Raw genomic sequence first — 226,271 nt, 5'->3', positions numbered from 1 at the left:
CCGCGGGGGGCTGGCCGGGCGCGCCGCCTGGGCCCGCGGGTAGCTCCGCCGCGCCCCGCTCGGGGACAGCCCCACCGCGTTCGTGTGCGGCCGGCTCTCACCGCTCGCCTCCGAAAAGCCGTCCCTGGAAGGGGAGGCCCCATTCCTGTGAGATTTATCAGTGTACGTAGAAGAAGTTGGCCGTATTGCAGTCCCCCTATTCCAGGGAGAAAACTCAAAGGCGTCCGAGTCCTAGCACTTAGTGAGTTTTGATGCCAGGAACCGAGCTGCAATACTTGCATCAATAGTACTTCCAGCCAAAAGGGTTCATTCAGGCCAAAGCTGCTGACTCTCTAGATTTTAATCAATGTTAACTGAGAAAGGCAACTGGAACACTATGCTGCCGAGAGACCTGGGATTAGGTACATTTATACAGAACATTGTCTGAAAGCATCTATCTACCTGCTTAACTGACACATGATGTTCAGAGGCAGAACATCTCCACCTGTGCCACCATGGGAGTGGGAAACAGCAGTCTGTGGTAGCCAGGATGAGAGCTTTTGAGTCTGTCAGGGAGCTCGATGTGGTGCAGTAAGAGGCAAAACAGTTGCAAAGTGGTGCTCCCACTATACAGGGATTTCCTGGGCTTTGGAAACCCCAGGTTTTGGGGCTTCTTTAAAAGATGGCCTCCTGTTTTGTAACAGGCTGCCTCATTTGCCATCAGGCATACTTGGAGGATCTCCTCACAAAAGAGGAGTGCAGTCAGCTACACTGCAGGTATGTTCTCCCTTTGGCAATAGTCCAACGCAACCTTTAGCTGCCAGGAAGCCCATGAATTGCTGGGGCTTGGAAGAACATTCTGGGGAAGTACCCCTCTGCACTTGCCCTCCTCTTATGGCTTTTTTTGGCCACTGTCAGAGACGGGAAGTGGACAAGAGAGACCTTTCATTTGACCCATACAGCTGCTCTTACATCTTCAGTAGTAAGATTTTTATGGACTGCTCAGGCAAACTGCTGACTTTGCAACTTCCTTGTCTCCTGAGGGACGAGGATACCTGTCGTCAGCACCCACAGAGTCATGCATGTAACATGGCCACGTCTGCACAGGGGAACTACATGACGGGGGATCACCTTCCTCCAGAGACCTGCGCTACAGCGTGAGGCTCCTGCTGAGTCCTTTCCAGCGGGCTTTCTTGGCGTGCAGGACCCGCCGGTAAGACACCTCCTCCTGATGTCAGGGGACGACCCGTGTGAAGCACCAGCCGTGCCTGACCCACGGGAGGCACGGCAGCACAGAGGGGCCGTGGTGTGGTGGTGGTCCCCACACCACATATGCAGCAGCAAAGGATCATGAGATGGAAGTCAAATGAGTGGGTCTTCTGCTTTCAGTGTTAGAGAGCAGGTCAGCAGCGAGCACGGGGCGGGGGAACCGGTGCAGCTGGGACATCTGCCACTACATGCCAAGGACCTCACTCTTTTGGTCTCTTTGTGAAATCATTCTCTTCCAGAAGACGGCTGATATCTTACAGCCTCCCCTTTCATTTCCCACTAAAACTGAGGCAGTCAGATCACCTCCTGGATTTTATTTGTGTGCTTGCAATTGCAAACATTAGGTTTTACTTTTGCAAAATACAAAAAAGCAGTGACTCAGATATATAAGACTGATTTATTTCCTGACTTCAGTCACCTGACCTGGGCTGGGCATATGGAGATGAATATACTTATGTTATGAAAAGTACTAGTACCTGCTGACTTTATTGCAACGGCTCGAGATTCTTGTAAATTTTAGCTACGTATAGTTCATGGATGTGTACCAAGGATCAATCATTAACTCATTCAGATAAAAATCTTCTTCTGGAACACTGGTGTGCATTTAAATCATCCTATGCACTCAGACCAATTCTAGTACTGAGTAATCTTTAGTATTACCAATTTTAACAAGGAGAGAGTAAGAGAGGCAGAGAACCTCTTATTAATAATTCTCAAAGCACTTCATCATGGAGGAAGTATCAGCCTCTCTTGACAGGGCAGGAAAATGAGGCAATACAGGGCAAAGTGATTTGTTCAAAGTTGTCCAAGATGTCAATACAGTAGTAAAATACAAAATGTCAGCTTATGGGAATGAAAATAAGACTGAAAATAGGCGGCCTTTCCCTGTTTCTCTTATAGGTGATAACTGAGATTAACCCAAATATTGGCCGATTGCTCAACGGCCAATCTTTAGCCAGGCACAATTATCACTTATTACTGAACTTTGTACTTGCTTCTTTAAACCTGGAGCTCTGCTTCTGGAAAGAAAACAGCTAAGGAAGCAAGGGCAAATGCGCACAACCCACAAATCCCAACCAAAGGGTAGGAACTATGTTAATTTTGTTTTCTGTGATGTTATCAGTGAGCAGTAACTTATTACAATGTCCTTCTGGAAAATAAAGGTCACCTCAGAAAAAAGAATCGTGACAACTCTGTGGCATCAGGAGATTGGTCACAAAAGCTGATTTTCTTGAGAAAATCCTCCTGAGTCACACTGATGTATTTAAAGCAGCGAGGTGACAGCCTGTGATAGGAGAAATTCACACAGTCAGTAAATTCATGGTAACTGTAGAGCATTTGTACACTGCAGTGCAGTACGGGTTTCTCAGAGTAGCTTATTGTCCCTTTTTTTTCGGTTAGTTACAGCACAGACCTGGAGCAGCTGGTTCAAGCTGGCTCTGAACTGCTGCACACCAGCAATGGGGGCGTTCTGCCTGCTTTAACAGGGTAACAGCCGGCCGCCCCTTCTGGCATGCCCTTCCTCCTTTTTTATATACTGCTCTCAATCTCTCTTGTTCCTCATCTCCAGGGAGAGACAGAGAGTCTTTTGGCAATGTCAGCAAGAAAATAAACATTTTTCTAAGTGTAAAAAGTCAATCTAAGAGAGATATTATTTTGGAAAATATCACCCTAAATGATTAAAAATTTAGTGTAATAACTGGAGAAGGGATCCAAGAACAGAAAAACAAGCTTAAACATAGACAGTGCTGCCAATACTGCTTAAAATATATGAAGGTCAGAAAATGACACTACTTGAATAAAAGCCTTGCAGCATACCTCCCACCCGAGGTGAAGTGTGGGAAGAGTTAGTTACATACCCCTCTGTTGTGTGGTAACTGAGGTAACCAGTGAGCCACAGCTAACCCCCTCAAGTGTGGGCAATCGCTGGGCCATGTGGCTCTAAAGCTTTCTGTGGGGGTGGTGAGAAATGCAGTGGTGGAGACTTGATTTAATTATACCTATCTGCATATGGGAGGAACAACAGGAACCCTATGGCAGTGCACAGGTGTAGAAGGAAGGCAAGGACAGCTGGCAAGGTTTAGCCTTAAGAAAAAGTTGAAAGAGTGCTTCTGGCATGTGAAAGGCTTGCAAGCGCTCATCTCATGCTGCTGGAGCCCCAAAGCATTCAGGGAAACAGAACTTTATAAGCAATCTTTGTTTAGTTTGTAAGAAAACAAATGCTTCACTTTGTATGTAAACCATTGTTCCTCCAGTAAACCTCTTTGTATTAACCTTTTCTTCTCCTAATGGAAACAGCCTTCAGAAGACTTGATTTTGACTAATTCCTTGAGTGAGACTCTGTTATTGCCTCTGGTCAAGTTTCTTTACTTCTGCTGGAGCTTAACTTTATTTTCTTCTCAGTTACATGATAAATCCGTTCCTGGATTCAGTTTATGGCCTCTAGCTTTTGATTCCTCTGAGTACTACCTTGTGCTGTAGCCCACAGTAAATCTGTGGGGTAACATTTTTAGAGCATTAATCTATGGGACCCTGAGAAAGAAGATGCACAAACTCAGCACCTAACAAAAATACATGTATAAATGTTTCTAAACATTACAAACATTAGCTTCTTTAGAGTAGCTTATTTAGAGCTAACTTGGACAGTTAGACATTCTCTGACATCTGTCAGAAAAATGCCATTCTCTGTTAGGTATGAAAATCCAAATAAAAACTAAAATTAAAATGCAGCTTATAACATAGAAAATCCATACACAGCTAACCAAGCCAAGTCCTGCCTAAGTTAGGGTACAGCTCATCATAGATTTTGAATCTTCTGTGAACTGTACATGGTATAACCCACAAACCAGTTCTGCCAGCAGGGAAGTATAATGAAGAACAAGAACCCATATAGCAAACGATAGAGTAGGATACGAATTAGAGAAGAATCTCACTCATCTCAGGCCCTCATGCACATTCCCAATGAAAAGTCTCTTCTGATGGCAGCAGCAGTTACAATGCACAAAGCAACTGCAGTGTGTGCAACAGAGATACACAGAGTAAGCAAGCAAACGCAAGGCAGATACTTAACCTCAGTTAAATCAGCAGGCAAACACGGAATCCAGCATTCAAAGACATGATATGACTTTCAGCCTGAGACTGGAGACTGGCTTCTTACCCTGGGGAGTGGCTTACACGGATGAGAGCGACTCAGGCCTGATGCTTTTTCCTTGTGCAGCACCCAGTGTGTGTGTGTCAGAACAGGGTGGGGACCCTGAATTTATAGGATTATGCTGGCTTACACCAACAAATACACCCAGCTCTTCCATTGTTTACTCCCCATTGAAAAGTCTAGAACTCACCATATCTTACGAATGGCTTTACTTCCCTGTCAGAAGGAGCTGCAGGGTCAACAGTGTGAATTATGAGTCAAACATGAGAAGTAACCCATGACAAGCACTCCATGGGGGATTAGACAAATCCTAGGTATTAACTGCTGGAACAAAAAAGGATGGGTGGGTAGGTAGCCCTCAGAAGAAAATCTATGGCAGTTTCTTTTCACCCAGATATTAATGCTTCTAATACAGATCTCTGTTCTGTCTTGCTTGACTGTGTAAGGGGGAACACTGTTAGGTTTTATTTGTTTCCCTCTGTTGTCATTTTGGGCCCTATCAAAGATAGTTTTGGGGACTACCCAGCAGCAGGTTTTGTCCACTTTCAGCCACTGTAATAAAGACTTTCTTCCTCTACCACACAGAAGACCACCAGACGAATGCTAACATGTAGGTCTGCAAGAAGAGCATTATAATAATCAAAGAAACATTCCTGCTACATACTGCCTCGATGTTAATTTCGTCTTATCCCTTTTTTGCTGCACAGAATCATTTTGTCTATTGCAAGCAAATTCTTGGATTTTATTGAAATCATGTTGAGAGAAAGCTACCACACATATCCCTTAGTTTTACTGAAGGATTGCTGCTTAGAGGAAGTAATTGCTATTTAATCCATTTTGTTAGGTAAGTCTTGCAGAATGGCATTCATTTAACAAAGACTGATTGCTTTTAGAAGTCAGAATACTCTTCATTATCACCACCACAGGTTAATGTAACATGTTTCCTACTATCCAATTAATGTCAGACATTTAGATACCATTAACAACAGTGCTTTAGCTTTGATTTGGATTAACTACAGGTGAAAACAAACTTCTATAAGGTCGTGTTAGTAAAATGGAGAGAGAAAGCAAGCTATGCTCGAGAAAAATGTTCTACTCTCCTTCCATTTGTTCTTTCCTTCTGCAATGAAAGCCAGCAGCCACTATGAAAAACAGCTTAAAAACCATGGTCTAAGCTCCCCATTTGAGACATTTTAGTGGAGTCTGATTCCCAGGGCAGGAGTGACAACTCTCGTAGGTGTACCCCACATCCAAAATCAATAGTGTCTCTAGCTTTTAGCCAGATCAAGTTAAATTCACCATTGAAAATTGTCTAAATTAGGCCAAGCTGCTCCTGATATGGCCCACAGGTGCCTTGTGGTCTAACAGGAAAATACATGCCAGCAAGATCTTTGGTGTGCTTTTCCCAGGGGCTGTTGAGGAGCTGGCAGTGGGCTGTGCTAATCCGCCGATGGTGGCAGCAGCCAGCTCCTCACCACCATCCCTTCTCGGCCCTGCTTCTCCCTTTTCTCAGAGGGGCCTGTGCCTACTGAGGTGATAGGAAAGTTGGTAGTGACTCCTGGGGAAAAGATGACAGCTTGTGTGGAAGGAGCTGGTGGCTGCTATGAGCTGTTCCTCTGGCATGCTCCCTACGCACGAGCTCCGGGAAGGGCTGCAGGGCCTTTGTCCGTGTAGAAATGTGTGACCATGAAACAAAGTGCTCTTTGCCATTGCTTTGCATTTATTCCCAGTGCCAAGCCTCAGGTCCATTCTCTTTCATTGGTGCTATAACGTATGGGATCATACTTTGTTTAAAAAACCATGTACTGCTAAGGTGCTGTATACATTAAATGTTAACCATTGTCTCTCTATGAATGCTTACCTAAACAGTAAAGCAAAATGTTTTGGTTCTCTCCTTAACAAATCAACACCTGGAGAGCAATTGGCTGATAAAACATGTTGTGAAAAGAAAGGCATAATTATTATTTCCAGCTCTGGAAGAGAATATACCAGTCTCAATATTGCAATACTCACGTAACTTTGTTTCTTTTCTTTATTGTAAAAACCAAGCTATGGGGTACTTAAGATCTCTTCTAATGAGGCATATGGTACATGCACAGGAGTTTCAGCATGCTTCTCAATAATTTATAGTGACTTACACCAGAGAGACTTCAAAGCTGTTGCTGCATTTGCTGACTCCTCTAAGTTAGCTTCAACCACCTTTGTTTTCCTTCATTCTGCTCCGCATTCCACAGACTCCCTTGGATCTTTTGGGGCTGAAATGTGATTATTTGGAGCAAAGGCTGTGAAAAGGATATAAATGCTGCTCCTGTTCCACTTAAATTCTCTCGTATCCTGAATCTCAAAAATAGCATTCCATTCATATTTATAATTTTTAAAATGTATTTTTATCTCGAGACCTAACATTGTCTAATTTTGGAACTCATTACTTCAAGCAAGCTTTACAGTATATATCCGAGGGTTTATGCACTGCAAATGGCTGTAACTTTACCATACCGAAATGTGCCGTGCTTTTATATTCAAGCATAAATAGCACTAAGCTAAACTGCGTAGACGAGGGGTCTGAACCTTCAGAAACTCCAGAACCTTAATTTGGGCGCTCTCGCAGATTTATATTCATGATTTTGAACAGAGTCTTTAAAGGGATGTAGTCACTTTAAGGGAAATCCAAGTTCTCCACCAGAAAAAGAACATCTATATTTTACTGAGCTAACATTGTTGGGGGAAGAAAAGTTTTCCCATGTTGAGGCAACGTTTTCATCTTAGGCCTAGTGAGTCAAATTGCCTTTTTCGTTTACAGGCCTGGCAGACAGTCAGAAGGAGGGCATAGGTCTAAGGAAATTAAAACCAGAAAGTGGATGTTAAACCTCAGCTATTTATATTGAGGATCTATTAATACCAAGCACCGCAGAAACAGGGAATGAGTTCTGAACCAACTCAAGCAGTCGAGCAATGCAGGTTCTGGAGCAGGGTATGTAACACATGGACTAAATAACTCACCTTGCTGAGAGCACCTGGCTACCATCTCTAAACCGACTTTGGTGTTCCAGTGTGTGCAGGATGGATGTACGTGGAGAGATGAAGGGTTGTAAAGAAACTTGGCTCACTTTGTTGAGCGTTGATGTTTTCCCATTGCACAGTCTCAATTTGTCTATCTGTAGGTGAGAGATAACAGTACCCATTTTGCAAAAATGTTTTGGGAATGAATTAATATGCATAGTGTGCTCTGAAGATAAAAAGAGCTACTTTGCATTTGGCTTAGATAAAAAAATCCTTTGAAAGCAGTGGTGGCTTCAGAGAGGCATTTTCTTTTTAAGTAATGTAGGACTTTGAGATGGCTGGTATTTGTATGCAGCGCATTTATCTAAGTTCTAATTCTACATTTCGCATGGCTGAAGTCAAGCAAGCTGGTCACAAAAGCAATCGTCAGTCACATCTTCAAATAGCGCGAGATACTCCATGTTATCCACTAAAGTCTGTGGTGCTTTGCTCCAACCCAGGGATCTCTTTAAGTCAAATTTGAAAGGAATGAACCGAGTGGCAGGTCCATTCATTCAGGTCGAAGCAAGTTTCCCAACCGTGAATGGCGTGGGTCAAACCCCACCTGATTCTAAAGTAACTTCCCTGGTCTAGGGCCTGATGGTAGCATCCATATAGGCATGAAGGACAGACGCGGCGTCATCTTAGAGCGCTAACAAGCTGTATCACTATAGAAAGAGCTACCTTGGATGGATCAGCATTGAGCCATCTGAGTTTACAGAGGTTGTCTATCTCTAATAGAGGTTTCTTATTGGTATAGCAAAGCCATTTAGTCTTGTATAGAGGGATAGAAGAAGACCTGTGTGCTATAAAAACAGTAGCTCTTTTTCTCCTGCGATCATAGGCCTTTCCCATCTCTGTGAGGGAAAACCAAATATTGGGCCCACATCCTCTGCATTCAGAATTTGATCATCAAGGGAGCTCTGTACTCATGTAGCTTTCCATATTATATTCCTAATCTGAGTAAATAGCTTCCATTTTAATACCTTAACCAATATGACAGCATTGAATAGCAAATATCAATTTCCTTGAGAGAGGTGATCAACACTTAAAAAGATGACAGCCCTTCCCACGTAGGGAGTCCTATTAATTAATTTAAATGGACACAACTGTCTCATTATTTATTTCCAAAGTTTGCTAGATAACTCACTCAAGGGAGATGAAAGGGCTTCTTTCCCCCACCTCATATGAAGCTTTCTTACAAATAACATTTTCTCAATCATGTGTTATTATAACAATTATATAAATGCTTTTTTTTCTCTAAAACCAGCCACCAAACCTTATTCCTGAAGTTAGATAACTCCAATATGATATAAGAGAATTTATAAATAATGAGTGAATTGTGTGTTTTCTAATATACCGCTCTAGTCAGGAAGGAATCATTCTTGCAAAGGTCAATACTTTTTACTGGCTTATTGAGCTTCTGCTGGGTTGCCAACTATAGTATTGAGCTTTATTTTTCTGCAAGGTTAGGACTTTCTTCTTTCATTCAGGCAATCACCCAAACCTTCCACTGAGAGCAAAGTAGTTGTGCCTGTGCCTTTAACATACACAAATAGATGAGAGCTGGCTTTATTCCAAATATTTTTTCCCAGGATGCACATTATTATTATTATCTATTTTAGCTCCATTTCCCCCCTGTAGTTTGTTCTATATATAAAATCTTCTATGTTTATCATTCACAGGCTGCTAGAAGGTGTGGATGTCAGGCCCTTTGATATGGCCCTCTTCATAATTAGTACCTCTGTTCTTATTATTAGTCCCATGAAATATAGGTTTCAACATTGTTCAAAAATTATGCAGTAATTTTTTGTGCTCAACCTGAGTTGCCAGTGGCCTGTCAGTGTTTTATGGTGTTAAGAGAGTCAAACTATGGCTCCTGCTGCCTTTAGGCATAACTGGAAGTGCTCTGCATTTCTCCAAGTGTAACTGGAAGATTTATCAAGGGAGGCATCCAGAAACAAAGGCTTGCAGTGGCAGTTCCTGTAAACTTTAGCTTCGGGATCTTTTCCATTATCATTTCCCATATTCCTATAGGAAAACCGATAGTTAGTTCGTCAGAAATTACCTCCTGCTCCAGAACAAGGGGTAACAGTGCTTCTCAAGGCAGATACTACACAAACGTTTTCTTTGGAAACAAAAGATACATTTTTTTGGAGTAGGTTTTTTTTTTTTAACCCAGACTATTTCAGCGACCTTACTCACACCATTGCCTCTCAGAGAGCTGCACAGGACCAGCTGAAGGGACGATACAGAGGAAGGGGAAGGAGCAATACGGGTTACAAGCTTCTCAAATCAACGTTCACACAAGGGGCAACCCTCTGTGAAACTGCTATCGAAAAAAATATGCTGAGGAAGAAAAGTCTGCTTTCCCCTTTTTTTTTTAACTCTCAGAAACTCTCATAATTTAAAATCAAAGGGGAGGATCACCCGGTATAAGAAAATTCTATCCTGAGCAGTCACACTTCTGCTAAAATGATCGTGCAACACCATTGCCAAAGGCACTTCTGCAACGAACACAGATATGGTGGGAGACCTCTCCCTGCTAGATGAGAAAAAGGAAGAAAAGAGAGAGGTAGGAAGAACTTAGACAAGTAACAGCCCTTGAACTGCATTTCTGTCACCATGCACAAATCCTGTTACAATCCAAAGCACCTCGCCAGCCAAAATTAAAGCCAGCGCTCCAATAGTTCCCATGGAGTCAAACATGGCAGCAGGCTTGGAGGTGCAATCCTTCCTCCAGGCTCTTCCCTTTTCCTGGCCCATTTCTAAAAGCTGGACATTTGCTACCCACCCCTCAGAGACCCTGCGAGCAGCAAAGTTCACTGGAGGAGCTGCAGCAGCCACCTGCCTGCCCGGGCCGAGCTCCCAGACAACTGCAGGACTGGCTGCGGGGGAAGGATTTTGACCCCCTCGCTGTCAGAGCAAGGCTCTTCCACAAGGGAAAAGGATGTTTCTAAGTTTAAAAAGCAGGTATGGTACACTGTACTGTACACAGCACTCCCAAGCTAATTTTATGCTGACTTCAGCTCTTCCTTTGCTTCCACATCCCCTGAGGGTGGAGATTTGCATCTTATAAAGCGTTCTTGTACTGAGGCTTTATGCAGATGTTGCAGCACTTCAGAGATTACTCAAATCTGTTGGAAACACTATATGGGGAATCAGTATTTTAGTATCTGCCTCAATCTCAGAAAACAGAGGAAGCGTCTTTGCTTTAATTCCGATTGCCTTTTCCTTTATTGTTGATTTCCCTTCTCAATTTCCTGTCTGAATACCTTTTAAACTTACAATTATGGCTCTTTAAGAACTAAATAAATGTAAAAGTATAATCTAAGCCAACGTACTGCAAACTGATGTAAACAGAAGTAGACCAGACAGCATGGCATTAAATGAACAAAAATGGCCAGTTTATTCACTGGAACAGTTATGCATTACACTGTAATTTTAATTGGAACATAAAGATGTAAGAATCAGTATATTGGCTTCTTTTAATTATTTTCTTCAGCACTAGAGTGTTTTTCCCAACCATTTGACTGCATGATCATATTACACATGTACAAGCACAGACTTTATGAATCCCTCACAAGGCATTAATCTAGGATTGTCTACAAGGACAAGAAAGAGTTAACATGGGAATTACTTCAATTTTAAAAACAAATTATGCATTTTTGGAAACAAGAATTATTTAACTTTTTTGCTTTTAGCATAAAGTAGCAACAAGAAGAGTTTCCAATATTCAGTCTTTAGCAAATGAACATATATACTTTTATATTCTTCACCACCTAGAAACACTCCATCATTTAACCCCAAGAAGGCAGGACAACATAATGTCAATTCAACATAGGAGTAGCTGAGTTATTACAGCAGTAAACATACAGTATACAAATTTGTGTTTCTCACAAACTCCACCAATGTTAAAACTCTTGAAAGGAACACAGCAATCTGTATGGTTCGTTAGATACAGAACATCATGCAAACAGAAACATTCAATAGATTACAAAAGTCACAAAACATCAGTTTTCTTTTTTTTTTTAATTGTTTACAAAGGATCAAGTTAATTAACCCTTTAACAGTCAAACCACAGGGCTGAAAATCAATAGGGCAGTAACTAATAAAATGGACTTAATTTATCCACTGGCATAGCACACATAGCCATATCTGTGAACAGGAGGATAAAAAAAAAAGCTAGATTACTCTTATTTCTTCTTCATAGCTGATAAAATAACAACTCAGCTAGCAAGCCAGTCTACTTAAAACTTTTATCAATCGCTTGTGTTTATTGATTTCCAAAATATTTTTGAAATCAAATAACCATATACTTAATAAAAACTGTTTAACTCAGATTACTAATGCTGAGAAAAAACATACACTCTTCTCCACTCTTTCTTTTACAGCAAATCATGATAATCAAAACAAATACAGAGCTTCATAGAAAGACATTTTTGAAACACATGGCCCTATCACCCAGAGTCTGCCCGCACATTAACTCCAGTCATGAAATACAGGATTTTTCCTTTACCTTTTATCAGTTTGTCACTTGGTTGCCATTAGATTTCATGAAGGGTATTTTCAAGAACTGCACAGGAAACAGATTAAAATCCAATAAGGATTTAAGCCATGCACCTCCAAAAGAAAGATACAGACTCTCTGTGATAGTCCTTTTACCTTTCTAGCAAGAGGAATATGCAGATCGCACAAGAAATAAGAATGTTCTAGCTCAGTTATGGATATGGGAAAGCTACACGATGTTAAGAACCTCATGCACACATTTTACATTGCATATTTAGATGCATTTGTGCCTGAAGGCGAAAGGCAATTGCTTTTTGTTTCTTTTCCACAGGATGCTTAATTATACTAAAAAAACCCTTAATGGCTAAAAAAGTCTGAATATTGTATATCCCTTTCAGACTCACTGCACACACAGCAAAGGAAAACTGAAGAAAAGTGAAGACTGGAAATTTTAAAGAGGTAACTGTAGCAATTATCATACTTCAAAGGTAAAACTTCAGTGCCTGCCGTTCTCAAACAAAGATTTCTGAAGTACAAAAGAAAGAAATTTACTGTAACCTTAGTGGATATGCATCTTCTGCCAAAGAAAGGAACAGACCTCAGAAGGGCTGATATAATCTATACCTTATGATGATGATCAATCCAGCTATAGTGGAATTGGTAGCACAACTACTGACTTCGGCATCGCACGCTGAACGATAAGGTTGGTATCAAAATAAGGGCCCAGGCTCGTGGGTGTCGTTCCCAGTGTGGTAAGGACTGGGTCTTATTTTACTAACAGCTTACTTAAGTATTTCCAACATAACTATCATGAGCAGCCTTCATAGGTGAGGTCATATATCATAAGTGAGGTTATATTTCATAACATATCCTTTCTGTTCACACTTAAATATGGCAAATGGCTTAAACAAGTTCACAGTTTTTAAAATAAAAAATAAACTGAAAGTCACCTTGGCATTAAAACTTGCAGCGTTAATTACAGTTTCATTTTATGAACCCTACTGTATAGCTATGATTACATTAATTTACTGTGAAAAACATGAATGGAGAAAGCACAGAGATACCAACCTGTCAATCAGATCAATCAGAAAGAATAACACTATTGCCTCCACCTAAAAGGCAGAAACTTCTATACGATTAGCATGAAAAATGGTAATATTTCCTCTTCTGTAAAACCTCCATTTATCTTCTGACTGATAGAAAATATATTTTCCATACTATTACATTTTACAATTTATCTATTCAACTTTTTCTCCCCTTATATTTGATTTTTTTTCCTATTTTTTTCCCACACATTTCCTATAAACTGGATTCCCAGAAGTGGATCATGTCACTGAAAAAGCAATATTTTTTTTCACTACATCAGAAAACAAAACCCAAACCAGAATGCCTCAGAACTGAACAGGCTATTCCAAATCCAAAGAAGTTTCAAGGCCATCACAGAGAACGAAAGATGCATTTCAGATGCGAAAGTGGGAGCAGGATTTGAATTTCTTCTTTACTGTGTAGGACACATTCCAGACTTTCTGAGTATACTCAACCATTACAAAATATATGTGCTGGTTTTTCTCAATCTTTAAAAATCAGAATAAGTATCAACACATCATAAATTAATTTTAAATGGGCAAAATACAGTATTTTGCAACCCTTAAAAATTCAGGCTTTTGTTTCTGGTATTGTCTGCATGTAAATATTTCCTACAAAATTTCTCATAAAGGTGTATGTTACCAATCACTACATAATAAAGAAGAATTTATCATCTCAAGTTCAAGATATATACTTTATTTTGTACTGGTTAACTGACAAAAGTTGTCCCAGGGACCTACACAGTTTTATAACTTACAATGCAATAACTACAGCCATTTGTACATTTAAGTTGGTTTGTTTCTAGTTCTCTTACATTTCCAACACTTAAGTTTTATTATATATAAAAAAATGTAAATTGAAAACTTAGAAACGAAGAATTTAAAGCTTAAGAGAATAAAAAATTTAATAAACCCACTTATTTCTATAAAACAGGGCCACAATTTCTATACCATTGGATGCTGTTTCATAACTCTTGATCCACATGGACATACCAGTACAGCGTTTCTAATTCTCAAAGCTGATCTGCAAATCACAACTGGAAACAAATACATTTCTAAACAACTGTTCCGATAAAACATTTTTTCCAATAAATTCGTATCTGTATAGAAAGGAAATATATTTCACTGAATTTCTGTTTAATTTAACTTAAATTTGGGGAAAATGCATTTGATTTGGATATGAAAATAGGAAAAAACTATTCCAAGTGCAGCCTCCAGTAACTGTATTCAAAGTGCAATGCAAATTCTTTTTCTTCTTAACAATATACAGTAGCTGTCTTTGTTGGACACAGACATGGCCACTGTACAATATTCATACACCAGTCTGACAAGGTCAGGAATTTTGAGATGCTTGTTGAACGCAGCATTTGCCTCAGACAAAATGTTGGGTTTTTAAAAGCAAAAATCAAAATAGCAGCTAATCTCAGTGTCAGACATTGTGATAGAGTTGAACAGGGTTTCACTTGACTTTTCTATGACAAGACAACAGGTAGGTTAAGTATGATACTGAATAGTGATGTAAATGTATACAAGAAGACTCATGCGAACCACATGGAAACCGAAGTTGAAACACTGCCGAGTGTCATCTGTTTGATCTGATCAGAACTGGATATCAGTTTATTCCCATTTTCTCCACCCCTGACTCTGAATGTTTTGTTACAATAGCTCAGCTGCTTTGCCAAGGTTACACGACATACATTGTTGATGACATAGAGTATTTGTATTTACAGCACCTTCGTTACTGGTACTACGGTAATAATGATTTGTTAGGCACACTGAGTGGTCACCGATTCTTTCCTCTGCTGATGTTTTGTGTGTCGTAACATTTGGTAAGCACTGTTACTAACAGAAGACTGACTTCATTTTCTCAGATTCAGGCAGAATATGAAAGAATTATTCCAACCACACCTGCAGCAATTTTTTTCCCCAGCTGGTCTGTACCTTAGGCTGTACTGTGTTTCCCACTTGTAGGTCATACATATGCTGCAGAGAAGGAATAAAGACATGTGGTAGTATCTAAGCCTTTCTTCTGTAAATAAATTAAGGCCACCTGACAAAGCAAGGAGTCTGCTAGTTACCAACAAGTAGGCAGGTAGGCAGTACTGCAGACTTTTTTTCTAGCTGATGACCAGACGGGAAGCCCATAGATGCTGAACCATGACCCCATACTTAGCCACTTGCCCTGCTGTCAGGTACTGTGCAAAATAAATTCCTCTATCCTTGATTTTGTTCTGAAACTCACTACATTTTAAGAAAAAGCCCAGACTTACTCAGCTTTTACAGGAAAGAATCTTTAACTAGGAACACTCTGCACTGTTGCGATAGAGTCTGCGTAGCGTAGATCACCTGAGTATTTGTCATAAACTGACATGAGCTAAGGTTCTGTGTCTGTTGATTTTTGGCAAGGAAAAAATGCACTACAGTAAAGTCCTATTAACTTTGATCCACACCATTAACCCTACCTGCATGAGTACTTTCGCCACAGAATACTTCACATGAGTTACATATGACTTCGCCATTCATACTAGCCTTTCACGGTAAGGCCTCGAGCTAGTATCCTGAATATGGGAGCGGGAGGAAAGAATGTTTTTAATTAGCACACAGCATTTTACTTGTTTTAGATTTTCTTTCTCAGATACCAAATAGAAAGTAACCTCAAAAAACAGCACCAATTCATCTACTTGTCTGAAATGCAAAATTATAATTACAATGCAAGCAAACAACTGAAAACAAATCAATACATCATCCTTTCATCTCCTTCTTAGGCTTAATAATTATCTTTCAGTGAAGAGCTACAAGAAAACCAGAAGCTAGTGTAATAGGAATCAAAAAAACAAGTGCATAAACAATATCAGTGCAGCAGCAAAATACACAGTCATGTTAACATTCCAATTCAACCCACTTCTAACATTTTTGTGCAATAAAAATTGGCCATATACTGGCCAATGCAACAAGCCTCTTTTTAATACTAACACAGTCATTCTTCACTTAAGCTATTTCTGCTTGTTTTTTAAAAATAAAATCAATTAAATACAACTCTCTCTCAAAAAAAAAAAAAGACTATTTTATAAACACAAAATTCTGGTCCAAATAAAGTAAGAAATAAATATCACACCCTTACTGACAAAAGGAAATTTGAACTGGTTCCTATGGCTGAACTTAGAGGATGTGAGGGTAGGATTTTTGTAACATACTTTTTTTAATATTGGCTTAAGTCTCTCATTATTTCAGAGGTAAAGCCAAGCAGCTGGGAGGAACATTTTTGTCAGGATGTTAAATTTCACTACACTTTAGTTGTGATAGCAAAGTTTGAATACAATCAGAGGAACCATAAAAAGTCTTCTTGATAGGTTGGGCTCTGTGCTTTGTGTTGTTCTTCTCAACCTTCCCTCAGTCGCCAGAGCAGGGGATATGAATCCAGACTTGTCAATGCAGCAACAAGGCAGGATTGTCTACCGGCTTGCTGGGAACAACCCCAACCTTTGTTGCATGAACTCCACTCCGTTTGCATTTTCTCTTACATTGCATATGAAGATTAGGGGTAAGGAGGAGGCTTAGAGAGACAGTTGAGAGGGGCACACTGAGAGCTGGAATGTGGCTGCTCTTCTGGAAGAGCATTAGGACTGAAAATTAAAAAGAAAAGAGAAAGAGTGCTTAAAATACATGGCAAACTTTTTACATGCACGTAAATAGTACAGGGCTGGAAACAAACTTTAAAAGGGGATGAATCCTCATCTCTAAACCTGTATCCTCAGATACACAGTATACATAAAGAAAATCCTCAGCGCGCACACACTCAGTGACACCTGGATGCACAGACGAAGTAGCACAGATATCCTGCTTGCCAGTTCATGTACACAATTGCTGTTTACATGCTCTGATGAAAAATGCCGTGTAGAGAAATGAATGCATGTGCAAATGGGGGAGCAAATTTGAATGACAAAATACAGGTGCCATCTTTCTGTGAGCAATAAAGATTTTCTATATGCAACTGACGAATTGTTCGAAATGGAGGATGGTGCCAGTCTGGAAAGCGGGTTTTGTCACTTTGTGAAAATGTGATCTCTTACTGAATGTGACCTATTTACTAGTACATTCACACAAATACAGTGTAACCTTCCTCATCAGGCAACATAAGCATTACATATTTTGTAATCAACACTTCCAAAGGGGTGGGGGGGGGGTGTTTTGTTTTCCTTTGGTTTTGCGCTGTTTGAATCCTCTTCAATTCTGTCGTATACTTTTGTAATTTGACTGTTTTTCACGTACAATTTGTCTGATAACAGCATTCACTCCTTAAGCCTCTAAATGTGCATTTATAGCGTACACTGTCATATAGTGCAGAGAGGTCTGAACCAGCTCCCAGCAAATCAGGTGGGGCTGGAGTAGCAGCCTAGCAGTGGCAGCCCAAAGATAAGGGGCAGCTAACGCAAACGTACCCGCTTCTTGGTGCGGAGTTCCAGGGTGCTCCTGCTAGAAAAGCTTCGGATAATCAGGTTTGCTCATTTAAAGGCAGCTCAGCAGCCTATGCTACACTGCAGTAGGTAATGTGGACACAGCTTAAGTGAGTACTGTAGGATTCCTCAGCCTTGGCCTGTCCTGATTTAAAAGGGTGAACTTAGCTCATCTTGCCAATGTCAAGCTAAGTGACAGCCATTAAACTTTCAAGGAAAGCATGTGGCAAAACAGGATACCAAACTAAAATGAAAGTAAATGCAATTTATAAAAACCACCCCAAAAGCCAGTTCTTTAATGTGTGTGAGAAGAGTTTTTTTCCTAATGTTTCAGATGTTCTACAGTCTTGAAGTTAGTCCAAGCTCAATAGTGTGATGTATGATGAAGCACAATCATTTATGTCCCTGCATTCAAGAAAATTTGCCTTTTCCGTTCTCCTTTAGAAAGCGTGCTGTTACATATTATCTCTGCAGCACAGACTATTGGAGTGTTGGCTGAAGGAATGCAATTAGTCTATTGCTGAAAATGAATCAATTTGAAATGCCAGAGGTATTTGAAAATCTGCCCCTGAAAATGTAGTTCTACATATAGCATTTACTTAGGAAAACAAAGAAATGACATTGCGCTTACTTGAAGCCAGAAACAAGTGTGCACCATCACCATTAAGAAAGTAGATGGTAATGTTCACATTTTCAAATCAGAGAAGTCTAGGAGACTATGACCACAAATCCACAGGTATGACAACTCAGCAGGAGCTACAGTCTGTGCACCTCTGGGCTTCTTTGAAGATCATAGACTTGTACGTCTTAAGTCAGATTATGTTTCACATTAGTGCTCCTGAAGATGAGTTTCTTGATTGCAAAACGGCTGGTGAGAGTGGATTGTAGAAGCTCAGGACCTCACAAGGTTTGTTTTGTGCTCAGCTGCCCGAGTAGGTCAGTCCCAAACTGTTTAGTGTTACAGACTATGACTCCTCAGTTTACATACAGATTTAGTCTAACCCTAAGCACCTAGGCATAAATATTTAATCATCTAAAATATTTTCTTGAAGCTTAGTAGTTGAACTTGTTTAATCAAATACTCTGAGAAGACACCAAACCCATCTTCTCTAAGTAATTCTTTCCATGACTGTAACTATCCTTTTCTTCTGCCATATTCTGCCACATACAGATGAAGACACAGCATCTAAAGAGGGATCTGAGTGAGATCTTTGCCTACTCCACTCAAATGAGTCTGCATCAGGAGTGACTGCAGATGGACCCAAAAGATCTCCATTTACTCTCAAACTTTTCCACTCATCAAGAGCCAGCTCCTGGCTTCAACACCTCCTGTTTTCAAGATAGGCTTAGGAGAAGCACTAGGCTTAAGTCCTTCAGAGAAATAAATGTGAATTAGAACTTTAACATCACATTTGGGGAAGACAAACAAGGAGGTGGTCGTGTTACTCTACAAAGACTGCCTTACTCTCCTCCCTCGCTGCCCCGTTTCTTTTTTCAAAGGACTTCTGTAACTGTCAGAAAGGAACAGAAACTCAACAGACATTTTCCTTGCTCATTAGCAGAGAGGCGTTTGTCTTTTGGGGCTTCCTTCCCAGCTTTAAAAATAAGCAACACAAGATACTCATGCTCTGAGGGAGAGGACTGGTGAGGAAAGGGCCTCTCTGAGACACATAAGAGTCTCCTCTACACAAATATGCACAACCATAATAATGTTTTGGCATGACCTCCAGTACAAAGTCAGCCCTGACTGCAAATACTGTAATACAAACTATCCCAGACCACGCTCAGATTAGAAAGCACTGTGCGTAGAATTACATTCGTTTTCTCTTCATAGTAATTCTGTATTTCTTCTCACTTTGAAATATAAGCACATTTCTATGCACAGAAGAAATGTAAAACTTTGTCTCACCATTCCCCATTCAACCAATTATAAATATTAGGGGCATTAGGAAGAGAAAAAAATTTACAAGATCATCAGGCACCTTCGTAGCAACTTATATACACCCATCACTTGCAGTCCCAGTAGATTTGAATCTTTTCCTAAAATGCTACTGTTATACCATCCTCTCTTCAGAAACACAATACATCCAGTTCATTAATGCAGATTACTGTAGCAGTATATAAACAAAAATTACATCAGAATTAGCAAGTGACACATGGGATTCAGTGTGCTTTTTATGGCAGTATAGGTGATCATGGCAGCAGGTCCTGGAGCTGAGCTGTCAGGCACATAGACAGTCACGGGCAGTAGAGGATGGCAGGTGAGATTAATAACACAAAGAAATAGAGAGACATGGAAGAAGCTGAAGCTGTTGAGTATTAACTGAGAATAAGGAAGAACATTGTTACATTCCCCCTATGGGATATGTGCAGCTTTTAAAACATTTGATTTTAACAGACATTTTTGTAAACCTCTCCTTAAAGGCCAGGATCATTTAGGGATCTATTCATTCAGTTAATGAATGAAGTCTGTGTCATTTTTTGTGTTAGTATTATTGTCTGGTTTTAAGCAGCTCTTCTTTTCCCCAGCACTCAAAATGCTAATCATGTATTTCTAAAATCAGTTGGAAAATAGCATGCAAAGCCCTTCAGTGTTAGTAAGTACTCTGTTCTCTGTCTTAAAGATGCCATTCGCATGCAATATTGTCTGGCACTGATTGTAACTTTAACAAGTCAGCAATGGAAAATATAAACAGACCAGTGATATTTTCAGAATGCAACCATCTTGCATGCAGTAATATTTTACCTTACTTTAAATTTATTTCCTATTTTATATGAAATAAAAGCATTATTTCTTACTAAAAATTAATATTAATTTCATTTGCAGTATCAGGTTTTTGGGGTTTGTTTTTTGTTTTTATTAACAGATAACTTTGGTCTAGAGTTTGGCCTCTGATAACGAAAATGAGGTTTTCACTGCATTCAGCAGAAACCTGAATACGTTCCAGAGACAGACACGCTCTTTTTAATATTGGATGATGGCAATATTTTAGTCTTGTCCAATATAGTCCATCAGACAGGTAGCTACAGATGCTAGGAAGGGTGAACAGTAATTTTCAGGGTAGGCCTAGATTTGGTTGCTTGCCCCACACTCCTGGACCTAGAAATTAAGGTGATGCGTGGAAGGCAGAGCAAGACTTTCATGCATTGTTGCATCAGTTTACTTAAAAAAAATCTCTTTAGAAAAGTTTCTTAAGATTCTTAAGATTCTCCAAATCAGGTTCCAGCTGAAATATGCAGAATTAAGCAGAGAGACAGACAGATGTATAGCTAAATACATTGACTAGAGGTGTCCCAGAGTTTCATTTGGCTTGAATCTGTTCATAGCTTATCCAGTGAGATTCACCAAAGCCTATGCACTGGAATCACAATTACTAGAAAACTCAGAGTTACACAAGTCCCACTTAAGATTCAGTATAGATAATGGATGAGGGAAAACTCTGTATTTGATGTTAAAGTTCAGGGTGAATCTATCTGTGGTATGGTCAGGCACATTAACTCATTTGAACATGATTAGGCATATTGCAGGATGCGGAAAACATCTGTGTGAATTATAAGTCTTAACAAGCTATTGTTTAATCCGGGGTGAAATGCCACTGAGAGGTCACATTACTGCAAGATAAACAAGCATACCTCATGCTCAAAATGGGTGACTTCAGGGCTGGGCAGAGCTTTAATCTGCCTTGTTTGGCATGACCATTTGATTGAAAGCATATGTGCCATACCAGGAGGGACTCTCAGAAGATGAGGAAGGGCAATACAAGCTCCTGTCTTCCTCCTCTGCTGGATTTAGAAAATCTGAACCTCAATAAGTCTACCTGGTTCTTTAAATGCCTTCAAATTTTACTCCAGATTTCAATTACTTTATTTAAAGCACTCAGCAACTTATGCCATCATGCTGACCTGTGTTAAATCTGTAGATATGCTTCACTGCTTTATGAGGCTGTGCAGCTACGCGGCTGAGACAAGACAGGCAACAGTGTTAATATATCAAAAATAGTGTGTTGTTTTCACTTCACCAGAAGGGTATCAATCTAGTGGTAAAAGCCCATAGTAATTTGAAATTCAATAGTTTAGCTAAGTATACAGCTGTGTGTTGTTTGTGGGATGACTGATCTGACTTTTTCAAAATGTTAACCATATTTTTAATTATTATTGTTTTCCATATACCATGGTTTTGATTTGGAAACACGGCAAGAAAGGCCTCTGGAACAATACTTCCAGTTCTGGTTGTAGCTAATGAGGTCTTCCTAACCGAGGAAGAATTTGGGGATAAAACAGAAAAGCCTGAGACGTTCCTTTGGACCTTATCCCTTTCTGTGGGTTTGTTAGCAGAACAAGATAACGCTTGCAGACAAATGTATAGCAGGACTAGATCAGTTAGGTCTTCCATTCTGGTAAGAATGTTCAAAATAGCAGGAGCAATTGTTTGTTAGCCTTTAGAGAAGGATGATATTAGAGTATATTCTCCACCAGGACAGTTGCTCTGGAGGGAACAGAATAGGCTTTGGGTTTGTGATGGTAAATTAAATAGGGTTAAAATAAGACTTGCTGGCGTTAAACTTCCATGTATTCAAAGCACCTAATGATATTCTCAAATTGTTGTAACATCTAAAATACAGCAGAAACCACTTGATGGGGATTTTAAGGATTTTAAATGGAACTAGTAACTTTTTTTTCAGTGCTGTAAAACTCCAAACTGCAAACCAGTAATTGGTACTTATCAGTTATAATGAGCTTTCACCAGATTCTCAGTAAAAATTTTGTAATACCCTGCCATGGTTTAACCCCAGCCAGCCACTAAGCACCACGCAGCCGCTCACTGTATAGGCAATAAAAGAAAGGCACAAATGAAGCGGCTGCTCCAAGGCCACTGAGAGATCCCCTGTGACTCACAGAACTAGTACTCAGCAATGCCTGATGTGCAGTCTGAAAGCTGTAGCACACCCATTCCCCCGTGGGCACCACTGCAGACTTACACGCCCGTGAAGTTCAGCGCTGGGCGGGGAATAAATTCATTGTATGTAGGGCTATAGATCAACTTGGTCACTACAGATCAGGCTAACATCTAAAAATAATGTAACCTATTCCAAATGAGAGTATAGGCATAAGTGGATATATGCACAGAATATACCGTGAACAGATAAAGAAAAGTATGGTAATCTCTTTTTGCTTTGGTTTGTCTTTGTGCCTTGATTAACTCAACCATCTCAGAAGCGTGATTTAGCCTTTGCACCACCTACAAGCAAGGACACCAGGAGTTTACTTTTAACAACAAGATTAAGAACCAACTATGGTGAGTCCGAGTTTTCAGGTCAGGGAGAGCTTTCTGCTAAAATCTCACAAATGCCTTTAAAATACCACCTTACAAAGAGAGAAGCCTACATCTACCCCTAAAATTAATAAAAGTCCCCCATTTACGGAAATTTATCTAGCAACAAATTAAAACCATTATTATCCTGGCATCGTTAAGAAACTGTCTGCATCAAAAGACCAAATGAGGACTGCAAGATCCAACTTGGCATTATTTTCCAGTTTTTTGCACAGATATAAGTGTGTGAATGCTGTGATTCATGTTTGCACTGTCACTGCAGAAATTATCACTGTTCCTCAAGTTGTTAAAAGTTTGCTGTTAGTGAAAAAGTGTAGGGAAGAGCTTTTGTATAAGGAAGAGGAGAGGAGTTGCAGACGTGCATGCAGCTATGTGCAAAGAGAAGAGAGTTAGTTAAGTTTACCTGACAGTCTGGCAATCTGGCCCCCTGGCTAGTTGTGAGCCGTGTGGCGGTATGGAGGCAGCAGGCTGCTGACAATCTACAAGAAACTGATAAATTAGACATATATACAGAGAGATTACAGAGCAAGGGGTTAGTAACTGTAGTACACAGGCTATGCATCTGATGGAGAGATTTAGTGAGGAATGTGTTCTTGATTCCTTATCTGACAGAAACACCTTTTTTTCTGATAGTAATAACATTAGTTGTTGCCTTTTTTTTTCTTTTCAGAAGCAGCAGTGGAGACATTTTTCTGTTTGTCTTCCCTTAGCATCGGCAAATTTTTGTTTAAACAGACAACAATAATGGGCTGTATTCAGGATCTGGTTTAAACCTTGTACTTCTCATTCTTCTGCTGGTGATGAAGTTGTTTTGCTTACATCTAATATAAAAAGTGTCAATAAAGCTACTCAAAATTTCTCCAGAGAACTTACACCCATATAACAACAATTACAGATGCCATGTTATTATGGCCTTTGAGAAAAAGCTTGCAACTTTGAGAAAAGTCTTTGCAACTTCTGAATAGTGCTTGTGAGATTGTTTTTTGCAGGGAAAAGGGAGGACTTGATACAGTTGATTTCACTGTTCTGTGTAGGTTATTTTATCAGTTCTCTGCCAAAGCATTTTCCACATTAATCACTTGCAAAGCTGTATTCTAGTTCTTAAATTACTAAGTAACAGTAAACCCAAATAATCCTTTGTTGCTACATTTTTACTGTGACATTTGGAATATGAAGACAGCTTTAAACTCAATAATATTTATGGGACTTTATGAAAGTAGTTGAACAAGACAAGCCTGCTTTCTATCTCACTAGCTTCTACGAAGATTTCTAGATCTCAAGATTTGCTCATTTTCCCCACAGCAGTCTGACCTTTCATTCCACTGCCTGTGTGATTCAGATTGTCAGACAATAGAGTCATCAGGGTCCCTTCGAACATTAAAATCTATGGGTGAAATTCTGACCATCTGGAAAACTACAGGAGATTACTTTGTCTCCAGCAGGGTTTGCAGACCTATCATCCTCTCTGACTGCTTCAACCTGATTCTCAACCTGACTCTTCAGTGGAAAGGAGTTACTTTCCCCTGAACCTTAAAAATGAGAGAACTGGACTTCACATACTTGTAAAGAATTTGATTCTGGGTTTTTTTCAGTTGGTTGCTACTTAAAGCTCAACACCAGTAATAATTTCTCTTTACAATGTAGATGTTTTCCAAACTCCACTTCTATTCTTTCTTTATCTCAATCAAGTGGAAGAACGCACAAGTAATTTGCTGTCAAGAGCCTTGAGATGACATCAGGTACAATGCAGAGCAACACACCTTCCTAGCAACACTGAGCATCATATCCACTACCGTAACATTTCCCTGTCATACAGGCCCAGAGTGCTTCTTCCTACTTCCTATGAAGATCTGTGCTGACCTCCAGTGGGTGGAAACAAGTGTACCCAAATCACTAGTTTCTTCCTGCTTCAGCCAAGGGAGGGGTTTGAACCTATTTTCAAGTGCAGGGGTATCTACATCAGAAAAAAAAATATGCACAGCCAGTGCTGGCACCATTGCGTCAGGAAGCAGAAATGGAATGAGAAAGGCTACCATGCCATTCTCTCATTTACCAGGATGGTCACTACAGTCCTCGGCACGTCTTTTAGCAGAGAAGTGCAAGAGTCTGCAATATATTTGAGCCACGAATAGAAGGGTCATTTCTGCACAAAGCTAAATTAAAAGAAAAGGTGTCTGGGGAGACAGACAGAGCAGGCTAACTGCAGACGGAAAATGATTGTTAAAAAAAAAGTAACGTCTTATGCTACACAAACTAGTTTGCAGAAGTCCAAAGCAAAGTCATTGCTGACAGCTTATAGAAGGTAGTCAGTGAAAAAAGGAATACAGAACAGAATACTGTGTGATGAAAAGGTGCGGACAGGTTTCATAAATACAGAAGAAATTGTTCTGACAGGCTTTTCCAGAACAACGCAAATGCCCAATTTATGATCCTACTCTAATATCTCAAACATCCTGCAAATATTCTATGATGCCTCTTCATCTACTAGGTTTGGCAGAATGCGTGAATGGAGCACCAGATTCTGCAAGCATTATGCAAGCTGGATAATAACTATTTGATGTGAGGAAAATCCCTCGACTTCATATGAAACAACAGTTCTACCTGGCATCACACAATTTGGCTCACACACCAGCATGAAATCTAGTGATCCACATGACTTAAAATGGCTGAATTGTCCTCCTACATCCTCCAGGAGTGAAGTTTTTGATTATGCTATGAAAGAGCTAAGCAGAATGCATATGGCTTACATATACACGTTTCAAATTCAAAGAAGCTCTTATCTACTTCTGTCCAAGTAGCTGTGTGAGAGCTAACTTTATTCCTTCTATATTCAATCCTTTTAAGTATTTTGGAGGGTTTATAACGCTAGTCTCTAACGTCATGACAATCATAAAATGACGTCTTGTTATGTTGTGTTTAAAGGTGAACTAGCAGACAACATTCGGTCCTTCCTTTCTACTAAGGAACTCCTGCCTCTACCAAGTAAATATTTCTTTCTGAAACACTCTGCTGAAGGTTATAAGTTTCAAAGATGTCTTTACTGATTCTGTGGTCAATGTCACATACCATAATGACAAGGTGAGAAAGACATGCTCTCTTTTACTAAAAAATAAAAATAAATAAAAAAAATTACATTGGAAGAACCCTGTTCCAAGTGTTTTTCAAATCTCGGGGAGTGTCAGTCAAGCTACAGAGTGAAAGGACAGTTAGTTATTTGTGTAGAAGACACTTGGGGAACAGACACAAATTAGACTTTTTGGTATGTCTTCCGAGACCACAACCAACAAAATGATTAATAAAGTTATTAAATACAAACTATCTTATTTCTCCATCATCTCCACTTGCTGTGAGAAAATAAACTGCTGGGGGCCAGGGGTAGGGGTGGATGCTGGCTGATCTCTTCAGAGTCCTTTCATGATTCTGTGAACCTATAACCAAGAAATGAAGTTCAGTGACCATTTCAACCACAAAAGGCAAAGAGGAGCTATTGTACACAAAAATTCATACGCCAGTTTTCACTGAATTCAGCAGGACTTGAGCCTGTACAGAGTCCTGTGTCACTATCACCACTGCATCTGTTGGAGCTTTGAGGCTTGACTCATACTATACGTTAGGCCTGTTCCAATTTTCCAGTTCTTAATATTTAAGACATTCACTGGCAATGGTGGTATAAAGGGCTCAGAGATTTCCTCGCTCACAGATTAGCCAGTGCTGGTTTTCCTTTGGAATCTAATGCCTAGTCCTAATCAGGCTAATCAGCTCCTGATGCAAGAGCATTAAAAATACCAAGATCAGAGAAGCTATGTCTGCTCATATGAGGACTAAATGTGCTGCTATAAATTATCTGCTGAGAGCAAATCTCACCAAAAAAAAAAAAATGTATTTTCCTGTGCTTCCCTTTGGCTCAGCCACAGAAACAAAGCATTTCCCTCATGTCACAAGGTGTGCTCTGCCCCCCAGTCTGTGAACTGGGTGACTCCAATCAACACAGGCCTGCTTAACTGGGTTATTAGTGTCTGAGAGATGGGCATGCCTTCTGTTGACATCAGCAATGTCCTCAGTGAAAAACCTATGTGCAAGCATTTTCAGTCCCACCTGCTCAGGGCCTAGCATACTGCAATGGAACATTTCAGCACATTTTGACACTCAGTAAATTACTAATCTCTACACAGTGCTATCAAAGACAGAGACTAGTAAGAATCCCAAGATAAGCATTGGGGCATGCTGTGAATGAGTAACTGATATATAACCTACTTTTAACTGCATCTAGTTCAGTTAATCAATGGAGAGCTTTTTTCCCTTTTATCTGAAAGGGTAAAATTGAGTGTCAAACAACAAACCAATCAAGCTTTTTTTTTTTTTACAGGTACTGTTACGTATTTGGTATTTCTGATATGAAAAACATGGGGGAAAATCTGTTCTTGATAAAAGAAAAGCTGTCAAGAAACTCTTAGGACAAATTGTGAGATTGAGGCTTTTTCAGTCTTTTAAAACAAACTCTCCTTAGCACCATGTTGACCACTCCAGGCCAACAGAAAGTCCTTCTTTCCTAGCTAAAGTTTTTCAAGTGATCTCACTTTGTGTCATGCTACCCAACATCAACTGAACTTGCTCCATAAAGTTGGAGGAATTTGATAACATGTCTACAAAGATATTATTGACAATTTACTTGAAGAGAAGCTGTCTCCATTTATATGTTAATGAATTGTTTTCTTCCCCCAAGAGGTCAATCTATTGGGAAAGAATGAATGGTTAATAGCATCAGTCAAAAGTATTGGGCAAAGAACAAATCGGTAGTCTTGTGCAGAGGCAGAAACGTTGCATCACACAGGAAGTCCTACAAAGACAATAAATCAATCCTCTCTACTCAAAGGTGGGGAACAAGGAAAACTTCCAAACCCAAAAGACAGACGCGAGATGTCAAGAAGAACGGGGCAGAGGGTACTAAAACACCTGCCCACCTTGCTGAGTTGAGATCTGTAGAGATGCTTTCACACTGTAATCTGACAGGATAAGAAGAGTCCCAAAACTGTTTATATCCAGGGGTGATGGGGACATTATACTATTATTTGACTAGCTAGTTTCACTTATAATTTATCTCTGTTTTTCTAATGGATGCCAAGAAAACTTTGACCTTCCTTAAGGCCAAGAGGAACTTTAAGTGGTAATGGTCATTACGAAGAACAGCTGGTGAGAGGACAGCCATGGCTTACCTTCGGAAAAAAGCATGAACAATGGTAGAGGTCAAAGATTAGAAGAGTCTCTCCCTTCTCCTGCTTCCAGGGTCAGCTTGGGTCTGGAAATAACACAGTTACCTTTGCCCTAGGCAGAGCCCCAGCTGGTCAGTCTGTCAGCTGCAAACCGGGTGCAGCTCTGTGTTTCTGTGGGCTGTCCCTGGAAGGAGAGGACTACGGTGGAGCAACCACATGGGTTCCACGCGGAGCCTGGCTGGCCGCCTTAATCCCAGCGCTCTCGGAGCAGGACTGACTCAGGTTGTCCTGGCCTGGGAGCAAAACGAGCAGCGCAGGAGGACTGAGCCATGGTACAGAGCCATCGTACAGCTCTGTGAGAGCCAGCCCCACTCTGGCACAGCTAGCACGCAGGCAGCCTAATAAACTTCACCAGGCACAAGTTAGCTGGTGCATGGACATTTTTCCAGTACCCATTCTCTGGGTTTTCCCCTCTCTGAATTTCACCTCTGTTCCCATTAAACTGAATAATGGATTGTTGATTGGAGATAGACAAAGTTATCAGCCAAGTATCAGTTTTGGCTTACTTCATGGTAAAGCTGATTTAATGTGAAATTCCTATGTCAAGGCTTGCAAACATCCAGGTAACTCATATCTTAAGCTTAATATTCAGAGAAACTTGGTGTCTTAGATTATTGTTGTTGGAGAAGTTTCAACAACAATGAATTTTTCCATTACTTATTTCTTAGTCTTCTCAAAACTTATTTGAAGAATAAAGGTTAAGAGATACAAGCATGCTACTGAACCCCCATTTGCACACAGAGCTGGAGGCATCAGCAATATCTACATATTGCACCAAGATGCAATAAGCCAGCAGTAGGATGCATTTAAAATCCTCATCTCCTGTCATCTCCACGGTCCAAACCACTCCATTTTGCAACATGTCCATTCTTTTTCTTGCAATGGTGGCCTGGGAACGTCCCACTGTTCCTCCACTCCCAAGCTCCTGACACAGGCCACCTCCCGCTCCTCCTCCTCTCAGCTCTTTACCTTCAGGACAAGGTCAGACAGAGTAAACACAACAGAGTGCCTTCTGTTAAATGCTTCTCGGGAATAAGAGCTGGTGATTGAGCTTATTGGAACAGGTAGGGGATTTAATTACCATTTTCTTATCGCATTTAGAGAAATGCTATCTGTCTTGGCAATTTCCACAAACCAACTCATGAAGCATCACTAACAACTTCATGCACTACCTGACACATAACACAGACAGACATGGTTTAGTAGGTCACTGATTCAGTGGTTTTCCAGAACATGTCAGGTTTCTTTGCTATGTTCTAGTGAGTTCTTTCATCTACACAACAGCTACACTATATGGAGTATTTTTCCCCCTTATTTCCTTATTCTGCATGACTTGATTTCTACTTTCTTTCAGACTTGAATTACCTCCAACCTAGAGAGCTATTCCCCCATCACTCCATGTTCTCCAGTGGTAATGTGACTGCTAGCCCAAAGTGTAGTGATGAAGCTATATCCCAGACTTGCCCTTTACTGTAGCTCATATTAAGAATAATTTAAAAAAAAATAATAATACCTAGTCATTAACAAAATCAGTGAAATGCATTTTTCTCCAGTTACAGACTAAGAACATTAAGAGGTTTCTTGTCAGGTCTGTAGGCTTTTTCACACTTTCTATATCATGATGTGTTTAAGTTATTTCTCAAATGGTTTCTGTGAATGCTTTAAATAATTCCTCATTAAATCTACTGAGAAGCTAAATAATGGGTTAGTAAAGTAGCAGAAATGGAAATGGTAGAAGCTGAAAATATATATTCCTTTCTTTTATATAGAGTTCATAAAAAGCACATTTAGAAAGGTCTGATAATTGATGAGATACTCATAAAAGACACACACATTTTAAACATTTCAAAAGAGGAAAAGAAAGGTCTTAAAAATACAGAAATCATCACACTTCTGTTTTGTTGGTTACCCATCTTTCATGGAAATGTAAGTGTCTAGGGTCCATTTCAGATAGCCACAAATACATCCAAACCAAAAATACTTGCACTATTTTACAGGTAAGGAAGGGCCTGATCCAAAAGTCAAAGTCAGTGGGAACAGTAACTTTAGTAGGCTTTGGGAGAAACAACATAAAGGTACAACTATAAGGTTTCGTAGCCCTAAAAAATGCAGACAGGGAGATACTTACAATCAGGGATACTAGTCTTGATTAAAGAATTGCTGGTGAGCTTACTCCATACATCACAACATTCCAAGGAACTGCTCTATTAGAGAGCTAAAATATCAGCATGTCTAATTTAAACAGAGACTCACTTCAGCTTTGCCTATTTTATGAGATGAGAAGCACAATATTGAATATTCCTGTATATTTCATGGTGAAAATCAATAAGTCATGAACCCACATTAAACCTTGTCATAAAAGAAGATAGAGATGGATGGCTTTTATTACCAACATTGTCAAGATATTTCAATAGCTGTTTTAGTTAATTGATAAGACTGGATTCCAAAGCCCAAAATTTTCATAGAAAGCAACAAGTATCTGGTAACACATCACAAAGATATGATGTGTCACCTGCATACCTGTTTAGTTAGAAACAACCAGAAGTCTAATAAGATTTTACTGGAGAACTTCAACAAATGATGCTAGTATTAACCATTCCATCCAGCAATGATGTCATAACAGATACAGAGAGAAAAATGTCAATAACTTTTTAATTAAAATATACAACAGTAAGGCATGGATTTCACTGCAATTTTTGTTTGTTTTGTTTTTTAAATGTTTTAACAAACAGATTGGGGCTTCTATTAAAAATGGGTTTTATTTTGGAACTGTTTTCTTTATATAGTGAAAAATACAAATAGAATTTAAATGAAGCTTGTAGAACTGCAGTGAATTCATGCCATAATAGCTAAATTATATCAAAGTAGCTAAATTATATTGATCAGCATGAAATGTATGGGTTTGGTCTCATCAGTGGTAACTGGAAAGCTAAATCCAAGAGAGGAAAAGCATAGAGCAAAAAGGTCCTATTCACAGTGGCACCAAGAGGTAAAAGTACATTTAGCCAGCTGACTTCTTCATCAGTTACAGCCAACTAATGTCCTTGGCAAGGATACTGTTCTTCAAATTCAAAACGGCCTCCACAAGGACAATGTACCATGGTTGAAATGGCATAAATATGCAACGCTCATTAAGCTTCGTTAAATGAGCATATCAGATGCAGGACATAGCCCTGAGAGCAGGAAGATATATACATATATCTGTATATATGCACTAGTACCGCTCATTAAACAATGAACACATATATACACAAATATGGCACGTTTACAAAACCCACAGAAAATAGAACAATGCAGAACAAAAAGTGAACACAGATAATAAGTTAATAATGACTGAATTATCCTTTTTGTGAAGAGCATCATGTTCAGGTAAAAAAAAAAAAAACCAAACAAACCAAAACACAACTACACCTAGTTTTAAAAAACCCTGCTAAAAACACATAAAATCCAATTTTCACTGAAAGCAGAGACAGATTAGACCAATACCGCATGAGTCTTGCAATAGCTAGTAGGCTGCCTAATTACACAAGCTCAGAGACATCTTGCAGGTACAGGATCACCATCAACACAACTACATTCTTGGCAGATAAAAATACAACATATTCATAGCCGAAGACTCAGAAGAATCATCCATGGATCTCTAATGAGTCAAAAGGCAATCTGCACTTGCATTATAAATCTGAGTTATCAGAATAAAGTTGTGGGGTTTTTTAAAAATAATGGTTCTGAAGAACTTTCATGCTCCAGCTGCTTTGCATTGCTTGGATGAAGCAAATCAAACTTACCTGACTGAACAATTCAGAGCAGACTAGCCTGACTAGTTAAATATTATATGGCTACGTATATAAATTAGTAGTGGTGGCTCAGTTAACCGCCTACCCTACTTTTCAAGAATAAACTGTTTCACTTAATGTACAGATAAATCCACATTGTTCATGAACTAGAATTCAGAATAAAATTCTTTAACAAAAAATCAGCATAGAAAGAGGTATCTAGATCCTAGTCATGTTGATTTTCCTTTTCTTTAATCTATAAAATTCCTTCACAAAGGAGAAATAAGAAATATTTAAAACTGTTTACTGGGTGACCTGAACAATCATAAAGATCTACAAAGCAGCCTCGTAGTAAAACTCAGGCCTGAGCTGAGAGTATTCCTCAAAGGACTTCTTCCACAATCATTTTTAAAAGAAGCTGTTCTTTCCTCTATGTTCAGATTTCTAACAGTCCTGCTGTTTCAAAATTGAGAAGTTCACAAAAAAGCAAAAGTTGAGGTACTGAAAAAACATCTATAGTAGCAAAGCTTAGAAATCCATGAGCAGCTTTCTGACATCGGTACTTAACCTCAAAAAAAAAAGCTGGAACTATCTTTAGCAAAATATTCCTAAATAAACAAAAAACGTGCACAACCAAAGACCTTGAACTTAAACTCTTCCCACTACACAACAAAAGAAGACACAAACCCGCTATCAAAAATTTATTTCCCCTACCTTTCCAATGGTGTAAGGTGCACAGGGTCACCTTTGCAGACAGCCTCTGCTGTGGAAAGTAGTGTCAGCCTGAGCATCCTGTGATCATTCTCCCAACCCCTTCATCCAAGAGGGGAGGGTAAAGACAGCTTCATTCCCTACCAAGGGCTTCTACACATAATATTGCTTTTGAAGACACTTTCCCATGTCTTCACATTGCCTAAACAACATCAAGAAGCAAGAAGCAGGAGCCAAAGCCAAGAATCTTGGCCCACACAATGAATTCTACTTTAACATTCCTTTAAGAAAAAACACATAAGAAAGAATGTGAGCTTCTGATTACACCGAGAATAACCTTTTACAGAAAATTTCTGAAAATCATATCCTAAACACTGTACTTCAAAAAAACCTCAAAATCCAGAAAGAAAAAATTAAAATAGCAGTAGAGCATATTACTCATCCCATGTGCCAGGAGAGGTTCCTCAACAGCTCGCATAGCCTGCCAAAAGCCCTTAACTCCCTGTAGTACTAAGGACCGCCCCACACAGCAGACCCTCTGCTCCTTGTAGTGTTAAATTGTGTTTGTGCTACATCAAACATTCCGAGGTTTCTAACCTATTCTTCACAGGTGAAACCACTTCCAGTATAAAGGACAATTAACAAAGACAACTCTTAAGCAATTCCCCTTGAGTGCCAGCTTAAAGACTTAATTGGAAGACTTCTTAGGGCCTCCATATTTGGGTGACTGAGTTTTTTCATTATCATTTTCCTTGTTAGCTTTAAGAAATAGTTTCCACCTACAGATGCTGTAAGTTAGCTCTTAGAAACACTGCTAGGAACTCTCTATAGGAATTTCCTTCAGCACAGAATTTCTGTATATTAAGTTAAATTTTATGGTAAGAATGCAAACCAACAAATAAAAGCTAGTTATTTGTATCATATTGTTATTCGTAGTTGATTTGCCTGTAAGCATAGATCTATAGCAGAAATTAATCTTGGATGACTTTTATATTATATATAAGTATATACTATATACTCTTAATTATGTATGATGGGTGGTGAGCTTAGTGCTTGAGCAGTTCCTGCACTATTATATGTCACTCCTTGTGCTGTCTTTATCTTCCACATTAGCCTCTTGTGAGAATCAAATGCCATTCTGTAAATCAGCCTTGAAAGACACCTGAAAAGCAAGAAAACTTTCAGGTTTAACGTGCTTTCAGTAATGAGCACCTCCACAAAATTACCTAATTTTGCAGTGGTTTTGCACATGAAGACCAATAAAGAACAATAAAATCTAAACCCTACAAAACAGAAGCTTGGGACTGGAGTAAACTAGCATAGTGCTGTTGAAGCCCATGGGGCTAAGCCTGGGTTATGTCAACTAAGCATCTGACCTCAGCCAGGCTTTGAATTTGAGATAAATCTGTCACATTTTAAGGCTACTTTTCCTTTTTCTACTCTAATAAAGTAAAATATGTGACTGTACAGAAGGGAAAGGATTGCTTCTTATGATCTGATTTCCTAGGAAATATGAAACACTTTACTAATCAAAGTGTTTTCCTGGGTGGGATTTTAAATAATGAAATCTGCCCTGTGGTACCTACAATTGTAAACAATATGGAAAAGAAGCATCTACCACAGTTTGTTTCGGGGGGCACTTCAATGAAGGAGAGACTCTCAGGGAGATCATAGTTGATCCTTTAACCGCCCCTGTTTAAGGGAGATGGCTGCAGCCATTAGTTACTCTCCATCTCATAAGCCTGTTGGGAAACCTTTTTCTTCAGATGCATCATCCACACAAGGATCTTGATTGATTTAATTTTAAGCTAAAATTAGAGAACTTGTAGAATTTTCATGCTAAAATAACCACTAGAGAAAAGAGTGGTATCAGGGCACCTACAGCAAACTTTTTCTGTCTTGTTCTTTCCTTGAACAAGTCAAGAGAAGTGTATTTCATATTTGGGACTGTGGGATATTAAGAGGCACCTAGTGACTTTATATTCAAGGAGTTTGAATGCAACCGCAAAGGAAAGGTAATTTCTAATACAGTGTTACACACTGTAAAATCCAGCCTTAGGCTTTCTATATGCCCTGACTTCTTCATGTAGTTATGAAAAGAGCCACATGCAAAAGCGGGTTGGAATTGTGTTGGGCACATACCGGCTGATTCTGTCTACCAGAAGAATAAAGACTTTAAAGTGTAAAAATGATAGAAAATAACGAAAGAAGTGAAACACACAGCAAAGCTTAATGCATACTACTACCTAGGGGAAATGGAACATGATAGTTTGGAAATGGACTGAGTGGTATTTTTAGCCAGAGCAGTTAGGAACTATTACTTCAGTTAGAAAGCTCAGATAAAGTCATGCTGCCACAGCTTGATGTCAGAGGGACATGCATGCTGATTTAAAGTTGAAGGCAGCCAAATGGACACCAAGTAGGAAATAACAATCTCTTTATTGAGAGGTCTTTAACTCAGCTGATCTTCACTAGTCAGTCTTCATGCCAGGGTCTTTCTCTGATGAAGGCAGCAAAAAGTAATCCCAGGTTTCTTCTACCAGGTAGCCAGCAGCAGTCAAGCTGGGGCCAGCACATGGTGAAGGTAGCCTCTTCTGTCAAGCACCAAGTCCAGAAGAAGGTGCAAGAGAAAGACAGGCACACCTTGCCTACTGCCTGGGGAGCATGGGGCAGGGGAGCCTGCCTGGTTTCCCCCTCTACCAACTTTAGTTATTTTGGCTCTTCCTCTCCATCAAATGCATTCCCAGCTACAGCCTCCCAGTCCCCACAACACTGGGAGCTAATGAAAGGATAGGGAAGCCTGCACATCATGTGTGTGAAATATTCATCTAAAGGAAATAGTTCACAAATTTAAAAGAAAAAAACCCAAACCTCATTGCATTTAATTTAGGCTTCATTGCTCCCTCCACTTCTGAGGACAGAGCCTCAAGCCAAGCTATACTCTGCTCCATAGTGTTCGAGTTTGGATGCTGTTCTTTTGCATCCTCTCTGATGAAGCAGCAGGTGTGGGTTGCTACGTTTCTTGCTGGCTTGCTTGACTGCACAAATCATCTGGGAAAAGAAGCTCTTTCTGATATGAGGCTTTTAAACATTCCCTATAAAAGCAGCAGAATAACATCCTTCACTGTTCCTTACTTTCAGGAAACGGATAATTAGAAAGATAGCAAGAAAAATCCCACGTTGTGCATCATTCCTTTGATCTGTTAACAGCAGTAAGAAATCTTCCAGAAATTGGCAAGAACAATGCTGCAAAATTCCCTACCTAATCCTCAACCTGATTCTGACAGGGGCCCTGCTAATACTGGAATCTGAGTGCTCATAAGAATCTCTGTTTGAACCTGACAGTCTCACAGGCTGAGACTAAGGCCATGTGATGGCATAAAATTCTGACAAATGCATTCAGAAAGCTGGGACTGTTGTAGATTCACAGGGACAATTGTAAGATAAAACAATAATGCTGTCTCAAGACCCTTATACTCTGAACATGTAGAGATGTACCTAAAGTGCCAGGCAAACATTATTTTCTGAACAATTCTACTTTTCAGGTTGCTCCATCCTTTGGCTTCTGTTGCTGGAAAAAGTCAAGAGACTGTGTCAGCGTTTCTCAATCTGTGGTCCGTGCATCTGTGATAGTCTGTGAGATATCAGATGCTGGTCCACGAAAATGGTGAAAAAAAATTTAATGCACAAAGACATTCAGGATTCAGAGTCCCACATTCAAAGATCTCATATTTTACCACTTTACTAACAATTTTGCAATACAGTAAATTGTGTTTACCTATCTGTTGAGCACAATTCTTTTTTAAAATCATTACTTCTTCCAACCACTAAACTGCATTTACAATATATAGTCAAGAGTTCTTCACATACAGATCATCCAGTCCTTCGATTAAAATCTGGTTCTCCTTGGCCTGGCACTATTGTAAATTGTATATGGGAAGTACAATCACAATTAGAAGAGTCTTGTAAATTGTATGTTAGAAGATTGCCATTTTGGGGCCTAGATCCTTGGATTTCCAAACTGGGGATTTTGGCTATACAGAAAATGCAAAATCCAGTTCCTTAAAGAGATGTCCATCAGAACGAAAATCATCCTTATTCTGTTGTAAAATGAAGAGGAAAGAATACAAGAGACACTGCCAGTGTTTAGGAAATAGAATTCTGTCTATGGGGTAGAAAACGAGCACGTGGTCTTCCATTGCCAACAAAATACAATGAAATTGCTGAAAGATCAGTACCATTTATTTTGTATATTTTAAAGTCTTCGTGTCTTTCACCCTCCCCACCTTTTTGTCCCCAGGAGCCAGCTCTTTTATTTATTTCTTGCAACACTCCTTAGGAAAATGTCTTGTTTAGACTCTCTGCAGTTTCATACTTGTCCTCTGAGTGGGTGTTACTTGCATGGCACTACTCAAAGGCAGCTGTGATATTGTTGGCACTGAGTGAGAGATAGAATGTACTATAGGGTATTGCTCAGCTTTCCAAAATGAACATTTACTTGAGCAGAAACCACTTTATGGGTTTTAGCTTTTATATTTTCTACTTATGCTTTGTGTGTATAACAAATTTCAGAATAAAGAATGAAAAAATTTACCACCAGACAAGAGTGTGCACATTTAAAGGCTAAAGGTTCTGCGCAGACGCAGAAGAAAAGTAATTATTAGCTTGTCTGTCAGGAGAAGAAAGATGTCACAACCTTTAAAATGGCATTCCAGTCTGCATTTCCTTTCTATACCTTGTTCGAAGCAGATACTACATTTTGGCAGGAAATGAAGAACAAAAGCTTCCTGCAAAGATAAACTTCATGACTCAATTTATATAAACTAAACCTTCTGCGAGTTTAATGTTACCCTTTAGAAAAACCTGATTGAATGCTCCAGGGCCAACAGAAGACGGGTGCTGCGTAGGCTCCTGCATGCTGCCAATCACTTCCTTGCTGGTCCTCACACATCTGACTCCTCTGTCCCGTTGGGTTTGCATCTTCCATGGGGACTACCAACACAACCACCAGACTAAGCAGCACCCAGGCACAGGGGTGCAGCCTCTGTGGATCCCAGCAGGACTGCACCCACCTATACCATAGCAGGACTTTCCCCACTGCATCTGGAACCAGTTTGGGCCACTGCCGGCAGAATGTCATCTCCTGCCACAGGTGACACAGGAGGAGGCATTTTGCTTTTCAGGTCTCAAGAAAATGCCCAAATTAGATTGCATCTGCAGTGCTGGGAGGGTCCCCTGCTCTGCTAACCACTCAGCACCACATGCACCCAAGGAAAAAATGTTTACCTGGTGTGGCCACGGTTAACCTTTTTTCCTTGCTGAGACGGTGCCCATGGATGAATTCACTCATGGAAGGGGGGCCCCTCAGAAGATATGATTCTGTGGAAGCGGGATGAGGGGGGGCTCTTAATAATTTCTGGAGGTAGGTCCCTGAAGTCCTGGGATGGCTCTGATCACAAAGGGAAGGTGAGAATAGTCTTGCAGGAGATCCAAGAAAAATACATATGGAAACAAAAGAGTTTTACTTTAATTACCTTTCAAAGCCTCATGAATGACAACATCAGGTTAATTTGCTTAACAGGTAAAAACGAACTAGCATTGCCACCCCACGTCATTTCCACAGCAGGGCACCTTGCCTGCATTGGAAATCCTGGTTCATATCAGGGGAGGAGGAGATGAGGTTGAGTTATATCTCAGCATCCTGGAGTCGACATGTACAAGGCTCCCTGAATGTTCTCTTGGTTTTGCATTGTGACTAGAGCATACAAGAAAAGGGAATGATTATCTAGGACTTCTCTAACAGAGAGTCCTCTTCATCTTCAGAACCGTGGCGATCCCCACACCTATAGAGCTTTGGCAGGGCAGTCACAAAACAAGATGAGAACTCAATGCTTGAACAGCAAAATATTTGCATTAGGTTATGAATGGCAGCCATCCCCCTTCAAAAGGTTGCTTGCTCCCATGTAGAAAAATTGATTTGAGTGAACGCATCCATATTCTTTTCGCACTGATGAAGAACAAGTGAGCACCAGAGCTTAACAAAGAGATGCAGTTTCTTTTGTGTTAAGCGCTGAAATGCTCATAGACCACAATCCTTTTTTTATTTCAGATGCTCATTATGGAAAACCTTAAGGAAAACTTAAGGAAAACTTGTTAAAGAAAATACATTCACACTAATATTAAAGACATACAAGATGCACTGAGACACTGACAGAATATAGTTCAAAACACTGCATTAAGGAGGAGGAAATAACATAGTGAGTAGGTGGATCAGAACCACATGTTGCCAGGCTTTGAATTTCATATTCATATCCTCCCCACCTCCTTCTCCCCAGTCAAAGTACAAAAAAAAAAAAAAAAAAGAAAAAAAGTTTACAATTCAGTGAACGACTTTAATGAAAGTCTGGCCACTGCACTGTACTGTAAAGATCACTGCATGCATACCTTTTCCTCTGAGTGCCACTGCTGACCAGTAAGTTTGGTTGCTGTGGGCCCTGACTATGCAGGAGGAAAGTGTCTATGCTTGGCACGGTGGCTGATGCCTCCTCACTTACTTTAGGGCTGCCGATCTTGCTCTTTCCAAGCTTGCCTTTGCTGCGTCGGGACTGCTCGTGGTCGAACTCTAAATCCTCCAGCCGCTGGGTAAGGGCAAGTTTTTGCTGGATAGCCATGCGCAACAGAGAGTTTAGGGTCTTCTTCTCATCCTCTGCAGCTGCTAGCTGCCTCTGCATCTCATCCAGCTGCGTGACGTACTCATCACACCTGGGAAAACAAACAAGGCAGAAATCTGGGGAACCAGACCGAGAACCAACCCTACCAGTGATCATATTCCTGGGCTGCAGTTACAAGGGTAGATTCAGATCCAAGCTTTTGCCAAATCTGATCCTGGAAGCAGACAGCCTGAATTCTTCTGTTCCCACTTTGAATAAATTTGGACTTGGATTTGAATGACAACACTTCCCATTCAGCAGGAGAACCTGTATCTATAATATCAGAGTAGTCTATGACAATATAATACGTTCCTAATGCAGATAACAAGCAATTAGAGCGGAAGTTTGGGATTATCTCCAGGTTAGACCACAAATAACAATTTTGGGTGCTGGTTCTGCTAGTAACTCACCATGGATAACAATGTCTACTAATTAGATAATACTGTTTTCCATAGACAGTAATATCCACTTCTGCAAAATGTTACCAAAAATGATGAAAAGAAGACTGCAAGTACTTTGAACACTTGACAGCTCAGATTTTGTGAAGTGAAAAGCCCTCAGTTGTTTGCCATTGTTAACTGATTAAAGAGGTACTATTCAGGAAAACCCATGCCTGGAAGTTATTTCACATTTACTGTTGAATCTCTTGGAGGTGTGCTCAGGTATCCACTGCTATGGTCACCTACTCTTTTTTAACCCTCAGCCTCTTTTATCTGCATGAAAAACTGTATCTTTTTCATTTTCTTTAGAACTCTGAGACAGATTTTGAAACAAAAACACCTTTCTCGTGATTTTGTTAGCATTTAAGACTGAATTCAATTCCTAAAGTTAACAGGAAGAGCAAGGCATTTCAGCATGGTCTTAGTCACTTTTTGAAATAAAATAGCTTCAGTTTGTTAAAAATAGACCATCTAATCAGTAAGAACCAAGAGTGATAAATGTATACCAGTAGTGAAATGATTCACAGGTAGCAGTACTGTCTGACCATCGGACATTTATGGCAACATCCAAGAATTTTTCACATTAAATGATGCACGTTTTGTCAAATCTCCTCCCCACATGATCTGAATAAATCTAAATAGCTTTGCTGTGTAATTACAATAGTGTAATGGATGAGGATTTAACTTAATCAGTATCACTCACAGGAAACAAGCACAGAAAATAATTTTAGTTTTCCTCCTCAAAATGTGTGACACAATAAACTTTTGAATTATTGCAAACTGAGGGATGAAACTAATTTCCCTGAAACTTTAATCTTCTCCTTGGGAAACAGAAATGAAGTATACTCAAAAATTCATAGTTATTCTTCACACACAAACACACGCATATTTATATATTGCTCTCTCCTTTTGAATAATTCAGGCACTGGAGGCAAAATGACTAAGACAGCCATAGTTTCAGTGACAGTTTCAGTATTATCTTTCCTCTACAGGACCTTAATAAGCATGACTGTCTTTATTCAAGCCTTGAGGAAGAGAGATATTTCTGCAATGTTGGTTGGCTTAAAGCCAGCTTGCACACCTATTTCTGCTCCAAGCCATGAGATGTCTATTGATGCTTCAGGCAGTGTTTTTGACAGAGACATTAGAATGAAATCAGCATTCTGGAGATTAAATTAAATTCATTTGAAATAGGAATTACTGTAATATCTGTGTTATGAGAGTTTTAAGACTCATTCTTGTAAGCAGATAGATCCTGTATCCATCCCTCTTCTTCTCTCCTGCTTTCCTCTTTGTCTAGAAGACACCTTTTTTTTTTCTTTTGAAAATTTTAAAAAAGTATCGTCTGCAGCTACACCTGCTGCACAGTGCCGCTAGAGGAACAAACTGCCTTGCCTTAGTACGCCAATAAGCCAATTTTCTTTTTGGAAAAAGTTTGGTTTTCTTCAGGCTTTAGGACGTGTTCTTGGTATCTAGACATCTGCTTTGTAAAAGCAGCTACGAGCAGTTAAGAAACATAAGCTCCATGAAGATGGATATTACTAAAGCAGATTTAGGCAAACCTGCTTCTCGTAATCTGCTATGAACTATAACAAGCTGGCCCTAGAAATCTGGATATACTAGATGCTGTTAGCTGGCCTCAAACTCAAGACAAAAACCAATCTCGTTAATACAACATTTTCCAACTGTTCTGATTAATTACATGCCCTTCCTAGAAGTCTCCCCATAACAGCAACCCCGCATTTTTGGCAGTTCACTGCAGTGTTTGGGTGGTTCCAGTCATCTGACCTCCACCATGACTCCAAGTTTCCTATTATTTTTCACAAACACATAGTCTATTGTCTCCATGTTTTGTTGCTCAAGCACATTGGGGCTTTTTTTGAGAAACAGTGTTCAGAAAGGTTAAACCTAAATCAGTCAAGTAAAGACCATAATTAAACTTTAGAAACTGCTGAATAAACAGCCTCAGATCTCCTTGAAGTCTGCAGCAGTGAAAGTTATTCCATGTAGTGGGAGGTAGCTACTGCCTGCAGCCACGGCATTTCCCTTCACTGAAATATTCCCTGCTACATGCAATTGTAGGATAAAAAGAGAAGTGTTTCCAATTAAAGAAGAAAAAAGCATAACACACATCCATATTGCCTTTTACCCACACATTTTGTAAACATCCATCAAGGCTCACAGCATACTGAGGAAGAAAAAGGTTAAGAGCTCCTAGGAGAGACGACTTCTGGCATGGCACAGACCATTGCGGACCAAGCAGGTCTCCAGGATGCACCAGGTTTCTGAACAGGTCTTTCAGAAGTACTCAAATAGTAGCGAGTAACAAAAGCTAGGTTATGTCCTCCCGAGTCAGAGCTCTTTCCCAGTTTCCCCCTTGCTCCAGGATGGGTGTAAGCTGGAAGTGACTATTAAATAAACATCACTTATCTTGCTGTCTGCTGGTCTACTTATTGCCTATTTCTCATTTCTCTTGTCTCAGAAAGGAAGCAGACAAACACATAAGCCCACTTATTTTGTATGAACTGATCCAAGAAGCTTATATAGGAGTTTAAGGGATTTCTAGTTCCATCTATCTCTTGCGTCTAGGAATGCAAACCAAATACCGAGTCAGGCTTATGCATAATTTAGATAACATAAATCATAGCAGAGCTTGAGCTAAAACCCAGTGACACTGACAATGGCAGGTCCCTGCTCCAGCCATATAAGCATAATTCTCTTCTGCTCATAAATGTTTTCTCATGTAGGATAACTCCAGGACCTGTCCAAACTTCCTAGTCCATCTCTTCAGCACACTTTTTTTTAAAATCTTAACCATAAGAAAACATCTTGATGGATAGAGAATAAAATCAGTGCATGCAGTGTCAGGACTGTGACAATATAATGAATAATATTTCTTGCTCTCTCCTTCTGAGTATCTCTGTTTAGGCTGGGAAAGCAAGCATGTGTAGGGATATGTAAAATTAGCTTTCTGAATCCTTTTAGGATCCTGCCTTAAAAGTAGTTCCTTCTCTCCTTCAGCATGAGACTTCTCTTCCCTTTCTCTCCCAAGGCAACCCCTACTCTAGACTGGAAAACTAATGTTTTAAAGAATTTATTTTTCATTTTCCCGCTGGATGAGTGCTGGCTGCCCATCTCCCTGCTTCCCACTCCCACAGCTCCCACCCTGGGTCAGCGACTCGGGGTTGGAGTGAAGGGAAATGACAGGAGGGGCAGGAAAGCGTCTCACCAGAAGCAGCCCAGGACAAAATAAGCAGGCTAAAGGCAGGAGCTGCAAATCTGATGGGCAGCACGTGGCCCTGGCATCGCACAGGAACTTCAACTCTGCTCTGCCAACCCCATGCATCCCACAGAAAAGAAGGTTTTATATGCTGTTGCTTTCTTTTTTTTAAGAGAGGTGTTTGGGGAAAAGGGAGTTTGAACTGTATTGAAGACATATTCTTGACAGGTCTGAAATAAATTCAGAAAGGGATCACAAGGCTGATGAAGAGGGAAGGAGGAAGCTGTAGAGATCAGAACCACAGAGATTTTTGGTTTGGGAAAAAAACAGTCCCTGAAGGAAAAAGAACAAAAGTAGAGGTACAAGCAGGACAGAAGGACCTGAGGGGGAGGAGAGAAGAACTGAAGAAAGAAATTAAGGAACGGAAGGATGCACAAGTGTCAAGGAAAAACACAGAAAAAGGATGGCTCCTGCTTTCTGCATAGAGGAGCTTTGGAGAAAAGTGTTATCTTCGCTGTTCAGACTGGAAAGAGATGTGCTGTGCTCTCCTTATAATGTGGTATGACCTTTATCCAGTGCATTTGAGGAAGAAACCACACAAGTTCAGCACTAGAATGAACATCCATTTGGGCACCAAATGAACAGAAAAGGATGGTTTATGAAAGAGAAAGGATATTGCTCTATCAAACAGTATATGAAATTATTTTCAGATCTATAATATAACTCTACTATCAGAGGGATGTACTCCCTACAGTACAAATTCAGGAGTAAGAACCATGCGATGCAGGATAACCATGGAAACCACTGTTTTATTCAACAGAAGACTAAACGATTGCTTTTATATGCTGAAGGTTGCTATTGCATCTAATGTTACTGCATGGAGAATCTTTGAGTCTTGTATTTTCAAACAGGCTTCTATTCTTCAACAGACATCTAGAGTATATCAGCTCTCTGTCATTTAAGCAAATGCTATTCCAAATGGACTATTCAGAATGAGTCAATGATTTGAACATTTAGGAAGATTGATTTAATTATAAAGGCCATTATATTCCACAGCAAGGAAGGAAAAGGAATATTTTACAACAGAAAAATCTATAGGAGCACACTGATGAACAAGACCTTGCAGTGAATGACTTTTTATAACTGTGCTCAGAAAATACTGGGCAAAACTTACGACCTCAAGGGCAGGGATACATTCCATAGGCCATGCACTGAGTGTTTAATCACTACTGCATGGAGTTAACCAACAGCAGTAGATGCTTGGGGGGGATAATATTATCTCTGTTAATATTAGACATTTACAAAGTGGAAATCTGTAACTCAGCAAGTCACCCAGATTCCCTTTATAGTTCATAGAAGAGAAACAGAAGCTTCATTGCATCCTGCACACAAGACACCTAGAAAAGGCACCTAGATGAATGGCATCATTTAAGCCTAATTCTCACAGAAGATATTAAACTTTAAGACTTAAACCCAACAGAAGTGTGCACTCAGGATACATAAATAGGATAAAGAGCATTCGGCACACCAACAACCTAACATTCCCTTTAAGTAACAACTTCTAAATCTTTGCAAACTTCTTTTACCTTGTAGGTTGATGATTTATGCTCCATGCAAGACCCTTTTTTGCTTTATGCTCATGATGCCACTCCTCTCCTCTGGAATTAGTAGCCTTCTAAGTAGTCTATAGGGTTAGTACATTCATGTATCTCCTAGAGTAATGAGCTTGCAAATAAAGATCGACACATGCATTTCTAATACACACACACAACTTCCCATTCTTGAAGAAAATCTTTAGATGCCAATGAAATCAATGGAGCTACCTTGGTTCACACCACCTGCTGAGTTGGTTCTTCATTTCCATTATGGCACTACACGTACTCTTCTGACGATGGACCTATGATGAATTTGTACACAGCACCAATGTCATGGCATGTCAATGTCCCTTCTCCTTCCTTCCCACCTCTCCCAGCTGCTGCTGCCACTGTCACTAAGCAACAAGGACCTTAGAAGGCTGGCAGAGGTGAGATGGCACCTATATATACCACAGGGAACACTGGAGAGATGTTGGCATGAGGCATGAAGACACCTTATCACTTATGGACTAAAGCACAAGCAATGAACCTATATTGTCTTTGACCATAAGGGGAAAAAAAAGCCTTGATATAACAGAATAATTTCCTGAGGATACTAATTTCCTTGCGTATTTGGGAATTAAGAGTTCATTGATTAAAATGTTGGATCTTTTAAAAAAAATATTTTTAGGTAAACTTTTAAAAAGCAGCTAAAACCAAAAGCTCTTCTGAAGAAGGTGTGGGAGAAGGAAAGATGAGAGATGATTAATTACTGTCCTGCCAGGAGGAACTATGTTACAGAAGATAAGTGAAACTTTTATCCTGTGAAGGAGAAGATAATAAATTGAATATCACAGAGGGAGAAAATAAGAATTCATGCTGGAGTGGGAAGTTGCAGCGGCCTCACAATTATTAGTGCTGGATTACAGCATAGGCTGGTTGATGAAATAGATTTTACTAGTGGTAAGTAATAAATCTCACGATAATGAAAACATGGGTTTCTGAAGATCATCATTAACTTTACATCGATAGCTTTACATGAAAGAATCGCTGCGTACTTCTGAATGTGAAACTCAGCCACATAAATCTACTATTTGATTTCCACTTTAAAAAGCCCTATAAATGCAAATATACCAGAGGCATACATTGGCATTTATAACACTTTACTCAAGGTTGTATTGACATTGCTATTCTCCAGCTTTATTTTCCAAGACACACATCTCAGCAGCACTCGAAAGCTTGCAGGTTTTGCACAGTGTGCACTCTAAGACTCACTCACCTTCATCCAGCAAACCTCTGACCTTGCAGAAAATAATTTCTGTCTCTCCTCCTAAGCACCCAACATACACAGCTAAGTCTGTTCTCACTTAGCACACACATATTTACTTTTACAATGCTGAGCCAGACGGTGAAACCATTTCCCTTACCTGGTTGCAAACATTGCTCTCAAGGATGAGAAGGTTGCTGCATCTTCCTTCAAAGCCTTTAATTCATTCCGTAGTTTGGTCATGGTTTCAGTCACCATTGCTTTTTCATTTTCGTATTTATTCTTCAAATTGGCTAGTGCCACTTCAGCTGTCTGAAAAGACAAACAAGGATATATGCTTATCAGACGAATATCTGATAACAGCTAAGATGCCATGTTTGATTTTACTTTTGATTTCCTTCTTCATTCACACAGTAAAAGAAGTTAGACCAGAGCTTCATTGCACTGCACCCTTTAATGTCTTCTTTTAAGTTGTACTCCATGAAACCAGGAAAAGGAGAAAGCAGTTGGAAGGACAAAGCCAATTTAAATGCACTGGCAACAACTCGACACCTTAAATGGCTCTGCAAAACTGTGCAGCTGCACATTGAGGACTCAGGCAAGTAAGTTACTACAGCTTAAGGAGCTGCTACCATGTCATCTGAGCTGCAGTAACCAACCAGGTGCATCCCACGACCGCGTTCCAAACAGGACGCACGGCACCTGAGACTCGGCCCCTGGAGCCAAGGTGTGAACTAATGTGTTTCACCTCATGCTCCCTGCCAGCTGAGGCTTTCCTTGGGCAAGGTGACTGCCAGGACCTGACAGCTTACTTTTACATCTGAACACTGGCCATGCCTACTGTTGTGCAAACCAGCATTATTTTGGCAGTTTTAACCACTACAAGAAAAGAACCAAAAAAGCGTAAATTACAATTTTCACCTAACAGGAAAGCAAGACTTTGTAGTCATCCTATTCCCTTCATTTTTTCTGCTCCTTCCTTTCTTTTTTCAATTTCATCCATTAAATCTCTTTAATTTACTGCTCTACTGCTTTTAATAGTTACATTTATCATATTTTTGCAAGAGTTGAACCTTCTGCTTTACCTATGAAGTTTAGTATCATTCTGAAGTTATTCAAAATACATAGTTTTGCAGAGGCTTTATACCTACTGCTGCTATAAGACATTTAAAATTATTGCCATTGAATGAGATGAAGAAAAAAATGTTTCCTTTTACATTTACTCAGAGGAAGTTATGGTTGTTTTTTCACTTCATTTAGTGCATAATAAGTTGCAGTATTTCATATAGGCAATCAATTTCCCATGTTGATCTTGTGGGTTCTCGAGCCATCACCAGGGGAGAGAAGTGTAGAAGAACATTAGTTTAAAGCAACCAGCAAGGGGACGTGATAAAAGATAGTAATAACCAAACAGTTGGAAACCTATTTTAAACTCAGTTTTCTGAAACTCAATACATTTCTCACTAACAACATCTCATAACAAAAGGACATATTAGCATCTCCTACTAAAATACAACTTTATTCATTTGTGTCTGGGGAAATAGCACAGTTAGAAATGGCAGCGTTGAAATAATTCAATTTTTTTTTAATTGTACACTCACCAATGTTTTCTCTACTTTCACACTGATTTACATTGAGAGAAGAGATTTTTAAAAATCACTAGTAACTACCTGTCATTTTAAATAGATGGGGTTTTCCATGCCAAATTTGAAATCATCAGCAATACATGTTAAAAAAATCAATCACTTAGGGGTATATTCAAATGAATGCAGCTTTTCTCAACATAGGATGGTAGACACCATCCTACACCTTCTCAGGACAAAGCAGAAATTGTCAGCTTTCTATCTGCTTTCAGCCATAAGCAAAAATGTACATGGGGGAAGATTAACCATGTTTAATAAAACTACTTTTTTTGAAGGGAAATCTAGGAAATAGTGCATCAGAGGAAAAATTCCTATTTAACAGATATGATTAAATCAGAATTATTTAAGAATTTTCAGGTCACTAATGAGGCAGAAGTGATTTATGTGAGCACAGGTAGACTCTATAGCTCAAATTGAGTTCTGCTTTGCCTCTAAGGCAGGAATTCAGGTGTCTTTGCTTTGTAAGAGAAATACAGCCCCACGTTCCTTAACCTATCATACCTCATTTCTGAATACAGAATTCATGCAAAAATTTTCCTTTGTTTAGGAATGAAAATGAGTTAAAGATATGTGCCACCTAATGCTAGACTTTAAAAAAAAAAAGTAGTTAAATTGTTTCAGCAGTGGGATTATATATTCCATGTAAACCCAATAATTCACACGTCACTGAAACTGTGCACGATGATCAGACAGATCGTTGTGATCCCTACGGTTTAGTCTGGATGTCAGAGTAAGTTAAATGGACATGTAACACTGCAGGATGAAAAATAACTTAGAAATATAATTTACTTGGTGAATAAAGGTAACAGAGGAAGGACTGTGTGAAATCTTCAAACCTTTTTTTTCTTCCCATTAGAGTTTTCCATAAAACAACATATAGAAAATGAAGCATAAATTGCAAAACCTATTGGAAGGGCCTGGTGGCTCCCCACGCACCAGACAGGCTTTTGAACACACCCCTCTGCAGGCTGTCGAGGGTCTCCCTTCTGAAACTCTCCTAAGTGAAGAATGGATGGGTACAAGTGCTCTACTAGAGAAGCAAATAAGACTAGCAAAAATGTGGTTTTAAGAGGCAAGGGAAAGAAGGGGGAAGCAAGCTGGGGAAGCTTCTGTTGGAAACCTGCAGCCAGGGCCAGCAGAGCAGCGGTGTATCACTTTAGCAGGAGGCACAGCACGCTCAAGAGGTCCTTGTAAGAGTCAGTGGGCACCAGGCGGTGCGGATGCTCAGTTTACGTACAGCTCATCAGTTTGGGACCTGGATGCTGACTGAAGCTGATTGCTGTCAGACTCCTCGGCTCAGAGGCTGCCATTTTACAATGCAGCTAAGTCAATCTATATTGGCTAGCTGCCGCCAAAAGAATAATTACTTAGCCTTTTGCCATCCCTACCCTTTGCACACCTGATGGTTTTCTTCTGTGCTTACTGTGAGCCAGTTTGGGGAGCCTGAAGAGACAGAAAACTCACCTGAAGCACCCTGAAGCCACAATGTGTGATGGGGAGTGGGGCTGAGGGGAGAAGGGGAACTTGGACTTTGTCTCTCAGAGGTACCTCTGTGTCTGGTCACCTCAGCTGTACCACTAGACCGTGCCAAGAGTAACAGGCACAAAATGAACCGAAGCCATAGCTTCATGTTACTCTTCCTGCAGCACCAGCTCTAGTCTAAATTATTTCTATTTGTTCCCCCTCTCAGCCAGTCTCCAAAATTGTACCCATTGAGTCATATATGTGTGGTTGTGCCTGAAACCAGTTCTGCAGGATAATCTAGATTTTAATGACCTGGGGAAAACGGTGTGTTCAGAGAGTGCTCTGAAGGGAAGGATGGGGCAAATTAAAGTCTGCATCTCCAAGTAGGGGGTGCCAGAAGCAAGCAAATGCCCAGGACCTGGCTTTGATTTTCAACAGCTCTTTCTGAAGCACTTAGTTTTAAGCTGTAGTTAACTACAAAAATGTATCAGAGAACCTTCACTCCACATAAAAGTGCAACATCTGAGCAACACACATGGAAATGGAGAGCACAAGAAAAAGATGAAAATGCAGAAAAATACGTGACTACTCTTCAGTGAAGTAAATAATGCAGTAAGCCAGGAGAGGGGCTAATGACAGTCCTGACAGGACAAGTCATGCAGAGGAACTGGGTGAACACACTACCCAGCCCCTCAGTGAGCCACCTGGAGACACAGGACTGATTACTCACAGACCACTTAGCATTTGCTGTGCAGAGGACATCACCTGGAGCTGACAGCAAGGCTGGGAGGGAGCAGAGAGCTCCAACACCTGGACTCCTGCAGAGTGTGAAACACTATCCGGGAAGAGAGAGCTGGGGCATGCAGAGCTCAACCCCCTCGTCCCCAAAACCCAGCCACGGAGCCACACAGGCTGAGGTGGGCACATATCCGAGCCCCAGGACCCCAGGCACCACCAGAACTAACATCCTTTTCATCCCCCTCCTTATCCTTACCAAAGGGATGTTTGCCCAAATCCAGCTGCCTAAAGGTTGCCACCCTTAATCCTGAAATCTGTGAACAAACATCATTTTCTCTACATATTCACATTCTAAGACAACTTCATATCCCGTTTACTTTACATGAGCAGTGTGAGAAGCAAACCAAGTAAAAAAATTGTTGCTGAAAGAATATTAAGTCCTACAGTGGTAAGTACTTTATTTTTTCACACAGGAAAGCAGAACAGTAGCCTGTTAGTTTAGTGCAGAAATCATACGTGGTACTGGATCTTTCCACGCAGTCTCACTTTCCACAGCGGAAATTCTACTGTATTCTGTCTATATAGGGCATTTGTTTATAGATAAGGTACTGTATGTCTGAGGTTACCAAGTTATTTTTTGTGAAGGACTTTTATGGGTATCTCAGTTATGGGAGCTGGAGACACCATAGTTACTGCCAATACAGATGGGAAGGTCTTGCTGATTCAACTCCTTCCCATCGAACTATTTACCTACGAGAACAACTGATCATTTTTCAATCAGAACTTCAGGATATTAAATTCCCCTCATAGGCAGCTTTGCTTTCTGAATGTTATTAGAAATCAAAATCCAAACCATTATTGAACTGGTCCTAAAAGTTATCGTATCATTAATTTGATATTACTTTACAATTTATGTTACTTGTTAATGCTAATGTTACTTGGGTTTGCTCCACAAAACTGGTGCTGACACAGTAATTATGGCTACAAACAAATGGATACGTAAATCAAGGCAAGGTAAGCAAGCAAGCTAGGAAGATATATGTGCCTTGCTATCTTGAGCAATTGATTTAATAATTCATTTTCCTAGGCTTAGGTTTGCAGTTTCTTAGAGCAAATCTTGCTCTCTTTTTTGTGTTACAGAGTTTTGTGTAGTCTATTTGCAGCTCAGCCTAATGGCAAAATGCTTATTTGAAAATATTACTAAAGAAAATACAGCTAGAATAAAAAGAAATATCATCACATATTGCCAAGTGCTTTAAACTAGGCAACAGCTTGTCCAGTTCAAACAGAAATTTATTGTATGCTGTTAGAGATTTAAAAGGTGCAACTGCACTGCTGGAGTGCCAGGCCCATGGCAAAGAAGGAGGCAGAAGGAGAGATTCCTTCAGGGCTGTCCTGCAGTCCAGTGAGTCACTGTGAAGAAAAGTGAACACAATTCAAGTCTGGAAGCAGAAACTCCATTTGCTCTTTTTCTCTTCCGATAAGCCATTTGCCCCTGGGTACCTGGATACCAGACGATGTCAGTGCACGGCGATCCAGTTGTATTGCCAGGAAAACGGCACAATTCTCGTTTTAATCTGATGTTGCAATACTTCTGGTGGTCACTAGATAGCAGCCGTGCTTCCCTGGTTAAGGGTGTGACTTCACCACCGAAACACAGCCCGAAATACCAGACCCGGGGGTCTGCTACTGCTCTTCACCCCCCCGGATCTGGATGGCGAGCTGCCCTAGGAAGGCCAGGTCTTGCCCTTTTTACAGTGCATCTTGTTGCACTCATCTTGCTTTCCCATATTACTCCAACCAAAAAAGCTTCACCTAAAGTGTCCCCGGAGCGCTAACAAATACAGGTGTGTTGTAACAGTATTGCTACAAAGCACAGCGAGGTGGGATGTGGCCCCTCTGGGGGCTGGGGACAGGCCAGGGCATCCAGCCGCCCGCCAGCTGCAGTAAAAGACCTAGTTTCGTATTAATGCCAGCTTCATTAGGGATCCAGGAAGGGTTTTAAAGAAACCAAAATTCTAGCTCTTGTGGTTCTGGGGCAAATGTGAAAAACTGAACCAGATGTCCTCTGTAGGCTCATCTAAACTCAAACCCACAAGGGAAAAATATCCCCAGCTTATTGCTGCTTAAAAACTTGTTATTTGGGAGGGGATGAACTCAAGGGGATGAAGCTTGACGCCTGTTTTTTGAACATGAGATGTGCTTTGGGTCCTAGGATCCACCCATCACTTGAGGCTGACAGTACTGCTAGCATATAATAAAACTCACCCCCTCCTTCTGTAACTTTAAATTTCTCCTTCCCTTTTATATTATTATGTCTTTTAACTTGAAAGTTTGAGGATGTTGATACTTGGTTTGCATTAACTGTATTGCAAGATTCTATACCCAGTTGTACAGTTACCAATATCTATGCTGCTATCCAATAAATAAAAGTTTAGTTAATAGCACCTCCTTACTCAGCAATCTGTCTTTCCCATTTCAGTGAGCATGCTTCAGGATGATGCTTTATTTCTGACAGCAATAAAAGAGCAAGATGGAGCTAGATTTTCTGGTAGTATCAAAACATAAATGATAGCTCTATGCTAATGGAAAAAATCCTTAATTTGGAATCTAAACCCATATACCTCAATTACACCTTAATTACATTTTAATTACATGGAAAATCCACATATAATTGCTCAGAGCTATTATTGCTCAGCTAGAGATGGTATTTAATTACTTGAATTAATATTTAACATGTGCTGTATTAGAGAGGGGAAATGCTATAAAAGACTCAACATATATTGAAATATTGCTGCAATTTAAAAATCCCCAGTACTCTAGACATGCAGTTACAGATCCAACAATCAATTAAACTTGAAACTGTAACTTCAGACTGCTTGACAATTGGGAATTTTAACACTGAAATCCCACCACTGTCATCAGTTAATAGTATCCCAAGCTGTTAACCAGGATTCATGCCCCCATGTGGTGAGCACTGCACTGGTTTTAGATGAGAAAAGTCCCGGGCAATCAGGAATGATGACTGCCAATGCAGCCTCTTGCATTCCGATTTAATTCTGGGCATAAGGAGATGCACCTAAGTAAATAAAACTATTTGCATGCTTAAATTTAACTTTTTAAAATGTTTGCAGACCTGGAATCTAATGGATACAAAGGGCTTGGGAGGATTGTCGTGGTTTAACCCCAGCCAGCAACTAAACACCACGCAGCCGCTCACTCACTCCCCCCCACCCAGTGGGATGGGGGAGAAAATCGGGAAAAGAAGCAAAACCCGTGGGTTGAGATAAGAACGGTTTAATAGAACAGAAAAGAAGAAACTAATAATGATAATGATAACACTAATAAAATGACAACAGCAATAATGAAAGGATTGGAATGTACAAATGATGCGCAGTGCAATTGCTCACCACCCGCCGACCGACACCCAGCCAGTCCCTGAGCGGTGAATCCCTGCCCCCCCCCACTTCCCCGTTCCTAAACTGGATGGGACGTCACATGGTATGGAATACACCGTTGGCCAGTTTGGGTCAGGTGCCCTGGCTGTGTCCTGTGCCAACTTCTTGTGCCCCTCCAGCTTTCTCACTGGCTGGGCATGAGAAGCTGAAAAATCCTTGACATTAGTCTAAACACTACTGAGCAACAACTGAAAACATCAGTGTTACCAACATTCTTCACATACTGAACTCAAAACATAGCACTGTACCAGCTACTAGGAAGACAGTTAACTCTATCCCAGCTGAAACCAGGACAGGATATACTGTCCAAAAAAATTGACAGGACTCTTGAAAAACAGACCATTACATGGTCCTCTTTGGGCATTTGATATAAAATGCAGTAATTCTCAGCTTATTTACATTGCTGAAACATCAAAAATAAAGTGGTTTGATGATTTTTTTTTTTTAAGCTATGAAAATTTTCAAAATAATAATTTGAAATTTTTTATTCTCTTAAACTATAACTTTATAACGAATCCTTCTCAAAAGAAAAAATTGCAGTTACTGTTTCAGTCAGCTTTATCATGTAGTGATGTTGTCCTTTTTCTTAAAAAAAAAAAAGAAAACCCTGATTTTATTTCTGAAAGGATAAAATAACGTGACAACGGCAGGAGAAATTATTTCTGACTAAAAAGAAAAATCATTTAAAAAAATTCCAACCACCTGCAATGAAAATAACTCAGCATTTCACCTGCTGTCTTATCAAAGAAATGCCCAGCTTCTGTATGGTCCAAAGCCACTGGTCACACTCTTACACCTGTCATTCTCTGCCTGAGGCGTGCTTTCGCTTTTGTGGCATTTATTTTTAACCCCCTTAAATCTGCTGGGGGGCATTCAAGTTTTGCAGCCTGTGGAGCATTACCAAGAGCCAAAAAGAACACAATGGGTTGTTTGCACCACCCGCTCCACTACATCCCACCGGCCGGGCCACCCGCAGCAGCTGAGGTGCCGGCCCAGGTAGTCTCCCCTACACTTGCCCTCCCCACTGCTCCAGCAGTACGTGCCCTGGCGAGGGGTCAGCACGTCCCCGAGAGCCTCTCGATGCACGCTCCATTTTGTTTTCCGACGTCGGCAATCTTACTATTTTGCACTAATGCTAGCAACGTGCCCGTGCGTCAGGCTGGGTAGTAGCTGCTCCCACCCTGCCCCTCTGCTTTTCTCTCGCTCCACAGGAAAGGCTCTTCTGCCTGTGCCCTCGGTGAATGGTGGGTGCTGAGAAAAGCAGAGCTGAAGATCTTAAAGAGGAGGCGGGGAGGGAGGGAAGAAAGGTCTGCCCTCACCGTGATTGAGTGAGAGGCTAAATAACATGTGAGTAAAATCTCTCCCCCAAAATACTCCTGGGAAAGCTTGTAAGTGACCTGTATAAATAACAGACCTTCCCGACTGACTACTTTATTAGCATCTTACCTGCTTGTTGGCTTTCAGCACTGCTCTCAGGGTTGCTATCTGCTCCCGCTTCGTACTCAGGAGTGATTTCAGTTTCAGTATCTCTTCCATTAAGGCCTCCTTGTCTTTATCGATCATTGGCGCTAGCTCCCGAGCTGCAGCGCGCTGGCGCGACAGCTGCAGCGACCGATCAACAGCCTTCTGCAAGTGCTTGATTTGGTCCCTTATTATAGCATTGAGGTTGTAGATGTTCATCGGCTCTTTGCGGATGTCACTGGTATCGGAGACGGGGGAGGAAGGAGGAGCTGTGATGACAGGAGAAATGGTAGGTGTTTTCGTCGGGCTCTGTTCCTTGCCAGGCTCCGTGGCCTCTTTCGTCACCTGCTCGGTCGGAGTCCTGGCTTCTACGGGTGATGCCACCCCCCTCCTGGCGAGCCGCGGCGAAAGGAGGCCTCGAGGGTCGTCCGGTCCTTTCAGGCTCCCGCTGCGGGTCACTCTGCTTTGCCTGTAATAGTCCAACATGACCCTGTTTGGTGTCTCGTTGTTGCACAGGCAGACGTGATGGTAGAGCTGAGCCAGCTCCTCGCTAAACGTCACCAGCTCGTCCTGGGCAGTGTTGAGGGTATTATGGTTTTCATTTGCTATGCTTGTCATCCTTTGCAATTCCTTTTCCACGTGGACCATTTTTTCCTGGCTTTCCTTGGTTGACTTCTCGAGGCTTGTCACCTGCTCATCATACGTCTGGATTCTGCTCTCATACTTGGCCTTCTCTTCAGTGTAGTTTTCTACATACTTATTATATTTCTCCTTTAAGGCTTTGATTTCTGCTTTAAGGTCTATCACCTCGGTAACAGCTACTTTGTATTTACATTCTAGGATCTCCAAGCCATTGATGTCTACTTCATAGTCGTGTGCTTCCTCGCCAGGCTCTCGGCCCTTCTCACAGTCAAGTTCAGCTTTCAGCTCCTTGTTGCTCTGCAGCCCCCTCATGGCATTGACGTGCTCGGTGAGCCTATGGACTCGCTCATGTTGCTCGGTCAGGGCTCCCTTGGTGTGCTCCAGCTGCGTCTGAGACTCCTGCAGGTTGGCCAGGAGAATGGCCTTCTCTCTCTCCACCTGCAACAGAGCCAAAGTAAGAAACCCAGGATCTCGTCCCACCTGTGATGAACACAAAATTCTGCAATCACATTCATCTCTTCCACTCCCCCACTCTGCATACACAACTCGACGGCTTCCAATAGATTCTAGCCATATATACCTAAACCATAAAATTAAGTCAGAGAGAGATGTGTGTAACTCTGAATTGGGTTTGTGTGGCAGGGTTTTGGTAGCAGGGGAGGGGTCGCCGCCTGTGAGAAGCTGCTGGAAGCTTCCCCAGCTCCAAGTCAGACCCACCGCTGGCCCAGGCCGAGCCCATCAGCGATGGTGGTAGCACCTCTGGGAGAGCAGATTTCAGAAGGGGAACCTGCAGCGGAGAGGGGAGTGGGATGTGAGAGGAACCCCTCTGCAGGCACCGAGGTCGGTGAGGAAGGAGGGGAGGAGGTGTGCCGGAGGAGGGGATGCCCCCGCAGCCCGTGGTGAGACAAGACGGCAGGCTGTCCCCCCCCGGCCCACGGAGGGGAGCGGGGGAGCAGATGCCCACCTGCAGCCCAGGGGGGACCCCACAACCGAGCAGGGGGATGCCCCCCAAGATGGCCATGACTCCATGGGAAGGTCTGTGCTGGAGCAGCCTGTGACTGAAGATCAGCCCGCGGAAAGGCCCCATGCCAGAGAAGTTCGTGAAGGGCTGTCTCCCCTGGGAGGGACCCCACGCTGGAGCAGGGGAAGAGTGAGGAGTCCTCCCCCTGAGGAGGAAGGAGCAGCAGAGACAACGTGTGATGAACTGACTGCAACCTCCATTCCCCATCCCCTTCGCCACTGGCGGGGGGAGGTAGAGAAAATCGGGACTAGAGGGGTGGGGGGAAGGTGTTCTTAAGATTTGGGTTTACTTCTCATTATCCTGTTTTGATTTGATTGGTAACAAATTAAATTGATTTTGTTTTTTCCCCAAGTTGAGTCTGGTTTTTGCCCATGACCGTAAGTGGTCAGTGATCCCTCCCTGTCCTTGTCTCGACCCACAAGTGTTTCTTTGTATTTTCTCCTCCCCATTCCACCAGGGAAGAGGAGTGAGCAAGCAGCTATGTGGTGCTTTGTTGCCAGCTGGGCTTAAACCACAATAAACTCTCAGAGAGTTACGAAGTCCCTGCCTCTGTTACAATTTGCAACATCACTAGGTCATGATTGTACATGTTGCCCACTGAAGAATTACTTAGTGCCCAAGCACTAAGTGCCTAGTCAGCTAGAGTGATGATACGGGATTTATTACGACATATGTTCCCTGAACATATGAACTGCATCACTGTCAACTATAAGCTATTCCACTGGTACATATATATTTCTCAATGGAGTTTGAATTTACATTTCCCATGAATAGCTCTACCAATCCTTCACAATATTTATTTATATCTTTGGACTGTTGCAAACTTCATTAAGGCTTGATTACTGAATGCAAATACAGCAAACAAATGGCTGTGCACATTTCCACAGATTAGATTAAATAACCCACTGTGTAGGAACGTAATACAGATCAGGACACTAAGCACATGCAAATCCCAGGTCTGCCCATCCCCAGCACTTAACTGTAAGCAAAATCCATCCTTTTAAGGACAAGGCAGGAAAAACAGAATTTGTGGTATAACTAACAAACCACTGGTTCTGACCTAGTAAGTTCCTTTCTTAATATCCACAGAGATATGTGGATGTTGAACAGCAGAAGATGTCATGGAGGACGCCACCAGAAGTTTTAACACACAGCAGCATCTTAAAGCAAGTGAACAAGACAGAGTTTGATGTGCTCAGGTATTTGCTACTCATGCTAACACCTCTGAAAGACTCCTATTTCAAGTTTGAAGTGTAACGCTCCAACTTTTTTCTGTGCCTTTGTCCTGTTCTGAGTTGTCAATTGGGAAGCAGAGAAGGCACATGGAGATGGGATCCTTCTTGCTTTCATGGCTTTTGCAATAGGACCCTGAGCCCATCAGCTTTACTGCTCTTTCTCTCCCATGGTTTCAGTATCTCAGCCCCATGTTTACACATGCAGTGAAAATGGCATGCTCCACATTCCCTTTATGAGTGGCTGAATTACTAATTCGAGAATTCAAAGCTGTCAGTTGTGAAAAACCCTTTAAAAAACCTTTCCTTCCCTAACAGTATTCCCCCAGGTAGTATTTGGAAGAGAGTCAGATCAGCCACCACAAATCTTAATGAAGGAAAAGAAAAGCCTTTTAGAGACCTAGAGGGTATTAATGCCATCTCACAAAATGTTCCAAGCGGTGCTTCAGACTCCTATTTTCTCATAACGAGGCTTTTGAGCAGTGGCTGCTGCTCAGGAGTAGTAAGGCACTAAAGCATGCGATAATCCCCTGGTTTTACTGACAGGCTTTCAAAACACGGCCTCTATTAGAACCTGCAACCAACTGCAGGCAAAAACTGTAAAAATAGAAGCCATGTTAAAAACATCTAAAAAAAAAAATCAGCCTAGTTTTCTTGTGTACAGGTGACTGACAGCTTAAGAATTAAAAAACAGGGCCAAACATCATCATTATTTTATGATCCAGGAAGAGTCTGTCTCCTTACATATAGCTCCATTTTAGGCACTACGTAGTCTGGGGTGAAGAGGACAGACGAGTACCATGAGTATATTGGTACCTTTCTCCATTTGATGTTGTTCCCCTGTTGCTGCCTCAGTCTGCTGGCCATCACCCTTACTGCTCATCCCCTGTGCTCTAGTTGAGAAACCACTCTTCTTGAGAAAGTCCAAAACAGGGCAACCTTCCCCTTTGCCAAGGACATCTTCTTAAAAGGTGACTGCTTTCCACACACCTCTCAGTCAGACCTGTCCTGGGGAGCCTCAGAGATCAACCCAGCAGAAGCCTCTTCACTCATTTCCTCTGTTTTTTTTCCATCAAGCAGTGTGCCCCAGGTCTGCTTTCCCCAGAAACTTTCAGCTGAACTCTAGTTGTTACCAGCTGGTATAGCAGGCTTAGGTGTTAATTACATTACCCTCATCAGATAATAAAGGTATTTATTCCTTCAGACTGGTAAGGTGAGCTACACATTTGCATGAAAAATCTGAGTTTGGGTTAACTTAAAGGATCACCTCACCTTATGGTGAGAAGTCATATGGATAATAAAGATCCATACATTACACATCAAAGGCAGTTGGCTTTTTGAGGTGTATGGCTCCACTGTGGGTATGTTCACACCAAAGTAGGCAATTAACTGTAGATTGCACTAGTGTAAAAATAAATACAGGGCTTACCAGCCAGAGAGCCTTTCCTTTGAGAAAACAATTCAGTGTTAAAGCAGCACAGTGTTTCAGTGTCTGCTTACATTAATCAGACAGAATTGATCCTGCCAGATTACTGATCTCAGCCATCATATTCTATCGTGAAGGAAAACTATAACAGAGTTAATGGGGACCTTTATGATCATTTCTCTGCTGAACATAAATGGGTTCTGGAAACAAATACTTCTTACAAATAGAAAGGATTCTTTCCAGAGAAAATATGCAACTTTTAAAACCCATATGCCAACTTGGACAGTAGGTAAAATTAAATACATAGATCTACTAAATTTTACTCATTCTGGTCCAGTAATTATGGATTAAGCTAATCCACTTCTGTTTAAAGTTCTAAATACATGCTCCTACTTCCAACAGAAAAAAACCCCAAAGCTCCAACTCAGCCCTGAGCACACTTTCTGCATATTAATGACTCTGCTGTTTCCAAGTATGATAATTATATTTCTTGTTCTAGACAACACTATACTCTTATTTCCACCCACAGCAAACTTTGGGGAATTGCAGTTATTCTTCAGTCCCGTTGGGGGGGGGGGGGGGTTGACATTGAAATTAGTAGCTGCAGTAAGGATCTTTATCATCTTAAAACAAAAGCAATTCACAAGTAGCTGTATCTATTTGCAATGCATCCTTCCCTTCAAAGACTTCAGTTTGAGGAGATTTCCTTCCCAATGTGATCTATAGTTTGCAATTATGGAAACCAATTTTACCACTACTATTTATCCCCCCCCCCCTTTTTTTTTTTTAATTAACATCAGAATGTCAGTGAACAGTTCCTAGTGGAGACTGGAACAAATTAACAGGAAAATTCAGCTCAAGAACCCTGAATCTCAGCTGCATCATATTTGTCAGAATACCAGGCAGCTGGGGAAGAGTGTCAGAAACTGGGCTGCATGATTTATTTTTTTCTTCTTTTTTTAAGAGAACTTAATCTAAGTTTTCCAAATATGATGTTGGCCTCAGGAATAAGGAAAGCATCACCATGGAAGGAAGAGAGGAGTCCTAGGCTTTAAAGATGAGATAGACAATTGTTTCCACTGGAAAACAAACATGAAGGAAGAGCAGAAAGCCTTGAGCTTTTCCAAGAAAATCTCGGAATATGAGAATTTTCAGCAAGACATTTCTTACCTAGTGGACTGAAAAGATGGAAAGGGAACAGTTACAATTAAATCTCTCCTAGGGACCAGCACAGATCATGGAGCAGCAGCACTATAAAGCTGCAGAAGGAATTATATCTGTCATACTAACTGTTTTAGTGAAGGCTTCTTTTTGAGACTGAGGAGTGAAAAAATTTGCCACACGCATACAAAATGGCAAATCTGAAGTTTGCTTCTCTCAAAAAAGGAGCCTGCTATCCTATAGACATAAAAATAGTTCCCAAGAGAGGGTCAGTTCCTTCAGCAACTCTGTCATAGTACAGCCTCTTCAGAGAAAACAAGAGGAACATACCAAATATTGAGATATGGCTGAATGAACACCATGTGGCAAAGACATTGTAGAGGAGAAAAAAAAAAATCCAGTTTTGCTGAAGAATTACCTTTTGTCAGCTTGAACCCGATTAAATCTCCCATCTACTATGAGGAAAATTTTTGGAGGAATTTTTCACATTTAATTTGTGTGACCCAAGGTGACCTGATGCAATTCAACAGAGAAGATGATTACTTTATTAAAAAGTACACATCAGCATTTTGCAGTAAGCCTTTTCACTATCTAAAGAAATCAGGTTTCCACCTAGGTCTAGTCTTTCTTTTTAAACTGCAAACCTTTTAACAAGATTAGAATGCCAAGCAATGGTGGCGACTACTGGTGTGAGGGTGCTGGAGCCCAGCATCGAAAAATGTTGTAACCAAAAAAATGGTTATGTTTATTTTCTAGGGTCCTTCTAGGGTCCTAAGTTTGTAGCTAGTGACTGTCAGAAGGCTGCCACTTTGTTTAAGAGGTGTAAAATAAATAAGTTTTTAAGTCAGAGGTGACAAATACAGTTGCAGTATCTTTGAAGAAGTTTGCCGATTCATCAAGGTCAATATTTAATTTAATAAAATCAAGACAAAACATACCCCAAACAATCTTATTTTTTCATTTCCAAGCAGCTTTCACTCAAGTTTATATTGCATACACTTCATTGTAAATTATGGTTGAAAATGCTTACGCTGTATTTTAAAACATGAACATTTCAAAGCATTTCTTCTGAACACGGGTTTTTTTAATTTTTACCATTGTATTTCTGAATGAAATCAAAAGTTGCATATAATATATATGTGCATATATTATATCCACAAATGTATACAAACATACACATGTGTATTTTTATATACGCACATATACACAAAAGACACACACTGTTTACATTTTAATACTGGAAAAGTTTGACAGAATTTTTCACATAAATAAATTCTGAATTTTAGCTTTCTCACTTAAATTATGTATGTCTTGCATCAAAGTTATTTGTGTAAAGCACTACATGTCATCAGTGTTTGCCACATCAGAGCTCAGATCAAAACTTCCCACGCTGAGTTTGGCAATGAAGTAAATAAAACAATTAACTCTGCAACAAATATAGGATAGACCACATAGGGATTTATTGTTCTCTAGCAAGCACTGAAAATTGGGTTTGCTCTACTTTACTTCCATATTGCCTTTTACATTTTAAGCAGTAAAGGATTTACACTTCCTCTCTTTGGAAGAGGCACTTTTTGGAAGCCTGCAGCTAGAAAACACTGGATGTTTCCTTGATGGTGCCAAAACCTTTCAAGCTCTTGTGGCAGAGAAGATGCTCAACAGCCTGGGCAGCAGGACCCTTCTTCTGTGTGGCACTGTACCCTTTCTAAGATGATGTCAGCATCGGGACTGGCAGCTTGAGTTTTTACCTGGCTTGCATCCCAGGCTCCTATTCTGGTTATGCCTGGGCTGGGCTTGGATGAATAGAGAACAAACGCTCGCTGTATGGTCCCCAAGGCACCCCCTGCAGCCTGCGCATCCGCCGGGACTGCCAGCATGGACAAGGGCACTCTGTGACATCTCACACCCCACATGCTCTTCGAGTGCACAGTTACTAAGAGGATTGCTCCTCTCCTTTTGTTCTCTCTTGATGGTATGCCAAATCTTGTTCAAACTAAATTTAATGGCAAAACCTCCCTCTGACTTGCAAGGGAGCATCATCAAGTCTGTCTGTATTTTACTGGGCTTTTTTTGCAGATAGCTTTGGTCATATTGAAGAGCAGTTTATTCCACTTGCAATTTCAGGGACATTTCCCATTATCAAAGCAGGAAAAAAAGAATCTAACCATCTGCAATCACAGCAACTAGGTCCCTTTCTCCTCTGCATGAAACGTCTGCTCAGATCACACTGACTTTTTGCAGACAGATACTCTGTTTCCTAGGGATATTTCTAGCAAAACCTGGATATGAAGAAACACCAAAGCAGAAGCCTGAGCACAGAACGTAGGCGGTCAAGAATTTTACTAGGGGAAATCATTGCAAAAGCTGGCACTAGGGTCCATAGGATGTGTGTCTAAACACTTCAGGACATTAAATTCAGCTCTTACCTGCATGAGTTGCTGCTTCAGTTTCTGTATTTCCGATATGTTGAGCTCACTGAAGAGATCAGAGACAGGGTGCAGAGATTCTCCTTTCCTACCCGTGGGAGTTCGGTAGTCACCGTTGAGTTTCACAAGAGGCCCGTGGATATGTCCATTCATTTTGTCATCATTGTTGGGCTCGCCCCCATCCTCTGCAAACTTCAATCCATCTACTGATATATTAATATGGTTATTATACATACTATCATTGAGGTTGATATACTGGGAGAGTTCCTTCCTCAGATTGTTCTTTTGCTCCCTTTCATTTTTTAAAGTTTCCAGGGCTTCCTCCAGCTGATGCTCAGCAATCTCCTTCAGCCGGATGGCATCTTCTAGCTGACTATTAAGCAACACTGTCTCCTCCTCAAATCGTTTAATCTCATGCTTTAAGCCTTCATATTCAACCTGAATTAGACAAGACAAAGAACATTCATAATACTAAAACTTGAGTCGTGAAAACCTGCCATTTATCAGCCCTATTGAAATAGGTGTTACAGAAACTATAGTTTGAAATACCAGACATTGCCTGCGGCTGCAGAGAACTGGCTGCACAGAAAATGCAAGTGGAGCTCGCTCTGTTAAATACTCCACTGCTCACTTTTTCAGCATGTGAGAATCAAGAAATATAACACCTTTTTCTGAGTAGCTTATGAGGATAAGTAACGTATTTCACGGAAAGAAGGCTGTTTAGTAGCAGATGTCCTTGTAACCATAGATTTGTTACGAATTACCATAAGCAATGTTGGTATATCGTGGTATGTATAGATCTCAGGTTAATATAGTCCGATTTATTAATTGCAAGTGTTCTGAAGATGACTTCGTATCTAAATTCTTACCAGATGTAAAGTCACTCGGGCATAGACACTCTCAAGTATCTTGGTGTCTTAGTAGTTTTCAAAAATATGGATGGTAGAAGAGCCTCAACTCTCTTCTCTGTGTCAAACAAGACTCTCCATTATTCAAGAAACATTTAATTTTAAAATCAAACAGCAAACCATACAATCAGTTTAAACTCTAAGATGCCCCAAATTGTTAGAGATTTTTAAACTACCAGAAAAACGTAGTAACCAGCTCATTCAGCCATGCAGTCCAGAACTGCATGTAGGGATGCCATTCTGGGCACTCAGCAACCTGTTGCTCCGACAGCGTTGTCTGAAGTGTGTCCCAGTGACCTAGTGCAGCCTTGCCAGGCTTGGAGGGACTTGCTGGTCTTTCTCCTTCTCAGAGCGCAGGCTTCCCGCCCTACACCAAGGTGCAGTATTTTATCGAAGTATTTATAGGCATTGTGGGCTGAGGAAAACAACAGCTGCTTCTCTCTTCCTTAAAGGCAGCTCCTGCTGCCTTTATGCAGTCCTCTCTATTGCCCCTAACAAGAAGCAAAGCCTAGGAAAACCCAATCTAGCTCAAAACCAGTTGCTTGGCAATATCTAGACGGTGCAGCAGATCCCCACTGCAGAATGCCTTCCCTTGCTGGCCCTCCTCATCTTCCTTTTCACTGTTGGAAAATCCCACAGCAATGAAAAGGAAGAGCTTTGTAAAGATCCGTGTCCATGCTTGATGAACTCTCCTGGTAAAAATGGTCACGCTTTGACTTTTTAATTTAATTTTAATCATGTTACTCATCTACCTTTTCATTTCTAAATGCAAACAAATCCCCATATCAGGTGAAATAATTTAATAGCTTGGTGAAAGAGAAAAAGAAATACTGAATTTTCACGCTTCCATAAAAAAAAAAAAAAACTTTTTGCAGTTGAGGCTTTTATAACTCAAATACATTACTATCTGCAGTTTTAAAGCACTGTCTAGAATACTTTTTTATTTGACATATATAGATATTTAAACAAAATGTAACAAGGTTCTGGTGAAAATAGAAACATCCACCATTCCTACTGGAGTAGAATATTTATCAACCTGTCAAAAGTCTTGTATTCATAAACATTTGGAAAGGCAAACTTAAAAACTGAAGCACTGATCTTCAAACCCAGAAAATGGAAACATATCAAACAACAAAAAGTTCCAAAGTCATACTGGGATTCTTAAACAGAAAAGGAAAATCCACTATATTTTCAAATCTACATTTAGGAACTTGATCTCTTTTCTGGCTGGAGGGACAAGTGCATCTGAAAAATTATGAAATACAATCAAGTAGCTATGTTTATAACTTAAGGACATGAAAAGAAAAAAACAACCCTTTTTCAATTTTAAATCCATATGAAAACCAAAGGTCTACATTATCTATATGGTAACCATCTCATAGATTCTTGCTTACAAAAGCTACAAAAAAAACCCCAACCCAGATAATGACAGTTTAGCACTAAGACTTGTAACATATGGGTTTGTAAATTAAAAGTATTGAAGTATAAAATGCTCTTGAAATTTTACCTTGTAGATCAAAGTTATTGTAGGAATCACAAGTGCATGGATATGTGATGCAAAATGTCTCATTTTTAAAGCCATTCAAAATGTGGCAATGCTTTTTCTCTCCACAGACTGCTGGCATTTGGTTTCATTAAGAATGAAATATTATGACAAATATAAACACTTGCAAACATATTTTCTTCTGGGGGAAACTAGGACAGTCCATAAAGGGGTCTTTAATTTCCTGATAGTGTGAAAATGCCTCCTATGAGGTTGGTGAGGAAAAAAATCTGTGCCTCAAAGGGATAATTTGTTGCCTTGGTAAATAACTCTGACACAAGGATGATCTGCTATAAATTCAGTTCAGGAATGTGAAAGTCTAGGTATCTTCATAAATAAGGAAACTATGTACTCATTTCTACTATCTGCGTATTCCCTGCAGCACAGCTCCTTTGTTTTAAATGTTTCGATTGCATTTGTGCTAGAGCAGTAAAATAGCAGTAAAAGATAGCTGAAATAGTACTGCATACTCCTGCAGGAATAAGGCAGCTTTGTTACCAGGCTGCCATCAGAAACTGTGACAAGTATTGGCTATTTGATAAAAGCCCCAACTGAAGCAGGCAGTAGGTTAGGAAGTAAACCAGGGGCTGCAACACAGTGCTGTTACCAACTGCCAGCAGTTAAGGAAATGGCGTCCTGGAGTGCAACCTTACGCTGGTCTGGACAGTGTCTAAAAGCCCGAAAGCGTTACATCGCCCAACCTGGATACTTAAATATTGATCATGGCAAGTTAACTCTTCTGACATGAGAACAAATCTCTCTTGTTCAATTTAAAGGGCAACTGTGTTCTTGATTGCTTCCTCAGCAGTATATATATATCCAGCAGCAAAGGAAGCTGTGCTTCTGTAAGGGGGAGAGAACAGACCCCACGACTGCTTGCATCTGGATGCAATAGGGCTGTTGTTTATGTTGGTTCCTCGGGGTGCATTCAGCACTGCAGTGACAATTACAGTGTGCTGGTTTGCCATCAGCTGCAAATTGCTGCAATAGGGAGAACACAACAGACAAACTAGGAACATATGGCATCCCTTCACCTACTTTTGAAGCTTGCTAAACTTGCGGGTTAGCATGGCTGAGAAGAGAGCAACACTGGTACAGGAAAACCCAAAGAGCAGGGAAAAAAAGGAGAATGAGGAGAAGATTATTTCCCCTTTTATCCACTTCAGAAGAGGAAAGGACATGCAGGAAACCAACCAAGAGGAAACAGAGGGCTGAACTCTGCCGCTGGGCATTGAGTTCAATGTGCAGGGAGGGAGGAGAGGAAAAGCAGGAAGCAAAAAATGCAGTTCTACCTATTTTCATAATTCCTCTGCTATTACAAAGTTCTGCAATGAAATACTCCACCAGGATTTTCCTAAAACTGAGGTAAGTGCCTCCCCATGCATCAAAAATGGCCAATAACACTGTTTCAGAATAAGTGTTTAGCAAAAACCCAACTGAAAAAGACATACAAAGAAACTCCTATCAAAGTGGTCTGCGGGATCACATTATGGAAATTGGAGATAAATGGTGTCATTTTTCAGCATAGCGCCTTGAATCTTTCGATGCTTACTTGATTCTGTTTCAGTGTGGACACCAGTTTCTGTAAAGTGATGTTTTCTTCTTCAAGCTCGGTGTAGTCCTGTAGCAGTCTCGCCTCTCGAAACTTGTACTCTCGAATTTCGTCTTTCATTCGTATCCTCTGTAGTTCCACCATTTCGTTATTCTGATGAGAAAAAATGCAAGTACGTTACCATTCATGCACGGCCACTATAATGATGAACACTGCCTTTATAAAAGGCCGAAAAAAAATTAATCCTCAAACAGAAATGATTTAACAGTGCAAATCAAAACAGCATCACCTTTTAATCTGATGCCAAGCCGTAATTTCAGGTGTGTGCTGGCAGTGCAGAAATGACAACATCTGATAAGGAAGCTTGATTAAAACAGTTTCAAGATTAGATGCTTATTGAAACGGAAAATCTGGCAAGGCTTTATCATCTCATTAGTTTTATTGCCCTATGATAACAGTTGGATTTAAATAAAATTATCACCTGTTTTCCACTGAAGGATGCTTTCTACATCCATACAGAAAAGCAATGAGTAATGTCATCTGTTCTGGAAAGACATCTGTTACTGAGCAAGGTGCACTCACATGTTCGTATCCGCAGGCATTAGAGAGGCACACAGGTAGGCAGGGGGGACCCGCCGGGGAGACGGCTGTAAAGTGCTCATCAAAAACCTGACAAATGCATTGCTGTGCTGAGCAGGATTATACCCTGCAAGTCTGAGAACACACAAGGTCACCACTTTTATTTTCCCATTAGCATATACGGTTCCCAGACAGCTTATGAGAGAGGTCATGAGGGATCAGTTTCACGAAAAATTGCTTCCATCAGATTCCAGCTCTGACTGAGTTTGACATCAAGGGTCAGGTTAGTCTGGAAAGACTCTGCTGACATAACCCCGATGTAAAATGCACTACGGGAAAATGGAGTTAACACACAGCTGGAAGAGAACAGTGACCGACACAGTTGGTAGGAGCAACCTCCCCCTCTACTTTGAAGAGAAGCCTACATTTTCATGATTAATAGGAATAGGCATAATCAGTCACATCTTCTCCTTGCGTGCAGGAGGAACCCGAGCATTGCCGCACCAGCTGGTGGAGGGAAGCACTGCTGTGACTTTAATGATGAGGCAGAGCCCCCTCACTGCTGGGGTGTCGGAAAGGGTACACCTGGGGAGCAGTAATAGGTTTCTGTAAAAGATTCCAGTGCGGAGGGAGGGCAACCACTGACAGCTACCTGCAAATAGTCAAATGTTTAAGAAATCATTACAGTAGAAATTGTAGCCGGGGAGCTTTAAATAGATCAATCTGTACAACTCACCCTCTGGTACATAAGGGACAAAAACCCATGTTCTGAATTGAGGGTAAACAGAACTTTGCTTAGCACCTAAGGCAAAATAAACAATTATAAACCCCTGAAAAATAACATTGTAAAACATGAAAGAAAAAAAAAAGTTGATGTAAGAGTTACAGAAGCACTTTTTAAAATGAAGGCTTTTTGTGAAAGAAAAATAAAATCCATCACCTCCCCCCTCCTGACAGCTAATTAAGAAGAAATAAAGACCCTACGTGATTTTTTAACTGAAGGCATGCCTTTGGTTTAAAAGATCCCCAGTGGCAGAAGAGTCACAGAGCACTAGATAAAAGTAACACTCTGCAAATATTCCTACATCCATCGTTGCCTAAAAAACTTCGGAGTGAACTGTAAGAATGGCACAGCAGATGATTTCAGGAGGTGAAGGCATTTTATACCTCAGGGCTGCCTTTATACATTTTGTTTCTGTCAGCACATTGTCAGCTGTGGCGGTTATTGACGCTTGCTAGGTGTGGGTATACGTGCGAGTCTGAGGCAGGACGTGGACAACACCAAACGCACGAGTCCGCTGTGTCAAGTATAATTAAGCTACTCGGCAACTCTCCCGGTGTTTGGAGGACGATGAGGCCAGGGAATGAATGGCAACCGGCACACAGTCACACTGCTGGCTGAAAGGAAGGCCTCTCCAAAAAGGGAGGAAGAAAGAAGGTGGCCAGAGATGCAGGACCTGAGCAAAGAATTTTTACTGAATCCTGATATATTATTTCCCTGAAAGAGTACAAGGCACACTACTTTGAAAAAGCCTCTCATATTAACTCTGTAAGGTCAGAGTACTCGTTTGTCTTTCCTATTACTGCAAACAGCAAAAGAAAACGTGAGCTGTCATCTTGCTGGAGTGCACCACGATTTCTTTAAGAAGACAGAAACCACATTTCTTCACCACTTGTAACTGCTCCTTCTCCCATGTAATCTCGGAGGCATAAACAGAAGCATTTATAGCACTTCTCCTCCTCCTCTTACACACACAGAAACTCTCTCTGCAGAGCAACCTCTACTCCTCATTACTCATGGCATTTGGTCAAGGAAGCAGCAGTATGGAAAGGGAAGACTCGCCAGTCGGAGCATCCCACCAGCCGTGCCTGCGGCAGCGCTGCCTGCCGCGCTTCCCATAACCAGGCCTCCGCTGGAAGCAATCCTACTGCCCTGCCACGGGGGCAAAACAAACTCAGCATGTTAGACAATATGGTATCACCTTTTCAAAGTGACATAATATGCGCGTTTTGTCACTGCAGGCACCCTGGCATTTTTCTCCATGCTCCCAGATCCCTCCTCTTATTTACAAACATCTGCATGATGCTGGCAAACATCCAGCTGCAAAGCACTCTAGTGCTTTCGCTGCTTCCTATAAAAGGGGATGCTGCCACGTTACAAGGCAAAAGCCTGGCGTTAACTGAGGTTTACGAGTGAGTAGCCACAGGATGTGCTGGAGGGCTGTTCTGTTTTGCTTCGTATGAGATCTTGACACGTTTTGTGGAAGTGAACTAATCTTTAACCTATTTAAAAAAATTCATGCTGAGGTTATTCTTTGTTACTGTCAGTAAGCAGGATATATTTGTTTCCATCAAATGCTCTGATTAAATACAGTATCTTCTCGCAACTCTCTATTGTTTCTTTGAACTATTTTAAATACCTATTTCTTAAGCAGATAATACGCAGTTATAGAGGATAGAACTTGCTGTATAGGTACAGTGGCAGTAAGAAGCAAACTTTTTATTTGGCCGTTGCATCAGTCCTCTTCCGAGGTGACTTGGACTTGTATGAAAACAGTATGAGAGGATTTAAAACACAAGGCAAAAGGAGTCTGTCAGCAGGGCAGTTATCTATATGAGCCACTAGAGGACAACATAACCCAAATTATTAGTAAAATAATTTGCAATTAAAATTTACTGGTAATCAAGCACTGAACATGAAACTTGCAGGATAGAGCAATAAAGCCAGATGCTTTTACTAGGGCACTGCCTCAGGACTTTATACATTTCCAGAGAGGATTCCCCTATGGACTAACTACTGAATCTGTAAAAACAAAATTAATCCAAGAGGTGGAGCTAATGATACACGGGCAATGTTTTAAAGGCTGTAAATTATTTTCAGTCCCAGTCACCAGCTGAACATGGTGCAACGGTTTTAATGGATTGGTGCCAAGGAAGAAGGAAAAGGCCCTTCTGTGAAACTATAGAAAACAACAGAGTCCTTGTCAGCATTGCATCTAATTATATGTGAGCACTAATTGTGGAAGACGTCAGTCACATAGCATGTCTAATGAACCTACACATAATGGAACAGATGATGAGAAATGAAAAACAGAAGGCTCAGTTGAGATAAAGTCTGTTCAGGTCACCTATCCACTAGTACTTAGATATATTGTCAGACTTGCCATATATGAAAAGTGAAAGACATCTCTAGGTTTTACAGCGGCAAGGACTGTCCCTGTATAGTACAACCATCACTTCAATTCTTACAGGTCTCTGAGCATCAGTGGACTATAAATATTAAATACTAAACTTTTGTACTTCTTACCAAAATTAAATGCAATATATATGAATATATTATTCATTTTTGATTCAGTGTAGACTTTTAAAATGCTGTATTCCATATGCTACCTACAGAGCATGTTGTATTAATTGTGTGTGTAGATACATTGTAATACACAGTGTAATATCAAATAATTGCAAGTGAGAAGCTATTTTAAAATGAAAGAATGGAAATGTCTAATGTTGAAAATTATGAGAAAGAACTATGAAAAAATATATGATTCCCTCAGGGTCATTTTTATGTCAATCCCCAGTGTTGCCCAAGGAAGCCACTTGTGTCCTATCAATATACCTAAGGAAAGCAAACTGGGCAAGGGACAGTGACCTGAAGTTGGGTACTCTCAACTCCGAGGTGAGAAGTGAGCCCTAGTGGCTCTTGATTTCCTAAACTGTGGACCCTTCTTGGAAATTGGTGGTGTTTTGAGGCTTTCTTCTTAACATGAATGCAGTTCCATTAACTATTTTGGTTCTCCCCTATCTTGAAGTACATAAAGGATATTATTTCTGGGTTTTGTCTACTGGGTTTTGTCCCAAACAAAAATGGGGAACTGGTATTTGGGCTTTTTCCCTACATTTTTTTTCATACAAATTTTCATGAAAAGATTTCAGGTCCTTACTGCAGTAAAACATACTGTTTTTCACACTGAAAAACAGCTTTATAATCAGAAATTAATTACCTGCCCCAAACTACCCTGACTAAATCACCACTTATCTGTTGGAATATGAAAGCTGTACCATGATGCTGTGCATAACTCTCTAACTTTCATAATTCATGAGTAAGAGAACAATGGAAAATGTATATACTTCCAATTTAATGGCATTGTATTATAGCTGATGCAGTATAAAATCCTGTTCAATCTGATGACAGTTTTATTGCACTAGCAGTAAACTGAATGTAATAGAAAGTTTATGCTCAGACTAATATCCATGATCTCATGTGTTTGTTGACAAGTCTTACTGTAAATTTGTATGTCATGTTTACTTTACTCTGCAGAGGAAAATAAAAGGTGTATTTTTTATGAAGATAAATAATAGGCTTATCACAGAAAATACAGTTTAACTGGGGCTCAAATTTAATTACAAACACACTAACTTCGCATGGGGAAGCACCACCAGCACAGCTTTGGCCAAAACCAGGTTTGGGGCTTCCTTCAGGATCATTCCATCACAAAATTAACCCCACTTATAAATAATTTTGGCTTATTTTTAAATATATTGTTTGTATCTTCTTGGCAACATGCAAATATAAGTAAATTCTTGAGAAATTAATGAGGAAAAAATAACCAAACCCTAAAGTATCTTTGATTCATTACTTTTAGAATACACAAATATACCCTTAGAAACTTTAAAGCCCAATTATATATCCTCTTTAGAAGCCTCTAATGTGAGTTATTGGTACATTTTTTGTTTCCATAAACAATGGAAAATCTAATTCTGCATCATACAAAGAGAATTCTTCTCACCAGCACGATGTAGCAGGACACTAGGACATCACTGGAAAGCTACCCCTTCTCCTTTCTACTGATGGAAGAATCCAGAGAGAAAAGTAGTACAAGGTAAAGACCCAGAAAGAGACTTGCCATGCCAGAGAGGAGGCAGCCAGGGAACACTGCAGAAATACCCAGCTTGCCCCAGCAGGTCCTGATTTTTAATTCTGAAGGGATAAGGGAAGTTGAGAGAAGAGAGGACGAAAGGGGGAATAGAAGAGCAAGAACGATTTTATTTTATTTACCATCAACTATTTTAAGTCCCCAGAGAAGATCCTCTAGAATAGTCTTAAGTTTTCCCTCTCTCATATACAGGAATACTCACCTTGAACTGAAAGAACAAAATTTTCCGTGTTTCCAGACATATTAAAAACCATAATGGGATTTTGTGGATGACCTAGTGTGACCTGGTCTGACCCTTTTGTAGAATTTGCAGCCCAATCCTCCTGATTCATAGATGTAGATGTCTAGCTAAGCAGGGACAGAGTATCTCTTGCAGAACCATCTTTGCTTTCCTTTCAATACACAGATATCTCTATATCCCAAAATAAATTACTTCAAAGATTGTTTTTCCTCATTGTTAAAAGTCTGCATCCTCCTTTTTAATTTGAATTTATCTGATCTCATCCTTCAAAAAGTTTCATTCAGGTAGCATTATTATTAGAGTTCATGATATTGTATCCGATCTAACCAGCTGTATTGGCATACCACTTTAAGAGCACAAATGCAGCTCCAGTTGTCCAAAACCAGAAACTACTAACTTTTGAAATGATGTACAATTCTGACATTCCTTAGCTTTTGATGTATCATTCATTGTCTCAAAACAAGAAAAAAAGCAGACGTGCTACTGCGCACAAGATATTTTTGAAAATACATCCGTAGAATAACATAAGTACCTATAATCTTTCTCTTCCGTGGATTTACTTACAGAATGACAGCACTATCAAAGACAAGGAAGAAAAAAGCCATATATTTGTTAGCTATAGCACATTGAATAGAAGCCAGATCAAGATAATGTACGTTTCAAGTTCCTTCAGCAGGAACGGCTCTTAAATAAAGCATTTACAATACATCTAATAATTTAACTATCTGAAATGCTCAATGCGTTTAATTGGAATCACTAAATCTAAAGAAGTAAGGTGAGTTTCTATCAAGGGCAATTAAATGGCCCATTTATGTAGTTATCACAGTTTGAAACCCATAATATTTAATGTTGTAAATCCTGCTACATATAAATCCCTACAAAATAACTGTTTTATAGACTTTTATATATAAGTATATATAAAAAGATAGAACTAAGGAATGTTCTGGTTGCTTAGGTATTTAATTTTCCTGCTGAGTATCATGGTCACATAATATTACAATGACTTCTTTATAAACTGATATAAACTACAAATCTCTAATCATACATATTTCTCTGAAAAATAATGTTTTGATTTGACTGCATTTATAGCAATTAATGCATTAATTATATATCAATTATATATGATGTATTAATTATAATTAATTAATATTAGCACCCTGTAACAAACACTGCTGTAATATTCCTAATTCCTTCAAAGGCAAAGAAGCTTTACTGAACTAAACTATATTAAAACAGCGTGAGAGGAAATTCAGACTCCAGGGTTATAGCATAGTTCAGTTAATATGATCCTTCTGCATATCTGCAGAATGACATCATACGTTAACATATGATAACTGCAAATAGCAAAATATCAATTGGCTGGAAAAAGTTTTGCCATGAGAAAGACATTGTGGAGGTCATTTTGTTTAAACTTAAAACTCTGCTACTCATCTGTCTCCTGCAGTTCTAGTAGCATTAAACATTTCTGAGAAGTGGGAGGATTTATTTCTAAATACCACGCTGACTGGGTAAAAGAAAGATGACGACATACCTGTGCCTTGGAGTAGGCTGATAACAACATCTTGCAAATGCAGCACTCTCCACAAAGAGTCTTTCCTCAGTCCATTCAGGCCTGTATGTCTCCAGGTAGCAATAGACAAAACCACGTCTACCCAGGGGCCAGCTGCATCCTAAAGGCCAATCCCACTCCCGCTTATGGAATCATAGAATCATTTAGGTTGGAAAAGACCCTTAAGATCATCGAGTCCAACCATAAACCTAACGCTGCCACGTCCACCACTAAACCATGTCCCTAAGCACCATATCTACGTGGCTTTTAAATACCTCCAGGGATGGTCACTCCACCACTTCCCTGGGCAGCCTGTTCCGGTGCTTGATAATCCTTTTGGTGAAGAAATTTTTCCTAATGTCCAATCTAAACCTCCCCTGGCACAACTTGAGGCCATTTCCTCTTCTCCTAGCACTTGTTACTTGGGAAGAGAGACCAACACCCACCTCACTCCAACCTCCTTTCAGGGAGCTGTAGAGGGCGATGAGGTCTCCCCTCAGCCTCCTTTTCTCCAGACTAAACAACCCCAGTTCCCTCAGCCGCTCCTCAGAAGACTTGTGCTCTGGACCCTCCACCAGCTTCCTCCATGCCGCGTTGCTGCTGCCATCCACCCAAGCCCTTTGCTGTGGGAGCAGGACGGGCTCCCCCGGGACCCCTGCGCTCTGGTCAGGGTGAAGAGCACAGGGCAGAGGGGCGCAGCCAGGTGTGGACAGGGCACTACCTCTTAACATCGCACTTTAGCTGAATTATTTTGCCACATCTTCATTATTCCCACTGCACTGAATAGTGCCTGAGTAACAAACGCTCAAGACTGCACTCTCTGAAGCAGGGCTGTTGCCCACGCTACATCACTGATTATCTCACAGCTGGCTGGGTACTATTATAAAGATACCAAGCCCAAATTGCTCTTGCCAGATTAGCTCAAAGAAAAAAAAAAAAAAATGGAGGGGGGATCTGGGGCATTTTGGCCTGAATGGCAATTTTTTTTTTTTATTACAACCTTTCCTATGAAGGTTGTCTCTTTCTATCCACAATTTAAGAAGCCAACAGCAGTGATTCTACATGACAATGCCTCAAGGCAGGCTTTTTGATGGAGGAGCCACACAGGCCTTTCAAGCTTTATATAGCCTTCAGCAGGACTAAGATTTCACTATACGCACTGAAATGCTGAGGAGCAGGGAGCAGTAAAGTGAAATTCTGAGGATAGAAAAGAAGAAAGAGAAAAGACACCAAAGCACCTAAATAAGAGGGGTGAGCTTGACTATGCTTTTGCATTGCTTTCTGCTGTCCAACTTTTGATGTCAGGATGGTTTCAGAGCTCCCTGTGGTAACTCGTCTCTGAGCGTGCCAGGCAGTGACTCCATTCTCCTGATAGCATATGTCCACACATTCTGTATGGTATGTCTAAATATTTTTATAGTTTTAATATTTTGTACCAGCCATAGAAACTGGTTTGCTGCTAGATGACTGTAAAAGTGAGATTTGGTAAATAATTATTAGAAATCTTATACTATCGCTATGATTGAAACAATAGACAAAAGCGTAGCCAAGCAATTAACTAGTAGAGGTAGTTACTCATAAGTTTTACAGTTCTTTGCTTTTATGACTGGATGTTCCTGTACATTAGATAAGAATAATATTGAAACCAACCATGTGTGACTGAAACCATGTTAAGCTCCAAGATCAAAGAATAAAGATGAAGAATAAAGACTTCAAGGTCAGCAAACAGAATTTCAAATGGGTCAGTGGTCACAAGAGCAGCCCTTCGACTCAAATGAATTCTTCATTGCGCATGATCAGATGTAGGCAGCACTATGATAACCAGATACAATAATTTTAATGTATATGTATACTAATCTGATTGATATGTAATTAGTTACTTTATATAACCTGTTTGCACTGAGGCTGTGGCATGCACACTAGGTGGAATTATTCCCTGTGCATCCAGCGCTGCAATAAAAATGCCTGCTTTCTAAAACTCCAAAACGAATCTTAGAGAGTATTCCTCTACCGGCCATGAATTTTAGTGTTGCTTCCAGGCATGGAGCTACGCTCCTTGTAAGCTTTCCATTCCCCATGGCAACTGCCTCCCCTCCTTAGGACTCAGAGCTCTTTTAATTACAGCTCGCTGCTAGCTCAATCCTACATTCCTTATACTCCTTATATCAGTAATCAAGCCGCACTGTCGAGGGATGCACGTGCCAGGCCAGGGATCTCAGCTCAGCTTCACCATCCTGCACTGCGTTACAATACTATCCAAGCTCTGGTTTTTCAATCTGCACGCTGAACCAATCTTTGGTCTTGTAAATACAAGCTAGAAGTTGCAATACCGATGTCTGTGAGCAAGTGCCTCTGCCTTCTCCTGCTGTGGGAGGACTGTGCTGCAGTGCCATGTTAGAGCTGAGGAAACTGAGCATGTCGACACACAGACCCAGGGCTGGGCAGCAGTACTAATAAATCTGGTCTGCAGGACAGTGCAGCTAAATTAGTAGGGGGCTGAGTTCAAATCAATCAGACATGCAATTAATCCCTGTCCTCAGCTCATAAAAGATCATAAAAATAATAGAAAAATGGATCTCAAAGGGGCCCCATGGCAGCAGCTAGTCCATTCATCTTTCCCAGGATAGGGGTAACTACCCCTATGTCATTCCTGGAACCTACCTAATCTCTTCTTAAACACTTCCAGTGACAGATCCCATCACCTTTCCCAGAAACCTGTTTCCTGACTTCACTTTTGCCTTTGTCAGAAACATCTTTTGAATGTCTATTCTGAACCCGAGTCTTTCACACTGCAATTGGAAAACAATACTTCTTCTAGCCATGAAAGGCAGAAAAATAAATGCACCTATTTCTCTCTGCAGGAGTCTTCCATTTACCCACCTTACTCATCTTCAACCACCTCTCTCTCCTCTACAAACAGAAAAGCACCTGAGAAGTGAGGATCCCAGATAGTTCCTGCCACAGAGCAAAGGGGAAAAAGGAGACCCCAGTTAACACTCCGCATTCCCTCTAGCACCTGGTTCCTCACAGTGGATTGAAAGAAGAAATATATTGAAAAAACCAAAGAAGAAACCATTAGTACTTTTTAGAAAGTAGTGTGAATAAATAGCTAGAGGATACAAAGAAACCATTCACAGGTACGAATCTATTTCAAGTAGTCATCTGCTGGGACATTCTCTCTTCTCCTCCTCGGCTGCAGAGGAGCTGTGAGAGCTCAGCATCAAAGCAGCTCTGTAAGCCCATGCTCATAGCAGAGCTTCCCTTGTCAAAATTATTCTTGCAGATTGCCAGCTGCAGAGGTGTTTAAAAGCTCTTTGTGAATCTGCACCCACCGCCCACCCAATGACAACAGACTATTTCAAGTTCCACTTGGAAAATATCAATATGGTAAAAAAGGGTGCTAAGAAAGGAGGAGCAACAAGAAAGTTAAACGTCAGTAATTCTTCTTCTCCAGAAGGAGAGAGACATGGCATCTTTAAATAAACACATCTGTGCCACAAAATTCAAATGTTATCATGTGGCCAATTCTGTCATTATTAAGAGAGAGTATTTCCTCAAAGTCAGGAATAATTTCAATAATTAAAATCCATGTAACATTACCCATCTGCTACAAAAAGCAGCACGGCATTCTGCAGCTTATTTGACCTTGTGTGCAGAACACCCACCCACCCCTGCTTATTCTTCTGTGGCATGCGCAGAAACATCAATTCAGAAACAGGAGTTGTTTAATATTAAAAAGCTGAAAATGGCTTGATGACTAATGCCTTTTTTTCCTCAAAGACTTAGCATTTTTATTTTAGGTAATATATTTGAGTGACTTAGGTGGCAAATATAGCCAAAGATAAGTACATCACCTGTCTGAAAACTACACCCCCTAGGACTGAATTTTACACATAATTTTTATTCATTACAGCACACATGGTGATTCATGAATATGAATGCCTACATAGAAGATTTGATAAAGTAAACTGCACTAAAGGTTACTTGAATTTATTGATATGGACAGCGAAAACACCTGTCCTCAGAAAGTGTCTCTAACGTTGTAGTACTCTTGACTGTTCAATATAAATTGGTTTGAAACCTGATCTTGGCTTTTATAATCTGCCCTTTCCTTTATTTATTTTAATACAGACTGCATATTTCACAGGTTTACTTTATATATATATATTACCATCAACAGTAGTAATTTTTACTTTGACAGTTTTCTCCCTTGTCCTTAAAAGGCTGAGGAAATAAGATTCTCATTGCTCGGCACACAGGTCAGAAACACAAATGTAATACATGCTATAAGAACACAGTGCAAGGGCTGACTATTAATGCTGTAACTCTCACAGAGATTATTCAAGCATGTTGCTCCTGGCAGCACAGCCTTAGAATTAAATTATTCTTTTGGAAATTGAATAAACACTGAATATTATTCACTGCCTGCAATGCAACAAAACAGAAAAAAAATGCCATCAGATGCCATATTTACTCAGGGAGTAAAATACTAGTCAAGTTCTGGGATTGTTCGACTCTGGATATTAAAATGATGCTTAAATCTATTTTTTTCTATTCTTTTGTATTCCCCTTTAAAGCCACTGCTGTTTTCCTTTCAACATTTGTTTCCACTGGACTTCCATCCTGCTCATGATGGGTGTTGGTCTGATAACAGGAGCCTTCTGCTGAAACAGATTATTGAATTATTAATAAGATACAGTTAAAAGAACTGAACTTGGAACACCCACAAAAAACTTAAACCAGCCCTTTATTTACCTAAAGATAATATTCACTAAAGCACCGATAATTTTCTATAAAGACCCTGTGGCACGAGGAAGACAGTATCTCGTGGCAAATACGGAGAGATTTCGGTGATTGTTAAAGCGCACATGAGCAAAGGGACTCGACAGCTCTTGGAGCTGGGCTGCAAAGTCCCAGGTTCAGCAAGAGAGGGAAGCAGTTTCCTTGTCCTTGCTGATGTTGTGCTTAAGGACTTTGATAAACGAAGAACCACCCTTTTTCCAGATTTATGGAAATCCAGAACAACATGCCCACGTGACAAGTAAAGGGGAAAACATTTTTTTCAAAGACGTGTTTGCCTAAGCCTTATCTATCTCAATAGCAGTGTTTCCAAATTCTGAACCCAGCCTTCACTCAAGCCCTCGAGCCTGTCGGCGGCAGCTGGGGGAAACAGGGGTGCCAGCCTGGCCAGCCCTGGCAGGTTTGACTGCCCGGGGGAGATGCCGGCAGCATTACAGCCTCCCCAGCTAGCCCTCGGCAGCAATCCCCCCCGAGTGCAAGTGCACCCATGGATAACGGAGTGCTGGACTGTAAATCTCCAGCTACCGGTAAGAAACTTAGGTGACAGTGAAGGATTGCAGTCCAAAGTCTTAATTGCTCCCTTTGCTTTCTAACAGCCCAGCAGGCCACTGCTGATTGATAGCTCATCCTCCCTTTGGTTTTTTCTGACTGACTTTTAATATAAAATACAAGAAAACACTAGAGGGTGGCTCCAAGCTCATTACAGTGTTCTTAACTTTCCTCTGAGTTTTTTTAAGTACTCAATCAAGACCTTGATGTAACATCATTACTAATGAAATCCAATATCAGTTTCAGCAAATAACTAAATGCAAGTTTTTCACTTCTTATTCTGTTGTATGCCCAATGGCTTGATAGAGCACAATTGAATTCAGTTATACACTGCAAAAAAAGTGCAGCGGAATAATCAATCTAGTAAAACAACAGCTGTCCTCAGGGAGGAAAAAACCATCACACTTGAACCAGGTCAGAATTCAGACAAGCAACAGGAATAAGATGAGATTTATGAGCTCCCCTTCGTTAATTGATTAATATATTCCATGTCATATACCCACACAGTTGTGGACCTTTCACAGGTTTTTCATGTTTGGAATATTGCTACCAGTGTCTGTTGGAAAGATGATCCAGACTACTAACAATTCCTTGGGCTCTTTATTATACTGAGGCTTAGTTCACCCAGCATCTCAACCAGAGAATCGACCTTGCATCTTCCTGATCTTGTGTGCCTACATACAAATATATATATGGGACAGGGGATATGCATCGCATCTACATACTTGCGCCATGCTCTTTGTGCAGCGTAACGTAGGACATTGCCAAATACAGTGGCAGAATGGGAAAAAAAAAACCAAACAAAACTTCTGCTGTAACCACAACTTTTGGCAATGCACACCCCTGTCAGAGGCTGCACACTTGTTTAGTAGTCTCTACCTTTCACCTTTGATCACATGGAAGTTTCTGTGGCACAGGTAATTTTTCTTGAACTTGTACAGAGTACAAGTACCTCTTGTGAAAGACTGCAACCATGAGCAGGAAAAACTAACCCTGCAGCCACATCTGTCTGTTCTTTGCTCTCATCCTGCATCCACTGATGGAGGCTCCTTATGATCGAGTGGCCAAACTCTCCCATTATGTGATCCCAGTATATGAAATAAAAGTGCTACCCATTTTGGTGTTCCAGAGTATGGCAGGCATTACTTTGCAGCAGTTTGGTATCTGCTGCAGGACTGGCGTAGCTGCAGCAAGCACAGGGAAGAAAGCTGAGCCACTTTAGGAAAAAAACCATCCCCACAACGAATCAGCAATGTTAACGGTGTGGGAAGTACTAAGTCAAAATCCCTGGGTTTCCATAAAGTATGGATTCCTTTCTAGGTGCAATTCAAAGCCTCAAGTTAGATTTTTAACTTTATTTCTGGCCTTGGTCCTGAGAAAGTAGGAATTATCGCTTTCCCTGTGGACCTGACCAGCTATCATCACTAAATGGGAAGCTTTTGGAGACAGCTCTCACATAGCAATAAAAGGATGACTAAGACATCAGCCTCTGAATCCTAAATGTTTTCTCCCCGCACTCCTGGGCCCCTCAGAGATCATGTTAGTTGAGGTTCAGGAGCATCAAGACAGAATTCAGATGTACTCTTTGTTTTTAGCCTAGCACACTATGGTATCACAACTGTGTCTTCTAACAGGGCCTTTTTTTGCTTGCTCTTATAACTAAATGTAGCATAAAGATTTTCCTCACTCAGTCTCATTAAGGGACTGGAGCTGCTTTAGCACTGTTCTTACAGACTGATGTTTGGCCCTGACCAAGCTGGTGTTTTATTCAGGGACTGCTTTTCTCAGTAAACTACCTACTTAGGAGTAGGCATGATAGTTTCCTGACAGAGGAGACAGATTTCAAACAAAACTAAACATTCCTGTTCCAAACAGGCTTTCATTTTCTTTCTTCTCATTCCCTTGGAGAAGTGTTTGGGTAACCCAGAGAAAACCCAGTGAATCTTTTAAAACCATTTTACTCAAATGTAAACATTGTACTGAAAGCTTCTCCTGCCCTGACTTGTTCTATACCCAGCAATAAAAACATCCCACCCTGCCTAATAACACCAACAATTCATTTTTTTTCTCTCCTCTACCATTTGTGGTTCTTTTTTGCCCCACTGAAGACTGCCAAAATGTTTCTTTCTTCTGCTCCTCCAATCCTTACTTCTTACTCCCCATTTCTTCAGCAAAAGGCATGAGTGTGCTGAATTGCAACAAATACTAATTTCTCTCAAATACCTGTCATTTGGGTTAAACAGGGGTTAATGAAAGACATACAAATGTGATGTATAATAGCTAAACTCAAAGTGGCAAGAAAATAAAAAATATTGCTAATCTTGCAGGCTGCTCATTTGCCAAACTTCATCAACAAAGTGCACTAGTACCTCAGTGATGACAAATGTTTTAAGCTGTTTATTTATTAGCTAAAAAAGAAGATGGTATCATACTGCTATGACAAAAATCAGAAACAGAAACCAACAGCAGCAGTCTATGCCACTGTGCTATCTGTCTTTTGGGCAGACTGGTCTATAATACCATTTTCTGCTGAAGCTTTATGAACCTTAGGGCACCTTCTAGCAATCAAAGTCTTTTTTTTTTTTCTTTTTTTTTTTTTAATCAAAATTTTCTCTCAAGTTCCCCCTTCATTTTAAGACCATATTCTCATATTGATGGGAAAAACCTAATTAAGAAAAAAACCCCAAACCAACAAAACCAAACCAAATCATAATTTTGAAAAAGAAAACCCAACTGTCAATAAAATAGTTGTGATATTCTTGGCTCTCCACTTGGCAGAAGGAGAGGCTGGGGAACCACAGTGGACACAAATTTTTCTCTCCACAGTGCAGACCCCCCTAGGTGACAATACATATTTTAACATATATTAGCTAGTGTATGTTAATTAGCCCATAATAAAAGCATACCATGGAAAAAGTCAGTCATAATATCCTTGCATGTTACGTGGCTGAGTTCGGCCTCATCAGGGGTCACCAATGTAACTTGCTAGCACAAGGATTTTAACACTTATCAGATAACACCTGAAAAAAAATACATCTTTTCTTTCTTCTATGTCTGACAAGGCCCTGAATGTTTTCTTGAAATGAAGGGTAGTAAGTAAAGGTTAGTTAGAGCTTGACTAATCACACCTGAATCTCATTTTTTTCCTACCACAGAATTACCTTCACACTTTTTACTTTGGTGTAATGGACTGCAGTAAGAGATTCCCCATGCCATGAGCTCTAGCATCGGCCCCTTTCTCTGCTACAGAAATCCTAAGTCTGATCCAAATCCAGGGTAATCAGGAGAAGAATATGGATAGGAAACTTTAAAACACCATCAGTTTGGTGAGCTTTGAATAGGATCCCACGTTTCTGGCAAGTGTGGGACTGGAAGGGGTAGGTAAGACAGCAGCAGATCGCAAAGCATATGCCAGCCTGTGGCACAGCTATTTTCTTGCAGTGGCCTTGAGGTGAAGCACCATCTCTCTGCCAGGCTCTGTGCCAAGACCAAAGGCTGCCCTTCTCCCAGCCCAGGGAACCAGCTCGGAGATGGAGCTCCTTCTGACTGTACCATATATTTCATCACACCGTTACTGGTGCTGATTGTGCATTGCACTGATAAGGAGAACAGTCAAGGCTCTGGATAAAGCTCAGTACGGCTCTTTAAAAACACTGAAATGCCACAGTACTTGTTTCAGACAGGAACTCTTCTTTGTTTTCAAAGGTGAAAGGGGACTGCTTTATATAAGGCAGTCTCCATTAATATGGGCTTTCACAGCAGAACAAAAGCCAATGATGCAATTTTTTCTGCTTAGAATCTCAATTAGAAACTTGGATTTAGCACCAGTACACAGCTTTGAGAGCAACTGGGAAATGCAGAGTTGATGCAGAAGAAGGGATTTCTAAAAGCGAAAAAAAAATCTTTCTTTGAAGAGAAAGCAAGTTATGATACCCTAAATTTAATAGCAAACCAAAAAGGATGGTAGGTTCTTTAAATACTCAATCAGGGAAAATGCAGAATGTTACTAGTATTTTCTATGTTTAAGCTCACAAAATAGATGTGAAAGACAGCTGCTATGTGACAGTCTGGGTCTTCTTTTGCACGATATAAAGAAGAACCCAACAGATTCACACTAGCATTGTTAAAAGCTCTTGAATATCAGAAGCACTGTAGAAAAAATTACAATATTTGAACCTTGGGTAAGGAAAACTACATTTCAGTTAGTGCTGCAGATACGAGAATCCCAGGAATTTGAGCTTCAGGATGCAACACAAACTTCCTCCATCATCTTGCATAGATCACCAAGCATCAGAGGAACCAAAAAATGCAAGAGGGCAGCCAGTTATTAAAAACTGGGATCTCAGCCTCTGTGCTTCAACTTCCCCATTAGGGGAAAAAACTCATCTAATTATAAAAAAATTTGTAAAAGTTATTGACCTTAAGAACTTAGAGCAGTTAAAACGCAGTGCAAAAATTTGATTACCAGGTAAAACAATACATGCATTTATATAAAGAGATAGGAAATTTGTAAAACATGTCTTGGTTTAAAAAAAAAAAGTCTTATCACAAACATAATTTATTTTCATAGTATTTTATCTTTCGTATGAATAAGATTAATGTGCGCTATAAGAACAAGCTGGTTAAATTATCTCACCAAGTACGCAGGGAGCTGAACAGATGGCAGCACCACTGAGGTAGCAACAGGAATTACTAGTCCTCGCTTATCCAGATGATCTTTATCATTTCCATAACATTAGAAAATGACTCACCTATGAAATACAATGTTCTGAGGATGAGGCAGAAAATTTACTTTTTTTTCCCCCTGGAATAGAAGATTATGGACTGTCTAGACATCAGCATTATACTGTTAGTAGTTCTAAAACGAAATCACATACAGAGATACCCCATTTCTGGTAATTTGTAGGCTTTCTTTTTTAAAGACCACTTCCTGATAGAGAATGTTTATTCAGAATGTACGTGAACTACATGCAGTCTGCTGGTAGCTGCTTCAGGTTATTTTGTTTCTTTGTAGGCAAGATTTTTTTTTTTTATATAAGATTATCTTGATCTTGAACTACACATACACCTTTATCTTGCCCATAAAGAAGACTGGTTTAGAGCATGATTAGTGTGCCCAGCCAAAACATGCATGACAGAATTTATAGGCAGTCAATCTTTTACCCGCAGAGGGCAAACCACGGTTGGTTTTGGGCACTTTTGAATTTATACAGTTGTATAAAAACATATGGAGGGAAAAAAATACCTTGGTCATAGTGAGAAACAAAGGTTCCTTCTTCCTGCTTATTTATCCCATCCTGCCATATGTTCCAAAGCAAAGGAGAAAGACCTTAATTACAGGAGTTACTGGAGTACTTCCCTACCTACAAAGCACAGCAGAGCCTTTTCAGAAAAAAGAATTGTTTTTATCACTATTTTCATTAACAGCTAGAGCTTACAAATGAGTTTTTAAGTGCAGTGTTGCACACTGAGGCTGAGAAAATTAGCTCAGTAGTACTGAATGGAATAGAGCAGTGTGGAGTCTCTGTTTAGGGTTTGTCTGGGTTGTTTTTTTTTTCCTTTGAATTAGTGTGCCACTATGCAAATGGTTAAAAAGAAGAATTTAGCAATTTTTAGTAGCAATTTGTGAACAATGAGGCAAATATATACTGGATATAGTTCAGCTGAGGTCAACAGTAATGCATTAGGGATTAACTTTGGCCAAGGTCTGTAAACATTCTATACAGACAAACAGGTCTTTAATGCCTCTTGATATCTAGATGAGACCAGTTCTGGGGAAAAAAAAAAGAAAAAAAAAAAGGCAAGAAAAAAAGAAAAAGCACAGCACTTAAGGTCTCAGAAACTTGTCCCTCACATAAGCAATTGAAAAGAGCAAGTCAAATTAGGCCACAGACTGGAACAGAGCTTCTGAAGTCTGATCTGGCACCAAGTAAGATGCTTCCTGTAGCCAGCTGTCTGTACCTTACAGAAAAAAAGCCTCCCAGGGTAACTCTTGCAGTATAAGAAGGTTGGAAATGTTCTCTGTGTTGCAGAACTTTATTTCAATACAAATCTTGCATTTGTTTTTTCACAATAACTGCGAGGTTGAACGTCCTTGAAACAGGGCAAGTGCACAAAGCTGAGGGATGCTGACTTTTCTATGATGGCATAGTGCTGGAGGGTATAGCCACTGCATTCCCTGAATCTTATAAGGGATTTCTTAACTTAGTTGAAGATGCAATGCATGCCTGGGTTTGCCTTCAGGCTATTTTTACACTGAAGATAGTTGAAATGCATGTGTCTGGCCTGAGTAAGGCACAAAATTATTAGAAGTATAAGGCTATAAAATATACTGAAAGTCAATAATGCACAGGTAAGAAAGGAATAGAGTCCTCCTGGGAGGTGATGCACAGAAAAGATGTTTGAGTATACAAGAGAAGACATATCTGCAGTTCTCCCTTTACTCAGAAACAACAGCAAGTGAGATCTGCAAGAGCCATTTCCTGGCTGAAAAAAACCCTGGTGGTATCAGCTCTGAACGTTTGTTGCCTTATTAACTCTTCTTAAAACACAAACACCAATCCTACTCACCTTATACAGCAGTGATCTTAGCAAACAAACAAAAGCCTACCAACCCATCAATCCAGAGACAAGCATGCTTGTACAAGGCCCAGATACAACCCCTTAATGTTCATTATCTTAATCAGGGAAGATGCTCTATTAGTGCTTTGGCTGTTCTTTCATATCCATGTCCCCTCATAACTCGACCGCTGCCCTGCTTATCCGCTCCCAGAAAAGCCACGCTGGAGCCACAGGAAATCCATCCGTCTCCTCTGGGAGAAAAATCCTCTTTGCATAAGCCCTGAGTGCTATCACTAGCTACCAGCCAGGTACCCAGCAGCATGGGAAACCTCCACTAGGACCACACTGATTGCAGTCGGTGCCCTCTGAAAGCCCAGCCATGCACAAGGGAGCTCAGCACACACCCAGACACATCTCCATCATCATTTTTAAACCTCGCAGTAAAACTACATCTTAAATCTGGCTGGATTTAAGAGAAGGGGTAGGATGTGGTTGGGACTGTGCGACAATAATTTGTTTTAAAGGAAGTCTGAGGCCTCTTTTGAAAAAAAATTGAAGTACATAAATATAGAAAAATGTTCACCTTGGGTAAACTATTTCTGCTATTAGAAGAATTTGTCTGTTCTTTATCTATTCTGCATAACGTAACAGAATTTCTTTAAATAAAGCTTTCAGTGAAGCTTTTCAGTCCGAGGTGTGTGAAAATGCAAGGTACCAGTACTGCATGGACTTGCTGTTCAGCTGGCCAACTGCAAGGACAGGGTACCACCACCACACGCACCAGCAGAAGCTGCAGCACAGAGAGAAAGGTGGGAGAGAGAGAGAGCCTTCATATTACAGGTGCACTTTGCTGAAGGGGCCAGTTAGTGCTTCAGTGCTGGTTGTTATTTTCTAAAAGAAAAGCAGTAAAAACTCTAGGAAAATACTAAATAAATAATAATAATAATAATAATAAAACTCTATCTTCTGAAGAACATGAAAGTTGTTCCCAAAACAACTGAAAGCAAGTCTTTTACTTCATATACAATCTCTCTCAGACCAAATCATTTTTACCCACCCTTGGTTGAAAAATAATAGGCTATCAAGGCTGTGCAACAAAACCCCACACTGTAAAGTGAAAATTACAGCAAGAAAAAAATCTGAATCTAACTGGAGAACAGCATAGCTGAAAACACAGGTTCCATCTGTGTATTCACGAGAAGAGGCAGCAATAAATCACGTTTAGAAGTTAACCCCAATCATGCTGAAATAATGAAAGTTTCTAATGGATTACAGATGGGAGATGGAAAGCAGAAAGCCAGAGGAGAAGGCACATGGCTCTGCACCCCAATAGCCCCTAAGTTATGTGCTTCAGTGGAGGAAGTGACATGTGTTTATTTTACTTTACTGTTGTTTTCACAACCCATTTTACCACACCACTGAATGACACCATTATAGGGCCTGAACTGTTTTTCAGCTGCAACACAAGCTTTAAAAATAACTTGACCTTCCAGACCTCAGATGCGAATGATGCTTAGAGCTGCCTCCACTACTTCAAGGCACAACTATGAGAGGGAGGGAGTTTCCTTATGAAGCACAGCATAAAAAAACCTGTCAAACAAAAAAGCTTAAATACACATAAAAACTGACTGTGGTTTTAGGTTTCAGTAATAAGACAAGCTCTGATATCTCAAATATTGCAAGATGGTGTAGCCTACACCAGAATTTTGCTGCAGTGGTAGACAGGAAAGAAATAGTCATGGCTAAATTTCCTTAAGTAGCAGCATGTAATAAAGAAGAAACCAGCCTATTTTGTTTTTAATGTCCTGGGCTTGCTTACAACACCCGGTGAAAAGGTCAGTGCAATACAATATGAAAACCACAATGACAATCCAGTCTTTGCATTTGGTTCTTGATGGAAAGAAAGATAAAGTCTCCAATTCACTCTAAGTTATTGCCATGATTTTTAATCAAATGACAACAGGGTTCAAAACAATCTCCAATGAGTTTGCCACCTTTGGAATCAAGAAGCTTTCCAGTTCTAGTCAAAGAACAAAATTTTTGCTAACTATCCTGCCTTTAAATAGATGATCATGGCTCTTTTTGCCTCAAGGCACAAAGTTACAGAGGCTGTAGCACGGGTTATCCTGACTATGCAAAGAATCAATATCTCTGATATTTCTGACTTCAGCTAAGAACAAAAATGTAGACTGTGTTAGGGGGACTTCAGAGTTTCAGTTTGTAACATGTATTTATTCATTGGGTCTGAAAAGGAAATATGGTTGCCCAAAGTAAATGGGTATAAAAGAATGATTAATCTACATAAATGTTGCTGAAGCTGAGCTGGTAGTTGGTTCGCCTTGCCTTTCTGATTGCTGCAGTGAGAAGCTAGGTAATAGTATTCATCGAATTCCTGCAATCTGGACCTTAGCTCACCCAGGCAATTCACAGCCTGAATTCAGCAGGAGATGGGTAGTGTAGCTGTCCTGTTAGAGCTGACTGTACAAGAAGAGTTTATTACTATTGATAACATGCTAAAAGGAGAAGGATTTCTTAAACAGAAACCTAGCACGGTTGTACGTTTCTTATTTTAAGTTTCCAGACCCGTGCAGGGATTTTTTTTCCTTCCCAATGCTCTAAAACTTTTTCACTTTTTAAACTTCAGAACATGCACTGTCATTATTTCTTTCCCTTGAAGACGTTAATACAATTTCAAGTGGATTAACAATATAGTAGTATTTCTAAACTCTATTAGCAATTTAAGGTTTAATTTCATTTATAGCCTATAAAGTGATTTATTTTAAAACAGAGTTATGGCTCTGGTGTATAACTCCATCTCATAACAAATTTGGTGAGAAGAAATTATGTAGTCAGGTTAGGAGGAAGAGTCAGTCATAACTTTTAGAGGGCAAAAGAAGTGGTAATGGAAAACTCGTAATGGGCTTTTTAAAAGTGTTTGCGAGGGATAAAAACAATGCAAAAATCTAATATATGAAAGCTGTCAAGGGACTGACTTCAAATCACCACTGACATTTATAGAGTATGGGCAAACCAAGTTATATAAAAACCAGCTGTACCTCCTAGCTCCCAAAACAAAAATATTCTGATGATGATTCAAAGACCTGCAATAAAATGAATGTCAAAAAATACACTAATCACATAAATCTACATCTATAGCTATTTCCTACCTGCTTAACAACTTACTGCGCAGTAAAATGCTTATGAGAATTGGTGCCAAAACAAGGTGAGGACCAGTTCCAAAGAGTGTCTGTGAACGTGTCTGAAAGTCCTATCCATAGGCTTTCTTGGATACCCTTTATGCTTCTGCTTTAAAACATGCTTAGATGTCTTTGTGGATTGGAACTTCTTTTCTGACATCTTGCAAAGGAGTCTGCAGATTCAGCCCTTCCTCATTGCATCTGAAGACTTGGACAATGAACCAAGGCCATCCTTTTCCTCTCAGATTTTTGGAGCAAGCCAAGGCAGAGTGAGTTTATGAAACCTTGTTGCTGACGTGATGTATGCCAAAATATTGAATTTCTCTCTTTAATATATTCCTAACTACTTGACAACCAACCCCTGTCTATACCTATTCTTCAGATTTTTTACTTTTTCTTCTCTGCTTTTCTTAACCTGTCTTGAGCAGTCTGCATGCCTTATTTGAGAGGGACAGGTAGTCACTGCACATGAAACACCACTTGAGAGAAGCTATTTGGGAAAGAATCACTTTCCTTTCTCCACATTGACCAGAATTTTGCCCTTGCCATTTTAATCATGTACAGCTACTAAGCACAGAACCAGAAGCTGTTATCTTCTCAATGCTGTTGTGTTGCCACTTCCCTTGAGAAAATGAGACGGGTGGGAATATGAGCAACAAATGTAAACTACCCTGTATCATTAACCGAAACTCACGGTATTGTATTTGCTAACAGTTGCTTTTACATCCCCTTTTCATGACTAGGTATGCAGGACTGATGGGAAATAGCCCATTTTTAACCCACCTCACTCTGAAGCTGACACCGTAATGCTATAGCCATTCTTCACGTATAGTTCACGGCCAGTATCAGAACAGACATCCTGACCATTTCACCGAAGTGAAAATCACGTATCTATGATGATGCCTTCAAGGCACATTTGGCTGAAAAAGCCAACATACTGTGCTTCAGAAGGAGAGGAAAGGCTATGCAGGCAGAATGAATAAGCAGTGAAGACAAAAATTGCATTCATATCTAGTCCTACCTATTTGATGGGGTTTTTGGAACAATAATGTCACAGAAGCAGACAAGCTCTGATTATGTATGAGCATCTGCACGTACACATCTAAAACATTTGCCAGCAAAAGTGCATTTCTCTCAATCCTGAAGCTTAAAAGTGGATTTGACCATCACAATGAAAGGGTGATAACACTGTCTGACCTCTGCCTGACTTGCTGCCCTCCCCTTGGATGCTGACTGGCACTGACTGTTGAGAATAACTAAAAATAACCAGCTTGTCTCATATATGGTAATAAGGGCAAAGGGAGAAAAAGAGGTGGTATATTTGAGTTTCTTGCTGTTCACCCTCCTGTCATCTTCCTCTTATATTTTTCCCCTTGGGAACAGAGTTTGTTGCAGAAACCACAATTAGCACAGATAATGGGAGCCAAGAACTTATTAATGATTTCATACCAGGGCCAAACTGGTAATGAGTTTTGAGGCAGAAAAGGGAACTGAACAGGAGTACATACTCCACAGAGGACCATATTTAAGGATAGCATCACATTGCCACACAGAGCAGACTTCAGTTTTGTAAGATGCAGGCTGAATGAATCCAAATGAGAGGATGCCAACGTACAGAGCACAAAAATACAACCCCCCAAAATGCTTGCTTTTCTCATATTTTTCAGGGTTTCATAGGTTTTGCTTCTGTGTGGTTTCTTTCTTTTTATTTGTATGGTGGTTTTTTGCCAAGGAAGTTTTTAGTAGTCACTAACTATCCAAAGGCATGTATTAGATGTGTCATGCTCAGTCTCGCTCTGATTGCGCCTCAGAAATCATCCACTTCTGGGGTCAGGGCACCAGCAATGCTCTGTGCCCCGGTATCCAAGACACATCCCTAGAAAAAGGTAAACCCCCTTTCCCAAAATTACCTAGAAGATCCTGGGAGAAACTCTTACAAATAAATCAGTATTGATTAAAGGACAAGAAAAAATACACTGAAAATAAATGTGGGTTTTGAACAAATAAGAGCAAATGTGGAAGCTCAAGTACCTTGGCTGGTAATTATTGTCCACATGTGATCAGCATGCATGAGTTTCTCTCAAGGTCCAAGTACTAATCACAGCACCAGACGAGATCGTTAGGTTTTTCAGTTTTGTTTGGTGCATCTCATCTCTGAATCAGTGATCTCCAGTGCCATCAGTTCTGCACTGCTTAATTATGAGCAATGTCAAAAGTTTAGGAGGAAGCAGGTTAGGAAAACAAGCAGTGATGCATCCGTATGCAGAGAACAGGATAAAGTCAACAACAGAAGGTAAAGTCACATAGAGCTACAATGCACACAGGGACTCCCAGGAGAAGAGAAATACGACTGCACTGCTTGTGTACTGACAACTGGGAATACATCAAGATTACTGTTCTGTAACCCCAACGAGTCCTGAAGGCATAAAATATTCAACAATTGCCAGGTACATTCTAACACTGAATGACTAGGAAGAACAGCATCAGTCTTTTGGAGAAGCTTTAACTCTTTTTGTTTTTTTAAATTTGAAACCACTCGGGATATTTAAAAAAAAACAAAGGGAATTAATTGGAACAGGGACAACAAACTTACTTTCATTCTTTGTTTAATAATCTTTATCCATGGCACATCTCACTGAAACTTACGCTCTATTTGCTTATGCACTCAGGCAGTGAAGATTTCCAGCAAAAACTTCTCTTTCTTCTTGTTATGACCTTCCTTTATCTGGAAAAGTGCTTAAGCTTTTGGACTTGAGCTTCAGAAATACCCGGGGTATTCTTCCTTTCCCACTTAATCCCAGGCAAATGAATGAAGTCACAAGGTACAAGTCAACACAGCTCCTGGGCTCTTGCTCCTGAGAGTTCAGATCACATTGCAAGGATCCTTTAAAAATTGGCAACACAGCCAATCCCAGCACTGCCAAAAACCGTCTTACTCTGCACCACTTGAACAGACAAAAGCCCAAGTTATTCTTAACCAGCAAATTAGTACTGAAAAGAGTAAGTCAGCACAAGCAGTTCTTTTGAAGGCTTCCTCATCTAGAAACAAAAACAAGTTAGCAAAGTTATATATTTTTAAGAAAGTTGAGGCAGCACAAAACTAATATTTTCTCAGTTGAAAGCACTGCTAGCTAGTCCAATACCCTGCCTCTGGCAGCAGCCACTCACAGGTGGGTAACACACAAGAAACAGGGATGTTATACGATGATGCTTTCCCCAGCATCCCCTCCCAGCCCCCTGTATCAGGGGGCAGAGGAACTTTGAGTTGGGCGCTGGGTCTGGGTCTTCAGGTATAAGCAGCACCGATGGCCCCATCCTCCATGAAATCTCTCGCTCCTCTTTAAACCCAGGTATATCTCTGGTCTCCACAGCTATGCTCTCAGCACATTCTCATGCAATACCTTGTACAGGGGTGTACATAAAGGGCTTTGAAACATTACCTCAGCACAAATAAGGGGTCATTATTTCACAGATCTTATATAAGAACAAGCACTGCCAGATACCGATTTGATTAATTACCACCTAGAGATTACAGAGCACAGCTGAAAGTATACCCTCTTTCATTTTCTATTTGAGGCCCTGCAAAGGACTCTTTCTGAAAGAAGCTGGGAATTTGAGTGTTTATAATAAGGCATTCTGTATTGTGCTGGTTTGGGCTGGGATAGAGTTAATTTTCTTCACAGTAGCTAGTATGGGGCTGTATTTGGGATTTATGCTGCAAAGAGTGATGATAACACAGGGGTGTTTTCGTAACTGCTGAGCAGTGCTCACACAGAGCCAAGGCCTTTTCTGCTCCTCACCCCACCCCACCACCGAGGAGGCTGGGGGGGCACAAGGAGTTGGGAGGGGACACAGCCGGGACAGCTGACCCCAACTGACCCAAGGGATATCCCAGACCATAGGACGTCATGCTCAGCATAGAAAGCTGGGGAAGAAGGAGGAAGGGGGGGACGTTCAGAGTGATGGCGTTTGTCTCCCCAAGTCACCATTAGGTGTGATGGAGCCCTGCTTTCCTGGAGATGGCTGAACACCTGCCTGCCCATGGGAAGTGGGGAATGAATTCCTTGGTTTGCTTTGCTTGTGTGTGTGGCTTTTGCTTTACTTATTAAGCTGTCTGGATCTCAGCCCACGAGTTTTCTCACTTTTACTCTTCCAATTCTCTCCCGCATCCCACCAGGGTGGAGTGAGCGAGTGGCTGTGTTGGGCTTAGTTGCCAGCTGGGATTAAACCACAACATGTATTTATGCAACAGTCCCTTGATTATGCTTCGTTACCCTGCCTGGCCTTTTTTTGACCTCCCTACTGTCCATTGTTTGACTCTGTTATCCACAGCAGAGCTAAATGCCTGAACCTTGCCAAAGAAAGTGTCATGCATGTGTCAGATCACAAGTTTACATCCTAAGTCATTGTTCCAGGCTCATTAACAGGAAACACAACTAACCAAAGCTGCTTTTGGTAGCTTGCAGGTATACTCGAGGGTGAGAACAGCAGAAAAAGGAGCTGAAGATTACCCTGAGGAAACAATGCCACAACAAAATGTATTTATCCTGCACTGTTGACCTCCTTATTCTATTACAGTTGGTGCTTATGAGGAGTGTGTGCTTAGAAACACTATCATTTTATGAGCAATTATAGGATTATAAACCATATTTCAGGAAATAAAAGGGTGAATCTCACATGGCCACCTTTGCTTTCACCTGCAGGAGCAAGTGGTTTGTTGGTCAATGTGTGAAAAAAGAACCACAAGAAAGTGTTTGGTGGTAAACAAGTAGTAGATGAAGTTGAATGGCAGATTTATAGTTAAACCTTTATCTGTTAACAAGGGCACTCAGAAGCAGTCTATGCTGGACAGGTCTTGCTGCCTATACTCAAGGCTCGCTCTTTGATAGATAGACAGTATCAGCTACTAGTTTATCTATCCCTTTCATTGCATGAGGAGAGATTTGGTAGGATTACAAGTTACAGCTTGCTTTATTTTTCTGTCTCCAAGACATAAAGAAAGCCACTTTGTTTCTTTTCAGAAATAAAATTCTGTGAACAGGGAAAATAAATGCACAGGGCAGAGAAAACCATTTAACAAGCATCAGTATCTAACACTACGAAATAACACCCTCACAGAATTGCTGTACAAACTATGTGAAAATTAGTAAAAAAAATCTTTGTCAGAAAACACCATTGACTATGACTTCCACAGTTTTGTACCTTCCAGACTGCCTCGTGCCACAAAGCCAGGTTTTACACTTCAGGGTGATCTGCTGCTACCTTTTCCCATCACAGCCAGTGGTGACAACAGTCACCAAACCCATCTGCACACTGCCTTTATTGCCTGTTAAGAGAAAACCTGCAGTGGACCTCTTTTACAGGGATTACACCTTGGTCCACAACACTCTGAAGCGAGGAGGTGTAGGCGCTTGCATGAGAACTAGTGAGACTGATATGAACACAGTGTGAATGGAAATGTGTGTGTAAGTGTCAGAAATTAAAAACAGAACAAGGGTTAAAGGAACCGCCTGCAGTGGTAGCGAAGGGCACCACTTGCAGTCAATGCAATGATGGCCCACCAGTGGCCTCCACTTACAAACACCCACTGCTGATTTTACAGAGAATGTGTCAAGAGGACAGGAATTTGGAGCAAAGACAGGGTCACGCCCCACCCTCTTCAGCCTAAAGCCCCCAGAGGTCCTGCAGCTCTTTCCAGTTAGATAGAACATAGACAAGTGCCTTCACAGGAAAAGCATTAACACCTTACTGCTTACAGAAAAACTGTTAACATGTTTTTAAAGAGGTCCAGATAAGACACAAGTATATACTAGAGTTTGATTTGAAGCAGGTCAGCAACATCTAATAAAATTTCCCATGTTACAGAACATTATGCTATTATATGATAGTTAAGATTATGGTCAATCTGAAAACTTTTCCTGAAAGCAGAAGGAAACAATACATTTTTAGCAAACTTTTAAGAATCTCAGGACAAAAAACCCCTACCCATTAGCACTGTCAGCAAAGTAGGGAGAAAAATTTATGAGGGTGGCTAGGCACCAGCAAGCTGGAAAATCTCCCTTCAGCAGGCTTTTCTAAAAACAGGAGAGAGAAAAGAAAGACACCTCCCTGTGGGCAAAATAACAAATTTATATTCCAAGCCTAATTTAGAGCCGGTTCTAGCCAACTGAAGGAAACTTCCAAAACAAAGGAATGTAAATATAGTTAATTAGACTGACCACGCTAGTACTACCCTAAAATGTGATGAGATAGCTCTCCTGACAGGAGAAACACTTCTGCCGTCTCCCTATCAGGCCTCGACTGCACTTTGTTTCTCAGGCAGCTCTGACCCCCCAGGTCATCTCCGCGGGCTGCTCTGGCATCACATTCCTACAGCTTTGTTTCAAAAAGCAGTGCTTGCATGATAGTATATTAAGATGAAGACACCATTACCAATGGCTACACTGAATATTTCACTGTATTTCCTTACTCATTCTCCCTCTAGAAATTAAGCCATGCTGCAAGTACCAGCGTAATATTAGTAAGAAGGTAAATATATTTATAATGCAGGCTTTATTTAATCAGTAGAAATGCCAAAAGAAACTTCCATTCTTCAGTAGATTGAGTGAGATAAGTCTGTTGATACAGCCACTGGGAAGCACAGGACAACACGATGAGGGAGCAGGCGAGATCATGGAAGGATGCTGCATGCATTGTCACAGTCAATACTGTAGTCACTTAAACCACTTCACCATCTAGGATAATTGTCAAAGCACAATCACAGGTTGCCCATTCTATGCATGAAGAAAATTAAACAACTACGAGGGAAAGCAAGCTAATGACATTGAAGAGAGTTCACTACTCTCCAAGAGAGCTTTGTCACTACGGCCAGGCTGCTAAAAGGTGCTTCATGCAGTACATGGTTCATAGCAGCAATTCCCCTTCCTGGATGTATCTTTTCCATCTTTCTTCAACGCAGAGTTGGAGAAAGTTACCTCACTTGGTAATCTGGAGCTACCTCCCTCCAAGAGCTCAGTAGTCAAACCAGTAGCCACAGGAGATCCAGGCCAAAGACCATGCTTTCTCTGAGGGATGGACACAGCCTTTGCTAAGGGCTGTCACCTCACAGAGGAGAGACTGGGGTTCTAGTCTTTGCCCCAATTAATATTTAAGTATATCTTATTAAACATTAATTGAAATAGGGACTAGAACTAGTTCTGTATTCCCAGCTGAGTGGCTTCGCCTTTAGGCTACAGTCATTCTTATGAGTTTGATCACTCTCGCTCTCCCTGACCCACAAAATACTAACTATCCCCCAACAAAGTGGAACACCTTCATCTGAAGGAATGAAGAGCCTGCCAACTGACTGCTAGGGCACTTTCTTCAGAGGGAGAAGTGGATTCATAATCCCTCAGACAGAGGAGAAATTGGAGCCCCAAACCTTGCCACAACCACAGAACCAGGGGGTGGAAGGACATCACTAGGTGATGGGGTCAGCTAGGGAAACATCTCCTTGGAGGATCCCAGTAGCACCTACAGCAGCGTTCAATATCCAGCAACAGTGTAGTAATAGACCTCAGTCCAAGCCAGAGGTCTTCCTGAACGCATCTGGAAACAGACCTTTACACGGGCAGAAAATTTTACATGAGGAAACTTTGGCACCTAATGACTGTAGGAGCCTCCAGGAGTCAATGACAATTGAGTGCATTGAGGATCTCAGTTTTGGACCTAACTACATCCTACATTAAACAGGAAGCACTATGTACCCAAATCCTGTTACGGTCTAACCCTAGAGCAACAAAACAAGAACCTGAAATTGGTGTGGTTATTAACTAGACATGTGCTCACATTTAGTTTTTAGGCTTTACCCTGAATTGTCAAAAATGAGAAACACCCTAACACTTCAGACTAAGAAATGATAAATTCTAAATAGCAAATAGCCCATTAGGAATTTTTTTGAAGATAATATGGTATAGACATACCAGTTCTTAATATTATTTTTCTAGATAAAAGTCAACTTGAACACAATGCCTGTAAATTTTTTCCATTTCCCATGTATTTTCAGAATAGAGATGTGGCCACTTAGCATGAGGTTACATTTCTGAAATGGCCATAGCTAGCAGTAAATGTTCTTATAATTATTCACGCAGCACAAGTGCTCACACTTTGCATCATACATAGGTTGCCCTCCAAAAAAGTCCAGGCTATCACACCCATACATTGCCTGATTAGCCTGAACCACAAGATCTTTGTACTGCTGAAATGAGTAAGAGTTTAACCATTGATTTCAAGGGCAGCAGGGCTGCACAACTTCATCCTAGTTTTTTTATCACCTGTTTTCAGAGCATAATGGCTCACCAATTTGTGTTTTTCTCCCCACCCACTTTTCCACTGCCCTCATCCCTGCTTTTGTGCTCCGGAAGCACAGGTGTGTGCTGTTGCTGTGGTCTATTAACATTGCCATCACATAAACCTCCCTGTTCATCTATTATCTCCCGGGCTGCAGGTACCCAGGTGCTGATTTCTTTCTGCAATCCCAGCAGCTGCTGCAGCGACATTTAGTAGCACAGGTTCTGACTTTTAACCCTTTGCTTCCTGGCTTTACATTATTCCTCCTTTTCACTACTCTTGTTGGGAAGAAAGAGCTGACCCATACCTGCCAGCCTCTTCAGACACAACAGCATTCATCTACCCACCTCACACAACTCCTAATTCTAGGCTCATAACACCTACAAGACACAAACTGCACCATTGTCTTTTATCTCCATTTTCTACGGTTTCACCTGCTTCCTCTCTTTGCTTCATGCTCTTTCCCCTCCAGTTGCCACTTGTTTTGAGTCAGATGCCCAGCTCCAAGGCATTCAGCCTCCTCATGACGGAGGAATATGATCTCATCACAAGAGCTTTCGGCTCCAACTTCTGAGCTGGGTCATCTGTGCTCGTATAACCACCTCTGTCAGTTATTAACTTCTCAAGGTAGTGATTTCATCATCTTTACCCATCTATAAAGTGCTTATGTTTACCATAAGGAAAGATTTTTCAGTGGCACAAATGGAAGAACCAGTCATTCATCTCCCGACTATAAGCAAGCACAGTGTTTTTAAATAGGAAAAAAACAAACAATGGAGAATTAGAAAATGATAAAAGATTGTGTTTTTAAAATAAGTTTTAAAAAGATCATTTCTTTAACAGTTATACTATAGGCAGGCAATTCATATGCAGTTAGAAAAGGTTAAATGAGCTAATTGCCATACTGATCCCTCCACACAGAGAGGCCATCTACCATGAACAGGGTGATGCATAACATACAGATTTTGTAAATCTGGTCTCTGACTGCTAAAAAATGATGTCGCTGGCCTTAGTTTTAAAATCAGTGTATTTTTTCATTCAGATTACAACAGTTTTAAGAATCTCCAAATAACCTTCTACATCCCCTGTCTGAGGTCTTGGTGGTAGAAAAGAATGAAAAGGGCTACCCTACTTTCCAAAATGCATATTTTATTTAGGTAGGTGACAGTTAATAATATACCTATCCAAAACTCTAGGGATTTTTATTACATCAAAAATAATGCTGCTAGTGTTTTACTCTCTTGATCGTTTTAACATGAATCTAGAAAGCCATCTCCACAGAGATTCCTGGTTCATCCTTCACCATCAGGATGAAAAAAATGCTCAAGTTCTTCAAATATATGTCTTTTTCTAGTGATGAGCATTGAAATCAGTTTGTTTGCTTTCCCAGACTGCGATGCATACTCTCGAGAGACCTGAGCCTGATACATTCCCTTTAATAGCAAGAGGGATCCAGGTCAAGCTGCCCTGCAGACATCAGCTGTGACTATATGGCAGATACTTGCAAAAAGGCATGAATTTTTAAGCTCTGGGGCTATGGAATTCCCAAGATTCCTAAAAGCCATCAGCATTCATGCAAGTGTATTCTGATGGTTCACAAAATGCTCATACACATTCATATGATGTTGGATTTCTGTGCAAATTGAGAAAGCAGTGTGTGTTCAGAAGAGAACTCCCACGACAGACTAGAGAATGGAGAAGCACTGACTGTGTTATTTAGGGATGTGGTACCAATAACAGGGGTCACTTTTTGAAATCCTAGCTATCAGTCTTCAGTATCATAAGGGACTGAGTGCATGGATAAAGTACCATAAATTTCCCTCATCTATGCAAAAATGCTATTTCCAGAACCACACAGCAGTTTTTCAAACTTTTAATCACTCCTTTTGCCTTCAGACTTAATATAATTTTTTGGTTTAGTTTATAAGATGTCTTAGTAAGTTTTAAAAAACAACTATAAAGCATATTGTCTTGGGCAGGGGAGGGGGGCAGGGAGGGGAAGAGACAGTATACAGCCAGATAGCTTCCATCCAGAATCTATCTTTACATCACTCACTACAGTTGCTCACATAAAGACCATCCTTTCTTCTTCCATTTTTTTTTCTCTAAGTAGATTTTTAAATATATTCGTTAAAGAGACAAATTACTTTCTCACTGTAGCAATCTACCTGTGGCAGCTTCTAATGACTGTCTTTACCCCAAAATGTACCAGACATTTCATATTTTTTTTTCTCACCTTAGTGCTTGTTAAGATTTGGAGTAGGCTAAGCCTGCCTTTTCCTATTAGCAGTACCCAGAACCAAGCAAAGTTCATAAACACTTACAGTAGAAGGGCATCGCATTTCTGCAGGCACTTGGACATCACAGCCTTAGGATTTATGTGTTTGGACCAAGGTATACTGAGCTGGGTACAAGGGTGAGACTCCTTTGAGCACAAGGAGAGATACCAGTGTAATTCAGTGTGACAACATCCTCAAGAGCCTGGAGGCAGATGTCAGCCACCCTCTATCTCTTATTATGTTCAAGTAATTAATCACAATATGTGTGGTGTAAGCTTGAATAAACTAACTGCGCTAATCCCATTTATGTTTAAATACATTGATTGTAGTTCCACAAAATAGAAGTTCAACAAAGTCAAGGACTTTACACTCAGGGTCCAACATCATCTTAATAATAACAATCAGTTTATCAGCCTTATTTTTATTCAAGTAAATTCTTTTCTTGCACTTTAACTACTAGGCCCTGTTTCTATTTAGCATTGGAACAGGAAATAATTGCAGCTGGTCTCACACTACGGGTTACTATTATCTCCAAAGAAATGAAGACAATCAATATTCTAGGGAGGACAGGTACTGAAACTGCCTCCTGAATAACTTCCAGATCAATAATCATGATAGAAAATGGAAGGGAGATTTGCATTTGAAGGAATCCCAAGGAGATCCCAAAGGAAGGAATTGACTGCAAAGACAAATATGTATTGTTCTCTTACCAAATGGTTAGGTAGGTGTGTCAGCAGCTGGTTGCCTACTACCAAGAAGATTTTAGGATATGATTTTAGGATGAGTAGACATAAACTTGACTTTAATTTTTTTTGTTAACCACTGCAAAAGCAATTACAATCACATATGTTAATTGGAACTTGTGAATAAACAGCATATATTTACTTCTTACTGAAACCCGATTTGTATTATGCACAAGTCCAGTGCAACCATTAAATACAAACGTTCAATAGGATTAAAGGACCCAGTCCCAGCGGTTTCTGTAGGTTAAAAGGATGCCATTCCACTCAGCTACAGAAAACATAGAATCATTTAGGTTGGAGAAGACCTTTAAGATCATGGAATCCAACTGTTAACCTAACACTGCCAAATAACACTAAACCATGTCTCTAAGTGCCACCTCTGCATGTCTTTTAAATACCTCCAGGGATGGTGACTGCACCACTTCCCCATGATAGTCTTTGTTAAATTCACATGAAAGAATCACTTTCCAGAATCACCTAGGAAAGATCTCTTCCAGCAGCTGGACAGTCAGGAGAACCCCTATGGCCAAGCATTCCTGGGGAAAGCAACGAAGATGTGGGGTTACTTCCAAGTGCTGCCTTCCCCTGCACATAGTTGCTCTGCTTGAAAAACTGAATCTGTAGAGGTTTGCGAGAGAAACACTAAGACTGGCATCAATGAGGTATAAATGTGTGTGTGAAAGCACTAGAAGGAATGGCAGAAGGATAAAAGAAAAGTGTGCATTGAAGGCACCTTGATGAACAGGCCATCAAAATCACAGCAGACTCGTGTGCAATTTCTCAGACACCCAGACTGCAAAAACAGCCTACACCCAGGGAAGGAGACTAGAGAGCAACAAATAGATCAGCAGTATTGCACTGGGACTCACAGGAGTGCGATGAGCCGAAGAGAAAAGTTTTCTACAAATGTCAACTCCTTAGGGGCACAAAGGCACATTAAAAATGAGCACATGGTCACAAACCTATGAGGAGCCCAGGACAGGTGATGAGGACTTGATAGTCAGTATTCCTTATCCTACATTTCACCATAATTAATGCTGGCCAGAGTGGTGGGACACACGCATCTTAGTAAGTCTAAGTTGTGTGTGTCTAAGAGTCTAAGAAAGTGAGCAAGAGCCAATTTGCTAGCAAAGCTGAAGGAAAGAGTCACCTTCCTCTCACATACGGTCTTGTGTTAAGCTTTGCTACATGAATTGTGCAAACTAATCATCAATATGGAAAGAATAAACTAGTAAAATTATATCAGTCCTCCACTAACTGGGATATAGGAACAATAGTAAGTAAAAAAACCTTCTATCTAAACTTCCAAATTTCAAGCGAAAAAAGACTAGTTACTAAATACTACTAAATTCTCCATTGAAATTAATCAATAACCACTGTGTCCCACATGGCCACTAACTACATTTGGCTTCCTTACTGTTACCCATTTTCTAAACATGAGCATGCATTTTAATTTTGCTTTACAGTAGAAGAAAACTGGTGAAAGCTTTATGTAATTCTAGCCAACCCAGAATACCTAAGAAATTACACGAATGTTGAGAAAGACAGGAGTTGCGTGAATATTAGAAGTGTGCAAAAGAGGTGTTTATGTAACATTAACTTATATGTAGGCGCTATAGAATACAATGCAAAATGCTAAGAGTGCTTTAGAAATTATAGCTTCCTGAACTGAGTTTTATTTTAAAGAACAACAAAAAAACCCCTACAGATAAAATAATTTAAAAGTTGCATGTTTTCCTTTCTAAATTCTAACCCTCTCAAGCCAGGTAGTTTCTGGGATGATCACAGACTGGTAGGTGAGCATTTTTACTTCTTGTAGTATTTTTATGACTCAGAGCCATGCCATACATGATACTCAAAAAAAAAAAAATCAGCCCCTTGCTCCCTGCACACCCCCAATTACCTCTTTCAAGTCTTGGACAATAGCAGTGAGTCTCTCATTCTCTGCCTGAACGTTGGTGACCACGGCCCTGCTCTGCTTCAGCTCGTTCTGCATCTCCAAAATCTTCCCGAGGTAATAAGCTTCTTTTGATGCAGACTCCTGGAGGAGAGTTTCTTCACGTGTTTCACCATCTTCAGCCACTTTGCGGTGAATCGAGAAGGACTGTCCAAATGCCTGGAAGAGGAAAACAGTACATAGTATGAAACTACTGAAGCCCTAGAAAAATTATCAACAATAATGAGCAGATGCATAGCCAGCAGGAATGAAATAGATCTGTGAGTCCCAAACTCTGACCTAATAAATACTGCCTTAGCAGCTTCCTAGCAGTTGAAGGCCACCATCTCATTTAGCTGAAATGAAGCATCTTGAAGCTGTTCTCATTTGCAGTATGGATTTATGGCCCCTATCCAGGAGACCTCCACTGAGATCAGGATGGTACTCTGCTAACTAGCCATTAATTAGTGCCAGTGTTTAACTCTCCTGCATGAGGGCAGCTGATAATTCGTCAATTCCTTTCTTTTCTAGTTCTGCAAAACAAAAGGTGGTGTTTGTTTTGTTTTAAAGAGCATAAATAGCTGACAAATCTTTCTAAACTGCTTTCCATTTTCAACATTCTTTTATTATAGGAGCTGACTTCATGGTGTGGAAAAAAGCTTCCCATAACTTGAAAGACAGATAAATGAGCTGTTTCAAGCAGTGGCCATTTATACTGCTGGTAAGCTAAACACGGAGTTTGAAAGCCCCTTCATTTCATTTGTACACAATGTCTTCTGCTTCTACTGAAAAGAAACAATATTTAAGTATTCAAGAAGTTTCTAAATATATAGGTAATTCAGTGATTCTCTTCCTCCTTTTGTTACTGGTTTAGAGTGATCAGTTTAACAAGGCAGTATTTTCTCAGTGACAATTTCTGATGTTATTTTGGACAGCTCTGAAGCAACCCGGAAGAAAGCAAAGTACAAGCCACAACAGTAGAAGTGATGGAGATACTCAGCTATGAAAGACAGAGGGGAAAAACCTGCAATAATATAGTAACACAAAAAAATAATGTAATAACACAAAATAATATATAAATAAAAATAAAATAGTAATGAAATAATATATAAAGTAAAATAAAAGCACAACCTGTTTTGTTTGTATTGCCTTTAAAAACAGACATTTGGTTGAAAATGACATGGTCTAATTCTGGAAAAAGCCAAAAGAAGGCCTCTAATGTTAAGAATATTTAGCCTAACGTAGGCAAAAGCTCTCTCTTAATTCAAAGAGAGTATTTTTGAAAGACCATGATTTAAATTTTTTTTTTCCCCAATATAGGAAAGATACGTCATGGTTATATATGTTCTTTCAGTGGGAAATTCTCCCCTAAAGCCCAATTTCTACCCAGCTATATGAATCCACAAAGCAGAGTATACATTTGTACCCACTGTAAGCTGTGGCCCCCTTTGCCTTCCCGTCAATAAGAACTACTTGCCAAATGAAATCCATTGTTTTACTGCCACTATTTATAGCCTTTCAGAACACATTCTACATTTTACTGGCACTAGAACTGAAGCCACCCCTTAGAAACTTCAAAGCAAAACCCTGTTCAAAAACTTTTTAGCTTTTAAGTCTAACTCACTTAGAGAATCCTGTGAACTCAGCATTAAAGGATTCTAAAAATATTCAATAATGTATTAACCCAGCTGTCTTCTCAAAAGACTGCAAGTTACTGAAATAGCAAGCATCAGCAACTTGCCAAATAGGATTTTCCAAGTAACAAGAAATTCAGTCTAATGAAACTGTTAAGCACTGATTCAGTAACTATATCTGTGACTAAGACGACTGTTTCAGGAACACTACTGATAAATTATATCTTACTCTACACACTTACATTCAATGGCTCACTGTTCCTAAGTTGAGACTGAGCAAAAAGCACCAGTCTAATACCTACAAGAAAAATGTAAACACCACATATCTGGGGGCGGGGAGAAAAAAAAAAAATCAAAACACAGCAGAACAGCAGGTAGGACTGACAGGGCTGGAAAAGCTCATGAAGAAATGGGAGCTGGAGCCCTCTCTACCCGAGAACTACAATTAAAAGCACTATGGGTAAATACCAGTACACAGTGATGATGGCTTTCCAGGTACATACTATATTTTCCTCAAGCGTACTTTGAAGGCGCATTTTAGCACATGTGATGTTTGAGAATGGCCATGAATGCACATTTTGGGGAGGGTGCATAGCATAACAGAAAATTAGTGTGTACTTAACATTTTCTTGTAGCTATGACTACAGAAAATGTCAGAGAAAATAATTTAAACATTTTTTTCTATGAAAGTAAATGTGAACATTACCATATATTACACTATTCAATTTCTTTCTTAAACATTAAAAATCAGGGGAAGGAAAGAAAGGAAGCATAGTTCTCTTTCCATATCGATGGAAATTCTGCAGATCCACACAACAAGGAGAGGAACACAAGATGTCTTTTAATTAAAAAGCAAGTAAAAAGTCCTGCTTCCGTATTTCATGGTCTGTATAGAACACCAAAAAGTTTAAACTTTCCAGACATACCCACTTAAGGCCTCCCATGAGATTGATCACTTTTAAATTCAGCTGTACATCAATATTTTTCAGCTGGTAGCCACATATTTGTTCTATTTTGGTTTTATGTTTTAATAATTTGCTTAATATGTTTACTTATTTATAAAACCTTATAACCTTGCTATGATAGAAATACTTCAATTAACTGTGCTCACTTATTTCCCTGAAGCCATCCCCGTAGTAGGAAATGTTAGTCACCTGAAAAACTTTTCAGGTCAACTAACTTTATGACAAGCGCAACTGTTGTCATCCAACAACTCCCAGTTTCCAGGTCTGCATGGGGCAGTACACCTCACACCACCGCTTCGCACGAACAGCACGCTCAGCCAACAGCACGAGCAGGCTGCAGCCTGGGAGAGCTGGAACAGCCCACTTCAGTCCTCACAATTACCTCCTGAGCAGGTTGGACAGTAAAGAGTCAAAAGGTCCCCAGGAGCTGGGAAACCCATATTAGTGAAAGCCAGTAATGGATATGAACTGGAGGAGCATTTGGCACAGAGGCATTCATATGTGAGAACTGGATGCAACTGGTATTGGTATCAGGTACGGAAGGAAGAAGCAGCAGATGAAGCTCAAAACATGACAAGGTGGCTACCCGGACTGCAAGCTAAAGAAGGTTCACCTGCATTTGGGTCAAGTGTTGGGTACAAACTAGTTTGCTGAACATATCTTATGGTATTGCACGCAGGAAAATACTAGGCTGCTATGGAAGCCTGACTGAGGAAATAGTTTTCCTTTGACACCATGCAACACCAAGGGAGAGGAAGAAGTACTATGCAAATGGAGAGCAGATGTTCCCTGTGTTCACCACTGAAGAAGATATCGATATTTTAGTCAGGTATTTATAGCAAAGGTACATAGCTCGGCTCCTGGAGATATACTGTTCCTGCCTAAAAGTACTTTGTCACCTGTATTAGTACCACACCAGCTTCTCCCTAAACCAAATTTCAGGTGATGCCAGGATGGTAAAAGCAGGGTGTTATGGGTTTGTGTGGCACGAGTTTTTTTGGTAGCAGGGGAGGGGACCACAGGGGTGGCTCTTCCATTCTGTTCTATCTTTTCAAATGGGTTAGGACAAGTACATCCACATATGCTACGGAGTTCTCTGACCTAGCCACAGAGAAGTAACTGCAGAAGCAAAGAACTGTGGTTGTAACTGCGGGAACGGTACCCAACTCGCTTGCACTGTTTCTACAACAATATTTGGATGGGTACTGTACTATATCTTGCAGACATGTTAGTTAATTACCACAGTTCTTTTCAGTATGGTGCTGCCTTGCTTGGTATGACTACTCATTAAAACCACTTAGAAATCACTACTGGTCCCTTGGTGGCCCTTAGTTTCAGCAATCACATTGCAGAGCTTTTCTGACAAAGCACATCTCCCAAACTTAAGTCAGGACTCAGATGGGGCTGTATAGCCTTTTATGGTTTCTATCCCTCAGAGAAACCCCCTCCCAGCATAGGTGCAATAGCTTAACAGTCAGCTACAAAGACTGAGGCACATTTACTGTTTTGACAAAGACTGTCCTAAGAGAAGCCAGTCTGAATTTCACCTTACACTAGTCCCAGCACTTCTCTCAAGACTTCGCTTGAAAGGATGCTCTTGACTGAGTTAGCAGATACTTTTTTGGTAAGTTGGTCGTAAAAGCTGAGTAACAAGATGCCATTAAACGTTGTATGTATATTCTGAGACCTGAGAATTCATTAAACGTTGTATATATATTCTGAGACCTGAGAATTGTATAACAGTATCATGACCTTTTAGGGGGTTTCTTAAAATTTGAACTTTAAGGACAATAAAATAATGATCAGTATTTGAGTGCATGATAAAGGATGGCAACAGTGGGAACACACAGGTAAGAGGTCAGTCTGATCTCGGAGAAAGGTGTAACTTCTGAGGAAAAGCCCATTTGCCATTGAACTCTAAATAACCCCAGATAGAAATTCCAGTGTCAGAAGCAAACTAGCATGAAAGAAAGAAAGCAGTGAATAAAATGGGCACAGATTTGTAAAAGAGCAATAGAAAAATATGACTGTTCCAAACAACATATGTAAGAATATTTATATGACAAATAAAAACAGCAATAGAAAGCTCATGAGCAGTGAGTGATGTGAAATGATGTCTGTAAAATGAAAATTATATTTAGCACTTAGGAAAAAAAAGGAAAAAAGAGAAACTAGATGTCTAATTTACGTGTAGAAAGCAGCACATATGCAAAAGATCAGCTAAAACCATAAGTAGGTAATGAAGGATGCTATTTCTGAGTTTCAGTTTTATTTTTACTAGCCACCTGCTGGGGCAGGAATTCTGAAGTGTTTGCATAGAAATTCACTCTTCTAGTCTGTGATGACTAATAAGCAATAAAACACGACCTGACTGCTATCAGGACAAGCAGGCAGCCTACCTTTATGGCTTTGACACTTAATGTAGTTTTTCTGATGCATAATGCAACAGCATTGAACTTGTTCAAATGATTACCTATTTCAGCTGCTAACTTGCTGCAAAGCAGAATGTATTATGTATTAGTTACCTCCACATTCCTAACACAAAAGCAGGGAAAAAATCAGTTTGGGATTATCCAAGAGGGTAGCATATTTCCTAGGCAAACATCAGTATGGCACCACAGACGGAAACCTTTGCTAGAAATGCCTAACTGGGATTAATGTCAGAGACCGGCCTTATTTTGTGGCACAGCTCGAATACCCACTTATCACTGAATATTCCTTTAGTCACTTGCAATTCCGTGTGTCTCAGATTTGGGGCTTGTTTTTTTTTTTTTAAGCTTACTATTTTTTTTTTTTTCCTTTCTTCACAACTCATTATCCAAAGCTCACGGTTCTCTGACATTTTTCTGCTAAGGAGCAATCAGCAGCAGACATAGGTCTGGGAGGAAATCCCCTCTAGGCAAGGCTGAGCCGGGGAGCGAGTGGCTGAGCAGGCTTCTAGCTCTTCCCTCAAAATCAGCCGGTACAAAACTGCCCCACTTCAACGCTGCCTGTAGCAGTTTCTTTGCTAGTAAATCCAAGCCAGCATTCAGCCTAACTGGGAATCTCCGTGGGCTTTCTTACAGGTGTATGCTCGGTTCCGATCACTTGACTGTTTGTCATTCCCTGCTCCCTCACACTGTAGGTACACAGATTGTCCAGCGTCCTGGACAAGGACCGTGTTTTATTCTTGATGAACACAGGAGGTAGCACTGAGTCTAAACCCAACTTGTGTTTTTTGGCAGCGTTGCGGTGTCAACAGCAAACAACAACACTCTTACAGAAGTTACTGAAGGGCTCCAATCATGTTATATCTGTTTTCTTAAAAAGTGGTAAAGTTTTATGCCTCTGAAATTTATTCATAATTTAGACTAAATCTTTATGTAGTTGACATGACCTCCTGATGTTAATTTAAGACAGCTGAGAGAGGTCAATAGGTTTCCTTTTGGAATCCAATTCTGAAGCAATTAAAGTCTTCAAATGCAAATAATAGGCATGTTGCAATCAAAACACAGACAGATGCATGCTTAATGATGACAGAAGAAAAAATTAATAGGTATATGTGGATAGTGCATGTGAGATGGACAGCCCATGCAGGGAAGCAGATTGGAAACTCAAAACCAGATTGAGAACACAGCCGGAATCAGCATGGGCATATAGGCAAGAAAACTAGACCATGAACTTTTGGGTTGACATGCTAGCTGAAAACAGCTTGTTGTTTTACAGCTACGGAAGTGTCCCATTTGTCTGATTCCTCCTGTGTTCAAGCAAGCAGGATGCTGAACTCTCCTACAAAGACGTAGAACATAGAAAGGTGCTCGATCCCATCGCTAATTCCTCCGTCAGCTCAGAGTGGCAAACAAGGTTCCTAGACTTAACTAGTCCCCCAGTCAACAGGAATATGAGATAACTGATCAAAATTCAGTTGTAGCTAAGCAACTAAGAATTAGTCATTTCATAATTTCCAGACTCAAGATGATCAGTTTTATGCTCTATGCCACACAACATGAATAGGATTTTTGTGTGTGTGTTTAGGTGGGTTTTGGGGTTTGTTTTGTTTTTTTAATGTAACAACCTGTTTTTTACTTCATATGCCCCATCCTGGAGAAAAAACGCTAAATGTTTTATACTCTGTTTAAAGCAAGATGACAAACTGGGTTTTCCTTATTTTTTCTGATGAGATTGGTCTGCCTTCTGAAAAAGGTGAAGGTTAAACTTTAAAGGACAGTAGTTTTCAATTCATGCTTTACTACAGACACTTGATATGACCTTAAGGAAATTGTTCCTCAACTTCCCACTTGAAAAATGTAGAGGACAGTATCTGCTACGCAGTGAAAACGACTGTTATGATACACTCATTCACAATCTGATACACAATATACTATAGTTAACTATACTGTGCTCATAACTATGGTAAATCCATAAATGATACTTGAAGAAGATATTTTATTATCTCCTAAAGGCAAAAAGCATTTAACTTCATTTCCAAATACCAGCTTACTTAATGAACTCAATTCAATAACAATGCAAATGCTGGTGCAATGGTAAAGTCATGTAAGTTAATATCTGCATGAGAGAGTTAACTTGCAAAAAGACTTGCAAACCAACGTGCTGGAGGTTTTATCTGTGCCAGAAATACTGAGGAGATCAGATACATGGAAAACAAAAGTAATACTGAGACTGTTTACAGATGCAGAGCAGTAGGACAAATGTCAACTATTCATAGTCTTTTCCTCAAGGAAGCTTTGGATAAAAGTGTGCACAATGTGGATGTCTTCTGTTTGTTCTCAGTATATCCCTACAGTGTCTACAGGCCTGTTGAAACTCATACATCAGATGCTAATCAACAAAGCCTTCAGAAAATACTGGGGGAAATGAACATTTACATTCAACTCGGCTACAGACACGGCCACACTTCTGCAGTCTCAGTACATACTGTGCTAATTTCAATCAATATGCCACGGTGTGAGGCCTTAGGCAACCATGCTGCTTTTTTATAAATAAGGAACAAAAATACTCCCAAATGTGATGGTTAGGAAATATTTATAGACAAGAAGAAGAAAGCACTACCCTGAAAATGAACATTCAATACTAACCTCCATTGTTCATCAGCAATCCAGTAAAAGGGGGAGTGAGTAAGAATTTCCATTTAATTGCCTTTAACAGCACTCTAGATGAGGATTTGAATTCCCCATCCTAAGCATTCCCTCCAGGCACAGAAAACACAAGAAAAGGGAAGCTTGTAACAAAGAGCACCACTTATCTACAACACAACTAATTATGTTCATGCTGGTAATTTTGAAGCAGCTCTGTTCAAAATGAATATGGCCAATAATTAAATTATTTCTACAAACAAAATAATTCACACATTATTAGTGAAAGATAAGGTGGCTTAAAAACTTGCACCAACGTCTATATTGGTGCTTATATGAGTTCGCAATATTATCAGGCCAACCTCCAGCTATTACAAAATTCCAATTAAAACCAATAGAAGCATTACCAGAACAAACACAGAAACTGTAAACGTTTTTGTTGGGGTTTTTGGTTTTTTTGTTTGTTTGTTTTTGGGGTTTTTTGTTTTTGTTTTTGGTTTTGTTTTTTTAAACAAAATGTGTCTAAAGTTTGAGATGGAACGTGCCTTCCATGGAGGCTCTATTACTTCTGCAGTAAATGGCAAAATCCCACGTTTAACTAAAACTTGATTATTTTTTTTCTTTTCTGACTGCTTTTCTTTCATTTCTAACTATGAAATGGCCAAAATAATTGTAATTCCTTCTGCTGTGCTTGCTTGAATAAAGCTGCAAAGAATGCGCACCAAAATCCAATTCTTTAAGACTTGTCAGCCTGCCAAGACACTCTTTTTATTTCACATTAGCTCCCCATATATAAACTCACATTCCATAGTAAGAGCACCTTTACAGCGCATTTTAGGAGCGGTCTAAGAAAACTCATGTTGCTAGTGAATAATAAAAACAACCCATGAAGTATACCAGCTGCATTCTACATTGCTGCTACTACTTTTGCCATAGTTTTCTGCTGGAGAAAAGTTTCAATGGTAGTATTCTATAAGGAAAGATTATTTCCAGCTGCAAAGGCACAAGGGGGAGGAAGGACTCTAATCACAACAAATTAGGACTATCCCAGAGCAGCATATAAGGAAGTGGAGGCTGCATGCCTAGAATCCCTCTTCTTAGAAGGGAGGAAATAAGGAGTAGGGGGACAACCACGTCCTAGACAGAGATGCACAACAACCAGTGAAGTCAGATGGAGCAAAGAAAGAGAAAGCTGCTGCTTAGAAAATAACGTTCTTTGCACATTAGAATAAAAAAAAAAAAAATCAATGGAGAAATCCTGTATCAGTGTCTGCTGCAAATGTAAGGAGTATGCCTCAACACAGATACAAAGAACGATGAGTGGAAAACTGTAATTTCATTGTCATAATATTAGGTTTGTGCTACCTTTCAAGTACATTCATGCAATTTTATAAAACAACTAATTGTTATTTTCCCACACCATCCCTGAAAAACAGAACTATGTAAGTTACCTGCTTACTGAGTCACCTGAAAGCTTTAATCTAGCTGGGCTTCAGTTTAGGAGGGATTCTGAGATTTGGTCTCAAATTTAGAAGGAAATGGTATGCTGCTGCTGCAAAACACTTAGCTGTATTTACATATATCCTGGAAGCAATAGAACACCTATTTTATTTAGATCCTTTTCTCTTAATGTTTTGTACTATTTTCTTTCAATTAAAAAAAGCAGAGATCTAAACCTATGTGTTCTGAGTATATGGTAAGCAGTAGTATTTTTGCCAAGCAGCAAAATTAAGGATTTTCTTCTCTAAGAACAGAAAACTTCTCTTCTTGAATAAGAAAACAAGTAATACAAGTACAATCTTGTCTTCAAAGTGATAGCATATGTCCACACATTCTGTATGGTATGTCTAAATATTTTTATAGTTTTAATATTTTGTACCAGCCATAGAAACTGGTTTGCTGCTAGATGACTGTAAAAGTGAGATTTGGTAAATAATTATTAGAAGTCTTATACTAACACTATGATTGAAACAATAGACAAAAGCGTAGCCAAGCAATTAACTAGTAGAGGTAGTTACTCATAAGTTTTACAGTTCTTTGCTCTTATGACTGGATGTTCCTGTATGCTAGATGAGAACAATGTTGAAACCGACCACATGTGATTGAAACTGCATTAAGCTTCAAGATCAAAGAACAAGGACAAGAACAAAGACTTCAAGGACAGCCAACAGAACCTCAAATGGGTCAGTGGTCATAAAAGCAGCCCTTCGACTCGAATTCTTCATTGTACATGATCAGATGTAGGCAGTACTATGATAATCAGTTACAATAATTTTTATGATTATGTATACCAATCTGATTAATATGTAACTAGTTACTCCGTATAATCTGTTTGTGCTGAAGCTGTAGCATGCACACTAGGTGGAATTATCCCCCTGCATCCAGCGCTGCAATAAAGAATGTGTGCTTTCTAAAACTCTAATACTCTCTAATACTTAGAGAGTATTTCTTTACAGGCTGTGAATTTTGGTATCAGTCTGAGACTTTTAATACTGAAGCACATGCTTTACTGCCTGGATTAAGGCAGATCAAAGGCTAAGACGTTTGGGGATCTGGAGCACATGGCATACAAGGAGAGGCTAAAGTAACTGAGTATGTTCAGCACAAGTAGAAGAGGTTAAGGAAAGGGAGACTTACTTGTATTCTTATGTTGCCTAAAGCGGGATACAAAAGACAGTCAGACCCTTCTCAGAGGTGCATAGGGAAAGGGCAGGAGACAATGGTCACAACCTGAAACCAAGGAAATTATCACAAGACAAAGGGAAATTCATCCTGAGAGTGGCACAGCACCAAAATAAGTGCCCAGAGTAGCTGGGTAATCTCCATCCTTGGAGACTTTCAAAACTTGTCTGGGACAAGACCCTGAGCAACACCTAACTTTGAGCTTGAAGCAGGGGATGGACGAGATCACCTTCAGGAACCTCTTCCAAACTAAATTATGTTATGATTAAGGGAGCAACTCCATATGCTGGAAGGACTGGTACACACTACACTTCTCATGGACCATACAGTTGAAAGAGCTATTGATGTACTTAAGCCACCTTAAAAAGGCCACAAAGGTCTTGTGAAACAGGATACCCTTTGTATAAACAAGGCATGCCTTGCTAAGGACTGTGGCCCTGAAGAAGAACTAAAAGACTGATAAGAAGGGAACATCCTACCCCAGAAGGCCTGAAAGCTGAATAATTGCTCATAGGCATGAAGTCAGCAAAGATCTTCCGTAACTGGGGGACAGGTAAAGGCGGCAGGGGGAGATCGCGACCACCGACTCAATTCAAGACCTAAACGACTTACCCCCATGCTCTCCTTGAGCATGCTGTAGAATAAAAGAACACTGTATCTTTAATTTGAAGCAGGGAAAACTTTAGCCCAGTAGAAACTATGCTAGATAAGTAACTAGCAATAATAATTTTGGGGAAGAACTTTGGAAATTAAATATGTATAGAAATTAAATATGTATAACTTAACTGTATAAATCGCTTGCGCGTTTAGGTATGAGGGGTGCTAGCTTTGTGGATTACCACCTAGCCCCCATCTTTGTGCAAACGTGAACTGGAATAAAATACCTCTGCTCTGTGTGTATATTGGCGTTTTAAACATTGAGTAAACAACCCCACTTTTGGGACAACACTATGACTCATGGTTGGCCGTTTTCTTAGGTATGTTCAACATCAGTCTAAAAAATGAAGATGACCAAAAGCAAGACCATTGTGGTTTTAACTGTATTTAACTTATATTCATATCCTCTGCAGTTTTTTCTGTGAATTGTCAGCACAGCAGTTCTGACTACTCTATATGTGATTAATAAGAATAGACTCTCTCCGTGCGACCACACATGACATACTTAACGTCAGCATACGTCAACCAGAGTTGGGTTTAGCACAAGTAGCTTGGACAATGGAGTGCAAGGGAAGAGCTTCACGTTCTAGTTCCTGGGGCTGGAATATTTAAGTTTCAGAGAGGGCACACATTAGCTTTTAGAAAAATAATTTCTAAACCAAAGGTTTAAAAGGAGAAAGACAGACAATTCAGAGATTTCTGCTGCTTCATGCATTTATAAAACCTCCTGAAAATTTAAGTTGGAAAAATCTCTAAATAAAAGCATGACCTTCAGAACAAGAGGCCAAAATTACAGACCTCTCATTTATGTTCAAAGGAAGATTTAATTAGAGTGCTGCCAGCCACAGATTTACCATGGGGAACTTTATGCTTCCATCAGCATTGATCAATGCAGTGCACACACCTGTTCCACACAAAATGCTACTGCAGCTGGGTGCTTACTGCAAGTGCTGGATAATCTCATGCCTCCAGAGCAAGTGAGATTTTAAGGCATATGGTGGTACTGATAATCATGTTACAGCAACAACAGCTTGCCTACTTAATAAAAAAAAAAAGAGACTCAAAGAATGGGATTGCTATAAATTGTCCCCAATGTAATCCTTAGGGAGCTTTAATTCATTTTGTATAGAGTAAGAAAAAAATCCAAACAAACCCAAAACACCCAACAAAAAAACCTGCTCATTTATTCAACCAAAGTAAAGACAGTGAGGAAAGGAGTTTGGTGTACACTGCTGACCAGCAGATCTACTAATGAGGAGAGGGACTTGTCTGACATACAAGGCTGCATGAGAAGGTAGATGGCCTGGCACTCCTCCAAGTACTATTGCATTCACACCAAACATGTCTGTCCAAAGCCAACCTGATGATAAATTAAAGGCGGCAGACCATGCCCCATGCTGTGCATTTGTATACCTACTTGTCTTAGTGCAGCAGGGCTCCAGACTGATCAGGCTCCCATGTGTCACCCCAACATAAGCAAAAGGCAATAGTTCAACCAAGATTTAGCTTTATAAGCAAGAAACCTGCAATCTAAGCTATTTGTCCAGGCATAGCTCTCCCAGTGCTTTTGCCTAAGGACTCAGCTGTCCCTAGCAGTACTTTCCTTTTACTGCACGAACACAGAGGAAGGCGGCTGCAGCGAGGACAGGATTTGAAAACCACATGCAAAACAGTGAGATCAGGAATCAGCAGGCAACATCCAGAGTTGCAGGCACGTTTATAGGACAGGCCCATCTTGCCTCAGCCAAAATCTTAAGTAGTTCTCAGCCTTGTTCTTTGACACATTGTTAAATACATAATACTGCCTGATGATGAAAACTCCCATTTGTGAAATAAGTTGTCTCCCAATAAGCAATTTGCAAAGGATAACAAGTTTAAGAGGATAATACACTTTTGCTTTGTCAGCAGCTTTGTCTCAGGGTGACCTGTCTTCCAAACTGTAAATTAATTGCATAAGTATATGCAAATCAAGCATCCATGACTTATCTATTTCTACTGAGAAAGTAACAAGAGCTTTCATTGGCTTCAGTGAAGACCAGATTTTACCCCTGGGTATTTATTTCTGGATGACATACTGTATTCTGGCTCCTGATTCACTATATTTGTTTCATGTGGAAATTGCAAGCAAATTGCAAACAGTTTAAACAACTAACTTTTGAAAACCAGCAAAACCCATCAATCTCAGCTCTTTCAGAGGCAGTCCTATTTTCACAGAAGCTTTTAAACTACTTCACCAGCATCATCAGAATTTTCCCTTTAGAGTCTTCCTTCTCTCAACAGCAGTTTTCATGGAGTACGAAGTCGTCTTTCCTCCCCTGATGCCCATCCACAGGAGCGATGCCCACGCTCCCACAGAGCAGAGGATCAGCAACACAGACAGGAGAACACACCAGTCAGCAGCCAGCGAGGGAACGCTTAGCTAGCAAGCTAAATCTTGTCATGGCACCGGATGCTGGAGCTTTCCTTTTCTTTTCCAGAAAGGAAGCTTTCATACATCTCTGAACTTGATACTTAGCAAACTGTAAAGGAATGTATTCCAGTACGAGTCAGGTGGCCATTTGCACAGCTGCAACATCAGAATGCAAATATCAATGCCTTCCACAAATGACTAAGGTGAATGATTTCCTACATTTCTGAAGAGATTTAAAACAAAAGTATTAAGACTGGTACAAATGAAGTGCAAAAGAAAATATTTGTGTATGTGTGCACGTGTGCTTACATGCACACCATAAGAAACAGCAGAACAGGGGTTAAAAGGAAAGTTAGTAGTTACTGCTACTGAGTGCCATATATGTGATTTTGTGTAAAAGGAAGAACAAACTGACCTTAAGATAACTGAAGATAAGGTGTCAAGATAATGAAGAACAGGACTGGAGTCATAAGACATCCAGATAAGGAAAAAGAAAACTGAAATTGAGGATTTTTGTGGAGAAATGAAACAAAGTGAGGCACAATATCAAAACCACCATCCACTCCTTACGCATAGTCAAAAAAAGTTTGTCATTACCAGTCAATAAGAACTCAAAACACATGATGAGTACCCAACATCCCCTGTCACACAAATGATCCCAATGTGACTACTTGTGCACACATACATGTCTTGGTTCTTGAAAGTATGTGCGTATGAGAACATGAGTGAATGAAATCTGTAACAGAATGAGTGTGGTAGGTAGAAGTCAGGCATCTTAGAGATTATGTAAAATGAGCATCACCTACTCCCTCCATAACATCTCCAGAAGCAGCATTTGCCTTACTTTGGAGATGGCTTTTTTTTTTTTTTTTTTTTTTAAAAAAAAGTATACCCCTCCAACATTAACAACTCATTACAAGACCTCTTCATATTACCTGAACTACATTGGCTTCACTGGGCAAATGAGTCTACCACAGTGGTATTTTACCAAAAGGCATACGTCACCATTCACAAGTTTCTATTCATCCCTCAGTGTTGCGGTGGTGCAGCTGAAGACTGTGGTACAAGGAGTCAGTGATCCGCACCCTTGCTTCCTTCTCACGCGTGCAGGTGCGCTCTGGGTAGCCTGTGATACCAGCCAGCCGTGGCAGAGTAGCCACGACTACTTCTCCAGTGTATGCCTCCATATCACAGATACCATGGGACTGCTCTACAAAATAGTATGATTAATCTGTGTACACATAATCAATGCATAGATAATCAAGGTATATACATACAATGCATACTCAATTATATGTGTATAGAGCATTGTCTTGTACAAATGCACATATTTCAAGGACAAGAACTATAATTTTATTGATATAAGGTAGTGGACCATATTATCCAAGGGACTTTTCAAAACTAAGTCCATCTTCCAAACTTGACTGCCTATCAGTGATTGATGGACGTGTATTGTGATCAAGACCCTGTAAGGGTAACAAGTGAAGAGAAAGGCTGGTGACACTCACCATGGATAGAAATGACACAGCGTGCCATGAGCCACCCAGGGCTCATCCAATGCCACAGCAGGCAGGGTCCCAGCATCATCAGGAGGGATGCAAGATTGCTAGCACTCTATAATTTCCATCCTTTATTGAATAACTTAGTTAACCAGCTTTAAACATTGGGTGCCTTTCTTACTGAGATCCCAAAAGAACCAGGACCTCCTCAGCACAAAACAAGTTATCATAAGCAGTTTTCCTTTATCGTTAGCCTCTCGTACTCTGTGTTATGAAACACTTCCATTACTTGAAGAGCATTTCTAATCTACATTTGCAATTTACACTGAATCATATTTGACAATTCATTAGATGAAAAAATACTATCACAACATGACACCTGACAGAGATGGGTGAAGCTGTCTATAGGGATGCTTGTTTTCCATTCCTTGCTTTACAGACAAAGAGCCTTTGGAGAATGTCAGACAAATCCACATTGGGAAGATCTGTTAGTTAATTGAAATGTTTTAACATCAGAAGGGGACAGAGAGCTCCCTATTGACTCCCACTTTGAGGCAACTCCTGAGAAGGTTGATGGTTTCCTTTTCTTTTTTTTTTTTTTTTTTTTTTTAAGCCTGCATATCCACAAAACATCTTGAACCTGAACCCCTGAACTGCAGCACATCTACAAGTACAATTTGTAGATTTGTAGGAAACACACACCAATAGAAAGATACACAAAGTGAAAAAGACATTGTGTCATCAAATGACTCATTTCTTTTGCAACAGATTCAAAGATACTCCTTTGTGCCAAAATATAGTTACAACTACCTTTACTGTTGGGAATCTATAAGCCAGCCTTTTAAAAGACAGTGGTGACTGCATATAAAAATCTATGCAGATGATGTTTAAGTCAAACTTCACCACTCTCAAGTCTCTGTGTACCCAAAGGGTACCCCACCTAAATGACCCTAGGAAACTGGAAGGATATGTGCTTCTCAACACACTATTGAAAATCCTGTAAGTATAGTTACATGCAAGTACAGTTGCGTGTATAGCAACACTGACACACTCCATGCGGCTGTGCTACAGTGAGATTCCCACACTCCCGCTAACCAGGATCCCTGGGAAGGCAGAGAAGAGACTCTCACAGGGCTCGGCACCATCAGCCAGGACGGGATGTGGGCAGCAGTGAACCAGAATGAATGAGCCCTGCCAGACCTGGCCTGATCACGGCAGCTCCAGCCAGCCTGTTCTGCACCATGTTTCTCAGCACTTCAGGTTTTCCATGGGCTTGCTAGTGAAACAGAAAGGCTGGGCTTAGAAGGTCCGGGAAGCGTGATCTTGCGCTTGAGCTGATGAATGCCCTCAAATGGCAGAGCACAGTCAAAAGGCTCGGTAAGAACCAGCAATATTTTCTTCACCCAATTCAACACTGGCCAAGCCAACCCAGGCTGCCTCTGCAGAAAGCTAATCAGCCATCTCTGTACCATGTTGCCCCACAATACCGGTTTCTGAGCTAGCCCCACATGGCAGGAGTTGCCCCCTTTGCACAAAAGGCTGTCTGAGTCAGTGAATCCAAGCTACCTCCAAGAGTTTCTCAAGCATTGGTTTCCCTTTACAGGATGAATTGCAACCTCCAGAAACTGTTAACACATCACTGGGAGCTGTGACAAGATTTCATAAAGCATGGCTTGGAAGGAAAAATCAGGGAAAGGAGAAGGGAATGAAATATTTTTAGTAAATTTATAGTATTCTGCTACCATATATCTCTGGCCCAATGCAAATTAGAAAAGGCTAGCAATATATAGAACCCAGAGATTTATAATGCTATATCTCAAAATGAAATCGATTAGGACAGAGTTCAAAGAAAAAAAAGATCAATTTAACTCATCATGACTCTGCTGTTTATTACCCAAATAGCACTGAGACACTGTGTTGTGTATTTACATACACATACACCTAATCACACACCAGTACTGACGATTTCATAACACTCCAGGAAATGGAGATGGATTTGTGATTTAAAAGACTGTCCAAAACCCTTAGGCTGCTTTGAAAATAGCAACTCATTTTTTTAGGCCTACTCAATCCATTTTTGCTAATGTGCTCCAAGCAATTTTTTGAAGGTCTGTTCAGCAGGAGCAGCATTGTAGCTCAGCTGGGCCAGCCATGTGTGGCATGCCGTCTCACAGCTGAGAAACACAGGCACATGCTGAAACTGTGCCCAGAGAGATCAGAGGAATGGTAATAAAAGTGAGAGGAATCAAGTACCTGGAACCTTGTCAGAGCCATGTCCAAGATAAAATCCACCACTTATGCTGTCCTGATTAAATACTCATGCCAAAGACAGAGAGATGATAAAGGTAAAGAAAAATGGTAAAAAAAGAAATAATGATGTAGTATAACAGAAAATATTTTAATTATTGCCTTTAAAAGTTCTTCCAGATATTACCTGGCATGCTGTAATTTATTACTATAAAATTCATGTAGATACTATGCAAGACTCAAATTCAACACATACTAGGTTTATTGAGCTGTGTTCAAAAAAAACCCCAATCATGTGGGAGAAATAAAAGTGCAAAACATTTAAAAGTTTAAAATATTTGACTTCTTGGAAATACAGCAAACAATTGAGACAGCTCTGCTGTCATAGCAGTATATTTATTAGGCCACTAGTCCCAATGGGTCAAAAGGTTAAATGTCTGAGCCACTGCGAGAATTACAGAAAGCAGGAAACTATTTCATTAGATCCCAAGATAACCATGTTTCATTGCTGACCCTGGCAATACAGCACAGAATACAAATAATATTAGAATGACAGCACACAGCAACCCTTGGTGACAAAGAACAGGTATGTTTGGAAACAAAAGCAGGGACTTTGGCTTTTAACTTTAGTGAAATATCACAGAGGAAGGTCAGATTTTGGCAAGGTTGGAGTAAGACGACAGCATATTTTCTGTAGAAAAAGAATAATGCCATTTGTTGAAAGCCCTGATGGGCTATACTTCTCAGGAAAAAAAAAAAAGCACTGAAAATAAATACAGAAAAAGTAGAAAAAGTGGCCAGATTTCATCTTGCGATACCATCATAAAATTTGCTGCTATTCAGACTGAGATTACGTGCTCAACATAGAGCGAAGTTTTATATGTCCTGCACTATCCAGGCAACTAGACCAGATTGTTGTAACAATTATTAAAAATTGAATGATTCTTACTTGTAACTTGTGCTGCTGGAAACATTTCCTACATAAAAGAGTTTAAATGGTGGCATGGAGAAGTGCATCTCTAATGAAAAACTTTTCACAAAAAAGTCATTTATTAGCTACCTTGTAGGTGACCCTTCTACAAGAGACATCCTGATTTTAGGAACACTGATCTCTTGCTGTGGAAAATGGTAACTTAAGTACCTGGAAACATGTTACCTGCTTGGTATCTCTAAGCAGCAGCAGCACTGCACATGAGCTACCAGTCTGTTTCAGCAGGGACCTGGCCAAGCCTCTTCCAAGGGACTGAGGAGGTCACCCAAGTCCTGTGACTGGCCACCTTCTTTGTCCATCGCACCTCTGGAAGAAACCAGACTTTCTTCCTGTAGCCTCTTTTCAACTGCACTGTGACTACCACTATGTTAAAGAGGGGCTGAAAGAAAAAAACAAAGAACCAAACAGAGGGGAACACATTTCTGCCCTTTCATTTCTGCTTCAATAGAAGTGACTATATATAAACTACTCCCAATTAATTTCAATTGCAAAGGGACTCATCTACTCTGTCTATCAAATACATGTCATTTACCTGAAGAAGTGAACCTATTTCAAGAATAGAAAATACCATGAAACAATAACTATTCAAAAGGGAAAGATATTAAGTTAAAGTTAGACAAGTCCAAATGAGAAGTAGCATGAATACTTCAAAAAGTGACAGCAATGGAGCAAGTCACTAGCAAGAACAGCAGCTTCAACATTCAAATTGTAGAGTCACTGTATTATAACTTGAAAAGGACAAAAATACCAGTACCATAGCAGTATTTAGACAGAAGTTAATAAGAAATTATTAGGGAGAATTTGTCTATATATACCCATATATACACATATTCTTTTAATATTGCTGTGTAGCATGCATTTCGAAGGGAACCTAAGAAATCTGAGAACCCTAAAGAACAAAGGAATATCACGTCATAAATAAACAACCTGACTAAAACTTGTTTGCTACACAAATCATGAAGAACCAAACAGACATGACAAGGACTCAGTTAATAGCTGGAGTCCCTTGTCTTCTATGCTCCACACGAGTGGCCCTGGCCAGACCACTTAGCACACACATCTGGGTGTACCCACCACACAGGTATGAGAGCATAAGTCAGATATAATTATGAAAAAGCAAGTGCAAGTGCATTAATTAAACCAATTAAGTTAATTATTCAACCAATTAAGTTAATTTTGTGAAATAAATATCACCTTCTTCTTCCAATGAGGTATCTCATTGAGCCTTGCTACACTAAGTTCCTGTACTGTGATGGGTGGTCTACAGATAAACAAGCTGATGAAAATAGGCACCTCTAAGAAAAAAAACAAAATAAATCAACCAGTCTGATGGCACATTTAGATTGCCCATAAGACACTGCAAGAAACACCATTTCATTGCTCTTTTCCTTCAAAACTGGGTCCACAGAATTGTTTCCTGATCTGTATCAGTATACATGGAAGTATACAAACTGGGTTTGTTCAGCCTTGAGAAAAGAAGGCTTATCACCACATTCCAGTATTTAAAGGGTGGCTACAAAGGAGATGGAGACTCCCTTTTTACAAGGAGTCACATGAAAAAGATGAGGGGAAATGGATATAAATTACTCTTGGGGAGATTCTGACTGGACACAAGGGGAAAATTTTTCACAATGAGAACAATCAGCCACTGGAATCATCTCCTCAGGGAAGTGGTGGATTCCCCAACATTGGACACTTAAGATTTGGCTGGACACAGTACTGGGCCATTTTGTCTAGACCATACTTCTGCCAAGAATGGTTGGAGCAGATGATTCTTGAGGTCCCTTCCAACTTAGCATTCTATGATTCTATGAAGTATTGTCCTACTATCATTAAAAAGAAAATGCATTTCAACTGTTTGATCTTAAGTTTGCTGTTTATGCTTCACCGGTCTGGTTACCTACTTCTGAAGACTAGTTGTAAAGCTTGGATGAAATAACTGATAGAGAATGTTGACAGCCTAAGCAATTAAGGACCGCTGAAAGTCTGCACGGATGACAAAAACACCATCTCACTGTCAGTCTGCAGCAGTGTCTACAGCATAAATGACTAACGGAAAGGAGGCTGTTTTGCTTTCACTGCTCCACTGCAAGGTAGCAAATGTCCAAGTAATCTACATGATTGAGAGCTACGGAATTACCCAAGGGGTGGTGACCTGACCAGTAATACTCAGGAAATACCCAGGAAAGATGGATTGAAAGGATCTCCATCTTTTGTCTTGTCATCTCAAAAACAGGTAATGAGCAAATACCAGCTTCAGAAAGTTAGCAAGGAAAACCAGTACAGTAACAGCCACAAAAGTTGGGGACAATTCAAGCAACTGGAACAGAAACATCTAGTGTGACTCACATTTTGCAGGACTTTGAGTGTCCTAGAGACTATAGTACATGCTCCCCCTGCACTCCTTTAGAAAAGAAATAAACCAAATGCAAAAACTTTGTGACAGAGCACATTATTAAACACAGAGCGCCAGGGATCACGAGCAAAGCAGAAATGAGCAAATTATTACTGAAATGAAATTAGATGCCAGTCAAGTTAGAACCATACCAAATTATATTAGGCTTTTAAACAGGGAGACATGAGTGATTTGCAATGGAAGAGTAAAAAATATAGATCAAAATCAAATTGCTCAAGCAACCAGAATAGTAGATGACAGGGTTGCGCTTAACTCAGAAATGCAAGCTAATCCAATAACTAAAAATGAACTGATAAGATGGACTTTGAGTCTTGCAGTGCTTTAAAGACTTTGCTATATTATCAAGATTGCCTAAACGTTATACATTCCTCAGATCTCTCATTTTCTTATAGCTCTTCGCAAGGAAGCGACCACTGGGAGCTGCAGCTGCATTTATGCTCAAGAACAAGAGGGAACGTAACTATAACGAAGATAGCTTCAAACTAACAGTATATGAAGGATGAAGTCACCTCTTAAAGCTGATTATTGCCCCACCAGATAGCAGTAGCTAGCTTGAGTGAGCTTGTAGATAATTTCTGAAAGATTGAAACATTGCATAGGAAGACTGTGAAATGAACTTTTGCATGCTTTTTTAATAAGGATGAAGAAGAGCCTATTTAAGTGATAATCTATTACAATGAAGGCCTAGAGAGTCAAGCAAAATTCACGGATGAAGAAGAAACCAAAATAAAAAGATGTAGATATCTTATAATCTGCATTAAAAAACTGACCCTGTCCTTAAAGGATACCAGAAACAGAAACACTCGGTAACATCTGGGAGCAGAGGGATGGGGAGAAGATACAGCTGCCATAAGAAACCAGTGCTTTAGCAAAGAGGCTTAGTGAAAACTATGAGGGACATGAAGTACTGAAGACCACAGATACAGCAAAAAACCCTTTATGATCAGATTAGGATAGAAATTAATTGTTATTTTGGGAGGGCTGGGGAAACAATAAATAAACGCCAACCAGAACCACCCCTTTATGTTAACTGATTCCAGGGCCAGAGTAAATAGTACTTAACAGGCTTGAGTACCAAAGGGAATCAGAGGGACTACATAGACAGTAGGTGTAGTTCACAAGCAGATCAGAAGCACATGTGAAGGGCCTGGTATTATAGCTGCTAAGGGGAAGAAAAAAAAATTATAATTAACAAGGGAAAGGACCATTGTGTGTTCAAATGAAGACAGACCCAAAGGAGCACAACAAGCCATACTAGGCAGCTTGTTTTTAAGGGACAATAATTTGGTGCTGATTTAGCTAACAGATGTCTATGAATGAGGTTAGTGAGAACAGGATTTCTATGGTTCACCCATATTGGGCAATAATAGCACCCAGCCCAAAAGAAGAACAAACACGGGAATGTCCAAGCGGAAGTACTTATTACTGGTCCAGTCCCAGTCCCACAGTGCCAGTACAGATATCCAACAGAAGCTGAAGAAGCTGCAGTTTATTAGGGATAGTTTAGATCAGCAAGCAGCCCTGTACTACACACAGCTCTCTAGTCTGGCCAGTGCTGCACAGCAGGCAGTAGACTGAATCCTAAATACGCAAAATAGTCCCAAACCCAATAGAACGAGCCCTAAATGTTTTAACTCCACAAACAGCTCCAGCTGCAGCTAAAGCACTATGAATGTTGGAAGGGCAAAATGGTATTCAGCAGTACATTTAGCAAATTTAGTAGAATAATGCCACTATAAGTTTGCTTTGATTGTTCCAAGGGAAGCAGTACTGTCTTATTAACGTGCCACAGGCTTTCCTAAATGCACCTGCTCCTTGTCCACCTACCATGCTACCATTATACTCACACAGATAACTAAGTGATACCCACCCAATTAGTAATATTTGGAGGTGGTTGAACATCCAGAAAAAGAAAGAAAATGAGACATCACATCTTGATTACTTTGACAGAAGCAGAGCTGCCTCTAGACTGTCCATACGAGACTGCAAAAACACCATTTGGTCTCTCTTTTTCAGAGCTGGATATGTGCTCAGTACTCTGACATCCTGGTCTGCATTGCTGCATATGTACATATTGTCCTATTACCACTGAAAGGGATATATATTTCTAGTATTGGGGCTATGTTTGCCTGGTCAGTCTCTTCACCCAGCCTTTGAAGACGTGGTAAAGTTTGGATGCAATACCTGCATTAGTCAAACGTAAGCTCTTGGGCTCAACAGAAAAACAACTATGAAATTTTATATCATGTATTTAATAGCAAATTAAGATAGTTAATATAACAGTCTCTTCTGGCCCTCAGATTTATTCTTCTCTTAATAGTCTTGGCCTTTTTACAACATACCTGGAAGGAGTGCATTATCCTTTTTCTCTTTTCATAAATGTAACACTGAAGACCCTACACTGGTAACTACTGAGTTGACTCCAGTTAACCAAAAGCAGCGGTTTTGTGCTGCAGTGTAATTATACTGACACTGTCACTGTCTTCAGAAGCCTATCTTTTAGCTTAGATACTAACATAACTCATAAGCAAAGAATACTTCCTGAGTAGAAATCGGATATCATCAATGGGTTTTCACAGAAAAGAGTTAAAAGTTAGACAGGAGTTACAAGTCAGACAAAAAAGAAACCAGGAAACTATATTGTAAACTCAGGAAAACTTCCTATGTAACCACACTCATTTCACATTACCTCTCTGTGTGGATTAGTCCACCTCTCCACTACTTGACTAAGTTAATTATTCATCAACTAATAAAGATTATTTTTCCTTCTAGATAGCTGGAACTTATAGATACCACTTCAATATGAATAAATAATAGCATACTGACAGGAATATGGTATTCATTTGGTTGGGAAGATGGTGGAGATAGATCAATGTTCATTTTATACATTAAGTAGATCTGACAATGATCATGGCTTTAAACATCACCACATCATTTTGATAATGTTTTTCAATACCAAAGTGAAGACACTAGCCAACATTTTTCAAAGAGTATCAAGTACCTTTATTTATATGCTTCAAAGGCCTTTAAATTGTAAAAGGTAGGAGGTCAGTGCTTTCTAAATATCAAGTCCCTTGTAACCTAGTTTCAAACTGGGCACTCATAAGTAATTTATTACTGTTATTTTGGAAGCTTCCTGGAAAGATTAATTCTAGTTAGTATTTCCACTCAAAAATGGAGCAGAAAGCCTTCTCTAGCTCTAGGACAATTCATATTTTTAAATGCAAAAAACATACTAACCTTCCAGTTTGAAGAGCAAGGAGCCTGGGGTCTGATAAAGGGAAAGAATCAAAATCCCTTCCCTACACTCATCTCAACAATCCAGGGCTGTGTAAACATTTTCTTATTTCTCAAAATAGGGGATACTATTTATCATACTTTGATTTTGTTGTTTAAATTATCAAATTGGATTTGACAGTGTTACTGTCTTCAACACGGTTGCTTTAATTTTTTACAGAACTTTTGTTAGGGGCAGTCCCAAAGCAAAAGTTTTTATTCTGTTTTTAAATAGACACACACTATAAGCATTATTAGTGGCAATGGCAGGAAATTACAAATGTTTACACTTTAAAAGAACAGTTATATGCTGTTTATAAGTAAGACGACAGAAAACATTTAGCTTAAAAAAAAGCCAGAAACTTTACATTCCCTCATTCTCTCCAAATTTTTACTTCATAAGTAGTTTGCATGCGTACAAATCACCAGTTGATGCTGCAAGTGTGTATTTTTACTGACTTGTTAGAATGCTTCAGAAAATCCACATAAATATTTTAAGGTAAATCACATAGCAGGAAGGACAGAAATGCTACCACAATTCTCCATTGAAACAATTGTGGTCCAAGTAGGCAAAATCATAACAGTAAAATTACACAGCCCATTTTAATGCTGCTGAAATAGCCTCCCAATTTGCAGAAAATATCCACGTTTTTTCACCCAAAGTACCATGGATATCAACTGTGACTATTACTCAAACCATAAGAGTTAGTGCATTTCTGTACACAGAATTTAAATTGGCAAATCCCTATTATAGAGAGCAGTTTTGAGATAAACTAATTAGATTTTGAGCTGTTAAAACCCTGACAGTGAGTGATGGCCTGGCTGCTTGCCCTATTATTTCTGCTGAACCAGAAAGAAACCCTTATGTTAATAACAGTACATTACTAGAAGCATTTTAAGATAAGACACTACCTGAAATAAGGAACACGCATTAGTGCAACCTGAAAGTGCTTTACAATGGCTACTGAAAGATCAGCAGATGATGGTGCACTAAAAGCCAGCACTGGTGACATTGAAGCTGGGGTTTATTGTGAAGGACAGTGTTAAAGTTACAAGGCTCCCCAAAAACTCTTACATAGCTTGTATAAAAATATGTTCAAGCACATTCAGTAACTGGTGCAAAAAATAGAAATCCAAAACAAACATGAGCTTGGAATGGGTCAGAAAAAAATGATGTTATTTCTGCTTTTTCAGTATGGTCCCACCTGCTTTTACACGACTATTATTCACGGATAGGTTTAATGCAGAAATCATATAAGGAAGACACAGTCAGTTTCCCTAAAATACAGTTTAAGTATGTATGGTAAGACAGAGATCCTTCCAGATTCTTAACTTTCCCACTGCTGTGACAGCTGCTCTGAGCAAGAACAGTCTTAATTTTGGAGTAGAAAAGATACATGGTGCTGTAAAAACCCCAAATACCCTTTCTTCTGCAGTCAAAGTCTTTTTACCTTTACAAAGGCCATATATTTGCATTCCCCATTTTCTCACTAATAGCGTATCTAACATCCATTTTGTGATAACTGCTTACCCAGAATCCACAGACTGTTATGCTGCAACAGCAATTCATCTACTGACTTGACAGGGACAGCTGCATATTTGTGCATCTTAACACCTTGATCAATTTTATTGAACAAAGCTGCTGTCCATTCCGAAACTGTATCTGTAAGAAACATCCTGAACTGCTTCTTTTAAGTAAGTTCAATCAATGCTGAGTATGCCAGAAGCCTCTTTAGCATAGATTTCTTATCATTTTTGAAGTGGAATAAGGAGTGAAGCTCAAACATTTAAAGTCACATTTCTTCATCTACAAAAGCATCTTCACCTCTTCAGAAAAATAGAGCGCTAGACAGCTTCTTATAAGCACCTGAGATACTGACACAGAGAGCTAAAAGGAAATTCAGTTTCAAGGCTGGCTAGGTTTTTAATTTCATTTTAGCCTATTGAAAGGAACTGAAGAACAACATTTCTGAAAACATACGAGAGGAAAAATAAAACAGAAAATCACTCAGTAATTCTAAGTGCATTTCTGACAATTGCAGACTAGTTTTCTGCTTTTCGTTATGAAACACCACTAACTCCCTGCATGTCATGGACTTTATAGGTAGCTGAAACCTACATCTAGAATCTCACAGCACACTATGTAAAATGAAAAGCTCCTACAAAGATGATCATTCCCCTACCTTAAAACTTCATCTGATATATGGGTCAGCTGAAAAATCACCACATAGAACATAAGCCCACAGTGTCAGCACGGTGGGCACGTGAGACTGCAGTCTGTCTTTTTAACACTAAAAAATAATCCCTGCCAAAAAAATCTTTCCGTTATTTTGCTTTCCATTTACTGTCCCTTCTTTCCTTTCTAAGAGCCAATTAGAGACCCATCAATTATATTTTCAAGCTGCTTTGTAATAAGTGTACTTTCACACCTAATTAATCCACTTACACTATCAGCCAGAAAACATCTCATTTCCTTTTGCAGGTACCCTCTGGTTTTATTCACAATATCTTCCATAAAGGTCTGGGATTGAATTCATCTTTCCCGACTAAACAAGCTGTTTGCCACCACCTATCCTTTTCTATGTATTACTTCAGAAGATCTGTCCTATTATTCCATGGAGGTTTCATGCCTGCACAGCCTGTATTTTTATAGCATCAAACTGACAGCATCAAATTCTGCAGAGTTTGGGGATTTATTTTTTTTTTCCCCTTATATACATCAGCATCATCCTAGGAAAACCAATTTGTAACAGCATAAGTAGTTGCTTTATGACAATGGTAAGGAATACTTTTCAATATTTCTAAATACCAATATGTGTGGGTATGTATATGTAGTAATTATAAAGAACAGGGATATTTACTGCAATGAGAGTATGCAAACACATTTAGGTGGTTAGATCTTGTACTCTATTGAACTGGGGGAGGGAGATGGGAGAAGGACTGCTTATAAGAACTCCCCTCCCTGCTTGGATTTTCTCCAAGTTGACAGCCTGTGATACAAAGTAGCCTAACGAAATATTAAAGATTATTTTCCATGCATATATTAAGGATGGACTGCTTTTAACTTCTTTTGAAAAAAAAAAAATTATATGGCTTATCTACAGAACAACCATACTCAGAAGTTACACCCTGCACGTTTCAGGCTAATTTTATAGTTTGTACTGCTCACTTTTGTAGGTGATTTGCTTCACTATTTTAGAGAATACATTTTTCATTAAAGAAAGGAAAAAAAAAAAGCAACCACAGAGAAGTGTTTCCCCTCCCACTCACTCCCCTACACAATTTATTCATTCAGCAGTCCTGGAAATTCAGCAGGGAATTATCATCCTTCTGTTCAGTAACACAGAGCAGCTCCAGGCAAACAAGAAAAGAAAGATGAAGCTGTGAATTGTGGCTGCCATCAACACCAAATCTGACTGAATGCCCTTCCTGCTAAATCGCAGGAAAGAAGATAAGACAGAAAGAAAGTTATTTTATCTACTGATAAATGCTATAGAAATAAGATGACAAAGACAACCTGATACTTCAGTGAATTAGGTAGTTCAGTAAAAAGGAGCTCTGTATGGGTTAAGAAGTCAAACCGATTGTCCTGAATCAAACAGGCTACAAGCAACTACTTTACATGTCTTTGTGCAGTTAGCCCTGCTAAAGGAAGACGGGGCACAGCCTTACCTTCGCCGGGGCAGGCAGACCAGCCTGTGCTGCCTGTCAGCCCCCAGCTTCTCAGCTAGTGCTTTGACCATGGATGAACTAAGGAGCACAGAGAAAGACGAGAGGGTACTATCTCAACTGTTCCAGGTCTCAAGCAAGAAAAGAAGTTTTTATAGGAAAAACAAGTCACTGGACCAAAAGCAGCATGGTAAGGTACCTGCTCAGGTGGCTACAGGAGACCCATGGTCCAAGGAACTGACTGACCTACTGCACTGGGAAAAGCTACAGCCACCAAGAACATCCTTCTGGCTCCAAGGAAAGGATGAGCATGAAGTGCCACCCACAGATAAAAATCTGGCATGACATGAATATGCTCGAAGTATAGTTCCTGCTAAGAAGTCTGGGCAAAGAAGGCTTGTTTTTTCTGTTTCAGCTTGGATTTTTTGTTTGTTTGGGGGATTTGGGTTTTTATTTTTTAGATTATCCCAAAGATAAAAGACATCCTCAGAAGGTATGTCGTGACTTGCACAAAAGCCTTTCTTACAGCTCCAAAAGACAGAATGTACTTGTAATCAGCCTCCACCAGCAGGATGGGGTCCATGGGAACATTAGTCTGATAGCACACAACAAAGTGAGAAATAAACCACTGTCTGGTGCCATATCAATGCACCCAGTTAGCCATGAATGAGCTAGCTCAGGCACTAGAATGAGTGTGATTGTGCTGGCATGGTGCTCAGCTTGAGCCAGTCACAACTCAGAGCTCATTATGAATTAGCTGCCTGGTAGAATGCCACATCGGTGTACTGTGCTGCTTCTAGGATCTATGACAGCCTTTCAGTCAATGTGGATCTTCACATGCCACTTTGCTGTGCAGATGTACCTACAGTTCCCCATGGACAGCCTCTTCCAGCTGATGTGGGAAAGGAAGTCACCTCCAAGGATGTTCAAAAGCACGTCCATCATCCATGTACTTAAAAGCCACAAAGGCTGCTTATAAAGACTGCCTTTTTCCCCCCACACTGTCAGAGTTGCTATCTTAAGTCATTACATGAGCATGTATCACAGAAGAGTCTCCCAGAGAGCTGGTGTGGATTTAGAAAGGCTGATGTACAAATGATTCGGTTTTTACCAGTGGACAACCTCAAGAAAAGCAATAAGCACAAAATCCAGACCTTTGTCCAGTTTCTGGGGATCTCATGAAATCTTTTGCTCCAGTCACTTGGACCTTATTAAGCAAAGCAGGTTGCCCTGAAAAAGTCAGCTAACAGTTTTGGGAAGGTATAACAGTCACTGAAGATGGGTACACCTGAAGCCTTCTTCATTTATCCTGCTAAAGAAAATAGGGTTATAACCGACTTTCAGCTTTGCTTGGTATATTGTTCCCCTTCATACTCACAGATGTTTCCAGGTTCTTGTGTAAAGTATTTTTCAAGTGAATGATAAGTTGTACAGTTTGTTACCTACAGCCCACATTCTTACAGGGCTCAGTGTAAGGGATGGATGGACTGCGAGACGCCTAGCATTAGAAAAGGAAATGCATCTGCCCATCTGAAATAATTGGTGCGACAGAGCAGCTGAATGTAGTGGCAAGGAAAGAAAAGAGAATTTCTAACAGTGTTTCAAACAACTCTTTTCCAACTAGTTGCAGAAAGGCAAGACAGAAGGTGAGAATTAAGCCAGGCAATTGTTGTTCCTATACAAGAAAATATCCCTGCCAAAAAAAAATGGATTTCCTAGTCATATGAACTTTATATAACACAAGAAAATAGAACATCTGCTCATGGTTTAGAAATCTTCATTGCTTATTCAAAACTATTTTTACTATACCCTATATATTGCTGTCCTGGAACAGGAGATTCATCCATAGGGTTTGGAGATTCCTGAGAATCAATCTAAGCAAGTGATTTCCTGCCACCACCTTCTTCCAGATCTCTCCAAGAACTTTGCTGTAAAGTGAATTTAAGTCTACTGACATTAAGTCTACATTTAGGTTAGTTAGTCATTCACCCCTTAAGAGAAGTCATTTCAGAGCTGCTAGAGATCATGCATTGAAAACCACTCACAAGCTCTCATTTAGGTGGCTGGATTACATGAAACATTACTACGCAAATTGTTAAAAGCTACTGGGCTCCACAGATTTTATCTTGCTATGTTTTCCTTTAGGTGATGAAATAAGTTTGATTATGAATAATTGCTAAGTTCAGGTGACACAATTTAAGGTATGATTAATTCTTTTCCAGAGGTATGGTCTACCCATTGGGGGAACACCCCCCACCCCCCAAGAAAAGCCCAACCACAAACAAAAAACACTCTCCCAACAGATAACTTTCCATTAAAGATGTTCCTTCTCTACTACAGAAACAGCTACTCCCCCTCCACTATATAGCCATGATATGCAGATAAAATTTTTCATGGATACAGAGACCTCATTTCAAAAGCAAGCCAGATGTAGCAATTACTATACTCAATCACATTGATCAAAGTCTTTAGTGGGAGCTGGATTCACCCCACTGGCTTAGGCCTAGCATTAAATCCCAGGCAAGGTCATATACACTTTCAGAAATCTTGACTAGTAACCACACTTATGCTTTGTATTTGCATAGTGAAACAGCTGTTCAAGTCCCTAGCGGCTCAAGATGTTAGAATAAGTATCTACACATTAATCTTGCTTCTTCAGGACACTGTTTTGCATGTTAGAAAACAACCATTCTTCCTTTTCATCTGCCCACACCCCCCCCAAATATAGCTAATGTTTCTGTCAAACATGGTTTTTATCTTAACCCAGACCTGGAGAATGTCAACTACACTGGAGCATCTCATACTCAGGACTAAACTAGATTTTAGAAGTTTCAGCCCTACCAAACTCAAATGGAAGCTTGAGGCATCTCAGCAGATGTTTTAAGATGCAGATTTGCTCTCTTAACTTATTAAATATACAAACTTAATGGTCATATGAAGTGCTGGAGATTTACTCTTTATTCAGCATGCAAGATGAATGTAAACATCCAAAAAACATTTACCAGGCTCCCTGCACTGACATTGTCATCAATATAATCATCAGGGGTAAAAAAAGGAAGTGGGTTCACTTCAAGTCATGAAGAATAAAAGCAGTGCGAAAGAGACTCAGCATTATTAGAGGAAAAACAGCAGCACTGCAAACCCTGTTTTAGGAGTCAAAACAGCAACAAGATTGATCTAGTTGGTTTTTAAGTGGATTTTCAATAAAGATGCAAAAGAGGTCTCAATCCAGGAAAGCACTTAAGCACGTGATAACCTTAGCATGTAAATAGGCCTCCACGTTTCCATGGCACTAATAACAAAGAAGATGTTTCACTGGATTAGGACAGAACTCCTTATTTTCTCCTTGCAGCTATTCAGGTAATTATTTCAGGCTGAATAAGGTCTAGGATATTCACAGACAGATTCACTATTACCTGAAAAAATGACCAGTCAGATATACCAACCAATGTTATCCTGTGTGTATTTCACAATTCTAAAACTGAAAATTTCTCAGTTATTCAATTTTCAGGGAAATTTTCATAAACTCCAGATATGCAGTATAAGTAATACAGTATCATCTATAAATGACCTTTGTTAAAGTTATTAAATAAGAAGTGGTGTAACAGAATTCTGGGTACTTTTAGTCTCCCCTCAATAGTATCCTGGAAGGATCAGATAATTGTTTAACTTCTTTCAAAACAGCCAATCTTCCAACTATCTTTTAGAGACAGTAATATACCATAATGAATATTTCACAGAAGAAATGGGTTCTTGGTCTGTTTCCCCCAGTGAGGCTTAGGTTTCTGTTTAATACAGAAAGATTAATGCACACCTGCTTTTTAACAGAACTCCATGCTATTAGTAAAGCAGGGAAAGTAAATGCCCTGCTGAATGGGCAGCCCTGCCCGTTGAGATAGAGATGGATAGAGTTGTGATTCAGATTCCCACTTCACAGATTTATTTCTCATGAACACTGGAATCTCAGTCAGCCACATATCCATTGCCAAGGCTGATTCCACCCCCCCACCCCCCCCCACACACACTTTTCCACCACTTTTCTACTCCTCTAACACACCCCTCTCTAAAGATGTGCCAAATCATTGGCATGTCACAGCAATGTATTCAGAAGCATACACCTGCCAGATAACCTCAGCTGGTTTTTGTGGTTCTGCTACTGCAGTGCTCATTAGAATCAAGCTTAATAACATCACTGAAATGCTAGATGATCTCATAAGACTACAGTATCTTTTTTGGCTAATTGACTTTTATTTGCCATCTGCACTAGTATCCAAAGCATAACTTAGTCAAGCACAATTGAAAGAAAAAGCTAAAGTCATGTAAACATAAAAATTCAAAACAAATCAACTTGTTTTGCTTCCGCAACAAATTTAGGAAACATAACAATCCTGAGTAAAACACATACTCAAGTTTCTACTCAATCTATCCTACTGTGCCAACACAGCCAAAGCCAAGCACTTTTTTGGGGTCCACACTCTTCTGAGCAGTCCTGAATAGCTGTCCTTATGCAGTCCTCTTCCACAAACTACCCAAGAGTAGATAAGCAAGATGGAAATAAGAGTGAAACAGACTGACACCCACAACAGAGCATCCCTCTTATCCAGCATGTTGCATTCAGGGCTGGTTACAGCCCTGCCAGCAAAAGCACCCCGAATCAGGAACTGGGGCTGGCAGAACATGGTAGGTCCCCACGCCCTTCTCTATAGTGTAACTCATAACTGTGCATTGCTTGGGTCTGAGATGCATGATTCCAGGCTGCCATCATCCTTCTATCTTTAACTGTTGATCCAGGAAAATAAACTCATAAAGCATCTTTTTTTCCTGAAGAGAGTCATTTTTTAACCAAAGTCTAGAACAACTTGCCTCTTCAAACACACAAAAGGTTTCTTTAACCTCTATACTTTGCTCTCAAAAGTTGAGAGAACAGCTTCAGAGTTCCTCTTTGGCTTCTTCCAGTGATAACAAACCAAATAAAAGTATTTTCATAAGGTAGATTAATAAAGCAAAAAAAGTATTTTGAAGCACTGTATTTGACAATTCCAAACATTATCTTTAAAAAGAAAAGCACTTAATATGTCTATTATGTCTTCACTGAGCAGATCTAGAGTAAATCCCTAGAATAAAAGCTGCATCAATATGGCTCATGAATATTTTATATTTCTAATGTAATCCAAGCTTGTTTATCTCAGTGAAACTTCCTGTTTTCTGTATATATCCTGAAATGGCAATTTCACTTCTCCTGTAATAAGAGACAGGATAGTATCAAGCTCCTCATTCTGGTACAATCATCCATTTACCTCTCATACAGATGAATCTGCAGCAGATTCAAAGTGAGCAATGTGGAAAATGTAATAGCTCTATGAATCAATAAAGGTATTAAAAGCGCAGTGAAAAGTATAAAGGACAGCCACTGCCTGGAGATCACAGTCCAAGGATTCTTTCTAGTGCACCTCTCAGTTATCTAACACCTACCTGCGATGAGAGCTTTTTTCCAAGTTGATTTATTCCACTGCAGTTTCTCTGGTGTTAGAGTCAGCTAAAATACAGAACTTGAGGCTAAGAGATAGAATTGTATGAGAAATATTTGCATTTTACTAATACACATTCAGCAGGATCAGAGAAAGCCTTTGGTCAGCTGGCAGGATGTCTCACTCAACTTGCATACTTTTGGCACATGTCTACATTTCCCCTTCTCCCTCCTTTATTTAAAATGCAACAAAATACACAAGCAAAAGCAAATTCTTGCTAATTCCTTCAGGAGAGAATTGATGCATTTGACAGTGGCCCAAGCTGAAAAGCTTTCTCTTCAGAAACCACTTAATGAATCATTGTCCCTTAATATTTCCAAGGAGGCATGTGCAGATTACTTTGCATCTTTAATTCAGGAGTCTAGAGCAATTAACAGAAGAGTTGCAGTTGCTGCCTATACATATATTCCACCCATTTAAAAGTAACTTGCTCTCCAAGAGCATCCTATTATATTTCAAATATTCTTGTATGCTTCACCATTCCAACTCACAGAAATCAGATGAATCTCTGATTCAAACGTGTTATTCAGTTATTATTAACATAACTAATATTCATGTAGTATTGCTGCTATGGCTTGTGGAAGGGACTAAAAATCTACACTAAGATTATTTTTAGCCTGTTTTTTGAATTCTGACCTAAGATTAGAGTCAGTCAGCTCCAGCAAAGGCATTGGGTCGGCCCCCAAGAAAACTGTAGGGGGATATTATTGAGATAACACATGAGCAAGTGAGATCTTACCTTTTGCTAGTAAACAGAATTGAAGGTGGGGTGTGGGGGTTTGTTGTTTTGGGGTTTTTTGGGGGGGGAATATTAAAAAATTAGCCTTCACTTTGATATTATCAGCTCAAATGTATTATGCATTTTTATGGAACTAAAATCTTCTGTGCTTCAAGTGATCCAGGTCTGTATTAACAGAGTTTAAGTAGTAAAAGAAACTTCATACAAAGTTAACCTTTCAAGTAAGATGCTAGTAACATGAAAGTATAAAAACCAAAACAGTGGCTACATTCTGTTTGTGAAAATACTATGCATGAGAGATACTCAGTATGGCCACTGTTGATCACAAGGAACATACATTCCTCTCCATCACAGTTACTTCAGAATGACAGGATTCAATTCCAGCCATCAACAACAGCAGCAAACACTTTGGAAGAGGGAACTGGCATTTACTGGAGTAGGATAAAGAATATAAAAAACTCTCCTGGTTTTGGCTGGGATAAAGTTAATTTTCTTTCTAGTAGCTGGTATAGTGCTGTGTTTTGGATTCAGTATGAGAAGAATGTTGATAACACACTGATGTTTTCAGTTGTTGCCAAGTAATGTTTAGGCTAAAGTCAAGGATTTTTCAGCTTCTCATGCCCAGCCAGCAAGAAGGCTGGAGGGGCACAAGAAGTTGGGAGGGGACACAGCCAGGACAGCTGACCCAAACTGGCCAAAGGGGTATTCCATACCATGTAATGTCATGCCCAGTATATAAACTTGAGGGAAAGCTGGCTGGGTGCCACTGTTCAGGAACTGGCTGGGCATTGGTCAGCAAGTGGTGAGCAATTGCATTGTGTATCACTTGTTTTGTATATTCTATTATTATTATTACAATTATTATTATTATTTTCTTCCTTTCTGTCCTATTAAACTGTCTTTAATTCAACCCATGAGTTTTACTTTTTTTCCTGATTCTCGCCCTCATCCTGCTGCAGGGGGGTGGAGTAATCAAGCAGCTGTGTGGTGCTTAGTTGCTGGCTGGGGTTAAACCACAACAAAAACACTTATCAAAAACATAGTATCCATATGTGAGCACAAACTTCTACTGCATTTCATCAGTTTCCCTAACCAAAAGCTTTCAGAACAACTTCTAAGCTATTGGATCCTATAATTGCAAAAAACGGAACAAACTACTGAGAACATTAAGCAAGCAACATGCATGCTCATCACTTATACTGTTCTCTGACAGAATGTTTTTTTCCCCACAGTTACAAAGCAATAAAATAACCCAAGGTGGGGGCGGGGGGGGGGGGGATAAAAAAAAACCTGAGAAGAAATCTTCAGAGTCCTGCCCAGAGCACGACATCCATCCAGCTGAACTGAGATTATGGAATTTCTGCATCATTCAGCTGAGCATATAAACATCCTGCTAACTTTAAAGCCTGAAAAGGTATTTCTAACATTGCCTAAGTATTCATAACATACTTAAGTGTCACTGTCTTTGGGTTGAGATACATGATGAAGTTAACATTAAGCCACTTTGAAGAGGCACAAATTCCTGACAGGATGCACTCAACAGATCTGCTGTGGCTCCTGAACCATCAGGTATTTTGTGGCTGGCTGAAGCCACGAAGGCTTCTCACCTCCCAAAGAAAGAGGAACGCTCTCAGGATACTCTGAGGCTATTTTGGTCCCAACCCACATGCTAGCTGCACAAATACCAGACCTTCAGCTTGCGCTATCGTTCAGCTTGCCAAAATTGAGAAAAGCCAGTCAGAAGATGTGTTTTACTGACCTCATTCCAAGAACTGGCAAAGACTGTTTAAATGCTTAGTGTAACTGCAAGCGGCTTCATAACCTGCATCTGGTTGAAGTCATGCCCTGCAAGGCTGTCCAGGTGCAGTACTGTACAGGTGACAGTCCTCTGCACAAGGCATTTCAGCTGGCAAAGCCAAGAACAGTGGCTGTCATCACCTGAGAGTTTCTTCAGGTGTCAGAAGACCCAGCTAACCTGACCCGACTGAACACATCTCAGACTACTTTGCCTGGCAATCACATTGATGATCCAGGACAACTAAAGAAACTCAAAACAAAATAAAGGGATTTGAACAGGTAAAAATATTGAGAGAAATCAGTGGCTAAAACAACTGCATCTCCGACACAGCCTACAGCACTAGCTTTATTACAGAGCTCATGGGTGCATCCATGGGAATAAATGTCTCCACTACCAGACACTAATCAGAGACTCTTATTTACAGCTCTCAAGGGAAATTTCTTGCTGCTGACAGTACTAATATCTAAACTGGTCCTTGAAGCCTGTAGAAACAAGCATGGCAGGGAAACATGCTGTAAATCCTATAAGCAACAAAACCTGTGCTGGACAGTGCATACACAGAGGTTAGCAGCATCCTTTTGTAGTCAACCTTGGTGCTCTCCTGAAAAAAAACAAATGCCCTCTACCCTCACATTTTTTTCTGTGATGAGTCTGAGCACTAGACAAAAACAAGGATGAAAAAACAATTCATTCTCACAAGCAAGAAGGTTTTGATTACAAAATCCAAAGCCCTGTTACCAGACATAGGCATAAACCTTGGTTTAGTTTGTATAAGTTGAAGATTTAAGAAGTCATCAGGAAAAGTACAAAGACATGAAATGAGGAACTCGTAGGCAGTTCTTCTGTCTGGAAGAAGAAGAGGTAAGAACAGCTTTTCTGTTACCTAGGTTTTGATGGTTAGAGTGCTACAGTTATTGCTCAGTCACATATTTAACATTTAAAACACATCCAACAAACCCACAGATATTGAACAAGAGGGAAGCAGTGCAGTAAGAGTTAAGGTTAGCCTGAACTAGCACAAAACTGAGCAAGCAAGGAAGAAGCCCTGCAGTCTCTGTCCAGGGGACAGATCTGCAGCAGCTGGTGGAACAACCAATCAATATGGGATTCACTTCTGTAATTATAGCACTGACAGGCTCTCTCACATATATTGTCTTGAATAAACTTCTGCCTTAAGTAGGTTGCAGCCCAATCTGTCTTTAAGTTGAAAGACTGTACTTGAATACTTCAAGCTTAGAATAACATAAATGAAAAAATAAAATATAATGCTAAGACTTTCTTGCACAAAAATAATTCCGAGTTGTTCTTTTATTTCAGTTTATGGATGAGGAGCTGGGTACTTCTTTCTCCCCTCTTCTGCTACACACTTCAGGGGCCCATGGCAATGGAGTGTACCTGAAGTTACTCCTAGCCTGTTGTTTTCTTAAACTTGTCCTTTCCACCACAGTATTAATGTGTTTCCAGTCTGTTTGTTGAAGAGGGAGCCCTTTCTCTTACTGTTGTCCTCTTACGTTTTATCTCTCTCAGTTATTTTATCCAACAGAAATGCATGAACTTATACTAGCTACACCTCGATGACTTGGTTTTCCTCTCACTCAGAGGATGAAATTTATATTTCCTTTTCATCCTTAAGACCTTCTCAGAACTGGTATTTCCAGTGTATACCTTAACTGTGACATTCTTTCTAAGTAAAGGCGTTAGCATAAGTTGCACGATTTTCCATATTGTAAACAGAGCTGATAAAATCAGATTTATTAGGAGAAACAGTCACAGCACATGCATCATATCAGATGGATAACTCCCAGCATGACTGGAGTTTTCAGTAAACACAGCAAATGACATACTAATAAAGCAGATGATAGACTTGGCACTTAGAAGGCTTTTTTTTTTTTTTTTAAAGTCACTTCTTCCTTCTCCCAAATTCTTACTGTACTGGCAATCCTTCCCTCAACAGCATATAAAAATCAGATTAAAAGTCAAAATGCCTTGCCAAGGACTGTTCAATGACATGGGAAGGATTCCACCTGGCTCTTCACTGATCCCTCAGCTAACAAGGTTAATTAGTTACTAACACTATCATGGAAAGCCATCTTGAAGCCCAGCCTAAAATTCAGCCATTTCATTATTCAGGGAGTGTCTTATTTTTATTTCTTGAGCATCAGTCCTCTGCACCATTCTCTATACCCAAAATACCAGATATCCTCACATCCATAACAAATGCAACCCTGCAATATCACTAAAGACAAAATGCCAATCCAATTTTAGTTCCTGAGGCTCTGCAGTGATGGCTTCTGACAAGGTAATCCAGGCATGGTATGTTTTCAAGACATTAGATCTGAGCTGGCAGCCCTCAGTAACATTAGCTCTGCTGCTCCAAGCATCCCTGGATAGAAGGACACAAGCATCCCTTGGGTCCTTCTAGTCATACGCTACTCAGCTTTCCTCCCCTTTACCCTTCCCGGAGCTGTCAATAGTTCTTGTTTGCAAATCTGCATTTAGCTTCTGCCTGGGTTTGAACCCTGCCCTGCAAGCTTACCAATCCTCAGGACTTCTCTCATCACAAGGACACCTCAAGTGCTTCTGCTGTTTCAGCTATTGCCCCCCACAGTAGTCTCAGCCCTGACACTTTGTCCTTCCCTTTGTAGAATTGCCTGTGACAACTCAGGCAAAAATAATTTTGATTAAAAAAGGCAGGAGAGATGAAAATCAGTTCTTTGTACTCACTCAAGCCTGCTTCAGCCCAATACTGGGATTTTGATGATAATCTGTTTGCTTCTCTCTTGACTAAGAGATTCACTTTTTCCCCTTTGAGGCCATGGTAATGAAAATGTTTCCTCTTTCTTTTAACCATTTGGAAAACACTACTAAATTTGAAATGGAGGCTGAGCTATGGAACTTGCCCATTGTCCTGGTTTTGGCTGGGATAGAGTTAATTTTCTTTCTAGTAGCTGGTATAGTGTTATGTTTTAGGTTCAGTGTGAGAAGAATGTTGATAACACACTGATGTTTTCAGTTGTTGCTAAGTAATGTTTAGACTAAGTCAAGGATTTTTCAGCTTCTCATGCCCAGCCAGCAAGAAGGCTGGAGGGGCACAAGAAGTTGGGAGGGGACACAGCCAGGGCACCTGACCCAAACTGGCCAAAGGGGTATTCCACACCATGTGATGTCATACCCAGTATATAAACTGGGGGGAGTTGGCCTGGAGGGGCTTGCTGGTTGGGAGCTAACTGGGCATCAGTTGGCAAGTGGTGAGCAATTACATTGTGCATCACTTGTTTTGTATAATCCAATTCTTTTATTATTATTACTGTCATTTTATTATTGCTAGTAGTAGTAGTAGTTTCTTCCTTTCCATTCTATTAAACCCATATCTCAACCCAGGAGTTCTACCTTTCCTCCCCCCTTCCCTGATTTTCTCCCCCATCCCACTGGGTGGGGGGAAGTGAGCGAGTGGCTGCATGGTGCTTAGTTGCTGACTGGGGTTAAACCACGACAGCTGTTCAACTTAAAAACATTTTTAACCAGTCACAGATTGTTCAGTTTAGATGGCATTGAGGCATGCAACAATATCTGTGTACATGTACACACATATACACTGAAAAACAAACTTCAGCCATACAGGATAAGGTATAGTCCAAAATGCCACTGAAGTCACTGAAAACACTGATTTCACCTAAATCCAGAGCACATCATATATCACACCACCACTTGCATCACACCACCCTGATCAAGAGATTGTGGATGCCAGCAGGAGCCACTTGACTGACTTCAGAGGATCTTGACTCAGGCCTCAGTGTGGTCCTCACCTGCAAAGATCCTCACTTGCTGGCCCCAGCCAGCAGGTGAGCATGAAATGGAGAGTTCCAGATATCAGATGACAGATTTTAAAAGAAATAAAAATAAATAAATCTATTCAGAATACATTGAAAATTTCTCTCTAGTGGAATTTACTATGTTTAAAGAATAATCACCTGCAAAATATATATTCACCTACAGTTAGTCTCCTGTAATTTCCAGCTTCCTCTGAAAGAATAACTTCCATTTGTTTTAACAATGTCTGAGATCAAAGACTAGCTTGAGTACATCTTTTCAGCATGAGAACATTGTCAAATACATAAGAAAAAAAAAGTCAGAAATCAAATTTGCATTTGAAGCCTAAAATAACTGCCAAACCACTAAAGACAGAAAGGCAGGCTTTACCTCATTCATGTCATCTGAAGCTGTCCTCAGAGGTACAGCCAATAAGGGGGTGGGAGGATGGTGGGTTACTCAAGTCCAGCCTAGTATTCCCATAGCTTTCAAGGGGAGAGGAGGCAGCGGGTAGGATTTTTTTTTTTTTTTTTTTTTTAAGTTTCCTTACTTGACCATCTCAAACTCACTTGAAGGCATAGGATAGCATTGTTATTGGCTGTCCCAAAAGATAAGTCATTCCACACTTGATATAAATCCAAGCAAGGCTACCATACATCATCATTTAGAAGGAATGACTTCCCATTTATCATTTGCCATCCCAGCTTTAAATCAAGGACTGTTTCTGCTTAGAGGGAATTAAGGGCATACACTGAGCTTGCTAATAAAACAGTTAATTGCCAAGAATGACGGCAACAACTGCAGAGGAAGGAAGAGGAAAACATGAAAGATTAACATTTTAAAAGCTTGTAATTGCAGGAAGAACAGCTCCTCATGTTTTACTGAGGATACCAGATCTGAAGCAGCAATGGAACTGCTTCATGAAATTGAAATAAAAACAGACCTCCTCCAACCACATGGTAAAGTGCAGTAATTACAACATAGATGGCAGAGAAACAAGAAGTTGCATCTCACCAGTGAGACTTATACACATACTTAAACAGGTTAAATTTCTCATTCTACCTCACCCATGAATTGGGTGAGTATACCTTCCCATCTTTCCACAGGACTCAAATACGAGTTTAAGAAACCTGGATGTATTATAAACAGTTTCTGACAATATGTCAAGGCATTGATTTCATTATTACTTGCTTCTCGCATACACTTATAAAAATTAATTACCAATAGAAGTCAAGAAGATGCAAATACTGGAAGATTTTACTTATGAGATTCATTCTCCATTTGCTTTAATAGATGCAGGATCAGCCCCTATATTTCAAGGAATCTCTTGCATCATTATATTAAACAAGTTATAGACATAGTAGTAAAAAAAAAGCTGACCCATTTTTCTTAAATGTTTTGCAGCACCATCTAGAAGAATGCAAGCATTCAGAGTGCATGTTCTCAAGACACATTAGAATGGTATGCCCAGATCTCCAGAAGCCCTGCATCTGTTTCTTCTCATCTGGCACCATGTTACTTCTTTTACTGATGAAAATTAGATCAATGTTATATTTCCTATGTAATTTCTATTCTGTACTATTTCAACAGGGGAAGTGGTAGGAAGTCTGCTAAATGGTAGACAACTCAACTATAGATTCTCTGCCTCAGTCAACCTGTAGGGCCAGCCACTAAGGTACAATTTCCCCAAATTTATATCAAAGAACCCCCCACAGAACTGATCTTGAGGACTCTGCAGTGCCCATCACAGACACTATATCCTCCACTGATCTTCCCAAGAAGAGACCAAGTCCTATGAAGCCCTCCTCACTGCCTGTAGAGGAATCCATGAATCTATGCAAGGGGAATACCACAGGGAAGGATGAGGCAGGAACAGATGTAGAGAACAGGTTCTCACATCCACAGAGCATCTGCCTGCTGATCAGACAAGGCTGTGAATCCCTGGGAGGGGGGTTAAATACACTTTCTCCCTTTCAACTACCTCCTCTTGCTTCCCCAGGTAAGAGCCTTCTCTGGAAGAGCTTAAATAAAATACAAACAATTTTTTTTCTTCCCCTCAAATAAAGTTATCCATTCACCTTAGTGCAGCCTAAAAAGACATGGCTAAACAGAAACAAGAGAGTGCATAAATAACAGAAGGAGCAGATAATGTGGTATGTTTCCTTTGACATGGTACATTTAACCTTGCTTTCAATCTGTCCTCCTATAGATGGTCTTAAATGTGTAAAAGCCAGTAACTTTACCCTCTCACCTTATGAATTCTGAACTAACGTTATGGCTTTTTAAACCTGATGCAAATTCCCTTTTTTACTGCAATAGAAGCAAGGATGACAAAAGAGAGAAAGAGATACTGGCATCTTCCAGAAAACATTATATTCAATTCTCCAAATAGATGTTTATCCAGCTGCTGAACACAGCACTATATCCTCTGCATCAATAAACTCCAATTTAATCCTATTCAATGTCTAACCAATGAAGCAGACCACGACCACAGCAGTGTAACTTCTTGGTTAAGGCATGCAGAGTGCTGTAATATCCAGAGTCAGAGAACTGAAGAGTGGAAACAGAGTCCCACTGAAACACAATATATTAGGTGTTATCATCATTAGAGCGTACCTCAAGAAAGAGTTTCATTTTACATGTGTGTACATGTGGCAAACTCATGTCCTGGTGAATTAATATGATGTTAAAGACAGTGTTTCAGGGCTCTTTCATCTGAACTTTTCCATGTAAAATTCATTTACAAAGCCCTCTGAACCAAATTTGTCTGTTAGATATGCTGTATATGGACATTTCAGTTGTGGCAATGAACAGTTTGTCTGTACCCAAGATAGCATGAATGGAAAAACATTCCAGCTATGAAAGTTGCATGCTTGGCAAGAGAAAAGTATAAAGCTTGCCTTTACTAAAAGGAACCATTTCTTCTTTCTATTCCTTAGATTTCATCTGCCATAATTCTCTATTTCTGAGAGCAATAGAAAAGAAACCAAGTACTTATTTTCTACTTACTACCCACAGTTACAATAAGCTAAATGAAAGTAGATAACGTTAAAAATTGCCCTCAAATACTAGCTTACAGATACTGATGTAATTTGTATCTTCAAATTAATCATATCATTGTACACTGGGTACAGCTGGGATGGAGTTAACTTCCTTCACAGCAGCCCATATGGTGCTGGGTTTTGGATCTGCGGTGATAACTCACCAGTGATTTGGCGACTGGTGAGCAGTACTTGCACAGTGCCAAGGCCGCCTCCGTTTCCCACTCTGCCCCTCCACAGCAACTGGGGGGGCAAGAGGCTGCGAGGGGGCACAGCGGGGACAGCTGACCCCAACGGGCCAAAGGGGCATCCCAGACCACGCAACGTCAGGCTCTGCGATAAAACCGGAGGACAGTCTGCCCAACACAGCCATTGCTCATCATCGGTCTGCTGCTGGGAGGTGGCAAGTGATTGCCTTTGCATCACTTGTTTGTTTTCATCTTCCTGATCAGCGTTTGGTAAATCAGCATTTCTTTCCGATTTGTTTTTTGGTTTGTTTTTTGTGGCAAAGTACAAAAGGCCATGGGAACAACTGTCTATGTTGCGAACTGGCTTGCACTGTGGAAGAAACTCAAAAGGCAAACACGAGTGTCTCTTACCAACTCCTTCAAAAATAGAGCCATGCCCTAGGAAGTCAGGGAACATCCATTTTAGGAAACAAAATCCGAAATTTAAATTAGAGGAGACAACAGCTCATCGGCAGACAGACTGAGTAGGGCTGCTGCAGTTCAGCAGTCACAGCACAAGCTCTGCTAGGCACACATCATACTAAATGCAATGAGAAATTGCCTTCAGACAAGTCTATCAATTTTTCGAATCACAACACCCTGAGACAAAGTGAGCTCCCAACTATTTCTAGTATTCATCAAGCTGAAGCTTCCTAAGTGAATGAGACTGAAAATTCAGTTCCCTTCCCAGCTCTTCCGCTGATCCAATCTAGACACAAATTGAAATCCATCAGACCATGACCAATTAGCAGACCAAGTGTGCACTGCCACAGCCACACTGCTGGGCTCCACCTCCAGCACTGCACCACCTCCTTACACAGATGTGCAACTGCTTGGGGAGGTTTTAAGTCTCTGCGTGGTTACTGCTAGCTATAAATTCCCCAAAGCACTGTATAATTCCCATTGATTTAATCTCTAAAGCCAGAAGTATCAGTAAAGTAACATACTGCTCTCCAAAACTACATTAGTTTTTCCTTTACTGACAGAAAATTTTAATTTTAAAAAAAAATTGTTTTCACTACAACTGAAAAATTTTAGTAAATAATTTTAATAAACCTAAACAAACAAACAAAAAATCAGTCAACTAAAGATCACCAAATGTTAGCTCATAACATCACCTATTCTAACAGCATATAATTATGTTATATCCTGATTTTGGGAAGCTAATGCAAATGAGTAGGTAAAAGCAAAGAGCAGCAGAGTCCAGGTGTCTCTTCCATGCCTGTCTTCTACCTTCAGTTCACCTTGTTTATTCAGTTCCTGTCTTGGAGAAATTACTATGTATTTTACATAGTGCCATAGTCTTGCATACAGCCTCCAGGCTCCAACAAAATAAACACATCGGTAATAATAAAGTGAGAAGTTATATCAGATTCAAAGCATGTCTTCATCTGAGCAGTTTTTAAACGTTTATGTACAGGATTTAAACCTTTTATTTATTTATATACATATATATGGTGCATGTATGTATGGCTGTATATATGTATACACATACACATATACATGTATGTATATATACACACCCCATACTCATGTTTTACACATATATAATCTATAATTTTATAAATATTGTGTATTGTAAAATTTACATATATACATATACTTCACATATATTTTATAGTATGTAACAGTGACTGGTCACCTGCTTCCTCCCAACTGTTAAATCCATTTCTCTGTAAAGCAGCGATCCTTTTTCCAAAGGAAAAAAACACTGACCGTACCAGAAGCAGAAAGTGATGAAAAAGTCCCAAAGGAGAGGAGAGTACTACCACCACTGACCGCACTGCCCAGCAGCGCCAGCGCCTCAGGACTGGGGCAGCGGGAGCAGAGGCCTGAAGCACACAGCGCTGGGAAGTCCGCACCGGTACCGGTACTGGCACCGGCAGCCTCAGCTCACGCGCTTCCCGACAGAGGGGGACGGGAACGGCTGGGAAGCCCATAGGGCATGTTCCAAATAGAACAGCAGGAAAGAGTCCAAAATGGACCACTCCAGAAAGGAAATTTTGCCTTGTTAACTTTCCTGCCAGCCTTATTACCTCCCTTACCAATTTGCTGCTTCATAAACCAGAGCCGAGGCACTAAAATGATGCATTTGTGGACTTCATGGTGTTGCATAAGCTTAGAACTCAGTAGACTTTATGGATGCAAGCCATTTGTATCGATTTATTTACTTCATTAGTGAGGGGAAGATGAAATTCTGCATTGACGGAGAATTGAATTGAAGAAGGAATAGCTGATAAGACATTTTAAAAATCACATTTTAAAGTTTTCCAATGACGTACCCAAAATTAAATACCAAGAGTATAGTGTTAGACAATCTAAAACTATAGTTAGAAACTTAAATTACTGACCATATTTGTAGATGAACAATTTATGCAGCTGCTTTTATAAACTGTCGCCTTACCTCCCTACTTGATAAAGCTTTACAAGACCTGCTAACATAACTATGAAAGCTCTTTAATTGCATAAATGACACCGTGAATTTTTACTCCTGGGCTTTGAAGGAACTGTGTTAATGGAGACCAACAGTTTCCTGGAAACACAGCTGAATACTCAATCAGGGAAGTCCCTTCCTACCAGCCACTGCAAACAATGCAGTAAACATTGTGCCTTTGAAATTCAAACCATTTTGTCATTTTCCTTTGATGTAGCCTCTCCTACAGCACACTGGCGTAATCGTCATTAAAGAATTAATTTGGCAAGCATAAAACATCATCATCTTTAAGTGAGAAATTAATCTTCCCAGAGTAAGAGCTGTAAATATTTAATTTTAATGGACAAAAATTAATAAGAGAAACAGGAAAAAGAACCAAGTCTGAGTAATAATACTCACCACCTTTCCATTGGGCATCTCAAAGTACTATAGAAAGATAAGCATTATTTTTCTGATTTACCTATGGGGAAATTTGAGAGCAAATTTCTCAAGGCCACAGACATAACTAATGAGCAAAGCTGAGGCTCTTTAGTCCCACTCCAGTACCCTGCTATCGCAGCACACCTCATCATGCAAATCATTACAGAAATGACAATGAAGAAATCCACTCTCCTGTTGACCTCCCCAACACCACCCTTTCCTTTGGTGGCTTTCTACAGACCACTTCCAACCTACCTTCCACTTTTGGATAACTCTGCCACCTGGCAAGGCCTGCAAGGACTGCCTCGAGCATCCCAGCCAGCACCAAGACCAGGACAGACCGCGGTGCTAGGACATCCCGACGGCCGCAGCACTGGCTGCAGCCTCTGTGAAGATAACTGGGCGACCGTGCCACGGGAGGAGGCACAAGGGAGGACCTCCTGAGACTGAAGTTCTCAGTAGGGCTGAGTCAGCTCTATCGCTACCTTGTGAAAATCCAGGAATGAACGTAACCAAGCATGATGTCAGCACTCAGAGAAAATAATCTGTCATATCAACCTAATGGAGCCTGAATCTTTAATGCAATATTGATTCCGCTAATGTTCCTCCATGCTGTCATCTGGAAGCAAAATACTTCTTTGTTACACAGTAAGCTACGCTCAGGGTCATGCAGTACAATAGCCAATATCATTATGAAGGGGGTTTTGTTTTTTTTTCAAGCAACAAAAGGTGTTTAAAATCCTGCAAAGGCAGTCACTAACATTATTAGCACTAAGAGGAAAACAGGTCATGCCTAATTCCAGTCACTGTGTCTTACCTCATCTAAGGAGAAGACACCTCAATGTAGCTGGCATGTGCTAAGCAAGCAGGCAAGACTGGCAGAGCTGTGGGAGTTACAGAACAAGGTGCTGCAGCACTAAATCAACATTTCAGTGCTCAGTGCTCATGCGGTCAGAGGTTTTGTTCTTTTTTCCATCTCTTCTCACCATGCGAGTCAAATACAATTCCCACCCCTGTCCCACCAAATGGCTAACAGTATGCCCACTGTATTTAAGCATCAAGATTGCCCGCTTTAAATCATATGCTGAACATTCACCAGTTCCCACTGATTTCATGAGAGCTGTATTATTTCTGTTACCAAGCTGCAGACACAGGAAACTCAGAACTGATTGGGATGATCACAGAAATTCTGGTGGCAAAAGGTTTCTTGCTCTTTTCTTCTCCCCCATACCCTGTAGGACAGGGACAAACTCTGGTCCCATTCCTTTCCCTCCCTCGAAACAGTCAGCTCTCATCTGTCATCTCACACCTTTCTTGTATCATCAAGATTAATAGAATCATGTTTCCAATACGGAGAAGTGACAAACATCTTCATTTTTTGGGGGTGCAACACTACCAGGTGTCTAAAGAACTTCCTTTTTTGTCCAGGTTCTGAAAACTGCAACATTTGTGGTTATTCATCATCTTTGCCTTTTATACCATAACTGCAGGCAGATGAGCTCATTAAGCAAAAAAATAGTGGATAATCTCATACACCTCAGTATGGTGTATTTGAGGTTATTCCCCTCTTCCTCCCCCACGGTTGATACATACTACCCCTCTCATTGACTTCCTCTGCAAACAGCAGGGACCTTGGCAGGTTTGGAAAGCTAACATAATGAGAAAAGCTATAACAACGCACCTTTGGTCCATTTACCCCTTTTTTCCAAAATCCAGAGCTGGGCCCCAAGCAGGATCCCACTTAAAGAAGTGGTTGCCCCACTTCCAAACTGCTGAGAAAAATCTTCATTCTGCAGACAACTGCAAAAACTCCTGTCAGTGAACAAATTATGAAATGCCTCTCAAAAAGTGTTATAACTATAGTTAGAATATATGAGATGAGTCATAATCCTGAAAAATGACACCCCCATCTGTCAGATCCACAAAGCTGGGAACTTTATATAGAAATCATACAACTTTCCTTCAGATAAAACCCTCCTGCCAAATCTGTATCTTTTCTAAAATAGTAACCTGCCTTGTTCTCTGGCTTAGAACACTCTATTTTTGGATGATCCCCACTACAAACAAGGATTGCTTTGTTTTGTTTGCACTTTATCCAGCTGCAAACAGGTAAAAGCCAGGGGGGTGGAAGTAATCATCATTTGCCAGTAAAGGGACCTCTGCCAGGTGGCCAAAATGAAGGATGCAGTGGGTTGAATACACTTCATCTCTGAGGGTAGTTGTGCAAATGTAGTTCTACTAGAAATTACACATACATAAAAAACTATGCCACTCATAAGCTGTCCTATTTTCTTCAGAAATATTCATGCAGAAATATAATTTAAGATTAATAGTCAAGTGCAGTGAAGCTTTAACATATATTCACTATAGGACATGGATTTTGTGTTATTGCAGGGAAGTTTGGGGGGGGGGATTTTGTTTGTTGGATTTTTTTTTTTTTTTTTAATTTTTTAAGATGGCAAATGCTCTCAAGCAAAGAAAGCCTTATGGACTTCATTGATCCCAGGAATTTCCTCTGTAAAAGTAATAGTATTGATACTCTCCACTTTAGAAAACAGATAAAACAATATCTACTTTGCTGTTTAAATGCTATCTGAATAGCTACATTATCACTGAACTGAAGATTGTATAGGAAGATTAATGTAAAAAAGTTTATGCTCCAAGCATAAGACCTGCAATCCTATGTATGACAGCCACAGAACTTTTGTGATGTTTAGAAAAAAAACTTACTTTATTGAACCATTTTACTCATTACTTTATGTGCAATTATTTTTCTCAGGAAAAAACCACATCTAAAGCACACACTAAAATTTGCAGAGTACCATCTCTGCTTCCAAGCACTTAAAATCTGAGGTGATCTTAAAATGGTTTAGAGCTTTGGTTTGGGTTGTTTTTTTTCATGTCTGTGTAGGAGATACTACCAGGGAATCCTCAAATGCACTCTATCTCTTCATTTTAGTTAGATCAGTCAGATTTATTCCTGTTTTGTATCACAACTCAAGTGTTTCAGAGAGTCCATTCCTTTTTCACTGAAGTGAGCATAGGAAAAGAAGAATAATTGAAATATTTTGTACAAAAGTTTGTCTGAGTCATCACAGAGCCAGAACACCTACAGGGAAATGAATCTACTCATCATAAAACAAGAACCCTTATTCAAGAAGATTCTCTAAACAGTTTCTATCCTTCACAATTTATGAGCTGAGTCACAGTGCTTCTACGGTAAAGGAAGTTTAAATGTAATTTAAAAAAAAACAACTCCATCTAGTGCAGTATCAGTCTTCACTCTTGCTCTTTAATTCCTCAGAGCTTTCATCATTTCCAACCTTCCCGGCACCTTTCAAGCTTACATTACATAGAAAAATAAACAAGTCCCTCCCATCCTCTCCATGCACAGTAACGATGCTACAGAAGCTAAGCAAGCAGGCAGGAAACTTATTCTCCAAAGCCCAGAGAATACAGTCCCAGGGGCAAGGATTTCAGTGCTAACACCCAGGTGCTACGTGGACAGTTTCTCTAGCTGCTGCCCTAACAGGCACGCAGGGTCCTGCTCCTGACAGCAGTATCCCCTCAAATTATTGCATCATGGTAATAGTTTAAGCTATGGGCTTCACCAAACTGTGGTCATGCACAGTACTGAGGAAGGAGATTCCCATCCAGCATGTGAAGGAGCTTAGCAGGAATTGGGTAGCTCCTGCCACACAGTCCTTAGATGTTTTTTTCCCTTTTACATGCAACCACAAGGTTAAAAAAATAATAATAATAAAAAAAATATTTTTTTTAAAAAAAATCACAAACCTAAGGGGAAACAAAAAGCAAAACCTGAAAATATTTCTAGTAGTTTCGTAGGGCAGCTGAAAAGGAACAAAAGAGCTTGCATAGGCAGAAATATAGAGTAGCGTAATTCAATCAAGATGTACTTTGCAACACAAGTAATGGGTTTCAGGGCACCTTGCAGCATTAAAGGAACCGATCAGTTTATGGAGAGGGAAGAGTCTCCCTCACATTCCAGCTCAACAATGTAAAGAGCTTCACAGACCTTTGCCATGGGTAGAGTTGATAAAAGAAATTGAATTAGCCATGCTAGCTCAATTAAACATACACAAAATTAGACTAGGAGAATTAGTGAAAAACCACTACAAAGCTGATTACATGTTAAGCATTAGCTACTAAGAATATTAATGGTATGAATTTCTATAATGACTATTTTAGACCTGGACAATTAATATTTTGTTCTGTAGGTCTTCATTATTAGATACCAGCTTTAAGTAAAAATTGTCAGCATTTTTTGCAATACTTTAAAATAAAAAATTTTGCTTTTTGAAGAAATACATATTATTTTTAATTCTTTTCCTTTATAAAAGATATTATAGTGATTAGGTATGCTCAAAAATAGGATTTTAAGTGATCCATTTTGCGCATACATACCCTGTACAGGTGAGTTTCCAATACCCTAAATCATTATGGACACAAACACCAACTCCCATGTGCTGTATGAAGAGAGCAGGAGAGATCAAAAGCATTGATACACATCAGAAAAGAAAGAGGAAGATCCACCAGCAGGAACAGACTTTTACCACGTTTGAGAGAAGACAACATGCTTTTCAAGGCTGTACTGGAAAACACTTTACTATTTAAAAAAACAACAAAAAAAACCAAAACAAAAAAACAACACACACGACTTCATAGATCACCATTCCTAATTAGCTGCTGGCAATATCTGCATTATTTAAAGCTGCTTCTCACACTGCTAAGTGTGTGTTAACTCAGCATAGACTTTCTTTAACCACTATAATGTTCAGCAAATCATGCAATTTTTCTTTAAGCTAACCAGTGAACTTCCATCATCTGCTATTCATCCTCAGAGTTGCCTCTCCATTTCTGTCACTTCAGTCCTTTGGCCAAGAGGGCGATGCACAGTTTACACTCCCCATCCCATCTGCAGCGGATACGAATGCTGGGGAGCCGAGAGCTTACCCCGGGCAGTGGGGAACATCGACCTATTTTGTATGAAGTAAATGGCCTGTCTCTTCCTATGTTTCCTGGTGCTAACCTTATTCTTCTGTTCTGCCCTGAAAACACCCAAAATAGAAATAATTTAAAGAGTCCAGCTCTTTAAACAGTTGCTGGGTCACAGTCTCAATGAAAGAACATGAGAGATTTCTAGAGAAGTCTTCCTGAGGCTTCCAAGCCATGTGGCAATACAGACACAATGTATCTGCAGCCTAACCTACAAATTACTTTTCTTAAAATTCCTACTGTAAAACTGCTGCAAACCTCTTGTCATTAATTATAATTTGGTTATTGTTAGCAACATTTTAACTTAAAGATATTATTTGCTATTGCAGGCTAATCTATTAGCTAACAGGATCACATCGGTTTATGAAACTCTACCTGTGATTTTACACCAGTTTCCAAAAAGCAAAACAATTTTGATTGAATAAATACAACTTTTGCGCAAAGATTAGGTGCACATGCCTTTCATTAGCAGGCCAAGGTGCACAGCTTGACAGTCTAAGCCTAGCACAGTCCGCTTCCATGGACAGCCTTCCCTGGTCCTCCTCCTCCTCCTGACCACCTGTCCTGGTTTCAGCTGGGATAGAGTTAACTGTCTTCCTAGTAGCTGGTACAGTGCTATGTTTTGAGTTCAGAGCGAAGAATGTTGATAACACTGATGTTTTCAGTTGTTGCTCAGTAGTGTTTAGACTAATGTCAAGGATTTTTCAGCTTCTCATGCCCAGCCAGTGAGAAAGCTGGAGGGGCACAAGAAGTTGGCACAGGACACAGCCAGGGCACCTGACCCAAACTGGCCAACGGTGTATTCCATACCATGTGACGTCCCATCCAGTACAGAAACGGGGAAGTGGGGGGCAGGGATTCGCCGCTCGGGGGACTGGCTGGGTGTCGGTCGGCGGGTGGTGAGCAATTGCACTGCGTATCATTTGTACATTCCAATCCTTTCATTATTGCTGTTGTCATTTTATTAGTGTTATCATTATCATTATTAGTTTCTTCTTTTCTGTTCTATTAAACCGTTCTTATCTCAACCCACGGGTTTTGCTTCTTCTCCCGATTTTCTCCCCCATCCCACTGGGTGGGGGGGAGTGAGTGAGCGGCTGCGTGGTGTTTAGTTGCTGGCTGGGGTTAAACCACAACACCACCCATTCCCACTTTCACACTCCGATCAGCACTAGGATGCACGCAACTGTGCCGACTGCCAGATCAGGGATCCAAAAACGCCAAGCCATTGCACAACTCCAAACCAACCCCAAACAAAACAGCATTTAATTCACTTTTCATTCACCAATGATCCTGTCTACTCTTTGGTGAGCTTGCTCTAGGTCAACAGGCATGAGCTGGAGTCCTACCTGCTTTACCTACAGCACAGCCAAGCTCTTGCCTGCTTCTTTCAAGACAGCAGCTCTAAAAGCAGCCCTAGAAATATAAGGGATGAAGAGAGGATTTATTCGTAAGTGCTATTAAAAAACCAAAATCTACAGAATATTAGTGTAATTTACAGATATTTGTCTGTACATACACTTGTTTCCTATTTTCAGTGAGGTATGAAAAGCCGTACAAGCCAAGCAGAAGCCCACCTATGCTCTCCAACAGCCAGCAATAGCAGAGCCCTAGGGAAGCTGCTCATAAGGAAGCAAAGCATGCACCAAGACATCCTCGGAATACATGCTAGCTTGCGCATCTGGGACCTCCCGAGCCAGAAATACCGTCTTCCTATTTATCAGCCTTCAACAGATATTTCCGAAACCTGTTCCGTCATTTTGTGAAACAATGCAGAGTGCCACATGACAAGCTCCACAGCCTAACCACACTGTGCAGAAAAGGATTTAAACCATGTGCTTTGAACCTGTAGCCTACCAGTTATGCCTGATGCTGCTAGCTCTCTGCAGAGATGCTGAATTTACGCATGCTGTCGTTACTATCACAGGGCAGCTCTTCTACTGTGACATTTTGAAATTGCTCGGAATGCTCAGGAAACAGATGCTGCCTGTCCCCTCATGAATCCCCTCACTAGCTGGCCCATGCCACTGACAGTGTCTAAAGCTTAGTTTCAGTATCCCATCCCAATCTGACAGGTACCCAATCCAGACAGACATGAAAAGGCACATGGGATGAGGTACAACACAGCCGTCATACCTCATCTCTCTACAGCCTCTCCCATCTTCCTCCATAGCACTGTTGGTATAACCACACTGATGGCAATAATACAGTCCTACTGCCATATTTTTCTTTTCTATGCTTAAACTCACTGGGATTTTATGTTACTCATGGCAGGCTGCTGATCTGACTTGACTTTAACATACAGCACGGTTTCTCTGTCAGCTCAGCCTACTCTGTCTTTCTCTGTACTTTGATACTACATTATCCCAGGATTTGTCATCCTCCTACCACATTTAAGATGCATATTATGTCGATATCCTCTTTTAAAGACAAGCATTTAGTTCCACATTTTACTACTTCGGTTTCTGGTATTAGTGCAGAAAAAAGTATACCATGTTTTGGTTTTATTTTCCTCTGTGCATGTTTAAGCAGCATTCCATTTGGTTCCACTCTTCCCTTCTATTTCCTACCTAATTACTGCTAAGGGACAAAAGAGGACTTAGAGAGCATGGCAGTTTTGTTTCCAGAACCTCTGAATTCACTGTGACAAGGATACAGGCAAGAGACCTTGACCACTGGGTCCTCTCCTTCCCTTCCTAGCAGCCTGTCCAAACACCTTGTAATGCCCACCATCACCCCAACACCCAACAAGCAAGTCACCAGGTAGCCCTTCCTTGAATAACAGAACCTGTTTTTAATATAGTCCTCATAATTTAGTATTTGCTCCTATTTCAAAAGGTCTGGGAAGATACTTTCTGTGCAATGGGACATGTTACAAGGAGAAAGACTCATTATTACACTCCGTTTCCTCACCACCATGTCACTGCCCTCCTGCTGTTAGACTGGGGCTGCTACTTTGGTAATGGGACTGCCATCCTTAGGCCCCGACACGCTCCTCACTGAGCTTCTCCGTCCCATTTCCCCTTCCCTCAGCAACATCAGCATTGCTTAGCTAAAAGTGACCCTGCCCTGTAACAGGGCTGTCAGTGAGCCCCTCTGTTCCCCTGCTTCCCTTTAGTTCAGTCACCCTCAACTCAGAAGAGATTTGGCTCCGAGAGCCCTGAGCCATTCTCAGAAACAAAGATAAACCATGCCTTGGAAACTCAGAGCAGGAAATTTAGAACCTATCTCTTCCTTGGTGGCCTTCTGCCTGCATTTTATTTAGAGGAGACCATTGCTAGTTTAGTCTGCATCTGCACAATCCTTTTAACTACATTTTTCATGTTTCATTGACAACACTGGGGAGTGAGAACTTACTAGCCTCTGACCATGCAACATATTTGGATTCAACTAGCTTTCTAGTTGGGTTATGGCTCTGAGATGCAGAATTACCTGAATCTCATACACTGAGAAGGAGAATACCAGAGACAGCTGAACTGACATCATCTCCACAGGTTACCTAGGTTTGCTTAATAAAACAAGCCTGCTAGAGGCAGGCATCACATTACCTGCAGCTGGAAGATGACAATGCAGATACATTGTTCATCTGGCTTGGGACCATGGAAAGATTCATTGCCACCATGTTTGTTCTCTTGAGCAACGTTCACTGACTCAAATTTGAACAAGATTCTCATCCCTTAATACAAAGCTCCTTTTTCCAACCCCCCTCCTCCTCTCATTTTCCTGCACCAAGAAACACAACTTCAGTGACAGTGTTTTACACAGATGAGTATACTCCAGGAAGATTTCTCACAGTTTCAGTGAAGCTAAAAAGCACAAACATGAAAGAGATTAAATATCCCTACTTTTGCCTGGCAGCTGATACTCCTAAATCCCCAATGACAGCCTATGCTGAATCTTTCACAAAAATTATAGTGGCATTCCATCACCGCGAGCAACATAAAAGCGCCCTAAAAATATACAGCAACACACCTTCCATAAGCAATTCAGATTAGCAATGTAGAGAAAGAGCCAAGCTGCTATGAGAGAAGCCACAGCATCAGCACTTCAGGGAATAAGCATGGGAGCTGGACTTCATTTCACCACCACTGCACTTCTTTCTCTGCAACTCCTGCACTCCAATGGTGCTGTCATTAAGGAAGGATTTCATCTCTATATACATAATTTTGGGGTGCAGGGGGGAAGCCTGTATATAACAACTAGAAAGTAATGTAAAGGAAGCTTTGAGAACAGTTCTTACCGCCATTACCAAAGAACTAAATTATTCATATTACTGACTGCAGAAAAAGGTGCTGACACAGGTAATTGCTTGGATGATGAGAACCTTTCCAGTCTCCACTAGCTACACTGAACTTTTGCTTTTAGAAATAGGCAAGAGGTCTTACTCTTTGACAGATGTTACATGAAGTGATTACTGATCTACTTTACATCTAAATTGCTTAGAATTAATTTTATTTTAATGCCTCCAAGACTCTTGGCTACCTATCTGATAAAAGCAGCAGTTTGCCAGTTGTTAGAGAGTTCTTTCCTTCATCTCTGATAGTCAATAACATCCCTCCAGGTATCAGCAGATACATGCATACTGAAGGAGAAGTTTCCTTATCAATTTATCGCAGACCTCTGATCCAGTAAGCCGTTTATCACTGCCATACGGATGGTCACAAATACATTTAACATGATGTGCTAAACACAAAGGCTGTAAAAGGATTGAACCACATTTTCCAAGGGGCTTCTGCTCAACCTACTAAAACATGAGAGTATGGTCTGCACTCATGAAACAACCATACTACAGTTGCACCTAGGCTTTTCCACACATGAAGTTGCAGGCACAGTACTAGAATTTTTTTTATTTGTTTATAATTTTTTTTTCTTTTAAATCAAATGCATCAAAGTGTCCTGGTAAAGTGCTTCCAATGTTGACCTAAAACCATTTTTCCTGAAGTCTATTTTTTTGCAGATTGCTGCAATACAGCTCAGAAAGCCTAGGAATGGTCTTACTGGCAAATTTTCAATTTTGTAAGTTACATTTATTTGTGGCAGAGATGTAAACCACCAGAATTTAAAGATATCTCTTCTTGTCATCTCTACAGAAAACAGAAAATGGACTACAACTTGCTCTCTGCCTGTGATTTATCACATACTTGTAAGCAAGAATGTTTTCTGCTGGATCCTAAAATTTCATTTTTAAAAGTCCCTATTCAGGCCAATCCTGGGGTTCCCCACTTAACTACATGTCTAAGCATAATGTAGATTATCCACTTCATTGACAGACATCATAAAAAGTATAACAGAAGTCAAAATAAACTACTGAAAACTTCCTAGGTATATTGTCACAGTTTTCTTGGGAAATGAATGCACTTGAATAAATTTACATATTCTTTAAAAAAAAAAAAAAGTTATGTGGGTGTTCAGCCAACATTGTCAACAAATTCAATGCCACATGAAGGCACTCTACAATAGAGTACAGCACGGCTCCTTGTTTTGTCAGCCCAGTAAGAAATATTGCCAGATGCTACAAATATCTTCCTTGTTTGCAGGTAGCACATCTCCCAGTACTCTTACTGCAGCATGACTGGATGCTACAAGGTGATAGTTAAATTAAACACAAGACAACTGTTCAGTCAGTAGCTTGCTTGAAGTTAATATTTTGGTTTCAGACTTGAGTAAAGGCTTCGGTCTTGAAAAGTTTGTTTGCTTTTCACCACTTTTTCATTTGTTCTAACAGGAGCTGTCACATTTCCTTCCTAGCCTCACTTATTACAGCCTTACTACTGTTACTGTAACTGTGATAGCCTTCTTTGAAAGCCTACTGAAAGTTATAAGCTCATTTCTGCAACTTCTAAATCCAGTAATACTGCTGTGGTTAGGATATAGAGAGTGCATACCTGCCTAATCCCAGAAGAATAAGCATTACTTTTTGTGGGATTTTTTTTTTTTTAAAAGACTGCTTATGAATTTTAGTTTCATAGTGGCAATTTCTTTGCAACACTTCCTGAAAATTAGAGGAATTTTACAAAGTTCCATTCAGCTTATTACAAAATTCTTAAATAACTGAATGTATGCACAAATAGACCACATCACCTGCTGCAAACTAACATACATCCACCAAACATGCATTTGGGTTTACCACATACAGTTGCATTGAATGAAAACCATCAGACCTTAAGTAGTTTGGACCAAGCCCTTCATCACTGACACAGAATTACCCAATACTAGTCTAATTCAAGAATACATCTGCAAGACAACAGGGACGATGAAGTAGAGAAAATTTTACAATTGAAGGGTTTGTTTGGCTTATAAACACAGAAAGTAGCTCATTTGGAATAGTCAATGCACAGCTAAAGTATATTAGGTGTGCCAAATTACAATATAATTTATTGTTTTCAAATTTTTTATTGCCCTTATAATGCCCTAAGGTCACTCTGCAATAATCGAAACATGCACATCTTGGATGGATTAGTCACACCAGTATGCTTCAGATTTAACATATAATTAGATTCTCCCCTCTTAGTTCCCTATAACGTTTTCTGTATTTTAGTTTAAAATATCAGTGTGTATCAAACCTTAAAATCCAAACTCCCAAATGTTGCAAATATTCAGATTTAGACAGCAAACTAAATCCCAACGTGCCACCATCCCTAAGGCTTCTGCCTCTCTGATAGGTATTGCATATTTCAGCTCAGCAAAGCAATCTCTTACCCAAGGAGAGGCAAGTGCAGATCATACAGAAAAGCCTATGCAAAAAACATTTCAACAGTTTGTTTTATATCCCAGTAACAACAACAACAAAAATCACTAGTTGCAAAGGCATATTATATGAATAATGGAAGGAGACAGAAATGCTAGTTTTTAACAGGTTCAGTGTCTCAGGGCACTTGGAGGCAGAATCGGGAGAAAGGTCAGGAAGTTTTATTAATTGCTGCTAGTTGGACCACTATAACACAAAGCAGCTCTCACTTTGTGCTAGATGCTATTTAGAAACACAAAACCAAGAGTGTCCCATGTTTCACTATAAGTTATCAAAAGATAGATATAGGCAGACAGGTAGAATAAAGCAACAACAGTACTTCATCCAAGAAGGATCATCAAGAAGGATCTTTAAATCTTCATATTCAGACCAAAGATGTTGTTTTCTGACCACTTATGCCCACAATTCTCCTTACTGCATATAGCAACACCTGATTTCAAACACACTGATTCTTGTCTAAAGCAACCATGGAAGCACTTAAGAGCAAACTGCTGATGTTTAATTATGGGTAAAAAAATTAGAGTGGAAACCTTGGAAATACTTTGAAGTGCCAATTCAGGGAGATGGCTAAGAGATATTTCCAAAAGGCAAAGGTTTCGCTGACAGCTAGCATTCTGAAAGATGTGTTTTCTAAAATTAATTCATTGACTGAGCTATATCATCCCTTCTCTTTGTCCTTTCAGTGAGGTTTGTGGGCTAAGAACACAAAGGCACTAAAGCAGGAATCAATCAAAAAAACCCTCTACAGCTAGCAAGCATTACAAGAGACCCTTGGAGGCTTTAAAACTGCTGAGTTTGGCTGGAGGTGGTTCAGCAGTGGCTGCAGAGCATATTTCAGCACCTCAGAGCAATTGCTAAGGAGCAGACTGAACTGAAGAGGGCTACGGGACCATCTATGCCATTAAAACCACACTTCAGCATCTCAGTCAGCACTCCAGCATCTCCTCCCTAGCACTAGTCTCATCTCATGCACCATGCACTGAAAAACCCCAGTTCAGGATGAGATCATGCAATAGAAATATCTGGAAGCTTCCATACCATTCAGAAGCCCTGATGTCTGCAGTGTTGAGAGGGTTGGTGTTTTCTCTAACATTCTCTTCATTTACAGGTGTTTGCTATTACCAGCTGGCAGAGGGTTCATACTGCAGCCCTAGTACAGGATTTGGAGGCAGAGGACCAAGCACTTAAGGGCCTTGCACAGCCTTTTGCACCAGAGCTAGCAATTCTGGTAAACAAGTCTGAGAAGATTTAAAATTACACTGGTAGATAAGACTAGGCTCAATTTTCAGCTCAGCCTTCAGATCTTAAGATTTCATTTTCTTTTGCAAAATTTGTTGCCACAAAGTTCCTGCAGCAACCGGGTGTTACATCCAAACAACTTGGATTCTCACCTCCAGATCAGGCTGGGAGATACGTATGTAATAACTGTGGGCACAAATAATCAGTATCTATCCTCCAGATCAGATATGCAATAAAACACGTTAGAGGGCGACTAGGATTCCAGATATCTAGTATGAGAGGCTTTTGTAGTGAATATAAATTAGCAATAATGATGAGCCATTAATATCTCCCATTAATTTCCAGTATTGTTTAAAAGTCTCCTAAAATACCACACTGTAAAGAATCCCTTATTATAAGAGATGGTCTTGGAAAATTATCCAGCACTTTGGAACAGCAAAAGCTACTGAACAGAAAGAAAAAAAAAAAACCCAACTAATTCAGATGCTTCCTCTCTACCCTCCCCTTCCCATTCAATCCCCCCAAAACCCACTGATTTCCAGAAATACTATTTCAAATCAGTTTGGGGTGCTCACAGACACACAAGGAGACAAAGGATCAGTCCAGTAAAGACTTTGCATATTTCCCTCTTGGCCTGTCATTTGTAATGAGCAGTGCTCAGTCAGCAAGCACCCATCCTGCACAAATACACCTTTATGGGTTTTTTGCCAAGGTAAAAACTGGCAAGCAAAAAACCTCTGCCTTTTCAGATTAATTTCTTGCTAAACATATTAGCGCAGAGACCCAGGCTATGAAGCAGCACACAGCCTTTCCTCGCAGCCATCCTCCTCTGGGCTCACAGGGGCTCTGTCCCAGCCCTCACTTCTCCTCCTGGGACATGGCAGTCAGACAATCCCAACGGAGCCTCCTCTGCCTCCGCAAAGACAGACAGGTTTGTCACAACTGCAGCAACTGCTTTGATGCACTGGGATTTTATTTTCATCCTTTGCGACCAAACATTCACTAGTTTAACTATTTCTGGGCAGAGTTTTTGAAGTGTTGACAAGTCAAACAGGGGCTGGCCTTTAAATAACTGAGCCCTTAAGATACCTGCACGTACCCACTCTGTTGTTACAAACAAATATTCGGGCAACTGGTTTCCTGACTGTATCTTCACGGTTCAGGCTTAAGAAGCAGAGGAGCATTTTGTCACTAAAACCAGGGTAAGGCCCAAATTTAAAAATAATAAATAAAAACCCCATACATACCACTTTAGACCCTGAATGCTTCAAATACTATCCATAATTTTAAACAGATTGTTTTCCCACCTAGAGATTATGAATCACATCCTCATATCTACTATATAAGAACTATTTTGAAGTTCCATAGGGTTTTTTATTCCTGCTTATGTAAATAAAGACACCTGAAATAGTGAAAACGCCTGTACTTTAAGAAATATGCACCAAAACCTCATTTGTTATTCCCCAAAGTAACAGGTATGAAGTAAAGATTTACTTATGGAGTTATGAGCTTCAGAAGTCCTCTGCCTCCTCACTGCATCTGCCTCTTTGGTATTCTAGAAATGCTGCATTGTCTGAAGATGGAAATACTACCACTTCAAGATAATAGTGGATAATAATATTGACATTTTAGTGTGGTAAACAAATTTCAGCTGGAGAATGTGGTTAGCATACATTAATCATCCTCCTTTAAACAGTTCACTCACCAAATTGTTCCTAAATAGCTTAAATAACTAGATACATGAATACTTTTTGTTAACACTAGAAACAAGGAGGTTATCGCTGAATTCTCCTCCTTTCCATAAAGCCAGTCTATAAAAGAAATGGGAGGCACACACTTCATAGAACAAGCTGTTGCTATGAAACAGAAGCTGCCTTTTTTCTGCATGTAATCCTGCGACCACTCTCAGCCGGCATAACAGGATGAGAGTAACTGAGCTATCCCAGACTGAAGACTTGGATCTGGTTTGCGCCATTACAGAGCCATCCCTTCGTCTGGCAGATATAAGCAAAACCTTGCTGAAGGTGTGGAAAACAAGGAGTCGCCACTCGGGGCTCCAGCGCTGGGAAGAAGCCACCACCACTGTGGTTAATCCTTAAGTGCTTGCTGAGAGTAGGGCTCCTCTCCAGAAACGTCCAAGCAAGAGAGCTGGAGGTGGCTGGAACCAGACAGGAACCGTTTTCAGGAAATCAGCTGTTTGGATGATGAGCAAAGAGATCCAGGCAGGGGTAGGTAATGATCCAGGAAATACAGAAATAGAAAACCTACAGACGGGTTAGGCTGCCACGATTGCTTTACCTTCCCCCATTTCTGTAGCCCCATGCAGATACACAAAACCACTAGCTCAGGCATCAGCACAATGGACTGCAGCTTCATTAAGAGAGCTGTAAGCAGATTTGTTCCCATCTCTCATGAATTCAGGATTTCCTTCCGATTTATCCCTCCAGTATCATTTGCACAGCCACAGATAGAAATGGGTACGCTTCCACAGAGGAGACAGAGCAAGCACGGAATTCACCCAGGCAGGCAAGGTTTCTCCTGCTGAAGTGGGAGTAAGCAACAGCCTTGGAGAGCAAAAGGATGAGCTGTGCCCCTCCGGCCCATCTCTTGCCCACTACCAGTATTGCTTTGGCTCTTCAGAGAGCCGTGTCTTAACCCAACTCAGAGAAAACACCTTCCTGAGAAGCATCTGTGAAAACACATCTTTGTGCAGACCCTCCCTGAAAGCAGTTGAACTGACCTGCTGGTGGAAGCAGCAACCTTTCAGAGGAGCACAGGGGAAGCGGGACCTCTGAACTGAGAGGTGTCACCAGCAGAAGAGCAACGCAGAACCTCAGAGTCTGGTGGATATCGCACCATACCTAGGTGTGGATTTGGGGCTAGCACCGTGAGGTGTGCAACACCACTGCCAGGGAGAGGAACCACCCCTCCCCAACACATAAGCATAACCAACACAGCTATCGGGGTCTCCCCAGGCAAACACAAAGCTGGGCAGAACCAGTTTACCCAGCTTCTGCATTAGCAGCGCAGCAAACCATTCATCTGAAAGGGAGACCAAATCCCTCTGCCCTCAGCCAGGAACCAGGAGGACCAGGACCACTGAGGCTATCATGTTCCACCCCTCAGGAGAGGGCGATTTCCACAGGCAGAGCAATTATCACCTCATTGGTTAATTAAAACTGCACAGTCTGATCCAAGAGAAATTATCCTATTCACCTCGGCTGGAGAAATAAAGCATCCACACTTTCAAAGGTGCTCAACATAAAATAAACTACAGTAAGAGATGGGATTTAACTGGCAGGGGTTGCAGTTCCACATACTGTTTTCCTCATCTCTTTCATATCTTGGTGGAAGGAGAAGTTATATTTCAAAGAACAGCTGTTACAGATTCTGCCTTCTCCACAACAAATCTGAAGCACTCAGACTCCCGTTATGTCCCATTAAGCTAGCGTCTGACTGGAGATGTACATGTTATAAGCCATTTCCTCCGCACAGATGCATGAGGACTTGCAGCACAGAAATGATACAGTATCACCAAAAAGAAAGTTAGCATCTTTATGATCTACCCTAATTAAAGAAAAAAAAAAAAGCTATGAACTAGTTAAAGCTTTCATCATTCAGTCCTGTTATCTTCCACTTGACTTGATTCCCACCACCATTCAAAATGGAGTCACTGCCCAGCCTCAGAGAGCGGAGTGTTTCCTAACACCGACAAGGACTCCCACCTAAGTGATGATGACAACAGCACACAGTCCTCAGGGGCTAAAAAGGTTGGTTTAGACCAAAGCCTGAATAAGGAAGGCCTGGAGCTATACACAAACCACTTAATACAGATCCTGCCACCACCACCACACCTATCTATGCATGATCACTTTTGCAATTCATCATTGCACACTAGGAAAGTTTCCATTTGCCCTGCAGTCTCTTTTTAATAATTTATAGTATACACTTTTGCATGCAGTTGCTCTAATACTTTATTTCCATCGCTTTTTATATTCTGCCTCAAGTATATTCATCGCTGATTTAAATAAAAGCCTACCTTTAAGCAGATAAATAGTCCCAACAGAACTTAGCACAACAGCTTGCAGTTCTACGTGGACATTTTGGCAATGCTACTGAATGTATTTTGTCACAGCAGGGTAGCAAGAATAAGCTCACAGTAGTTTTGCTCAACAAGTATTAGTAACATCAGCCATGATGATGAAAACCTGGCAAATAATCAAGTTCTGTACTTAATAGCATATTGGATCATTCAATAAGCAAAATACATTTCTATACAAGAAAAAAATAATTAGACTTGCTTTATGAAGTAAATAATAAAATATTTTTCATTGTCGCATGTCTCTCCCCGACTTCAATCTTTAAACTGATGGGACAGTAAATGCAGAAAAATCAATGACTGCACATCGTATGGAATAAATAAATATCCAAGAACTTCTGGAAAGGAATTAATTACTGCTTGTAGAAGCGGTATACTTTAGACATCCTTTCCCTTGAGCTACACTAATTATCTAGACATTCAGGTATAAAGATTCAGTCAATCGCTCTTCCCAAATCATAAACCATCTATTACAATCCTGGCTGCAGGACTGACATTTCTGAGGTAATAACTACAATATTAATGGCAATATTAACACTAACTATGCTTGCAAGACATAAGCAAGCACATCTTTTACTTAAAAAGTAAGACCTCGAGAAGAACATCACAAGAATGTCTGCAGCAGTAACTTCAGGTGCCTGCTTCCCCTTTGTTCTTGGTCAGGCAAACATCTCAGCACAGCCTGCGCTGTTTGATTCGCGCTCCTCAAGTCCTGCTGGGCCCCGACTGCTCTACCTACTAATCATTATTGGGAACAGGACCCTAGAGAGAAGGCACATTAAAGCCAATTTTTTTGGCTTCTTTATCCTCCAATCAAGTCAGACCTTAACATAACTTAGTGCAGCCTAAGAGTGGTAACCCAGAGAGCTGGCCATCAGAGCAAGGTAGAGGGGACAGACTGGCAGCCGTGATCTTACCCACCAAGTCTCCAGTCTGGTCAGAATGCAAGTTTTCTGCCAGTTTTTGTTCTCCTGAGTAGGGAGCTTAAGCTGCACCGGAGGGGAGGCTGCCAATACCATTGAAAATAAGAAGATGCCTTTACAGATAACACTTCTAAAAAGTAAAAATGCAGGCCACCCAACTGATAACGACACTTTCCAGGAGCATCACAGCAACCACACCACAATGTAGTTAAAACAAGCCAAATTCAGAAGGGGCACTGCACCTTGCACAGCTGGGTCTTTCAATAGCAGCCATGGCATTGAGCAGCATTGTATCTTTAAGGTACCAATCTGTGATTTGCTCCTGCCTGGTCATAGAAGAAACGGTTTGTGCCCAAGAGAGGAAAACCTTCACAAAAAGCTCACACATACTCCCTCCACCTCAGTGACTCTAAACAGATCTTCTGAGTTAATTTCTTTTCCAGGTAGCCTTTGTTCCCTGTTCTCTGCTGGTCTTCTGGACCATGGAGACTGGATGTCTTAAGTTACTCAACTGCTGAGAACAGTTGCTTTGGGTTTTGCTTTTGTGCTTTGTGGTTTTTTGGTTGTTTTTTTTTAAAAAATCAGTTCTGCAGGAGTCTGAGATGATGTGCATCTTACCTCTGCAGTCAATCACTTCGTGATATAGGTGAAACAGTGAGCATTGATGCAGGTCAGACCCAGACTACTCCTGCATTTACACTCAGTAATTTTTATGAAACATTTTTATAAGAAAATAAAAATCTATACTCAACAAAATTGAATTGCTAGCAACAAAAGTATCACTCGAATAAAAAAAAGGAATTCCAAACAAAAAACATTGAAACTGCAGAGGGGGGGGGGAAAATAATCACACTGTCTAATATTATCACTTCAATGTACTGTGCAATGCTATTAATCATTGAAATAGCCATGTTATTTTAGGAGCACTACAGAAAGCGTCTTGTTAGTATTGGGGATCTATTATGTCTCCCAAAATCAAAACCAAATCAGAATATTCTGAAGTTTGAACCAGCCAACGTAAAAACCCCTTTTGCTGCAGCTGAACCAAACTAGAAGAGGAAACGTGCTACTTCCACTTGAGATGATCTCAATTTATGAAGTTAATGCCCCTCCTTTTTGTCACAAGGGTTACATACATATCAATGTCTCCTCTTTGTGTTGCCAGTGAAACCCTTTGAAGCATTGTTATACATCAAACTGCTTCACAAAAACACACACACAGGTAAAGAGTATTTTTCCCATTCAACATCAACATTTTTTAAAATATAGTTAAGTGCATGCAGCTGTCACCTGTAAAAGATATTTCTAAAACAGTGGAGACACACAGAATTACTGCTGTGAAAAGGTGTACCCTGGCTTACCTACCCTTGACCTCCAGGACTTCACTAAGGGACCGAAATGCAGAGAAAGAGCAGCACTTAGTTTCTGGCATCACGCGCTGTTGATCAGTTAGAAATCTAATAAGTAATTAGTTTCCAATTAAACTGTTTACGTCCTTTCTGAAGCAAAACAATTGCAATACTTCACCTTGTTTTAGCAGAAATAACCATTAACAGGCTATAGGAAGAGGCATTGTAGTTAACATGCCATGTTTCATTCAGTGACAAATTTGAATGCTAGATTTAAAAAAACAAACAAACCAACCAACCACCAAACAAAACATCCATCCACAAGGCATCATATTTATGCGATTTAAACTATGGTCCGATTGCAAAGTTCATTAGCTACAGAGAGGTCAAAACATACCAGGGTTTCCACACTGAACATATCAGGCAGTTACCTTTAGACTCACAGGCTAAATTGCACCTGCATATAAATCCAGTGGGTAACATCACCTGCAATGAGTTCAAGTCAAAAAACAACACATCAAAAAAGTTGATACTTGAATTAAATACGCTGTTCTAACATCAAGGTTAGCAACTCCAGAGCCTAGTCAAACGTGCTCAATAAAGGCAGGCTGAGTTTCAGGGAGAATGTGCATCTTGCCATTCACTGACTGATGCACGGTGGTAGCGATACCCAGACGCACCAACAGCACTTGCATTTAGTGGATTATAATTCCCACTGGAATTATAATTTATGGAATTCCCTACCAAGGACACCACAGTCCATTACACCTAGCACATTCCCTTGAAAATAAAAGATTCAATGTGGCTATACTTAGCCAGCTGCCAGGCAGACTCCTACCCCGAGCTTTCCCAGTATATAACTACTAGTATTTAAAGGGATAAATAACAATCATAGGTTCATAAACTATACAGATTTATTTCTGCTTCCACCCTGTTCTGCAACTCAGGCAGGGAAGCAATTGCTCCCGTGCAAATAGTCACTTAGAAGAGATCTTCCCAAAGGACTCTTAGCACTTTCCAATTAATTGTTCTGTCCCAAGCCCCTTACAGGCAAATTCCACTTGAGCCAAACGGTGGACCTCGGCTGCACTATTGTTTCTTTCCTCCTGTGCAGCCTCTTGACAGAAAGCACAATGGAGTTGTTATGCCTTCAGTATATCCGCAGGGGAATATTCTAAAGCCTGAGCAAGTTTGTTGTCCACTTGCTTAAGTACACTTACACCTTGGTTAGTGATGGCCACAAGCCTTTTACCCTAGTACAACTGTCTTCTAAACTTACAGATTTTCCCCATCTTTCTTCCTCCTGCATCAGATTGCACAGCACTTTTTATTTTAAAAAGTTTACTTTGATATATAGAGAGAGGAAGAGAAGATACCACAAGTTCACCACACCCCTCTCCATACAAACTTTCTTCAAATAGGATCAACGCTTTGATGAATTCCCTGTGATAACAAGGAGAAAACCAAACAACTTCTTTCTGATGACTTGTAAGGAAATGTGATTCTCCTACAGCCCTATGTTCACTTCCTGGGAGCAAACAGTATGACTAGAACTAAATGATGGTGGTGAGGGGTAACTAGTAACATTTTAACTAAAATATCAGTTTGAATAAACGAGAAAGCTTTTCCAACAAAATTCCAAACCTAACATCTGCATGCTTGCCTATACAAATATATTTGTTCTGTTAAAATCAAATGCATATTTGAATTTGTTTCCAAATAAAAAGAATTTTTATCTTTTAAATGGGATTTTTCTCAGCTTGCAGTTTCTTTGATACTGCAAAAAGTATTTCAACAAAGTTTAAATGTTTTCATACAAAAACCCCTGAATCTAGTTACATCAGTTTTCACCATTAGTTCATACCCTGAAGAGCTGCAAGATTTCAAGGACAGAAGTCATCTCCTGGTTCTGTGCCTGCACAGTGTTTAGATCAGTGAGGTGCTGCTCCAGTGCCAAGAATCACCTGGGCCATAGTAACACAAATAATAAACAGCAATGATACCATATACCTTCCCAAGCAGAAAAAGGTAGGTATGAAATAAGGAGATGCGCTAACCTACAGCAGAGGCTCGTGACCTCCTGTTCACGGAACCCATCACTCCCTTAAATAGTCTCTACAGACAAAGCAGCGATACAGCCCCATCACGGTGCTGACATCCCGCTCGTACACCTCAGGCAAACTGCAGAACAGCAAGGGCACCTCCTTCATGAGGAGATGATCCAACGCTAGAGCAGTAACGTGTTCAGCCTCAGAGAAGGGGTGTAATTGGCCATACTGAGCTCCCAAGCACTCAGCTGACACAGTGGGCTGAGCAGGCACGTCGCCCTCTCCACAGTGGTCTGTCGAACACATTAGCTGTGGGGAAGCAAGTGCTGATGACATCACTCGGCAGCCAACTCGTACCACTCAAACGACATTACGCCGCTGGGAGCCAATGCCACGCTGGACCCCCACCAACCGGCAGCAGGACCTTCAGAAGCATCTGCTGCCACCCGAGGTCCCACTCCCAGGCCATCGCCCTCACTAGCAAAAGGGTGTATTTCCACCACCTGTTCACTACCACATTTTTTGGTTTCACCAAGGGATACCCAAGTGTAGAAAAGGCCCTGAGGTTTTACTCCAGGACAGACCCAGTAAAGGTATAATGGCAGGTTATTACCTAGCCATAACATTCACAAGTGCCCTCCACTCAGAATCTGGTAGCATCCTGTTAATCATCTTAGTTACCTTAACTGTGAATTTGAAGTAGCCCAGGTTAGTTAGATTGAGGTCTTTAAGAAAGAGCAGAGCTGCACTGCACCTCCCTAAGATACTACCAGCCACATGCTGAGGCTTCACGCTGAAGGAGTTCACTGCAAACACAAATGCAAGTCTTGCTCCTTATTAATTTCTTCTCAGAACAACAGAAGATGGCTGCTTAAGAAATTGCACATTCAATTACCATAATTTTCAGCTTTGGTAGACTTGATTTGAAACAGATACGGTTCCAATAAGATATTTTGCATCTTATGAGCACTACTGGTCTTCTGTTGTGAAAAAACATGCTCATTAAAGAGCTGTCAAGCTGTTTTCAACCTTCACCCCATCTCCTCTCCTCCTCAGAAAACAATGATACCCACCCAAAAAAAGAGGATAGCAGAGGGCCCACCCTGAAGTAGTTACTCAGCCAAGCCACTCACATAGCACATGGAGACCTTTGTTCAGGCTGGCACTTTGCTTAATTTTGAAGTACTTGACTCTAAACCTTTCAGATCACCTGGGAGTGATGTAACCATTATGGTATTAGCTCATTTGACACCTCTTCTCTCTTTTTTTCTCTCCCCTAAATAAACTTAATTGCACAGAAAGCTCAGCTTTGTTCTGATTTAAGCTACAATATTCACAAAGTTAAATTCTTCTTTCCAAACAGCCCTAGTTAAATCCTGCTCAGTGTTTTACATTGACATCCAAATACCTTACATGAATGCAGACTCAGACACACACCACCACCCCCACCTTAAAGCAGATTTGCTTAAGTACATTAGTACCCAAAAAGCTGTTTCCCTCTTAGGTTAGTTAAGCAACATAGAGTACTGTACTTTCAGCAATATGATTGTGAATACTGCTGTTTTGGGGGTTTGGGGTTTTTTATTTGTTTCTTTGTGTTTTTTAATTCATTGTGTACCTTTATAAAAGAAACTCTGCAACCTTGGAATTCTCTACAACATACAGCATTTTTGCAAAACTCTAAAAAAAAAAATCACTATCTGCAGCTATGCAATAAGGAAGAATGGAGATATGAATCAGTATTTTTCATGCTGCTGTTTGAAAGGTTTTACTACCAGACTCATCCCATTATATCTCAGAGATATGAAGCAGTTAATTTTTTCATAATTCATTCTTTTGAAGAGCAATTTAAAAATCTAGAAATTAGCTGTCAAAATCTTCATATTCCCTTAATTTTACAGTATTTTCCAGATAAAATTGCATAACTGCAGGCAGATAATATGATATACAAGAGATAAAACACAAGGTCAAATATGCTTTTTCACTAAACTTCTGCCACCATTTTCTATTGAAGAATAGAGACTGCAGAGGCTGTTTCTAATTAACAAAGTCCAGGTCTGGCACTATTCAGTATTTTTATGAATAATGTTGGCAGGTACAAAAGCTCTAAAGAGAAATGAGACATAGTAGAGGATGAGCAATTCAGCACAAACCTCAATATGATTCTATGTCAGAGAAGAGCAAACACAATCCTCAGATGTATAGAAAGGAATTAGGAAGCAAGAATACAATTTTTCTCCCCAAATAAGTTATTAGCTACACGATGCAGGATTAACTGAGAGTTCCAATAACTCGTTTCTTTTAAAGGACACTGAAAACTTAGAGATGATGCTGAGAATTATTACAATACTGTCTCAAGGTTATATGAAAACTCAGCATTGAGGGTAAGGAGCTTGCTCTGTTTGAAAAGCAATGGCCGGGTGACTTGACTATGACATCTAAAAAAAAAATAATAATAAAAAAAAAATCACCTCAGGCAGAAATTGCAATGTCCTTGGGGCTTTTTATTCAAGCAGAGAAAAGCAAAAAAAGGAACTTCCAGCTGGAACTGTAAACCAAACACATTGAAATCTGAGATTAGGTACAGATTTTCTTTAATCACAGATGGAGTTAACTACTAAAATTCATTGTCAAGGAAATGGTAGAGTCTGCCTTTCAATGTCTTCACATCCAGACTGGATGCCTTTTCAGAAGATGCCCACAAAACAAACGCAAACCATAGGGTTCAGCACAGAGCTAACAGGAGAGTTATATTCCAGCTCTTACTCCTGAGGTCAGACTATGCAAACCATAAGCACTTTTTTTACCCTTAAACTCTCTGAATTTGTTCATCCAGCCAAAAGTAAATCTGAATGGCGTAGCTGTAAGCACTTTGGATGGGATTTATCTTCCCCAATATCAAGTCATCTAAAAGTTTTGTTGCCCACCCTAAAAAAGCCACTAGCTCCTCACAGCAGAGGCACTTCCAGAAGTGACCTCTTGCAGTCTGACTGTCTGTCCATGCCTCTCCCTCCATTAGGTAAGAAGGGAGCCCCAAGGGCTACGCGCTTAACATTTGGGTGGCAGAAGGTCAGAAAGATGAATCCAAACTTTCATGACAGTATGTAACACTACTAAAGACAAAAGCACGAATTGGTTACTCAGATGCTGGGAATGAAACCTCCTGGCTTAAGTCAAGGGGAGGTTCACCTTTGACTTCAGCAACTCTAGGACTTTTGTGCCTATTATGAGTTACTTGCATGGCAGTCGCACCTACTAGTCTTTTACTCAGTGCCTGGGATCCAACAGGGCAGGGTGCTCCTCAGAGTGGAAAGGCAGAACCTTCCTCCAGGGGGTTCAGAGTCCGAAACGAGAGCCAGCAGAGAGATACATGGGGGCACTGGGGAGCAAAGGGAAGCGACCAGAGACTACTTGTCAGAACTGACTGCTGATGCGTTAGACAGTGTTCAAACAGCACCAGCGTTACTCCAAAGAAAAACTCTGTGAAAAGAACCGAAGGGAAGACAATGAGATTCCTCATAGAGGTGTACAGAATATCTCTCCCAAACGCATGTGGGGAATTCATCTTACAAGGCATTACCCGTTAAAGCAAAAATAACGCTTCAACATCATGCAATTTGAATTTCTTTTTCAATGACACATTTAAATATTTAACGTGTAGCAGAGTGCAGCTGAACTGAAGAGCTTCCTTACAAAGAAAATTCACAGCAGTAACCTATAGTAATGTTGCAAGATGACAGCTCATTTTCTGATGCGCTATCACCAGAGCCCAAATTTCCAGCCCAACTGCTAGATAATTTTTTTTTAAACCTCCCTCCCTGCCCCCCCAAAATCCAAACAGCCTTGTGATTTTTTCCCCTCCTTGCTGTTTCTTGCCTTACAGAACTCATTTCTATAACAACTCATGAAGCTAAATGCAAAATTTTAAATATGCCTTTACATATGTAAAAATAGCTACTGAATAAGTGTTTTCTCTTCTAAAATAATCCCATAAATTTATTTGCCACTAAAGTAGTCTCTGAATACAAGCCAAAGAAGTATTTTGGAAAGTTTAGAGAGCTGTGCATGATGCAGTTTTCCAGAAATTTACTCCAAACACTTGAGAGAGAAGAGTCTAGTATTTGGAAAAAGAGGACAGAGCCACTGAAGAACAAGAAATTAAGAGAGTTAAGTAACACAGCAGGAAAAATGGATAGATAATATATGCATCAGGAATTATCTGTGATTTGAAACTAAATAAGAAGTGTATCTTATGTGATCGTTAGAGATAATTTTAAAGGACAGATACAGGTCATTACAAGTTTGAAAAAGGACATAGTAGATAACTTCCACAGACCTAAGGGAGACAAGCGAAGCAAGGTCTAAAACCTGAAAATTATTGTCTTCTGTTAAGACCAGTTCTGTTAACAGTCACAGCACATCTGGTTTTGAGGGCACATTTCTGCACTCATGCAGGGAGGGCTCTTTTAATTCTAGCCCCTGAGCTTTGGGATAGAGCTGCAACTGAAGAAAAAGAAAAGCAAAACCAAACAAAAAAAAAAAATCACAGCAACACACACAAAAATCTACATTTTTTCTTTAAGTTCTTTCAAGCTACAAATGTGTTTTGTATTTTCAAAGAATGATCAGTTGACATTGAGCAGGTGATATCTCCTCTCAGCTTTTCAGGCAGAAGAAAACCTAAAATAAGAGAGTCAGACAATACAGTAAACAATGCTGAAATACTAACAACTCTGAGATTAGAAAAATTACCTTCTAACTGGTGTTTAGCAAAACCTGCTATAATAGAAATGAAACCAAGATGAATTTGCATTTAATTCATACCTCCAGTGTTAGAGGTCTTCATAGTGCCCACTGACATTTTAATCTAAACAATAATTTGGAAGAACAATTGCATTTTAGGTTTCTATTAGCAGTTTGATGCATGCAGTCAAGTAGCAAGGACAGGACTAAAGTTAAGAGCTTTGCTATAGACTAGTCTAAAACACAGGCTTAATTAAATGGAAAATGAGACAGAGCCATAACCTGGTAGTATCATTCTATGAAGAATACCCTGTCTTATGAACAATTAATTTTTTTATGAAAATAGGTGTTTGTATGACTCCAGAAAACAGTTTTTCAGCATATTTTCCATTTAATCAGAGCCACTAGTACAGAGATTTGCAGCTGGGCAATAACTCTAAATATTTGTAAGCATTCACTCCTGTTTTCTTTTGCAGAAACCATCACGAACCTAGCAGCATATGCTGCCCTTAAGGCAAGCCTTACATATTTAATATATACAGGTAGGCGGAAAAAAATGTAATCATGCCACACATAATATAAAAAGTTGAAGCCTAGAAACAAGACTACTTGGTGGCTGTAACAGACTTTTCATCCTGAAGTATCAGTTGAAATCTCTTTGAAGACCAACAATGATGAAATGACAGCTGTGTCCAGCTCCTCGGTCAGCCAAGCAGAGATACATAACACTAAACATTAAACTCAAGTCCCTTTGACCAACTCACCCAGCACCCGATGGAATACAAGAAGCCTCACCTCTCAAATTAAGGCAGGAAAACACAGAAAGGAAAGTGAAAAGGAAACACTGATCCATCAAAATACTTAAGTTTCATACATTCACTCCTGTGGAACAGGCTATAAATGTTCAAATAATGCACTGCCTGACACAGAAACATCACTAAATTATCAGCTAACAAGCACGGAAGTTGGTCTCTCTCTCTCAGCTCTACCATGTGTCTGACACTTGGTTAGCCTGTGGGATCAACCAAGACTGCAGCCAAAATAAAGGCACAGTTTTCTGCTGAATTACCAAGTCTTTTTCTCTTCCACTGCCACCTCTCTTCCCCTCAGAAGAGAGGATAGAAAAAGTGACATTTGAGGATTCTGTTCTTAAAATTTTATGGTACAGCTACCAGTATAGGAGAAAAAACAAGACAAGACATTTCCAAATGTCACTCCCAACTCCTTGCCAACAGATGTGAAAGTCACACTGAGTTCACCACTTCCCAAACACTCTCAGAAAAAAGGATTCAAGAAGCTCAGTTACCACCTCTGTTACATTTCCACAGCTCAACTGTAGAACTGAAGAACAAGCATTATTCAGGACCTTATTTGCCCAAACATGGCTGAGAAGGTTCTGATGTCTTCCAGGATGTAGCAGCAGAAGCAGCACATTTTATACAACCAAAAAAAAAAAAAAAAAAAAAAGGACTAGGCAGTTCCCACAGTCTTGCAGCCTGCACATGGAGTATTTGTGACCACATGGCAAATAATACAAAGCCAAATAAAAACATACCAATAAAAATGAAAAATTTTCTCCCAAGGTAAGCACAAGCCACAGCCCTAAAAAGACTCCCCAGGCTGCTCCACAGGCATCCCACCCAGTTAACCCCTACTGCTCTGGCACTTACCCGGCTGGAAACAAAATCCATGCTCCACCACTCTCCTTGGGTACCCCTACTTCTTTTCTTATGGGGAGATGGGTCTTTATAGTTCCAGTACTAACAAAGCAGCACAACCTTCTTAAAAGCCCCAGGACTCCAGCACTAAAAAGCAGGCAACCCCAACAACCTTCCCTACAAGAGACAGCAAAATTTACAACCCACTGCATTAGTGTAAACCCATTTTCACCTGCGATAGGAGCCAATGCTCTGGGTGCTGCTCCCTGCCGTTGCAGCATCACTTCGGCATGGGCAGGTTGAAGTCGAACAGAGCAGGCAGCTGGGAGTTCTTTGCCTCATTTCTTTACTGCAAAAGTGCAGAATTGTTTATTTATTTGTTTTAACCTCCCTGGAGCATCAAAAACCTCCAGAATAAACAAAACAGACCCTGAGCCAAAGCACACCCTTAATCACAGCTCCTGTGCTGTCAGCTGGCCTACATTGGGCTGGCCCAGCCTTCAGGGACACACAGCTGAACCAGATAGACTGCCTCAAGCTTTCAAAACCAGCTGCCCTTTACTTTACATAGCACTGGAAACATACAGATCAAAGCAGTAGTTAACCAGCTCTGGTGGGAAAACTGAGTCAGGGAAATAGCTCCTTGAATGTTGCTTAGGATCAATCTATAGCTTTTTTAATCAGGATCCACACGGCCTCTCTGTTGTGACCACCCCTCGAGACCTACCTCCTTTCCCTTCTCCTTTACGGCCCGTTTTAATCCTTGTCTGATCCTGTTGCTATGCCAAGCCCATAAAGAAAGGAATCCCCTACATTTCTCTTTTCCACACAATATTACTAAAACGCTGTGATTAAGAGCTGTAGACTTCCCTTTTCACATGCTTTTCCCAGAACTGCATTAAGGAGCAATCATGCAATTGGTAGCGGACAGTGAGGAAGGAGGAAGGGAAGATCAATAGGTAAAGGCAGTAATCCCTTCTTCTGGTAAAACAACAGCAGGAGTAACGTGTATGACTGCAGCCTTAATTATCCCTGTGCTCTCTTGGGGGGATTTCAAGGAGAGTGAGAATACCTGGTCTCTTTGGACTGCCGTAAATTCATTCCTGTAAACCCCAATCATGCAGAAAAACTGGGTCAGCCTGGTTTTCTTCAAATGCATCGAACCAGCCTCTTATCCTGAGGTGCTCTCTCTAGAAAAAATGCCATCAAAATTCAATGGCTCTTTAGATATTGCTTCATCCAGAAAATGGGGGACCCAGCCGTAGCAGCACACAAATGACTTCACTTCCAGTAAGGCATTCAGTGATGCAGCAGTAGCCACCACCAGATTTCACGTACACATGTAGGCATATTCCCCTGATCATCTCATTGCATGTTTGGCACTAAAAACTGTCACTTTATGCAATACTGAATCCATATGAATTTAAAATGAGCTTTTTCATGACTGTCTGCGTATACCTATAATAAAAGACTTCAACATTCAGAACTTGTGGGAATGTCTGTGTCATTCATAAATTATGAACAAGACTTCTTCAAGCCAGGGTAATTACCACAGGTATACAACACTATGCAGAAATGTAATATTTACTTAGAAATGCCTTACTAAAATGTCAATATTATAAAGCCTACAATAACTGATTAGTTTATTTTGGACGAGAACTTTAGCAGATATGAAACAACACAGCGTTTTTTGATGCTGACAGAGGCAGTCCAATTTACCAACTGTAAATTACAACTATTTTTCTGCTGCTTTCTTGTCCTCTGTTGCATACATTACAGAGCACAATTACCTGCACATCTTATGAAGACTATCATAAAAAATAAAATCTTGCAATGCAGTTCATTTTCATTCCAAGTTACTAAAAATATTTTCAGACAGGAGAAATATTTTAGAAATACTTTATGTGATTATGGCCAAAATCAGGAAATTATGGCCAAAGCAAAAAAAAAAAAAAATCTGTTGCAGAACATACAAATCATATTAAATTTAGATGAACAATTACTGCAAACTTTGCCCCCCCCATGCTTTTTCAAACTATTTTGTACCTTTGTTACAAAGAAGGTAAAAACCTGCCTACTCTGAATGACATAGATATGTAGACAAAATTGAGACAGCCTGGGAAATAAAAAAGGCTTCCATTGGAATTGAAAGGAAATACTGCAATTTTTGTTAAGCTTAATTTAGAAACTGTTTCATTTCAGCCAGTTATGGATGTAAGTTTAACTTCTACATTACGGCCAAAATTTTTGTGATCACAAATATAGCCGTCATTACTGCAAACAGTAAGATTTTTACATTTATTTAAGATGCCACCTCATTCCAGGTCTTGCTGATGTTTATATACTTTTATAAATCACTGTACATACAGACAGCACAGGGGAGTTGCTGTTTATTTGTTGTTGTTTGCTTTTAAGGGAAAAAGAACCAACGTTCTCCATTTTCTCTCCCTTTGCTCCTGGCAGTCGTGGTTCACAGGCCCCACAGAAGATCTCAGTTTATGGACATGGCAGATACAACCCTGTGCAGCTCGGTGGAGAGGATGTACATTTTAGGGGTCCTGCTGTTCCATGACTATCTATCTACCCTCTTAATGTTGTCTGTTCCTGTGGGATCAGAGGCCTGCATTTGTAGAAGTTTCACATTTAGATTACACTTATTACTGGATAAAGTTAAGAGGAAAAATAACAAGTCCAGCACACCTCATCAAAGATACGGTTAAACAAATCTTTAGCAATGAGATCATACAAACAAAACCAAATGAATGTATTGTGCTTATGTAACACCTATATCCCAGTTGCAGCTAGTTCAGGAGGTCTTCCACAAGTTTTTAAAGCTAATTCTGCTGGGAACAATCCACTGTGCAGCCCTCTCTGGTGAGATGCTCCTTTTATAAATCTGAGCTCTTGCTTTACTTTCCTTTATTTCATCTTTATGAAAGTGATGAGGGAATTCAAATGGAGAAGCAAAGATCCTCCATGGATTTCACAGGTACACCTGGAGTTCTGAAGCCAGTTTTAAGAACTCCTTTACTTAGACTCACAGCGTGGCTGAGGGGGAAGGGAGCTCTGGAGGTCATCTGGTCCAACCCCCTGCTCAAGTATGGCCACCCGCAGCTCTTTCCTCAAGACTATACACTTCTTCACTAACTTAACGTTGCTTTAAAAGGCCTTGCTTCTATAAGACTCTTAAAGCAACCTTATCTATTTGAGACTTTTTGAGGTAAAGTGGATCTCTGAAGTGCACATTTCATCCCTGTTTGCTTCTACAGTCAGTGGGTTTCAGACATAACTTGTACAATAATCTTTCACGAACTACATAACATAGAAGTTCCTCTGCTCCCCGCCCCCAGCTCGCACAACTTAAAATTAGACTTCTTTAGTATTTTCATAATAACTCTCAATATAGGTATTTGAGAAAAAGACTAGCTATACAATGTTTCTGGTGGTCTCTTAGTTCAAGTTATGTTGAACAGATTCTGAAAGATGTACTGTGACATACTAACGAGAGATTAACTTGGGGACTGACTGATGTGCCTATGTTTCCTTCTTATGTCAGAGTTAGGAAATTGGCTGGCAGAGCATTTGTTCACTTGGAGGTAGTTTTAAAATATGTTAGCTAAATGTTTCAGCTAACATTTGCAAAAAGGCACAACTTCTCGATTAGCCATGAGGACCAGATTCTGCTCTTATCTGTTCCAGTGTAAGAAGCTGCCTGGTTTGTCAAAGCTGACACTTGTACCGCTGCCCTTTTCATGCCACACGGCACTGAGGAAAAAGCCTTCTCACAACTATCATGGAAGAAAATCTCTTTTCCGCAAACAGATCCCAAACCTGAAAATGAGAAAGACATTTGTCTTTAAACCTCACTAGGGTGCATTGCAGCATGGAAGGTGACCGAAGTTCAGTAACACAAATTTACACCTAACTATCCAGGGCAAACAACAAACAGAAAGTCTTAGACTGTTTCCTATGGGCTCTTAGAGTCTTGCCTTTTCTAATAACTTGGAATCTGTTGGCTAATTATGACCAAATTTGACTGAAGGGTAAAGATTGCAAAGGTGATTAATGTCTCCTACCAGCTCAGTAAAAACAGACAGCCAAGGGTAGCTATCTTGACATTAAATTTACAAAAAAGTAGCAAGAATACTAATTTTCCTTCTGAAAAAGTAATATGTAATAATTTTATGAAAACAGATGGGTTTACATCTCATAAGAACAACATAAAAAACAAACTACAAACTGCACTGCTGGGGCACCAGCTCATTTCTGACTCAGAAGGCAGAGCACTGCCACTGAGTCACCAGTGCTTCCAGTCTGCTGCCAAGTCGTCCCATCAAAATACCTTATAGTTCTGGGAACGTCATCATGACAGTCACTATTAGAATTGTGTGACTTAACACTACGAAGGACCAAATTCTTTGCTAGCATAATTCTGTTGATTTCAGGAGAGGTGCAGTAGCAGAGAATTCAGATCATAATTCACAGTGTTGTGATGGAGCCCAATATTTTTATTTTTAAAAAAAATTGAAAAAATACTTGCTGTACCTGGCTTTGCATACCTCATGAGAACAGATAAAAATCACATTCTGTCTTAGTACCAGTGCCTTTGGCTGCAGGCCACAACATGATCTTTATAATAACAAACTGGTCACCAGAGGAGGTTTTGGTCATGGATAGATTAAAACCACAAAACCGTAGTGTAATTACTATGGTTACCAGAGTAGAAATAGAACAGGGATTGAAAAAAAAATAATTCAGAAATTACTATCCTCCTCATTAGCAACGATCTCCTGAGGACACTTGCATTCTTACATTGCTTACTGGGAACGCAGTACTCTCAAACCCTGAATTACGATGTGACATTCTCAGTCATACTCATCTTCACCATCATGTCACCAGCTGTCAGCTTCCTGAAAAAGTCAGGTTTGCATTCATTGAAGGAATAAGGTTTTTATTAGTAGTAAAAAATTTGGAGGAATAAATTATCTTTTGGATGCCTAACTTTAAATTTCAGAGTCATTAATGCCTTTTTTGGCAGAGTTCTGACAAAGGCTGCAAAGACGGTTGTGGAACAGGTCTCTGAAGGCCTCTACAGTTCAGCTTCCCTTACATATGGGGAAGAAGATGGCCAGAAGGAGCCTTCAGACCTCGATGAACCGTGTGGACGGGAGGACCCACGTTACACTGCTCCTTACGTTGTACTACCACCACTCACTAGGCTCAGCTAAATGGCAACCTGTGGGCCAGGCGCCGCGCCTCCTGCAAAGGGGATGAAGAACGGCTGCTGAAGGACCGTGACATGCCAAAGCAACCAAATGCTTCATCCTGCCTTTAGGCCCAAGCTGCCGCATGGGTGAAGGCAGGATTCAGAGTCACCACCATCTCATAAACCACACCTGGAAACAAGAGCCTACCTCTTGCAGCTGCAGCAGCTGGATCACCCTGATGGCACGGCATTGGCAGTGCACAGCACAGCTAATTCTGAGTGCTCCGTAAGTGAAACGGGTGCAGAGCAACAGGGGATCAATGGTTTGCTTTGCATGACTTTGCTTCTTTTCCCTTTATTAAAAATAGCGACAGTTGAAACCCCCTCTTAGTGAGAAGGGTCTTTAATCAAACAAGGGTCCATTGCACAAGAGCTCGATGCTGCAATAAAAGATGTACAAACCAGTGAGCCATCTGACGATTTAGTTTAGGCAATTTTCACCACTGCCTACACAAACAAAGCTAAAGGTTTGTGACAGCTGCTTGTGTTTCGATTATCTCTTTCAGGATCTCAAAGTTCAAAACCACATTCTAGAGAAGCAACTGGCAGAAGGAAATTATTTCTAACAGCCCATCGACAGAAGAGGCCCCATTATTATTATTAATTACTCATATTGCCATAGAACCTAATTGTCCCAGACAAGAATAGAGGTTCACTGTGTTACATTCAATACAAACAGGAGGGCAAGGGCAGGCCTTGCCCCACAGAGCTCGCTCTCTACAAACTCCCAGTCCAAGCTCCACATTAACCATTGCCAGCTCTGCAAGCAGCCCGATTTAGTGCTCAACACACTCTGTGAAATTTTAGCCAGCTCAAGCTCCCAAAGAACTGCAAAAGTCACTCCTCACAGATTTAAATGAAGATTTCCCACATATTCTCATTATAAAGGGCATCCCACATGCCAGAGCTCAATACAGTAAAGTATGTCATTTAACTTTTCCCCATGCAGCAATAGGAACAAGGGGTACTTTGTGGGGTGAGGCTACCCAGACAGTGGGCGAGGAGAGGCGAGATGCATTCTTCACAGGGAGAGGCGGCTGGAATTTGGTCTCCCCTGCAAAGAACAACTAGATGTGGGGAAAGAGCAAAGAAAAATGAAGCATTTCAACAGCTGTAGGGATTAGTAAATGCTGATGTGAAAATCTCAGTCACAGCAGAGAAGAGTCACGGTTCAGAAAGGGATAAGTGGGAAGGAGTAGGAAGACTGTTAGAAATAGTGGGATGGCAGCCAGGAGCAGTCAGCTTCCAGAGGGGGAGACGACAGAGCAGAAGGGGCAGCTGGGGCTGAGGAATGGTGATGTGCTCTGGGATTCCAGGTACTTTCCATGTGCTCTGGGATCACCAGAGTACGTGGGCGAGGGACCACAGAAGGATGGTAAGGCAAAGGGGGCAGTTCCACAGGGGAAGGATGCAGGCGAAGAGCTACTGATGGTCTCTAATGACAAGGGCTTCGCCACTGAAATGCTGCCAAATAATGAATTAAGAAACCAAAGAGGTTTGTCCATAAGTTTGTCATCCTCATTTTTCCTTAAGTTTTGATTGTGTTACAGTAGCAAAACTACCAGCAACACCATTCCTAAATGGCCTTACTGGTCACACTGGCACCAGTGGGAGGTACTGCCAGTGCACACACTGGTCAGTGAATATAGGGCAGTTGATTGCTTTGGCTTTCTGGTTGACCAGCTTTTTAAAATGGAAGGATCTTTGGAAGAGAAATGATTGCACTAGATCTGAGAAAAACCTGTTTTCTTTGTGATTTAGCCACAGATTTCCTATGAAACCATAGCTGAACAGCCTACCCATCCACAGCTTCTCGGCCTCCGCTACTCATCTGTAAATTCCCCTTACTATTTCTTAATAGCAAATCCCTGACAAGGTTGTCTATTTCCACTGTAAAATCTCTAACCTTTTATTTTATGCCTGAAACTCATTGTGCCAGGCATCACCGAATCCCCAGGTACTACTGTCATGCAATAAATAACAATTTATCCCACCTTGCTCAGACCTAGTAGGCAAAACAGCAGCTCATGAAATACGCAGTATTTGGATTTTTCAGAATGTTTCTGCTTTAACAGAGCGGGGTCCGTTCTTTCACAGGGTAACAAAGAACTAGACCTGTTTACTGACAAAATTACTTTTTAATAACTATAAACTGTTTTATGCTGATGCTTCCATAACTACTATATACGTGACACCTGTCAGAAACATACCAGCGTTGGTTACTCTAGTGAATTTTTTTTCACCAGAGGCTCTTCCCGCTAAAGACCCCAACCAACGTCAATGACCACGGAGGCTGGATGCGGTACCCATCCCTCTGGCAGCAGCCAAGGTCATGCTGACTCACTCCCTCTGGCTTTTCCCCTGCATCCATCCAGTGCCAGGGCTCTGGTAAGTGCTTGACTATTCATAACGCTGTCACTTGTAAAGCTGCAATTCCTTTCTCCACAGACAGCACAAGGCATTGGACTGCAAGCTCCTAAAAATGTTGCTTATCAGATTTTGGACTCCTTTTCAAGTGGTAGATTGCTTTCTGCTAAAAAAAATAAGTGATAAAAGACTGAAATAGAGACCTCTCGCTCTTAACCAGAGAGCTTTCTTTCCTAAGGGAACAGCTGAGCTGAGGAACCTGGCAGGAGAAGAGTCTCTGCCACAGGGTTTTGGGGTAGAATTCAGGACCTGCATTTCCAAATCCAGTTCTTCAGAGTGGAATAATTAACAAGCAGATCCTTGGGTAACAGCAAGAAAGCAGCAACTGTCAGTACCCAGCCCAGCTTCAGCTGCAGGTGCCTAACTCTAGTTCTCACCAGTAAAGAAACCAGGGGCCACATTTGAAGAAGAATCTTGCGAATAAGAGATCTTCACAGAATAAGAAGTGTACATGGCATGGTCTTTAACTGCAAATCTTCCTGTTATACCCAGGGAAAGGGTTATTTATACCCAAATAAGGCTTATATGCTCATTTTAGATTTAAGTGTCTTCTCATCAGTCTAATCTGCTACAAAAGAAAATTCAACAGCCTTAAACATAGGCATGACTCTGAATGTCTCTAATGTCAGCCCGAGGAATAGTGAGTACAGTACTTTTCAAACACCAAGTGCTAAAGCTATACTCAAAGCATCACTGCATTTTCTGTTCTTGAATAAATTTCTCTCCACAAGCAAGACGACAGAAAATACTTGAAATCACAAATCATGAAGCAGTGTTAAAGAGATTACAGCAAGAACGTTTAAAGCCAGGAGCATAAATGTGTATCCCAAGTGTGATCTGTAATTTCAAAGTATGTGGGCAAAAAGAAAGTCATACAGGTTTCAATACGAGGTTGCTCAGCCTGCTTAATAAAGCAAACCCAATGTTTTCCATGATAACTAAAATACAGCATTTAGGATCCAAATTTCCAGGTATCTAAATTTGATAATTCAGTTCTATCACTTTAATATGGATTTTCTTTTAGGAAGAGTAAGTATCTAAGAATATATAGCATCATTGTAACTTCAAACTCAGCACATTTGGAAAAAAATGTTATCACTCAACTGTGTTGTTCCAGACTTGCTATTTTTACACAGCTGAGCTTACAGCATCTTAAGTCAAAATTTTATTGTCAGATGGCAACCATCAGCCCTTAACTGGCAGAAAAAAAAAAAACTTACCTAATGTCCAAGAAATGAAATTACATAATGCCCAAAGTAATGCAATCCTAACAGACATCACGTGCCTCCATCTCCCATACTGGTATACAGAGACAATTATATTCCATCTAACCACTGTTTCTCTTATATATAGTTATATATCATACACTTTATTTCACAGAGGAGTCTTTGTTACCATATCCTTACCTTTTAGTTAAAAATTTGTCACCAAGGACCCAGATTTATGACTGAGATTTTATGGATTAGTAATTGATCTAGTGCATGTTTTTAGCTTACTGTGGATGGAAGACACGTCAGCTGAAAACTCTTTCCTTCAGGTTTCTGCTAGCTTTTGTGGTTGTTTTTTTTTTTTTTACCTTGCCCTTACACATTTGGGGCTAGCCAGCTGCACACACATGATCAGTTACTGAAGCTCAGCGGAGTTATGACAATTCATTAAACTGCAAGAATAAGATCACATGTTTGAGACACAGTAATAATAGTTAACGCCAGTTCTCCCTTCTTTGGTGGGAAGAAATCTGAATTCTCAGTTTATAACACATTTTATCACTTACATCTTGATGACAGCGCTGTTTGCCAGCAGGTGGTGGGCACAGACTTAACAATTAAGTCATGGCCCCGTTTTATCTTTGACTTACCCATGTAGCCAGGACTTCAACGTCAGTCTTCAAGTCATACCTGCTATAAATGACCCTGAGCCACAATCCTGAATATAGGGTCTATTGTTAGAGACAGCATTTTTCACGAGATGCTTAAATAAAACCTTTCCTCTTTGTAGGTGGGAATCACATGCAGTTATCAAAGAAAGAAAGGACTGAATGAAAATGTTCCCCTCAACTAAACTCGGACAAGCTCCGCATGTTTGCCATTGCTGTGCAGACACCTGGAATTATCCAGAACAGTGCAACCTTTTAACGCTTTGTAAAAACTCTGTGAGGTATTCAGGGTATGAGAAAAACTTTTCCCACCCACTTAAAAAAAAACCAACTTGTCTTTATTAATACCATGAATCACACGAACTACAAGCTATTGTGAGCACATTTTTAATAAGAGGAATCAGAGACTCAAGTTGGACAATAGTTGTTAAGTATCCTGGATTAGCCATCAAATTGAGAACCAGAGGCTATGCCTACACAGACAGTTCAACCCAATTGTGAACTCTCCATGTACCCCCATACCAAATGCTCTAGTTCTCTTAAAACTCAAATGCCAAAAAGGTTGAGAGCTCTGTCTTGCTGGAAATACGGGGCCAGGATTCAGTGCAGTTTGGCATCCTTGTGGATGTGAGTAGACAAGACTCCAGTCCTGAGCAAGACTAAATCCAAATCATGCTGTGTTCATGTTTGGCCAACAGCCAAGCTTTTATAAATGAATTATTTCACCAAGCCACCTGTTCCCTCTGCCTGACCCAAATTCCTATCTTTATACTTAGAGGCTTGCTAATCCTTTTCCGTCTTCCTATCTGAGCTTTACAACTACTAGGAGCTGGTTTTCCTCTAAGTATCCAAAACAGGAGTTAAAACTGCAACTGTTAACAACTTCCAGCTTCCCTCAGTGGATGTAGCCAGTAGTCAGTGATGACAAACAGCACTTCACAGTTCTTTCTCAGTACCCAAACATTTAAATCCACCCAGAGTGACTACGGGAACCAAGGAAAGGCTGTTTGGTCCAGATAAACTTCCCAGAGTGCATACTGAACGCATGGCATTGCACCTGCTAACCCCGTGTCACCTGTGAGCTCTGAGAGATCACAAAATTAAAAATAAACAAACACAGACAAAAAAGAACAGGAAGGAAAGATGAAGTTTATATAATTTAGTTGAAATGTCCCCAGAAGTGACTGACTGAACTGAAAGATGACTACCTCTGGTCATCGAGGACATCTTTTATGCTTCTTGGTTAAGCACAGTGTTGTATATATTACTGCTAGCACTGGAAAACTACTTGCTGTGTAGATGGATTTAACACAGCTGTACAGCGCAGAGGCAAATTAGGTGTGATTCAGGGGAGCGAGAGCGATGGAAAGGGTATGGCACGACTGTGTGGGTAATGGGCCCCACTCCCAGCACTGATCACAAGGACCAAGTGCATTATCTAACCTCACCGGGCATCAATTTCCCATCTAGGGTTCAATAAATAAACAACCTCAGAAACCATACAATAATTTTAAAAAAAGGATTGATTTTTGCAAAACCTTGTGAAAAGGTATCTTCTCCATGTGCACACATGCAGCCAACCCAATTTTAAAGCTGTGTTAAAAGTGATCTTTCCAAGGATGATTTTAACGGTGAGGCTGCTACAAAGCAGAGCTGACAAATCCTCTGCTGTTTCATTTTCAGCCCATGTTAAAACATTTCTAGGTATCTCTAGGATTCCCTCATGTGATTGCAATATCTGAGCACAGTATGGAAGGTCTAGTCTGCCACAAATGGCCATATTTCTTACATTCACACAATGACAAAAAGGGTCTTTAATATAAAAAATTCAGCTCCACGTCTTACAGAGCAGCAAATCAACACTAATTAAGATGTAGGGCAAGGACTGAAAAAAAGATTAAAAAGTACATAAACCATCATGGACAGGAGACGAATGCTGTACAAGAATGAGAGGCAGAAAATGATGGGCTGCAGAGAGGGAGGAACCACAAGAGAGATGCAGAAAACAGGAGTGGACCAATTTCAGTCTTAGTGAAAGTCTTTTGGTGTTAATAGTTTTCATAGGCCTGTCTCAAAACCACAGATTTAGGACAGTGGCCTTCTTTTTCTTGTAACTATTAAGTTAATTAAACTTTGGTAGTGAGAAATTCAGAAACACAAATATTATAATCCTGAAATTATTTTTAATGCTACTTTCCACAGAGAAGTAGAGTCCCCATTAAAACACTAATCTGCAATCTAGCTTTATTTCTACCTGCTTACTTCAGCTGTAGGCACCTGCCCTTGCTGAGATACATTTTTCACCCTCTGACTAGTCCTAACTACTTCCATCTGTAGCTGGTCTGCTTTCACAGTACAGTATGAAAAATTGCTGGTTTCTCCTCATAATCATCTGCTGCTAGTGATGCAAGTGGGTAAAGGGACAAAGGGCACATTCATGCTTCTACATGCCGTATCAATTCCTCTAAATTAGGAAAATACCCTCTCTCCTCCCCCATAAAATAGGGTGGTGTTGAGTTCACAAGGAGATGAGGAAAGAAGAGGGCTATGAAAGTCACGCCACATTCAGCAGAAATGAATGCATGCTTTTCAGTCTCTGCCATTATAAATTAAAATCAACCCAAAGAAAAAATGTACGGTACAGAACTGTATTGAATTAAACATTACCCCCTCAGGTATCAGACAAATATGGAAGGGAAATCCATAGCAAAGGCAACTGTGCAGCAAAGCCCTACAATGTAGCAGAGCCATGAGGGATGCAGGAACAAGCAGTGAATTAAATTTTATTCTCATTTTCCATACGCTGAACAAAACACCAATGCAAAAACATGAGAGAAAACGAGGTGCTGAAGAATGAACATATTTGAGCTCATGTGAAAAACTGAGAGGTTGTTCAGGAAGAAAGCTCTTTTTCTAGAAGCCCTCAGCACAGCCAGAAAAATGTATGATCTTGCATGTATTTTCCTCCAACTGCCAACTGCATAAGGTACATAAAAGTTGCCCAGGTGCAGATTTACTCTATCCGACTTCGAGAATGCTCCTCATTTTACTATGATGAATGTTCACAAATTACTGTTTTATGCCAAATCTGACTTTCTCCGCCATTGTTTTGCCCCTAGTTGCACTTTCAATAAAGCCAGGTGTTGGATCTGACTGCTGTTGTGCATACAGACTGCATGCACATCCCTTAGAAAGAAAATCCACAATGCAATACAGAAGGGAAGCAAAAATGTTTCACCTAAAGGAAGGTAAAAAGATGGTAGCAAATTAGTTTGTTTAATCCATTACAAAAGGCCTAATTCCAACCAGATGTGGACCTTTAGATTAAAATCTCTTCAGTGAGCCCTAATTTTACATTCTCGAGCCTTAGACAGGAAGTACTTCACAATAATAATGCCTGGCTCACCCACTAACACCTCAGTCATTTCAGATTTGGTACTAATCCAATATTTTCTAGAAAATCTACAAAAAATTAACTGTTCCATGACATAAAATCCAGTTGCAACTTCCAGTTACCTCTGAGGAATTCAACCCAGATGACTGATTCAATGAGAATCCCTCAGATTAGAGAGGGATTGCTTAGATTTCTTGGATGAAAGAGTGAAAGTAAATTTAACTATTGGGAGAAAACAAATTGAACTCTATTTAGATTATTTTGGGAGTATGTGAGCCCCCAGAGTTTAAAGCTGACTATCATTGTTTAAGGGATGGCTATTAGGACTAAAAATCACATGTTTATCTGTACTGGCTCATAAGGATACAACGCAATTACTGAGAGCAACCGGCAATACAGGTCCCTGGGAACAAAAAAAAAAAAGGAAAAAAAGGTTCATCTACATTTTCCTTTGCATGCTGCCAAAGCTCCAACAATAGCCCTAATTTCCCTTAAGATTATTTCAGCTGTTTATGTTTTCTGTAGGCTAATGCACAGGATTAATTTCCTCTTAGAGGAAGCAATCCTGCCATAATTTGATGAGCATCTCTTTTAACATCAGTACCTGTTTAAGCAGTTCATCCCATCCCCCTCTTTCCTCAGCATGGATTCCTAGCCTCATGCTCACTTTTTGGCAATACAGGGCTAAAACAGTTTACGGGAATGTATTGTGAACCAGCTCAGGTAACCAGTCTGGGTCACAGATAGCATACACCCCCTCCTCGGTTATTTTTAACTGAGGTCAGTTTTCTACCCTGGTGTGACAGTATAAACAGTTGCACAACTGAGAGCCAGAACAGGGGCAGGAATGACAAAGGGAGATGCAGGGTTGCCTTGCTAGAGATGAGCACATCAAACTACACCCTTAGTAACCTCAGGTCAATGCAGGCTTAATGACAAGCAAGAGAAAATGAAATTCAAGCATGAAGTGAGGCTATAGCTCTGCTAATGGTCACTGTTTCCAGGCAGCACGCTGTTATGTATTGGGTAACTCACAGCAAGCTGCTACTGGAATATAACTAGGCACAGCGGGCACCCTCAGAGACCTTGCGTTGTTCGAGGTCCCTTGCTGTCTACCTCCTTTCTTCTCTAGTCCAACCTCCTGCGCACAGCAGGGTCAGCTCTGAACTCAGACCAGGTGCCTTAGGGCTGTATCCAGTTGGGGCTTGAAAACCCCCATGGAAGGAGACTGCACAACCTCTCTGGGCAACCCGTGGCACTGCTTGTCCTCATAGGGTAACCGTTCTATCTTAAATCCAGTCTGAACCTCTCTAGTTTCTATTTATGTCAGCTGTCTCTTGTCGTCCCACCATTCACCATTGTGAAAAGCCTCGCTCTGCCTTCTCTGTAACCTCCTTGTAGGTATGGGCAGGCTGCTGCTGGGTCCCCCACAGCCTTCTCTTTTCCGGGCTGAACAAGCTCACCCCCTCAGCCTCTCCTCACAGGGCAAGTGCTTCAGCTCTTGACCATCTTGGTGGTCCTCTGCTGAACTGGGCCCAGTTTATCCATGTCTTTCTTGTATTAGGGGAGCCCAAAACTGGATGCTGTTTTCTAGATGGGGTCTAGTAAGTGCCAATTTGAAAGCGATAATCACTTCTCTCGACCTACCAGCTAAGTCCAGGATGCTGTTAGTGTCTTCAATGTCAGGGCACACTGCTGGCCCGTGTTCAGCTTGCTGTCCTCCAGGATCCCCAAATCCTTTGCCACAGACCTGATCGCCAGCCAGTCAGTCCCCAGCCTGTAATAACTGAATGAAAGCTTTGCAAGCTGCTGCTTGATTTTGCTCAGGCGTTCCTTATAAGCATACCTCCCCAAATGAACTGCTCTTCCGTTAGCAGTGTATGCCTTAGAGACAGAGGTAGTGTTGACTGGGCTCTGGAGGAGCCAACACTGCAGAGAGCATCTGAGTACTGTCCCTCCAGGTCTGCAGCTCACTCACCCTTGCCCTTCCTCATCTTTGAGCTGGGTGCGAGGCAGCACAGCCTTTCTGAGTGACACGACGTGAACAGACACCAAGGACAGAGTGTCGAGATCAGGACGAGATGCTGGAAATGTTCAGCCTCATCCGGCCCCAGCCCACAGATGCTGTCACTGTAAGATATACTGACATGGCATCAGTTCACGGCTCCCAAGTTATATATTTGGGACACATTCATGTTTGGGGAGAATTCAGAACATTTCACTGGGATTTGAGCTGCTTCACACTTTTCTAGGCATCCTGTGATGCAGACAGGTGTGTAAAGCAATCCCCGGTTAATAGGGCTCTATTTGGGATAGGGAGTCTCCCCCTCTTCTGCCCTTTTTGGATCCAGAGAAGTCCCAACTGTACACTTCAAAGATGGAAGAGGCAGAGGTGACTCCAGCAGCAGGCATGCAAGAGGCTTCGGTGAACAGTGGGGGAGCTGGACGGGCAGCGTTGTGTCAGAAGAGAGGGGAGATGGAGCTTGGGTCACCTGCATTAAAGTAGTACAGGGAAGAGCAGAACAGAAAAGAAGCTGCCAGACAGACCTTCAGCTCTATTCCTCAAAAACCCTTCTCAGTCACAGACCAAGAATTGTTTGTGGAAGCCCTACTAGTAAACTAAGCACTTCATAATAATTGATACAACATCTCTGTGACGTAAAGAAAACAAGAATTTTTGACCTGCCAAGGATAGGGCTGCTCACCAACAGCCTGGTTTCCAATAATTTACCAAGGATAACTGGGTTTAAAGTAAAGCAAACACCAAACTGCATCTTCAACCTGGAAATCAGATAGCCAGCGCTATGTGTAATCCAGCAGAAGAGTTTGTCTCCATAGAATGAAATACATAAAAGCCAAGAAGCCAAGTGAGATATTGCCTAAATTAGTCAGAGAGGGAGTCAAGGAGAGGGACTTGAGGATATACTCAGTTGCTATGTTCATGATTTGATTCCCAAAGAGAAATCTCTGCTTAGGATTTCCCAGGCCTAAATGTCTTGCAGAGTTGGACACCAAAGCTGCCTTCCATCCCCATTCTATCATGACTGGATGTGACTGGTATTTCTCCCCTTTAAAAACATTACAGGCCACCAGTGCACAGTAACTAATCACTGAGTCACAGAATGGTTGAGGTTGGAAGGAACCTGTTGAGATCATCTCAGCCATCCCCCCTGCTCAAGCAGGGTCAGCTACAGCTGATAGCCCAGGCAAGAAGATCAGTATGAAGCCATTTTACACTTCATTAAAAGAATGAAAACTAACAACGATTATCCTTACAGCAAATGCAATGTGAACATGTAAGACCACAGATACTAAGACCACTGGAAAACGTTTTCCATAAAATATGCTGGTAATTAAACTCCCAACTCAGCAAGACAGTGAAAACAGGCTACCTTCAATCCCGTGACTAATAGCAATGAGTCTTATTCTCTGCATTCTTATGGACTGCAGGTTAAAAGGCACATCTGCTAAAGTAACTTTCTGAACAGGGGCCCTGAAACTGTAGTGTTTTTACCAAAGGCCCAAAATTCCACTAGTTTGAGACATAACTGAGTGAGGCACAGAAACGTCATTTACAGACTGAAAAAAAAACCCCACCCTATGAAAATTAATAAAGCTTTAAAAATAATAATGCTTTGTTTAACACTACAATCTTGCCTAGCATCAGGACCAGAAGTACTCCCTCTCATAACATTGAAAGCTGTTAAAGTCAACACAACAGAGTATACCTTTTCACATTCCTACGATTCAGCTCATTTTTGAAACATAAGGTTGGTAGCTGATAGATGTCTCGACTCTTTCCTGGACAGCTTACATGTGTAATAACTGCTCTAATTTGGAAGAAGTCCTTATTAAGTCACTGATTAAAACTTCAAAGTTTTTGTAATGTAAATCAATCTCATGGCCCAAAACATCAAAGTCTTAGGCTAAAGGAGAGACCTCTGAATACAGCACAAGAAACATCAGAGGTTACTAAAACAATTCATATTGCATGGTGGATAGCATATATCCTGTATAGAAGTATTAATATTTAATGTAATGTATTGCAATTTGCTTTTATTTCAACATCCTATAATGGCCTTACCTTCCCATCTCACCCTCCAACAATGGAAATTACTGTATAGCTGAGGCTCTGTATTGCAATCTATATGGAAAAGGCCCCGCTGAAGTTCACTGGAGTTTTGAATTGCCAAGGAGAATGGAAGAAGACTTCAGATCTTAGACTGCTAAGCCATGACTGAGTAGTTAAAGATGGGCAGCTCAGTTTGCTGAGCAATACAAGGAGCTCCTAACAAGAGAACACAAGAATTTAATAATGAAACAGTTAAAAAATGAAGACTTGCCTCAATAAAATTCGACCCCAGTAATTGAATCTGTTCAGAGAAGGTGCACAGAAGGAGAGGTAATAGTCCTAAGCATAATCCTGCCCACACTCTTGCGCCTACTATTCCTCGTGAATAGATAAACTGTTTGCTTCAGCGCAAACCTGAGGCCTAATTTCTATACCCCAATACGACTTCAGAGAGGCTGGAGATGTATCGAGGTAAGAGCAGAAGCACAGATCTCCCCTGACATACCCAGAGTCTTCTTAGCTCCCGTTAGTCAGTCATGGCATTCCGATCTCCACCCAGGCCGTTGTCCAGCACATCCTCTGCAGGGCCTGCTGGAGAAGGTACACAAAGACCCTCCTACACACATTTGGGATGGAGCCTTAATTGAAAAGTTGTCTTCGGACTTCTTCTGCCACTTTGAGAGCTTCCAGACAGAACCCTGCAGCCCCAAAATCTACGCCCCCAAGTCTCCACAAGACAGTTTGCCCAAACCACCTGAATTCTGCCTCGCTAGCGTCATCAGAGGCACCATTTGCTTATGTCTCACAGTTACGAGTCTGATCTGTGCTCAGAGCACAGTCATAATGGAGGCGGTAACAGAGAAGCTAGAGAACAGATTACAGCAACAGGAAGGGATATGAGTAAATTCTCCTTTGCAGGGCTGCATGTGCAGCAAGAATCAGTGTGGTTTCTCCTATAAAGGTTAGAAGCAAGAAAAAAATCTCTTGCAGCCTATGTGGGGGATGGCAATGCCCTACCTGCAGCTAAGGAGAGCTCTGGAATTGAGAGTCCCGGGCCTGGACTGGAAACCGGAGAGGCTCCACTCTTGCTTGGCATCAGGTGAGCTACAGGATTTCACTTCTTCCTCTCTCCGTGGATATCCTCAGTGTCCATGCTGTGGTTGGCACAGCATGAAGGCACGGCCCCACGGGAGACATTCTGGGCTGCAGAGCATGCAATCCCATTTACTTCGAGGGGAGGTAAACAGGAAGAGAACTTGTGCCCATCTTTGTTTTCAGTTAATTGTGTTGACCAATCCCTCTAGTTTAATAATTTCAACTCAATTCCTTGCACTATCCCTTCTATCTGTGACCATGTGCACCCATGTGTTGTCTGGTTTCTGATCAGTCTTCTTTTGTACATTATTATGATGGGATAACAGCTAGCTGCAGCTCCGCTTATCTTCCCCCCCCCCCCCCCCTTGAAATTGCATTGCACTTTTCCCCCTTAACTCTGTTCCTCTATTACTGCCAGGTCATTTCAAACAGCACTGCCTTCATGCCAGTGCAAGTTATGTATCTCTATCCCTCAACCTGTGATTACCGGTTTCAAAGTCCTGAGCCTACTGCATAGGCTCGAGGCAGGGGGGGCGGAAGGCAGAGATCAAGTTTAAGGAGATCAGTAGGTTTTTCTGAAAAACAGCTTTATTCTTCTTATTGAAAATATAATTTTTTCAACTCTTCTGGACACTGAACCAAGTCTGTAGCATAACTCATTTACCTGCAAGTAAAATGAAACCTTTATTTTATTAAAAATACTTCTAAAAGTGCATCAGTTAGTATTCTAAAGAATATATTCATATATAATCTAAGTTTATTAAGTGGCTTCCTTCAATATGGAATACATCCATGATTTCTAACCGAACAGAATTTCTGTACATTATATACAGCAATATATTTTTGTAGAACGAAAAGATACCTTCTAAATTTGGGAGAATATCTGTTTGATACTCATCTTCTCTTTATAAAATATGTAATTACTTACATTCTAAGGCGGTATAAAAATACCCTAAAATGTAGAGCTACGAGTGGTGCATATGTGTGTACACACACCCCTTCTGTAGCTCCCCTGTACGTGCCCCGTATGAATCTCAAGTTACTTCCCTTAATGACGAACAGAGGAAGAACAATGATTTTTCAGAGTCATGTTTAGCAAAGCTGAAAGGTAAGGTGTAGCACTCGCCCACCTTACACTTCGGCTGTTACAAAAACGCCTTTGAAAGATAAACCAAACCCACGGCTCCGCTCAAATATTTTATCCTTTCAGCATGACGCAGAAGTTTAATTTCCACTGGTGGGGGGGAACCTCGAGGCTATTGCATGGCTACTTCGCCCCCCCCTTAACGGCAGCGATTCCCCTCCCTGGCAGAATACAGCAGGTCTATAAATAACTTCGAAAGGAACCGTCTCCCTCCTCACGCACTGCAGACAACTGTTTACATAGATCCCGAGTCCTTCCCTCCCAGGTTTGCTCGGCGCTCACCCCACGGGCTCTTTCATTCCCTCTTCCTAAGCGAGCCCCGGCCGATGCAGGTACGCCCGGAGGCACCCTCCGGCGCCGCAAACGCCCGTTACCAGAAGCTGGGGCTCCCGGCGGCAGGGGCTGGAGCGCGGCCCCGGCTCCCGGGAAATTTCCCCGGGGGGGGGGGGGTGCAGCCTTGTGTAATCCGTCCTTAAGCTCCCGCGGTGCCGGCCGATCCTCCGGCCCCGGGAAACCCCTCCTCCCCCCGGCACGAATCCCCGCAGCCACCCCGGGGCCCGGACATCTTGGCTCGCCCACCTGCAGGGGGCTGGCCCGGGGCTCCGGGGAGGGACACGCGTGGGGCGCCCCCGCACCCGGCGGGGCTGCGCGCCCCTGCGAGGCGCGGGGCAGCGGGGCGAGACAAAAGCCCGGGCTCGCTCACCTCCTTCAGCTGCTCCAGCTCCTGCTTGAGGCCGTCATACTCCGCCTCCAGCTCGTCGTACTGCTGCTTGAGGGTGAGCTTCTCCTCCAGCACCACCAGCCCATACTCCGCCGCCTGGATCTTCTCGTGGGTCGTCTCGGAGAGCTCCCGGGTCAGCCGCTCGATCTCGCTCTTGTAATGGTCCGCGCCCTGCAGCACCTCCTCCGCAGCCATAGCCCCGCCGGCACTGCCGCGCCGCCGCGCCGCCGAGGCAGCCAGGGGGCGGGCGCGGCCGAGGGGCGGCACCGGCTCCGGCTCCGGCCCCGCCGCCGCCGGCCCGAGGACGGGGCCGGGGATGGAGACGGGGGCCGGGGCCGCCTGCGGCAGCCGCCGCCGAGCGCGGGGGCGGGCCGCCCCGCCGCAGCCGCGGCCCCCCCCCTCCTCTCCTCTCCGCCCCCCCCGCCCCGGCCCCGGCCGCCCGGGAGGCGGCGAGGCCGCGCTCGCCTCCCCCGGCCCTGCGGCGGCCCCGGCTGCCGGCGGCGGGGGCGCCTGGGCCGGCCGGGCGAGCCGCCGCTGCCCGCGGAGGCGGCGAGGCCGCGCTGGAGGCCGGGGCGGCGAGTGGGGCGGCCGGGAGCGCGCCTCGGTGCGGCGGCTGCCGGGGAGATGCTGCTGCTGCTGGCGCCCGCCTCTTCCCGGGGAGCCGCCGGCACCTCCGCCTCCCTTCCACGCGGTCCCTCCCCTGCGCTCTTTAAGACGACAGCGTCCTCGGGTCTGCCGTTCCCCGCCGGGGAGGAGGGAAACCAGCCTTAAAGCGCGGCGGCGCAGGCAGAGGCGCCCGGAGCGGCGGATGCAGCCGGAGCCCGGCGCCCCTCACGCCGGGATGGCATCTGGTGCCGCCGCTGCCGCGGGGCCGCTTCTGAACCCGCCCGCCCCCGTCCCCGTCCCCATCCCCCCCCCCGCCCCCGGCGCTCCCGGCAGCGGAGCGGGGCTGGCCAGCCGTGGTGCAATTTTAGCGCCTCTCGGTTTTTCTCGGCGTGTTGCGGCGATGCTGGTATAAATAGAAAGGGAGATGCAGCCCGGTAAACTGCGGGAGCAGGAGGGCAGCCTCAGGTAATCCCCTGCCATTTCGGGCCACTGGGAAGGAAGAGCTGCCTGCTGCCTTCCGTGTCCCCCGTGAATGCGCACGGGAACGGGCAAGGAAACCTGGGCGCGAAACGGCAGCGGCATCAGGGCATCGAGCTAAGGCCACACTTCCATGACCGTCAGCGCAAGATCTCTGCGCTACTGGTTAGACAGCAGGACAAAACTGATTCGCATCAGATGCGGTCACACCATTGTTTCTCTGTCAAATTGACCGGAGGACCTGATGCGTAGATTATGTCAGTTTTATGCTGGCTTTATGCTGGCTGCAGAAAGACAGATGCTACTTGTCCAGCATAAAATTAGAGTGCTGCAGACAGACAGCAACTGATCTCATACAAAGCCTGCCAGTAAAAAGTTAACACACCGGATTAGGGGCGGTTTACATATTTGAACTGGAAAAGTGAGTTCGTCCTGGATCAATGTCATAAAGTCCCATGGCGCAGCCTTTTTTGTGTGGTACTAGGGGTATTAAACCCAAACTTACTGTTTCTTCAAACTAGGGCCTGCAAACAGAGACCTGATCCTATTGATATCGACCGAGTTTTGCTCTGAGTGCTAGCGGGATCAGCTTTTCACGCTTTACAGACATCTTTGGTTTTCTTTCTAAAATACTAGCAAAATTATGTCTTTAACAATTCAGTAAGAATTTCCAGGAAAAGGAAGGTAGTTTTTCAAAAAAAGAAGTTATGTGTTGAAGATGGATATCGCTGCCCACCAATGCAGCACTGTATTGGAAATCAAAGACATAGATTCCATTTCTTGCTGGCCTATTAATGCGATTTTAAACAAGCCACATCCCCTTTCTACCTCAGCTTCCCCACGTCTAAGAAAGCGGTAAAAATGTTTAGACTCCATAGCAAAGTGCTTTGAGATCTGCAAATGGAAGTGCTAACACTAGTTATACAATATATGGATACAGTATATAACATATCTATTTTATAAATATATGTGCATGCATAAGTGACTAACACATTGTAATCTAGCTGGCATAAACACTTCTCATTGCCTAGAGAACATAAATGGAAGAAGCAAAGTAATAGAGGTTCTGTCAATTTTGTAGCTTGAAAGCAGCTTCCAAAAATGCACATTTTTAATAAATTCTAGTGTAGAACCAAGCATCAATATTAATAGCAAATAAACAAGTGTGAATATTAATAGGTAAGGAGACTGAGTGGCTGTCATCGATGACTGTCAAAACAGAGAGGAAAACACCAGTACTCCAACTGTAATTCCAACTGTACACCTAACCTCAACATCCTTTTCTTAAAAGAGGATGAAAGATTCCACAAATCAAAAGAAAAAAAAAAAAACAAAGCGGGAGCAAAATGTTGTCTCAAGAGCTTTTACAAGTTCTAGTCTAGCTGTGTTCCTCAGCTTTCAACCTAGGCCACTGTGCAAGCAAGCCTTTCGTGAACACTCATTCAGGAGTGGATCGGAAAACAAAGAGCTTAAGACCAGTACTGAAAATGAGCGGTTGGGTCAAGCACAGTGTGGAAACTGGCTGAAGCAACCAGATGCCTACAGCTAACCTAGCCTTGGTGTAACTCCACTTAATGTCATTTAGTTGACAATCTCACTCACAACCCAAGGGCAGCCTCACCACATGTCTGAACATCTGTACCCCAGAGAGAAAATCTGGCATGTTAAAATGTGCAATATTTCTGCAATACCTCACAAGAAAGTGAGGAGTGAAGTCCAGCTATTGTGAACTGTGCAAAAGTTCACAGTGACTGTGGGAGGCGTTCCGTAAACTGGAGGTCCTGTAGCTACTCTAAATTGAAAACACCCAGCATGCCCATGATTTGCTGTCATTAGTACCCCTTTATTCTGCATCTTGCCTCCTAAACATACACAATATCAAGTCTGGCTCCTTTGGTGATATTTGTCTTTGTTTTAGAAGTCTACTTCTTTAAAAGTCTTCTTTTAATAGTCCCCAGAGTTGTCAGTTTCTCTCCACTGACTACAGAGGACCTGGGGTGGCCAGCACAGGCACAGAGGTATACATTCAGACATATACATTTAATTAAATGAATCCCGCCTTTTGCATCTGTATCTTTTCTTAGGGCTTAAAAACTAGCACCTCCGTTCAACTGTCAAGACTCCTCCATCTATGCTGATGGATCTGAGGAATATTCAACCTCCTTTCCCTGATATAAGGAGCTCTGGTTTTCCTCATTCCTGACTCCGTGGAGATGTGAAAAGATAGTCCTATAAAAAGTATCACAGTTATAGGAAAAGACATCATTAAAGAAGGAGGTGTTGCAGCATGACCCAAAGCTGGTCATTCCCTAGTGAAGACTTAATAACTGAAGTAATGGGACGTCCTTCGATGGATATCTCTTGCTTTCTGGAGTGCCTATAACAATGCATGGATTCAAGTGACTGTACAGTGGTGCCAGCAAAGAGCTGATCTCAGTCACAGATCTGGTACCTTTAGGAGCCTACTTATCAGTGCAGATAGCCCTAAACAACGATATGGGCATTTTAGATAGTTTCATTGCCCGGGTATGCATGATCTCACATTGGTTTAAGTCCTGCTACAATGCTCTTACTTTTTCTGCCTCCCCCAGCTCAAAAAACATGCCCCGATCTTATTAAAGGTTGGCATAGCACCCTGCATTGTTATTTCTCCTTCATTTTGCCCTGAGGCACCCCTTTCACATGAATATTTCAAACCAATCTATAGTCATTTAGTGACATTCAACATACCCTCATAAAATGAGCCTCCTTCCGACTGCATCCATTTCATGGGCAAAAATTGCCCTTCGAATTCCTGGCTTGTGATACTAGTGGACTCATAAACCAAGGACCAGTACCAAAAATTCTGTTCTGATTACACATTTTTGGAGACAATCGGATATTCAAGGACAGGCAAAATGATACAGTTCAAATCTTGCTCCAGAGAATATTATCCAAATTTCAAACCATTTAAGAAGCATTTAATGACCTATATGAAATGAACTACTGGTTCTACATCTTCGTGGAAATGCAGCTATAAAAGCCACCCTGTAGTATATATTGCAGAAGGCTGAATCCCTGCACCTACAGCATACATAGAAATCACTTTGAGTCCATTTGTATGGAGCATCTCAGAGGACCGGAGCCCAAATCTAACAACTGCTAATTAGTAGTGTTTGGCAGGCTCACCAGAGTGACCAAAGGAAAAAAAAAAAAAAAGGTATGAGGACCAATCTGTTGCTGTTAGTAAGAATAGGATTGATTTCCTGAAAGTGAAAAGAGGGGGAAAGCACTGAGGGAAGGCAGTTCGGTAAGTGTGCTGGGTCTGGTTTGGAAATAAACAAGTGGCTGTTGTACTGCCAAAGCTTCATCTTTCTTGAGTGCTGAATATAAGCACCACATTTGTAATGAATGACCATCCTAGAGATAAAAGGGAGGCACTGAGAAGAAAATGACATTTTAAAAGATATTTCAAGATCCTAGTGCAATAGAAATGGTAATAGGTTTTAAGAAAATTAGTTTATAGACAATGTTAAGAGAAACTAAACACAGGAGCTAATAAACAATAATGCATATAATGAAAAGTAATGATGTTATGCTGATTAACATGAGTGTCAGTATTCAGAAGAAAGGCTTTCAAACAGTAGTGTCCTTATGTGAGTCCTCTATGAAGTACCTTTAAAGGATCTGCAAAGGTAAATAAATACATTTTTTTTAAAAAGCCTATTATCAGGTAGACTTAAATTTGGTATACAGGATCCTGTATCCCCACCAGAATAATTCTGGGCCCCAAAAACCTGAAAAGGTTGAAAACCACTACTGTAGAACATATAGAATCCAAAAGGAAGAACAGGATAAGACAGAACACTTTAACAAGGAAATCACAAAAAAGGGCTGTACAAAAATGGTTGGCAGGATGTTTTGTGTGTAATGAGCAGGGGTTGGAGAACCAAAGATTATTTTACAAGAAAACTAGTATAAAATAAAGTGTAAGGACATTTAGAAAACAGTCAGCAAGAACTAAGCGGCAAACTGATACCTGCAGTATAGAAAAACTACAGACTATAGCAAAGAATGTGAATTCTTATTCTGTTAAACTTGAATAATACCACCTCAGCCTGCAGGGGTGTTGCTTTCAGCGAGTGTTGCACGTGGGTCTTGATTCAGCTCCACAGACATCAGCTGAGTCTTTTAATTGACAGCATTGCCTCCGGGCTCAAGACCCAGGACACAGCTCTTCCACTCTATGCAGAGACTCACAGTACAAAAAAAAAAAGGTTGAAAGAAGCACAGAAAGGATTAGTATGCCTATTTAAACTGCTAGGCACTTTCCTGTGACACAAGGAAGACGTCCACTTAGAATACTTTGTCCAAACAGCTTCTCAGCAATTTAGCCTAGATAAATCAGTGTCACCGTGCAAACAGTTCCTTACCGGACAGATTTAAAACTTGGAGGAGAAGGGAGAACACAGTTTATCTATCATCTCAGACGAACAGCAGAAGCATCCATTGCCCAGAGTACCACTAGAATCAGGGCTCAGGCAAACCGCAAAGTAGCCAGCTGTCTAGGGCAGCAGATTGTTGTGAGAGATGACAGCAAAATAACTATATCCTGAAACACCTTTTCACTTTTGTCAGAGCCTCGGAAAGCCAGGCACCCACTGCTGCGCCCACTGAGAGACAGGTGACATGGAGAGGCAAGGCAGCTTGTGTTTGGGAGACTGGATCCTTCCAGCAGTGACAAGGTCAGCTCCACTCCCTCCCTCTGAGCTTCACCAGAGCACGGGACAGCGTCTGCACTTTGCGCCTTCCCCCTCTCTCGTATGGTCCTCCCCGGCATCTTCGCCTGCCACTCACTCCTGAGAAGTCCCGAGCCTGTCTGTCTCTGCATTAGAGATGTGGAGGGCTAGAAGATGTCTTAGAGGGTCATTGAGTCCAATCCCACATGTAGGTCAGATCAAATGCATCTAGACCATTCATGGTTAGAGTTATCTAATATGGTCTTAAAACCCCCAGTGACAGATATACAACAATATGCCTACAAAGCCTTTTTCTGCCTACAAAGCCTTTTCCAATATTTCATCACCATCACAAATGGAAATTTTTCTAATGTAGAGTTTAAACTCTTTTCACCCCGTATCAAGATGATCTGTTCCTATCCTTCAGTAGGCACCATGCCCTTTTCATCAGTTTCTTCAATGTTTTTAGGCTGGTCATGTTTCTCTTTTCTTCATTAAGCAAATTTCCATCTTTTCTTCAGACCCCTCAGTTTGTCCTTGTAAATCATCCCTTCTAATCCTATCCAGAGTCCTGGATGGCCTTTTATGAACTGGTTTATTTCTTGCTCTTCTAGGCTGACCATAGTCCCTCCAGGTGAAGTCTTCCCCGCTACTGAATAACATGGGTCAATTATCTCCCACATTGCCAGTGTACCACTCCTAGGACTCCATCCTATGTTTTAAGAAACCACAACACATTGTTAATTAGTATGTATTTTGCAGTCTACCGTAGCATCAGGATCTTTTTTCCCCTGCTGCTTTTCCAGCCACTTACATCTTTGCATTTATGTCTGCTGAGGTTCATCTTGTTGATTTTGGATCACTTATTCAGTATGTCAAGATCCTTTTTAATATCCTCCTCCAAAAGGCCTGCGATGATTGTTTCTTGTACAGAGGCATCAACAAAGTCATACAAATGTGTGATCAACTGTTCTTTGTCTAAAAACTTTTCATTCCCAGAGAGCAGGATGAGATCAGGGAGTTTCTTCACTACACCCAGTTGAGTTTGCCGCATTTCACTCAAATCCAGCATGATAACAGCATGTTAATTTTTTGCCATCACGACAGCTGAGGGGTTTTTAAGCAGAAATACTCCAAAATCTGCATGTAATTCAAACTTCTCAGGGCCTGCCCGCTGGCCACAGCCCCTAGGTCTCCCTGCTTGGTAATGGCCACCTCCCTCCCGCCACAGCTGCCCCCAGTCCCCACCAGCCCAGCACCAGGCTGGGGGCTCTGCCCCACTGGCACCCTCCAGACCGGTGCCCTGGGTGCATGGGAGTCCTCCCCATGGCTGCCAGACAGCCCACCCGCTGCTCCCCAGCACCCCTGGGTAAAGATGTCACACTGCCATCAGGCTGTCAGTAACGACTCCCCAAGACAGGTAAGTACCTGTGGAGGTTAGCGAGGGGCTTTGCCATCCGGAGCACCCGGTCCCTCCACACAACAGCATCTTTTTGCTCCGGCAGCGGTGACCCAAGCCTCCCACTGCCACTTACCTGCCCAGCCAGCTGCTCTCCTTAAAGCAGAATGGGATGGGTCCCATGCCCTCTTTTCTTGGCAAGTCTACCCCGGCACTTTTTAAACTTGATTTATTTTTTTTCCAGATACTCGCAAATCAATTGTTCAATCATTTTTACTGTTTTTCTGGGAAGTGAAATGAGGCTGTACATTATTCCTCTGGTCTCCTTCTTCCTTTTATTACGTCAAGTCTCCGCCAACATCTTTGGAGCAAGGGGATGTGCCGAGCTGTCCAGTTCCTGGGCTTCCTCCTACCACCGCAGCATGGGCAAAAGCAGCTGGCAAAATCAGATTAATAGGTAGATCCCCTGTTTGAAATGAGAGCTGACTATGAAATAATAACCAAACTGCAGCTTATGGTCCCATTTTAACTGATTTTTCTCCTCAGAAGTGATTGGTGTGGGAGAGTGTCATGGTTTAACCCCAGCCAGCAACTAAGCCCCACACAGCTACTCGCTTACTCCTCCCCGGTGGGATGGGGGAGAGAATCGGAAGGGTAAAAGTGAGAAAACTCATGGGCTGAGATCAAGACAGTTTAATAAGTAAAGCAAAAGCCACGCACACAAGCAAAGCAAACCAAGGAATTCATTCCCCACTTCCCATGGGCAGGCAGGTGTTCAGCCATCTCCAGGGAAGCAGGGCTCCGTCAAGCCTAACGGTGACTTGGGAGGACAAACGCCATCGCTCCGAACGTCCCCCCCTTCCTCCTTCTTCCCCAGCTTTCTATGCTGAGCATGACGTCCTATGGTCTGGGATATCCCTTGGGTCGGTTGGGGTCAGCTGTCCCGGCTGTGTCCCCTCCCAACTCCTTGTGCCCCCCCAGCCTCCTCGCTGGTGGGGTGGGGTGAGGAGCAGAAAAGGCCTTGGCTCTGTGTGAGCACTGCTCAGCAATAACAAAATTATCTCTGAATTACCAACACTTTCCAGCACAAATCCAAAACATAGCCCCATCCTAGCTATTATGAAGAAAATTAACTCTATCCCAGCCAAAACCAGCACAGAGAGAGACAAATTTGTATTTAACAATGTGCCTTGTCCTGAAATTGAAAGCCTAGGATCTGCAGTGCACCTATTAAATATAGCTTCAAAAAGCACTTATTTCTGCTAAAGTTAGCATTTGCCTTACATTCCTTACCATGCATCAATGACTAAAAATATTTACAGACAATGATGGCTGAAAGAGAAACTGAAATTTTTGTGTGGAATCTAATTACAATGCTGTGTTGATAACATTAGGAAAATTTATTCAGATACTAAAAAAGGCATATGATTTACCTTTTTTTTTAAAGAGCTATAAGCTAATACTTCAGCACTCAGGAATAGGTTGGTTGTGGCCTTCTCTCCAATGCAGCTGCTAAACACACACTACAATGCATGCAGAACACACCACACAAAGAAATTACGTTACATTTCTATTAAGTGAGTGTGGCATTTGGGAAAGGTGCCAGATCTACGATGCTATCCTATAAAATTAGGGTTTATTAACTTTTTGTCACAATACCTAATACAGAATAGGTGGTGTGTATTCAAAATGCTAAAATAAAGGCTTACAAAGAAGGCATCTGGATCAAACCTACAATTATTTTCCACAGATAAGAGAGGAGTCAAAGCACAATTAAGAGATTAAGATCTTGAACTGGAGATTGACTTCAGTGTGAATTTTCCCACTCATGCTTTGTACGTCTTGGATTAAATGATTGGTCTACCATAAGGCACGGTATCAAAAGCTTAACTACGTAAAAACCTCTCTAGAACTTTTTTCCAATAATTGCATTTATACTAGAAATGCTTCTTCTTACAATAATCACATTATTCAGCACACACACACAGATTGGAATAGCTGAAAGAAGTACTGCATAGAAATATTTCATGTTAATTCTGTATTGTCAAATCTGACCGCTAAAAAAAAAAATTGAAACCCATAAAAAAGTCCTAAGGGTATTTTCTTTGTGGTTTGTTTTGCCACAATATTTGGGGCTATTTTCATTTGTATTACGCTTTCTGAGCCAGGTCAAAACTGGCTGGTATTTGGTTCTAGCTTCTCCTTACAACCAAGAGCTTTGTTTGAAAAAAAGAACCCAAAACCCCAGCAGATTACTGAATGAACTTCTGAGGTCCAGAAGAGATGGACTGTAACTAAACCTGCAAATTAGCAAGACATAATGAGAATGCAGCAGTTGCCAATCCTGACCTTACAGACCAGAAAACATGACTGAATTCCTAGAGCTCTGCTGGTGGGAAACATGGTAAGATTTTTGGGTGAGGCATTTTTCTTTCAGAAGAAAGTCTTGTCAATGAGGATATGTAGATAGGTATTGTGTTGTATTTTAACAATAGCTATCCAAATGTATCTAGCTGGGAAACAGTAATACGATGTAAGAGTAGAGTAAACCAATCCCACAGTGCCAGAGCCTTTCCTGATATGTACTACCATTTGGGAGGGGAATAAAGTTAACTGGGAGTTTCTGTGAGGTTGTCTCCCAAGGCTTTTTTATTTCTTGTTGGATGATTAGGAGTTTCTGAACGCGCAGCAGGTGGAGCTTGGCATGGGGAGTCTGTGAAGTGGGGGTATAAGCACCTTTGGGTGCTGAACGTTACCATTGCTTGCAGGAGATCCTAGTATAACCGGGGGAAAAGGCAAGAGGGATGCTGCTATTTGCCTACCTTTGTTTGCCCAACTGGGCAGCAAAGGATCAAGGGAGAATAGGAGAAACAATCACATTCTTGCCAGCTTTGCACAAAATTGGGAAGAGAAATAACAGATGGTAATTCCTTTGATGCAAGGAATCCATCTGCTACTGCTTCCCCACGAGCTCCTGGAGATACTATGTGGAAAAGCTCAGAGACAGCCTGTGAATGGCAAATGTGAATGTGGGTTGTATAGGCGAAGATGGAAGAGAGAGTAATTCTACTTGTGGAAGGGGACATGACAAGAAGGGGAGCTGTACTTGTGCTCAGCTCTTGCTAAGTCCCAAAATAGGCTTGTGAAAAGCCAAAACAAGTGAGCTATATAGGACAACAGGCAAAGTAACTGCTCCCTGATGTGCCACATTGAATACACGAGTGATAATATCTTCTGAAAACCTAGTTACAAGCAAAGTCCACACTAAGATCATACTATAGCTGTGATACCGGACTGTACAGTCCTGCAGAACATCTCAGTTCTGCTATTGACATCGTCTCTGATCACACCTCTTGTTCGTGCCTGCTTTGATGAGCAAAGAGGTAATATATCTTGATATTATTTAACATTGATGCCTGATGATTACCATTTATTATTCCTTCTAAGATTAATAAGTTCACGAATCTTTCTGATTTTCAGGCTGTCTGAAAACTCAGGCAGCTATTATCATCACATTTATCTATATGATATGAATGGAACAAGCTCTGCAAACACAGATAGAGACATAAACTTATCTGAAAGAAAGATGGTACTTTGAAGCATTCAGTACAACTGTGGGAAAATAAATGTGGGCACCTGATTGTCCTGCTTCTGCCTGACTTCCAGCTGCTCTGATGTCTGCTGCTGATCACTCAAAGCTGTTGCTGACAGGCAACTGAATAAATATGAAACATCCTTCAATAAGAGAATTCACCAGCATGGAGAAGACAACACAAGTGCTCAGCTAAAAGGAGAACACCAAATACCAACCCTCCTCTCCTCCCTACTTCAAGAGTACTCCCTCTCCTTAATACTGTGAGAAAATGGCAGCTGCTGCATTTTAAGACATTTGGCAATGTACTGATGTTAGATGCAGAAAGGAAGTTTGATTTACAAACTTGTCACAGATTCTCTCTGCAAGGGATCTGTCAGAGTAGAAACATGTTTTGAAAATGAATTAGCAGGATGAGGGACTTGTTTTGAACAAGGAATTCCTCATAGGAACGGTCAGGGGAGACAGGTCTCTTGGCTGACCTCTATGGCCGTTAGCTGGCATCCTTTGACTCCAATCCATGGAAAGCTGGAACAGACACACACTCACACCTACACTTCAAGGTTATCCAAAGAAAAGGGCAAGCAGAATGATTTTTTTCATTGTCTTTTACAACAAGCAGTTGAGATTTGGTGTTAAGTAAATACAAAACAAGACTTAAACACCGCCAAGCACATGTTTATTTATATACTTGTTTATAAATAATGCCATTACAGGAGCATGATGACTATGCCTTGATCAAGGGTTGAGTTACTGAGCATAATGAGCTATGGTTAATGGGATAATGCAAATGACTGAGTGTGATGAGCCTTGGGACAGGCCATGGACCAACAAGCAACTAGAGAACAACATCTGAAACTGCTGGGAAAGCGGTATCGTTGTAGACAGATTTGGCTGGTAGCCTGTGTTGACATCTGGCTATAAGTCCCAGCACTAGAGAGTAATAGAGACTAGGGGGAGGCATTGCTCTGAAGATGTCCAACACCTCATGGAAGCAGATTGCTCAAGATGGAACCATCACACATGGTGCTGAGCTGCTGCCCAGAGCCCAACACAGAGACAGGTTGGGCAGAGCGAGCGTCATGTTCCCCTGGGCTTGACTGTGCCAACTCACTGTGCACGGTGAAGGCCTCAGTTAATTCTGTGTGTGTACGCGCCCGTGTGTGTAGCTTTTCCTGATGCAGCCCGTCCCTTCGCTTGGTGAACTAAGTTGAGCTTGGCAATATCGCATTGTCTGGTGTTTCTTTTCCACCTATGACAGATGGGAACTAGAAAAATAGAGAAAAAGAGAAAGAGGGATGGAAGGATGACTTTAGCAATAGGACAATAAGAAGAAAATAAAAAGAAAATGAGAAAATTTATGGGAAATGTGTGAGACTTCAGTGACTGGCTGAGAAGGGAATTGTCGGCAGATCAGAGACAGAACCGAGGGCGGTAGGGATTCGTCCACCCACCACAACCTTCAGGAATGGCAACCTGCCATATGATCCTTGTCAGCAGTGCCTGGGGATATGACAGGAGAGTGAACTGGGTCCTCCCTTCCTGGCCTTTCAGGAAACACGGCCAACTACTGTGGTGGTGCATTTCCACCCTGCTCCTGGGCCGCTCTACGATCTCAGGAATTCCCATTAGGCCTTAGCATTTGTGTAATGAGTTGGGCGGTTAAGCGTCCCTTAACCGTACCAGGAGCTCTTGCATGGCTAAGGTGGGGAGCAGCACTGACCATACCAAGGACTCCTGTTGCCTGGCGGAGGCAGGGAATGGGAGCAGGAATATTAGTCATTCCCTGACAGCCTTGGAACCTTCCTTATCTGAATTGTAGCTCATGTGAAAACGGCACCGGTGCTACTGGAATTCCAGTAATTTGCTGATGACTAAAGCCAATCATCTCACAAACCTATAAACAGTGGTACTAAGTAAGACCCTTTGAGCCCTCCTGGACCACAGCAGGCTGCGACCAGCATCTCCCTCTGAGGGGGACACCTCTCAGAGCTCACAAACTCTCCAGTTTGTGAAAATTGGAGGACTGTTGCCGAAAGCTGACGATGGGACCTGGGCTGATACCCTTCGCTCCTTGAGGCTCAACCCTTTGCCTGTTGAGAAAAGTGCTGAGACATTTGACATGAATATTTTCACTGAACTCAAGGGGAAATTTTAACAGGTATACCTTTGCTTTGTTTATATATATATATAGTGTGTATGCATGTGTGAATTAACCCAGATATCCTATAGCAAGTATAGTATAAATATTGCTTTTTCCTACAATTCACCCCAAACTGTTAATGAACCTCAGACTGCTCTAACACACATAATTCCTTTAGACATAACCTGTTGTCCAAGTCTGGGACTAGGAGTGGATCCAGCTGCACCTAAGCTCTAACAGGAGTTTAGAAAGCAAGAGGGTCTTCTCTGAACCTCATAACTCAATGGGAGGGTCTCCGCTACCTTTTTACATCCCCAATCTCTATGCAAATGATGAAAAAATCAGTTCTAACTTGATTTTCCTTTGTATGTTTCTTTCTTACACTTTTGTGTCTTTGGTCTCTGTATAAATAATTCTAGTTTGATTCTAACTTGATTTTCCTGTGTACATTTTATCCATGTATTAAGTAATAGAGTGAACCTTGCCATCGAACTTTGCGAAGTCATGCTTTTATAAATTCCTATTAAATCATTTTTGCTAATACCCTTGACAGTGATTCTTTAAGTGGCCCAAACCACTCATTTTCATGACAGGTACATTGCTGCTCCCATGCTCACGGGAAATAGATGTCAGGAAAGGAGCTGCTTGAGATGACAAGCCAGCCACCTGCCCCAGTGCGCGGTACTCTCCAGTCTGGGGCTTTGTGCGCTCCAGATTCTACTGTCTCAATAGAGACACTTGAATAAAAATATCAAGAGAAAACTTACTTAGGTGACTAAGCACTAAAAAAAATGTAGTGAAAGCCCTATTATAGCCAGCCTGGTAGATGAAACTTGTTGAAAAATGAGATTATATACGGGAAAGCTGTTGGCAGCCTAAGGGGAAAAGAAACGTCACTATTAAGCAAAATTTCTTTTAAACTATTGCTATTAATCAGCTGTGGTTTAATGATTGGATGCACTAAATGTAGGTAGAAGTTACATTAGCTGCTCTGAGATTCCCAATTTTCTTTTTAATGAGTCATCTGCTTAAAGAGAAAAGCAAAAAATATTACAGGTGACCAAAATTTCCCTGCGGATCACTTCCCTGACCCCGTTCAGTCCACAGCATCACAAGCTGCCAGGCTGGCTCAGGGAGCTGGGAGGATCGGGATGCTGGGACTTTGGGAGCAGGCACTGCTTGAGGCACCGCTCCACAAACACCTCCCACCTAAACCTGACAGGCTGTCCCAATTGAGGATTAGTTTAGCATGGCTAAACTGCATCCTCTGACTGCAGTTAAACCTCTACACAACTAAATACTTAAATCTTTGAAGCGTGAGGTACTGACTGGCAGTGTGAATTTTTAAAAAAGCCTTTAAAGATAAAGGTCTGTACTGCCTTTTGTTTCATTTATTCCACATCACACAGATCTGACGTTTTCACTGGATGGCTCTGTATTAATGTCATCTATTCCTTGAGTTAGGAATGATGTCTGAAATAAATCAGTACTCCTCTAAACAATGCTTTATGCTGAATGTTGCAGACTTGCTGATATACGTGAAAGATCACATTTACGTGTTCCACAGACCACAGGACATCTCGTCTTCTTAACCACTAAAGCAGCTCCATGCTGACCCACAGGGACAGCAGAACTGTACAACGCCCAGGGTGAGTGTTTGGTCTTTCAAATGGTGAAGGTAAGTTTCTGTGGTAAATCCCAGATGTGTTTCTGCACTTCCCACTGCATCATTTGCAGACATTTCTGAACAGGTAGCAGCAGGTAGGGACAGCTCATGCCTACTGCAAGAATTATTTGCCATAGGCATCAATGCTTTAGATTTCTGCTCTCTGTTTTTCCTCGTGGGTTTGTATGTCAATAGTTCCCAAGCAACTTCATTTAGTTCCCTGGGAGACAAAAAATCTGCTTGTTTGGTCTTTGAGTAGCTTTGTTTTTCTTAAATCCCCTTTGACACTATGTAGCACTCTGTTCTGCATATTGCTCTTCTTTTTGTCCTCTCTTTGTTCCCCTTTATACTCCCTGCTTTCCTCAGGCTTCTCCTGCCACCATGCCATTGACAATACTAAGTTGCCCTACAAAAGCTACACTTCTTCAGGTAATTTAGTTTCATATTTATACGGCATAAAATAAAAGACAAGAAGCCTGTCTCTTGCAAAGCTGCTAATAAAGTGAAAATTCACAGCATTTCTATTTATAAATTCTAATCTAAATAATACTGTCATCACTGCTGGGTTCAGCTGCTATGTACTGACAGGACACTGATAAAACATACATGTGATGTATCCCCATCCTTAAAAACACATATAAAAGAAGTATATACCAATGAGACCAATTACTTTTCACTCAGTATAATGAAATGTGCCAAAGCCAGCAAGGACTCATTGTGAATGTATCGATCCCATGTTTAAGGCTATTCTAGTTGCAGCATCGGAGGACATCCCAGACAGACCTCTCATACATCTCCCCCCATGACAGCAGTTGTTCTGCCATTCCTTACAGCTGTCTGTCTAGCCTGTTCTTGAAAATTTTACTCATGGAGACTCCACAGTCAGGGAACCTATCTGTAGCCTCTGCCTTTGGTTTATAACTGAAGGAAATGGTTTGCCTGACAATTTGAGAGGCAAAGTAATTTAAGAAAAAAGAATTCCTGTATTTGTTTTTGTTTCTTTTACTCGAGGCTGCTTAAGAACTGGAAGCAAACACAAGAAAAAAAAACTTTCTTCTGTGAGATGCCGCATAAACCCTCTATCATTTTGGGGTTTGGGTTTTTTTTTTTTCCCAGAAGGGCTAGTGCTTCGGAGTGACAGAATTGAACTTGCTAGCCAGGAGTTACAGAAAGATCTCCCAGTACTGCCTGGCTAACGAAGTGGCAGAAGAAATGCAGCACTGATCAGTGCAAAGCAGTGCACATGCTGAAGAGTGACCCTAATTCTACGTTCCCCATAGTGAGTTCTCATGTCAGCTTTTATCACCAAGTATTCTATGTCATTACAGATAGCTCTTTAGAAGATGAAGCTTCCTACTCCCCAGCCATCAAAAAGACCAGCAAGGGAATAGAAACTTATCATTTAGTACTCCATAAAGCCACGGTGTACCCAATCTTGTGTGAAGCTCTGGTCACTTCAAAAATGAGATTTTACAACTAGAAAGTATACAGATAAGGAGGGTCAGATTGGTCAGAAATAGGAAACAATTTCCACTGTAGGAGAAAGTGAAGAGATTTGGTTTCCTCAGCTTGGAAAAGAGATTACTGAGGACATGATAGAGGTCTAGAAAGAAAGAAATCACGTGGAGCAGGTGGCGAGGGAATGATTAGTCATTATTTTTCATGAGACAAGAACTATGGGGCACTAAATGAAATCATCAGGCAGCAGGTCAAAGACAAATGAAAGAAAGCACTTTCACATGCAGAGCCTAATTGCATTGCAGGGCATAACATCCTGTTTTGTTTGGATGTGCAAGTAGAAATAAATTCCGAAAGCTACTAGATGGATTCATAAAAGAAAGTTCTGTCAAGGGCAGCTGGACAAGATGATGTAGATACAATCTGTAGATCAGGAGGTCTCTAAATCAGAAATTGCTGGAAACTAGAGGAGTATCTTGGAAAAAATATGAATCCAAGATTGCCCTGCTTTTATGGCTTTTTTTTCTTCACTATCTACCACTGGCTATAGTAGAGGTATAATATATCAGATAGGGTATATGGACCTTTGTTCTGATATACTACAGCTGTTCATCTGCTATTTGGTCAGAATGACTATTTACAAACACTATATAGTCAGAAATAGGAAGTCATTAGAATAATTTATGTTGTTTCAATGAGACAATCAAACATGCAGAAGCAACACTACTTTTCCCTTGAAGATAATCTATGTATCTTGAATAATAAAAAAAGTTCAAAATCTTGAAGTTGGAGCAGTGGAAGCATGAGAACGATAGAAATCTGTACAAATGAGAGAAAAAAAAGAAAACACAAGGAAGTAGATCTCCTCTGTGAGGTTGAAATCAGTACTCCAATGAAATTATAAGTTTTTCCATTGTTTGCAGCAAGACTAGGATTTCATGTGGAGGATTACATTTTGTGAGGAGTCAATATGGCAAAATAATGACAATATCACATCTGTCATTTCTCTCCCTAACCAGGGGTAGGAGGAAAAATTAGAATTTTTTTTTTTTTTTTCAAAACTGACTGAACTCAGAATTTGATAGATAAATCATATGAACCAAGGAAATGCACAGAAATGACAAGGTGAATTAAAGACTGGAGCTCCCATGTACACACAGTCATTTTCTTCACCTTGTTTGCAAAGGTGATGCCAAGGAATTTAAGACGAGTTTAACCAAAGTACTACCTTATGCATCAGTATTTAACTTACCTTCCAGCTCACATCTCAGCCAATGCCAAAAATGTATTAGGAAATCGATCAATGAGAGATCTGATTTCCATTGATAAGGAATGATAATTACTAGGACCATCCTGACAGATAGGTAATGTAAGAAATTAGTCTTACTAGAAGAGAAATCTATTTCCTCGGCTAAAATAATAAACTGTTTTACCTCAGTGTCTCTGTAACAGATTTAGAGAAAATATTCTTCAAATAATACATGCCTAGGACAGATTTTAATATTCATCTCCAATCACAGGACACCTAGGATTAATTATTTCAATCTAAAAATTATTTCAGATTATTCAGGTACATACTAGAGATTCTTTGTATCCCCACTGAGCCTTGCAACTTTAGAAAGTTGCTCTTTAAAGAGGGTGATTATTTATCATTTTTGTTATTATGCATATTACTGAAACTTAAATCACATTACCATGTATGAAGATCTAAGTAGTATCTTGATACAATGCAATGTCCACTTAATTGGGCTAGATACAAAGGAAAGTTTTGCTTCCATTTAATGTCTGTATTTCTCTAAATCCTTTCATAGTCTAAAACTTAGGAGTAGGTGGTAGATATTTTATTTGGGTTTCTTTCAGCATATTTCAACTGAAAGGCTTCAGCATATTTGCTTGGGAGGGGGGTAATTTATACATTTTTAGAGGGAATCCTAATAGATTCCGTTTGCCTCTTTTAATGGGATTTTCACACCCCCACAGACCTGTATCCTTGCTGTCAGTGCCCAGACAGAAGGGTTGTACGTATATTTGAAAGATATGTTGGAAAAGGAAGAAGTTCTTCTCAAATAGTTTTCTTGAGCTGTATTTTTCTGGGCTTCCGTGATTTGCATTGTTATCAAACCTCACTGGTGTCAGAAAAGCAGCAGGATCAGGTTTTATTTTCCAACAGAAATTTCCATATGGGTCAGCCTTTTTGATCTCATAATATTCTGCAACATTGGAGAACAAACTCAGTCAAATGATCATCAAAACATGGAAGCTGGAGATAGATCACTGGAAGCTTTTGGCCCCATTTTTCCTCTTATTCAGCCCAAACTATTTTATTTTTAGATGATACCACTTTGTACTCCTTCCATAAATACTCCAACTTTTCACTTTGATTGCAAGTTCATAATTAATTTATATTAACACATTTAAATCCAGAACAGGCACCCATATAATGATTTGCAGGTTTTAATAGTTTTTGCCATCTCCTGTCTCTTCTTCCATTTATCATCTACTCTCCCAGTTTCTTACCAGAATGAACAAACTTTAATACAACTAGTAAAGCCCTGGATAAGCTTCATCTGCAGAAGCTACAATGCTGACCCCAAACTTTGATTTTTCTGTATCTTGTGCAAATAGGGCTGGCTGTTCCTCAGCATTGTGTCCTTCACATCCAGGGCTCGTAGTTCTTATGTCTGATAAATGCTCTGTAGCCAACAACTTGATGTAGTTCAACTACCTAACCTGGAAAACAAGTACTGGCTCATTCATATCTTACCTGCAGCTTCTGCACAGCCCAAGAGTACCCCAGGCTGTGAACACAGGCTGTGTCTGGTTTCCCTGTTCATGGGTGATGTGATGATGGAGCGAGTCACTCACAGAGCCCTCAGAGGAATATCTAAACACAAGCTTTACTCTAAAGACTGATCAAGAAATTATACAAAGCTAAGGAAAACCAGCAAGAACAGCATGCAATTCCTTTCCTCTACTTTTTTCAACATTCCACCCCTCCAGTCCTCACCCTTCCAGGCAGCCACCTTCTGCTTTGCTCTACCTGATTCCTGGCCAGATCTCTGCCTTCTTACTCTCTCCTGAAATGGATCATTGAAGAACTCCTTTTTAAAAATTCCATGTCTTCTGCTACCAGATGGCTTTCCTCAAGGACTTCCATGCCTTGCCAGGTAATGCAAGGCTTGTTACAAGCTTAGATAATTGGATAGGTTCCTCAGATAGGAGCCACAATTATCCTGATTACTTTAATTAGCTCTTTTTTTATTTACTTTTCAGAAAATATTAAAGCAACACCCAAAGATTTAAGGTTCTAGTTAAAAATAATTCATTACGACTATTTCTGGTTTTGCTGGTATACATTTTTCATCAATTACCATCAAACTGGCAATTCACATATTTCTGATTTTTTTTTTTTGGCCCATTAGGATGGCGTGGTTATTACATGGTAGTTTCTGAACCCAGCTGCATCACTTGTGTCATATTAACCTTACTTTGATTTCTCCAGTTCACATGGGGAAGTAGCTTTTGATAACTGGGTCAACAGGAGGACAAAGTTTAATTACAGTTCAGAGTAGTCTTGATCATGTATTTCCTTCTTTCTGATGAAACCCAAATAAGATCAATGACAACAGGTCATATTTTCTGCAGTATGGACCGTATACTGCTAACAAAACAGTCAATTGCAAAGTCTTTTGGGCATTGAACAGTTAGCTCATTTCCTGATATAAAAGCAAATTTTGCAGAATTAAAATTTTCCACTAGGAAAAATTTCAGTTTACAATCAGAATAATTTAAATTAAATATTATCTTCATTGAACTCCATGCGGAATGTACTTAAGTTGAAGTAAAGTTCAATATTCTTCCAAGTGACCCAAAATGTTTCGTTCCGAAGCACTTCTACGATAAACTGCAATTGTTGCTTGCAGTGCATTTTATGATACAAATTAGAGTGCCAATCTACATTCTTCCTTAATGTCTTGGTTTCCCTGACATAATTCAGTGTGTTCTTTATTTAAACAACATGGATGGTGCATTGTCGGAGCCACAGGACTCTCATAGTTCTATGGAAAATGTGTCTGACCAGGAAATTCTGCATTATAGTGAGCATCAAATTGCTCAAAAGCAACATCCAAGATGCAGTGCACAATATTGGGAAAGCTGTATGTAACAAATTGCTCTAAGCAAAGCATTTTTAAAATCAAGAGCTATTTTTCAGATAATATGACTTGGTCCTGAAGTTATTCACATGGTTATTATACAGTGCAGCAATGTTCATTTGTTATAGAGCCAAGTTCTGTTATCAGTCACAATAAATTGACTTTAAGTGGGGTTGCACTAGCTTATCTAAAACCAGAATTTAGTCTGTGTTACTGTAGTTTCATAAGAAGTTACAGCAAAATGTGTTTCCCTTTCAGGAACGTCAGGCTGCTTTGTTTTGATGCAAACTTTTAGCATTTCTAGAACAAAATCTTGAGGGGAAAACGTATTTGCATTTTAATTTAGGTCAAAACTAATGCTGTGTTATCAGGTTTTCTTGATCTCTTTTTCACCCAGCTCTAGAAATTACCTCTTACAGTCTTGAAGCCTGCCATGTGAGTTGAACTAGGGGACTGTCAACATTTCCGCCTGCACACTTGCCTTGAAGCTTCCACTGATGAGTAAAATACTTCTCCTGAGATCCTAGGTAGCTATCGGTCTCCTCTTCATTAGAGCAACTTATTTTCATGGGACTCCTCCTCTGCGTTGCAGTGCTGCTTTTCTTACCACAGTTTGCGTCATTATTCTTTCTACTGTGGCTTACAAATAAAGTTATTTTCATAAATAGCAGTCCAGTGTTTTTTATTTCAGCACCAAGGGACTGAAGTACACACAGTTTTATTAAACAAACCTCAATGTATTTCTAAAAGAACGAAAAGAAAATCAATTAAAAGTGACTAAAAATTGTATAAAGATCTGATGCCTATTTAACATGAATAATTTTGCTCTGAGAAGATGACAAAAAATGAGATATTTCTTCAAAAAACAGGATTTTCTGGGTACTTATTTAACTCTTTGTTCTGCTGGCAGATTAAAAATTATTTTGGCAGCATTGTGCAGTCTAGTATTTGTAAGTTTATACTTCACCGCATTACATTAAGGCTTTCCTTGCAATGTCCAAGTACCCAAAATTAAGCATGTGCACATTCAGGAAGTACATGATAATCCTTAATCAGTTTTTACAACGTGGCATTTTATTTTGTTAAAGGGTCAAATTCTGTTCCTGCCTATGAACCACTGAGGTGTGCGTGAAACCAGGCCTTGGTCCAGCCAAGCTGCTGTGACTGATGCACTGAAAAATAAAAGCAACTTGATTATCCAGGTGATGAGACCCTAGATTGCCTAATCCAGAGGCAGGTGAGCTTTTACCCTTGACGGCAGGACTGCAGGTATCCCATACACCCCCCCAGCTCTGTGTCCAGCACAGTTTTACATGTCCCCTTCCCAGCGTCCCTTGATGTCTGCTGCACCACTAGTAAGACCAGGCTAGCTAATGGAAGACAAATGTTTTTTCCTTAAGTGTCTGCCACAACCTCATCCTCTCGGATGATATCTCTCATCATCATTTCAACTACAATATCTTGTAAAATGTCTTTTACTGCTAGATAGTTTTATAAGACAGGCATGGCAACTCACGACGCATCGTTCATAGCAGAGGCGATGGCTTTCCTGGGGCCTACCACGTTCCCTGTACACTCCGCTGACAAAATGAATTTACAGTGTAGGCGTTTGCAGACATCCCACTGGAAAAATAGGAGGAGGGAGCCTGCCACGTGACGAACCCATCAGGAAAACTGCCCCAGTCCCGGGCTGTTCATTGCCCCTTCCAGAGGGAAGCGGTGTCACCCCAGAGGACTGCTTGCTTTTGGCTTGGTTGGGCTGGCATCAGAAGCTCCCCTCCCTTCCACAGTTTAAGGGTTGCAGAAGCAGACCCCAAATGTTTGACAACTTAAAAAAATGACAGGGTTACTTTGTTTTCCATCCTAATTTTTCATTGCCTAGGCTGCTCTGCTGGCAGGCAATTTCATGAAGACACGGTCTGATAAACTGACTTTGAACACTGAATCAATTGTGTGATTTAAAGTAAGAGCCCAGACTCAGCCAGGAAGTCATAAAGCAAAAAATTCATTAGAAAGAGAGCTGCAGTAAGCCACTCTAATAAAGGGCATCCTAATAGTTTTATGTTCAAAGCGGCCTTTAATGATAAGTAATACTGTGTTTAAGAAGTAAAGAGACTGAAATAACTGTTTATGAAATTGCAATATATGGTTAATTTAGAAAAGGAAGATCCACAGACATCCTGATTTTAAATCCTTCTCCGCACAGCCATCTGATCCAAAGGCCATGAAAGACTCATGGATCGGCAGTTATTAAGTGAGATCACTCACAGTATTTATTTTCCTCTTTCTAGTTACAGAAAGGGCGGTAAGGAAAATTAGACTGACAAATCTTCCCTTAGATGGAAAGAAAAAGCAGAGCAAAAGAAAATCCACCTGTTCTCACTCGTGGAATTTCATGTTATCCCTTATAAGGACAAGTTTCTGCAGCACACGAATCAAAAATCCTAAAACCCTGGGTGTTATAAAATCATCAGGACAACTGCTAAGTGCCAGCTTCAAGGTGTCTGTATCAGGCTAAGACAAAATTGAGGGTGCTTTGGGATTCCAGTGCATGGTAAACTGCGCTAGAATAAACGGCACAACAGATTAATATTTCATATCTCTCAAACTAAGGCATTTTTTAATAGGGGAGAGACAGAACAGAAGGGAAGGGGGTGATCACCCTAGCCCCATAACCAGCAATCGGATGGTTTGTGCCCTCTGACCAGATGGTTTGTAACCCCCACAGCGCTCCTGCCCCAGGGAGGCCACCACGAGAAGACACCACTGTAACCTCTCTGGGCTGGACTGCACGAGCGCAACTAAAAACCATTAACGTTGCAAGAAAGGGATGGAGATCAACCCATGGAACTGGTGTGAAACATAGACAATATTGGGGTGAAAATGTGTGGTGTCCTACAAAATGAAGGATATTGGAGAGGACTAAGCAATACAGATCACCTTAAAGCAAGGCTAATCACAGCAACCAAGGTTTGCAGACTCATTAACTTAATCTTGCCTGTATACTGACAGCACATTTTCAAAACAGACAGTGTTGTCATAAAAATGACAATACATATGTAGAGAGATTTATTTACATTAAACTAGTTTGCACTGATTTTGATTCATATACAGTCTTTGCTTCAATTTTCTTTTTCTTGTAGTGTAAATCCCAGTTGAGTATTAAATATTCAGTCATAACTTTTAGTGGTGCTTCACACTGTAGCTACAGTGCTACTATCTGTACACTGGGTCACACCACAACCTAGCTGGAAAGAGGCTGTGTGGAGAAACCTAGTACTATGAAAGGAAACTTGCTGTGTTCCCCAGGTGTTCTTACCTTGCTTTGCCCATTACCTTGTACAAAATTGGAGAAGCCAAAACTGTACTGTGCATCTAATCCTTGTCAACTTGCTGTCTTCTAGTCTCTTCCTTTTCCCTCAGCTTTTTCTTTGCTGTATCAGTCGGCGGTTCCTCGGGATGGCTGAGCCAGGCACCACACGCTGTGGGAGTGCACTGAGGCAGCAATGGGGAGAGCTCATGGTGTGCAAAGAGAAGCATAGAATCGTACAATCATAGAATGGTTTGGGTTGGAAGGGACCCTTAAAGGTCATCTAGTCCAACCCCCCCACAATGAGCAGGGACATCTTCAACCAGATCAGGTTGCTCACAGCCCCATTCAACCTGACCTTGAATGCTTGCAGGGATGAGGCATCTACCACCTCTCTGGGCAACCTGTTCCAGTGTTTCACCACACTCATTGTAAAAAATTTCTTCCTTATATCTAGTCTGAATCTACCCTCTTTTAGTTTAAAACCATCACCCCTTGTCCTATCGCAACACACCCTACTAAAAAGTCTGTCCCCCTGCATGATTGTCTGCAAGGCTGCAAGGCACAGCAGAGAGATGGTGGCTGTCCCTTCATCCTTTAGCTCACTTTCTGTCATCACTCCCCAACTTAATCCAAGCCCCCAGACCTCTAGGCTTAGGAAAAAAACAGCCAGTGCTGGAGAAGTGACAGTCGACTCTTTCATGCCAGTGTTACTTTTATTGTTAATATCGACTGAGACCACCTTCTCTCCACGGACACACACGAAGCCCCTGGGTACGAGCAGAGGCACACTGCAAACTTTGATTTTCTAGCAAAGCAGTGAGACGATGCCAACAGGCCTGTAAAGGACAGATGTTGCTGTGGGGCTGAATGCAGTCTCCACACTGTCATCTAGTGGATTTAGCAGTGATATCTAGAGCTCAGTTTAGTACTATTTTGTAATTTCACTGAACACACTGCAGCTAAAACACTTTTTTTTTTCTGTGCAGTTTCTGCCTTTTCTCACCCAGTTCACTTGGGATTGCTCCTTTCTGAATCCCCTTCTTACAATAATTTCATTCTCTCCATTTTAATCTCTTTGTACAATAAACCCTTTTTCTTTGGGTTACTGTAATTCCCAGGGAGGCTAGTTCCCCACTGCCAGCCAGTGACTGCACAATATCTTCTTTCCTTTCATTTAGGAAAATAACTCTTTTCCTTACAGTAAGGTAGAAAAAAGTTTCTTGTCTGTGAAAGACAGAGTAAAACACTTTATAGATTTACTGTAAGTGGCGTAGGTGCCCTTTGATACCCCCTCTAGTCTTCAAAGACAGCTCTACAAGCTGAACACACTGGGTGCCTGTCTGTCTCTTCACATGGCATCCCTGCCTTTTCAGTCTCCAGCCCCACACTGCTTGCAGTCTCCTACTCTGAGAAATTGCTCAACAAACTCAAGTACTACAGGGGTAAGGAAATTATGACACACAATTATGCCAGCTATGTTTGTCTAAACCTAACAAGTATGTAACTACAATAAACTTAGCAGTATGCAGATATGATAAATATTAGCCAAGTGGTGTTATTAGCACGACAAGCACTCCCAAAATCCTGAGTCCTCCCAGCTCAAGAAGGTCTGCAAGATGCAGCTGTTAGCCCTTAGGATCCACAGTCATGAGGGGTGTCCCACCTCATGTGTCAAGGTGGCCTGGAAAAGATGTTAGTCTTCATAGCTGTGGGTTCCCAGACAGTGGGATCTTCAATGCTGATCCTATTCTGCTGAGCCTACCTCTTGGTCTTTGATTTTCCCTTTTATTGTCTCAGTTTCAGTGACCTGTGACCTTCTGTACTTCCTCATTTATGCAGCCAGATTGCTCATTATCCCTGGGGAATCAGCTCTGAATCCGTCCCAAAGGCAACCTGTCACTCCATCTGCATCCCGCAGCTGCCTTCCTGAGGAGTCAGCTCCCCAGGCTCACCCAGAGACAACCAACCACTTCACCCCTGCTCTGCAGTTCTTTTAATCACAGTGATTTTACAACATCAACCCTACGGTCTACCAGATGTTAAATCAGCAATTAGCTAAATATATCAATGCCTTGTCAGCAATTCCACTGCTGCTTTACAGTTATACTAAGTCAGTGATATGGCCAGTTCCTGTCCCATCAGAAGAAAATATGTTTGTGCTGGTTTGGCAATTTTGCCACTGGCCCATCTCCGCTCAATGGTCCCCTTTCTGCAGCAAGGCTCTGTGATGCCCCCACTGCTTCCAGCTTTTCTCTTACAAAAACTGAGAGAATGGGAAATGACTTGTCAGAAGTTGCAAAGGAGGAATATGAGGCCATTGACATGCAACAGAAAGGGGAGAGAGACTTTAAACATTGTTTAGTCTAACAGTTTACAAACCACCAGCTAATAGTCCGGAAAAGCTTTTCTTCTCTAAAACTGCTTCTGCAATCACATCAGAGGCTCTATCAAAACCTTTTTGCATGAGTGCATTCTGAGGGTTTTTTTAATAGAAATCTCCAGTTTACTAATGATTTTAATGACCCTCTGCCAAAAACTCTGAGAAAAAGTCTGTTCCAGAGGCTAGGGTATTGATCTAGCTGGGAAAGAGACCCATTGCCACATTCGTGGTTGAGTCCTAGATAAAAGCTGTGTACAGAAAAGTGCAGAGTTCAGGCAACCTGCTCTAGAGAAACCTGACTTTTTCAGCAATTAATTTCCAAGAATTTAGAGGGACTTTAGTGATAACAAGTAAATTAAGCAGGATATGATGCGCAAAGGACATAAGGAATTCAGAAATTGGTGTATGTACTAGATATGACTTAATTAAGTCTGTGTTAGACCTTGTTAGCAGGTGGCTGCTCTCCTGGAGATGATGGCTAACCTGCCCCGCCACCAAGCTCTTACTAGAAACCTGTCCCTGTTGAAAGGACCACTGGAGTAACAGAATTCAGGACAAGAGAAAAATTATTTCAGAGCAGAATTCTCTTTCTATAATCTTAACATGAATACATAGACCAAGTCTCCCAAGTAAGGCAAGTGGATATACTTACTTATGGTTAAGCTCATTTTTGGGGGGGAAGTCTTGGCCCATTTCTTAATTCTGATGTGTCTCATTTCTGAGCTCTGTCCTACTGCACTATTTCCAACTGGTATGATTTGGTCTAATTTAGTATAAGTGTTGTCTCTATAAATTATCATTAGTAAAAATCATAATAGTAGAGTTCTAAGTGTCCAATTCACTCTACTGTAAAGCATTATGTTTCACAGGTGTTGCAGTTTCTTATCTCATTTGCAACAAAACATCCCAGGAGTACAGAAAAGCTGAAAGCCACTTGCACTAACCCAGCACAGAGTGCGTCCCTACCAGACAGCAGTGGGACTTCTCATCTTACTCTGGTTTTTTTCCCCGCGAGCCCTTCTTTACACTATGTATGGAAACCTATCATCTCAGTGCCAAATTAATACAAGTCAAAAGCATTCTGGGACTAGTCTTCACAAATAAATCTAGTACAAGTATCCTCAGGATACAGTCATTACTAAACATCTCTTTCATATTGCTCATTATATCATGGTGAAGCTTTTTCAAAATATGTCTGTGAGAGACAGCAGTGACTTACCCAGAATATATATTGTTATAGCAGAGTATAAAGACGTCTTTCAACATTAATACCACAAAATCAGCAAAGTTTACAGAGCCATTAAACCCTTAGAACTAACCTTATTTTTATATATAGTCGCGTCTAAATATTAAAGCATGTCATAATTTCGTGCTTTATTCAAGCTCTCTTTCCCATACTCTTTCTATAAAGAGTATCTTTTTGTCATAACAACATTTTAAAATTTGAAGTTTAGGGACTCGTGCATGTTTAAGTCTTGTCTGTAGCTGTTTATGGTCTTATCAGAGAAGGAATTTGCTTTGGATGTACTTGTACATCAAAACAGGTTCAACCACAGTTGGCTACATGAGATGCAGAGCAGAAATGCTGAGGAGCAACATCAGGTTTCCCTACAGAAAGCTTTTTGTGTTGGCTCTTCTGCAGAGCTGCCCATTTTTATTGTAGTTGCTGGAGATGCCCACAGGTGAAGCAGACAGTAGTAGAGACAGGCGTGTTTGGTCCTTTGCTATGCAGGTCTGTGCTAAGCCAGCATGACCACAATAAGAGGTTGGATGTTAACATGCGACATTTGTGCACATATCCAGACTGCTTATTCTATGGAGCAGATGATCTTCAGACTTTTTATGCTGCTCCCTGTAGGTACTCCTTGTAGCCATAATGCTGCTCCTTGCAGCCATTTTCCTCTGAGCAGCTGTCTGAATGGACAGTGGCCAATTTATCAGTCACAGCAATTTATCAAAGAGATTCAAATATTGGCAAAATCGCTATGCAGTTAATACTCTGGAGACTGGAACTATATAGAGCGGTTTAAAATAACAGCAACCTGCTGAATATGGCATCATTGAACCCAAACTGCAAATTACATTAAAGGACATTTGCTTATGGAGCTTGACAAATTACAAATGTATAACAACTCCTGACATATCTCGAGGATAACTGCCACTGAACTAATTATTCCATGTTGATAAGATCAGACAATTTTCCCTTTGTCAATGTGCCTCGGCAAGCCAGTTGTGATAATGAACAGAAAAAACTGCTCTTTTTTCTACCTATATGACTTTTGCTGTCCTGCTGTCGTCTTTTTCTTAGCGTGTTGATATTTGCTCATATTTGGAATTAGATGATCTTTGCTGGTTTACTGACACAGGGATTCTTAATATTGGTATGATGATTCCATTTGTCTTTTCCTCCTGCACTAAGAACTGGATACAGCAAGGAACACGAACCTCTTACACATTATATTTATGGACAGTTTTGCAGAAGTTTCCTGTAAAGCATACTGCCAGATCTAGTTAGGATTCTGCAGATAACTTTTTAAAGAAAAACGCCTGTTCTACCAGCTGACGAGCTGTTGTCGTGGTCCTGCTGGTTTGTATTAGGAAAACTTCCATCCACCTACAGAATATGTCTGCTATGCCTATCAAATATTTTTTACTTTTTTTTGTTCTAATTAAATGTCCTAGAAGATGAATTTGCATGGTGGGCCACAATCTGTCTCCTGCTGAGGTCTAAAAAGAGCATTCTTTTTCCTTGTTACTTGCAAAATGATTGCATGCACAGGTAGAGTGTTTATCTTAGTCTTCATTCATATCCATTGTATTTATAGCCTGTTATTTCCAATCTATATTGTTTTGTTTGTTCCTTGAAGTCCTCCTGAGAGAACACTATGGACTAAACATTTTTCAGGTTTGTATTGGTACTGGTCTTCCTAGTTCCTTATGTCTTCGAGCATGAACAAGCACCTCTCTATGCCAAACTTAATTTTGGTTCAGTTTAAAGGTGAATCCTGCAATAAATTCTCCTTGCCTAGGCTTCTTCTACTGCTTCTGGCAACACTGCATCTTGTTGCTGCAGTGCCTGAGATTCAGGACAGTCTCTGTACTTCCAAAGTGCAAGAGACATATAATTTTTTGATCAATGTAGTTAAATCATTAAAGAAGCAGAGAGGCAGAGAAGTCCTGTAAGTAGTGAGATAAACAAAGTGCATCCAGTATCTCCAAAGAGATGCTCCCCCACCGCTGTCATCAGCAACCTCTCTACAGTATCCCCTGTTCAGACCCGTATTTTCCCGGGCCCAAACACAGCACCCTAACTTCATCCCACTCGTACGGTACAAGTCAGCATCTCTTGTGGCTAGCTGGGAGCCACACGTATGCTAATTTGTGGGCTAACCTGAGGGCTGAGTTCTCCTTGCCTTTACTGCAGTGTTGGAGGAAGGAAGGAAGGACTCATCATTTTTCTCATCTCAAACTAGCCATCAATGTTATCAGGTTTTGTATATGGTTTTTACTTAATATTGGTCAACAGAGTCCAAAGTTACTGGGTAAGAGCACAGTGGCAGGCTAATTTCTTTCTGAAAAATATCTAATGGGATTAAGGGAAAGGCACTATGAGCCAATTAACATACAGAGTATATTTTTTTACTTCTTATTAGCTATATCTCCCCATTGTGGTCTGAAGACCATCTTCTGCAGGATTATTTTGTTGCAAAGATTATAGTTTCTGGCTTTCAGCTTGTAGTCTATTGAACAAGTGCTGCTATGGCAGAGGGACTTTATTTTTCAATTTTATTTTTAAGGAGAAAGTTATTTATGATTTTTTTAATAGCACTGATGATTGGAGGAAAGAGGATAGTCCCCCAGGGAACATAGGAGGGCTTGACATGCACAATGGTGCAGGCTCTGTTTTATAGTCCTAACGCCCTTTCAGACATGGGTTTGTTTCCCATGCACTAGAATTATTAGTGCCATAGCAGCATAAAACTGAAACAGAAGCAGCAAACCTCTGTCATTTTACACTGAGGTGTAAAATTTTACATTTTAAGACTGAAATAATTTTATGAATCATCTAAGCCAGATTTACAAGATCAAACAAGCAATGCTCATCAGTTAGCACTGCATGGAGAAACACAAGGAGTGATATGAACTAATCAGTACTGCAAAACGCTTATGCATGTAGCCATAGAAAGCAACACTACAGAAAACAGATACCTTGGCAAAGTCCATCATTACACTGTATGGATGTCTTTCACTTTATGCCATGATATAACCATAAAGGTAGAAACTTTTCTCTTCCTACTGTTCATTAAATGAAAACACCGAGGTGAATTTTTCCTTTAACATTGAAGACAGCAAGGCCCGCATTCATTTGAATTTCAACAGACACCAGTTTCCACCATCACGCCCTTAATGATAAGAAGGTGTCCTGCTCACAAAGCCTCAGCACTTGGACTAAGGTGCTTGCAGAGAGCCATGTGGATCTTCATTTTCCTATGACAAGTGTCATAGCTTTGGACTGAAAACTTCAGTCAATCTTTGACTACATACTGTGCCTAGTTGGGATGGAGTTAATTTTCTTCATGTGGTGCCAGGTTTTAGATTTGTGACTAAACCAGCGTTTTGGCCATAGCTGCGCAGTGCTTGCACAGCCTCAAGGCTTTCTCTGTTTCCCACTCTGCCCCCACAGCAAGTGGGCTGGGGGTGGGCAAGAGGCTGGGAGGGAACACAGCCAGCACAGGTGACCCAAACTGACCAAAGAGATATTCCACACCATGTGATGTCATGCTCAGCAATAAAACTAGAGGACAGTCTTTCTGTAGCTGTTGCTTGGAGACTGGCTGGTCATTGGTCTGCTGGTGGGAGGTGGTGAGTGATTGTCGTTGC

At 40.8% G+C, this 226,271-nt stretch overlaps 1 protein-coding gene and 1 long non-coding RNA gene across 9 annotated transcripts; one reads left to right on the top strand and one right to left on the bottom strand.

Moving 5' to 3' along the window:
• Nucleotides 1-10,823: 10,823 nt before the first annotated feature.
• On the bottom strand, nucleotides 10,824-195,880 carry BICD1 (BICD cargo adaptor 1). Of its 8 annotated transcripts, XM_052790035.1 has the most exons (10): nucleotides 195,467-195,880; nucleotides 102,119-102,331; nucleotides 66,459-66,611; nucleotides 62,456-62,893; nucleotides 54,533-55,627; nucleotides 45,944-46,095; nucleotides 39,017-39,334; nucleotides 37,859-38,049; nucleotides 23,222-23,297; nucleotides 10,824-16,655 (listed from the first exon to the last, which is right to left on the bottom strand). In XM_052790035.1, the coding sequence occupies exons 1-10, from the start codon at nucleotides 195,677-195,679 to the stop codon at nucleotides 16,568-16,570; spliced, it is 2,937 nt and encodes a 978-aa protein (XP_052645995.1). In that variant the 5' UTR covers nucleotides 195,680-195,880; the 3' UTR covers nucleotides 10,824-16,567. The 8 variants fall into 8 exon arrangements, with proteins under 8 accessions (XP_052645995.1, XP_052645994.1, XP_052645989.1 ...); XM_052790034.1 differs by lacking the exon at nucleotides 23,222-23,297; XM_052790029.1 differs by lacking the exon at nucleotides 37,859-38,049 and having other exon boundaries at nucleotides 23,222-23,307; nucleotides 39,127-39,334; nucleotides 195,467-195,878.
• Nucleotides 112,998-113,404, top strand: LOC128143115 (uncharacterized). The gene is made up of 2 exons (XR_008235618.1): nucleotides 112,998-113,057; nucleotides 113,315-113,404. It is a non-coding gene; the product is annotated as an uncharacterized LOC128143115 (long non-coding RNA).
• Nucleotides 195,881-226,271: the final 30,391 nt, after the last annotated feature.

The sequence above is a fragment of the Harpia harpyja genome, chromosome 6, assembly GCF_026419915.1.
Source record: "Harpia harpyja isolate bHarHar1 chromosome 6, bHarHar1 primary haplotype, whole genome shotgun sequence".
NCBI classification, from domain to species: Eukaryota; Metazoa; Chordata; class Aves; order Accipitriformes; family Accipitridae; genus Harpia; species Harpia harpyja.
The sequence above is the reverse complement of the archived record's forward strand: the minus strand, read 5'-3'. Positions and strand labels throughout refer to the sequence as shown.

Coding starts and splice junctions, on each gene's coding strand:
- BICD1 (XM_052790034.1), bottom strand. CDS start 195,679: ATGGCTGCGGAGGAGGTGCTGCAGGGCGCGGACCATTACAAGAGCGAG. Junction 102,332..195,466: donor AGCTGGAGCAGCTGAAGGAG/GTGAGCGAGCCC, acceptor TTCCTCTTCCAG/GCATTTGGACAGTCCTTCTC. Junction 46,096..54,532: donor TGCTGAAAGCCAACAAGCAG/GTAAGATGCTAA, acceptor TTGTCTTTTCAG/ACAGCTGAAGTGGCACTAGC.